This window comes from Vanessa cardui, chromosome 28 (assembly GCF_905220365.1).
Source record: "Vanessa cardui chromosome 28, ilVanCard2.1, whole genome shotgun sequence".
Classification (NCBI taxonomy): domain Eukaryota; kingdom Metazoa; phylum Arthropoda; class Insecta; order Lepidoptera; family Nymphalidae; genus Vanessa; species Vanessa cardui.
This window is the reverse complement of record NC_061150.1, coordinates 2488710-2744819: the sequence shown is the minus strand read 5'-3', so window position 1 is coordinate 2744819 and position 256110 is coordinate 2488710. Positions and strand designations below refer to the sequence as shown.

Here is a 256110-nt window from a genome sequence, read left to right as displayed (position 1 = left end):
AATTATACTGACTGAAGGCGAATGGCGCAAATTGGTCGCAAATGGCGCTAAACCGCTAAGCGCTAACAGTCATTGTCAATGTCAATCAAATAGTAAACCAAAAAGGAACCGTGAGCAGGGTTGCCAATGCCTATTCACCTAATTCCCCAAAAATCTTAGCAAATTCCCCAAACTGGGGAAAAAAAATGTCCCAATTCCCCACACAGAAATAAAGGAAAAACATCATGTTATTGTCTGTTTGTTTTTCATTTCCTAACAATAAAATCAAATTTTCGAGGTAAATTTCGTCAAATCAGACTAGTCATAAATACAGACGACCTTTTTTTTCGTTGAATCAGACTAGTCATGGTTAATGTCTATATATTGTGTGTTTTTGCTACCATGCTAGTCTAAGGTTGCAAATGCCTATTCATCTAATTCCCCAAGAATCTTAGCGAAATTCTCCAAATTGGGGAAAAAAATGTCCCAATTCCCCACACAGAAATAAAGGAAAAAAAATCATGTTATTGTAAATATACATAAGTCTGTTTATCATTTCTTTTGGTGGTGAAGCAAATAAGCTAAATTGATGAAAATTAGTCTGAAATAAGGATTTAGGAAATACATAAACAGATTATTTCTCATATCTAAAACCTATGACTCAAAAATCTTAATCATCCGGCTTTAACATGTGATGTAATAGTCTAAGATTCGATATTGAACAGCGAAATCAGAAGTTTTTACATTAATGATTTTTTTAATTATTTTTCTTCATAAATGTAGGTAAGATTACAATACAGGCAAAGAAATATGAATCATATTTTTATTTTATTTTTTTTAAACTACTTAAATATATTTTATGTTACTACCTACCCATAGAAAATTCAATTAATGTGAAAAAAATTAACACATTTTATTTATACAGTTTGACTATTTGACGATAGATGGCGATAAGACAATTATGTATAACATTTCACGATAAATATTAGTTTTACAATAAAATAAAACTGAACGTAGAATATGTTTAGCTTCATTTCATTGTAGTACTATATAAAAATGAAACTTTTTAAAAATTTGTATACATTTTTTTTACTATATTCTACTGTATCTGTTCCAGTGATAATTTCGTTTTAAAATATTTTATAAATAAAAAAAAACTGATGTACATATTGTATTCAACTTTTAAAGTATACCTACACATAAAGACCGTTTTATTATTTTCAACTACAAATTTTGAAAGAAATGGACATTTTTTTTATTAAAACATTCAACAGTTTTAACCGCCATCTAGCGAATTAACTCTAAACTGTTAAGTGGCTAGGCTAAGTTTCAAACCTGTTTATTTAGTTGTATTGGATTATTAATATTACATTATATAAGAAGTTTCTTGACAATATTTTTCAAAATAAATTTTAACATAGCCGTATGTTTATTTATTTATTATAATTATATATGTAATGTATGATTAAAATTTTCTCAATATGACTGCGACATCTTTTATTGGATAGGATAACTATTTCATTTAAGTAATTACAGCTTACTAAAAATGAGTGAAATTATTTTTTGAATGTGTGACATTAATATGTCATTGCAATAACTCTTGCAATAACAATTTGACTCCAATTAATCAAATAACGTAAAACTTTTAAATTACATTACTTTGATTATTGGATAAAATATGTTAGTAAGATAATTTAGTATATTCGTCAATAGATGGCAGTAGTGGGAAAAGAAATTACTAAGTTCCCTCGCGACCCTTCGTGTTGATTTACAAAGGATTTGTTAGGTATGTCAAATTATATAACAGGTTCAGTTTTGTATATATGTATAATGAGGTGACGCAACGGTTAGACCGCATGCATCTTAACCGATAATCACGGGTTCAAACCCAGCGAAGCACCACTGAATATTCATGTGCAAAATTTGTGTTGTTGTTGTTACTATTTAGTTGAAATATAATTATAAATAAAGAAATAAAAGATTATATGGTTTTATATTATTTATTCATTCGTATCATAAATAATATGTTTGGATTATCACAATTTGTTCAATATTCGCCAAATGCATTACAATTCTTAATACTGTAGGAAATTTCGAGATTCAATCGTTCACAGATAATTAATAAATTAATAACTAACCTTATTAGTTATAAAAAATGTACTTGTATGTTAAAATTAAGCTAAATAATGCGAACACAAAAGGCAGTTGATCAGCTTACAAGATTTACAAACGTATGCACTGTTCCAACCAAGTATTTTAGATTTAAATATTTCACGACATTTGTTAATAGTACAGCTATATTGTACACTATTAACCGTTCTTGATTAATATATATTTATTTATAATACAGCACAATTTCACTATAAACATGCATCCATTTTAATTTCACTGTAAAATCTATTAGCGTCGCCGACATTTAAAACGCGCCATTTTTCGAATCAAAATACCACAGATTATTAAAGATGTGGATAAATTAAATCGTGTAAATTTAATGTCAAAGATGTCTTTTTGTTTCTTTAATCCTATGGTTGGAACAGATTATACTTGGCGATGAAGCTGGTGTTTCACTATAGAATATAATAATAATACATGCCGTCGTATAAATGAAAATATATATTTATATATAACAGCTATATTAGCTATATTTATCGAGAATATAGCTTTTATTAGAAAACGTATAATCAACGAAAATACGATTGTAAAATGTTAAAAAGGGGAAATTAAATTTCAACATTTTACGAGTAAATTAGTGAGTTTTTTTGCCAGAATTGACAAGTTATTATTACTTAACGAAACAGTATATTGTTATTGATATTACGTTGTATATATTAAATGGATATCTGTATTTTAATTAACGTTAATTTCGATGTTTCTCTAATCTGAAATTCACTGAATCTGAATTAGACAATTTTTTGGTACTACAATTTAAATAATCCTGTTTGCAATGAATTTATATCCCGCGATTTAATTTATTTTACATTATATGGTGAAACTCCAGCTTAACGTGTTATTTATTCGACTTTTGTTCATAAAAATATATCTAGATAACTGTAAGGTTGTTCAAAAAAGGACCTACTAAGACCACTATGTTAAAAGCAGTTTCGTCATAAGCACAACGCGAATCCAGGTGCAAGGAGATATTTAAGAGAACTTATGTAGTGCAAGACTGGTGCCCAAGAATAGACCGTGTGGTCCTTTGCATCTTGGATTAAGATGGGCCAGTGTTTGATACGCTGAAGAATATTAGCTTCTGTTACATTAATATCGGTTAAAATGGAAACGACTCGCGTATAGTCTTAGTAGGTACGTTTTATTATCCAAAATCGAAAGTAAAATAATATTAATTCTACTTAGTTTATGTTCTTAATATATTTTTATTTTATAACTAACCAATATATTGTATATTGTTTAAATTAAATAATAAAGTAAATTTAAATAATTGAAATTGAAATTACAAAATCGGTACACACGTGTTGCGGGATGTTTTATTTTTGTTTGAAATTAAAAAAAAAAAGGTAATATTTCATAATGTTTATAAAACACGGCAATAACTAAAGCTGAAATTGTTATGTGTTCAGATTGATTGAAAAATATTGGAGAGATTATATTCTTAGATTATTTATATATACAGATAGAGTGTCACTACAAAAGAACTATTACAGATTAGCCATCTTTATTGTCTTGCTGTATGACAGTTACGCTTGACACGTTAAACGTCACGCTACTTTATTTGTGTGCGTGTACTTGTGCGTGTATTTGTGTGCGTGTACTTATAATACGACACAAATTAGATGTAGCATCGGAAAATGAGATGAAATGAAAATTAAATCGATTTCTGTCGATTTACACAACCAATAGAAACTTCCTATCGCGCCATTCGACGCTATTCGTTGCTATAGATTCTCGCGTCATTTCAACCTGAGACAGCGAGTGCATGTAAATCGACGCGTCAAATTGACGAATATATTAGCTCATGTGATATTACAAGTTATTGCGTTTGTGTAAAGATCATATTCACATGAGAAATAAATATTGATATTTGGGATAGCGTACTCAATTCGGATGTGATCGGTTTTATGAATTTTCTTCCATTATTTTTTTAAATGGTTCTTCGCTAGGACAGTCTATCTAAACATATACATAATCAAATATTATATTCTTGTCTATGGTATATAACTAAATTATGAAATAAACATATTCAATGAAATTTCTAATTTTGTGTACATACAATTAGTTAAAACGATTTTGTAATGAGTTTCATAAATAAAATTTATTAGCCAATAATCTCGATTTTAAAAACACATATATGTATATATAATACATTCTTATTTAAATATGAGTAGCCTTGTTGCGGCTAATTGTATCATATATATGTATAGTATAAAGCGATTAAACATTATATACAATTTTATCGACTAGTAGACTCCATACAATGGCACTTACTTCGTAATATTATAAAAAAAAAACTAAACAAATATGTATAGGTGAATAATGACAATTTAAAAAAGGAATTCCTTTTCACGCGCGTTCTATCGTTCTGTTTTCAAAAATTCGGATTTGGAAATAATTGTTTAATTACATGACTATTTAAAATTGTGTTATCGATATGTATTTATGATCTATTTTTATTGAATATTTCTTAATATAAATTATGCGTGTATTTTAAATTTTATTACGAATTAATTTTAAAATAAAATGACTATGCTAGCTGTCATATTATCAGACGAAAAAAGCTCCTTTGAATACTTACTTAATTAAAAAGTATAAAACTAAAATTTAAAAAAAGAACTCGTTAGGTCTACCTTAAGTACTACATATTTACATTTCATACATATCACTATTATTGTCTCTAATTTGATATTTTGGCGCGGAACCGCCATTATTTCTAATTTTTTAAAATAACTCGTTACACAATAAATACAGACCAAAAATAATATTCTTTTTTTTTAAACAAAGCAGATACAAATTTGTACCACCAATTTTCAATGGATAAAAATGTTATAACTTAATTGTAAATACGTTAAAATTATACTAAAAAAATCCATAGATATAATAAATAAAATAAAATAATATGTTTATTTATAAATTAAAATAACAATAATTATTTACAATATTTACAATTCGTTATTTTCAAAATAGAATAACCTATTAAATATCGTTTTATAATGGTAGTTCGTAATAATTCCATTTTTTGTTATTTGTTCTTATCGAAATGAAATTTATTTGCAACGTTAATGTGTAACGAAAATTATAACGTTAACGCAAAAAGATTTCAATTCTGTCACATTTGCTAAATTTCAAGCGCATTATTTTTTTTTAATAATAAATAGCATCTGTTTGGTTATCTGTCTCCAATTTTTTTTCTTCTTCATTTATGTATTCAGCAGTACTGTTACTAATGCACAAATTCGTTTACGGCTCCGCTGTGATGGAACTGCTGTGTGTTATCGACTATGACGCTTGTATACGCGCCTTCTTGCACCGACGGGCTCGGTGTCATCTTGCCAAAGTTGCCGCCGAAATTCCCGTCAATCTGTCGGCCATTTTGTCCCTGGCTATTGTGACCGTAAAACGAAATTAAATTCGTGTAATTGTATTGATTAATTTCCGAACTCTCGATCGAGCTACAGGACGATGAACTAGCTGAGAACGGCCTCTGATTCTGTGGGTACGCGTAATTGTTGGGCACGACTTCCGGTTCCGTATAATTTTCGTAAAACAACTCTTGGTAGCCACCGTTTTGGTATTCCTCGTGGTTCTCGTAAGGCGGGATGACGGGTAGCGTGTATTCTGGGTAGTTGTAGCCACTGGAGTCTGTGCTGAAGTCGTTCTCGTTTATGACGTGGTTTATTTTGTCTGTGTGTCTGTGCGGCATCTGGGGGGAAGTGGAGGGGACGTGTGGTACGTCTACGTGGTTCAGTTTGGGTGGGCCCTGGTCGATGTTCAATATGAGATTCTTCTCTTCTATATCACTGTAAAGGAATATAGGCCTTATTACCATTAACAAAATTTTATTAAGACTAAATTAATAAATAAGTCGTATCATTAATTAAAATAGTACTTTTTTGAAAAAAAAAAAATCGCATGGAGTTAGGCTCGGGTTCCATCATAGGATACTAATTATTGTAAAGAACAGCATTGTAAATCTGTTCATTTGGAGAGAGCAACTATGCGAGTTTCTCGCTGTTTCTTTTGGCTGGAAGCTGTATTCCGAAATGGTGGTAGTGTATAAAATAACGACGATTCAAAAACGCTTCATTGTGAAGTTTAGTTGAACAAAATTGATTTGATCATGTGTTTTAGACAAAACAATTAACTTTTCGGTATTTTTCGGAAAACATCGTCAGTTAAATTTAATTAAAAAATAACTTTAATAGAAGGAGATAGAGTAGTAATTAGAGCAATCAAACGTTGACATACCTAAGTACGTAGTTGACGGAGACTATACAGTGTGGTCGCGATGACCGCGAGTTGTGGACGATGGTCGCGTAGCTCTGCATCCAGACCCAGCCGCCGGACTTGGTCAGGAAGCGGTAGTAACGAGACGTTACTTGACCCTTTGTCAACACTGTGAACAATATTTGATAACTATAACTATATTCTACGAACAATTTGTCAGTTATGTTCGAAGGACAGAATTGGTTTAATGACGCTAGGAGTTAATTCTACTAACATAATGCCAGTTTATGGCAGTTTACTACTAACAACAAAACCACATGTTTTGCCAATAAATTATATGTGAATAAAATATACCTGTATTAAGATCTTTTTGAAAAATATTCATGGCATAGGAATAGAATTGGATTTGTTATAAGTCATTACCGTTACAAGTTAGTAGAATTGCCCACGTTTTATTGTGGCATAAAAGAACCTAGAAATATCGGTAGGGGTAAAAGCATTCCACGACTGCTATACATGGAAAAGGAAACGTGCCCGGTTTACATATTTATATGTATATATATTGTACTTAATGTTATATATACTTACGTGTACAGTGCGAGTAACGCATGTGTAGAACGTCAGTGCCATGTATGTAGTGATAGAGTGTTTTCTCTATCAAGTCCTGAGGCTCGTATCCGGTTAGTGATGCAACTCTGTAACGAAATTGTAACGATATATATAACGATAATATTTGTAACGTTATCTGGCAAAGGTATTACGTTATTCAGCTTCTTTGAGCTTAATGTCATAATGTATTCTTCAAAAATTAGCTTATAAGTGAATTATTTTTTTAATGTTAAAAAAGAGTAACTACTGTGTTTCTTCTCGGTAGAATCTACTTTCCGAACCGGTTTGTTTAGTTTTGTTTTCAATTATTCATTCAATATCTTTACATTTTAATACATATTCATTTTTAAACTTCTCCATATCCATATTAATAGTTTATTTCTAGAAAGACTGGACTGGCTTTAGAATCGGCCTAAAATTCAAAAATCGAAACTTAATAAATTATTAATAATCATAAGAAATAAACAATCAATTAAAAAAAAAATAAAGACACGTGCCTAAATATTTTTGCAAAATTTAAAAAAGTAAATCAATGGCATATTGTGAGCCCAATATAATGTTTGAATTGGGTTCTTTAATAGGTATATCACGTGACGCACGACCCTCGGCACTCGCCTCTCATTGTTTTCTCGTCCGAAAAAAGTGTTGACATAAAAAAAACCTGATCGCTTCCGCCAATTAACGCTCACGCATTGTTAGGAACCCTTGTCTTAAATATCGCATTTTTATTGAAAGGAATAAACAGGATATTAGTTTAGTTTTATTTCCCTATTATTTGATCTGTTTTTTTTTTATCTAGAAAAAAGTTTTTATTCGATTATAATAAGAGTGAAATATTTTATAACATTTAGGTTTTATTAAATTAAAAAGTACAAATTATTGTTAAAGTATTTGTATATTTTTTAAATAAACAAAGTGTAACAGACAAATACATAATTAACATTATACTAAGACAAAACTAGGCTGTTGGTCGAATACTTTTGACAATCATTTTGACATGAGAAAAAAGAAATAAAAATTTGATTCGATATTTTTTTACGTTAACGTGATCACTGCTTAAATTATTAAGTAATAATAACATTAAAAAAAAAGATTTTTGCCAAATGACAGTTATATACAATGATATTCTAATGAACAGATATGTTATACCTACCCATACTAAACAACAGAAAAATGTGTGCCGCGCCGGGGACCATTTATTTTACATTTCGTTACAAGTAAAAAGGATAGCTTGATAAACACAATAAGTAAAAGGGATAACTAGATGTTTTATTTTACGCAAAACGTATTACTACGTAATTATGATGTATTATAACGTATTACTGGCATAATTATGATGAAAACGACTAAAGGCAAACGTCCCAATTAGGACGTTTTTTAGTCTTCATTTCATGCGCGTTAATAACATATCTGTTTACTAGAACATCATTGGTATATATGTAATTATTGTTTAAACAAATGTCTGGTTTTGCTTTTTGGAAACTCGAGTCGCGCAAATAAGTGGCAATTAGACATGACAGTACGCCAATACAAGTTTTTTCGCTATTTTTTATTGCACCCTTTGTAATAGAATATTGTTCTGAGAGTATATTTATCACTAGTAGATGCCCGCGGCTTCGGTTGCATAAGTCGGTTATTTAAGGCGTTGATTGTAATGTGTCAGGCAAACAATGTAACCTATCCAGTGGCGGATTTACCAATAGGCTAAGTAGGCTGGAGCCTAGGACGGCAGATCTAGAGGGGCGGCAAATTTAGCCCAAATTTGTTATTACAACAACAATAGTCTGGACCATCTCGACTCTCTCGAATTTGTTATTATTTTACAGAAATTAAAAAAAAGAATTTATAATTAATATGTATACACATTAGATAGAACACAAATCATAAATGTTGCAAAAAAAAGTAGGGGCGGCAAAAATTTAATAGCCTATAGAAAGACACACATTAGATGTAGCATGATGATGCATGAGCAATGAAAATAAAACCGATTACTGCCGATTTACACAACCAATAGAAATAGCTCCCTATCGCGCCATTCGACGCTATTCGTCGCTATAGATTCTCGCGTTAGAGAAAGCGATTGCATGTAAATCAACGCGTCAAATTGAGGAATATATTAGGTCATATGATATTACAAGTTATTACGTTTGTGCAAAGATCATATTCGCGTGAGAAATAAATATTGATAATTTGGGATAGCGTACTCAATTCGGATGTGATCGGTATTACGAATTTTTTTTTTTTTATTCAGGTTGTTGGAAATTAAGAGTGTTGGCTATATAATGTGACACCTTGTGATTGATAAAAAAAAAACTATTAAAAACGATTATTTTAAAAAATTATTTCTAAAGACAACTCTATTTATATAACCATAAAGTACAGTTTTGTATAACTCAATAATCTATAAACGATATTGTTATTGTAAATTGAACCGTATTAGTATACGATAGAGAAGTTTTTCGTTCGTCATTTCCATTACGTGTTGACGTTCCTTCCGCGCTTGTCAGCAAGAAGCTATGTAGCTGACTCAGTTTAAAATCGTTTTAATCATCATAATAATTGTTTTAAAATATTTTGATAGTATGCAATTTCAGTGTTCAAGGTTTTCGAATAACGCACGTGTTTTAATCGAATGCATTCTATATTTGAATATTTTAACCAATTATGTTCTAGTAAACAGATATGTACATAACGCGCACAAAGTAAAGACTAGAAAACGTCCTAATTGGGACGTTTGCCTTTAGTCGTTTTCATCATAATTATGCCAGTAATACGTTATAATACATCATAATTACGTAGTAATACGTTTTGCGTAATTAAAACATCTAGTTATCCCTTTTACTTATTGTTTTTATCAAGCTATCCTTTTTACTTGTAACGAAATGTAAAATAAACAAAAATAAACGGTCCCCGACGCGGCACACTTTTTTCTGTTGTTTAGTATGAGTATAACATATCTGTTTATTAGAATATCATTGATTTTAACTTTTTTTTAATCAATTATTTTTTATTCCCAAGCAGCTAACGACAGGCAACGATGATACCACAAACATCCAGACCCAACACAACTAATGAACTTTTTCTAAGTCGACTTACCGGGAATCGAACCCGGAACCCCGGGATTGCAAACCCATGTAAACCGGTGTACACAACTCGACCAAGGAAGTCATTTCTGCCACTGGTCCAAAAATAATGATAATTTATTTCTTAAATCAAAATTAGTTTCAAATTTATTGATACATTATTTTGATATTACTCAGCTAACAAAACAAAAAACATTACCATAGACAATATATGGCATAGATAAAAAATACTAAGAATTTAACAGATATTGAATATCAAAATAGACACACCTGGGGGACAGATGGTTGTCACATGACACCTTGGAACCTTCATAGCGATGATTCAACTAATCTAACATTCAATTTTTTAAATATATTGAATGTAATAACATTAAGCTGTAAATTATTTTGTAATTGTTGTTATGCGTTTTAATACTAGTTTTTTTATGGTATAAGTTGGCGGACGAGCATATGGGCCACCTGATAGTAAGTGGTCACCATCACCCATAGACGATGACGCTGTAAGAAATATTAACTATTCCTTACATCGTCAATGTGCCACCAACCTTGGGAACTAAGATGTCATGTTCCTTGTGCCTGTAGTTACACTGGCTCACTCACCCTTCAAACTGGAACATAACAATACTGAGTACTGTTATTTGGCGGTAGAATAACTGATGAGTGAGTGGTACCTACCCAGACGGGCTTGCACAAAGCCCTACCAAGTATATATTTACAAGTTGCTTTATTTTATTATTTTTTTTATGTAATTATTATTGTTGTGTTGTTTTAGGTTATGGGTCTCCAATTCGTCTAGTGCTATTATGCCTTAAAATTAATTTGAGCCTGTAATCTCGACCGATCAATCTCCATCGTGTCTTCTCCATCGCACGTGACATTGGCAAAATAATCTGTGCCTTTTTGCCACAGAAAAAAGCAAAAAATTGTATTTAAAAAAAAAAAAATATTAGACAACATCACATACTGTTGTCTTAAATTTTCGCGATTATTACACATTTAAATAAAACTAGTTATAACGGATTTGAAGTACGTATATTAATTATTTTTAACATCCCGGGTAGACTGTCTACCCGTGACCACGAACGCTGTAAAGTGCTCGAAACGTCGGGATTTTAAAAATAATTAATATACGCGATTCAAATCCGTTATAGCTAGTTTTATTTAAACATCACATACATTATTTGATCCCAATTTAAGTAGCTACTAGCACTTGTGTTATGGAAAATCAGAAGGCTACCACAAACACCCAGACCCGAGACAACATAGAAAACTAATGGTAATCTACATCGACTCAGACGAACCCGGAACCTCAGATTGGACCCATGAAAACCGGTGTACACACTCGACCACGGAGGTCGTCAAAGGTGTGATAATATTGATAACGTTTTAAAACAAACAATTTAATATATTATAACATATGAGATGTGGTCCCTCAGTGTTAATTCTTTGGGTATTTTTTTTTATTTTACGCAACATCCACGGGCGCACAGTTGCCCGTGTACTTTTTTTTTCAATTTAATTTAATATTTTTGTAATAATTTTGGCGTATAGTGATTTATTGTAGTTATAATCCTTTGGGTTATTACGTCGTTAGTGGAATTAGAAGCCACAGTAATATATTGATTAAAGTTTCCGTAGTCAATCCTGCTTTAGGAAATCGTGGTTGAATAAAAATATTTGCATAAGATCCAATCCTCTTTTTTGGGGGCATATTTATAGGTGATTTTATGTTTTTTTTTTTCAAATTTGATGGCCTAGTGGGTAGAACTCGTGCTTAAACGATGATCGCGGGTTCAAACCCAGGCACCACTGATTATCCATGTGCTCATGCTCGGCGGTGATGGAAAACATCGTGAGGAAACCTACATTTGTCTGATTTCATAGAAATTCCGCCACATATGCATTCTAACAACCCAAATAAAACTGATTACTGTCGATGTACAAAACCAATAAAAATAGCTCCCTATCGCGCCATTCGGCGCTATTCGTCGTTATCGATATCGTGCGTGTAAATCGACGTGTCAAATTGACGAATATATTAGCTCATATGTTATTACAAGTTACTACGTTTGTGTAAAGATCATATTCGCATGAGAAATAAATATTGATAATTTGGGATAGCGTGCTTAATACGGATGTGATCGGTTTTACGAACTTTGCCGATGATACATCTAAGTTATGTCGTACTATAAGTATTTAAGTTAGACATATGATAGCCTTACTTAGCTAACTTTCTCGTATAGTTAGAGACGTTTAAACTTGTGAGGGCGATTGACCATTTGACACGTGTGTCGATATTCAAAGGCCATAAACATCAGGGCTGTCAACAACGAGTTTTTGATAATATAAAACTACCAAACGGGAATCGCCGACATCGTATTTTCATTGAATTTTATGGGATGTATGAAGCTTACAGCTGTTCTGTATTTTGTAACTGCGATTATAAAATACGTATTCAATTTTTTTTTAATATACGGCATGAAAACTCATAATAATTAGAAATAATATGATCACAATATTCTTTAAATTTAAGAAAGATCTTACAAGCACTCTTGATCGTCGTTTCACAACGTTTATTTTATTTTCCCCGGCTTGAAATGTTGTTTCATCCGTCTCATTTTTTTTTAATGACTAAAAAGTTAATTGTAAAGAGTTTTGTTTTAAAAAGGTTTTAATTGGGATTAGTTTTTATTTCATAGTGATAGCTAATATGACTGTTTAAACAATAACACGTCAATCATTGTCCTGTAGCAATTCTAATCACTATACATTATGTAAACAAAGGCGGTGTCTGTCTGTGTGTTTGCGATAAACTTCAAAACTACTGAACTGATTTTCATGCGGTTTTCACTTATAGATAGAGTGATTCGTACGGAAGGTTTAGGTATGTAATTTATTGAGGTTTTTGTGTAAATAAATTGAAATAAAACGAAAATTGTTAATCATGACAATATTAAAAAAAAGAATAATGTCCACCCGTACAAATAAGCTGAAAATTGAAATTAGAAAAATCTTGCTTTAATAAGGGAGATTGGCTATCGCCTTAGAGATAGGGGATTTGACAGTCACTCCGGGTCCTACCTGGCGCAGAGGTTGTGCATTGTCGTACAGCGTGGAAATGCACCCTGCATTATGGGCAGCTTTGCGTAAGGTACGAACCAGGATAGTTTCTCTTAAACTTAAAAATTATTTATTAATATAAAAAATATTACTGACGACCTCCGTGGTCGAGTGGTGTGTACACCGGTTTTCATGGGTACGCCACTCTGAGGTCCCTTGTTCGATTCCCGGCCGAGTCGATGTAGATTACAATTAGTTTTCTATGTTGTCTTGGGTCTGGGTGTTTTTGGTATCGTTACTTCTGATTTCCCTAACACAACGTTACTTCTGATTTCCATAACACAAGTGCTTTAGCTACTTACATTGGGATCAGAGTAATGTATGTGATGTTGTCTCATATTTATTTATAATTAGAAAAATTGTTTTAATTTTTTTTTTCGAGTGGCAACCCTGATAGACACATAACGTTTCGGCGAAGCGGTCATTGTTGGCGTGGTCGGTTAACGCGTCCCTGATTGCCGTGAACTAATAAATATTGAACTTGGGGCGCGGTTGACCAGTGGTGCCGACACTGGACCTGAGTCGGACACACATTTAATATATACTAATATTATAAATGTGAAAGTACTGTCTGTCTGTCACCCTTTACGACGAAAACAATAAAGCGAATTTGATGAAATTCGGTATGAAACAAACTTGAACTTCAAGAAAGAACGCGAAGTAGCAGGTTTTTTTTATGATATAGGTTGGCGGACGAGCATATGGGCCACCTGATGGTAAGTCACCATCACCCATAGACAATGACGCTGTAAGAAATATTAACTATCCTTTACATCGTCAATGCGCCACCAACCTTGGGAACTAAGATGTTGTGTCCCTTGTGCCTGTAGTTACACCGGCTCACTCACTCTTCAAACCGGAACACAACAATACTGAGTACTGTTATTTGGCGGTAGAATAACTGATGTGTGGGTGGTACCTACCCAGACGGGCTTGCACAAAGCCCTACCACCTCGAGCTCAACACTCAACCTCAGGGCTGAGGACTTTACTCGCCCGAACGTCCGGTGACGCTGTAAAGGCCAGTAGGGCCAACAGCATAAAAAAACTGTCGGCACAATGGTAATCTCAGTCAGCCAGTGATGTATTGGCGATGTTAATTACAGGTCAGAAGCGTTCTGTTTGTCAAAAATGTCTTTTCGAATAATGTAACTAGTTTGCGCCCGCGTCTTTGCTCGCGTTGTCATGTGTTAGACAAAAAGTAACTTATGTCCTTCCATGGAGTTAAAATTTGCTTTATCTCAAATGTCATGAAATTCGGTTCATTGGTTTACTGGAGTGGACTTTGAAGTCCGAAAAAAGGTGTCTATGCCTTTCCTCGGGCTTGAAGTTAGCTTCATAACGAAGAGCGTCGTAAAAGAGCGTCAGTATAGAAGCATAGATTATAATTTATAGTATATATATAAGATTATTTTTCTTAGGATCTTTCTTTTATTAGGATGACACGGTTAATGAAACAAAATGGAGTGTCTCTGTAAGAGAAACGACATTTATTGTTATTATTAACAATGTCTGTTCCTATATTACCAGATTCTTTACTTTTCTAAGATTGCTTATATATTAATATTTTTCATAGCTAACAAAATTTAGTTGTCATATTAAAAAGAAAAATATCTTTTTCTTTACATGTTTTTTTTTTAACTGGCAACACTTTCCTTCGAATGTTGCGTGCTGTGTGTAAATATCGTAAGGTTTCGACACATTTCGACATTGGCAAACCGCAGGGCTCGCCGCATTGTTCTTTAGTGATAAAATTCCTGGAATGCTATATAAGCTGTTATCGTCTCGGCTAGTGATGTGACATAAGATCGATAAAAATTCACAAACGGCCTGTAAACCCACTGCTGGGCTAGTGTCCCTTTGAGTAGAAAAGCGACATATTCGACCACGCTGTTCCAATACGGTTTGCTGGAATACAAGTGTGGCAGAAATTCTTATGTAATTAGACTCATGCAGGTTTACTCACGATGTTTTCCTTCCAACGAGCACGAGATGCACTTGAATTCACTTCACTTAACTCTTAAATGACAATCCAAAATAGTTTGATTGCTTATTGGAAGTATTTGCGGAGGTGTCTGTTTTATCAACCAACTAGCGACCCGCCAGGCTTCGCACGGGTGCAATACTGATACTAAATATACTACAGAATTTGTTTATTTACGACTCAAATTACAAACCTCTAAAATTATCAGTGTATCTTAACTATACTGTTTGTGTATTATATACAAAAACCTTCCTCTCGAATCGCTCTATCTATTAAAAAACACCGCATCAAAATCCGTTGCGTAATTTCAAAGAGCTAAGCATACATTGGGACAGACAGCGGTGAGCGACTTTGTTTTACACTATGTAATGATGATTATGAGTGTTTGTGTGTATTTTCGCAAACTCGACATATATCTCATAAATAGTTGACTATATCATCAATCACAAAGATATCGTTATTGGATTTGCTAGATTTATTTTACTTTATAGTAAATTTCGAGATTCAATCGTTCACAACAACAACAGTCTGTAAATTTCCACTGCTGGGCTAAAGGCCTCCTCTCCCTTTAAGGAGGAGGTTTGGAACATATTTCACCACGCTGTTCCACTGCGGGTTGGTGGAATACACATGTAGCAGAATTTCTATGAAATTTGTCACATGCAGGTTTCCTGACGATGTTTTCCTTCACCGCTGAGCACGAGATGAATTATAAAGACAAATTAAGCACATGAAACAGCTTGCCTCGGTTTGAACCCGCAATCATCGGTTAAGATGCACGCGTTCTAACCAACAATCGTTAACAAATAACTAGTTAATTAATCAAAAACATTTTATAACTTTTGACAGTAATTATGTTTATTTAAATAATAATATCGATAAGTTGTTATCGAATGTCGCCATCACTAGAGCGTAAAATCTCTTTACGTCGCAAGCTACGGTGAATTATAATTAACAATTGAAAATTTTATTTCGTATTATTTTTATTTTTATTCGTAAAACGCGATAGGGCTTAGTTTCGTAAATATATGATATATGACCATTTGCACATAATCTGAGCAGATATGGCCCAGTGGTTAGAACGCGTGCATCTTAACCGATGAATGCCGGTTCAAACCCAGACAAGCACCGCTATGTATATGTGCTTAATTATGTTTATAATGCGTCTCGTGTTCGGTGAAGGAAAACATCGTGAGGAAATATGTATGAGTCTAATTTCATCGAAATTCTGCCACATGTGCATTCCGCAACCCGCGTTGGAACAGCGTAGTGGAATATTTTTTTTTTTTTTTTTTTTTTTTTTTTTTATGGCATAGGAGGCAAACGAGCAGGAGGCTCACCTGATGGAAAGTGACTACCACCGCCCATGGACACCTGCAACACCAGGGGACTTGCAGGTGCGTTGCCGGCCTTTCAAAAAGGAGTAGGCTCTTTTCTTAAAGGTTCCCATGTCGTATCGGTTCGGAAAAACCGCCGGCGAAAGCTGGTTCCACAAAGTGGTTGTGCGAGGCAGAAAATGTCTGAGAAATCGCGCTGTTGTGGATTTTCGGACATCAAGGTGGTGCGGGTGAAACTTAGAATTTTGGCGAGATGTCCGAAGGTGAAATTCAGCAGCCGGGATTAATCCGAACAATTCCTCGGAACATTCCCCGTGAAAAATTCGGTAGAAGATGCAGAGTGATCCGACATCTCTACGCAAAGCCAAAGGATCAAGGAGATCAGAAAGAGCTTGATCGTCGATAACTCGAGCCGCTCTACGTTGGATGCGGTCAAATGGAAGGAGCTGGTACTGGGGAGCACCCGCCCAGAGGTGAGAGCAGTACTCCATGTGAGGCCGAATTTGCGCCTTGTAAAGTTTAAGGCGATGGGCCGACGTGAAGTACTGTCTCGCCTTGCTGAGCACGCCCAGCTTTTTTGAAGCCAATTTGGCTTTGCCTTCCAATTGACCGCGGAACTGAACGAGGCTCGAAATATCAACGCCAAGTATTCCGATACTACCTGTAGCGGCTATCGGAATGTTCTCAAATCGTGGAGATACGACAAATGGTGTTTTTTTAGCGGTTAACGCGCAAACTTGCGTCTTTTTGGGGTTGAAATGGACTAGATTTAGCCGGCCCCAATTCGAGACTTTGTTTAATGAAGACTCGATTTCAGACACAAGTTTGTTCCGGTTCTCTTCGACGTTTTCCCGAGAAATATTAGCGCGGCCGGTGTATAAGGTGTCAACGGTACTGTCGTCTGCATAGCAATGAATGTTCCCGATTTGCAACAAATCATTGATATGCAGAAGAAACAGAGTGGGTGATAGAACGCAGCCTTGTGGAACACCAGCATTGACGAATTTTAAGTCAGAGCATGCACCGTCGACAACGACCTTGATGCTCCGATCTGCCAAAAAGCTGGTAATCCAATTGCATAATTTCCCGGGAAGCCCATAGGAAGGAAGCTTCGAAAGAAGCGCTTTGTGCCATACACGATCGAAGGCCTTCGCTATGTCCAAGCTGGCTGCTAATGCCTCCCCCTTGCTCTCAACTGCTTCAGCCCACCTGTGAGTAAGGTAAACTAGAAGATCACCGGCTGACCGACCCCGACGGAAACCGTACTGGCGGTCGCTAATCAGCTGGTTCTCCTCTAGATACCGCAGGAGCTGGCAGTTTATGAGGGACTCCATTATCTTGGAGAGCAAGGAGGTGATGGCTATAGGCCTATAATTGGACGGGTCTGAGCGGTTGCCTTTTTTAGGGATCGGATGCACCAAAGCTGTCTTCCAGGAATTCGGGACGACGCCTAATGTGTAGGATTGCCGGAAAAGACGCGTTAAGACCGGTGCCAACTCGGGAGCACATGTCCGTAGCACGATTGGAGGGATACCATCGGGTCCGCTCGACTTATGAATGTCCAAGGAAAGAAGTGCTTTACGAACTGCACTTTGCCGGAATTTAACCTCCGGCATCGTGGTATCACATCGCGGAATTGTTGGTGGAGATTTTCCTTGGTCATCCAGAGTCGAGTTCGACGCGAAGAGAGAGCCTAAAAGATCAGCTTTCTCTTTCGCGGTATGGGCCAATGACTCACCGTCTCTGTGCAGAGATGGAAAAGATGGCTGACAGAAATTCCCTAAGACAGCCTTAGCGAGAGACCAGAACGCTCGTGTTCCTGAAGGGAGACGCACCAGTCTCTCGCCAATTCTGCCAATGTACTCCGTCTTCGCCCTAGCAATCACGTTTTTGAGGGACCTAGAGGCAGAGTTGTATTCCTTTTTAAATGCGCTGGTATTTACATCACGAGACGCAGATGCATTAGCCCAGGTTTGATAGCGTTCCCACTTTCGGCGTGATGCCGTTTTGCAGAAGCGACCAAACCAAGGCTGGGACTTGCCACCGATGGGTACTGCAGAGTAAGGAATGAATAGTTCCATACCCTGAAGCACCACATCGGCAACAGAGTCAGCAGCAGCGTTCGGATCATCCGGCGAGAAACAAATCTGCCCCCATGGGTAAGATGCAAAAAAAGACCGCATCCCATCCCAATCTGCTGACTTGTAGTGCCATACTCGGCGGCACCCAACAAAGCGAGGCCGTGAGTACCGCACAACCGGCACTGTACTCCGGACGAGACAGTGGTCAGATGAGCCCAGAGGGGGATCGACGATAACCTGATAGCCATCCGGATGTGAAGTCAGCAGAAGGTCCAACAGGGAAGGTGTATGATCCTCCACATCCGGTATTCGCGTTGGCGAGTTGACCAGTTGTGTCAGATCATATGCTAGAGCGAAGTCCAGAACAGATCTACCCGCATGATCGGTGGTGCGTGAGCCGAGCCATTCTGCGTGGTGAGCATTAAAGTCACCCAGAATAATGATCTCTGCGGATGGAATCTGCTGAAGCACGGAATCTGTAGCCATTTGGACGTGCTCAACCAGTCGGTCGGTTTCGGCATTACCGCTATGGGACCTATAAAGGCACGCATAGATTCGCGGATGGTCATCGCAGTCTACATGCAGCCAGATAATCGATAGGTCCTGTCCTTCAAGGCTGCCGAGGCGTCGAGAACAGATATCATCTCTGACGTAAACGCATACCCCAACTCGTGGTACAAAGGAATGTTCCAATTTGTACCCGGGGTACGAGAGAAAAGTCGTATCGGCAGGAGAAGATATCTGGGTCTCGGTTAGAAAGAGCAAGGCCGGCTTCGCCGTTTCCAGATGGTAGTGAACGGCGTTGAGGTTGGAGTTGAGTCCCCTTATGTTGCAGAAGTCCACAGCGAGGGTGGCAGGGGTTGCCTTATGATGCCTGCTCCGCTTGCCCCGAACAGTGGCGAGCGCAAAATTGCCCCCCCCAGAATTCGGAGGGCAGCCTGGGCATCCCTGCTCAGGTGGTGTATGTCCTGAGCATGGATGCCCAGAGAGGGATTCTCCACCGCTGTCGCTGATGGTACCCTCCTGGGGTAATTTAACCAAATTCTGCACAACCATCAAGTTTTGGGGGGGAGGGGGATTGGGCCTCCGGAACTCTCACTTACCGGACGAAACGCGGTAGCATAACTACCACTTTACGCCGATTTTAAGTGAGAGAGTGGTACTTCCCCGGGCGTGCCGGCCCATTCGGCTGTAACCCGAAGGTATACAGCGTGGCACTACCACTTGAATATGTTCCAAACCCTCTCCTTATTGGGAGGGCAGGCTTTTGACCAGAAGTGGGAAATTTACAGGCTGTCACTGTACTGTACTGCACCTAGTATGAATTTCATTTATTATTTACTGGTTGTTGCCGGCGGCTTCGCTCACGTTTTAAGGGTTAGTTATCATGTCTTAGGCAAATAGCCTGTCTTACCTTGGATTTCAAGTTTGCTTCATAGCAAATTTAGGGGTACTTTATAATATTACTACAGATTTTATAAGCTTACCTCGCGTCTAAGAAGATGAGTCTCATGTCAAGCGAAGCCCTGAACATGAACATGTTGGAATGTAGCTTAAGCTCCGTGACGGCGGACGGCGGGAGGGAGTGCCCCACCGCCACCAGGCCCAGGGGAGCGGTGCCCTCCCCGAAGCGCCGCGCTCGCAGGTAGCCGGAGCAATGGATCACCTAGAACAATGTTTATATTAAGTATACTATGTTTGAGCAGAGATGGCCCAGTGGTTAGAACGCTTGCATCTTAACCGATGATTGCGGGTTCAAACCCAGGCAAGCACCGCTGATTCATGTGCTTAATTTGTCTTTATAATTCATCTCATGCTCGGCGGTGAAGGAAAACATCGTGAGGAAACCTGCATGTGACAAATTTCATAGAAATTCTGCCACATGTGTATTCCACCAACCCGCATTGGAACAGCGTGGTGGAATATGTTCCAAACCTTCTCCTTAAAGGGAGAGGAGGCCTTTAGCCCAGCAGTGGGAATTTACAGGCTGTTGTTGTTGTTGTTGTTGTATACTATGTTTATATATACTTTAGGTAGTCCGTCTGGGTAGGTACCACCCACTCATCAGATATTCTACCGCTAAACAACAGTACTCAATATTGTCTTGTTTTACCGGTTTGAAGGAACATTAAGCAAGTTTAACCATTGTGTATGGAATGGTCAAAACTTACAGGGCAGGTATATGAGCAGTGGTGATTTACCATCAGGTCTATAAATCATGTATCTTTAATTTTTTTTTTAAGATTAATTATTTTTCGTACGCAAGACGAAAGATAAATGCTAGGTTGGGTGAGTCCCTACATCATCATCATTATCAAGAGGGACAATCCGCAACCACCAAATATCCAGAGAGGGAGCTACTGAGTTTTTTACTGGGTTCTGTGGTCTATTAGGGCCTCAGGCGTCTTTGAAGAAAAAGATTACTATATTCTTCTCAGAAATTCTGCCACATGTGTATTCCAACCCGCATTGGAATAGCGTGGTGGAATATGTTCCAAACCTTTTCTCAAGGGGAGAGGAGGCATTAGCCCAGCAGTGGGAAAACTGTTGTTGTTATAATTTATAATGATATTGTGCAAGTATTACTTAACCATTTACTCCTAAAACTAGTTAGGTAATAATTAAACTTACCTTATATCCAGACGTGGTAAGGCCGGCGTTTCTCTTCGCGAGCACGCATTTCATACGAATGAAGAAGGCCCTTTCACACTCGATGTCAACGTTAGGGCTCCATGTCCCTCCCACGGGATATCTGTTTCATAATTAATTATATATTTAATAATAATTTTACATAGGCATTTAATTATTTCATTAAATAATTCTAGACAATAAATAGAGCTAGTTTTAGCTAGCTCGAGTTAGTTAGCACTTGGTGGTAGGGCTTTGTGCAAGCCCGCCTGGGTAGGTACCACCCACTCATCAGATATTCTACCAATAAACAACAGTACGCAGTATTGTTGTGTTCCGGTTTGAAGGGTGAGTGAGTGTAACTACAGGCACAAGGGACACATCTTAGTTCCCAAGGTTGGCGCATTGACGATGTAAGTAATAGTTAATATTTCTTACAGCGTCATTGTGTATGGGTGATGGTGACCACTTACCATCAGGTGGCCCATATGCTCGTCCGCCAACCTATTAAAAAAAAATATCGCACCTGGGAAAGCAAGTAATTAGGTAGCCTAATAAAAACATACATGGGTAAAGTCTTCATGGTAATCACTACATAGTATAAAACAAAGTCGCTTTCTCTGTCCCTATATCCCTAAGCTTAAATCTTTAAAACTACTCAACGGATTTTGATGCGATTTTTTTAATAGATAGAGTGATTCGAGAAGGATTTATATATACAATACACGGAAAGTTTAATAAAGTAACTGATAATTTTAGAAGTTTATACTGTGACGTCATATCATTACACCCGTGCGAAGCCGGGGCGGGTCGCTAGTAATCCTATATTTCAATGCAAAAAAAAAAACAAAACTAATTTTATGTATGTGAAATACTTCTGTCTGTCTGATGCTCTCACAATTAAACCATTGAACTGAATTTCATGTGATTTTTTCATGCGACTACAACGCAAGCGAAGTCGACTACTAGTGTAGTTATTATAATCATCGTCACATAAACACCAGATGTTCCACCATAGATTAACGGGACCCCAGCGCGCATAATTCTTATTTCCTAAACACGATAATCTTGTGAAAGTATCCGAACGCGACCCGCCACGAAAAAACATTGTGATGTATTGATTCTTCCTGTATTATTACACCTTTCGCGAGTCATTTATCTCCTAATGTAGCTGAAGGGCTCGTGGTTTTAAACGAAGAACGCGTGTTTGTGTTTTATTGCCACATTAAAAAATATAAAGCTCATGCAAAAAACCACAGTACTCAAAAGAAGATTATATCAATGTCATTACATAGTATAAAACAAAGTCGCTTACCGCTGTCTGTCCCTATGTATGCTTAGATCTTTGAAATTACGCAACGGATTTTGATGCGGTTTTTTTTAATAGATAGAGTGATTCGAGAGGAAGATTTTTGTATATAACACATGGACAATATAGTACAGAAACACTGATAATTTGAGAAGTTTCTTTATGTCGTGAATAAACAAATTCTGTAGTATATTTAGCATCAGTATTGCTAGTATAAAACTTACCCAATCGAAGGAGGTCCAATATATGAATGTGGATGCTGTAAGCTGAGTACCGCGTTCATCTCTTCATGATCAGCTTGGTGGATGTATTCGTATATAGAGTTACCAGTTAATTCAACCTGAGGAACATACTCATGGTAAATTTTGAGGTATTTACAAGGTACTTAAAATAAATACAATAAAGTAAAGTAACAGCCTGTAAATTTCCCACTGCTGGACTAATGGCCTCCTCTCCCATTTAGGAAAGAGTTTGGAACATATTCCACCACGCTGTTCTGTTGGTTGGCCGAGTCGATGTAAATTATCATTAGTTTTCTATGTCGTCTTGGGTCTGGGTGTTTATACCGTTACTTCTGATCTTCCATAACACGGGTGCTTTAGCTACTTACGTTGGGATCAGAGTAATGTATGTGATGTTGTCCATTATTTATGTATTAGTATATATTCAGAAAGTATACCAATTATACATAATGTGGAGGATCATTGTCAATGTGTGTGCTGAAGGTGATTATTAGTGATTGTTACTCCTTGCTGTGTTACGATTTAATTACCGATGACTTACTTTTACCGATTTTTTTTTCAGAATGAATAAAGATAAATAAGGTTTTATTAATTATTAGTGTTGCTGTTTGGAGCAATGGTTCTTGTTGACTACCAGGTTGGATGTATTAAAATATATAAATACATATATAATGTTGAAACAGACTAACTACTGAGTTTCTTGTCAGTTCTACTCGGTAGAATCTACATTCCGAACCGATGGTAGCATTACTTAATATAGTTGTTAAATGACGATTCAAAAGTCCTTGTAACCCTACTTGAATAAAGTGTACTTAGATTTCGATGAATGGTTCACACTAACCAACGAAACTTATAATATATAGAATTGAATTTTATAGGGTACAAAGTACAAACCTGACTTAAACCAAGGTGTACTGAGGCGGTTTCGCTGATGTACATGATCTTGCCATCTGGAGCCACTACGAATATGAACCCATCCAAGGTCTGCAGGAGATGAGAACCCAGTTCCCGGATTGAGAGCTCGCGCGGTTGGGGTGGCGGTGGTGCTGCCCCCCACGCGTCTCCTAAGCCTGGTGGAAATATATAAGATGAGGATCTAAATCAAGGAGCACGTACTTGGTGGTAGGACTTTGTTTTCTATATTGTCTTGGCTCTGAGTGTTTGGGGTATCGTTACATCTGATCTTCCATAACACTAGTGCTTCAGCTGCTTACATTGGGATCAGAGTAATGTATGTGATGTTGTACATTATTTATTATTTACGATTACGTAAGGGTCAATTCCATTTTAGTTATTGTATGTTATGACAGTGATGTTGTAGTAAACAGATATGTTATTAATGCGCAAAAAGTGAAGACTAGAAAACGTCCTAATTGGGACGTTTGCCTTTAGTCGTTTTACGTAGTAATACGTTATAATACATCATAATTACGTAGTAATACGTTTTGCGTCATTAAAACATCTAGTTATCCCTTTAACTTATTGTTTTTATCAAGCTATCCTTTTTACTTGTAACGAAATGTAAAATAAACGGTCCCCGGCGCGGCACACTTTTTTCTGTTGTTTAGTATGGATATAACATATCTGTTTATTAGAATATAATTGGGTTATGACTTCGGATCTGCAAGGTACAAATACTAAAAACTATATACTGACCATCTGGAAAGACCTGTCTCATTTTAAGGTAGCTTGTGGTAAGTCTGATGACGGAGGCTTTGTCCAGCTGTGAGGTGATGGCGGATGGTAGGGGGAGGAGTTTCGCCAGCTCAAGGAATTCCGCGTTTTCCTTTTCCCTCCTCGACCTGGCGGCGTTCTTGCTTTTCTCCTTCATGATCGCCGCGTTCAGAGAATGCGGCCTGTTCTCCTTGCGGCAAGCTATTGAAACAGATTATTTACTTATAACAATCTGTGCCCACGACCTTGTACGCGTTTGAATTAAACAAAAAAAATTAAGCCTAAGTTACTCCTTATTATATCAGTTATCTGCAAGTGAAAGTCCCGTCAAAATCGGTCCAGCAGTTCCAGAGATTAGCCGGAACAAACAGACAGACAGACAAAATGTTGTCTTAAATTCTAACCGTAACCACGAACGCTGTAAAGTGCTCGAAACGTCGGGATGTATGTTTTCTTCCTCTACAATGAAAACAATATGTATATATTTTTATTTATTATTAATTTGTAGGTGCTGTAAAAACTTCAGAATATATTGAGAAATAATATACTTTTTTTGCAATATACAAAAAAAAATACTTAAGCAATGAACTGTTTGATATATTCTTCAAATATTCTTAATATTAGTTTTAATATATCTTGTATATTAACTGTAACTGGAATAGTTATTTGTAGATAAAAGGTGTTTTTTTTTTTTTTAATAATACGAGACGAAACCTTGGTCTAAAGGAATTATGAAAAAAAATACACGTTTAAAAATATTTTTAAAAGTTACATGAATATATTTATTACTTATGTAGTTATTACTATTTTGTATAGTAGGTATATACTATAGTAAAGTATTAATATATATTTAATATAGTATCTATTAATTGTGAACCTAAACGATCAAAATTATAGTATTTACGTAGCAATTATTAAAAATCATTAATATGAAACATTGTTTTTTTTTTTTTAAATATTGTCAGGGGCAACTTATTTTTACATTTATAATTATTAATATCACAATAAACCAATCAAAATTATAACGAACATTTTATGATAATTTTTTTACGAATTAACATTTTCAAGTCATGACCTCTTTCATTAAATTAAAAAAAAAAAAAAAATTATGCATTCCCGCGCAAACTCGCGTTCATACATATTTATACGGAAGGAGTGCTCTGGAAAAACAAAGTTGGCGGAAAAACAACAGCGTATGTATTATTCACGGTAATACTTATAAATTACCTAGCCGGCTTACCGGAATACCAATCCCCCTACCAACGATACAAATATAACATATGGCCTCCATTACGATTGTGGAGTGAGGAATTTTGATTTCAATTCGGTAATCAAAATGTAACGGTGTTTTGATGGCTCGGATTCTTGGCTTTTAGCTTGCAAATTTATAGTTGAACAATTTTTTTTCTTTATTTAATTTAATTAGGAAAGAAAACAGTGAAATTAAATATGTATATTAAATGACAAATATGTAAACATTATATTAAATTATAGAAAATACACGCCACACTGGTTTATATACTAGGTCGATAGATACATATGCAAAAATCATATTTAGTTAAAAGAAAGAAAATAAATAAACAGATAAATAATTTTGATTATTTAATTTTTTTTTTTACAAGTCGTTGCCGCGTTTTATTGGTTGGTTGTCATGTGTTAGACTAAAAAAAAATAAGCATATGTCATTCTTTGTAGTTCACATTTTCTTCATAACAAATTTCATCAAATTTGGTTCATTGGTTATTTAGTGAAAGAGCGACAGATAGACAGAGTTACTTTTTGCTAATATATTTATTTTAAATGATGTGTTTTGAAAATTGATGGAACGAAATATTAAGTGACACTTATTAGGTTGTGCGAATTGCGCTTACCATTTTTTTTTTTAAATTTTCCGTCAAAATTTTTTCCAAGGAAAATCACGCACAGCCATCACATTTTCGTTACTAAAAAATATTATTAAAAAAATAAAACTTACGTGAATCCATATCGAACTCCGTCGTATATTTATTCAACACTCTCTTACACGGATATTTCATTATAAAAAAAAAAAACAAAAATTTCGAAGACGTAAAATTAAAAAAAAAAAATTGCACCTTACGCGAACAGGTTCAAATAGTTACTGGCTGGGAACACCTTCCTTCCTAATGTCCGTTTCCGAAAAAAAAAAAAATCGACAGGTACAACGGGCCCATTGAATAGAGGGCCCGTATAGATATGACATCTTTGCATTGACGGCTGATAATGTTACATAACGGTTGACAAGATAAGGGCTGAGATTGTGTAAATGCCTCTTAGTTCAGTGGCGAGAGTGTAAGGTTGCATATGACGGTTCAGGGTTTAAATCCTGATTCTGGTATAGTTAGGTTTTTTCTTAAGGTTGGCATTTTTTTGATCTTTTGTATTATCGAAACTCTTTCCCTTAATAAAACATAAGACATAGTCAACTACCATTCCCCTAAATCGTCTTACATAATAAATGAATGAAAATGGCCCCATAGGTAGTAGGTAGGGTTTTGTGCAAACCAACTATGCAGATGGTCCAGTGGTTAGAACGCGTGCATCTTAACCGATGATTTCGAGTTCAAACTCTGACAAGCACCACTATATATATATGTGCTTAATTTGTGTTTATAATTCATCTCGTGCTTTCAAGCCCTCTCCTTAATGGGAGAGGAGGCCTTAGCCCAGCAGTGGGAAATTTACAGGCTGTTACTCTACTATTTTTTTCCTAAGAGCCGTTATCTACCTCAATTAAATTGTGACTTATGACCAAAAAACGCGGTATAAATGTAAATCTATGTAACTTATTGATAATAAGACCATTTCATTGTAAGTATACAAAACTTTTATATATTTTCGAGCTCCACCGAAATAAAAATAAATAAATAAAAATAAAAAACATGGTAAATATCCCGCCATGAATAACTTTAGTAATAAAAATAACCATGTTAATTAAAAATCTTATATTATATACCAGGGCAGAATAATAGGTATGATCGACTTAAAATACCTATATTCTATCACCATTTAGTGCTCAGTTTTCTGGTGTTGTTTGAAGGGTGAGTGAGCCAGTGTAACTGTACACACACAGTGTACATAATAACACCTCAATTCCGCTGCGCGCAAGATGAATTATAAACATACGAGTAAATTAAATAATGTGAAAATTTAGTGTTACTAATTGCTTGGGTTTGAACCCGTAATTATCGATTAAGATGTACGATTTCTAACCACTGGACCATCTCGGCTCTAACTAACAAAAATACAAAGTATAAGAGTATATTTTTTTATATTACGCTAAGAAGTGATTCGGATAATTGATTATTCGTTTAATCGGCGTTCGGATAATCGGCGATTAAATCTATTATATTTATAACAAATATATCATGTATATAACTTTTCATAAAACGATTATGTAATTTATAATATTTGTACATAGTACAATGGGCGATGGTTATAATCAGGCAACATCTCAACACGCGTCTATCACATAAACAGCTGTTTATAATGTGGCAACATTATGCGCGAACATGTTCAATAAGTTGTAACAGTTCAAAAGGAAATCAATAAAACGTAAATTTGCATATCAGCCATCTTGGCTGAATGTGAAGAGGCCGGTGCCATTTGAAACGCGGATAAAGTGACGATTCGAAATTTGAATCCATTGATGTTTTTTTTTTGTTTGCGGTCAATTTGTATAGAATGTTTTATTTTGATAAGATTTGTCAGTGTTCCAAATGTTGGGGGTTATATTATTCAAAAAGAAACAATTACGTGTAGCTGTTTTTTGTATATGTATATATTTTTAAATAACCCACTGTTATTATACCCATGTATTATATACAAAAATCTTCCTCACGAATCACTCTATCCATTGAAAGAAACCGCATCAAAATCCGTTGCGTTGATTTCAAAGATCTAAGCATACATAGGGACAGACAGCGGTAAGCGAATTTGTTTTATACTGTGTAATGGTAATTATTATATATTATCTAGGCTAAGCACAAGATATTTTCCTACGGAAATAAATAATTCTGGAATTAGCACGTACAATCGAAATAGCACGTATGGACAGTTCGAAATGTATGTGTTTATATGTATGATATTTATAAACAAATTTTGCTGTACAACTACATAAGGGTGAAAGTTATACAATAATATTTCCGTTGAATTTTCTACTAGCTGTAACCGCGATTGTACGCGTTTGAATTTAACAAAAAAATATATTATTGTAGCTTAAGTTACTGCTTATTATATTTGATATTTTCCTGTGAAAGTCCCGTCAAAATCGGTCCAACCGTAGAGATTAGCCAGCACAAACAGAGACAGACAAAAATAGTAAAAAATGCTATTTTGGTATATGTACCGTGTATTGAGTAAAAAAGGGCTATTTTAATATTACAAACAGACACTCCAATTTTATTATATGTATAGATTAGTCCTTTATCTAAGTGCGCGTCTATGTAAGCTATGCTATAGTATATCTTTGCAGTTTGCTTTCCAAAATGGTGGAAGTGATGAAGTATTTATACTCAAAAAATATTTATTTTTGAGTTAACTTGAATATCATAGCGTTTGATTTCATTTGAATAGCATATAGTGTCATAGATCTTATGAGCGACATTTAACTTAACTATTTTACTTAATAATTTTCAAATTTACAAGCATTTGAAATATTTTGTATTATAAAATGTTTTACTTTAAAGTCACTTGAATACCACAGCGTTTGTATTGATTTGACTTCTGATCTTTTGATGTTATCGTTGGGAAGGACATTAATTATATTTAACAATTTTTTGAAGGTTTCCAATATTTCGCGCGTTTTTCGAATTAGTTTGGATAAGAACCTTCAACATAATATAACAAAGCACGGCGCTTATAAAAACGCGCTGCCATAACACAAGTACCACTATATATATGTGCTTAATTGTGTTTATAATTCATCTCGTGTTCGGCGGTGAAGGAAAACATCGTGAAACCTGCATGTGCCTAATTTCATCGAAATTCTGCCACATGTGTATTCCACCAACACGCATTGGAACAGCATGGAATATGTTCCAAACTCTCTCCTCTATAGGAGAGGATGCCTTAACGCAGCAGTGGGAAATTTACGGGCTGTTACTTTTCTACTATAAGTATAAACTCTTAGTAGTACGCAGTATAGCTGAATTATTAGCGCGAATGAAAAATGTAAATATAAGATTTGTTTAACTTTTTTCCTACTTCCATTGGAATACGCTAATAAGATCCCTAAGGATAAAATCGTGGAAGAGACGGTAAGATTTACGCAGCAATATTTCAGATTAGATAAGTATTAGTTAAGCTATTAAACAAAAACTCCACACGTGCGCTAAGCCCGGATCCGGGGTTGTTTCCCGGTGGTCTGAACCTCGCATTATTTTAAGGGGTATTAGAAAATATACTTATAAATATATATAACTTGACATCTGTCTGTCTATTGATCTTCTTCTTTTTTTATGCAATATTTTGCATTATAATAATAATCATTTGGGTGGTGGTACCAATACCACTACCATTCTTTATGTACCAATAATTGAAATATCCTTCTATAAAGCTAAGCAAATTTTTTTTAATAAATTGCCATTGATTTAGTTTGACATTTAAAATTATTAATATTATCACAACAAACAATCAAAAATATATTTTACGTATATGTAATTATTTCCGTACGTTTAAATATTTTCTGAGCTTATTGTTAATAAATCGTTTATTTAAAAAAAATAATAGAGAATATTTAGTTACAGCTTCAATTGAAATTAGAACTAAAGTTCGCTGCAGCGATAAATCTTGTTTATGTCATCTAATCAAACCATTAAAACATGCAGCGCTAGATCGCTTATATAGAATAAATTTCTCGCGACCAAAACGTCGTAAACGCCGAGAACTTCATGGCGCTTACATTATTGTACTAAAATGATAATTATAAAAAGCGTTGATAGTTTGGTGGTAGTGTTATTTTAATATGCAAGTTTAGTTATTAACATTATGTATTGTTTGTCTGTCAAAAATATGTTTCTACTTCTTGTTTCTTAAAAAAAAGATTTAAGCGTTTTATGTAATTGGGTAACAATTTATCACCTGAAAGAGATTATGAGTTTACAATTTGGTAAGCCTAATCTTATCCTATATTGATACAAGCTATTCTAATCTTTATTACACGAGCAATAAAGTCTAAAACAGCAAAACACAAGCGGGATCACTAATTAAGTAACAAAAAAAAAAGGTTTACGTGGGAATGAGTAACTTGTCAATTTTTCGCGCCAAAGTCAATACGTATTGTTTTTTTTTTATCTGTCATAATACTATTGTCTCCGCAAAGACGGACGCACGTGTCCGAAGGAGGTTTTACTGTTTTGTTTGTTTTTTTTTTTCGCAAACGTAGTAGACACCTGTAGCGTCATTCACGAGTTAGTGCGTAATCAGTCTGTAATTTGCGTTGGGCGTGAGAACTTTTAGGGATATTTTTGAATACATTACAATTTTATGAATGAAATGAATGGAATACTTGTTGTTTATTGATCGGTTTGTTTGAATATTTGAATTGAAAGACCGACTTGTTCTTATTTCAAATTTAATTATTTACATGAAGATAAATTAGTTTTTAAAAGTTTCTTTTCGTTTTTTTATTCTATAGTACAAGTAGACGAAGGTGTAAATGAGTCACCCGATGGTAAGTGACGTCATGTGATGGTAAATACCACTGTTCACTATACATTGGCGGCAAGTATTAACCATTCCTTATATCGCCAATAAGTTGATATTGGGAATTGAGATGTTATGTTAAATGTGCCTATATTTGTTGTTACTAACTCACTAACGCTTGCAACGCCAAGCTCAGTTGTACTAAGTATTGGTGCAGTGGTAGAATATTTGAGTCAGTGATACCTATTCCGACTGGCTTCAACAAAATCCAGCTGTTGTAGACTTACATAGTTTTTATAGTGACTAAAATTGTAAGTGTAATAAATAAATTATATTTTAATTTTATTATTGATTAGTTTTTTTAGTTTAAAAATATATAACTGATAAAACTTAAGAAATATAATATTTTTTAATTTAATATTTTTGTTAATAATCAGAAAAATATACATATTTTAAATTAATACCCACAACAATGGTTAAATAGATAATTAACTTTTTTCTAAATGAAGGCAGTACGCTCTCTACCTTTACTTATTTACACGACACCTAATAAAAAAAGTACGAGAAGATGCCCGATAGTAATTTTCTCAGGCTCGACTTTTTCTCATATCCGTGTCAAATTCGTCAATTAAAGTCGAATTGACAACAAAAATAATTATTTCGAAAAAAAAATTGACGCTAAGATAATACAACTGAAATGTTTAAAAAGGTTTTTTTTTACACTTTATGACCTCAAGTGACAGGCCTAAATTGGCGGGAACTCGGGTGTCTTTGTTGAGCGCGGGAAAGATTTTTAACAATGGCGGCGGGATACGCTTTTGTTTTTTTTTTAATTATTCAGCATCATAAACTATTATATATTCATAAATAAATATTAAACTATGAAGTATTTATAATTAAATACTAAAATTATAAAATAAAACTTTTCATTTAATAACGGAATAATAATTTATTGCGTTAGATTTTTTGACAGTTATCTAAAAAATAAAATTTGTATATGTTCACTAGTGAAATAAACTAACAATCATTATCATATAAGCCGTTAATATATTTATTTCTATATTTATAATACGTATTTCATAAGTGCATATTACTTCAAATGATATCAAAACATACTTACTTTATTAAAGAAAAACTTTTACAAGCACTATTAAATCGAAACTTTTCAGAATTTTACTAAACGTAAAATTACAAACAATTCGGAATCCAGGTTAATAAGAAAGTCAATAGTACTGTACCATTAAAATTACAGAGTATGTTAAAAAAAATTATATATATTCTGCCTCAAAATCAACAAAGAAGTATATATTAAGTCCATGCTTTTTTAATATAAATATAATCTTGTTTTTAGTTATATGCCTTTAACATTGTTCTCTTTTACATGAGTTTTGCACGAGTGCAATACATTCGTAATATACCAAAGAACGACATCATATTAGAAACTTCTAAAATGATCAGTGTCTCTTTAATATATTGTTCATGTATTACTTATATACAAAAACCGCATCAAAATCCATTGCGTATATATATAATTTGAAAGATCTAATCGTACATAGGGACAGACAGCGGTAAGCGACTTTGTTTTATACTGTGTAATGATAATGATATAATCTTGTTTTGAGTACTGTGTTTTTTTTTACATGAGCTTTATATTTTTTAATATGGCAATAAAATACATAAACACGCGTTCTTCGTTTAAAATCACGAGTCCTTCAGCTACATTAGTAGATAAATAACTCGCGAAAGGTGTAATAATACAGGAAGAATCAATACATCACAATGTTTTTTTGTGGCGGGTCGCGTTCGGATACTTTCACAAGATTATCGTGTTTAGGAAATAAGAATTATGCGCGATGGGGTCCCGTTAATCTATGTGCGGAACATCTGGTGTTTGGGGAGCTGATTTTGAACGATTTATTTCTCTGAGCACTCGTTGGTCGAGAGGCTAGTCTAGTCTATACTTAGTACAATTTACCAAGTCGATTAATAAATTAATTTTGAAGCAAAAAAAAAAGAACTAGGTAAATATTCGTGTATTATATCTAATTACTTTTTTGTTCCATTTGCTGTCGAAACGCTTGGCCCTTGGAGTAGTGATGCAAAAAGCTTCATCAAAAGTATAACACCTCGCCTCATTGCCTCCACTGGTGACAGGAGGGCTGGTTTTTTGCCCAGAGGATCGGAATTGCGATTCAGATTCAGATTCGTAACTAGTTTTAGTTCATATTTGTATATATTTAAGCATTTAATGTTATTAATTCTTATGTTAATAAATGCTAAAATTTAAGTCTTTATAAATTAATAAAATATTAACAATTTTTCATGGTATTATCTATGATGGTATACTTAAATACTGGTCTCTTTAACCATCACCGCACTGAAGAAATAAAATTCGATCAAGTTTTAGTTTCTTAAATGTTACGGTCTAATATACCTCTGTATCGATGTTATGATAATTTTTACGAGCTCTTAAAAGCGTGGAATTAATTGTCGTTGACTTATACATTTACAAGCACATTTACTTGGTGGTAGGGCTTTGTGCTAGCCCTTCTGGGTAGTAGGACACCGGCTCCAAATAGAGTAATAATTATAACTACATTGTATAATCGTAAATCGACTTTTAAGTAGTCTATTTTTTCATTTCATTTTACCTAGGAGGACTCTCAAAAATATGTTAAATATGCAATTATTTTTATTACTTTTTAGTACATTTTTATTTGTTTTAAAATAGTGTTTTGTTTGACGTCGGTTTTTCTTTTTGTTAAAATTTTATTTATTAATATGATATTCTTCGGCTTATACGTACTAGAAATAAAAAAAACACAACTTTTACTGGGTTCCTTAACTTCTACTAAATAACATAAAATGGATTTAAAAAACCAGTCAAAGAGCCTATTGTATTTAATTACATGACTGTATTTTTAAATGTTGAAAAAGAGTAACTACTGAGTATCTTGCCGGTTCTTCTCGGTAGAATCTTCTTTCCGAAATGAAAGTCTTAACTGTATATCATTAACTTTACATAGTATAAAACAAAGTATATTAACACTGTCAGTCCCTATGTATGCTTAGATCTTTCAAATTACGCGACGGATTTTGATGCGGTTATTTTTAATTGATAGAGTGATTCGTGATAAAGGTTTTTGTATGTAATTCATGGACAATATAGTAAAGAAACACTGATCATTATAGAAGTTTGTAATGCGATGTCGTAAATAAACAAATTCTGTAGTATATTTAGTGTCAGCATTGCACCCGTGCGAAGCCGGGGCGTGTTGCAAGTAGTATACAACAACAACAACAACAACAGCCTGTAAATTCCCACTGCTGGGCTAAAGACCTCCTCTCCCTTTGAGGAGAAGGTTTGGATTATATTCCACAACGCTGTTCCAATGTGGGTTGGTGGAATACACATGTGGCTGAATTTCTATGAAATTTGTCACATGCAGGTTTCCTCACGATGTTTTCCTTCACCGCTGAGCATGAGATGAATTATAAAGACAAATTAAGCACATGAATCAGCGGTGCTTGCCTGGGTTTGATGTGCGGGTTCTAACCACTGGGCCATCTCGACTCTTGCAAGTAGTATGTATTTAACAATTGTATTGTAACAAACTTTGCTTATATTGTAACGTTCTTACAATGTATATCGTGTGTCATCGGGCAACAATGTTATAGTAATCGTAGTACGTGCTTACAAGGTAAATAGTTTGTCCGTTCGGGCACGTCTCACGAGCTATGATCTTGGGCGGCGTTCACAGTTGCATCTGTATTATAATAAAATTGATTTTTGAATATATTTAGATATTAAAAAAAAACTTGCAAAATAATTCAGTCAGTTTTCAAATTTATTCCTTTATCAAGTAAACTCTTAGTACCTTTTGTATCTAAACATCGAATCATTGCGACGCAATATGTCATTCTCGATCGGTAAAGCAGATTATAGCTCACACTGAGCACACGGAAATAGATCTTACGGTGACGAAACTTTTCTTACCCCGACTGTACAAGACAGCTAAGGTATTAGCTAATAAAATTCAATGATTTTTTTATTGTTTCTTTATTTTATTCGATTGGAATAAATAAAACATTACTCCTAGCTTAGAAGGCCAAAGGGTTTACTGTAGGTGCGTCACGGTAGCATGCGCATGCGCTGTGACGCCTGAAAACATGAAGTGGGCACACCGGAATAACGACTAATATACCCAATATTAGTGGTTATTCCGGTGAGCTGGGGCACACCGGGTGAAGCCTGGGCTGTGCTCTGGGCGTTTTCTGGTGAAGCTAACAATCCTTGTTCAATTAAAGCACTACAATTTATCATTTACAAATCGGAAATAGATATCTTTCAACCTGTATGAGCAGAGGTGGTTAGGAAGCATTTTTTCTTTTCTGTCATAAAAAATGATAGGAGAGAAAAAATCGAAAGACTTTTTTCAGAAGTTGGACTTATTTATGATGAAAAACGTAACTGCCTGCTACCTCCCAATGATAAGATGTCGAATAGTAGCTATCCGGCATTCGGCCGGATAGTATTTTAGCAGCCAGATACCGGACATCCGTTTCATCTCTCGTTCAAACCCAGGCAAGCACCACTAAATATTCATGAGCTTAATTTGTGTTTATAATTCTCTTCCTCGGCGGTGAAGAAAAACATCGTGAGAAAACCTGCATGTGTCAAATTTCATCGAAATTCTGCCACATGTGTATTCCACCGCATTGGAACAGCGTGATGGAATATGTTCCGAACCTTCTCCTCAAAGGGAGAATTACCTTAGCCCAGTAGTAGGAAATTTACAGGCTGTTGTTGTTGTTTTCTTGTTGTAAGCATACATAGGATCAAACAGCGTTAAGCGACTTTGTTTTATACTGTGTAATGATTATGACACGAATTATATTTTTGGACACAGTGTAAACGTAACCTAAGTTATAATAACCTAACAATGTTTACCCAGTTACAAGTTAACGCGTTTTGCATTAATTTATTGTTAAACGTTGTATTACAAACCGTTCTAACGAAAACTTATGTAGGTAACTATTACACTGGCTAATTAAAACTATTTACTTGGCGCTACCCACTCAGATATTTAGTGATTCAGTGTAACAGGTGTAGTGGACCAGTCAGCCTTCCTGTTGAAAATATTTCGCTGATTAAGAAGCATAAACGTATTATTGATCTGTTTGAGAGCTAAGCTGAATTTTACTGATGATTTTGGGTTCGAACCCAGGCAAGCACCACTATATATGTGCTTATAAGTCATGTCGTGCACGGCGAAGGAAAACATCGTAAGGAAACCTGCTTAATTAATGAATGGGAGAGGTTAACCCAGCTGTGGGAAATTTACGGGCTGTTAGTTTACTTCACTTTGATGATCTATTATATATAATAAGTCTACCTCAGGCTCGAAATGAATATGTTATCGAGAAGTGTCGCAAGAAACTCGTCTGACTTTGCCTATGGTGTACACTAATACGGGGTCTCTTTGACCACGTATGACCACTTGAGAACTTTTATAAACGTTACGGGGTCTAATAAACCCCGTATTTTTATTATGATAGTTTTAATACGAGGTCTTAAACAAATGTGTCAGAGCGTTAAATACTACAATTCTTCTTTTATTTTGTATTAATGGCTTGGAGTTTATTCCACCACTCTGCTTCAGTGTGGGTTAGTGTATACACATGTGGCTGTACATCCATATATAGTTTTACTCTTGAAGTTTCCCTTTTACAGTTAAGCAAGAGATAAATTATCTATACATATAATAAAATTCGAGTGTCTGTTTGTAAAATTAAAATAGCCCTTTTTTACTCAATGCATATTCATTTATAAACGGCACATGTACCAAAATAACATTTATTACAATTTTTGTCTGTCTGTCTGTTTGTTCCGGCTAATCTCTGGAACGGCTCGACCGATTTTGACGTGACTTACACTGGCAGATAACTGATATAATAGGGAGTAACTTAGGCTATAATAATATATTTTTTTTTGTTAAAATCAAACGCGTACTAGGTAACGGGTACAGTTAGTCGTGAATATAATTTGAGTATTTTAATAGAATATCCAAAATAAATCGAAGCACATTTGCAAGAGACGGGTTATAATATCAAACAGCATTTTTTTATGGCATCATAAAGTGCATCACGGCATGTGTAAAATAAATAAAAAAAAAAAACATAAAGAGATCAAAATCGTAATTCGTTCGAAAAATTTTAAATCCCGAATTCGAAAAAATGTCGGAAATGTCACGCACGAAAACGATCTATAAAGATTTGGTGCGACGTGCGCGCGCAGCAACATGGCGGCGCTTTTTCGAATTTTTTCCATTTTATTTGTTTCCTTTCGATGGATATTTGTTTTTATTGCAGCTCTACCTCTCGGCTAGTCACGGATCGGCCATTAGATGACAATATATGCCGTGCCGAATTTTACACCGTATTCCACGATTTTTAATTACCCGGGTTACACATTATTTCATCACGTAGGGAGGGAAAGAGATAGATGTAGTTTTGACAAAAAAAAATTGACACGCTCGAATACTTTTACAAACTATTGTTTGAATTTTGAAGTTAGCAATTTTTTTTTGTAAGCACGACCTTTATTTATATTTATTTGTAATGTTATGTATTAAAAAATTAAGCCTTAATTGTAGTGTCAATGATTATAAACAGTTTATAGTATGAGTTTAAAAATCGGTACTTAGAAACGAAAGTTGAAAATAATAATTAATCTTTTCAAAAATTCATAAATAAAAATGCATTTTATTAAACGTTTGTCACGTGACACAAAACCTTTTGTAATATGATAAAGCAAGTATGTACTAGAAATAAAAAAAAAAACAACTTTTAATGGGTTCCTTAACCTGAATAATATAAAATGGATTTTAAAGACTATTCAAATAGCCAATTCTAAAACTTCACTGAAAGAAGAATGAACCAGCCCATTTGTCATTACCATTAGAAACAAAATGGCGAGATGTTATATATAAGAAAATAAAATACCTATATTTTATTACTTTTTACTGTTAATTCTTGACTATTGAATGATTTTTCTACGTACACTTAAAAACACTACATATTAAATAACGCAAAGACATGACAGTTTAGTACGGTTTTTTCCTTTATTTTATTAAGCGGTTTTCTTTTTTTTTATTACCATTCGTCGGTTTTAGCCGAAGAACTATAAAAGCGAATTCAAACTCAAATAACTTTATTCAATATAGAAGCATTACACTTTCTTATTGATGGTCAATTGAAACATTACCACCGGTTCGGAAAAGAAAATACCCTGACCTGAGAAGAACCGGCGAAAGAAACTCAGCCGATTTGTTTTTGTTTGTTGTCTCATATATTATATAAACAATTTAATATGAACTGAATAGTGTAAACAGTCTTTTAATCAAAATAAAGATGGAAGAGTAAATCCTATATATTTTATAAATGGTACAGTCTGTGAGGATGGATGTATATATATATCACTCTTTCACGAAAAACTTCGGAACAGATTTGGGTGTTCAGTAAAGCAGTTTAGACATCAGAATAACACATTCGCTACAATTTACAATGATTTTATATAATTTCGTCATAATATAACGGTAGGTACATATACACTCGTGCGAAGCCGATTCAGGTCGCTAGTAATAAATAAAGCTCTTCTTATATCTGTATGTATATATCTTATATGTGTATAGATTTAAAGTTTAGAATAGAGAAAAACCAAAAGCAAAAAGACAGTCAGCATGCATTAATCAATAGACTATTTGACAATGCGAAAAATAAATTGTGAATTATTGTAATCAGTGAATATAATGAGTTCAAAAATGGTTATTTACTAACGAAAGTTGTCAAAAATCCATAAATAAAAATGCATTTTTTCAAACGTTTGTCACGTGTCACAAGACGTTTCTGATTGGCCGGGCTTATGATGAAGTCACTTTCTCGTTAACCCTGCTTTTCTACTATATGTACCACAGATTAAAATACAGGAAAGTGACGTCACCGACCCCATTGCAGCGCCATATTGTCCAAGTAGCGTTTTTGCGCGCTATTTAAATATGGAATTTTTAATGTGATATTGTTCGGGTTCTTTTTGGTTTCTGGGTTCCTTAACTTCTACTAAATAAACCTGCAATCATCGGTTAAGATGCACGCGTTCTAACCACTGTGCCATCTCGACTCTTTTTAATTTGTCTTTATAATTCATCTCGTGCGCAGCGGTGAAGGAAAACATCTGCCACATGTGTATTCCACAACCCGCATTGGAACAGCGTGGTGGAATACATTACAAACCTTCTCCTAAAAGGGAGAGGAAGCCTTTAGCCTAGCAGTGGGAAATTTGCAGGCTTTACTTTACTTTTTTACTTTTATATAAAACAGACTATTAATGTATTATATAATTATATTAGTGATGTAATATTACGTTAATTAGATCTTAAGTTGGTTTGATTTTGATTATTGTGTTATGATATTGTGTTTTGCTTGAACACTTAACATAGTCAATCATTTGACTAAACTCCCAGGTATAATTAAAGACTTTAAAAAATTGATTTTTTGTCTAGAATTTATGGTTGCTTATAGATATGTTATATACAAAAACGTTTCTTTCGAATTACTCTATCTATTAAAAAAAACCGCATCAAAATCCAGACAGCAGTCACCGACTTTGTTATACACTATGTTATGATAATGAGATTAGATACTCGTATACATTTAGATGCTACTAAGCTTAGATAATAAGTTATATCTAGTATATATATACTAATCTAAGGTTCATTCAAGATATATAGCACTTATTTCTTGAATGCGTCGCGTTTGTGACTGTAATTACACAGGCACTAGCCCTTCAAACTAGACTTCAGACTACAGACTACAGGAAGTGAAACCATTTGGCGGGAAAATAAATATACTACGAAACAACAGTACTTACTAAGCTCTGCTAGAAGTCTCAAAAGGCAGTTGCAGATTTTTTTAAATATTTTTTATTTAGACTATCTTTTGCCCTCGGGTTTGCTCGCGTGGAAATTAAATATTTTGCCACTTCAGAGTGTATTTGACCCTTTAGGGTAGAATATCCAGAAACACTTAAATACGTATCTAATCATTGTCAATTAGTATCCCAAAAATAAAGTTTCATTTTTAACTTCAAGAATGACGGATTTCCATACAAACTTTCAACTCTTTTTCACTCCCTTAGGGGTAGAATTTCCAAAACTCTTTAGTGGGTGTCCATTCATAAATCGACCCAAATTACCAACTTTTAAGGCTCTAACTTTAATAGTTTACGTTCAGGACTCAAGACGCAATCAGGATACGTTATTTTATATATCTACTATATTATATCTTACTAGCGAACCGCCCCGGCTTCGCACGGCTACAATGCTGATTGTAAACGTACTACAGATTTCTTATTTCTTTACTTTATTGTCCAAGTATTGTATACAAAAACCTTCCTCTCGAATCACATTATCTATTAAAAAAAACCGCATCAAAATCCGTTGTGTAACTTTAAAGATCTAAGCATAAGTAGGGACAGACAGCGGTAAGCGACTTTATTTTATAATATGTAATGATATATATTCGCAGAATATTTTTATTTCTAGATTTATCAAAAGTATAACACCTCGCCTCATTGCCTCCACTGGTGACAGGAGGGCTGGTTCGTTTTTTACCCAGAGGATCGGAATTGCGATTCAACGTCGAAACGCAGCTAGCATTCTTGCCACCATTGCACGCGGTCAAGATTTATACAGTAACTAGTTTTGTTCATATTTGTGTATATATATTTAAGCATTTAATGTTGTTAATGTTAATAAATTTTCTAGATATTTTTCAACATATGTATATTAAATTTTATTAAAGATTTTTTTTTTAATACGTTCTTAATATGATTTCACCGAAGTGACAAGTCGGCCATTTTAACAGTTTGTTTAAGGACAATATGGCTACCGCGTTCCCGTTTGATATGTCAATATAACCTTTTTTTTTCGTTAAACTCGTTTCTGGGCAAAGGTAAAGATTGACACAGTTCAAGAGGAAATATTTAAGTTGGTTTCAACTAAACAAGTTATTTATATGTGGGTTGACGAATATTTGGCGGTTAAATTCTTTACCGCAGTTAGTTAATTTTGAAGTTATATTTTCTTTTGGTGTGATATTAAATAATAATGAGACATATTATGCGCGCGCACTGTCATATAATATATTAATACTTTAGGATTTTTTTAGTATATCGTAATATATCTGGGCTGGTACCAGCATGAGATATTCTACCGCCATGTTTGGTACAACAACGCTGATGCAGTACTCAGTATTGTTGTGTTCCGGTTTATTAGGTATTCAAATAGGCTATTACAAGCACTTTTAAATCGTCATTTACAACTAATTTAAGAAACCTACCCCCCAGTTTTGAATGTAGATTCTACCGAGAAGAACCGGCAAACAACTCAGTAGTTACTCTTTTTCAACATTTAAAAATACTTTATTACAATTTCAGTTTAATTCAAACGCTCTTAAAGTAAGTCACAGCTAAGTTATTAGTATATATAATTTGAGTAATACACTTATTAGTTAAAGTTTAGTGCAACAGATAACAAATATTTATTAATTCAATCAATGGTTACGTAAGACGAATAAAAGAAGTGTTGCCATGATGACCATAGATATGTTTCAACTTTTTTAATTAACTAACAATTATTTGTAAATGATTTTATTGATAACTAAATTGTTTATGAAATATATAATGTTGAAAACTATATTGCATTATTCGTTACGATATTGGTCTTAAATTTTTTTTTTTAAATAAGCATATGTTATCAAGGCCCTCTCCAGCTATACTGGAGCCCCTGGGTACCAATGAATTTGGGGGCCTTTTTGTATTTACAACCATGTACAAATAATTTCATTACAGCCTGGCTTTAAGTATAGTTTTATGTAAATCGTGGGGTGATTTTCGTTCATTCGTAGGAATCTGATTGGTCATACAATATTATGACTATCGTATATCTTTTTCTTTTATCAAGAGCATTTCTATCAATGGCTTTCTACTTTTAATAGGAGCAGAGTCGGATTTAAAGATCTGGAGGCCCCTGGGCCACACAGCAGTGAGGGCCCTAGACAAACAGAAGTGTGAACACCCTAATAATTATATTATTATGAATTAATTAGTTTTTTTTTATTTCAGTCAGTCAGCTATAACTTATTTACTTGTATCGGTAACTTTTAAAATATTAAGTAGTAACATTATTATAATTTTACTAAGTATATCTCGGTATTTGTTGTAACTGTAACTCGCTGAAAACTGACGTGGCCCCCTCATATGGAGGCCCCAGGGCAGTTGCCCCGGTTGCCCTCCCCTAAATACGACCCTGAATAGGAGCCGAGATGGCCCAGTAGTTAGAACGCGTCGAATCTTACCCGATGATTGCGGGTTCAAACCCAGGCTATATATATGTGCTTAATTTAAGCTTATAATTGATCTCGTGCTGGTGTAAAGACGGTAATGTGTAGTATGCAAGCCTATGTAGGTGATTCTGCTGCAGTGGAACTTATCTCTGAAGAGGCTTGGAGCATTCCCCTCCTTGCTCCAATGCCAATTGGTGGATATATGTATATGTATTTTACAGAGTTTCATATAACATAGTTATACCGCGTTCTCTTACAATGATTTCCTTCACCGCCAAAAACTGAACATAAGTGAATACATGATGGTTCACTGGTGATCACTCCGTTTTAACTCGCAATCTTGTGTAGGTAGGCTTATTTGGTTTTAGGGCTTTGGTGAGACTGCCTGTCATTACATGCTACATCGCGAAACAGTTATACTTCGTAATTTGTTAATTCAAATAATTGGTAAAAAGTACATTAATAAAAAAAGACATTTTATTCAATACAAAATACTATTGATAAAAATGCGTGGAGCTAATACTTGTTGACTTCCAAGTAGATTATATTAAACGTGTATAATTTTATTTACCTAAAATGACTTTTCATTTTAAGTATTGAAAAAGAGTAACTACTGAGTTACATTCGGAACTGGTAGCTTGTTAGTAGCTTCACTTAATTGTTAAATGATGATTTAAAAGTGCTTGTAAAAGCCTACTTGAATCGAGTATATTTTGATTTTGAAATTGAATTTTGAAAAATACTAAAGATTTTCCTGTAAATTTTTACGTACATAGTACTTCAGTATTTTTTTACGTACCTAGTATTTGACATACATTACATTATATAGTATCAGGAACAAACTTAAATTTATTTCCTATGTATGCTGTATCCATCTGAACAGATATGAAACTTTTTTATGTATGTATGTATAATGTACCTATATGCTTGTAACACTATCTCAGAAAATTTTAAATAGGAAAATAAAGTTTACGATCGCTTGGGTCAAAGAATTGTTACAAAAGTTAAATATATATTTAATTAATTATATATATCCTACTTGGTAAATTTAAAAAGAAAATAATGGATACAATATACTAATTATTAGTCTTGTTAAATAATACTATTTAAATAAATAATGTTATTTGGAAGATGTGACATAACATTTTGAAAATAAATATTATAAGTACGCACTGTAAAATATTATAATTATGTAGTGTAAATATTTTATTTTAATGCTTAAAATTAAAGGATTTATTTTTATATACTTACGTCAATAACAAATTAAAAAGGACTAGTAAGACTTAAATAATTGTATCATCAAATATTCAAAATAGCAGCCCTCGCTCTAGGTAGCTTTTAGCGGCCTAACAATAAAATTGTTCTATTTATATATATTTTACTAATGAAATTGTAAATATATATTACTCTTTATCTCTATAATTCAGATATATAATTTGAAAATTGTGTTATTTATTGATACCAAATTAAACAAAATAATAATTTTCGTAACACTCAAATCTAAGATTAGTCAAAAAGTCACTTCAATAAAAGAATAAAAATATTAAAAAAAAAGAAAAAATATTATTATATATATAAAATACCTACCAACTTTCCCAGTAATCTTCATTGTGACACAAACACTAATATTCAATTAAAAATAAAAAAAAAACTATCACTCTCAAATATTGTACACAAGCCCACACATTTTTCCGAACTAAGTTTAAAAAAAAAAAACTTATAACCAAGATGGCGCGCGGAAAAGCGCGCCAAGCGACCTGTCAACGTCAACTGATGATTAATTAGGTATTAAAGTAATGAGTTCACGATATAGATTTGTTCGTCTTCCGTGTTTTATTAAAGCCAATGTCAAAGTTTCGCGGAGTCAGGCATTCTGTATTGTGTAACTAATAAGACCTGAACTGCGGGGCACAGAACAAAATATAACGGAAGTCCTACTTATTTTTTTTTAAAAGATGCAAATTTTAAACCAAGAGGACATTATGAAAATTAAAAAAAAAAATTGACAGATGTTATATTAATTAATAATACTTTTTATTTAAAACATGATCATCTTAATTTCATATTGCTCATCTGTCACACGGATTACCAATGGCTGGCCCTTTACATACGAAGGCATATACTCATCCAACAACACAGTAAAGTCGCTTCATCTCATCCCATACAGCGGCATTGCGATCCACACCACCAATCTTTGGACTCTGCTCTAGACATATACACAAGCAGAAAAAAGTATACCAGTCGGTATGTCTGTTTGCTGAAGCTTCAAACAAATCAACACCTAGTAGTCTATATATTATGAAGCTCTTAGTAAGTCTGAATGAATATTTTTTGTTTATGTTAGGTCTTTTTACATTTAAGCACTTTAAAATATTTGTGACAGAATAATTTTCGAGTCTTTACTTTGAATTCAAAATATTATAAGAATTTAATGTAATTCAAAATAACTTTTAAAATTCTTGCGACACAAAAATATTTTTATTATTGTTGGCAACACCTTATACAATCGCCCTCGTTATGTGTCAAATATAGTCTGACTATTTAGCAAATAAAAATAACAAAATAATAACTTGTACCAAATCCCTGACTGATTATACTAACTAAAAGAACTGATGACATTTCTATGTTTGTACGACAGTTTCTTGTTCTAAGGCCTAAGGAACTTTGTATGCCCTCGTTACTGATAGTGTTTATTAGGTAAAATATTCTTTAGAGTTTAGTAATCCTTTGTTTCATTTATTTGTACGAGGTTCTTAAATAGGTCGATGCGGTAACTATTTTAATTTAAACAATGTTTACATAGCGCTTTTTTATTTTTTATGTGTTAAATACTTTTGCTATATACATTATAAGGCTGACATTTTCATCACACAGATAATAATATAGTTTTTTTTTAGGGACGTCTAATTTATGACGAGAGTTTAATGTTTTAGCGCCAAAAAAAAAATTCGTCGACATTTTACAAAAATGATCATTTCTAAAACATCGTGCGTGTTATATGAAATATTTAAATAAATACAATACTTTAGTAGGGCTTTGTGCAAGCCTGTCTGGGTATGTACCACCCACTTATCAGTTATTCTACCGCCAAATAACAGTACTCAGTATTGTTGTGTTCCGGTTTGAAGGGTGAGTGAGTTAGTGTAACTACAGTCACAAGGGACATAACATCTTAGTTCCCAAGGTTGGTGGCACATTGACGACGTATGGAATAGTTAATATTTCTTACAGCGTCATTGCCATGCCTGTCCGCCAACCTATACCATAAAAAAATATAATAACATTAATCTTCAAAAATTGATGAACATTTCTCAAGTATTATTATTTATTAAAAAAGTAATAGTAAGTTGTCAGATCAGACGACAAGTATATGCTAATATCATAAATGTAGTAACTCTGCCTTGCTACCTTTTCGCGCATAAACCGATTTGGATGTAGTTTTGTACATCTCCATAGATGGTTTGAAATTTGAATCCCTGGTGAGGGTATCTGATTTAACTCTTGAGGAGGTTAATAGGAATGAAAGGGATGATTGTATGCTACAGGTAAAGACACAGGTTTAGCTACTATTAAGTATATATTAATAAGATAAGAGCCGAGATGGCCCAGTGATTAGAACACGTGCATCTTAACCGATGATGGCGGGTTCCAATCCCAGCAAGCACCACTGAATATTCATGTGCTTAATTTGTGTTTATAATTTACCTCGTGCTCGGCGGTGAAGGGAAACATCGTGAGGAAACCTGCATGTGTCAAATTTCATATAAATTTTGCCATATGTGCATTCCACACACCTAGAACAGCGTGGTAGAATATGTTCCAAAACCTTCTCCTCACAGGTAGAGGAGGCCTTAGCCCAGCAGTGGGAAATTTACAGGCTATTTTTGTTGTTGTTGAATCAAAGTTGTACTCCCTACTCCTAATATACACTATGATTAAGAAATAATTAAACTATAAATTATTAATCTGTGGTCCAGATGTATATTTAGACTAAAATTATTTGAATTTCCATTATTAGTCTGTGGTGCATAATTTGTTTTATATTTATAGGCATAATACAAGATGTAAGGCAAAAGCAAGGCTGACCCAGTTTTAATAATTTGTGTCGATTATTTTAGCCGATCTAGCAACACTGTACGAGTATGCGATTTTTCAATGGTGCTGCCACACTTTTGTTGTGAAACGTTCTTGAAAATATTTTGTTAGTTTTTGTTACAAGCTACAACAAATTTTATAAAGTTTTTATGTTATGTAAATTTATAAACCAAATTAATAACCTCGGAAGTAATACGATAGTTATACAATACGAGATTTTCATCAGTGTGAATCTAACATATGTTAATAATATTGTTTGGACATTTTTACTGTTTCGGAAGTGTGGCGGCAACATCATATAAGTCACGAATAAAAATGTATTTTTTTTTTTCGAATGAAATATGTATTTGATATAAAAATTTATTTAAAATTTCGGTATATATTTACAACGAAATTATATTTTCTTTATTTTTAATTATATTATCAAAATGTAGCTAGAGGTGACAAATAGTTCAGTCTAATTAATATAATCTTAAATGTCAAAATTGACATAACAACTTTCTTTAGAATATAGACAAAGGAAACTCATTATTCCGCCTCACGTACCCAACGAGCGTATGTTTATTCTCTTGTATGTCGTCTATTGTATTTGTTATCCATTTTATTGTGATAATAAAATTACGGTATAGAAATTATAAGCAATAGGTTTCAACACTCGTTATCAGATTGTGGAACTATTTCAATTTACAAATGTATTAGCAATAATATTTTATCATGCTTCGTTTATATTTAAATAGGCAAACAAGTTTGCCCTTTTTGCCTATTTTGTATCTATATATTATTTCGCTTTTTTATTGCTAGTGTATTTATAATAAATATAACTAAAATAAAATATATTCGAAATAAGAAAATTCAAAAATGATTTTCTCAAATTTTCAACGTTGATCATGGTCAAGATGGTTGAATGGTTGAAATGATCACTATCTAGATCAAACATACAGGTTTGAAGAATTAAATTTTTTTTCCAAATATTTTTTATTCGCCTTTAAATAATTTAAAAGAAGTTAAAACTACACATTAGAAAATTAAAAACGCCAATATTAACATGTTCTAATCACTCGACATAAAATAAATGATTAATAATTTAATTAAGTAATCAGTTTGCGTAAATTTAAACTGGCAATAAGTAACGTAACAATTAAGAAATTTTGTACAGAAATAAGATAACAAAATAATTGTTTATGACATATATATATTACACAGTAATTTTATGTTACATCATAATCGAAATGATTAAAAAAAATACAGACGAATTGATAACCTTCTCCTTTTCGAAGTCGGTTGAAAATAATCGAATTGGTCTCTGATCTTTCACATTTGGCTGTATGAAATAGACCTTATTATACTAACATTAAAAATGTAATATGTCAAAACAAACCATAAAATAATTCATTCGAAAATCGAATCGTGTGACGTCACAATATGGTGACAAAGGGTATTAGCATGACCCATACTCTCCAATTGTGACGTTACACAAGGAGGGTATGACTTGAGCCCTAAGAGGGTTGAATAAAAACACTAATTACAAAGGAAGTCGGATATAAAAGCTAATATAAGCAATATCATTATCATAACATAGAATAAAAAAGTCGCTTACCGCTGTCTGTCCCTATATATACTTAGATCTTCAAAATTACGCAACGAATTTTAAATCGCCTTTTTTTAATAGTTATAGTGATTCGAGAGGAAGGTTTTTGTATATAATGTAATGTCGTAAGTAAACGAATTTTGTAGATTATTTAGTATCAGCATTGCATCCGTGCGAAGCCGGGGCGGGTCGCTAGCAAATTAAAAAAGTCAAGTACTTTAAATTTACGCTGATATCACATCAATAATCTCAGCAACTTATGTCATAAAACATGTAGTACCTAATTTTATGTATATCGGATCAATAGTTTTTCAAAAAGTTTTTTTTTTAATCTGTTACACTGAAACTAAAAAAAAACATGTGTGTGGGTGCCATTAGTAGTGTTTCATTCAAAACGATTAAGCATAATAAATTATACGTACGTTGTATTAAAATGTTACAAATAATAAATCGGATTGCACAAAAAAGGTCGTTTGTAATGTCAGACGTGACGAGGAAAGCGCCGGCCGAATTACGTTCGACGATAGACGTATTGTCTATGGGGCATTTGTTTTGGCGGGAAGTCGGATCTATACGGGCGAATTGTTTTTGAACTTTGACAAAAAAAATACATTTTTAGAACATAATAAGGTCGTTATAAAAGATTTTTTTTTTAAGATTAGACGGGCACAAGCTCTTGCATGGAGATGTTTAATTATTTTTAAGATTATTAAAACTAGCACAGTAATTATATGCTTGGTTTTTTTTGTTTCTTTTTGTAAAGGTTAACTATTAAAATATTATTGTCATTATACTGCATCAATCAGTTAAAGAGATAATTTTTGTTCTTCATTCATTCTTTGCTCAAAATTATTTTTTTAATTTTGAAAAATCTTATAAGAAACTTAGCATAAAAAATGTCCTCTAGAATAGCAAAAACATAAAAAAAAATTATAAGGTGAGTACACAAATGTATAAGAATTTAACTTTTTAAATTATATCTATAATTAAAAAGTAAAACTCATTTACTTACTTGTAATTTTATTTTACGAATGAATTAATCTTAAAAAAAATCGTGCCATACGTGCGTTTTATAAGCAGCATAGATAAAAAAACACTATAGACAAGTATTTCCCTAGACAAATCAAGGAATGTGCATTTTCTCACAGATTTTGCATACGCCCATCCCACCCGCTACGAAAACAACAATTAGTTTACAAAACTCATTCATTAAAACACCCAAAAACTGCCTACTACTGCGTGGGAAGAGATCGCGACACTATAAAAGACCCACTGCCGCGTTGTCATTGTAATGACACGTACGCATTGACAAATTCAAAATACTATTCAATTTTAGAACCTCATACCTTATTCCCAACGAATAAGTATCAAATTGGCATAACAAATTTATGTTCAAAATATTTTTAATTTTGTAAAATATTCAGCGCGAAATTCAAACTGCTGTTTGTGTAATTCTTGTTCTAATACAATCGACTCTATCACAATGGAATACGTTATAAATTGGTTTGTATGATTCGCAAAGTAAGTGTATTTTTAATTTTGTTAAATTATAGTGTGAATTTTTGACTGTTGAATAGTTTGTATTTCGAAGTAAGAACAAATGACATTATAATACGAATTGTCAAACAATATGGCCGACACGCTGTCTGGGCGAAAAGATTATTATTATTTATAATGAGTCATTCATACTTTTTTTGTGTTTACGTTTGCGGTGATTTTTTAAACAAGGTAAGGTAATAGATTTATTTATAGATAACTAGCAACCCGTTCCAGCTTTGCACGGGTGCAATACTGATACTAAGTATACTTATATAACAACAACAACAGCCTGTAAATTCCCACTACTGGGCTAAAGGCCTCCTCTCCCTTTGAGGAGAAGGTTTGGAACATATTCCACCGCACTGTTCCAATGCGGGTTGGTGGAATACACATGTGGCAGAATTTCTATGAAATTTATCTCATGCCGGTTTCCTCACGAGGTTTTCCTTCACCGCTGAGCACGAGATGAATTATAAAGACAAATTAAGCACATGAGTGAGCGGTGCTTGCCTGGGTTTGAACCCGCAATCATCGGTTAAGATGCACGCGTTCTAACCACTGGGGCAGCTTGACTCACAGTAAGTAAGTATACCTACTACAGATTTTTAACTATTTACGTACTTCTTTACTATATTGTCCATGTAGTATATACAAAAAACCTTCCTCTCGAATCTCTCTATCTATTAAAAAAAAAACATATCAAAAGTTGCATCCCTAATAGTTTCTCCGACTCTAGTATAACTCTGTATCTACGGTATGTAAACGTCATATTTTTATAAAATAATTAATTTGTATTTATTTATTTATTAATAAGGACAACTTACACAACACCATTTATAGGTTTTAAAATAAAGGTAATTAAATTTTTAGCTAAGTATTGTCTTAATTAAAAGTTTATACGGCATTTATAAGGACAGATTTATCTATTAACCTAACACAACTTTTTCTACTTCTAATATACAAAAGGGGAAACAATACTACCAATAATAATACAAGAAAAAATGCAAATTACAAATTACATAAATAATATTATTAATAAATAATGTAAAAAAGACGCTCGCTCAAGTTTTTACAGGAGCTGATATCGAGAAAATAAAGAAATGGTAATAAAATAATGATTTAATATGTTGTTAACCTAATAAATAATGGGAGATAAGTTGCCACAGTTATTGTTAACAAAACTAACAAACTTTTTATTAATATTAATTGCATATTAAGTAATCATTACATAGTATAAAACAAAGTCGCTTACCCCATCTGTCCCTATGTATGCTTAGATCTTTCATATTAACTTGGTGGTAGGGTTTTGTGCTAAACCATCTGTGTAGCTACCATCCAATCATCAGATGTTCTACCGCCAAACAACAGTATTGTTGTGTTCCGGTTTGAAGGATGAGCCAGTGTAACTGCAGGCACAAGGGACATAGCATCATAGTTCCCAAGGTTGGTAACGCATTGGCGATTAAAGGAATGGTTAAATTGTTACATTTACAATTGTTCTTACAGCGCCACTGTCTATGGGCGGTGGTGACCACTTACCATTAGGTGGTTAAATATGCTCGTCTGCCAACCAATCGCATAAATAATAATTACACAACGGGTTTTGATGCGGTTTAAATAGATAGATAGATACTTAATACATGGACAATATAGTAGAAAGACTGACAATTTTATATGTTTTTTTTTTTAATTTGATGTCGTAAATCAACACATTTTTCCTCTTAGATTGCAAGAAACTATGTATTGTCTAATGATTGAATATTAGGTAGGTATGTGGCATATTGACTGATACCTTTTGACTTCCAGGCAGGATACATTACATACATATATAATTGTATTTAACTAATGTGATTGTATTTTTCAAATGTTGAAAAAGAGTAACTACTGAATTTCTTGCCGGTTCTTTTCGGTTTAATCTACTTTCCTAACCGGTGGTAGCTTCACTTAATTTTTAAATGACGATTTAAAAGAGCTTGTAAAAGGCCACTTGAATAAAGTTTATTTTGATTTTGACATAGTATCAGCATTGCACCCGTGCGAAACCGGGCGAATCGCTAGTTTAGAAAAATCCCAGCGTGCTCTAAGTACGGCCACATACCTTGTATTGCCTAAAACACGACGACCGCTAAAACCGCGGGCCAAAACTAGTACCTAAATGGTACAATATTACGGTGTCCGCGATCGAGTCGTTACTGGAACGTTTTGTTATTAGAATACGAAATCGATGAAAACTATGACGTTTCGATTCGATTTCGATAGTGAGTTCCCTCAGAGAGATATATTATACGATACCTAACAAATATAGTACCTTAGTAATCAATGGAGAAAATTAATATAATTCCTTTAAATAAGATTTAAAAAATGAGTTCATTACATAAATTAAATTATTTGATTATACATTTAATGTCTAACTTAATATTTAGCAAATTTAGGCTTTATAGTTTACAGCTGTAAATAATTTAATTAAAAAAAAAAGTAACACGAATAAAAACAGATAAAATAAGACACAACCGCACTTAAGGTTGGCATTGATTTTATCTGCATTATGACAATCGTAAATTCGAAATAAATAGACGATGCCAAATTTCAAAAATGGAACCAAGTTGAACATGCAGACTGGCTGGCAAGTGACCAAGCTTGTGGCTGTGTGAGTGGGGCGTGGTGTCTCCGCCCCGCCACACCTGCGGTGTGTAACAGTTAGTCTAGTGAACACATTCATAATTCGAAAGCCGTCGTTCGAAATTTAAATGTATTATTTTGAAACGAAATAATCTCTTAAATGAAATAATTTTATTCTAACGGAATACATTGTTCTTTTTTATTGTTTTTTCTTTTTGTATTGTTATTATTAATAATTTGTTTCAATAATAAAATTAATATTAATAATAATATTTAATATTAAACGTTTGAATATTTATGACATTTAAATATTAAGCAAAGAATTTTCAGTTAGAAATGTCAAATGTGTTGCAGATTATGTTGTTTTAATAAAAAATGCCACTCAGCCACCGACGCTCGGCCTCTGAGGATGTCATAAAAGTAAAAGTAAAATTAACAGCCTGTAAATTTCCCACTACTGGACTAAGGCCTCCTCTTCGATTAAGAAGAGGGCTTGGAACATATTCCACCACGCTGTTCCAATGCGGGTAAAAAATAAAAATGTCAAATAGATAAATAAATAATGTCATAAAAAAATCTAATCAAATCGAAATGTCATACATTTTTTTTTACTAGTATTAGCCCGCGGCTTCGCTCGTATTTTAGAGTGTTGCTTGTCGTGTGTTAGGCAAAAAAGTAGTCTTTGTCCTTTCTTTGAGTTTGTTTTATACCAAATTTCATCAAATTCGGTTCAATGGTTCGGTCGTGAAAGATCGACAAACAGACAGTTGCTTTCACATTTATAATAAATAAATAAATAAATATGAGACAACATCACATACATTACTCTGATCCCAATGTAAGCAGCTGAAGCACTTGTGTTATGGAAATCAGAAGTAGGTAACGACGGTACCACAAACATACCCAAGACAACATAGAAAACTCATGGTAATCTACATCGACTCGGCCGGGAATCAAACCGGGACCTCATAGTGGCTTACCCATGAAAACCGGTGTACACACCACTCGACCATAGAGGTCGTCTATATTAATATTTATTTACTAGAACCGGCGAAAATACGACTTAAGAGTCCATCTTTCTGTAAATTCTTATAGTTAGTTTCTATAGTTACTTAGATTTTGGAATACCTTAAAAAATATAAATTGATCGAAAACAAAAATGTCGGAAAACGGAATATTTTATATTATATTTGGTAAGGAGGTAAGGTCGTACCGACCAACTGATTCGAGAAGGTATTGATTTTGGTCACCAGACAATACGCGCCAATTGCAACTTCTGCTTCTATTGACTGGAACATAAGCGATGACATAATTTGGTGATCTTGCCCTTAGAATACCCCGAGGGGGATTCCCTTTGGTGTTGGAGGCCAGCATAGGTGGGCCGACCATCAGGGCGCCACGGTAGCATGCGTAAGCGATCCCGTGGCGGTGAGGGTACCGCTGGTTTTTAGTGGGTAAACCCGGTGGACCTGGGCGCACTTGGCGTCCAGGAAACCGGGGAGTCCGGGCTGTTTTTATAATTTATATACATATAATAAAATTTGAGTGTCAGTTTGTAATATTAAATAGCCCTTTTTACTCAATGTATATGTACACGGTAGGTACATATACCACAATATATTATTTTTTACAATTTCTGTCTGCCTGTCTGCTTGTTCCGCCTAGTGTTTGGAACGTCTGTACCGATTGTGACCGGACTTTCTCTGGCAGATAACTGATATGATTTATTTATTTATTTAAGATTCACCAGTGGTAAATACATCAACACGTACAAAGGTATACAATTTTAATACAACTTAAAACTAAATGCATTACCTATTAAGGTAAATATCACTTGCAAAGATAAAATTGGAGATGACCAACTTACAAATAATTAATTGTTAGTAAATCAAGGTTAAAAATGACAAGAATTAACAATAATAGTAAAATAATAACATACAAATATAAACAAAATAAATTAAAGGAGTAACATAGGCTACAATATATTTTTTTCAGTTAAATTCAAATGCGTACAAGGTCGCCTATAAATAAGATACAAAAAATACTTAAGAAGATTTCAAAATATATAAAATCCAAAAATAAATTTATTAAAAAGGCCGCTTCACCTTATTGCTTCTGGTGACGGATGAGCTGGTTCGTTTCGTCCAGAAGATCGGAATTTCGATTTAAAGAGGAAATACTGCTAGCGTTCTAGCCACCATTTCACGCGATCATGATTTGAACAGTAACCATTTTATTTGTATATTAATGACGCATTAATGAAGAGCTGAGATGGCCCAGTGGTTAGAACTCTTGCATATTAACCGATCATTTTGGGTTCAAGTCCAGGCAAGCTCGACTATATATACATATATGTGTGCTTAATATGTGCTTATAATTCATCTCGTGCTCGGCGGTGAAGAAAAACGTCGTGAGGAAACCTGCATGCGTCTAATTTCACCGAAATTCTGCCACATAAGTATTCCACCAACCCGCATTGGAATAGCGTTGTAGAATATGTTTCAAACCCTCTCCTTAATGAAAGAGGAGGCCTTAGCCCAGCAGTGGGAATTTACAGGCTGTTACTTTAATTTTACTTGTAATGACGCCTTAAGATTGATGATTATTATGTAAATAAATAATATAATAATGCACATATTCGACGCCTCATCATCAATAATTCTTTTGTAAAATAAATAAATAAAATAAAAAAAAATATAGTCGTTAAATCATTATAAAAAATCTAATTTTTCCGAAATTTCCGATTAATAAACATCAACAATTCTATACATTTGAAATTGTAAATAGTAAAACCTTAAAAATCCATTTATTAGATATGGCAACATTGAAAACAGCGTAAGGCGCGCTAATCGGCGGGGCCGCGGCCGGGATTAGCGTGCATGCGCGCTACTTACGCCAATAATGGCTGTTTGCGTTGCGCACGCGCTCACTCGAGTGCCGAGATTTGTGATAATTTTTAAATAAATAATATTCCACTTAAGGGATTACTGAACGCGGTTTGGTTGTGTTTTTTTATTTCTTTTAAATACAAATGTATTTCGAGTTTTGAATTTTTAGACGTAAGTGGTTTTTTTTTCATAGCCATGTAGGTATTTGATTGTGAGTTCAAACCCAGGCAGGCACCACTGTATATTCACGTGCTTAATTTGTGTTTATAATTCATCTCGTGCTCGGCGATGAAGGAAAACATCGTGAGGAAATCTGCTTATGTCTTGACGTGGTTTGTCGTCGTACCTAAATAGACAATCTATTTAAATTTAGAGCGTTTGAATTTTTTTAATTAAATATTTATCTAATGAAGACCTTATCCGTACAGCCAAATGGAATAAATACTTTTTAAATTTACCTTAAGAAAGCAATTCTGAAATTATGATTCTATACCTACAACTCAATAAAAAGGTGAGTGAGCCAGTGCAACTACAGGCACAAGGAACATAACATATTAGTTCTCAAGACTGGTGACTGGTATAAGTATGTTTAATATATCATATACATTGTCTATGACCTACAATAGACATAATAAAGTATACTTTTTTTCCATAAAAAAAGAAAATTGTACAAAGGATTGTTCGATAATATATAACATAACCATATTCCTTATCTAACTCCACAGAATAACGTCATATGTCTCTTTCACGCTCATAATAAACTTGAATGGGTTTGCCCTTTTGATAGTACCGACATTATCACAAACGTTCGAAATTCAAATAAAGATTGATGTTCTTTTCGAAGCACCTTTTAAAATGACAAATATTTTTTAAAAATCGAAACAAACGTAGGGTGTAACGACGCTCGCACCTGATTGGTCCGACGTGGGGTGGCGGCGATTGTCATCAGCCAATCAGGGCGCGTCCCGCGAACGTGTCCTATCTACACTTCGCACCCCACGGATTTAAGGGCTCTAAGGTTGTGTTTGCGTTGCATTTTACTTGTTTGTCGATTTAATTGATGTTCGTTTTTTAAACCTTAAGGGTGCGTTCGATACGCCCGGTCTGAAGGGCCCTTAATGCCTCAAACGGTTCTATCTTTAGTCACCATTAAATAGCTTACAAAGGCCCTGTTATCGTCAAATAAGGCCATTGTTTTAGAGCTAAAATCTATATTAATATTATAAATGTGACAGTAATTCTGTCTGTCTGTATTTCACGACCAAATCGCTGAACCGAATTTGATGAAATAAGTTGTGTATTTAAATAAATACATATGTTATATGTTGGATTATATCGCAGCAAAATAAAAAACAGTGGTTGGTGGTATCTTATCTAAAACAGAAATGTTTGATGTTATTATAAATTAAACATTTCAACTAATTAATATCAAATATTTAGATATCCTGAATCGTTATCTACTAATCTAAAACAGAAAAATCGACAATTAAAGGTTTATACTTCCAATATTGTAGTTTCATGAGAAATAGTCGTGATGGCCCAGTGGTTAGAACGCGTGTATCTTAACTGATGAATGCAGGTTCAAACCCAGGCAAGCACCGCTGATTCATGTGCTTAATTTGTCTTTACATGTGGCAGAATTTCGATGAAATTAGACACATGCAGGTTTCCTCACGATATTTTCCTTCACCGCCGAGCACGAGATGAATTATAAACACAAATTAAGCACACATAATATAGTGGTGCTTGCCTGGGTTTGAACCAGCAATCATCGGTTAAGATGCACGCTTTCTAACCACTGGGCCATCTCGACTCACTGTATATAAAACTTACATATATATATTTCATTATTTCTATTTACAGTCAGTAGTTTGAATAAGCATTTAATAAATATGGATTGATTACGATCTAATTGTAAATAAGACTAAAGCAAGGTTTTTGATTTCCAATTGACGTAACTAAGCAAGTAATGTGATATAAAATGGCGTAAAGGCGTAACGCAAAGCTTCAGAGGAAGATAATAAGCTGTTTTTCTTTCTAAACAACTATTGAGTAAACAAAAGGGCCTTAAATTAGCTAGATACCGGAATAAGATGAATGCTAATACAATTCCAAGATGATCTATGAGAATCTTATATGAATCATTGAGCTTAGACTTAAGGCCTCAATATGTAAGAGAATTAGGTTAGTATCAGAGTGATGTTATGTCCCTTGTACTAAGTATGTTACACTGGCTCACTCACATCAAACCAGAACCAATAGCTAGTGCTGAAAGATACCTTTGGAATACAGCTTGTAATCCATAGAGAGACAGACAACTATAAAATATATAAAAATGTTTACATATATTAAGTTACAAATATAATCAAGTAGACTTTTTTCATTTCATTTACAATGATTATATTAATTTTGAAGCTAACTCCGGTTCCGAATGTAGATTCTTAAAGAAAAAACAAAATCAAAATATAGTTTATTCAAGAATGCTTTTACAAGCTCTTTTGAATCGTCATTTAACAACTATAATAAGTGAAGCTACCACCAGTTCGGAACGAGGATTCCACCAGAATGAAAGCAGAAAGAAATCGCAGAAGAACCAGCAAGAAAAACAGTAGTTACTAATCACGCTGTTCCAATCAGACACTGTATAGTAAATAATAAGCTTTATTAATCATACTTTTCTTAAAACACGTTTAAAATTTATTCATTGTCAAAGCTAAAAGCTTACTTAGTAAACCGCCTTTGTGCCACCGTCTAGGTACCACCCACTCATCACATATTCTACCACCAAATAGCAATACTCAGTATTGTTGTGTTCCGGTTTGAAGGGTGAGTGGGCCAGTGTAACTACAGGCACAAGGGACATAACATCTTAGTTCCTAAGGTTTGTGGTGTATTGGCTTGCACAAAGTCCTACCTAAATATATTAATAATATTCAATAGGCATCATGTTAATATATTTATAAGTTTCCTACTATATATCAAAAAGACGTTACGTCCTCCACAGGACAGAGAAATCTTCTTTATTCTTAGTATTAGACCTCGCTCCGTATTTGTGTTAAAATATAAAAATAATGTCGAATTACCTCAGACACGAATTCCTCGTAAAATAAGGTCAAGGATAAATTAATTAAGATCAAATAAACGTAATATTTATCAGCAAATAGTTTGGTCTAGAAGTATTTCCAACTGTTTATACATCCAAGCAAATTATTAGATTTTTATTGAGCACTGTGTATTCTTTGCTATTTTTGAATTCTTATTTGAAAGTTGACTAATCAAACTTTACATATAAATGTTTATACGAAATATGAGACAACATTACTCTGATCCCAACGTAAGTAGCTAAAGCACTTGTGTTATGGAAAATCAGAAGTAACGGTACAAACACCCAGACCCAAGACAACATAGAAAACTAATAACTTCTACATCGACTGGGCCGGACGAACCCGGGACCTCGGAGTGGCGTACCCATGAAAACCGGTGTACACACCACTCGACCACGGAGGTCGTCCGACCATTGGCATCACTAGTGACCCAAACCGACTTGGCACTGATACTAAAAAATTTACAGGATTTCTTTACTAACGACATCACATTACAAACATCTTAAATTATCAGTGTTTATTTACTATATTGTCCATGTATTATATACGAAAGCCTTCCTCTCTAATCACTCTATCTGTTAAAAAAATACCGTAACGAATCCGTTGTGTAATTTCAAAGATCTATACATAGGGACAGACAGTGTAAAGCGACTTTGTTTTATACTATGTGAAGAAAATAATATATAATTTCAGTAGTTCGGGATGGCCAAAATAATATTATCGTTTTACAATGATGCTTCAGTCTCTCTATCTTTTGTTAGAATGCCCCACGCTATAGTCCAATTGTTTTATAATGACAGCTCAATAATCTTTAAAATAAGAAATAGTGTTACATGCCAGTATTAAATGCTATGCCATATAAAATAATATTAATTACAGTTTTACAAATTATTATCAATGAATTACAATAATAATTGTATATAATAAAGTAAATACAATAGCCCCTGCTATATTAATAATATGCAATAATAATGTGATATAAATTATGATATACATGTCATAACGCCGTATTGAAGGCTAAGGTTATTCTCGGAACAAATATGAAAAAAACAGCCAGGAGGCGATCGTTTCATTCCCAAGGTATGCACAAATTGTATAACCTTTCGCGCACAAGCGTTCCTTTAGATATATTTTTTTAATCTACAGTCTTGAAGTACCCTAAATGCAAATTAGGGATGCCTATGTACCCTTATTAGGGAAGCAAGTGGGGGTTATAGGGATACTTACACTGAAGCACAAGATCAATAGAGTATACATTTGTAATGATTATTTTATTTTTGTTTTAAACTTTAATTGTCATAACTATAATAAAATTGGAGTGTCTGTTTGTAATATTATTATAACCAGTTTTCACTGAATGTATGTATACACTGTATATATACCTACAGAAAAAAAAAATCATTTTTTATATTTTTTGGGTATATGTCTGTTTTTTCCGATTTACTAGTGGAACGGCTGGACCGTTTCTGACGGGACTTTCACTGCTCGATAACTTATGTAATAACGAGTAACTTTGGCTACTTTTATTTTAGAATAATATATTACATATATATCTAATTTCATTCAAACCCACAAGAAGTTGCGTGCACAATTAGTCTTTCATATACATATATACCTAAATATTAGTAATGTAAAAATATTTATACAAGACGTTTTCGCAATGTACTATTTAAAAATTACTAAACCAATAACACATAAAACTTATATCAGAAGATAAAGCGCGTTTCGGAGAAGGTTTTAATACATAACTTGATTATATAACTAGTTCCTAACCTTAGTTTCACTCACTTTATTTAGGCATTATATAAGAATCGTGAAATTCTTGTTATTTTATTTAAGTAAACGCTTTATTTTTGTCTTTATTAACATACAACAAAAGCCTGTAAATCCCCACTGCTGGGCTAAAGGCCTCCTCTCCCTCAGAGGAGAAGGTTTGGAACATATTCCACAACGCTATTCCAATGCTTATTGGTAGAATACACATGTGGTTGAATTTCTATGAAATTTGTCACATGCAGGTTTCCTCACGATACGTTTTACCGCTGAGCACGAGATGAATTATAAAGACAAATTAAGCACATGAATCAGGGGTGCCTGCCTGGGTTTGAACTCGCAATCATCGGTTAAGATGCACGCGTTCTAACCACTGCATTGACTCTTGTGTTTTTTCATTCTTTATTTATTTATAATTGTGTTCAATTATAAATAAATAAAGAATGAAAAGTATAGATTAGTCATTCGTGTTATATTTTTTTTATTTAATTAATCATAGGGTTTGAAGAGTCGAGATGGTCCAGTGGTTAGAACGCGTGCATATTAACCGACAATTGCGGGTTCAAACCCAGGCAAGCACCGCTGATTCATGTGCTTAATTTGTCTTTATAATTCATCTCGTGCTCAGCGGTAAAACGTATCGTGAGGAAACCTGCATGTGACAAATTTCATAGAAATTCAACCACATGTGTATTCTACCAATAAGCATTGGAATAGCGTTGTGGAATATGTTCCAAACCTTCTCCTCAAAGGGAGAGGAGGCCTTTAGCCCAGCAGTGGGAATTTACAGGCTGTTATTGTAATCATAGGGTTTGTTACAATAGATTAATGTCCGTAAGCAGGACGAGTCGCTATGTATATAAAAAACAATCCATCCTACCTTGAATCTATCCAAATGAGCACACCGGTCATCAGTTTGATTCTCATTCTTCCATTAGTCATTTGGTGACTGTAGTTATAATCATTTTGAATACAATATCAAATATGACACATATTTTATGTTAGGAATATAATAACACTGGGAAAATGATAATGACTTGGACAAGATCACATACATCACTCTGATCCCAATGTAAGTAGCAGACAGCAGTTATTCTACCGCCAAACAGTACACAGTATTGTTGTGTTCCGATCTGAAGGGTGAGTGAGCCAATGTTACTACAGGCGCAAGGGACATAACATCTTAGTTCCCAAGGTTGGTGGCGCATTGACGATGTAAGGAATAGTTAATATTTCTTACAGCGTCATTGTCTATGGGTTATGTTGACCACTTACCATCAGGTCATATGCTCGTCCGCCAAGACAACATATAACACTAATGATCTTTTTCTGCATCGACAGTAGTACTTAATTAGAATCAAAGATAATTATATTAATGATGTCAGAGTGAGTCTTCCAGTTACCTCACGTTGTAACTGCTGAACCGATTTTGATAAAATTTGGTATGGTGATATGTTAGAGTTTCCGTGAGATTCTTTAAGTCAAATTTTAACCTCAAATTAGTGTGCCCCAGCTCACCGGAATAACCACTTATATTTCAGTACTCAGTTCATCTCTTCAGGCGTCACAGCGCATGCGCATCCTACCGTGACGCGCCTATAGTAAACCCCTTGGCTTTCCAAGCTAGGAGTAACGTAAATAATTTAATGTGATTTGCTAATACCTTAGCTATTTTGTACAGTCGGGGTAAGAAAAGGTTCGTCACCTTAAGATCTATTATCGTGTGCTCAGTGTGAGCGATAATCTGCTTTACCGATCGAGAATGACATATTGAGTCGCAATGATTTGATGTTTAGATTCAAAAGGCACTAAGAGATTAAGACTTGATAAAGGAATGAGTTTGATAACTGACGAAGGTTTTCTCACTCTGACCGTTACATATATAGGCATTTAAAGTCAAATCAAGTTCCAAATTTAAAAACGTCAAAGTGCGAACCTATTAATTAAGTCGATTCAAAAATGGAACATCGTAACAAATATCGTAATAAAGGACTGAAATCCTCAAATTTATTATTTTAAAAACAATACTGGCAGTCGAACGAGCGATAAAACTCAACATTAAATTAACGGTCACATTTTTAAACAAAGAACAAAAGTGATACGTCAATGCGAAGGGCGAACCAACAAAGCTCTGTTTAAATTTCGAAATACGATACTATTTAGTCTGTGGCGATTATTTTGACTCCCAATTCGATATACCGGATCCCGGGATACGGGATTCAGAACGGTCTTATTCTTTTCTTTATAATAATGGGAGAGTGACCTGACTTTGACGACCTCCGTGGTCGAGTGATGTGTACACCGGTTTTCATGGGTAGTGGGTACACCACTCCGAAGTCTCGGGTTCGATTCCCGGCCGAGTCGAAGAAGAAAATTCATTAATTTTCTTTGTCTGGGTGTTTGTGGTATCGTTACTTACGATTTTCCATAACACAAGTGCTTTAGCTACTTACATTAGGATCAGAGTATGTGATGTTGTCTCAGAGAAGATCTGTCTGTTTGACACGCTAAACCAGAGCACGGAATCTAATTTGATGACCATTTTTATCTAAAATTTAACGACCAACCCCTAAAAGGCAAACAGAAGGTAACTATTATTGTAAATATTAAAGTAGTGTCAGATTTTTAAACTGTCAAATTTCGAATCTTGACATTTGTTCCGATGCTTTACATTAATTAAAAAAAAAAACGAATATTTAATACTTTAATTTTTATTCGTTAATTCTTAGTTTATTTTATTTGTTATGTTATATTTAGATTATTAAATATAGTATTCGTTTTTTTAATTGTTCAGTTAATTAATATATATAGACAATAAGTACTTAAGCAAATTATGTGTACGAGTATATCTATAATATTGACAGTCATATCATACAAGATCGTTTTAAATGTAACATAGTTGTATGTTTTAATGTAATTCTCTGTTCATTTACCTATAAATTAATTAATGAACTCAAATATTGTTGATGAAATTTGACATAAGCCAATTTTTTACACTTCAAGGGGTAAAAAAATTAAAAACATTTTTGGCACTAACTGATTTCCACGCTTTGTAGTGGGTTCTAAGAAATTAGATAGTATTTAATAAAGTCGCTTTATATTTATTTGCAATGATTATAACATGAAGTGGGGTTACCATAGACACAATAAAAATATATAAGCTATTCCATAAGTCAATGCGTTAGTCTTGGGAATGAGATGTTGTATCCTTTGTGCCATACAAGCTCACTCATATTCTAACAGAACACAGATGTAATAAATTATTAATAAGCAGGACTTCGTATAAGCTGTTTTGGGTGGGTACTCCAAATACTGCACGGGTGCAGTGCTGATAGTAATTATACTATAGAATTTGCTTTTTTACGACACCACATTAGAAACTTCTAAAATTATCATGGTCCTTTGCTATATTATCCATGTATTATATACACAAACCTACCTCTCCAATTGCTCTATCTATTAAAAAAACCGCATCAAAATCCGTTGCGTAATTTTAATTATCTAAGCATACATAGGGACAAACAGCGGTAAGCGAGTTTGTTTTATACTATGTAATGATAATGATGATAATAAAAAGCGAAATACTACTTACTCATTAATTACGAAATCTTTGAAACTGTAACAACTAAATGCTTGAATTTTGTCTGGCAGGTTCCTTAAGGGGGTAGAACAAGGGATGGAAATTGTGTTTCATAAATTTCGCGTGGGTAAAGCTGGTTCAGCTAGTATTCTATAGTTAAACAACAATACTTAAAGAAAGTATAGACTACTTGGTGGTAGGGCTTTGTGCAAGCTCGCCTGGGTAGGTACCACCCAGTCATTAGATATTCTACCGCTAAACAACAGTAGGTAATAGGTACTGTTGTGTTGTGCCTGTAGTTACACTGGCTCACTCACCCTTCAAACCGGAACACAAAAATACTGAGTACCTACTGTTATTTGGCGGTAGAATATCTGATGAGTGGGTGGTACCTACCCAGGCGAGCACAAAGCCCTACCACCAAGTATAGATATAATTTATTATGGTTTTTGTCGGAGATGTCGGAAGGAGTAACAAAAATCATAAATGAGAATCTGGGACCGGCCGATAGTGTAGTGTGTAGTGTAGTGTTATATATTTTCTATAAATAGAAAATATAACAGCGCGATTTTTGTTATTTACTATGTAAATATTTAATTATTTGACGATCGCTCATGAAGCGAACGTTCCATTCCCAAATTGAGTTATGATCTAAAAATAAAAAAAATACCTAAAGTTCTAATAATACGTTGAAATCTTACATCAATATACTATGAAAATGCGCCGCTAACCTTGGGAACTAAGATGTTGTGTCCCTTGTGCCTGTAGTTACTGGCTCACTCACCCTTCAAACCGGAACACAACAATACCAAGTACCTACCTACTGTAGTTTGGCGGTAGAATATCTCATGAGTGGATGGTATCTACCCAGATGGGCTTACACAATGGCCACAGATCCTGAGGTCTTGGTTTGTGAACCAGATCGTGTTAATATAATGGGGGTTCCCTGAAAGATAGAAGCGTGGCATCATTTGGAATGCATGTAATGCTATTGGTCCTCCGCCTGTCATTTGTCGTCCAATCGAATTATAAGTAAGGTTATAGGCCCACTGTGTGTTCGCTGATGTTAAAATGTCATGTGTGGTCGGTTAGTCTTCTTTGACTAAAACCATGCCCAAAATCGGTCATTGCGTTGATATTGACTAATAAAAAAAAATCTATCTAGTCTAAAAAAAAAGGTAAAGTAGCGTAAATTTCCTACTGCCGGGATAAGGCCTCCGCTCCGCTCCGTGTTGGTGGAATGCGCATGTGGCAGAATTTCAATGAAATTTGTCACATGCAGGTTTTTTCGCGATGTTTTCCTTCACCGCCGAGCATGAGATGAATTATAAACACAAATTAAGCACATAGATGTGGTGTTTGCTTGAATTTGAACTCGCAATCATCGGTTAAGATGCACGCGTTCTAACCACTGGGCCGTCTCAAGAATTGGTCAAATGTTTAAAAAATAAATCAATTGTCGATCACCCCCATGTCATATACTACTATAGTTATTGATAAAACGATTTTTTAATTAATAATACTAACTAGCGACCCGCCCTGGCTTCGCATGGTTGCAATACTATCATCACTACATAGTATAAAACAAAGTCGCTTACCGCTGTCTGTCCTGTTTTTTTAATAGATAGATTGATTCAAGAGAAAGGTGCGTACGTATAATAATAATGTACTTGGTGGTAGGGCTTTGTGCAAGACCGTCTGGGTAGATACCACCCACTCATCAGATATTCTACCGCCAAACAACGCAGGTAAATATAAGCTTGATTAGTATCATTATACTTTATAAATAATATTACCAACCATAATAATATTATAACCACTTTATAAATAATATTATATTACCTTTGTTTGAATTCAAGAAACTAAGCTTTTAAAAAGTTTTTTTTTTAATTATGATAGTAAGACTCAGGTACAGGTAAAATGCATTAAAAGAGGTTTATTATATACTTTTGATAATTATCATAACAATTATTCATTATTCGAAATAAGTTCATTACAATGCTGATTTAAATTAAGAATTATTGTCTATTTATATTGACTTATTGATAATTTGATTGTTTTTTATTATGTATCTGTTATTGCATTGTTATATTAAAAAAACAATCATAATAATAGTATATTAAGAATAAAAATGCCGGAGCTTTATTTAAAAATTAATATGTTTTAAATTTAATATTTAGTGAGAAAGCACTAACTATTCTATCCCAACATCCGTCGGGTTACGAAATTAAATTTATTTCAACTGACACTTAATTTTTTTTATTTTAAGTAATGTTATGTTCTACGTATTTAATATACTTACTGCATTACTTTTTATATCCCTTATTTCTTTTGTTATACCAAAATTCAAAATAAACATAAAGATAAATATTTATTCTTTATAATTTTATAACATAGATTATATTTAATAATTAGATTTTTTTTTAAATTCACGTAAGTTGTCACATATGTTGATTTTTAATACAAATATTTAAATAATAATAATTTATACGCATATGCGGATACAATAATTTTTTATAATAATATATATTTATTTTCTTAATAAATAATAATTAGATGAGGTACCTTATAAGATTCCAGTAAGAGATGCACAAAAACCATGAACACAAAACATTTTTACATTTAAAATAGTTTCCATTTTTAAATAAGTTCAAATCACAAACACTAATTATTAATAAACGTACTCATTATTTTATTTATTATTAACATAATTAATCGATCACAGGCTATAATATAATTAAAAAAAAAAAACACTCAATGATTAATTGAAGGTTTTTTAATAGGTAAAGATCCTTTAAAAAATTAAATTACACTATAAAACACCTTTTAGTCAGTTTATAATCACTGCACACGTTGTAAAATTAAAAAGATAAAAGGTCAATAATTGACCTTTACGTCACGTCCTCACAAAAGTCGCTAGTTGACTGACACGGCAAGTTTCCCGTCCCTCTTCAACCCACGTCCAGAGGGATAAGGGAGGGAACGGGAGGGGGGATAATCCCGAGGTGTTCGCGAGTAGTGATTTTTAACATTATTATATTTAGCTATTCAAAACGTGTCATTTATTTGAGCCATATCTGTTAATTATGTTTATTAATTTTAATAAAATATTCAAATACCTAAATAGGTTTATACCTACTATGTTGGTAGGATTATAGATTCCTTTTAAATAAATGATGATATATTTATGCTTTAAGAACGGGTAGGGGCCGAAATAACAAAAAAACAGATATAATATTATTTTTAAATATAAGTGATTTGTTTAAAATTTATTAATAAAACCATTATATTTAAATTAATTACACGTAACAATCGCTTTTAAAATCAAAGTACTTACATAATATAACAATCTTTAAATAAATGATTTAAACATATGATTGTAACAAATACATATACCTATCACAAAATATAAAGAATTAAACGCTAATTAAAAGAATTAAACGCTAATTATTTATAAAATGGTACACAAAGAAAGGTATTTAAAAATGCAATCCGACAAATAATATTAATAAGTACTTACTTAAATCTACTTAAGTTCTAATTACAAAAAAAAGGAAAAAAATAAAAATAAAATCATCACAATATAAAAAACCACATCAGATTATTCGAATGTACATCATAAAGAACCTTTCTTGAATAATATATCCATTTCGGAATCGACTAAAGTGACTAAACAAAGAACCGGTTTAAAAAAAAATAAAAACGTCATTTGCATTTGACGTTTGCCTCTTCCCGCCTCCACGCGCGCCGAGCGCTCATTGGCCGCTTGTAAGCCAATGAATTTAAGGTACGAATTTATTTAGTTTTTTTTTTTAATTGTATTTTAGTTTTGAAATAATGTTACTTTTATAATAATGTTTTTAAAATATTCGAAGGGGTCACATATTGTTAAGACTGTTTTGTAAATATTTTGTTTTATTAAGACAAACAAGTATTTTCTTGTAACGTTTTAAAGATATTGTGTGGAACTGTTTTATAAAAAAATATTATTATTTTTTTTAATTCCAACTGAATAATCTTTTGACGTACTATTTTTGTTTGTTAATTTTAGTTTCTTAGTTCTATTATTGTATGGAAACTTATTATCAGGCTGTCTTTAAATATCTTTGATTACTTGGTATATTTTTATTTTATCACAAAATATTTTTTATTTAATTTAATTTTACGTTCTTTATTTCAGATGAGAGATGAGTTTAGAATATAAATAATTTATTTTATTTATTTTCACTTTGTATCAGTTTGTGTCTGTCATTTAAACTAATAATTAGTAATATTATTATAATTTGACGACATTCAGCTATATAAACATATTTTACATTAAAATTCTTAACGTTCCCCTCTTTTGTCACTGGAGGCCCTAGGGCAGTTGCCCTGGCCCCCTAAATCCGGATTTTAATACTACTTATAATAATACAATGATACGTTTATAGGGAACTGAAAGACAAAATCACAAATTTTTATTTCATATTGAAGTGTTACTATTATTTATTTATAAACAATCTACCACCGGTTCGGAAACAACCTAGAACCTAAGAAGAACCAGCGAAAGAAACCTAGCAGGAATATATTATACAATAAAAATATATATATTATCATATACTGTTGACTTCCAAGCAGGATATGTTAATTTAAATAATTGTATTTAACTAACATGACATTGTATTTTTTAAATGTTGAAAAAGAGTAATTACTGAGTTTCTTGGCGGTTGTTCTCGGTAGAATATACTTTCCGAACCGGTGGTAGCTTCACTTAATTGTAAAATGACGATTCAAAAGTGCTTATGAAACAAGTTTATTTTTATTATCCGAAACCAGGAGATAGAGGTCTGAAGGCCATGAAATGGTAATTATTAAAGATATAAATCCAAGCGAGCCCGTGTTAAAAAGCTAGTATTAATAGAATCGGAAAGACAACATTATAATTAATGACACCTCGCCTCGTTAGCGCGCGCGCCATTTTGTTACAAATTGAACCAATTTGGCGCGATGTCTTACGAGGGTTGCCAGGATTTTATTTAATGAATATTATTTTAATTATACTGGCAAGGAATAACTAAAATGTTTAGTTTAGTTTTGAAAATAATTGTATGGTCTTATTATGGATAAGTTACATAATTAACAATTATACCGCGTTTTTTGATCATAACTCATAATTGAGTTTAGATAGATAAAGGCCTTATAGATTTACCACGGCAGTAAATATGTATGTATAATTAATTGTTTTAGTAAAATTACGTATGTGTAATGCAACATAGTGTAATAAAATATTTCAGTCTTCAAACTCTTTTCAACGCAGCTTGAGTGCTTTTCAAATAATACAAAAAAAAATACGCCAAAATTATTTACATTAAAGACAGTACACATAAAATTATAAAAATAGTTCATGTACTAATAATAATGGCTTTATATGAGGGCTTATGGTACCCACCAAAAAGGTCTTTTTTTCTTTAAAAAATATCAAAAGATACATTATATTTTACCCGTGCCCGACAACCCTATTTCAACTTTCACGCCTATATAAAAACTTTTTATACGAAACGACAACGAAACAGATTATACTAAATCATTCAAATACTGGATGTTAAGCCGGCTTCGCTCATAAAATAATTAAAACTAAACAAATATAAATATACCGTATAGTAAGACACCACCGTATAGTGCGACACAACTCAGATATACCATCGGCAAAATTCGTAAAACCGATCACATCCGAATTAAGTACGCCATCAAAAATTATCAATATTTATCTTTTATGCGAATATGATCTTTATTTATTCGTATCCACTTTAATTTGACTTCCAAAATTCCGATATCAATTTCTTCGACGTTCAAAATTATATTTTCACAAATCCATAGCGATTATACATTTTTACGACATTAAAGATGCTCCGTAGATATGCAGAAAATAAAAGAAGATTCCTGGTCATTTATAGAGAACTAATGTATATGTTGTTGTTATACAGCTGAGTTATTAGCAAATCGCATGAAATATAAAAAGCTTTGTTTACCTTTATTCCTACTTCCATTGGATACTATATATAGTTTTGCCTTATCGTATCGTGGACGTCGCGTACGACGCGAAGAGATGAAAATATAAATTTAAAACATCTTATAAAAGATCGCTATACATATTACTAATTATAGACTGCTACTTCACTCGTCTTTTAAAGACTGGTCAGCTTAAAACCATATCTTCCTTGAATATTACACTTGCTTCATATTATGACGACTTTCATAGTCGAGTCGTGTGTACACCGGTTTTCATGGGTACACCACTCCGAGGTCCCGGGTTCGTTCGGCCGAGTCGATGTAGATTATCATTAGTTTTCTATGTTGTCTTGGGTCTGGGTGTTTGTACCGTTACTTCTGACTTTCCATAACACAAGTGTTTCAGCTACTTACATTGGGATCAGAGTAACGTATGTGATGTTGTCTCATATTTATTATTTATTTAACCTTTTGACTAAATGCATATATGTAGGCATATAAGATTCTATTCTTTTTATTAGGACGACTCGGTTAATGAAACAAAAATGAGTTTCTCTGTAAGAGAAGATTTATTGGTTAGTTCTACATACATAACATTAATAAAAATAAAATTTATTATAGATTGTATTGCTTTTCAAAATATAATATTTTCGCACCTGTAAGAGAAACGACAAAAGGTTATTTTAATATAACAAACATACAATCTAGTCTATATTAATATTATAAATGTGGAAGTATCACACTCACGACCAAACCGCTGAACTGATTTTGATGAAATTTGGTATGAAGCAAACTTGAACCCCTATGACATCCAACACCCAAAAACATGAGCTAAGGCGGGCGCGACTATTAGTTTTGTTATATGCATAAATTTAAATTGTTTTTATTTTTTAATTTCTTAGTAAAATATATCGTACTTACTATATTATTTTTGCAAAGCAAAGCAAAGCAACAGCCTGTAAATTTCCCACTGCTGGGCTAATGGCCTCCTCTCCCATTAAGGAGAGGGCTTGGAAAATATTCCAATACGCTGTTCCAATGCGGGTTGGTGGAATACACATGTGGCAGAATTTCTATGAAATTAAACACATGCAGGTTTCCTCACGATGTCTTCCTTCACAGCCGAGCACGAGATGAATTATAAAGACAAATTAAGCACATGAATCAGCGGTGCTTGCCTGGGTTTGAACCCGCAATCATCGGTTAAGATGCACGTGTTCTAACCACTGGGCCATCACGGCTTTATTATTTTTGCATGCAGTTAAAAACGATTTCGAATTATATACCTGCGTATATAATTACAAGCATTTTTTCATACAGTGTCTTGTTAGATTCCGGTCTATTTACATTTCTAAGTAGAATTAAAATATATACTAGAAACATCAAAGGATGCTGTTGTTAGTGAAGAAAGTGCTTGGCGCTAATGAGCATAGTTTTTGGCGCCAAAAACTATACGCTACATCGTGAACAGGTATTATACCACCCTTTCCGTTGATACAAAGTACAAACTACAAAATGGCGGATTTTTATTTTCTTCAATTTATATATCTAATTTGAACTATTTAATACAAAAAATAGTTTAACTTAAGAAAGGATTAAAATTTTACTTCTTATATTACTTTATTACAATTTAAGAAGCAGTTGTTTGTATTATGTAATGATCATTATCACTACACAGTATAAAACAAAGTCGCTTACCGCTGTCTGTCCCTATGTATGTTTAGATCTTTGAAATTACGCAACAGATTTTGATGCGGTTTTTTTAAATACATAGAGTGATTCGGGGGTATGTTTGTGTATATAATACATGGATATACTACATAGATAGTAATGAAACACTGATAATTTTAGTTTGTAATGTGATGTCGTAAATAAACAAATTCTGTAGTAGATTTAGTATCAGTATTGCACCCGTGCGAAGCCGGGGCGGGTTGCTAGTATCTAATAAATTCCATACCTGCAATAATAAAAGATTACGAGACAAATGTCCGCTTTACTTGCGTTTCATGATATATCAAACCTCGTTAGGTAGCCTACATGTTTTGGATGACAATCTACCTCATATGTGTTCAATCCGCATTGGAGCGCGTTAAGCGTTAAAGAGTGTCAGAAATGAGCCTCAAATACTCTCAGAAGAAGACTTTAGCCCAGCGATGTGATAGTTTATGAATAAAAAGCAGATCTGATATCGTTTTTGAAACTGGGTCAATATGGTGATGTAAATTTATATAGAGATTCGCCTTTTTGTATGTATGTATATGTAATGTTTGAAATGTAGAAATCGGTCTTTAGGTCTTGTTTATTTTCCACATCACATAAGAAACTATATTGTCCATGTATTATATACAAAAATCTTTCTCTCCAATCACTCTATCTGTTAAAAAAACCGCATCAAAATCCGTTGCGTAATTTCAAAGATCTAAACATACATAGTCGAGATGGCCCAGTGGTGTTAATGTGCTTAATTTGTGTTTATACCTAATTCATCTCGTGCTCAGAGGTGAAGGAAAACATCGTGAGGAAACCCGCATTTCCTCTGTTTGCAAGACTTTGTTTTATACTGTGTAATGATGATTAATTGTAATTTTGAGTCAATTAATACTTGAAAACACACACCAGGATAATATTTTCCGTCCGATTTCCCGCACGTGTCTCTCAATGGTCCCTCGATTACGTCCCCTCGGAGCCCTCGACAGCGCGTATGCTCACAAAACTGCTGTACAATACATACGTCGACAAATTTCTCGGTTAATTGATTTGAATTAGACCAATGATATTCTAATAAACAGATATGTTATATCCATACTAAACAACAGAAAACAGTGTGCCGCGCCGGGGACCGTTTATTTTACATTTCGTTAAAAGTAAAAAGGATAGCTTGATAAAAACAATAAGTAAAAGGGATAACTACATGTTTTAATTACGCAAAACGTATTAATACGTAATTATGATGTATTATAACGTATTACTACGAAAAACGACTAAAGGCAAACGTCCCAATTAGGACGTTTTCTAGTCTTGACTTTTTGCGCGTTAATAACATATCTGTTTACTACAACATTATTGGTATTATACGAAATATTATCAAGTCGTGGATTTTGTTATTTTCTTCCCGTTCCACACACAAACCTATATAACCACATACGCTACTTTTTTAAAAACGCGAACAGAGCCGCAGGTGACTGCTAGTTTTTTATATAGTCAGTCATAACTATATGGAGAACATATTTAAAGGCGTTCTCGTTATAACAAGGTATAGTCACATGTCCCGTGGGGGGCCTGGTAATTGGGGGCACGTGCTCGTAACGATCAGTGACTCGGGGCCCGGAGACGCGCCGCTGCGCTGCGAACGCTCACACATATGCCTCAATTAGGAAATCACTAATAAAATTCCACAGTCATTTTTAACTTTGCCGTTTGATTACGCATATATAATAAGATACGCGAAAATATAATCAATTTACCATTAACAAAATTTAAAAAGATTTTTAAAACTTAATAAATAAATAAATCATATTGTTCATTAAAAGAGTACTTTTTAGAAAGAAACGCCTGTAGTTAGGCTTGAGTTCAATCATAGGACACTTACTGTAAATAACAGCATTGTAAATCTATTTATTTGAAAAGAGCAACTATGCGAGTTTCTTGCCGTTTCTTCTCGCTGGGAGCTTTCAGAAACGGTGGTAGTATTTAATTATTGACGATTCAAAAACGCTTCATTGTGAAGTTTACTTGAATAAAATTGATTTGATTTGATAAATTTAAGTCATTTGCAAAAAATAATGCAAAAAAATCTTTGCAAAAAGAGTCGAGATGGCCCAGTGGTTAGAACGCGTGCATCTTAACCGAAGATTGCGGGTTCAAACCCAGGTAAGCACCGCTGTTTCATGTGCTTAATTTGTCTTTATAATTCATCTTGTGCTCAGCGGTGAAGGAAAACATCGTGAGGAAACCTGCATGTGACAAATTTCATATAAATTCTGCCACATGTGCATTCCACCAACCCGCATTGGAACTGCGTGGTGGAATTTGTTCCAAACCTTCTCCTCAAAGGGAGAGGAGGCCTTTAGCCCAGCAGTGGGAATTTACAGGCTGTTGTTGTTGTTGCAAAAAATACATTGGTGAAGAAGACATTATTCAATACAATATTATACATACAATGAAAAAGCGTGGAATTAATACTTGTTGACTTCCAGGCAGGATATATTACATACATATAAAATTGTAATTAACTAACATTATTCGAGGCAAGCACCAACGATTGTTCATGTGCTTAATTTAAGTTTATAATTCATCTCTTTTTCGGCGGTGAAGGAATACATCGTGAGGAAACCTGTATGGAAAACTTACAGGCTGTTGTACGTGTGTAAGTCTGAGCAGTTTCAAAACAATACGATTGCATGATAATGCTTGAATTCCTGTTAAATAAACAAATATAACTTGTGTTACTGATGGTAGCTATTTTTACAGCCTTTCTATACTGACGAAATGATTTCACCTCACATTGAACGAAAATCGTAACCGCCATGAAATACCCGGCACTTATGACGTTATGGTCAATAGAAGTGAGAATACAAAACATTTTCCAATAGAACACATACATGGGCGGAGCTATCTCTTGTAGACATTCAACGCACACAGATACAATTAAGGATGTCTATTAGTATTGAAGCATTTTTTTTTTAAATATCGATTTATTTATTTTAATTTATACTTTAATTAAAAATTAATATTCTACTTTTGTACATCACTATAAAATAATAAAATTAATGGTAATTTATATAGAAAATAATTCTTTCAATAGCAATCAATTTATTATTTTATTCTTATTTAATGTAAGGCAAGAATTCGAAGCTCGTGTATACCAAAAAGTTGTTAGGCTTTATGATCTTCTTCCATGGTCTAGATACAACGCTATATAAAAGTTTCGAAACACAGGATTAAAAAATGTAGATTGTTTCTTTGTGAATAAAGTATACGTCAAAAGATGGCGCTAAAATAGACACAAGATAAACATCGATGTCTGAAAGGCTTTATTTGCAAAATTTAGATTTTAAATATTTGTTCCACTTTTTAATACGATTTTTTTAATCCAGGTTTCTGGAAATAAATATAATAATCATTAATTCCCGTTTTTTGCTGTTATAATAATTATAAAAAATAGGGCCTTTATCAAAACTTAAAGTTAAGTAGTTTGAATATTAGAAAGTTAATTATTAAATAGTTCTGTGTTGCACCACAAGAGGTCGTCAGTAAATACAGCTATTCATCGCTAGATGTCGCTTTACTGTAGTGCATATAATTATTGCTAGGTGGCGTACCTTTCATATAGTATGATATGATTTACTACAAAAATCTAAATATATGCTAAAGAATAATAAGCAATTTACAAATTAAAAAAATAAAAGTAAACAACACTTATTTGTATTTAAGTACTGTAAAAATATTTTGTAATGCACGCTTTTTTCTCAAATTGCACCAACAACTAATTTTGTATAAACCTTTAATTAAAAAAAGGTAAACAATGAATGTACAAAATATAAAAATATATAATTATTTAATATTTATGAAAGTTTGCATCCATGGAAAAACTCAAAATTCAATTCAACTCAAAATTAATATTTAAAAAATAGTAAAAACCTATATAATTGAATAATATTTCAATATCATCATCAGGCCATTTTTGTCCACTGCTGGACATAGGCCTCTCCAAGCGCACGCCACTGTGGTCTTTCTCCGGCTACTCGCATCCAGCTCCTGCCCGCCGCCTTGCGTATATCGTCACTCCACCGTGCCTGAGGACGTCCTACACTACGTCTGTTTGAATAATATTTGGATTGTGTCAATTGTAAAACAATAACTTATTTTTAATTATTTCTTCTAATAAGTGTGTTATTTAATTATGGCTAACATAAAGAGTCTGGCGTAACGCTGATTTTTGAATTAGGATAATGTATCCCGCACTAGAGGGCCTTCGGTGCTCCTCTAGGCGCGGCGCCGGTATGTACACTCAGCAATATGGGTAAAGCCGCCTCTGGTGACCACTTCCAATCATGTGGCCTATATATCCATCCAACCTACCAATGACATTAAAGTAAAATCTCATAGAACTCTACTGCTGATTGATATATTCGCCGTATATTCTGGTTAGAAATAAAAATTCTAAATTTAATATGTATAAATTTAATTTTTATTCTTATAATAACTTAATTCTATAGTGATATAGCATTTGTCATACTTTTTATCAGATTACTTCAGACTTATTCTTTGATACAGGTGGCTATTTTTCTTAATCATAAATTAAAATCCTAGTGTTTCAACCACTGGGCAGTCTCAAAAATAAAATTGATATTTATCTAATTTAAACCTAAAAAATCAAAACTAAATCTTTAAGTGGACATATTTCCTATCTGTCAGTTTCAGTGATAATAATTCATCACTAATAGAATGAACTGGGAATGAGATGCTTTGGCTGTGTGTTATATACTTGTGCATCAATTTCATAGTACTTTTAAAAATATATTAACATTAACTTGTGTTAATCAATCTCTTCTGTACCAATCAATCTACCGACTGTCCTGTCTGAGAATAGAATTGTTTACTATAGTAAAGATACCACTATGGTAGAGATAAAAAGACTAGTGAGCTGATCTTACTTTGTGCGTGTGGAAAGAATTTGTTAACGTAATGCTATAAATATAGTTTTTAGTATACAGCACTCACAAATAATGTAGCTTTTTATCATTAAAAATAGAATCATTAGTACTAAATATTGACCCCAACATTCAAACAAACATATTTTCCCCATACATAATATTAGTTAAGATATCAGAACTATCATTAGTATGTAATAAAAAGAATGACAATTGTTACAATTTATCATAGAAACTAAAAAGCGAGTTTCTTCATTAACAAGTACATGTGCTGATCCACTTCGAACCCGTGCAAGTTGTTTGCATCTCCTTGCAACCTCATCAGCAGTCCACCAAAGGAAACATACGCAGATAACCTTGACGCTGGCTCCATAGCTACTTCATCACCATCTATCCTGAAATAGAGAGTGTTTGTTTTGTAATAATTTAATTTACTTGTTGGTAAGTCGTATTGTGATCAAGTATGGTTAGTTACTATGATATTTAAGTCTATACAATGCTTAATATTGTGGGTTTCTGGTTTAAAGTGTAGGAGAGGCAGTTATCACAGGCTAAAACAAAAAACATCTTAGTTCTGAAGGTTGGTGACCCATTGGTGATATAAGGAATGATTAATATAACTCCAGTTTCAATGTCTATAAGTAGAGTAGAGTACAGTAATGTCGAGCCAATTACTATCATTCATCTGTTTTTTTTTTTTTAAATAATAATAATATCTATAATTATTTTGTACAAGTACTATAAGTGAGGCAATTTCATGATATATAAATCAAAGTATACATTTGTCTAAAAAAAAGAATAGAAAGTTAAAAACTTCTATCGGTGAAATAATAAACTTAACAATAAAGCATTTTTGAACTACGAATATTTTAACTCTAATCTCCATTCTACAAAACTGACTTGTAAGGAAATCTGCTTGAAAATATACCACTTGTATATGTTTGTGTGTATCGTAATAAACCTAACTCACTTCATAGGGGATATGTTATGCCAATGAATTGTTTATATGCCAATTATTTAAATGGAGTAAAAAGTTACAATGTACAAATATGCATTGGATGCAAGAATGCAATAATTTCGACTAGATGGTCCTTATAGAGTAGCTACTAACCTATAAACCTTTCCGTACATAACATATTCGAAACTGTCCGCTCTGTTACCCTCTGTTTCTAGAGGATTCCATTCACCGCCATCGGGATACCCGTTCTCTCTGAGTGTCGTCGCCAGCACCAATCTGAACTTGTCACCTAACTCCATTGGATATATCCAAGAATTTATATCTAAGATGAGGTCCATTTTAAATGACTCTGATTCACAGTGCAGTCGACTCACACGATCGAACTTTTTGCCTTCAGGGTCCATGTCTTTAACGTTAAAAATATCTTCGAAAAGAACTCCCGCCATTTTGATTAAAGGTTATAACATTAATATTGAAAATTTGAAAATAAACAAGTATTTAAAAAAAATAAGCACGCCGCCTGTGGCTGTGGCTTCAATTCTTACTTGACAAGTTGACAGTTGACAGAAAGACATTTGATTTTGATAAAGTGACGCTCGATAAAGACTGTCAAGTATAAGTTGGCGTTCCTGTGGCAGCACCTGCTACACCATTTGTCTTACCACTTTTTTGTTTATTTTACCAATATCTCCCTAGAAAATAATTCTCTACGTCTCATTTTTAATAGATTTTGGGTAAGTTTTCTTAATAAGGGTAATTAAAACAAATAAGATATAAATGAACAAAAAAAATTAGTACATGTTTTTGCCACACGCCAACTTACACTTGACGTGCTATAAAAAACGCGTGCTTAAAAATGAACTTAAATTTGCTCTTTCTTCACGCTGTGATATTTAAAGATGTACAAATATTTGTTTATTTATCGATGTGTATATATATTTCTTACAAATCATTAACAAATAAATAAAAAGGCTTAGGTTTAGTTTTATCAATTCTTTTTTTAATAATTACAATCCAGTCTTCCGAAATAATTACTGTTTTATTTTCTTTAGTAAATAAAATTAGATTTATAATAAAAATAAATATTTTCGGACGAATTTAAAAACTTTGTCCTAATTTTACTCTGTGGTATAAACATACCGCATCTGTCACTTGTCACACGGCGCCCCATGAAGCTAACCTCATGTGCTGCACGTGTTGAATAACAATATATACCCCTATCCACAAAGTAGGACTGGTGAACAATTTCGTTCACTTTTCATGAATTAAATACATTCAGTTTACAATTTGATATATATCATCTGCAAAGATGACTGATGTATTGCAATCCGGCACGGAGGTGTTTTCGGAAAAGAAGAAGAAGAAAAACAAGGAAGGAAAGGAAACAGTTACTCTGGGTGCATATCAAAAGTTAGGAGACTTCAAAATCGAACCATCGGAGAGTGTAACCAAGCTCGATACAGCGTACTGGCCTCTGTTATTGAAGAATTTCGATCGCCTCAACGTCCGAACTAACCACTACACGCCGCTGTCCTTCGGTAGTTCGCCTCTAAAACGCTCGATAGCCGAATACGTGAAGTCGGGATTCATAAATGTAGACAAACCCAGCAACCCTAGTTCCCACGAAGTCGTATCGTGGATAAAAAGGATATTGAAAGTGGAAAAAACCGGCCACTCGGGAACACTCGATCCGAAGGTAACAGGTTGTCTGATCGTGTGCATAGACAGAGCCACGAGATTAGTGAAGTCCCAGCAGAACGCTGGTAAGGAGTACGTGGCCGTGTTCAATTTACACTCGGCTGTAGAGAGCTTGAAGAAAGTCACTCAAGGTCTCGAGAAGCTCAGGGGAGCACTATTCCAGCGTCCTCCTTTAATATCAGCTGTGAAGCGTCAACTCCGTGTGCGTACAGTGTACGACAGTAAACTACTAGATTATGACCAAGAACGTAACATTGGTGTATTCTGGGTCAGCTGTGAGGCAGGTTCCTATATACGTACGATGTGTGTACATCTGGGTCTCATGTTGGGTGTCGGTGGTCAAATGATTGAGCTCAGGAGAGTGAGATCTGGTATCCAAGGTGAGAAGGAAGGCATGGTGAGCATGCATGATATATTAGACGCACAATGGGCCTACGAAAACCATAAAGATGAAACTTACTTGAGAAGGGTCATTAAACCTCTGGAAGGTTTATTGGTGGCCCATAAGAGAATCTTCATTAAGGACAGTGCAGTTAATGCTGTATGTTACGGTGCTAAAGTCCTCCTACCTGGTATTTTGAGATACGAGGATGGCATCGAAGTAGATCAAGAAATAGTTATTGTGACGACAAAAGGAGAAGCCGTTGCATTAGCCATCGCTCTCATGACAACGTCAACAATGGCGTCATGTGATCATGGCGTAGCAGCTAAGTTAAAAAGGGTCATCATGGAACGAGACACGTATCCCAGAAAATGGGGCTTAGGACCTAAAGCATCCCAAAAGAAAATATTAATACAGCAAGGTAAACTAGACAAATATGGTAAACCAAATGAAAACACACCCTCGGAATGGTTAAATAGTTATGTAGATTACAAAGCAAAGAAAGATGGTGAAAATGGAGATGTTGACGCTGATGCCAGTAGGAAGAGAACAGCAAGTGCCTCAAATGCTGAGGATCCTAATAATTCTATTGAAGTAAAGTCAGAGAAAAAGAAGAAGAAGAAAAAGCGTGACACTGAAGCTATGGAGGGTACAGAAGCAACAGAAGCAGACACCACAGTGGATGCTGATCAAACGACAGAAGCGGCTGATGACTCAGTAAGAAAAGAAAAGAAGAAAAAGAAGAAGAAGGACAAAGATCTCGAGAGAGAAGAGGAATAAATAAACATTTGCAGCTGTATATTTTTAACAGAAGGGAAATATATTGTTGTAAAATGATAGTCTTAATAACATTCATGAAAATAATTTTAAGGCTGTATAAGTTCTAATCTTGGTCAAAAAATATTATAAAATTTTAAGAAATTGTCAGATTTCATAAAAAAAACTCTTCAAAATAAACTTGAAAAACATAAATGTTAGTAAGAATTTAGACTCAGTGATAACAAGTTTTGTATTATTCAACTCAACACGACAGTTTCATTGAAACAATATTTTTTAAATGAAAACTAATGTAAGTAAAATATAGGCTTAAGCAATGAAATAAAAAACTTTATTTTTAATAAAAATAAACTTTAATATGTTTTACGGGTTATATTTGGTTGCATTTAGTAGTCCATATTAAAACTACGAAGTTTTTTGCAGATTTAGACACATCCATTTTCCGTTTGACTAAGCTTAGCCATTAATAACTGAAAAAAAAAAATTTTTAGGTTATGTCGCACATTCTGAGAAATATCCTAATATCAGTGTAAGAAGTAAGAAAGTTTTTAGTTTAAGAATAAAAGCGTGAGATAACTATGATATATCTAGTTAGTTTAAATAGATTTTGTACAAAGATTGTGAAAACGTCAAAAATATTACTCAGGTGTTTATTTTTAATAACGCAAAAAACATTGGCACGTGTGCTATTCCGAATGTTTAAATAATTAAAAATAGCATCATATTGTGATTGGTTAATTCTTTGTACAAATTTTATTTTAAGTTAACTGTAGTTAAGGTTTTATTATTGAAACTATGTTGTTTATCAACATTAAAATATAAAGTTATATATGTGATTTTTTTTCGTAATTTATTTACATGGTAGAGATGACAAGAAGAATGCAATTATCAGACACACTACCTATTTCTCGTTAATGGTGAAATAGTAAAAAAGTGACACAAAAGGTTTGCCTTGAGTAAATGTTATTTAAAAATATTCATTTAAGTTAATTATAAATGCCAATAAATTAAACTAATTTTAGGTAATGTCCTTAGCTATTTTAGCGTCTTTAAAAACAATTTGTGGAAACTATTTAAAACATGTCAGTAGACAGTTGTGCGTAACTTTGCTTAAAGAAACCAATTTTAAAATGAGAGTAAATCCTTTGCTCGATAATTCTAATAATTCAACGTTAGTTATAATAATACAAAATATGGTGCTCACATAAATAAAAAAAAAACGTTGCAATATTCCACTACTCCTCGAGAGATGGCGTTGTATGATACTAAAACCTGGATCATTAAATATTTCTGTGGTTTAAATTTGAAATCTATAATATTAATAATCTCCGCCTGATTGCAAGTATTAATCTTGGTTATTTATAAATGAGAGCATTAATGAATTTTTTTTTTTTTGTAATGTCAGAAGTATTAATGATGACACTGACGTTTACATCAAGTTCAAGAACGCATCAACAAAAGTTGTTTTGGTGTGACATAAATTAAATATAAAACTATTTAACATTTATTAAAAATTGTAATTAGTTTCCTAGCTGCGATGTCTTATGACCTAGAGCTGCTCAATTCAGATGTATATAGCTACGATTACTTCCAACAAGACGACGTATGTAGACTTTGTTTTAGTCGTAACGCTTTCACGGAAATTATAGAATTATCTTCAGAAAATAACTTCAAGACGATAAAAACAGATTTAGTTGAAAAGATTATAGACTGTTTAAACATAGACCTATCTCATTGCATCCATCCAAACAAGGCTTGCGAGGAATGTTGTAAACAAATAAACAAATTTCACTATTTCAAAAAGTTCTGCCAAGAAACCGATAGAAAGTTGCGTGAAATTTTAAACAATAATAAATCAGATAAGTGCGAAAATATTAAACTAGAAAAGGATAACGAAGAAATCGAAAATGGTTCCCTACACGATTTGTATGATGATCTTAATACAGACGATTGTGAAAGTAAGCATTCGAATAAATCGAAAATTAAAGTGTGGAAATATAAACCGAAACGCACCCCGACATACTGTAACATGTGCATGATAGACTGTGAAAACGCTGACGAATTCAAAAGTCATAATTTCAAGTACCACGGTATAGACAATGATGGCTCATACAAATGTTTCGGTTGTGAGAAGAAATTCAAAAATAGAAAGTCGAGGTCCTCTCACGAAATACACTTCTGCAAAGGACTTAAAGATGGCTACAAGTGTAATACATGTAACAGATATTTACCGAAACGAGGCATGTATGAGGCACATATGCGTGACCATAGAGAGAACGTCCCAATACAGCTGCCGGAGGAAATATTTTACTGTCAGAAATGTGACAAATTATTCAAGACGATGGAGAATTTGAAAGGACACATAGAGATAGAACATGATACAGATAAAAAGAAATATGTTTGTGAGGTAAGAGAAGTTATAGCAAGTTTTGCATAAGCATATACTGATGATGATATCCTTGTGATAATATGTTCAAGTATGTGTAAATCTGACACAGTTTTGGTCACCAGTCTCAATAGATGTCAAACACAAATTAAGGTGCACTATCATAATCCAATGGGTCAGCGATTCTGATAAAATCTGAAATAGTTCTATTACAAATACAATATCTTTCTGTAACAAGGGGGCACAGACATTTCCAACTTCTAAACTCTAGATAGCTACTAAACTTTATAGTTGCATTAACATAAACAAATGTAGAGCATGACTTTTGTAAATATTCAAAAAAATAAATCACTTTAACTAAAGTACTCAGATATTGAAAATAATTTAAATAAGGTGCCATATAGACTACCTATAGAAATGAAACTCGAAACTATATTTGTGGATATTATTAACATCAGTTATTATCAACACTAAACAATGATTACATACATTTTTACATAGTTTATTAACTAATCAAAACAAATAAACATATGATAGGCTGTACAAGCTCAAACAGTATATGTTTATGTTATTTATTATGTTTCTATATATATTAGAATAATCAGTTATTTATTTACAATAATAATGACAAATCTCCATCTTGATAGCATTTTCTAAATAGTGTGTTTGATTAGCAGGCCTTTAATTGGCTCATGTTTATAAATGAATTTATATTTAAAATAAATATTTTTAGTAGCATTGGTAACAATCCCAACAGGTTAATTAAAAAAGGTACCAGTGTAAATGAAATTACTTTTCTCTGTATGATGGATTTTAAAAAAAAATCTGTTGTATATCTATTTAATTGTAGGAAACTCAATATTTTGTTATAATGATTATTATAAAAAAAATATGCCAGCTAGACTCAGCTTGGGTCACTTGGGATAAAAGGAATGTTTGAATATACAATGGATTAATAATTACACTAATTTAATGTTGAAATTGTACCTAATACATACATCAACCGATTTTATCACTTTTACGAAAGGAAATTTCTGCTGAATTTCTTTCCTGACTTTTTGTTTTTTTTAACCTAAGTATCGTTTTTTTAAAACTGCAAAATTAAAAAGAAAAACTTTAAAATGTTTTAAATTTCTAACAGTTTTTTAACAAGATTTATTATATCTTTCCAATTAAAATCTTATCAATTTCAGAGCTGTGGTCGAGTGTTCAACAGGAAAGATTATCTGAACAAGCACAAACTTACACACACAGGGGAGAAGCTGCATGTTTGCCCACACTGCGGTTTCCGCGCGAGGCAGCGTTCTTCCCTTACTGTTCACATCCGGTGAGCATGGTTACTGGACTCTGATTATTGATTAATAGATTCCCAGTGAGTCTTAAAATAATTGATGTGGGGCATATTACCAGTAAAGAAGTATAATCTTTCACTCTCAGAATTTGTTCATATGGCAACAAAAATAATTTACACAGATAAATAAGAGTTTTATTAATTTAATATTAATTTGTTTCCAGAAAACACACGGGCGAACGTCCCTACAGGTGCAATGTGTGTCCGCAGCGCTGTGTCTCCAGCTCAAACTTGAGAGCCCACCAGAAAAGGCATTTGGGGCTCAAAGTTCATGAGGTATACAAACATACATACCATTTAAACGTCACACTTGACTGTATATTTGCTTAATCAGTATCATTTTCTTTATGTTGAATATCATACACATTAAAAAGCTCAATATTGATTTGCTTAATTTGTGTTTACAATTCATATCGTGCTCGGCGATGAAGGAAAACATCGTGAGGAAACCTGCATGTGTCTGATTTCATAGAAATTTTGCCACATGTTTATTCAACCGGGTTGGTTGAATAATTGGCATTGCAAAAGTGCCACGGAATATGTTCCAAACATTCAACTCAAAGGAAGAGGAGGTTTTAGTCCAGCGGTGGGAAATTACAGGCTGTTGTTGTTTTAAGTATATGAATTTATGTTTGAGAATAATATAATTGCTTCCAGTGTAATATATGCAACAAGAAATTCGGCTACAAGGTGAGCCTGCACGAGCACATGGCGACGCATGCGCCGGCGCAGGCGCACGCGTGCGCGCAGTGCGGCGCCGCCTACGCGCATGCGCGCGGTTTGCGCAGACACGTGCGCGCCAAACACGCCGCCGACACCTAGCCTATACGTTACATAAATACTATACACACTGATATGTTGGCGTTTTATTTGTTTAGTTAACCTAACTGTTCCCGCCCTGGTGGTTTCTCGTGTCCACATAAAAATAAACATATGATAGGCTGTACAAGCTCAAACAATATATGTTTATGTTATTTATTATGTTTCTATATATATTAGAATAATCAGTTATTTATTTACAATAATAATGACAAATCTCCGTCTTGATAGCATTTTCTAAATAGTGAGTTTGATTAGTACACCTTTAATTGGCTCATGTTTATAAATAAAGCCGGTTAGTTAGGTTTCTGTTTGCGTGTCTGGTTAGAATAAACAATGTCTGGTTTTATTTTTTCATTTTATTTAATTTTCCGCAACTAGGATGCATTTGATTTTATTTATATTTCATTAGAAATTAACAGGATTAATGGTGCAGAAAAGCTTGAGTTTTCAAACATTTTTTTTAATCTTACTTATATATGCCAATAGACTGGCAAGAAATATAAATCATCCCATACATCACAAGACAATCATTACAAAACAATGACTTTGTTTTTCGTGACTGTCATAAATTTACAATCTACTTATTTAATAGTGATTATAATTTTATATATTCACGTTTAACTAGTAATATAAATTTTAGTCTAAAATAAATTAAAACCACCAATTAATCTTCTTTTACCAGAATTAATTGAATCTTGCACAAAAGTCAAAACATTTTAGTGATCAATATGTTTTTTCTTGGTCCAATATTATAGATATTAAAAAAAAATTGTATTGTCACTTTAATTTGTTAAATTAATTGCTTTAATATACTAATGTTTTTTATGTCGTATTATTAACGATTCCAAACTATTAATTTATTTTTATCGAATAATTTATTAACCTGAATAAACTTTATTTATACTATGCTTCGATCTTAGCTAAAGATTAACGTAAAACGTCTGTGATGTCAAATATTTTATGACAAACATGATTCAAATTCCACCGAGCACGGAGGAAATAGGCTATTTGATTGACTTTAAAGTCCATTTCATATTATTTAGTGGAGGATGAGTTGCCCAGGAAAAGTTGTTTTTTAATTCTGATAAAAATATCGAATTAAATATTCAATATTTAAATTTTCGCGCGAAAACGGATCTATATTTCGTTTGACGTCACTTCTGTCTCACTGGCCCACTAATCATACTTGTCCTCAATGGCTTTCAACTTATGCATTTTTCTCGACATTTGAGATACTTTTTTGGAAAAACTCTTTTGAAAAAAAAAAAACGAAAAACGGACTATCGATACTCCGAAAAAAACGTTGTCGTATGTTTTGTGCCAACGTGTTCATCTACTTCAACAAAGTTTTCAAAAAAAATGGTTTTTGACTTGTTGTGAATGGTTCAATTTAAATTGACATTTTGAAATCGCATTCTTTGCTAATTAAATTTAAATATAAATTTTACTGCATTTCTTACAATGTTTTAGATTTTTAATATACTTTTGGTCTATCCTATATGGAGTTATTTAAAATAAACACAAAAAAAAATATTGTATCTTCCCTATTGACACTTTATTTTTTTGCAATGTCGAATAGCTTATAAGAGCTTGTTGGTGGGAAAGTACTGTCAATAATAAGGTGGGTAAATAATGCAATCAATTCAATTTCTAATATTTTATTTCTGCTTGATTTAGATTGTCTTTAGAGGAAACTCGAATACCTACAAAAGTACTAAGAACAGATTCCTATAAGAAATAAAACCTCAACCTTATTTCAAAACACGTTGAAGATACAAAAAAAATAACGACAGATTAAAATTTACATTTCAAATATATTTAAAAAATTAAATAATTATGTACTTATTAATAAACATTTAATTATTCTTAAAATACACAATCACATATATACTACACAAATATTGTCAAATACAGGAACTTCGCGCAGTAAGAACTAACCTTATACTAATTCATTTTTAAAATTAAATCGGACGACATATTTGTTTTAAATTCGTGACTTCTATTGAACTCAAGTTGAATAAACTACTTATTCTATTTAATAGATATGTGACGACTTGAAAAGAAAGTTTTAATTTGTTTTTACTTTAAATTTTAAAACATTTGCCAAACATGTTTTCGTTTATTCTAAGCTCTACAGTAATCTACTAAACTTAATTAAAACTGGCAATCTAAGTACTACTAACGCCATCTAGTATTGAGTAGAATTATTAATTCAAAACTACCGATTTTAACGAGAAATTTTAAAAAGTTAGTAACATCAATTTCTACTGCTATTTGAATATTAAATTGATTATCATATTAAATATTTAACAAATACTTCAAAGTTGTTAAACTTATGAATTTCGCTGCGCCATCTTTATTTAACTAAAAAAATGTGTTTAAAAAAGAAATGTTGGTTTATTTATTGACGATAAAATGAAAAAATGAATGAACTTAATTAGATTAGTATAATTTAATCGTGTACAATTATTGTAGATAATAAATAAATCATCCATTCTATATAATCTGTTACTTACATTATATACAGTGTGTATAATAATTTAGAATATATTTTAATCTAGAAACCAATGGCAGTGGCAATCAGAAATAACCATAGGATACAAATAAAATTATTCAAAAATAAACTACTGGTTTGTTTGCAACTTAATTGTAATCTCAAAAGCAGCCATTGATAGTAAAGATTTGAATATAATTTCGTTGTATATCTTTTAAATATAGATACTGTCAGGAAATCAAAAAAAAAATAAAAAAGTTTGGAAGACCACAGCATAACACTTATGTATTTCAGTAGATAAATAATTTAAAACTATTTTTTGCGACTTTCAAGTACTAGGTAACGTGAGGAAGATATTATGGCAGAAAATAATATTTACATTGTTTAATTTTTATATAAATTAATTGTTTTAACGTTAAAAACGGCTAAATAATTCTGGGATGGACTTAGTTCAAGTGGATTATTCAAAAATCCAACATACGCTCAGGCGCGAGTATACGTATTTTTTTTTTAAATATTAAGCAAATGCAATAATCCAAACAATCTAGTTTTACTAAAAGATTATGCACTAATCTTGGAAAATAAGTTTAATATTTTAAAATATTTTTTAAATTTGATAGGCCAAAGTACAATTCCAAACAGCCAAAAAATCCACGCTTGGATTTTTCTAATCTGTTCTTTTAGAAGCGCTAAAAACTATCATGAGTAAATTATGTTCAAATAGGAACGAAAAGAGTATATCTATGTCTATATAATATAATAAATAATAAACATAATAAATTATATTTTTATTAGTGACTATATTTTTTATATTCTGATTTAATAAAAGAATACTAGAAATTATAGAATTCTTAAGCCTTATATTTTGTTTATCACTTGGGATTGATTGAAATCATTCTGAGGCCTGGTACTAAATTGGGCTAGGTTTGTTCTTTAATTACGTGTAAATGGCATTTAGCTATATGCCGAGTATTTTATTATACTATATCTCAAATATAAAACAAAGTATTTCCCGCCGTCTGTACAAGTGCTTTTTTTAATTGTGTAAAGTAATTTAATGCGGTTGTCATTAATAAACAGAGCGACTTAAGAGGAAGCTTTATATGCATTTTACGTTTGTTCTTTTTCAAACTTTACAGTAAAACTGTTTCAGGTAGCCAGTTATACTGAAAACATGTAACATCTGTGCATTGTTTACGGCGGCTTGACAAATGAAAACAGCGCCATCTAGTGACAGAAATCGGAATTTGTGAATTTATCTTTATTTACTTCACTGTTAAAAAGCATTTAAAAGTCAAACCAAAATAGCGCCATCTAGTGACAGAAATCTGAATCATAATTTGTGAATTTAACTTTATTTACTTCGCTGTTAAAAAGCATTGAAAATTAACTAGCATTCTAGAACGTTTGTTAACATCAACGCTCGTGGTTGTTTCCAGTATTTTGATTCGATGTAAATTTTGACAATGTGTTAGTAAAATTAAGTTAGCGTTAATATTTGTACTAGGCACTGGTAATTTAATATAATATTATATGTTAAACTTGTATTAAGCACAGATTACTTAATATAATGGTGATCGAATTTTTCTAGCACCAGGCCACAGATACAAAATGTTTTTTTGACATTACCAAAGATACTAGAAATATAGACTAAAATAAATATTTTATTTATCAATAATCCAAACTTATGTTTTATTATTGCTTTGAATTAATTTTATTGATCGAATGTTGCCATGTTTAATACGGGAGATTATCTCTCAAGAACGCCTGCTTCATGTACCCCCTCCTCAGACATTTCCCCCACCAGGAGCGCTGTGTGCACATCTTCACGGGTTTCAAAATGAAGCATTTTGTCTGGACGATGTTGAAAAATAGCTTCCCGACCATGTTCGACACTGACGTATCTGCGAGTTTAAGACACGCGCGGAATCTGAAAGAAAAGATTTTTTTTTTTTAATATACAATTTTGGCAACGGTGATAAGTTTTAGGTCTTATAATTTTTTTATTAATAAAAATATATAAATTTGTTTGAACATTATATTTTTTATAAATATATTTTTATATTGTTACAACGCGTGCATCTTAACCGATGATTGTGGGTGCAAACCCAGGCAAGCAACGCTGAATATTCATGTGCTTAATTTGTGTTTACAATTAATCTCGAGCTCGGCGGTAAAGGAAACCTGCATGTGTCTTATTTCATAGTAAGAGCCTGTACATTTCCCAATGCTGAGATAAGGCCTCCTCTCCCTTTGAGGAGGAGGATTGGAATATTCCACCATGATGTTCCAACGCGGGTTGGTGGAATACACATGTGGCAGAATTTCGATGAAATTAGACACCTGCAGGTTTCCTCACGATGTTTTCTTTATAGCAAGAGATGATTATAAACACAAATTTAGCACATATATATATAATGTTTGTACCCGCAATCATCGGTTAAGATGCTCGAGTTCTAACAACTGGCCCATCTCCAGGTAAGGTAGGTATAACTACTAATTTCAAAATCATAATTTAAAAACGCTATAAACAATAAAATTTAACAACAAAACCTACTTAAGTAGATTCGTAAAAGGTCTCGACAACAAAATCAGAGGAAATTAAAATAACGCTGACAAAATATGCGATAAAATCGGTAATAAAAATCTCGGTAACATTTCTATTACCACCATAACACCACCATAAAAGTTTACTATAAAACCGTAGCACGTTTTCGATCAGTCAGACGGCATTTGAATATTTTCGTTAATACATTTCTCTAAGTTGTATACAAGATTCCTTTGATTAAGAAAAAAAAACTTAAACTGTAACAGTTTAGAATAATAAAAATATAACAAATACGTCACAGAAAAAAAACAATACTCAATATAAAATTCGATAAAGCGTTTTTTTATTATCTGTGCATTCGAAATGACCGCTATTTTACTACCGGCGCCGCCTGTCATCGTTTCGCGCCGAATTTATAGCGTGTGTCATAAATTGGCGGGAAAGTGTTCGCGCAACGACGCTTAGGAGTGCATCTTTTTAATGTTTTAAATTAAGATAGCAATTAGTTTTCTTTAGTGTTGTATTTTGTAATTAAAATGGTAAAAACGAATAGCTATTGAGTTTCTTGTCAGTATTTTTAGAATCTTTGTACTGGGCGAAACGAAACGATGGTAGCTTTATTACATAGTATACAACAAAGTCGCTTACCGTTTTCTGACTCTAAGTATTGTAAGGTTAATTAACCAATATATTATATTATGATGTATTTATTTAATACTATGTAATATATACACTAATAACTTTTTAAATTCATGAGTTATATCTGGCCATAGTCACATAATGACTTTAATTATGTAACTATGGCAACGGAAAAATAAAGAAGAGGAGACTGGACATTCTTTGGTGGAATATATTTTTTTTATGTTGAAATGTGAATAATAAAATTTTAATAACAAAAATAATCGAATTTACTTGGAGATAATCTTAGAACCTTTTAGTATCAAATCAAAATCAAAATAAACTTTATTCAAGTAGGCTTGACAAATAAATAATATACTGACTAAATATACTGTGACGCAACAGTGAGTATTACTTTATTAAAAACATCCCGAAGAGAGTCTCTAGCTCCAAGATTATATCTTAAAATATATCCTTAGATCTTCAAATTTACTTTACGGACTTTGATGCGGAAAAACTCAATCAAATGGAATGATGTTTGTTTGTTTTTGTTTTTATGGAATAGTTTGGCGGACGAGCATATGGGCCACCTGATAGTAAGTGGTAACCATCACCCATAGACAATGAAGCTGTAAGAAATATTAACTATTCCTTACACCGTCAATGCGCCACCAACCTTGGAAACTAAGATGATATGTCCATTGTGCCTGTAGTTACACTGGCTCACTCACCCTTCAAACCGGAACACAACAATACTGCGTACTGTTGTTTAGCGGTATATCTGATGAGTGGGTGGTACCTACCTAGGCGGGCTTGCACAAAGCCCTACCACCACGTAATAATGAAATTCCTTTATTCGATTTAGAAGAATTAAACAGTCACATTAAACACTACCAACGGTTCGGAGACACATACCTTGACTTGAGACGAACCAATGAAAGAAACTTTGCAGTTTTTTCTTTTAAATAACTTTTTATGGGCCCAACAGTAGTTTGAACCCAGAACCTTATGACCTTATCTAGCTTGTAGAATACCGAGGCATCAGATAAACTATAAAAGAATGTCACTTAGTAAAATTGTAATTGGGTACAATATGACTCTTACAGGATATTTTTACTGATGGTAGGGCTTTGTGGAACTCAGAATAGGAATCACTAAACAGCAGTAGTATTCCAGTTTTAAGGGTGTGCCAGTGTAACATTTAAATTCAAATTCAGGGTAATTTTCATACGAAATTGGTGTAAGTCCATTTGGGTAAAAACACCTACTTGTTAGATACTCTAAATAAAACTAGTTATAACGGATTTGAATCGCGTATATTAATTATTTTTCACATCCCGACGTTTCGAGCACTTTACAGCGTTCGTGGTCACGGGCAGACTATTATATATTTCGATTCAAATCCGTTATAACTAGTTTTATTTAAATGTGTTATAATCGCGAAAATTTAAGAAAACATTAGATACTCTAATATTAGCAATTCTTAGTTTTGTGATTGGAAGTTGAGAGACTTAACGTAACAGGCACCAGGACATCTTAGTACCCAAGCTTGGTGGCGGTGCAAGTGATAGCCATTGTTTATTGGTGGTGTTACCACTTACCATCACGTGGCCCGTTTGCTCGTTCGCTTAACTATGTCATAAATGTATATTTATCTCAGTACAAGAATGTGGAAACAGGTGCTGCTACTTCAGTTTCATCTCTGGAGTAGTCCAATAGGATGGATCCACAATTGATGGGAATTTAAAACGACCTACAGTCTTTAAATTGACGTAATAGGTCAGGTCTCATCACAAGTTCTCGACGTTGAAGCATAAATAATAAACAAACTGAAACGCATTAATAACATTAGTACGATTGCAAAAAGGTCGTATATATTTTTATGCGATTCGATTTTTAAAAAATGACATCCATTCGAAAACAGACTATATATAAGTGCAGTAAATGGCGGGAAATATGCCATTACGTCAATGGCAGGCGTCAAGTGCAGGGGCTGGAGGGTGCTTAACGCTGCATCGGATATATCGCCTCCGACCGGGTTTTGGCGTTTTGCCTCGCGGAGGAAAAAACGAAAAATTCCCTTCTTTGGACAAGTGTTATCGTCTTCGTATGCTTGTCGTATTTATGGACAGTTGTAGAAATTGTCAAGAGTCGAGTGGTTCGAACGCGTGCATCTTAACCGATAACTGCGGGTTCAAACCCAGGCAAGCACCGCTGATTCATGTGCTTAATTTGTCTTTATTATTCATCTCGTGCTCAGCGGTGAAGGAAAACATCGTGAGGAAACCTGCATGTGACAAATTTCATAGAAATTCTGCCACATGTGTATTCCACCAACCCGCAATGGATCAGCGTGGTGGAATGTTCCAAAACCTTCTCCTCAAAGGGAGAGGAGGCTTTTAGCCCAGCCGTGGGAATTTACAGGCTGTTGTTGTTGTTGTAAAAATTGTAATAATAGTTTTGTGACAATCGATTCAATTTGTTTTTTGATCTGGTAACATTCTGATTATTGTGCTTAGACTACCAATGACCATTGTTTTTTTTATAATGTAAGAAGGTATACAGATATACAGATGGGTAATCTGATTGTATGCCGTCGCTATCAGCTATAGACAAAGAAAGAAAGAAAAAGATTTAGGACAGGGCATTATTACTATTAAGGTAAAAAAATCTGAAGAATTAGTATTTTACAGATTAAAAAAATAACGAAGAACAAAGAAAGCGGGTATTATTACACAGTCATAGTAATCATCGGTTCAGCGGTTTGGCCGAGAAAGAATGACAGACAGCCTTACTTTCAGATAAATAATATTAATATAGATTCTACCGAGAACAACCGGCAAGAAACGCAGTAGTTAATCTTTTTCAACTTTGAAATAACCGTGGTCTCTTTAAACGAATACGTTAACCCAGGAAGGCTGTATTAAAAAGAAAGAAGTAAAGTAACAGTCAGCCTTTCATTAAGGAGAGGGTTTGGAACATATTCCATCACGCTGTTCCAATGCGGGTTGGTGGATTGCACATGTGGCAGAATTTCGATGAAATTAGACACGTGCACGTTTCCTCACGATGTTTTCCTTCACCGCCGAGCACGAGATGAATTATAAACACAAATTAAGCACATATACATGGTGCTTGCTTGGATTTGAACCGGCAATCATCGGTTAAGATGCACGCGTTCTAACCACTGGGCCATCTCAGCTCAGGCTGTTAACTTAGTGACAATTCACACCGCAACGCTTCACCCTGGTCCAAGACTACAGATTAAGAAACCTTACTGAACCTTAAAACCTTTTTTACGAGAACCTTTTCGGACGTCCAGCTGAGTAAACTCAGCTGTTTTTTTAGGCTCTAAGATGGTGCTAATGGACATAATGGACCATCAGATGGCACGTGGTCTGGTCTGAGTATTATTAATATATACATGATATTAAATTAGCATGATTATTTTTATTATTACAGTTATTAAATAAATAAATATGAGACAATATCACATACATTACTCTGATCCCAATGTAAGTAGCTGAAGCACTTGTGTTATGGAAAATCAGAAGTAACGATACCACAAACACCCAGACCCAAAACAACGTAGGAAACTAATGATAATCTACATCGACTCGACCGAGAATCGAACCCAGGACCTCGGAGTCATGAAAATTGGTTATTATATAATTGGTTATTATATTTATAATAATTTAAATAATTGTATTAACTAACATGACTGTATTTTTTTTAAATGTTGAAAAAGAGTAACTACGGAGTTTCTTGCCGGTTCTTCTCGGTAGAATCTACCTTCCGATCCGGTGGTAGCTTCACTTAATTGTTAGATGACGATTCAAAAGTGCTTGTAAAAGCCCACTTGAATAAAGTATATTTTGATTTGATTTGATTTGGTGTACACACAACTCGTCAAAATAAAATACCGGATATTTACCATGTTTTTTATTTGTTGTTAGTTAGAGCTCGATATTTCGACATTATCTACGAATGTCTTGTTCACGAGGCTGAGCTACAACGAATAAAAATAAAAAAATATGTTAAATATCCCGTAATTATTAATGACTGTAATGATATATACGTGGTTTATACAAGAGTCACGCGCGGTTTTGTTCGCGTTTAAGGGATAAGTCGTTAGATGTGATATGTAGTACTCTATCATATTAGGTTTAGCTGGGAAAGTTTACAGTTTAATTGGTGGTAGGGCTTTGTGCAAGCCCGTCTGGGTAGGTACCACCCACTCCAAACAGTACTCAGTATTGTTGTGTTCCGGTCTGAAGGGTGAGCCAGTGTAACTACAGGCACAAGGGACATAACATCTTAGTTCCCAAGGTTGGTGGCGCATTGACGATGTAAGGAATAGTTAATATTTCTTACAGCGTCTTTGTATATGGGTGATGGTGACCACTTACCATCAGGTGGCCCGTTCGCCAACCTATACCATAAAAAAATATAGCACAGATATAGTTTAATCGTTGTCTATGACTGCGTTCGCGTTTAACGAATAAGTCGTTAGGTGTTATGGTGTTAGGTATTCTTCCCTTTTAATCAACTTTGTTTCATACCAAAATCATAATCAAACTCAAACTCAAATAACTTTATTCAATATAGAAGCATTACACTTTCTTATTGATGGTCAATTGAAACACTACCACCGGTTCGGAAAAGAAAATACCCTGACCTGAGAAGAACCGGCGAAAGAAACTCAGCGGGTTTTTTTTTTTTGTTTGTCTCATATATTATATAAACAATTTAATATGAGATGAAATAGCCAGGAGGCGATCGTTTCATTCCCAAGGTGTAAATCAAAATCAAAATAAACTTTATTCAAGTGCGCTTCATAAGCACTTTTGAATCGTCATTTAACAATTAAGTGAAGCTACCACCGATTCGGAAAGTACATTCTACCGAGAAGAACCGACAAGAAACTCAGTAGTTACTCTTTCTCAACATTTAAAAAATACAGTCATTTGACACGTCGATTTACAAGCACTCGCTGTCTCGGGTTGAACTGATGCGGGAATCTATAGCGACGAATGGCGTCGAATGGCGCGATAGGGAGCTGTTTCTATTGGTTGTGTGAATCGGCAGTAATCGGTTTTATTGAATTTGCTCATACATCTAAGTTGTGTCGTACTGTACCTAACATACCCAATTGAAATTTAAATATAGAATTATATAAAGTATTGTTTAAATGGCCGCCATCTTGTTTCGAGGGGTTAGAGGGGGGGTTAAAGGGGGGGTTGGGGGTCGTCTAATCTTAACGGTTCTCGGTGCAATAAGAATTCGGCTTACAAAAACATTTAGTTTCCTCCGGTCAGGCGTGGGAGCGCGCGGATTAATGGCGGCTGACAAAGCGTTGCTTTTTGCGCCTAACGAGCCCTTAGTCCTGGCTTCGTATGCACTTGTGTATAGAGTAGCTGTGCGCAGAGGAAACCGATGGACCAGTGGTTAGAACGCGTGCATCTTAACTGATGTTTGCGGGTTCAAAGTGAATATTCATGTGTTTAATTTCTGTTTTTAATTCATCTCGTGCTCAGCGGTGAAGGAAAACATCGTAAGGAAACCTGCATGTGACAAATTTCATAGAAATTCTGCCACATGTGAATTCCACCAACCCGCATTGGAACAGCGTGGTGGAATATGTTCCAAACCTTCTCCTCAAAGGGAGAGGAGGCCTTTGGCCCAGCAGTGGGAATTTACAGGCTGTTGTTGTTGTTATGTTTAATATCAACTACTACTTATGATGTATTACTAGCATTCTTCCATTTGTTTACTAGCATCTTTACTTTGCACGCGGTCAAGATTTATACAGTAACTATTTATAATTAACATTTGCATACATTTAAGCTTTTAATTTTATTAAGTCTTCTGTTAATAGAGTAATTTATGAAGTATAGTAAATTACCAATTCCAATTATATAATCATCCAAAAAAAATTTCATATACAATTATTTTAAATTATATATTTGATACAGCTCTGTATTTCTCTACTCTGTGCTAATACCGCGACGACCTTGCCGTTTTCACTTCCAACATTTGGTCGAGTGCTGGTCAAGTTGTAGTGATGTGCTCGTTTACGATACAATCGATTTTGACTATCGATATTTTTGGCATCACTTAAAAACAATTTCACTAGCTATTAACAATACATAGAATATATATGTGTTATATATTTATATTAACTGAAATTGTGGCTTAATTCCAATGGAAATAGGAATAAAGATAAACAATACTGCCCCTACTAGATTCACGTATTTCATGCAATATGTTAATAACTCAGCTATATCGTGCACTACTGAGAGTTTATGATTAATATATCTTTATTTAAAAAACAACACAATTACACTTAACTACTTATAGACACTTTAATTTTACTTCAAAATTCCGATGACAGTTTCGTCGTCGTTCAAAACGCTTTCCGCCAATCCACAGCGAACATCACAGATTATTCAAGCTCTCGACCAATGGTATCGCGTCAATTTGCTGTCAAATTCTCCTCTTGGCAGCGTTCATGTAAACAATTTGTTTAATTCCTTGTAAGGGTCAGAACCAAAGTTCGCTGCATCGATGATCATCATAACGTCATCTAATCAAACTATTAAAACATCAGCGCTAGATCGCTCAAAGATATATTCTCGTGACTGAAACGTCTTAAGTGCTGTTTCAGAGCACTTACGTCGTTACATATTGTATAATAATAATAACACTTTTTTGACGTTTAATGCGCCAATCCACAGCGAATATCACAGATTAATCAAGCTCTCGACCAATGGTATCGCGTCAGATCGCTGTCAGATGTTGTTTGTTTGACATTTCTCTTTTTATGGTTGGTGTTATACAGCTTATGGTCTTACAAAAGGAGAATGGAAAGAAGTATGTCTTTGCTCAGAACTGAATCTATCTTTATACATAATTTCATCTATATTTGTTCAGCGGTTTAAGCGTGAAGCGGTAACATAAATATGCCGTGGCACCTTTATGTCATGTACTATTTAGTAACTCTACTAACAACAAGGGAAAAAGGCTTTTGAGAAGGTTTGCAACATATCCCACCACGCTGTTCCAATACGGGTAGGTGATATCTTAACTCTACTAAATCAAATGTTAAATATATTGCAATATCATTGGAATTTGATTTAAATTAAATTACAAGAGCCAAAAAAGTATCGAATATAAAATAACTGGGCAGCACTATTATCGACACGGCACAACCCTAGCATAAGTGGCTTAGTTACGGTATAAGTGCTGCCAAATAGCGAATCAATGCGGGTTACAACTTAAAGAACAAAAGAAGGATTACGTCCGATCCGAAAGAGAATTAGCGAAATTCCCGCCTTATTTCTTGTATTTTTTTTTTAATCGTTAGCAAAGGCACCGGCGTATGGGTATTGGTCCCGCATGTCTAGCTTCGTTTCTTGATATGTTTGTTTTAGAAGGTATTTTGTTGTATAGCGTAGTTTAATTAAAAAAATATATATATCGCTTCCGATCGATTCGATATTTGAAAATTTTTAAAAAATAAAAATTGTTATTGTTTTTGTATAAAATTTGAATTGTAATCGAATTGTTTTTTTTTTTTTTTTTAATAAATCGTGTGCTTGAAAACTGGATGTATGTTTTTTTCGCTTATTTTTTTATTTATTTATTTAATTTTTGATGACTTTTAAGAACGTGAGCTATAATATTATATATTTGTATTTGTTGTCGTAATTTAATTTGCTGTGATATTGCACTAACTGTTTTCTTAACCGACCCAACCCAGCTTCGCACGGGTGCACTGCTGATACTAAATATACTACAGAATATGTTTATTTACAACATCACATTAGAAACTTCTAGAAATATAAGCGTATTTACTATCTTATCCATTTATATACAAAAACCTTCATCTAGAATCACTCTATCTATAAAACAAACCGCATCAAAATCCGTTTGCGTAATTTCAAAGATCTAAACATACATAGGGACAGACAGCGGTAAGCGACTTTGTTTTATACTATGTTATGATATAGACAACATAAAAACTGTATTACATTTCATAATGTAATTTGGGCATAATACATTAATCTATTTTCAAGATTTTAGGCATAATGACTATTTCATTGTCACCTGATGCTAAGTGGTCACCATCACCCGAAGAAAAGATAGAAGAAACACCGTAAGAAATATTAACTATTCACTACATCGTCAATGTGCTACCAACCTTGGGAACTAAGATGCTATGTCCCTTTTTTTTTTATGGTATAGGTTGGCAGACGAGCATATGGGCCACCTGATGGTAAGTGGTCACCATCGCCCATAGACATTAACGCTGTAAGAATTATTAACTATTACTTACATCGTCAATGCGCCACCAACCTTGGGAACTAAGATGTTATGTCCCTTGTGCCTGTAGTTACACTCACTCACCCTTCAAACCGGAACACAATAACACTGAGTACTGTTATTTGGCGGTAGAATAACTAACTTCAAAAAGGAGGTTATCAATTCGTCTGGTTTTTATTTAACTAGACAAGTAGCCTGCTGTCTGATGGTATGTGATAGCTATCACTTATAGACATTGACATAACAAAATTGAATAAAAACCCATAAATATATGTAATTTAATAAAATAATAATAATTTGGGCATAATACATTAATATATTTAAAAGATTTTAGGCATAATGACTATTTCATTGTATCTAAATTAAAAAAAAAAAACAAACATTTTTAAATATGCACGAAAACAAAACGCTTTCACACAATTTGACACTCGATATCTTTACGCCCTTGTACATTCTCTTTACGTTCTTCAAGCCTTCATAGACAACGCTGGCCGTTTTAAAGACAAGTTGACACAGAAATCTTTTGTGTCGAGACGTTCGAAATTCGAAAATCGCGCGCGCTTCAATAGACAGCTAATGGCGCAGAAACCATAGACTAAACAGGTGTCGCTTTTTTGTTTTCGTTATATTTTATCTGTGGAAAAGTAATTTAATAGATAGATATTGTTTACAAATAGAAAGTGACCTCTGAATGTTTTGATTCGATAAAAAGATAAGAGCTTACTATTACGTTCGTAATTAAATTTTATCGGGTTTATTTATAAACAATAATAATGTAGTACAATTCTTGATGCGTAATCAATTTTAATAATAACATTATTTTGTATGTACTAGCTTCCGACCGCGGCTTTGCTGCGTGTAGCCTATCTGCCTGTCCGTACTTTTTAACCGACTTCAAAAAAAGGAGGAGGTTCTCAATTCGTCGGGGCCTTTTTTTTTTTTTTTTTTTTTTATTTTTTATGTATGTTACCGAATTACTCGAAGATGGCTGGGCCGATTTTGACAATTCTTTTTTTGTTTGAAAGGGCATGTTTTACAGGTGGTCCCATTGTCAGGAGATCAGGATCTGATGATGGGATCTTGGAAAAATCGAGGGAACTCCTCAAATTTTATAGGCACACCTATAGTGATTTCGGTTTTATTCAAAGTGCCTTGGTCATATGCTCACGAAAAGTGACATTTGATGAAGTAGAACTGATGATGAAGACCACAACTGGTAATCAGAACCTATTAGTAAGTAACTATTTTACGGGTTTAGTTCTATTTCTTTAAGATAGTCGTCAAGCAATTGATGTTAGTAAACATGCCTATGATAAAGTCTAGCTGATGGTGGACTACCAGGAGAACTCCTCAATGATTAACGGTATTGCATCGGGAAAAATGGTATTATCTAATTGGCGATGAGCAGTTAACATTAGGCTATTGTAACTTAGGTAACGCTTAATTTGAGTTGCAGTCCACATCGTATTGAAACGACGTTGAGTTATGTTTAAAGTCGAAAGCCGAAATGTACTGAGTATAATAAAGTGCATGACAAACACTACCAATTGTAATTATAAATAACAAAACAACACTGAAAAGCAGTAAATAAATTTTTATAAATAAAAAAAAACCGCCTTCAAAAATGAACTAAAAAGAAAAAAATAATCAGTTACATCCATATCCAATTTACGATTTTTTAATCAGCTTTTGAAGTCGGTGCCAACAAAGTAAAAAATTCCTATATTGAAATCATTTAATTTGTATCGATAGTAAGGATTGTCTAATGGTGTAATCTATACAATAAATAAATTTAGGTTTGTATGTATGTATTATGTACCTATATTAGCAATTTTGGCACCGACTTTGAGAGGTGATTAAAAAATCGTAAATTGGATATGGATGTAACTGATTATTTTTTTCTTTTTAGTTCATTTTTGAAGGCGGTTTTTTTTTATTTATAAAAATTTTGATTAGGTCTTTACAAAGTTACACGACGATCTGTTTCAAAGTTTAGACTTAAACGCGTAACTTAAAAATAAACAGACTTTCGTAAGTTATAATATTATATAGGATTTAATTCAATACTTTCAAATATTGAAAATAAAAATGTAGAAAATTACGTATTCAAACGTAGTATTAATTATATAAATTTAATATTAATAATGTATTCTAATTAATCTGTTAAAATGACAACCCAAGGCAGTATAATAGGCTATTTTACTGGTTTTTAAAATCCATTTTATATTATTTAGTAGAAGTTCAGGAACCCAGTAAAAGTTGTGTTTTTTATTTCTAGTACATATTTGCTGAAAAATATCATATTAAAAATTCCATATTTAAATAGCGCGCAAAAACGCTACATGGACAATATGGCGCTGCAATGGGGTCGGTGACGTCACTTTCTAGTATTTTAATCGATGGTACATATAATAGAAAAGCAAGGTTAATAAAAATTCATCATTAACCCGGCCAATCAGAAGCGTTTTGTGTCACGTGACAAACGTTTAAAATGTGCATTTTTATTTATGGATTTTGAATAAATTAAGTATTATTTTCAGCTTTCATTGATAAATATCCATTTTTAAACTCATAATATACACTGATTACAATAATTGACACTTTATTTTTCGAATTGTCAAAGAGCCTATTAAAATCAATAAAAAAAAAAACAAAATGTCGTTTCCCGCCAAAATAGCTCAACTGTCAATAGGCGCCATCTTAGCTTATGGTCGCGTTCCGTTATCGCCACGCTTCAAGGGATTTATAATGTGTGAATAATGCCCCCGGGGCTAAATACACGGCTGACAATACATAAATTATGAACGTCAAATAAGGGTGGGACTCTTTGTGGTATTATCTGTAACTATATCGGTATTCGTTCGCGCGTAAAGTTTTCTTTTGTCGGGGATATTTGTAACGCCGAGATTAATGGCGGACGACCCAGTTGTCAATATTAAAATGTGATCGCTGGACAGGGGTCGTTACTGCTATACTTTACAAATTTAGGGGTTGCATTTACCAGTTATGGGGAAGTAAGATGTTCCAGTTCAAACCCAAGCGTCACTGAATAGTCATGTGCTTAACTTGTGTTTATAATCTCGGCGGTGAAGGAAAACATCGTGAGGAAACCTGCATGTGTCTTATTTCATAGAAATTCTGCCACATGTGTATTCCACCAACCCGCATTGGAAATGCGTGGTGTTATAGGTTTCAAACCCTCTCCTTAATGGAAGAGGAGGCCTTAGCCCAGCAGTGGGAAATTCACAGGCTGTTACTTAACTTTACTACTAAATTTAGTATCAGCATTGCATCCGTGCGAAGCCGGGTCGGGACGCCAATTATGAAATATTTTAGGGCATTCTACTATGTTTGAAAAATTGAATTTATGACTCAAAATCAAAACATTTAAATTTTTATCAAATCACATAATTTTTTTTGCTGCCAAAGTGTATATATTTAAATTTTAGTTTGTAAATTGGCATATTCGTCTTGGTAGCTGATAAATCCGAGATAAGATCACTTATAAATATAAATTTGAAGTATTAAAACAATACAAATCGCATTCCTGCTTCCCTTGGCAACGACGATTCTCCGAATATCGAAAGCTGTTTTTTACTCCACCGCCCGCTGAGAACATTGATGCAATAAGATTACTTGGATTAACAGTTGAATGTACCAGTCAGAGTAAGAAAACCTTCGTCAGTTGTCCAATTCATTCCTTTATCAAGTAAACTCTTAGTACCTTTTGAATCTAAACATCGAATCATTGCGACGCAATATGTCATTCTCGATCGGTAAAGCAGTTTGTCACTCACACTGAGCACACGGAAATAGATCTTAAGGTGACGAACCTTTTCTTACCGCGACTGTACAATAAATATAATTCAACTATATGTGATTACAATACATATGTTTTCACGGGGTTTATTTAAATGGTAAATTACAATATACTTAATTCAAGCAAGCCGCAGCTGAGTTATTAGCAAATCGCATGAAATACGTAAATCTAGTACGGGTAGTAGTTTGTTTACCTTTATTCCTACTTCCATTGGAATATGCTATAGTTATAGCTACGATCCTACAGCGCCTGCCGACAAGACGGAGCGGGTAACGCTGGTTTTTAGTGGTATTCCGGTGCACCTAGTCTCGCATACCGCGAAACGTTACGAAAACGCGTAATGCGTTTTTGTAGAGAGAAAAATAGGCTATAGCTTTTTTATACTTATCCCGAAGCTATACCTTCATACAACCCCCTCAAAAAATAATTATTTAAGGGATTATAATTAATTGTTTTTGTTTATTTGTTTCACAAAACACATAATTATAAAGATCAGCAAAGGTTACGTCTGTTATGTATATGCGTCGATCATTATAAACACATTGATAACTAGCTATCGAGCGCGTCTTTGCTTTGAGTTTGTCTGTGGACGGCATAAAACCTTTTTTATACTAATTTCTGTCAAATTAAAAAGCAACAGATAGTTTAAGTTTCGAGCCGTTATGGCAAAGTGATTAGAACGCGTGCATCTTAACCGATGATTGCGGGCTCAAAGCACCACTGAATATTCATGTGCTTATTTTGTGTTTATAATTCATCTCGTGCTCAGGGAAGGAAAACATCGTGAGGAAACATGTGTCTAATTTCTTAGAAATTCTGCCACATACCACCAACCCGCATTGAAACAGCGTGGTGGTATATGTTTCAAACCTTGTCAAAGGATAATTGGACTTGGGAGAGGAGGCCTTAGCCCAGCTGTGGGAGTTACTTTCGCATTATTAATATTAGTAAAGATTGTAATAACTAACATTATATGCGGATGTGAGTTTGTTTGTAATGATTTCACGTCTTAACAATTTAATTAATCGTATTCAAAATTTTACTCAGATTTGTTCGAGTATTCAACACGCCTTCAAATTGTATTGAATTTAATTTCTTCAATTATTATGTAAAATGTATATTCGTTATTTTTTTTAATATTATAATACAATTTAAATTCGTTATTTAATAAACATTGTTAATTAAAATAAAGTGTGAATTTGTCTATTTCGAGTGACTTTCATGAATTTTATATGTTTTATGATATTTTACCTTTGCCGTAAATTCAAATCGTTTATAAAACAAATTATTCGATACAAGATTTTGTAGATGATAAAAAAGCGTGGAATTAATACCCGTTGACTTCCGGGCAGGATACATTACATATATGATTGTATTTAACTAATATGATTGTATTTTTTTTGTAAAACCCCATTTCATAAAGCCCGTTTCGGAAAGTAGATTCTACTCAGAAGAACCGACAAGAAACTCAGCAGTCACTCATTTTCAACATATAAAATACAGTCATGTTAGTTAAATGCAATTATATATGTATGTAGTATATCCTGCCTGCGATGACTTATGTTTAAACATTTCGTTTAATACACAATAAGCTCTAGTTTCAAAATATCATATATTTAAAAAAATGTCTAACTCTTTTTTTTTTCAATTAAATCATTAAAAAGTACAAGCGCCGGCTTTTAACAACTCGATCGCTTAAAAAAATCTCTATTTATTAGTGTATCATTAGGACCGATCTACGATTTAATCTGTGGAGACGAATTAAAAAGTTACACGTCAAAATCAGTTCTATTCCCGCGCTTGAAACGTTAAAATTGCGTTCCATTTTCAAATCGTCTACGAACGTTCCCGCCGTTTGAAACAGGATATTTTCGAGCAATAAAGACGAACGCGGTAAGGTCCTGCTGTAATATATATTTTTTATCTACATCGAAAAAGTTACCGTGAAGGAACTCTTAGTTTTATCTGTGGTTTTAAATCTGTGTTCTTTATGACACTTGCGTTTCGTTTTAGATTCGAATTACGAATTGAGCAATTATGGTGTTGAAATTAAAATTCGTTTCCGAAACATCGGTTTGCTAAAAGCCAATCGGCGGGTTTTTTTTTAAATTGCGTTCGAAATTTAAATTGTCAGAGCAATTTGGGACTTTGTTTCCTTTAGCTGTATCCTGTATTACTGTTAAAATGACGCAAGGGTATAACATCTTTGATACCAAGGTTGTTGGCGCGGTGGTGACCACTTACCATTCAAAGTTAAATAAATACTTCAACTATATCAAAAAATATTCTGCACCGTTTACTTAATTATTAAGTAATAATTAATTAACAGGTGCTAGAAGATCAGATAACTAATTATTGACTTAAAATAACCGTTAATATGTTGAGGTTTAATTATTAAAAATATTTAACTTTTAATGATCTAAAATGCATAGCAATGATTGCTAACATTACAAACCCTTATTATCCTAAGGATATTTAGTAACTAAGAAATTTACTTACTGAGAAAAACGCTTTTATAATTGATAATTATTACGGCTCTAATAATAAATTAATCGATAATAATTTTATTTGGAGCTAGGGCTTTGTGCAAGTCTAGATTTCCTCACGATGTTTCCTTAGTTGAAATTGAAATCATTACACAGTATAAAACAAAGTCGCTCACCGCTGTCCCTATGTATGCTTATATCTTTGAAATTACGCAAAGGATTTTGATGCGGTTTTTTTAATAGATAGCATGATTCGAGAGGAAGGTCTTTGTATATAATACATGGTCAATATAGTAAAGAAATACTGATAATTTTAGTAAATAAACAAATTCTATAGCATATTTATTATCAATATTGCATCCGTACTTAATAAACGCAAATTAAGTTTTTAAAAGATATCATGAAGCGCATTTGTCAGCCTGCCTACATATGAATTTTTGATCTAAGTTTGTATTAATTAGTCTCCACAAGCCCCAATCAGTGGGCACAACAAACATATGGTCGGTTTCGGGGTTAATTTATAGTCACCAATTAGATGCTATGAGATGCTATCGGAGTCTTCGTGAAGGAACGAAAAAGGAACGGCGTGGAGCTGTGTCACACTACGTTTTTGAAAATCGAATGCTAGGATTATTTTAAAAATATAAGAGTCTTAAGTTTGAAAATCGAACGCATGGATTGTAGTGATCGACTTATTTTACACTTGACAGTACGTTTTTGAAAATCGAATGCTAGGATTATTTTAAAAAATAATGTTTCCAGTTTGGATTTCGAATGCATGGAATATTGTAGTGATCGACTTATTGTAGACTTGACACTACATTTTTGGAAATCGAATGCTAGGATTGTTTTAAAAAATAACGTTTTGAGTTTGGAATTCGAACGCATGGAATATTGTAGTGATCGACTTATTGTAGACTTGACACTACATTTTTGGAAATCGAATGCTAGGATTATTTTAAAAAATAACGTTTTGAGTTTGAAAATCAAATGCTACGATTATTTTAAAAATATAACGTCTTAAGTTTGAAAATCGAATGCTTGGAACATTTTAGTGATCGATTTTTTTGTACTTGGTTGTGATATTTTTGAAAATCGAATGTTACAATAATTTTAGATTGGTTTGTTAGTTTACATTTTTGAAAATTGAATTAAATGTACATTTCTGTCATTAATCTGTCCAGCTTTGTAATTAGATTACATTATTAATTAGTAAAAAATGAACTATAAAAAAATAGTATTTTATTTATTCTATTCTATGAAACCACCTCTGACCTCCCCATTCTATTTATTGTCTGTAACAAGCTGTTAATTAAATGGCAAATTAAGCTAGCTGCCTGCGACATATATAGGTACATATATACCTACTTGTTGACCGTGGTTTCGCTCGTGATACAGGACTTAATCGTTAGGTGATCGGCATATAAAGTAGCTTCATAGCAAGTTTCATCAATTTCGGTTCAGCGATTTGGCCGTTAAAGGGTAACAGACAGACAGAGTTACTTTCAAATTAATATAATGACGACCTCCATGGTCGAGTGATGTGTACAACGGTTTTCATGGGTACGCCACTCTGAGGTCCCGGGTTCGATTCCCGGCCGAGTCGATGTAGATTACCATTAGTTTTCTATGTTGTCTTGGGTCTGGGTGTTTGTGGTATCGTTACTTCTTATTTCCATAACACAAGTGCTTCAGCTACATTGGGATCAGAGTCATGTATGTGATGTAGTATCATATATATAATATTTATACCAGATTACTTTAGTTATTCGCAGAAATTTTTATCTTTGCCGTTTCCTACATTCAAATCGTTTGTATAAAAATACATTGGTAATAAAGGCACATTATTCGATACAAGATTTTATAGATGATAAAAAAGCGTGGAGTTAATACCTGTTGACTTCCAAGCAGGATATATTAGTTTAAATTATTGTATTTAACTAACATGACTTTGTATATTTTAAATGTTAAAAAAGAGTAACTACTGGTTTTCTTCACGGTTCTTCTCGGTAGAATCTAATTTCCAAATCGGTGGTAGCTTTACTTATTACATGTAGTTGTTAAATGACGATTCAAAAGTGCTTGTAAAAGCCTACTTGAATAAAGTTTATTTTGATTGATTGATTGGTTGATATTTTTAATCAAATTCGAAACTGATTTGTTACGTCGGTTAGCTACTCCACGCATTCCTGTTCCCGATACGCTTATCATGTCACCGACACGGTGCTGATACTTTTTATTATTTCTACTTATTTTATTTCACGTATAAAACATTTATTTTATTTTATTTTTACAGACGCAACCCCGATAACGACTCTATTAATGTAATCAGGAGATTTTGTTGTTTTTATTTTTGAATTTCGAACTAGGAATGCAAGGGATCAGTTACTGATATAGACGAAATATAATTAATAATTTAATGTTGGTGCAATTGTTTAGACAAAGATATTTTTAAAAATCGAATGTCAATTAGATACATATTTCGAGCTCACTGTTATAATTATTTAGTTGGGGCTGTATTTAAAAATCGAATATGTGGATTCTCGAAATCGAGTTATTATTTATGTTCGACTTTTTAGTTTTAGAATGTGACAATTTTGAAAATCGAATATGTGGAATATTTATATCAACTTATTATAATTTGTAGACTGTGAATTTTGAAAATCGAATGTAAGGAACATTCTGGAGGTTTTTCGTTTATCGACGCGATCACGAAAACTACTACATTCATCAAATTTCTTTTTTATTTGTGACATTTTAATGTAAGGAGGTTAAATAGATATTGTAGGTCTTAGGATACAGATAAAACATTATTGTTGTGTTTTTGTTGTATGAAAACAATTTCACCTAACGTTGATCGTGGTCGAGATATAAAATGAAAAATATTAAAAAGCTTCACGTGCATTTTTAAATATATATAAAAACTGTAACAAATATACAACAAATAGATTTACAACTACCACAACATTACCTTAAAACTAGAAAAAAAAACATAAAATGTTAAGAAATTAACACACACAGACATTGTTACACAAACGACACACATATACACAATTAAACACACATTGACACATAAACAACTACACACATTACGCCCGGATATCATGCAATATAATTTATTATTTAAATTAAATAATGAAACGATCAATTAATTCGATTATTAATTAATTAATTGTAATCGTCAAAATAAATAAAGGATTGGAGATTGATATGATATTTTAAGATTAGTTTTTTATTAACGTATATTAACGAATTTTATTTCTGCATGAAAACGTCTTTGGGTCTAAGTTGTTCTAGTTCATTTCGTTCATTCAATCACGATCTATGGCAGCGATCCTCAAACTTATATGGATCTCAACTCGTAACTCCATCATTTACTGTAATGATTAATACGAGTTTAAGTTGATTTCCTAATTAGTTATAATCGAATTCTCGATGTTAACTACCAAAGATATTATCAATAAAAAATCTTGCGAAATATCGTTACCGTCAGTGTTAAAACGGCGTAAGTACAAATAATAAGAAACAAACGCATGACGCTTTATAAAATTAAATATTCCTGCTGTCAATGTAAAAACGTCGTAAGTGAAAAATATTTTTAAATTTAGAAATTTGACGCAACAATTCGTTATATAATTTTTCGTTCGAATTCTAAAGACATTTTCACGTAAAAATAATATCATTGTACCATAGACAATAAACATATCCGTTTGTTTACGCGACACAGACTATCAAATTAGGACCAATCACAGACGCTAAACGACATTCCATATTCAAAAAATACGAACCTCTCATCGCACCTGCAGTGCATAAGCGTGTTTACGCGCCAATTGTAAAGTCCGAATTTCTTCTCCATCCCACCAATCCAGAACGGACATCTCAGATCGTGGACCCTGCAGCATCTATCTGTTCTCGTGTAACCACCGAGCTGGGAGTACCGTGTCGCCGAGTAACCCTTCCCGCACCATTTGGTTCCGGGCACACGGAGTAACTCCATCGCGTCGCGTTTTTTTCTGTCGGATTTTTTTTTTTAAATTTCGTTCCCTAACGCAACGGAACGACCTCTTTCGGACCACCGACGATTTTTTTATTGTGTCTTTTATGTAATCGTAACCTGAATTCGTCAAATAAATTTAGCCATAAATTCTAAGTTACGTTGATCGATGATTTATAACTCCATCGTGTGTTAGATAAAACTTATCGGTTTTCACGTATTTGTGTTTAACGCTGTATATTACACGCCTTCAGATGAAACGTACGGGTCATTAACTATGATACATAATCGATGTCGTAAATATTAATCACGTGATTCAAATCGATATGTTATTTACAGATAATATAATATTTTAGTCACAAAAGCAGAGACATTGTAGAGTTGCGCCCATTTTTACCCAGAAGCACTCCCAATACCGAGCCCATGATACCTAACTAGCATCCAACCGTAAAAAGAACCCAAGCACAATCAAACCCGAGTGACAAATAAAAAAAAAAAAAAAAATTTCGTAAAAACTGACCTCCGATCGCATTTACAGTGCGATATCGTGTACGGCCTAAAGTTGAACAAGCCGAATCTCCGTTTAAACGGCCCGATATTCATTCGGCAATTGTCGTGAGAGCGACAGCATCTATCTTCGTCTCTATCGCTCCCCAGCTCGTTGTAACTCTCGGCCAACTGGCCGGCTCCGCACCATTTCGTGCCGGGCATTATAAAATTCTCCCTGATCGACCTCCGTGACCTGTCATCCGTGTCTATGGTTAGAAAATGGCGGGAGATTTGACAGCTGTCAAGTCTTTAGCATCTTCGCCAGCGAGCAACTGCTTCGAATTTTGTTTTATGATAAAAAAAAATAATCGAAATTTTAAATGAATATTTGGAAACAGTTGCTGGAAAAGAAGTCGTATTATACAAGCAAATAATATTTTCAAAGCAAGGTGAGGTGAGCTGATGGCTGAACTGAAGTAAAGTTTCGTCCCCAAGCTTATATCGATAGAGAATGAACGTGAAAAGAAATGAGCGATAAGGATGCTGTACGTAAAAGTAAATGAATGAATGTAACCAAGTTTAGGTGATAAATAAAATCAGGCACAAATCTACAATTTGTGTTTATTTAAAAAATGTTTTCTTTTAAAATGTAATTAATCCTTTTTGTGACATAAAAAGTTGTATATTAATTGAAATTGCAGCTTTTTTTTAATATAACATTTTCAGTTCCGCATCATTTAGATGCATTGCCTTACGTAGGCTGAATATCTTTCGATCAGAGACATTTCTTAATAAAAAAATAAAACGTCAAATTTAAAAATAGAAATCGTTTATATGGCGAGTAAGGTTACGATTTACATAGTGAAGGTAATTCGAGTATCGTGCAGTGCGAAAGAGGTCCTTGCATTGACGTACACAGATGAAAAATTGTATATCATAGTTTTTTTTTTAAAAAAGCAAAAGTGCAAACATATGAAATAGTGCATAATAGAAATACAACTCACCTTGTAAGCGTTTCATCGCTTATTTTATTCCTATGTTCCATCATGTATGTCAACTCCTCGTGCCGTTCGAAGCATTCGTTTTTTAATCTGTCGTAGTTCAGCCAATCAGCGACGTCGGCCGGCAAACTCTCGCCATCTTTTAGAATTCGAAATGTGACGTTACCGAAATGGCGGTAAAATTTTTCGTCTTCGATTTTACTCGAACTTTTCTCTGATAACCTGTAAGTTTCTTCGTCTAGCGCCATTTTTAATTCTTTTCTTAACGTTTTTAGGAAATTTCTGGCTGTTTTTCCTTCCTTTATGTATTCGCAGTCTTGTATCGCACCGTTCGGTGTGTATATTATTTGGATAAGATGGCGGCCGTCGGTCAGTTGACGGAGCTTCAAGCCGCTTCTAAAAAGAAAAAAAAAATATATTTTTTATTTTTCGGATTACGAAATTTGCCAATGCTACTTCTAAGTTGTATCGTAGACTAAGTATAAGTATAAATGATCTAAGCGTACAATGGGAAGCGACTATACTTTATAGAGATTTCTTCTTAGACTTTTGTCGTAATTTTTTTTTTTTTTAAATTTAGGTATACTTTTTAATAGACCAAGAAACGATGGATGGATTGCGTGAAAGACGATATGGTTTGAAAGAATCACTTAGGAGATAAAATCAGACAGAGAAGTATGGAGTCACGCTACAGAAACCCCAAATAAAATTGGGATAATGCCAGGAGAATGATGAGGCTGATGAGATATACTTTTTAATCTGACCTTATATATACTTAGATCTTTAAAATTATGCATGGGATTTCGATACGGTTTATTTTAATAGATAGAGTGATTCGTGAAGGTTTTTGTATACTTATAATACATGAACAATATTGTCAAATCAAAATAAACTTTATTCAAGTAGGCTTTTTTTTTTTCAAGCACGCGGTGGCCAGGCAGTCGCCGAAACCGATAGTGGTTCTCGGCGACTTAAACGCGAAGTCGCGTGCCTGGGGCAACCCCGCCACGAATCCGCGAGGGAGGGCCGTCCAGGTGTGGGCCCTGCTCTCCGACCTGTCCCTTCTCAACAGGGGGCAGGTTCAGACCTGCGTGCGCCAGCAGGGGGGTTCCATGGTGGATGTTTCATTTCTTCTTATTTTCTCGCTGTCGAGCATCATCAACGAAATGCTTAGCAGTGAGACGTGTTGGTCGGAGATGCGCTCCTTCTGCGAAAACGTGATGTCGCAGAAGGAAGCCGCGGAGCGGGAGAGGGAGAATGCCGCTACAGACCCGCTCCGCCGTAGACGACCGGGGAGGAGGAAAAGGCGCTACGCGCACCTTCTCTCCCCGCCTCAATAGGCGCCGCAGGGAAAAGGGGGGGTCTCAGTACCCCGAGAATCCCCCCTAGGTGTTGGAGGCCAGCATAGGCGGGTCGACCGTCAGGGCGTCAAGGTAGTATGCGTAAGCGATCCCGTGGCGCCCGCCGAAAGACGGAGAGGGTACCGCTGGTTTTTTAGTGGGTAAACCCGGTGGTCCTGGGTGCACTCGGCGTCCAGGAAACTGGGGAGTCCCACACACCCCCCCACTTCCATCACGTGGGGGAAGCGCGTAAAGCGTTTTTCCAGCAAAAAAAAAAAGGCTTTTTCAAGCACTTTTGAAACGTCATTTTACAATTAAGTGAAGCTACCACCGGTTCGGAAAGTAGATTCTAACCGAAGAAGAACCGGCAAGAAACTCAGTAGTTACTCATTTTCAGCATTTAAAAAATACAAATTCATGTTAGTTAATACAATTATTTAGATTAATACTTGTAAAGAAACACTGATAATTTTAGAAGTGTCTACTGTAATGTCGTAATATACAAACGATGTTTGTAGTATGGTCGCTAGTTCTAAATAATTATTAACTTGGTATCACAGAATGTATTATTTAATTAACAGTCAGATAAAAATATTTTCAAAACTGGCAACATTACTCACATAACACACAATTAACAAAACGCATTAAACATTATTCAGGAAATCTTTTATAATCCGGATGATAAATAAACAATGGTGTTATTTTCTTTTTTAATTACTCGAATAAATACTATTTAATAATTTAATGATAATGAGTTTCGTGAAATGAAACGCCCTGATCGTGTTCTTAAAATGAAACTTCGTAACCACGGTACTAAGGCAAAGTGGACATACAAAATTATTGCACTCTTAACGTAACGGCAAAACTTTAATTTTGAATACTTTCACGTATATCTTTTGTCCATATTATAAAATTGTTTTTTTTTTTCTATTGTATAGGTTGGCGGACGAGCATATAGACCTGATGGTAAGTGGTCACCATCACCCACAGACAATGACGTTGTAAGAAATATTAACTATTCCTTGCATCGTCAATGCGCCACCAACCTTGGGAACTAAGATGCTATGTCCCTTGTGCCTGTAGCTACACTGGCTCACTCACCCTTCAAACCGGAACACAACAATACTGAGTACTGTTATTTGGCGGTGGAATAATTGATGAGTGGGTGGTACGTACCCAGACGGGCTAGCACAAAGCCCTACCACCAAGTGAAATATATAGGTATGTGTGTAACATTAAAATAACCGCTTTTTACTAAATGCCTTGTTACCTTTCTGGTGGTGTGGGTATAAAGAAACAATATTAAGTTATAAAATTTTTAATGCACAGTAACATAGTATTATAAACAACCAATTACTTAATTTACTAGTTACTTATGTTACTTCTTATAATGACTATTATAAAAAAAATTATGCCAGCTAGACTCAGCGTGGGTCACTTGGGATAAAAGGCAAGCTTGAAAATTCAATGTTACTAATCTAAAATTTAAGGTTGAAAATTAGGCGCCACTGACGAATAAATTAATTGATGTGGTTTGAAAGAATACACCGTTCGCCAGACCGGTGTAAACGAAATTTATAATATAATTGAAAGGGGGTACATCACCAAAATTTCCAGCTACACGTGGATACCGTTAACGGCTTAGGGAACAGGCCTGCCATCCTTGGAGTTGCACCAGCCGCTATCTGGGCACACTCAACCAGGAACCTGGAGCTGTTCACTCTTAATATTTCCATTCAAGAAGTCCACGTGGTGGGTAAATCCGATTAAAAAAAAAAACCTCCTGTAATACGAAATATACAGGTTCAATAAGTTAAGCAAATGATAAATACCTTTAACGAGAGATGTAAGCACGAATTTACCTTCTGGAGGTTCAAAGTCCTGCTTACACAAATTGACGATCTCAACTCCGGAGAACCATTTCAAAGGGTCACTGGAAACCACAATTTACACATGACTACGACTTTTCGAATTGTAAACCAATGCATTTAATCAAAAACAAGAATTAAAGACTTACAATTTTTTACGAGTCGGTAAACATGATATAAAGTTCTGTCAAACTTCAAAACTTCATTGTTAATATAAATTCTGAAAAGATAACTGCTATTAAAGCACTGAATACTAAACAATCATAAATTAAGAAACTCAATTATTAACACAACTCACCGATATATTCAGTATATCGAATTAGAAGTTTGGATTCGGTGTGAATCCGATAGTTCCAAAATTCAAAAAGAACGAAATCGAAAGTTCACGAACCTTTGAAAGGTTAACGAGTGTGACCAGTATCACTACCAAAATACCCTTAATGAAAAAGGAATTATATCCATAATTAAATCAAGGAAATAATTATGGAATAATTATTAAAATTAAGAAAAGTCAAAAATGAGGCAAAGTAAATTTATCATAACAAGACTCCGACACCTACATCGAAGAACTAACCTTTAAACTGGAAGACAGCTATTAAATTAATCTGAAACGATGTGATATGACCTCTAATAAAATTCAACAAACGAATTAGATGATTAAAATCTTATTTTAATAATTGTTTTAATGTATCTTTAAAATAAATGTAATTTATTTTATTAATTAAAGTTTTAGAAAATGCCAAGTCGAAGCGTTATACTAGCAACACCGACATAAATTAAGTGGGAAATGGGTCAATGGCACGGAATTTAGCGAATTGACACTTTTTTGACGTTTTATATAATTATAAAAAAAAGTTAAAATTATGAAAATAATTTTTAATGTAACAGTACCTCCCCTCCCGGAAGAATTTTGCGAGGATAAACGAGAAAAATTCGAGCTGGCCCTCCAGCTCAGAACCTCGAACAACACAAATAATTAATTTAAATAACATTTCAAATGTGAAATATTAAATGACAAAAAAAGTGGAAAATCCAACTTCAGAAAACTACTACTCACCACAACTCATTTATTCGGCTACAACCAAATAAAACAAACAGAGCTCCCACAGTATGTGCAGGACAAACTCCACCAAAGCTTAAGGGGACTACATGAGCTAAATGCAAGTTTTAAAATGCCAAAAAGTATATAATCCAATGCAATAAACCAAATGAAAAAAATATATGTTAATCTTCAGGATAAATGCTAGTTATTAATTGTGTTGAAAACATGATGTAATTAATTTGGTACGATAGAAAAAAATCGCAAAGTTACCTCTAAAAAAGTCTTTTTTTGTTTTTTAACTACACTTATATACCTTCAATAATTTTGGTATTTTGTCAGATTATTCTACAAACAATATACTAAAAATTTATTATCTTAATTATTTAGTAAAATCAATAGATTTTTTTTAAATCAGATTTTCTTATTTTCGACCAAAATGCGTAAGCATGTGTGCGTGAGCGCCTCGTACAGACACTGCCGGCCGAGGCCTGTTGCTATACAGACGTGTCGCTCTTTTCACCGCATCGTTGCGAATAAAATCTCGTAATTTTATTTTTGTGTAATTTTAATTGTAAATTAATTGTCGAATATCATTCTTTTATGTAAATAAATATATTAAGTTAAAATAGTCTAATTGTAGTTAGCCATTTATTTTTTTGTTAAGTTATTTTTTATAAAGTTTAATTTTGTAAACATGGGAAATAAAGTACAATCTGTGAAGAAAACTAAAAAACGTTCATATAAATTAAAAAGCCGAACATATGAAAGATAATATGAAAAGGTAAGAGTATTTAATTAGTAAATATATATATATATATATATATATATATATATATATATATATATATATATATATATATATATATATATATATATATTATAAATAATGATTATTGGAAACATTTATTAAAAACAATGCAATTAGTTCGCATAGAATCAGATTTTTCGACATATTTCTTACAGTCACCATGGAGTATTTGGTATTGACCAAACTTGGACTTGCATTGGCAAGCAAGTCCAAGAAGAATGTGCGGGTTCGATACCCGCACTCTGAACTAAAATTTTATTATTTTTAAAGGACTATATTTAAAAATATATATAGATTCAATAATTATTAAAATTTAATTGCTAACAACTATGCATTTATTTTTTCAGAATTAAGAAAATCGAAAAAAAATAACACGGAAGCTATTTCTATTACGTTAGAGTTTAATTTTATCAATTTTGTTTATATGTATGGATGAAATTTAATAATAAAAAAATAAATAAATACAAATTAGCACATCACATGAATATTTAGTGGTGCTTGCCTGGGTTTGAACCCGCAATAAGATGCGCGCGTTCTACCCACTGGGCCATCTTGAAATATGTAATTGTTGTGAACCAAAGAACTAAAATATTTAGAAGTGTCATATACGTAATCCAATATTTTTTAAAGATTGGAAATAGTATCAATTGAATAGTACAAATTTTAGCTCGTAGCTTCAGTGAAAGTGGGTGAAATATTGATTGCAAGTATCCAAGATATTTTAATAACAAACGACGACGAACGAATAATTAAAAAAAAATATTTTAATAAAAAAATTGAAACGAAATTTATTTGTTTTTTTGTTAAACCAAAAATAAATAAAAATATTTGAATTTAATTGAATCAGTTTTATTTCAAATATCAGTCAAAAACAATACAAATAATTCTAATATCCAAACTATTTTTATGAGATTTATGACTAAACCCACTGTGATTGACCGAGTTAACCAATAATTCTACTAAACCGACTTGACGATATTATTTTTATAGTAACTTTTGATGCTGACTTTTTTAACTTAATTTTTTTTCTTTGTGTACCGATATTAGTAAAATGAACAAACTCTACGCTTTATGTCAGTGTACAAATTACAAACAGTTCCAATTTTATTTAATAAATCGCTTAACAAACTTATAAAATTTAAAAATAGGTACGATTTAATATTTAGTATTACAACTAATTGAAATGATACAGTAAACATTAAAGAAAAAAATGTTTAAATTAACTATTTTTTGTACATAAAATAATAATAATTTAAGTTTAATTAATTCAGTTTAATTTTATCATAATTTTTTAAATGACACAAAAAAATTAAAATAATTCTGTTGTCCTGTCTATTTTTATGAAAACTATGATTGATAGAATTGATAGAATTGACTTCGCTTCGCTTTCGCTCGGCGCGGCGCGCGGCGGTTCGGCGCCATCTATTGGAATATTCAGGCGTAACCTCGCCGCCTCGCTAAGCTTAGTGCGCGCGGGGACATGCCGTTTTTGTCGTTAGTGTAAGTGTGTGCGCGTGATTCTCAAGGGCAATTAGCTCCTGTAGTCCCCTTAAGCTCAACAAAAGCTTCGCTGCATGCATAAACAGACGCATGAACAAAACTAATATCTGCCCTAACACAGATAATATAAAAAATAATGCTTCTCTGAAGCAATCTTAAAAAAAAATTACTAGTAGTCTATGCCACTAAATAGAGAATATAATTAACCTCTATAAAATAGTATCACGACACCAAAATTCGCGAAAACAATATAACTAATTAACTATTCGAACCCACGAGAAGTTAACAGTCTCAACACACTATACAAAAAAAATATACCAACCAACAGACATAACAAACCTTAATAAAACCAACCGTCAGGACTGATGGTACTCACACATAAGACTCTCTACTGACCAGACGAACAACAACACTTGTTAGGTAATATGGGATGGGAAAGGAATATTAGGAAACCAAACAGATACCACGCCAACACATAAGTGGACACTGGAAGGTGACAAAATGTCAAGGAATAGTATTAAGGCTTATTTTTACAGAGTCACAAACCGCTCTGAGTCGTAAGGCTTATTTTTACAGAGTTACAATCCGCTCTGAGTATTAAGGCTTATTTAAGGAGTTACCAACCGCTCCATAAGGATTTTAGGGTGAGGAAAAGGAATAAAAGGATGCCAAACAGATACAACATCATCACAAAGTTGATACTGGACGGTCACCAAACGTGAAGGAATAGTTTTAAGGCTTATTTTTACAGAGTTACAATCCGCTCTGAGTCGTAAGGCTTATTTTTACAGAGTTACAATCCGCTCTGAGTCGTAAGGCTTATTTTTACAGAGTTACAATCCGCTCTGAGTATTAAGGCTTATTTAAGGAGTTACCAACCGCTCCATAAGGATAATAGGATGAGGAAAAGGAATAAAAGGATACCTAACGAACACAAACGAAACCTAAAGACACTGCTATCCATACCATAATAAACCAACTGTCAGGACTGATGTTTCATACCTCTCCTCTCTGCTGTCCGGACGTTCACTTTGCAATACCTAACGACACTATCATACCTTAATAAACCAACTGTCAGGACTGATGTTTCACACCTCTCCTCTCTGCTGTCCGGACGTTAACACTTTGCAATACCTAACGACACTATCATACCTTAATAAACCAACTGTCAGGACTGATGTTTCACCCCTCTCCTCTCTGCTGCCCGGACGTTCACACTTTGCAATACCTAACGACACTATCTTACCTTAATAAACCAACTGTCAGGACTGATGTTACACCCTTCTCCTCTCTGCTGTCCGGACGTTCACACTTTGCTATACCTAACGACACTATCATACCTTAATAAACCAACAGTCAGGACCGATGTTACACCCTTCTCCTCTCTGCTGTCCGGACGTTCACACTTTGCTATACCTAACGACACTATCATACCTTAATAAACCAACTGTCAGGACTGATGTTTCATACCAATAAACTCAGCTGTCCGGACTTTCAGAAGACAAGCAATAATAACGTTGCTTAATGGGTGCCGTATCACCCGTATCGATCGAATGTGTTATAACATCCGTTCGACCTAAGCCCTTCCTTTCGAAGGAAACCTCCTCAAACTTCCCAAACACCTCCTTCGCAATTACGCTTTGCGGAGAAGATAAATCCTCAAGGGGATGTAAGAACTTCACTCCCGAAACTACATTCGTTTCGGATGAATCAAAGCTTACATCAAAAAATAAGTTTGGTGCTAAACCAAACCTACACCAAAAATTAACCCCAAAAATTAAGGGTGTTGTCACACTAGGGACAACATAAAATTTGATTACTTTAGTCTTAGACTACAGCGTAATCGGTAAAAATAAATAACCTGACACACGGGATCGTGCATCATTAGCCGTAGCTATATAAGAAATATCAGATGTGTCATACATCTGGACACCCTGACCGACAAAATATTGACCTAAATTTGACCCTAAGATAGATATACATGAACCGGAATCTAATAAACCACAAAACTGTTCATCAAAAATAGAAACCGACAAATAAGGACGAATGTCATCCGGAGGACGCTGCATAGCCGCTACACTATGAGTAAAGAAAAGTGAGATTCGTTTTAAATACTTCCGCCAATCGTCAGGATCAAAGTTAGCGGAACGACTTGACGGAAGGCTTCTCCGTTTTATGGATCAGCTGATTTACAATTAAGACAGGACTTAACGGTGATGCCCTTAGTACCACAACGAAAACAGACTATATCCTTAGACTTACAAGTACTCAAATCATGTCCCTTAACCCTACAACGAAAACAAAACAAACCAGGTTTACTCTTGCCGCGAATCAACTCGACTTCATAAATAAGTTCATCCTTCCTAAGTAAGTGATAAGCTATAGACCTTTCCATGATGTAAAAAAAATATTTCCCAAAAAAAAATATTCTAAGTGCAAGCTATGAATGTGACAACTGGTTTTATATAGATATAAAACAAAATTAAAAAAACTATTTAAAAAAAAAAGTTCAGTAAAAAAAATTGTATTGAACCAGTATAAAAATTTGCAGAACCCTAAAAGTTGTAATACTAAAGAACCACACAAACAATATGAATAAGGTTCAAAAACAAATAAATTTAAATCAAAGTTCATATAGAACTAAATGTGCAAAAGTCCAAAGGGCAAGTAGAATTAATTGTCATATTAAATGCTGATAATAAAAAGTTAAGTCGAGCTGGCTTCACAATATAATAATATGTAAGTCACTTAATACTAAACCTGTTTAAATTATAATTGCATCAATAATTTAAATTAATCCTCTTAAAGTAATAATTATTATATAATTAAAGTAATATCACAGTATGATAATTTACTTAAAATTTACTACCAATGCAATATGAAATGTTGTAAAGTTAATTTGAAACATATAATAAAGGACATAATTATTAAAATAGTACTTGTTCAATCTTTATAATAGTTTTTATACAATAACAATATTAAACATTGATTTTCAAACGCCTTATTTCAATATAGCAAATACAGACATACTGACTATCCCAAGTCACGCCCCTACCGTTGTGGTGCCACTGTTACCTTTCTGGTGGTGTGGGTATAAAGAAACAATATTAAGTTATAAAATTTTTAATGCACAGTAACATAGTATTATAAACAACCAATTACTTAATTTACTAGTTACTTATGTTACTTCTTATAATGACTATTATAAAAAAAATTATGCCAGCTAGACTCAGCGTGGGTCACTTGGGATAAAAGGCAAGCTTGAAAATTCAATGTTACTAATCTAAAATTTAAGGTTGAAAATTAGGCGCCACTGACGAATAAATTAATTGATGTGGTTTGAAAGAATACACCGTTCGCCAGACCGGTGTAAACGAAATTTATAATATAATTGAAAGGGGGTACATCACCAAAATTTCCAGCTACACGTGGATACCGTTAACGGCTTAGGGAACAGGCCTGCCATCCTTGGAGTTGCACCAGCCGCTATCTGGGCACACTCAACCAGGAACCTGGAGCTGTTCACTCTTAATATTTCCATTCAAGAAGTCCACGTGGTGGGTAAATCCGATTAAAAAAAAAAAACCTCCTGTAATACGAAATATACAGGTTCAATAAGTTAAGCAAATAAGCAAATGATAAATACCTTTAACGAGAGATGTAAGCACGAATTTACCTTCTGGAGGTTCAAAGTCCTGCTTACACAAATTGACGATCTCAACTCCGGAGAACCATTTCAAAGGGTCACTGGAAACCACAATTTACACATGACTACGACTTTTCGAATTGTAAACCAATGCATTTAATCAAAAACAAGAATTAAAGACTTACAATTTTTTACGAGTCGGTAAACATGATATAAAGTTCTGTCAAACTTCAAAACTTCATTGTTAATATAAATTCTGAAAAGATAACTGCTATTAAAGCACTGAATACTAAACAATCATAAATTAAGAAACTCAATTATTAACACAACTCACCGATATATTCAGTATATCGAATTAGAAGTTTGGATTCGGTGTGAATCCGATAGTTCCAAAATTCAAAAAGAACGAAATCGAAAGTTCACGAACCTTTGAAAGGTTAACGAGTGTGACCAGTATCACTACCAAAATACCCTTAATGAAAAAGGAATTATATCCATAATTAAATCAAGGAAATAATTATGGAATAATTATTAAAATTAAGAAAAGTCAAAAATGAGGCAAAGTAAATTTATCATAACAAGACTCCGACACCTACATCGAAGAACTAACCTTTAAACTGGAAGACAGCTATTAAATTAATCTGAAACGATGTGATATGACCTCTAATAAAATTCAACAAACGAATTAGATGATTAAAATCTTATTTTAATAATTGTTTTAATGTATCTTTAAAATAAATGTAATTTATTTTATTAATTAAAGTTTTAGAAAATGCCAAGTCGAAGCGTTATACTAGCAACACCGACATAAATTAAGTGGGAAATGGGTCAATGGCACGGAATTTAGCGAATTGACACTTTTTTGACGTTTTATATAATTATAAAAAAAAGTTAAAATTATGAAAATAATTTTTAATGTAACAGCCTTACATATGCATTTACTCACGGTACATACATATATTAAAATACTATTTTCTGTACAGTTTTTGTCTATATGTCTCTTTGTTCCTGTTAAACTCTGGAACAGCTGAACCGATTTTGATGGGATTTTTATTGATGTAATAAAAAGTAAGCTTATCACCTCACATCATATCACAAAACCTTAATACAGAACTAATAAGTTATAGTAAATCTGAATTGAACAATAACTCATTTATTAAATTAAGAGCAGGAAGGCGCGGGCACTGCCAGTATTATATAATGGAAGACATTTTTGGAGAAATCAACAGCCTGGTAATATCCCACTGATGGGCTAAGGCTTATTCACAGTGTCGTAGCTATCGTAGGGCCAGGAGGTGCAGTGCACCAGGGCCCCGGAGTTGAGGGGGCCCTCTAAACCTTAAGATTCTGTAGGTAGAAAATCACAGCCCTGCGCATAAGATTTCTCATTTAGTATCTATAATTTTAAAGGGTAATTGTTAGATAAAGAGGGGGTGGGGCCCGATTCTTTTTCTATGCACCGGGGCCCTTTTTAGCTACGCTACTGCTTATTCTTCTTTTATGAAGAAGGTTTGAAGTTTATTCCACCAATCAACAATAAAAGTTCCTGCTAATTAAAATCATTGCTTTGGTCGTTTTCAGCGCGGATCTGAGAGGCTGCAGCATCGTGTTGACATAACGCAGCCTCCCGTGCTCTCCTCCGCACGTAACTCTACGAAGCTTTCAGGGTGCGAAGGTGACAGCACCTCCGACATGCATTAAAAATCAAAATCAAAATAAACTTTATTCAAGTTGGCTTTCACAAGCACTTATGAATCGTAATTTAACAATTGAAGTAGATTCTACCGAGAAGAACCGGCAAGAAACTCAGTAGTTACTCTTTTTTAACATTTAAAAATACAAGTCATGTTAGTTAAACACAATTATTTAAATTAATATATATATATAACAGAGATATATTAAAGAGTCTTGTCCGTTTGCTTACAAAAATAACGCCCTAATCGTGTTTATTTATAATTAAAAATATAAATAAGGTCTTAATTAGTTAGTCGGTTTGAAGAGTAATTAAGCAATTAAGAATACTCGATGAAATCGATAATGAAATATTGATTCGAAAACCGTCAACAAAACAGTTACATATTGGTAATATTTTTTATGTTGTCTATATCATTACATAGTATAAAACAGAGTCGCTTACTGCTATCTGTCCCTATGTATGCTTAGATCTTTGGAATTACGCAACGGATTTTGATGCGGTTTTTTTTAATAGATAGAGTGATTCGAGGGGAAGGTTTTTGTATATAATACACGGACAATATAGTAAAGAAACACTGACAATTTTAGTTTGTAATATGATGTCGTAAATAAACAAATTCTGTAGTATATTTAGTATCAGTATTACCGTGCGAAGACGGGGCGGGTCGCTAAGACAGTATACTCGGATTTTAAAGCAGAAGATTCAGCGAAATTCGAAGACATTTAAAACTAGTAACTGCGCACAGTTTTACTAATTTTAAACTTAAACTATTCACATGACCAGCGTGAAATCCATCTTCATTTAATTACATGACGAAGTAAGCGGTACGGTTAGCAAAAAAAACATATAATTACAGTATCCGCTGTATCACTTTGATGTCGCCATAGTATCATAAATAGCTCTTAAATTAAACCAAATGTGTGTTCCCTAACATCGTATCAACTGTCGGCGCTATCAAAGAAATTAGCGCGCCAATGTACATCGGTATTAAGTGAATACGTCTCTGGGGAGGGGGACTATTGCGTTCAAATGCATTTAGAATAAACGTATGAACTAGTTGATGCACGAGTCGAGATGGCCCAGTGGTTAGAACGCGTGCATCTTAACCGATGATTGCGGGTTCAAACCCAGGCAAGCACCGCTGTATCATGTGCTTAATTTGTCTTTATAATTCATCTCGTGCTCAGCGGCGAAGGTAAACATCGTGAGGAAACCTGCATGTGACAAATTTCATAGAAATTCTGCCACATGTGCATTCGACCAACCCGCATTGGAACAGCGTGGTGGAATATGTTCCAAACCTTCTCCTCTAGCTCAGCAGTGGGAATTTACAGGCTGTTGTTGTTGTTGTTGCTGCACATGACTGTATTTTAAGGCTATCCTCTCTTGGAATTCAAACTAGCTTTGATCAAAATTTCATCAAAATCGGTTCAGCTTTGAAAGAGTATTATTAGAGATACTGGGTACTCCACGCGGTGTCACTTGTTGGATGTAATTCCGAGTTTTTAGTGTTATAGTTAATTAGTAATTTTTTTTTATTTATTATCAATTCTTTAGTCTATGGTCTATTTTCGTTTATAAATAAATTATCTCTATTGTTTTAAGTGTGCCAAGCATAACATTGAGTATTGTCTTGACGAATATACAATAGCAGCAACTAATCTATTCGGATTCGCCTGTATATACTATAATTTCTAGTACTGGTAACCTTTTTTGAATTGTATTATTATTTCCGGCGATTAGCTACAAACAAATAAATATAACCTTGTAATAATAGTATAGATTATTAAGAATAATTGCGGTTGGTTTTTTTTTGTAATTTTTTTTAAATAGGCAAAGGTATTATACCATACAGCCTAAAAATAAATATCTTAATAATCTGAAAAGGCGAAGGTATCAATCACAATGCCGAAAAATATTACCCTTAAAATCACTTTATTTTTACAATAAATTATAGATAACTATTTGCGATAGTACTTTTTGATAATTGATTTATACAACAAAATATGATATCATACAAGTAATGGTTTAATGAAGCTTGTTTTATGGGAATGTAACGAGATGTTTGGGGGTCGTAATTTAATTGTATTAAACAACGCAGCTTTGAGGGCGATGAAATTGATGTCATACTTTGTTTGAAGCGTTATGAAAAATTATGAGGGAATTTATATGCGCGCGCACGTGACAATTATAGCCTAATTAAATCAAAGCCGAGAGATGGCCCAGGGGTTAGAACGCGTGCGTCTTAACCGATGACCGATTCAAAGCACCAATGAATATTCATGTGCTTAATTTGTGTTTATAATTCATCTCGTGCTTGATAGTGAAACTTGCATGTGTCTAATTTTATTGAAATTCCGCCACGTGTGTATTCCATCAACCCTCATTGGAACAGCGTGGTGGAATATGATCCGAAACTTCTCCTCAAAGGAAAAGGCCTTAGCCCAACAATGGTAAATTTACTTTATAAGATAAGCAAACCTCAGATTTACGTATTTCAAGCGATATGCTTTTAACTCAGCTGTATCGTGCACTACTAAGAGTTTATGATTAATATATCTTTATTTATAATATAACACAACACTTGATGACTTATATTCATAATAATATTATATTCGATGACAGTTTCGTCGTCGTTCAAAACGCTTTCCGCCAATCCACAGCGAACATCACAGATCAATCAAGCTCTCGACCAATGGTATCGCGTCAATTTGCTGTCAAATTTTGTTTATTTAACTTTTTTCCTGTTACGGTTGGAATAGAGTATGGAGGTAATAAATAGTATTTTATATTTAACTTAATATTTAGCCCTGCAGTCGATTTTTTTTGGTGGTAGGACTTTGTGCAAGTCCGTTTAGGTAGGTACCACCCACTCATCAATTATTCTACCGCCAAATAACAGTACTCAGTATTGTTGTGTTCCGGTTTGAAGGGTGAGTGAGCCAGTGTAACTACAGGCACAAGGGACATAACATCTTAGTTCCCAAGGTTGGTGGCGCATTGACGATGTAAGGTAATATATCGTACAGCGTCATTGTCTATGGGTGATGGTGACCACTTTCCATCAGGTGGCCCATATGCTCGTCCGCCAACCTATTCAATAAAAAAAAAAATTAACAAAAAAAGTAGACATTCAAATTTCAATATAATTAAATATACACAAATTCGAGCTCATTATGTGATAGATCTTATCGAAACATATACGACGTTATAAATTGTTAGAAAATAATCACTTTTAGTGAATAATATAAATCTGCAAAGTTCGTGTAATCGACATATTTCGATATTCAATCCGTGATATTCAACGAGCATCTTTGACGTTTAAACGTGATATATAAGAGGTTTTTTTTTTCTGCAGCCGCCCCGGCTTCGCACGGGTGCAATGATACTAAATATATTAATATACTACAGAATGTCTTACAACGTTTACATTTTTTCAGTCATTAGACCATACAAACCGCTGTCTCGATTTAAAATCCATAATATATACGAAAATATTCATTTAAATTACTTACTGCAAAGTACCTAATTGATTTTTATTTATTGCACAATTTATTTATGGTACTTAATTTGATAAGGATTATTGCTGTATTGCTTAAAATAACTTCGAAATTAAGCCATTATTTCTCGCACCAAAATCTGTTGCGTAATTTAAGAGATCATTCATTTCACTATATACTATGAATTGATATAAATATATATTGTTACGAGAGTAACCTTAGCCTTCAATACGGTTTTATGACATTTGATTCTATATCATAATTTATATCACATTATTATTGCATATTATTAATATAGCGGGGGCTATTGAATTTACTTTATTATATTTAATTACAATTATTATTGTAATTAATTGATCAATAATTTGTAAAACTGTACTTAATATTATTTTATATGGCATAGCATTTAATACTGGCATGTAACACTATTCCTCATTTTAAATATTATTGAGCTATCTCGCGTGGCATTCTAGAAAAAGATAGAGACATTGAAGCATCATTGTAAAACGATAATATTATTTTGGCCATCCCGAACTACTGAAGTTACAATATATATATATATATATTTATACATACATATATTTTCCTATTTCTTCTGTATAACATAAATATAACACATCACAAAGATTCTATATGTTCATTTATAAAGTATTCAATAGCATAATCAATGCTATGTCTAGCGCAAGTGAGCTCTAGAGACAGCAGCAAAAATTCTCAAAAACTACTGAACCGATTTACCGCACCAGCGTGGCGCGAAACTATATGTACAACGCGCCGGTGCAAACGTTAGCGCGATCTAACTACGATCAGCGCCATCTAGTTTTGCAAGGCGTAACTATAATAATTTTTCTACATCTGTCAATTAGTTTTGTAACATTGTAAACGGTATACAGCCTAAAATTAAAAATTTTGTTTTTATATTTTGATTAGATTTTGCCGGTCAATTTGCATGTTTTTAATTATTTTAAATATCTATTTATTATATATATATACAATTTTTTTATATAAATATGATTTTTAAATAACAAAACAAAATGTCATTCTTGATACACTTGGTGCACAAAAAAGCGAAGAAATAGTTTTAAATGTAAAAACATGTCGATATCTATGTAAGTATAAAAGCAAATTATTTAAAGGACAAATAAAAAACATCAACAAAAACTGGTCTATTGAATGATTAATACATTTTCCATGTTATGTCTATATAAACAGCATTAGCTTATGTTCTATAAAATACATTTTATTAAGAATCAATTAAAATGTTTTTTTTTTTATCATTTATTATTATAACACTAACCTGTACAAAAATACAGCCCAATTTTAATTTTTTTTTTATAATAATGTAGTTGCACTTTTATACTTCTGCATCAAGTATTTCACATATTAAAATAAAAATTTAAAAAGTATTGTAAATTACTGACTGCTTTTTTTTTATTTTACAAATATTTATAAATCTAATTATAGAATCTTTTAAATAAAAGTAACTTTCTTATAAGCTTAGGAAAACGTTAAAAAATTAAAGAAAATTATTTTCTGCGCCTCCTTCAAGTCCAAAGCGTGAGGCTTTCCTTCACCGCCTAGGACGTGATAAATTATAAGAAAAAATATCGATTTAAGCCCTCGTGTGATTTGACATATGGTTAAGTTTTCAAAGTTACTGTTAGTAAACTACATAACACATTAAAAAAATTACAAAAATATTTATTTTTCCAATACAGAAAAGGGTAAAGCTCCGAAGCAGTCTATGGATTTATTATTAGCACCTATTGGCGCCATTTAACTTTATTTAATCATTAATCGAAATAGAATTTTTTTTTTTTGACCTAATCGACTTCCACACTTAGGACCAAGTCATTCAGCCATTGAATTATTTTTGGTTTTAATCAACGTTAAAGTTATCATTGTATAAATACAGTAAAATTATTGATTTAAATTAATTAATTAATTCAAATAATAGGATGTTTAAAAGCAAACAGTCTGTTGAACAGAAATAATGTCATATACAAAGTAGACTACTCCGACCACAGTCCGGCTAATCTTTATTGCTACTCCACACTCTCGCTACACCGCAGCGAACGCTCGCAGACAGATTGTGGTCGAACACGTTCTAATTTCAAATTCACGGTAAGAAGATAAGTAGACGAAAATTTGGCGCGTTTTTTTAATACGAACTAATACACATGTGTGAATGAAAATGTGTTTGAATTGTCTATGATATTTTGAATTTCGAATGCTTACATTTTTTTTTATTTTAGCGCCTTTAATTAGGTTTAATATTTTTTTACGTAATCGGTGGTACGATTAGTGGGCTTCTGGATGGTAAGTGGTCACCACCGCCATTAACATTAGCGCTGTAACAAATAACCAATTTTTAAATCACCAATGCGCTACCAACTTTGACAACTAAATATTGTCCCTTGTGCTTGTGGGTGCTGGCTTCACTGACTAACTCACTCTTCAAACCGGAACTGACTATCTGATAAGTGGGTGGTACCTGTATAGGTACCACCCACTTATCAGACGGTCGTATGACCGTCAGCACAAAATCGTACCCTCCAATAAATTGACTTATTAAGTTGCATATATTTTAGGAACATTTCACAGATAAAACTTAAATGCTACCCTGTATTCCGCTATAATCCATAAAACAGTTTAATATAAAAAATATTTATGTATTATATATATATTAAAAATACATAGTTTTATTTTTTTTATTGACATTAGCTAATAATACTAAAAACAAAACTTATATCACACGCCTTGTACCACAAGCGATTAAAAAAGAAAAGTGTCTTCCGTCAATTCAGTCTCAGCGTTCATTTATTACAATATAAGATTTATTACTAAATTCATTTAGAATTGACGACAAAATTAAAATTACCGCTTATTAACAAATAGGCAATCAAAAATCAACTCTATTACTAAGAACATAAAGAACAATATATTTATCGACGAGTACAAATATCGAATTGTACAAGCGATCGATGTATCATTTCTTTTTATTTCAAAATTCGAATGTTTTTTTTTTCTTGAATGATATTCTTTATGGCATCGCTGATGTTCCTATTTCAAATTGATTTTATATGTAATGAGCTGTTCGGCGGCCGGATAAAGAACCCAATAATAACAGATCATAAATCATTGCACTATAAAATACCTAATTGTGAAAAAATTGTAATTGTGTAAGATGCGTGGGAAGTAAGGTTAATTTAAGATTAGTTTTTTATTTTTAGAACGAGCGACATGCCTCGGCTTCGCACATATGTAATACTGACACCAAATATATTACTTACTGATTTTTTTCTTTCATTACTATATTGTCCATGTATTATATACAAAACTTTTCTCTCGAATCACTCTATCTATAAAAAAAACCGCATCAAAATCCGTTGTGTAATTTTAAAGTCTAAGCGTAAATATGGATAGATTGGGCGGTAAGCGGCTTTGTTTTATACTAAAGTTTGTAATATTAAAAAAACCGGCTTTTACAAAATGCAAATGTATGTAACAAAATAACATTTTTGTCAATTTTTGTCTATCTATCTGTTTGTTCCGGCCAATCTCTGAAACGGCTGGAACGATTTTGATGGGACTTTCACTGACAGAAATCTAAAGTTTCCTTAGACATTAATTTTTCTGTTTAATTCACACGCATTACGCATACGATGTCGTGGGCACTCTTTCAACATATAATTACAACCAACATATAACAATACAAGTACTATAATGATTACATATATACCCATACTTCCAAAGAGGGTAAACATTACCCTACTTGGCTGCGTAGTCGAGTAACATATATAGTAATTATATACACTTCCCTCGCGTATGGTATTCGCAAATAACATGTTACGGCCCTACTCACTCATTACCTTGTTGAGTGAACCGACATTCCATACATATATGGACATACAACATATATATAGTTTTGTTAATGGCATATAAGTCTGTGGTCTGTTAAATATATAAGAGTTAACCATTCCTTATATTGTAAATGCTACAAGATGTTATGTCCTTTGGTAGTTGGTGGTAGGGCTTTGTGCAAGCCCGCCTGGGTAGGTACCACCCACTCATCAGTTAATCTACCACTAAACAACAGTAAACAGTATTGTTGTGCTCCGGTTTGAAGGGTGAGTGAGTGTAACTACAGGCATAAGGGACATAGCATCTTAGTTCCCAAGGTTGGCGGCGCATTGACGATGTAAGGAATAGTTAACATTTCTTACAGTGTCATTGTCTATGGGTGATGGTGACCACTTACCACCAGGTGGCCCATGTGCTCGTCCGCTAAGCTATTCCATAAAAAAGTCCCTTTGTGCTTATAGATAGACAATTGGGGAATGGTATCTGCCACCAAGTGGTATAATAATAAATTATTAATAAATAATTATTACCTACATGTTAAATTTTTTCGAGAGTCGAGATGGCCCTGTGGTTAGAACGCGTGCATCTTAACCGATGATTGCGGGTTCCAACCCTGGTAAGCACTACTATATATATGTGCTTAATTTGTGTTTATAATTCATCTCGTGCTCGGCGGTGAAGGAAAACATCGTGAGAAAACCCGCCTGTGTCTAATTTCATAGAAATTCTACCACATGTGTATACACCATCCCGCATTGGAACAGCGTTGTGGAATATGTTCCAAACGTTCTCCTCGAAGGGAGAGGAGGCGTTGGCCCAGCAGTGGGATATTTACAGGCTTTCATTGTTGTTGCTGTATAATTTATTATAAGAAATAGTTATACATTAAATATAAAAAAAAAGATTATCCGCAAATGTTATGATTTTGATTTGATTCTATTTTATCTGTGCGGAGCTTTCGATTGATGAGATATTTCGTAACAATGAACACAGAGCGATTGTCTTCTTACGGTATATGGGATGACTCAGGCGGCCGGTGGAAAAAAAAATGGCGACCGGGCGCGTAAAATGCCGCTCATTGTAGGCGGATACAAGTTTGACAGATGTCAGATTGACAGCTCAATGAAAGAAAATGGAATGCTAATTTGGAACATAAAAAACCATTTAAAAGTACTTTTAAATTTACTGATTTGGTTATTGATGTAAAGAAATGGGATTTATTTTTCTGTAAGATTACACTCGTTAATGCTTATTTCAATGTATTATATTGATACTTAGGATGTACTTAATATGAAGGAATGAAGATTTGGTGGAATTCGCTTCAAACGTTTTCCTCAAAAGGTGAGAAGGCTCTTGTACAACAATAGAATTTATGGCAGCTTTATTGATACCAAGCTATAATCTAGTCGTAAACTAGATATCACGACTATACTAATATTATAAATGTTACGATTTCACGGCTAAGTTACTGAACTGAATTTGATGAAATTTTCCATGCATCAAGTTTGAACTTCAAGGGAAGGTATAGATAGGACACTTTTATACACGAGACCTACGACTAAGTCTACACGCCGACAAAGGGAGAAATATAGCTATCAATATTTCAAAAGCAACATTTTAGTACCAAGCCTCATACAATGGTCGTTTTTTGCTGAGCTTTTTCTAAGCGCTCGACCGATCTACTGTTAGCTATTTAAGATGAATTTTAAATCTTTCAAAACGTCACTAATCGAATGCGCCATTTATTAAACACATATTTCTTTAACAATAAACATTTTGAATATATTTATTTCGATATTAAGATAATAGATGGCGCTATGTGTTAATTGTTATTATAAATCTTTATAAAGGGATTTGTTTGGTTTTATTTTTGTTTTCCAAATTCAAAAATAATGGAAATTTTGTACGACACAACTTACGAATTGAGTACGCTATCACAAATTATAAATATTTATTTCTAATGTGAATATGATCTTTACACAAACGTAATAACTTGTAATATCATATGACCTAATATATTCGTCAATATGACACGTCGATTTACATGCACTCGCTGTCTCGGGTTGAACTGACGCGGGAATCTATAGCGACGAATAGCATCGAATGGCGCGATAGGGAGCTGTTTCTATTGGGTGTGTAAATGGACAGTAATCGGTTTTATTGAATTCGCCGATGCTACATCTGCATCTACATCACAGCGAAAATTGGCGCGAACGCCATTTTGAATACGAAAAACGAAAGAATCTGTCATTTACGTTAAAAACACCAAATTTACGATCTTCAACTGTTGGCTACTATTGTTTTCAATAATCTCAGTTACGACAGTCTATCTACACATAGAAATTGTCACAGGAAGATAAAGATTTATGTGATGATGTATGTGATGTTGTCCATCTGGGTAAAACCAACCAGTCATTGTATATTTGTTTGAGTTATTAGCAAATGGTATGTCATATGAAACTCAGATGGCCCAGTGGTAAGAACTCGTGCATCTTAACCGATGATTGCGGGTTCAAATCCAGGCAAGCACCTCCATATGTATGTTCTTAATTTGTGTTTATAATTCATTTCGTGCTCGGCTGTGAAGGAAAACATCGTGAGGAAACCTGAATGTGTCTAATTACATCGAAATTCTGCCACATGTGCATTCCACCAACCCGCATTGGAACAGTGCCTCTCCTTAGTGGGACAGGAGGCCTTAGCCCAGCAGTGGGAAATTTACAGGCTGTTACTTTACTTTAATATGTCATATAAATCTAAGGTTTATTTATGTATTTTCCTTCCACTAGATTAGGCAATAGACGATTCTTTTATAAGCAAAGGTTGATTGGTAATCGGACTCATCTGATTGACAATCAAGGTCACAGCGATCTTAATGAAGATTTGCACGAACGTGTGGCGCCGGCATTATAATGATCGGCTTATCTTCCATCTTATACGTCAACTATTTTAATTACTGGCAACACATTGAAATAAATACATTTTTAATTATGACAGTCGTATACTCTGATTGTTAAAGTCAGATGGAGCGATTGGGACATTAAAGTGAGGCAACAAAGGCGAATTCATACATACACTAGCGACCTGCCCCGGCTTCGCACAGATGCAATACTGTTACTAAATATACAACAGCATTTGTTTATTTACGACATCACATTACAAACTAAAATTATCAGTGTTTCTTTACTATAATGTCCATGTATTATATACAAAAACCTTCCCCTCGAATCATTCTATCTAATAAAAAAATACTTCAAAATCTGTTCCATAATTTGCAAGATCTAAGCCTACATAGGGACAGACAGCGTTAAGCGACTTTGTTTTATACTATGTTATGATAATGATAATAATGATATATATGTAAGTGTATATAAAAAAATAAATAGTTAACTAGTCGAAATAGTGATTCGAAATTTAAGTTGCGGTGTCCGTTGACAGTACAAATTCTGAATTCCGATGGGAATCCATTTTATAAGTTTGACGTTTCAACCAAAATGGCGGCCGCAAATGGAAGCGCGCTCTAATCTTGTTGACGAGTTGTTTTAGTTTAGAAATTAGAAGCCTAGCGGTCTGAACTGATGTAAATAAAAAAAATATAAAGGTCAAAAGGTTACTGTAGTATCATTGGGTCCTAGTTTTAGTAATGAAAATTATTTTTATAATGTATTTTTATGTATTACCATATGAGGAGAAATGTCAAATAAACAACATCTGACAGCGAGCTGACGCGATACCATTGGTCGAGAGCTTGATTAATCTGTGGTATTCACTGTGGATTTGTCTAAGATTGACGCTTTAAACGTAAAAAAAGTGTTATTATTATTATGCAATATGTAACGACGTAAGTGCTTTGAAATTACCAGCACTTAAGACGTTTTAGTCACGAGAATATATCTTTGAGCGATCTAGCGCTGATGTTTTAATAGTTTGATTAGATGACGTTATGATGATCATCGCTGCAGCGAACTTTAGTTCTGACCCTTAGTAGGAATTAAACAAATTGTTTACATGAACGCTGCCCTAAGAGGAGAATTTGACGTCAAATTGATGCGATACCATTGGCCGAGAGCTTGGTTAATCTGTGATATTCTTTTGAGTATTCTGTATTCTTTGAGTTTAAGTTTGCTTCATACGAAATTTCATGAAATTCGGTTCAGAGGTTTGGTAGTGATAGAGCGACAGATAGACATAGTTACTATCTTATAATAATTATATGGCATAAAGTACCGTTAAGGAGTTTTACTTGTCGCATTAGTAATAAAGCAGTCGTTGTCGTTGTTAATTTTTTGTTTTCTTAATATCCCCTATTTTTATTATATATATTTTTAAGTATTTATTTATGCATGTATTTATACTATAAGTAAACTCACTTAAAATTACTGTATCCTTATCATGTACATATGTAAATCTTCTCATATATGTAAATATTATATTATGATCCTCTGCCCAAAGTTTGCCTGGAAGAGATCGCTGCTTAGCTATGTTATATATATGCAGAGTTAATAAATAAATTATATAGATAACTCTTTGTAGTGCACAATATAGCTGAGTTACAGTATATTAAATACTGTATGGCTCACGTTAACCACCAACCCGCATTGGAACAGCGTGGTGGAATATGTTCCAAAACCTTCTCCTCAAAGGGAGAGGAGGCCAGTGGGAATTTATAGGCTGTTGTTGTTGTTATACGTTAATCGAAGGTTTGATTATCTTAATTCCATCTTTGATTGGCACAGATAGTTTGTGCCAAGATGCCAAGCGAAATAGGAATGATAATAAAATGAAACAAACATTAGTGCAAGCCCGTCTGAAAAAGTTCCAGCCATTCATCAGATATTCTACTAACAGTTAGCATTGTTGTGTTCCGGTTTGAAAGGTGAATGTAACCTTTCTACTAGGGAAATAACGCAAGCGCATTGGCGACGTAAGAAACGTTTATATACAATATTATTATATTATATACATATAAAATATTTATGACCGCAGCAGTGGTAATAGTATTGTATCTATTCTATTCATGTAATAAAATTGGAGTGTTTGTTTGTAATATTGAAAAAGCCCTTTTTTACTCAATGCATATGTTTGTATACACGGTACATATACCAAAAGAACATTATTTGCAAATTTTGTCGGTCTGTCTGTTGTAACCTCTGGAACGGCTGGACCGATTTTGAAGGGACTTTCACTGGCAGATAACTGATATAATGAGGAGTAACTTAGGCTACAATATTTTTTTCGTTAAATTCAAACGCGTACAATGTCGCGGGCACAGCTAGTCATAAAGATACATTAATTATAAACTCATAGTAGTACACAATACAGCTGAATTATTAGTATGTATGGAAAACGTAGATCTAAGTGTTTGTTTATCTTTATTCCCTCTTCGATTAGCACAGAATATAGTGATAGGTTCCACCCACTCATCAGATATTCCGCCAAAGCAATACTTAGTATTGTCGTGTTCCGGTTTGAAAGGTGAATAAACTACATTGTAGTGAATCTTTCTACTAGGGAAATAATAATAACAAGCGCATTGGCGATATAAGAAATGGTTTATATTTATTTAATTTATTATAGCAGCCATGGTATGGGTACAAATACATGCTTTAACAATAGCCAGTAAATTTCCCACTGCTGGGCTTAAGTCTTTTGAGAAGAAGGTTTGGAACATATTCCACGACGCTGTTCCAATACAAGTGGTATACACGTGGCAGGATTTCGATGAAATTAGACACATGCAGGTTTTCTGACGATGTTTTCCTTCACCGTTGAACACTGATGAATTTAAAACAAAAATTTAAAAAAATAATATTCAATGCTTGCTTGGGTTTGAACCCGTTCACGGTAGCATTCGTAAGCGATCCCGTGGCGTCCGACGAAAGACGGAGAGGGTACCGCTTGTTTCTTAATGGGTAAACCCGGTGGTCCTGGGCGCACTCGCCGTCCAGGGAACCAGGTAGTCCCACACAAACCCTCACTTTCCATCACGTGGGGGTAGCGCGTAATGCGTTTTCCCAGCGAGATTTTCCGAAATAAAAAAGGGTTTGAACTCGTAATCATCGGTTAAGATGCTCACCTTCTAACCAGTGGGCCGTCTCGCACGTGTTTCAATTGGTCGTCAAATGGCGACCAGACATACGAAATAAAAAAATCCCCGACACACAAGTGGCAATATTGATACAGCGCTCGTGATCACATCGCGCGACTTATGATTGATGGCATCATGACGCAAAGACACTTCAATGCCAGCGAGCACTGCTTCCCAAACTCTAAACCCAAATACCCACACTATAATCTAGTATTTTAAAGCTATGTAATTTAAAAAACGTTAAAATTTTCTTTATATTATTGAAAGCAGATTATTTTTCTATCTTTTAAATATTATTCAAAAAAGATTATTAAAGGATATTAAATATTTACTCTTGTCTATTTTTTTAGTATTTTTTTTCTAATAATCATTAACATTAAGACCTAACAATCTTAAAAATAGATACTGTACATACTAGCATCGTTTCCTCGTTGAATCGCTCTTCTGATCCTCTGGACGAAAAACGAACCAGCTTTTCTTTCACCAGTTGCAATAAGGCGAGGTGTTATACTTTTAATGATGGTGTTTGCACTACTACTTATTGTAAACTTTATTGTATTACATTATAATTAAATTATGATATAAATGTATCATTTATATATTCCGGTTTCATTCAAAAACTACCAAATCTATTGGTATACAAAAATCAAAATAATCTTTATTCAAGTGGGCTTTTACAAGCACTTTTGAATCGTCAATTGACAATGAAGCTACCACCGGTTCGGAAAGTGGATTCTACCGAGAAGAACCGGCAAGAAACACAGTAGTTACTCTTTTTCAACATTTAAAAAATACAAAGTCATGTTAGTTAATACAATTATTTAAATTAACATATTAAACTTTCATCTACATTCAGGTATGAAGTAGCTTAATGTTGATATATTCTTAGATATACAAAGATATATTTAACAGTAGAATTGACTTGCTTTACTTACAGCACTAATCAATATAATAAATGAAGTATAATAAGTACACGTAACTATACTTCAAAGCAGAACAGAACACATAGTTACTCTACCTTGAAACAATACATTGAATGCCGCGTTGCGTTAGCTAGGGGAGTGAGCCAGAGTAATTACAGGAAAGGACAAAACATTTTCACGTGATTGGACCCGCGAAGATGTATACACGCTGCTGAATAATCTTTTAAATCAAAGAAAATTGTATATAGTTTTGATGAGCCGAGATGGCCCAGTGGTTACAACGGGTGTATCTTAACCGATGATTGCGGGTTCAAGGACCAATAAATATATATGTGCTTAATTTGTATTTATAATAAATCTCGTGCTCAGCGATGAAGGAAAACATCGCGAGGAAACCTACATGTGTCTAATTTCATTTAAATTCTGCAATTTGTGCATTCCACCAACCCGCATTGGAACAGCCTGATGGAATATGTTCCAAACCTACTCCATAAAGAGAGGAGTGCTTAGCCCAGCAGTGGGAAATTTACAGGCTGTTATTGTTGTTTATATTGTGGTAAGTTAAAGTAAGTTTGGCAACCACTGCCATAGAGGCATAGATCTTAACTATGGATAATTTCTTTAAACACCATATTGACAATGAAATGTTAATGATTTCATTCGAAATTGGTCTTTATTGCAACGCAATAAGATGTGCGTTAAATTAAGATCGATCTCCGTTGTCATGGAAACGGTTATTTCTATTATACGTGACGTTTCTGGAACGTTCGAAATTATCGCGTTTTGTTGTAATCGATGTAAATTCTGTGGAACTATTCCATAAGAAATTCGAAACTCACCGCCGAAAACGATCTTGAAATATCACCTCACATTTCACACCCTCGAAGTAAGAATTAAAACGTTACCATTTCCTTCACAAAAACTATCTCCACAGCAAAGTTACATCAAAATCTGTTCAGCTGTTTTTGATAAGAGATTACAGACAGAGTTGCTTGCACATTAATAATCTTAGTATAGATTATGTATGTGTGTGTGTATGTGTGTTGGTTTTGTTAGTCGTACCGTCTAAACATCAGCGTAATCACATCAATGGGTATATTATTACGTGCCGTGTAAATAGACATCGGATATCTTGAAGAATTTGATTTCTTTGTTATTTCGACGTCTCCTATTTCGCCGCGCGAGTTAATTTGAAACTAATTAGGATATCTGTCCACTGGATGAGCTATGAAATAGCTATATACATCGTTATTGGTAACTCGACGTATATCCGCTAGGAGGTGATAGGGGTGACTATTTGCAATAATTTTAACCCCCATATGCATAATTCAAAAGTAAACCATTTTTGAGTTATCACGTTTTTTAGCATTTCAAAATATGTCAAAAATTCAAATTCAAAAATTTATTTAAAAAAAAGTATCAAATAAAAATTATCTATGTTATAAGCACGAATTTCCAAAAAATAATAATAAATAAATCTTTATAATTCCGCAACGGATTTTGATACGGTTCTTTCAATAGATAGAGTGATTTCAGAGGAAAGTTTTTGCATATAATACAAGGACAATATAATAAAGAAGTAAGAAAAAATAGTAGTTTATTTAGTGTCAGCATTGCACACGTGCGAAGACGCGCGAGTCGCTAGTCTATGTATAAAAACGGAAATACCACTTACTGATTCAACACGAAATCTCAGAAACTGTAACACAAACAAACTTGAAATTTGGAAGGTTCCTTATATGGTGTAGACAACCACTAAGAAATTAAAAAACTCCACCCCTAAGGGAGTAAAATGGGCGTTATAGTTTAAGTTGTATAAAATTTAATACTTTTTTATTACTTTTTTGAATTAAATTTCAAGCCTCAGATTCATCTGCTTTTATATAAATTTTACATAACGATGTAGGTATATAGTACGAGCGGCCCATGCTACTTATTTATTTATTTAACTCTTTATTGCACACCAAATATACCTACATAAAGACACAAAATATATTTTCATACAAACACAGGTGGACAGAATAATTTTATTTTTTAAGCAACTTCATTATATTTTTAAATTGTTGCTTTTCCCGACATATACAATAATTGTCTTTACACAAAAAATTTGATGAATTATATACCTAAACCTTCCTCATTAATCTCTCTATCTATTAGTGAAAACCGCATGAAAATCCGTTCAGTAGTTTTGTAGTTTATCACGAACATACAGACAGAAGGCCAGGTTCTATATTATGTAGTGATTACTTCCCACAGCTGGGCTACTCTCTACAGGAGAAAACATTCGTCAATTAATATGCTACTTGTCGAAGCCCCCAGGGCTGTCAATCTTACGTCAAAGTGTCGATGTGACGTTTCCGGTGTTGCCAGTTCATTTTCGTTAAATTTATTAAATTAAATTATAAATGATAACTCAAGGCCGATATTTAACTAGCTAATTTTTACGTTACGATGAATATTTGGATATTTTCTTGTATGTGATTTTTTTCTCTTGAATGTATACGAAATAATATATTAATATCAAAATCAAAATAAACTTTATTCAAGTGGGCTTTTACAAGCACTTTTGAATCATCATTTAACAATTAAGTGAAGCTACCACCGATTCGGAAAGTATATTCCACCGAGAAGAACCGGCAAGAAACTCAGTAGTTACTCTTTTTCAACTATTAAAAAATACAATCATATTAATTAAATACAATTATATGTGGCCCGCAATGGGTACAAGACTGACAATTAATATAGAAGCTTATAATACATATAAACTTTCCTCTTGATCAATCTATGTATGTCTTGATAGGAACCGCATCAAAATCCGTTGCGTAATTCTAAAGATCTAAGCATACATAGGGACAGACATCGGTAAGCGACTTTATTTTATACTATGTAATGATTTATATATTTGGTAGGTTTCTGAAAAACAATAAGTTAGCAATAAGACCGCCGGTTGTACCATCTTTTCTTTATGTGTACTTACTATAAGGCTAATCTGTTTAATTTGTGGTGTAAAATAAAGTATTTAAATAAAATAAATAAGTGTTATTATCTATATTAATATTGTATATGCGAATGTAACTGTCTGTATGTTCGTTTGTTATCACGATTCCACTGAACTGATTTTGATGAAGTTTAACAGCTGATGGCCATTAGACGTGAGCGAGTCCGCAGTATATAAGTTTCCTACAGTTTTTAAAGTAACGGTAATTAATGTTACTCAATTACAGATCGAATGTACGTTCGTCACGACTCCCGGGGGTTTCTTTAGAACAATAGGTTTTTTTTATATAGTCTGGGTTACAAGTTGAAAATAATAAAATTAATCTTAACATGACCATTACTTTACGGAATGCTTAAATTAAATTTAAAAATATATATAAATAAGATGGTCAATAATTTCCTTATTTTTAATCAAAATCAAAATAAACTTTATTCAAGTAGGCTTTTATAAGCACTTTTGACTCGTCATTTTACAATTAAGTGAAGCTACCGGTTCGGAGAGTAGATTCTACCGAGAAGAACCGGCAAGAAACTCAGTAGTTATTCTTTTTCAACATTTAAAAAATACAAAATCATGTTAGTTAAATACAATTATTTAAATTAATATATCCTGCTTGGAAGTCAACAGGTATTAAGTCCACGCTTATATATCATCTATAAAATCTTGTATCGAATAATATGCTTTTTCTACCAATGTATTTTTTACAAATTACTTGAATTTACGAAACGGCAAAGTTAAATATGTCTGCGGAATTTTATTATATAATATTGAATTAATTAATAATAATTATTATATAATTATTCGAATTAATATTTAAGGTTTCTCTAATGTCACTGTCAAACTCTAGACGAGATAAAAAAATAATTAAAACTCGGCAGTGTTTCCCGGGGGTTTCCTGTAGCCTTTTTTTTTAAATTATGTTATTGACCAACCACATAGCAAATGGGAAGGCAATTTGGCAGTCAACCTTTTCGTCCATCATCAATTAGGAATTTACTTGAACTAATTTAAAACAATAAAATTAAATTCATACACCCACATATATTATCCACGCAATAAATATATATTATCTATAGAAAAAAACATATAAATAATAATACAAGTGCAAATAGAATATATGTAGATACTTATTATACTACAGAATTTGTTTATTTACGACATCACAATAGATACTTCTCAAATTATCAGTTATCTACTATATTGTCCATGTATTATATACAAAAACCTTCCTCTCGAATCACTCTATCTATTAAAAGAAACCGCATCAAAATCCGTTGTGTCATTTCAAAGATCTGAACATACATAGTCAAGCGTAAATGTAATGATTAATAAAATAAATGCATGCACAGCCCTATCTATCGATAACGCCGGTCCGTCTTGAGCATTTCATTAGATCATATAAATTGACACCCAGCTAATGGGAATGAGGTTTGTTTTTTATTTTTAATTAATACCTTCCTTTTATTTTTAACACTGGCCACTTCGGTATTGAAATTAAAAAGTTGTACTCGTTTTAAGTCCATCCCACACGGTGCGATCTATTTTAGAATACGTTTTCAATTAATATAAATGAAAAAAAAATGTGAATAAATTATGTTATTGATTTTTTTTTTAGTATAAAAATAGGTGGATGGTCAAGTATGCCTCCTGATGGTAAGTGGTGACCATCGTCTATAGACTTCTTTCAAACATGCGTATACAATCTTTAGAACTAAGATGTAAAGTCCATTGTGAATGTAGTTATACTGAATTGGACTTCCGGTAACAACTATAATATTTACAGCCTGTAAATTTCCCACTGCTGGGCTAAGGCCTTCTTTCTTTGAGGAGAAGGTTAGGAGCACATTCCACCACGCTGCTCCAATGCGGGTTGGTAGATACATCAGTGGTTCAGTGGTAGAATGCTGGCTTGCCTCCCGTCAAACCGAGACGAATCTAAATATTTCTATGGTGGTAGAATATGTAGAGATGGTGGTACCTATCAAGACCAAAGTAAGGTCCACCAGGAAATTATATCTTCATATTGATAAACCGCCTGACGGTTATGAAGTAAAAGCCTTTATTGGAGTTCAAGCTTGTTTGATATAGATCTCATCAAAATCGGTTCAGTAGTTTAAAGAAACAACGACAGAGGTACTTTCACAAATATAATATTTATAGTATAATGTTACAACGTTTAAAGATAGCTGATAGCTTAACTTATATATTATAATCATTTAACATATGTATTAAACGTAGCGAGAATTTAAACATACATAGTGAAATTACTTTTGTAAGATAGTAACAACATATATCATAATTATAAATCTCATTTTTTAAAAATATTTTGCAGGTTGAGAATCTCATATTAACAATGCAAAAAATAAATTAATAATATTAATTATATTTAATAATAATTTACAAACAATACCTCATGTATATAATAAAATAATATTCAACATCGAAATAATTTTTATAATCTGTGCAAAGTAAAAGAAAAAAAAACAATATTCTAAACAGCTATTTCCGTTTTCCCGCCAACTGTCACCTTTGCAGATAATAAATGCGCGTCTAAACGCTCACTCGGCTGTCAAGCGTTTTGTTCGAACTTGGAACGCGCCGACGAGCAAATACAAAGCGAGATTAAGAGCACGGGCGGGAGACGAAATCGGATGGTGCTCGGGGAAATTCGAATTTCGAACGTATTCCTTTAAACGACGTTCCATTTTCTTAATTTTAAATTTAAATCATTACACGAAAACGATTCTTTATTGTGATAATGAGTATTGTTTATTTTTTTTTTGGTAAATTATTGATGGTCAGTAAAATTATTAAGTAAATTGAAATTAAGATTCTTAATTCGAAAATTTAAAAGCCGGAATACAGACAAATAAATTAAATTTAAATTTGTTATAATAATTATGAGAATTATTTTCAAATTAAGAATATGTAATATTTTGTAACGTCAAAAAATTCGTAACTCCACGTTCCATGTTTAACTTTTGGTTCAACATTTTCAGGGCGCTTTGCTCTTAGTGCGATTACAAGACTAGTATGGAATTGACATTATTAAAAATATAATTATTGTAAAAGATATTTTTAATAAGTATGCATAATTCTGCTATAATTTAGATAATCGGTTAGCTTTTCTTATCGGATTTAATAAATTAAGTCTTAAGTGTATTAATTAATTAAATTATGGATGGAAGATATATAAAATCCATAGAAAACTGTTTGATTATATAAGATAGAGTATCACTCTTTATTGTCTTGGCTTTGAAATTTGAATTACTTTACTTGTGTGCGTGTACTTAATGGCCAACTGGTTGACGCTATTTTTTGACGGATTTTCAGTTGACTATCTATCTAGATATAATTGATAGAAATAATATAATTTTAATTAACAATACGAAATCACTTCAAAATTTATAAAAAGATACGACTTTATACATTACCATTTACCGGCTTATCCATATGAACCTCACCCCTCCACCCTACAGGGGTTACGCTGAGATGCATCCACTTCTTGCGTAGTTTTTTAGTTTCAATTTTAGCGCAGACGCTTGACAATAGTTAGGACACCTAGTCAACCTACATTTGACAGTTCAGAAATACAATCACAAAATACATATTACGTCCCCGGACTATATGTATACTTAGGTGTTGCAAGTACTTTTATATTAAATTTCAAGTTTGTCTATCTATACATATAATAATATTTGAGTGTCTGTTTGTAATATTAAAATAGTCCTTTTTACTCAATGTATATTTATGTATACACGGTACATATACCAAAATAACATTTTTACATTTGTCTGTCTGTTTGCTCCGGATAATCTCTGAAACGGCTGGACCGATTTTGACGGGACTTTCCCTGTAAGATAACTGATATAATAAGGATAAACTTAGGCTACAATAATTTTAAATTCAAAGGCGTACAAGGTCACAGTCACAGCTAGTATTAAATATTTTTAAATAGGTTATTTAAATTCCAAAGTATAAATAAAAAAGGAGCTAATACTTATTGACTTCTAAGCAGGATATATTATATACATATACAATTGTATTAGCAAACCGCCCCGGCTTCGCTCGGCTGCAATGCTGATCTTTTATTTTGATCTATCTCGTAGGGCTCAGCCAGTGTTTTCATTTACGACATCACTTTAGAAACCTGTCAAATAATCAGTGTCTATTATATTGTGTAAACTCCCTCTTGAGTCAATCTATTTATATCTATGTGTAAGCATACATAGGGACAGACAGCGGTAAGCGACTTTGTTTTATACTATGTAATGATAATTCAACTAACATGATTGTATTTAAATGTTGAAAAAGAGTAACTACTTCTTGCCGGTTCATCTTATTTTCCCGCGCTTTCGCGGTATGTGTCACTTAAGATGACAGATGTCATAAATACACAGATAATATATATAATATATTTTCATAAAAATGGAATACAGATTAATATGTTATTATAAAACTTCGTCTACAACTATAAAAAAAAAACTTAAAACAGCCAGTCGTTATTTTGATGATTATAATATATTAGTATTATTATTTCCCATTAGGAAGTAAATAACATAATTAATATGTATATGTTATCTGTTGATTAGATAATATTAAATTTATTGTGAGGGATTGTAGCGATTGATAGGAATGTAGTTTATTTTTATTTTTTTAACTAGCTGATTCGGCGGCTTAAACCGCGCGAACACATTAAAATATTAAGCTGATTGGTCAAAAATGTGCGAAAATTATTCTTGTTAAAGAAAAGTTAGTGAGTTTTGTATTCTTTACATAAGTAGCTTTTTTATGGTATAAGTTGGCGGGCGAGCATATGGGCCACCTGATGGTAAGTGGTCACCATCACCCATAGACAATGACGCTGTAAATATTAACTATTCCTTACATCGTCAATGCGCCACCAACCTTGGGAACAAGGTGTTATGTCCCTTGTGACTGTAGTTACACTGGCTCACCCTCCCTTCAAACCGGAACACAACAATACTGAGTACTGTTATTTGGCATTAGAATAACTGATGAGCGGGTGGTACCTACCCAGACGGGCTTGCACAAAGCCCTACCACCAAGTAAATTTAAAAAAAAAAGGTATTGTTTCCCCATACAAACATCCATACCCCTTTCCACATCCTTAAGAGACCATTACTTTATGTCTTTCTTCGCTAAACAAACCATCTCTACACGAAATCTCATCGAAATCGGATCATGTTTGTCCACTGCTGGACATAGCCCCTCCAAATGAACGCCACTGTGGTCTTTCTTCGGCAGCACTAGTAGTTTTACCTGGGATCGAACTCGTAATCTTCAGTTAAGCCTGACGTATTGAACCACTAGGCCACAATCAACAATAAATAATATGTGTTGAGTTTCAATGTAACATCGATATGGTCCAGGGAACAGCGTTGAAAATTACAAAATCATTTCGTGTTGTTTTTAATTATATTTATTATCTAAGTTATTTGTATCGACGATATAGTCGAGTTAATAAGGCTGCATGTCTTGAGATCTTCGGTTTATATTAGGTTGATAAATAAAAAAAATAATATATGTAAAATTTTCAGTTCAGATATTTTTTGAAAGTCGAAATCAAAATGTACTTCATTCAAAGACTTTACAAGTACTTTTGAATCATTTAACAACTATATTAAGTGAAGTTACGGTTCGGAAGGTATATTCTACCGAGTAGGACTGGCAAGAAACTTACTAGTTACTCTTTTTTAACATATAAAAATACAGTCATGTTAGTTAATTAAAATTATATATGTATGTAATATATCCTGTTTGGAAGTCAACAAGTATTAATTCCACGCTTTTTTATATTATACATAGTTGTTAGTGTTTATAAATTAAATCAAATTGATATCAAAAAGCATCAAAAATATTTAAAAATATATATAGATATTCAATTTAAAAAAAAACTAAAATTCACACGTACATTCGATCCATAATAACTTTCATAATAATAAAAAAAAATATTTCACAAATAAATACTGTTTTAAATTAAGAACGTTATTATTGATTCGAATCATTTTTTTATTTAAAAACTACACAACCAATACTTTCACGAATTATAAAATCATCACGTGTTTTAACGGTCAAAGAAATTCTTGAACATTGTAAAACTATTCATAATCATTATAAACCTTAACAACTAATACATAAGACTCAATATCGCTTATGTTAATATTTCTTGGAATACCAATGCATCATCATCAAGTACAGGTGTAATGAAATGTAAATACATACGAAATTAGACTCTATCGCCTAAAGAATAGATTTGAAATTTAATTGTATGTAATAATTTAATTGGAGCAAATCTTGCTTGAGCTATTATTATCAGGTCATCAATAGTGTTCTCTTTTTAAAATTTAATTCCATTTTTTCTTTTTTTTTCTTTAAAATTTAGGCCAGTTTCATATTATACACATTTTATGTAAGCAATTTTACACGGTGCACTTTGTACTGGAAGTGTTGCGCAAATGCGCTCTGGTCAATGAACCTGGCTGTCGCGGGTTTGATGTCCATTCGTTACTATATTTTATTATCGAAGTTATACTTTAGGCGTGCTATAAAAAATATATAAGTGAATTTTTATGACGTCACATGTAAAATACGCTATGAAGTCGCTCTATCAACTTCACGCCTTATATTATTTTACAACTAGCGACCCGCCAGGCTTCGCACGGCAATACTGATGCTAAATATACTACAGAATTTGTTTATTTACGACATCACATTACAAACTTCTAAAATTATCAGTGTTTCTTTACTATATTGTCAATGTATTACATACAAAAACCTTCCTCTCGAATCACTCTATCTATTAAAAAAACCGCATCAAAATCCGTTGCGTAGTTTCAAAGATCTAAGCATACACAGACAGACAGCGGTGAGCGACTTTGTTTTATACTATGTAATGATTTTATTAAAAGAAATATTTAATTGACGCTTTTTAGTCCAACTGGGTAACTAAACGTAAAAAAGTATTGATATTTAATACAATCGTGTCTGTAATTACACTGGCTCACTCACCCAGTGAGCCAGTGTAATTACAGGTACAAGGGAATCTATTAGCGAATAGGTGGGCCGTTTGCCTACCTAATTGAAATAAAATCTATGTTTTTCTTATAACTGCTGAACCGAATTTGATGAAACTCATTTCAACAAGTTTGAACTAAATACATAAGCTAATAATTTATCCTTAACAATGGTTAAAACACGAGCGATACCGCGGTAACAACTAAATATATATAAAAGAGAGATAAAATTAATAATGACATACTCAGTACTATGTTAACATAATGGATATATATGTACATGTTAATAGTTAAGAAAACCGGTTAATTTAAGTAACGAACGTAACTAAATGAATTATAATCAAATTTAATTCAAGTCGGTTACGACATTTTTCAAATACTGACATAAATCGTCAAAGCTGAACGCGTCGAAATAGCGGCCAACGGTTGGCTACTAAGTACACTCACACCAGTAACGTAGTTTGACGTTTAAATGTCAAACGTAGCTGACAATAAAGATGGCGCGTTTTTTTTTAGTTCTCTGGTAGTGCGATACTCTATCTAGTTATATTAATATACTTAAGCTCTTTGCACTCATCAATACTTTTACACTAATACTATAAATGTAGCTCTGTCTGTCTGTCTGTTTGACGATCTTTCACGACCAAACCAATGAAGCGAATTTGATAAAAAAGTGGTATGAAGCAAATATTAAATCTGACAAAGGACATACTGTTACTTTTTGCTTAAGACATGACAACCAACATCCTAAAACACAGGCGAAGCCGTGGGCGTCAACTAGTATTAAATAAAAGCAAGATAGACTGCACGTGTTATAGTGAAGCAACAAAAGCTAATACAAAATCAAAAGACAATGCAAAAAATCCTATCTACTAAAATGGCTGCGATCACTGTTAGAATACTTCAAAAGTATTTATCTAAATCATAAAATTGCGGGAATATTCGTGCGATAAATTAATAATAATATCTATGTATCGATTCCATCGTTTGAATTTCGAACGGGAACGCACGAAGATTAATTCGAAGACAGATTCTATAAACAATTTTGAATATAGAACAGGTGTTCGAATTAAAAAAAGTATAAAGAGTCTTACTTATCATCTATTTTCATCTTTACATTTCAAAAGTAGAATAATTAAAAGTTAAAAAAAAGTGGAGCAACTTTTTAAAAAATACACCTTTTTTGTTGTATAAAAGTGCATCCACACAAGTGGCCCAGTTTCCAACAGGTCCACGTTTAATCCTGGAAGTGTGAACTCCGCTACCCGCGAACGGAAGCAGCGCCAACTGTTCGCGTGATTTTTTTTTTATTCGCGACTATAAAACATACGGCAAACGTTAGCTCCCTAACTTATTTTATATATTTTGTTTTTTAAAAGCTAATTTTATAGTAACTGTATCAAATTCGAAGTATTTTTTTAAATTAAATTAATGTAAGTCAATTAAAATTTTATGACGGAACTTTTTTTTAATATACATAATAGATTAATTATAATATTAAAAAAGGCAAGTAATTGCAGAAATAAAATTGTCTTGAACATTTTCTTTAACAAAAGAAATATATACATGCATATGTAATTATTTTAATTAACAAAGAGAACAATTAAATATAAATAAAATCCCACATATATTGAATAGCGCGACTCTTGATAGCCGCGATGTCATAACTATCATTAAAAATGTAAAATTTAAATTTAGATCAAAGCGTAATCAAGAACAATATTAAAAAAGCAGCTATAAATAAAAACTTCAAATTTAGAACGTTCGCTGTCAAAATTATGCCACAGATTAAATACAACTTCCGAGTAACGTTTGTTCTCTTTAACTTTCGCTGAAACTTCTCTAGTCGCCTATCACTATAAGCGTTCAATACACAAAATTAACAATACATATTATAGAACCTTAATACCGAGCAATAAGATCTATATTAGTTTGTATGGAATTAATTCGAATTTGGTAATATTAGAATTTGATACGCATAATTAATGTTGCGTGTTATTTCGATGTTATTTATATTGGAGTAAGGTTGATTTTCGTTTGTTTTTATGTTTATTGAAAATTGTTATTGTTTAAAAATATTCTGCCATGCATGTTGCCAACTCGAGACGTAGTGGCGTGATGTGACAAGCATTTTTTCATTCGTTAATGTTGATTGAATTTGAGGACTCTATTATTAGTGTATTAAGGTTGATATTACAATAATTTTCAATTTTTCTCATTAAAATTCTGTAAGCGATTGCATAATTCCTATTTATCAATTTTTTGAATTACATTTAAACTTTTTAAAATTGCACGCTTTATAATGTTCTCGTAATTTTTGGGGAATTATTTTAATTGTGTATTTAGTATCAAAAAGTTTTAATTTGAAACGTCACTTTTAATTTAAAATTTGGAACCACATTGAATTCTGTTACATGTATTACAAGAGATTGAATACCTAGTTACATTTACATATTTTATTTAAGACGATCGAATTTTAAAATTTCGAATTAATTTTTTAATTCGTGTTAATGATTTAGTAAGTCAAGGCATGCTGAACGGATTTTGATGTCACTTTCGCTGGTAACGGAAGTCGTATATTTCCGTTTCCGAGTGACAAATAAGGTTTTACTGCGAATTAAATAATAATATTTTATTGATATTATCTATATTATAGATGTGAGAGTAAGTTAGTCTGTCAGTTGCTTCACCTCCAAACTCCTAAACCGATAATGATGTAATTTGGTACAAAGTAAGTTTGAACGAAGAAAGCATATTGGCTATTTTTGGTTAATACCAATTTTTGGTTGGAACAGAGTATGCTATTTAATATTATAATGAGATTCTTTATACGACATTGCTTTTTTATGGTATAGATTGGCGGACGAGCATATGGGCCACCTGATGATAAGTGGTCACCATCACCCATAGACAATCACACTGAAAGAAATAGTAACCATTCCTTACATCGTCAATGTGCTTGGTGGCACCTTGGGAACTAAGATGCTATGTCCCTTGTGCCTGTAGTTACACTGGCTCACTCACCCTTCAAACCGCAACACAACAATACTGAGTACTGTTATTTGGCAGTAGAATAACTGATGAGTGGGTGGTACCTACCCAGATGGGCTTGCACAAAGCCCTACCACCAAGTAAGGCAAATATAATAATTAATTATTTTAATTATGATTCGATAATTAAAGTTATCAGTTAATTACTTACATTGTTACCTATAATAATAATCTTTATGTAATGTATAGTAATATTATAAGTGCATATGTAAATCTGTCTGTTTGTTATGCTTTCCCGGCTACACCTAAGCCCATTTGGATGAAATTTTCGTATATAGCATGGAAGGAAGGAACTAAGATCGATTTATTTTTAGATGAAGTAACGTTTTTAATTATTGATAGTGTATAATCTTCCTTATGCTATTACTGACAATTGTTATATAACATAATATACAAACGAATATACATACTTTTTAAGTTTTAATTAACGATATTACAATATATGTATCGGAATTGAAGATGTTATCACATTTTTAGGGTTCCGTATCAAAATCGTAAAACGGGACAATATTACTAATACCTCACTGTGTGTTTGTCACCAACCTATATCTCATGAACCGTTAAATTATCACTGATTATATATTTATGTTGCTGCTATAACAACATATAGTAACAAACAGCATGAAATGTATATTAAAGGGGCTCTTACACAACATATTTGATTTTTTGCTCGTTTTTGCTTTTTATTATTGGAAACAGGTAAACGCTTGAAATAATCACAGAATATTGTGTTATAATATGACTTTGTAAATAAATAATTACCGCCTACGCCACTCTCAGGTCTCGGGTTCGATCCCCGGCCGAGTCAACATAGAAAATTCTTTAGTTTTCTATGTTGTCTTGGGTCTAGGTGTTTGTGGTATCATTACTTCTGATTTTCCATATCACAAGTGCTTTAGCTACTTACATTGGGATCAGAGTAATGTATGTGATGTTGTCTCATATATATTTAAATATAATTAATATAACATGTATGACTTTTTTCATTAAATGCTTAAATATATATATACAAATATGAACTAAAACTAGTTACTGTATAAATCTTGACCGCATGGAATGGTGGCAAGAATGCTAGCAGCATGTTGAATCGCAATTCCGATCCTCTGGGCGAACGAACCAGCCCTCCTGTCACCAGTGGAGGCAATGTGGCGAGGTGTTATACTTATGATGAAGCTTTTTGCACCACTACTCCAAGGGCCAAGCGTTTCGACAGAAAATTTAAATTTCTTTTTTCCGTTTTTATAGACAATTGTAAAGACAGAACGGTTTTGTTAAAAGTATATCCATTCACATAACTTACTAATAATAACTTTTTGCTCGAAATTAAATTTTTAAGTCCAATTATTTATTTAATTCAATTATAAATAAATACGAGCTGTCAAATTTATATATATTTTTATGGTAGTTATGCGCAAAGGTAAAATAAAAAAAGTAAAATAACAGCCTGTAAATTTCCCACTGCTGGTATAAGGCCTCCTCTTCCATTAAGGAGAGAGTTTGCAACATATTCCATCACGCTGTTCCAATGCGGGTTGGTGGAATGCGCATGTGGCAGAATTTCGATGAAATTAGACACATGCAGGTTTCCTCACGATGTTTTCCTTCACCACGAATTATAAATACAAATTAAGCACTATATATATATATGTGATGCTAGTCTGGGTTTGAACCCGAAATCATCGGTTAATATGCACGCTTTCTAACCACAGAACCATGCCATTTATGAATTCCAATTTGTCATTAATTTATATATATAATTAAGCAAGAAATAATTTTCGTTCAGACGATTTGCACTGATGTTTTTTATATATAGAATTTGGCATCGAATGTTATTGACAGTACCACCGCGTTAGAAATAGCGTTATCAATATGTTTTGATTACTAAAAGGTTATTTAAGTACATTTAATAACAAAACAAACACACATAAACATACTATAACCATTTCCACTGCTGGGTTACGACCTCCTCTGTATTTGAGAGGGTTTGGAGCATATTCTATCAAGCTGCTCCAATGTAGTATTGCCCATAGACAATGACGCTGTAAGAAATATTAACTATTCCTTACATCGTCAATGTGCCACCAACCTTGGGAACTAAGATGTTATGTCCCTTGTACTGGACACTGGCTCACTCACCCTTCAGACCGGAACACAACAATACAGAGTACTGTTATTTGGCGGTAGAATATCTGATGAGTGGGTGGTACCTACCCAGACGGGCTTGCACAAAGCCCTACCAACAAGTATTTGTTGGAGTTTGATGGATTCATTTAGCAGAATTTTGATGAATTTAATCACATGCAGGTTTCCTTACGATGTTTTTCAATTATCAACACAAATTAATACACATAAAAATTTATCAGTTGAACCCACAATCATCGGTTGAGATGCACTCGTTCTAACCACTGGGCCATCTAGGATAGATATATAACATTTATCGAGTCATCTAAAAATAGTACATTATGACGTCATAATGGTAAGAATTCTACTAAAAATACACACAGTTTGAAGTACCTCAATGCGTTTGAACTAACAAGATAGTGTTTATGAGAACTAGTCGTAACGACAGACAATCAACAGACGGCAACATATCGATAAATAAGAGGGAATGCAACTGCTTTTTAGGGTTCCGTAGTCTACTAGGAACCCTTATAGTTTCGTCATGTCTGTCCGTCTATCTGTCCTGGCACCAATTGCTACGAAAATTGGTGGAGAGATGTTTACCGATAATTCAAAAAATTTGTTTTTCAAATTATCGAAAAATAATTATTTTTTATCCCCCTAACTAAATGGTAATGTATGGAAATAACTACCTACAAACTATGAAAATAAGTAGGAATGTGACATACCTACATACAGAAGTGGGCCAGGGTTGAAATAGAGATTGCTAAATTTCAGGACTGACCAACCGACTGACTCCACTCTGTTTCTTCTGCATATCAATGATTTGTTGCAAATCGGGAACATTCATTGCTATGCAGACGACAGTACCGTTGACACCTTATACACCGGCCGAGCTAATATTTCTCGGGAAAACGTCGAAGAGAACCGGAACAAACTTGTGTCTGAAATCGAGTCTTCGTTAAACGAAGTCTCGAACTGGGGCCGGCTAAATCTAGTCCATTTCAACCCCAAAAAGACGCAAGTTTGCGCATTAACCGCTAAAAAAACACCATTTGTCGTATCTTCACAATTTGAGAACATCCCGATAGCCGCTACAGGTAGTATCGGAATACTTGGCGTTGATATTTCGAGCCTCGTTCAGTTCCGCGGTCAATTGGAATGCAAAGCCAAATTGGCTTCAAAAAAGCTGAGTGTGCTCAGCAAGGCGAGACAGTATTTCACGTCGGCCCATCGCCTAAAACTTTACAAGGCGCAAATTCGGCCTCACATGGAGTACTGCTCTCACCTCTGGGCGGGTGCTCCCCAGTACCAGCTCCTTCCATTTGACCGCATCCAACGTAGAGCGGCTCAAGTTATCGACGATCAAGCCCTTTCCGATCTCCTTGATCCTTTGGCTTTGCGTAGAGATGTCGGATCACTCTGCATCTTCTACCGAATTTTTCACGGGGAATATTCCGAGGAATTGTTCGGTTTAATCCCGGCTGCTGAATTTCACCTTCGGACATCTCGCCAAAATTCTAAGTTTCACCCGCACCACCTTGATGTCCGAAAATCCAAAACAGCGCGATTTCTCAGACATTTTCTGCCTCGCACAACCACTTTGTGGAACCAGCTTTCGCCGGCGGTTTTTCCGAACCGATACGACATGGGAACCTTCAAGAAAAGAGCGTACTCCTTTCTTAAAGACCGGCAACGCACCTGCAAGCCCCCTGGTGTTGCAGATGTCCATGGGCGGTGGTAGTCACTTTCCATCAGGTGAGCCTCCTGCTCGTTTGCCACCTACGCCATAAAAAAAAATTGAACTTTGCATCCATTTTTGTGTCAAGCGGTCGGCCCATCTTTTGGCTACGGAACCCTTTAATGTGCGTGTCCGATACGATCTTGGCCGGTTTTTTTTCTATCCAACTTACCAATCTTAGTACTTAACTTATAGCAAATCAAACAGCTTCCAACTTTCAAAATGCAGATTCTACCATCTAGCAAGAATAAAGAGCAAGAATCTCAATAGTGGGTCCATATTAACAGATATAGTGCTACATACCCGTGTTAATTGAGATACAGTTATTCCTACTACTACTACTTCTACATAATATATTTATATGTAGCCTAAGTTACTCCTAATTACATCAGCTTTCTGACCATGAAAGTATCATCACAATCGATCCTGCCGTTCTAGAGATTAGCCGGAACAAACAGACAGACAAAAATTTAAAATGATACTGTTATAAATAGCGTATATACACACATTATTTTAATATTACAAACACACAACCCAATTTTATTATACGTATAAATTTGTGAACATTAAATAATATAAAAAAGTACATAATGACAAACAGAAATTTATTTAAATTAAAATGTGAATAAATAAATATTTCACAATAATATAATAATAAATAACTTGTTATTCAAATAAAATTTTACAATTCAATAAAGATGGGTATAGAGGACAGGACCAGAGAAACGATGGATGGACTTTGTGGAAAGAGGATATGGCTGGAAAGAATGTCACTTGTGAGATGACGTCTGGCAGAGAAGTGTGGAAGAAGATATGCTGAGCTAACCCAAATAAAATTGGGATAAAGGCAGGATGCATTGCTGTTGATACTCTTGGCCCTTGAAAACAATGCTATGATGTGCCTATTTAATACGTCTCTCTGACCACTTACCAAAATGAAGCATTACAGCATGAGGCTTAATAGACCCCGTAACGCTTAAGAAACTAGAACTCGATGTGATATATGATAGCACCGCAGACAGACGGGAGACTTACGAGAAGTGGCGTAGACAATAAAACAAACGCGTAGTACAGTGCTAAGGCCCTCGGAGTTCAGGGGGCCCTCTAAACTAAACCTTAAGCTTCTGAAGCTAGAAAATCACGACTCTACGTACAAGATTTCTTATTTGACATATATAATTTTAAAGGGTAATTATTAATTAAAGAGGGATGGGAAAGAGGGCCCGATTCTTTTTCTATGCAACGGGGCCCTTCCTCACCTAGCTACGTCACTGCATACGGGGCATATTGGACTTCGTTCCGCATTGAACGTGTTAAGTGTGAAGAGGTAACATACAGAGTTACTATCACATATAATACTAGCATATATGTCATATGACATAACAAATGTCAAGTGAATAAAGAACTACATAATCTTTTGGGATTTAAATAATCTCCCGCATACCTATCGCATAGTTTTATATCGACACCGATAATGACTTATCATTTCTGAATAAATTTAAACATACTTATGCAAAATCAACATAGTCATAGTCAGCCAGGGGATAAATTCCATTAACAAATCATTGTTTACTAGCAGCCCGCCCCGGCTTTTCACGGATGGACATAATTTTTTTTTTCTATATTTTTTGTTTCTTTTTTCCGACACGTTTAACAATTGTTGTTCTATTTCAAATTATTTTCACAAAAACCTTGATAAGTTATATACCTAAACCTTCCGTATGAATCCCTCTATTTCTTAGTGAAAACCGTATGAAAATCCGTTCAGTAATTTTCGATTTTATCGTGAACATACAGACAGAACGACGAGACCAGGGGGCTTTGTTATATGTTATGTAGAAATATATGTAATCTGTACTAACATAATCCAGTTGAGGTTATATTAACTGTTAAATTTAATTTTTTTGTGGGATCCTCAAGTGAAATGTCTCAGACAGCGGAGTAGTACGGGGATATCGATATTACCTTCCCCCTAAGAAGAACTCCATAGAACATAGTAAAGTGGGTGCCAAATGTTATATCAAATAGATCTCGCCTACTTTACGCATCTATCACACGCAATCCAAGGCGTTTGCATAGAAAATTCAGTGATTGACTTTTTTGGGATCTGTTTGTAGTTTTTCTGTTAAGCCTAATGACCCTTATAGCGTCATCATGCATTGGGGCGAGTATTGGACACAGCCTTGAAGTTTAAGCCCTTTCGGAGTCGAGAGTGACATTTGTCCTGAGGGTGTCTCCTACACAGTAACTCGACTTAGAACATAATGGGTGGGGATAGCTAATTTGTCATTTGTCATGAGATATACGCTCGCATGGGACAGTGGTGACAACGCCGTCTGTAACTACAGCCGGGTCACTAGGTCGATTATCCATGGTGTTTGATCTGGATTCACGCCACATAGCGAGCGAGAGTCGGCGATCAAGGACCTGTGGGGGATCCCGATGGGGTATGACCGTGAAAAACTCTTTGAAATTTCTATATTCTCAGTTCCAAAACTTGCCATCGCGATTCAAAAACGAACACTAATAGATCAGCGCCATCTACCGGTAAAATGTGTGTATTTATAAAGTAGTGTCGATAACTCACCCGTCAACGCCAACGAAGGTCTCCTTAGCCGTGATACCATTGTAATGGACTCTGTTTTCAATCTCACCATCAATTAACACGTCAGTCATTACGAAATTAATAATCTCCCTATTTAAATGCCGCCTCAAATACTTTATCTCACTCAAAACTCGCTTGTCAACCAAACTGACGTTACTCACTTCGTGTCTATGCCTTAATTTCAAATCACTTTGTCTCTGACTAGAGTTCGAATGTTCTAAATTCAAATCGCTGTCAATGTCACAGTTTATTGAACCTAGCAACAGGAGGAGCAGCGCTGGCGACCGGAGCATCTTCTTCCACGCTATCGGTGACTTTTTCTTCGCTTTCGGTGATTTTAACTCCATCGCTGATCTGGAAATGAAATATATTATAAATGATAATGCATTGACCATATTTATCACATTAGAAGACAAGATAGCATCATCTCTGTTTATAGATTGATCCTGTATGTAATTTTGATCATTTCTTACACATAAAGCAACACCAAGCTTAGGATTTTATATGTTATGTCCCTTGGGCCAATTACAGGATTGTGTAAAGTTTCCTCAATAGATTGGGCACATATTAGACCCCGTAACGCTTAAGAAACTATACTCGATGTGATGTGATCGAATTTTATTTCTTCATTGCGTTACGGGGTCAAATAGACCCCGTGTTTAATGTTTCCTCAATAGATTGGGCACGCAGCTACGATAAAACTAGAGTTAGTCAGAAGAACCCAAATAGTTTTTGAGAACAGTGTGGGTTATGCATCTGTTAACTATAACTAAGAAATATTTATATTATACGGAATTAATGTAAAACAAATATTAGATTATCTTTTATGATTGCCTGTACTGACTACATTACTCAGGACATAAGAGAGTTAGTATAGAGAGAGTATTCTGTCGAGAAAATCACTAGCATCGTGCTCGAAATTTGGCAGTGATATCTGTGAGATCTGATCATGCAATTCTTGGTCGTGTCCATGGGCGGTGGTAGTCACTTACCATCAGATGAGCCTCCTGCTCGTTTGCCATCTATCACTTAAAAAATAACAAAGGTCCGAAGTATTACTGAGAATCTTTCGCCAGAAAAACTGAACTCATTATCGGCCATTTGGAGATTAATTGCATTCATTGCTATTTAAATGCGATTATGCTGAGTTTTTGATGACGTCATCATTCATACGTCAGCATTGACAATCTCCGCGATCGAGAGTGTACACCGGTTTCATGGGTATGCTACCCCGAGGTCCCGGGTTCGTCAACAAAAAGTTCATTACTTTTCTATGTTGTCTTGGGTCTGGGTGTTTATGGTATCGTTACTTCTGATTTTCCATTGCACAAGTGTTTTAGCTACTTACATTGGGATCAGAGTAATGTATGTGATGTTGTCCAATATTTATTTTATTTATTTAATTGCGTCTAATAGTTTTAATACAGTGATTTTGATGACGTGCATCCATATTTAAGAAACGTCACGCCACAAAACAAACAATATTTATAATTAATTATATAATAATCAGTACGTACTTAATTATAATTGTATGCTTAATTAAGGATTTTGTTTATATATTTAATTGAAACGTTGAAGTGTTGATTGATATAATCACAATGATAAAAAACAACACAAAATCTAATTTAACTGTTTTTCATTTCTAAATGAATTTATTGTTATGACGTTTTGATTTTGAGGATCTATATCAGATTTTTATGAATAATATTTTTATGAAAAATAATAAATAAAATAGGTGGGTATACTTATTCATTCAACATAACAGCTGTTTACAAACACTAAAATATTTCAGACTAATTTAACATTTCACAATTCACTATAAATTATTAATTTAACAATGAAACAGTTTTAAATTATTACATTAATTATTTCTGGACACGTGTCTTTCTTAAATTCGTGGTTTCGCGCCGACATATATATATATATATATTATGGTATTTGCTACCTCAGATTTGACCTGGAATGAAGAATATGTGCATTTGCTCTAACTAAAAATATGAGTTTTGACTGAAACATCGTGAGGAAACCTGCATTTACATTTGAACAGATCGGTGAATTAGCTTCGTTCGCGTATTTGTGGTTGGTTGTCATGTGTTAGGTAAAGAAGTACCTTTACCAAGTCTTATTACCTTTCTCGGAGTTCCAAGTTTGCTTCATACCAAATTTCATCAAATTCGGTTCAGTGGAAGAGGGACAGACACACAGACATAAATATAGATAGATTATAAACTTTGGAATCGTCTTGTTCAATGTTGAATTAAGTAAACCTATCAATGGTTCGAAAAGTAGATTTTATCGAGAATCTAGCAAGGAACTCAGTAGTAGCTCTTTCTTTTTTAACTACAGATTTAATTTGATTTAAATACAGTTATATATATGAGCGTTCTGTCTAGAAGTCAACATGTTTTAACTCCACGCTTTGGGCATGAATATAATCTTGTATTGAGTAATATGCCTAATTTATCGATCTTTTTTGACGTGAGATTTAAGTTTATGCTACTTACGTGCTGCGGGGGCCTTAGCAAGCGAGTACCATAATTAGTGACTTATGTTAAAAATAACTCCGATATCTTTTTTTAGAAATACCGTGTCACAAGTATGTATCAACTTAGGGAAGTTGGTGCTTAAAATCAATTAAAATTAACCTGTTACTTTTACCAGATCCCTCTCTCCCAGTGGGCACTTTAGGCAAGTGCCCGGGGCCCCGTAGTTGATAGGGGCCTAGATCAATTTAAAAAAATTGCATATTTTCAAAATGAAAATTTTAGCAACTAAATTGGAGTGTCTGTTTGTAATATTAAAATAACTTGTTACTAAATGCATGTGTATGTATACACGGCATTTTTTACAATTTTGTCTGTCTGTCTGTTCCGAAAAATCTCTGGAACCGATTTTAACGGGACGTTAAGATACGAGGTATAAATGAATAAATAAATAATTTATGTAAAAACACAAAATTCGCGATACTTTTTGAACACACCTCGTACATGTAAATCGGACTACAACAATACAGTTTTTTGTTAAATTCAAAGGCGCAAAAAGTCGCGGGCACAGCCGGTACTACACATAATGCAATACGTATCAGCTAGCAAATATTTTATTCATCATTTTTGATTAGATAAGGCGTGTCAAAACTTTAGCCTACTTATAGTGATAAATAATAAGAGCTATTCCGTAACTCAGTTGAAATAGACTTATAGTACGACACAACATAGACGTCAGCATCAACAAAAACAGCCTTCTAATTTCCCACTGATGGGCAAAGCCTCCTCTCCCTTTGAGGAGAAGGTTTGGAACATATTCCACCACGCTGTTCCAATGCGGTTTAGTGGAATACATACGTGACAGAATGTCTATGAAATTAGACACATGCAGGTTTCCTCACGATGTTTTCCTTCACCGCCGAGCACGAGATGAATTATAAACACAAACGCCTGGGTTTGAACCTGCAATCATCGATTAAGATGCACGTGTTCTAAGCACTGGGCCATCTCGTCGGCAAATTCAATAAAAGCGATTACTGCCGATTTATACAACCAATAGAAACAGCTCCCTATCGCGCCACTCGACGCTATTCGTCGCTATAGATTCTCGGGTCAGTTCGGTCCGAGAAAGCGAGTGCATGTAAATCGACGCGTCAAATTGACGAATATATTAGGTCGTATGACATTACAAGTTATTACGTTTGTGTAAAGATCATATTAGCTTAAGAAATAAATATTGATAATTTGGGATAGCGTACTCAATTCGGATGTGATCGGTTTTACGAATTTTGCCGATGCGACATCTAAGTTGTGTCGTACTATATGTTGATAGGTGTTTTGGTATTTTGAAGCGCGTGTATATCTATCTAACTTTTGTTTAAAACTAGTAACAGTTCCCGACTTCACACAACACACGAGTTTAAAATAGAAGAAAAACAGTTAAATTAAATATTGTATTGTCCAGCTAGGAAACTCAAATAATCCATATCACAAGTGCTTTTGCTTACATTGGGATCAGAGTAATGTATGTGACGTTGTCCGATAACTTTTATCAAAAAAAAAATAAATAAAAATAAACTTTATTCAAGTGGGCTTTTACGCGCAATTTTGAATCGTCATTTAACAATTAAGTGAAGCTACCACCGGTTCGGAAAGTAGATTCTACCGAGAAGAACCGCCAAGAAATTCAGTACTTACTCTTTTTCAACATTAATAATTGTCTATATTAGTAATGGAACGTAGCTTTGCCCGAGTTTTAGAGTGTTGCGTGATGAGTCAGGCAAAAAAGTACTCTATGTCCTTCCTTGAAGTTTCATTTTGCTTCACACCAAATTTCATGAAATTCGGACAGACAGAGTTACTTTCACATTTTACAATATTAATATAGATTTATTTCAAGTCGCTGGTTCAAATCCACGCAAGCACCACAAACTTACATTTATAACAAACCTCATTTGTTACCAAAGATATATATCGCATAGCTTTGCATACCGTTTACAATTGCTGGTCAAACAGTTTTACTGACGTGCCGTTATCTCGTGACGTCTCAGTTAACGCGGTATGCTGAATCTATTAATTATATAGTTTGTTCCGGCTTCGCTTGACAATTTCGTGTCGGAATCTTTAAGTTTTAGCCGACGTCACGTTCCCTATCCCTTTAAGATATCATTCGTTGTTTATTTGTTTTAAAAGTAAAGAAACAGCCTGTAAATTACCCACTGCAGGGCTAAGGCCTCCTCTCCCATTAAGGAGAGGGTTTTTGGAACATATTTCACTTCGCTGTTCCAATGCGGATTGCTGGAATACACATGTGGCAGTATTTCTATGAAATTTGTCACATGCAGGTTTCCTTACGATGTTTTAACACAAATTACGCACACATGTATATAGTGGTGCTTGCCTGGGTTGGAACCCGCAATCATCGGTTAAGATGCACGTGTTAACCACTGGGCCATCTCGGTTCAGTGCGAGTGTGTAGTAGAAAATACCATGAGCGCGGATATGTGTTTGTAAATGTTTGTCTATTTTCGGTTTCGTACTGTTAAGAGCTATGCACGTTTATTTTTGCACTCTTCATGAGTGCAAATTGAGTGTTTAATTGTTTATATGTATTGGTGTTCTCCTGACCGATATCTGTTACCATGACTACTGATAAATAATTCAGATTCAGTGTAACCCAGCTATCTATATTTGACGACCACTGTGGTCGAGTGTGTACACCGGTTTAAATGGTTACGCCACTCCAAGGGCCCGGGATCGTATTTTTTTTATGTTATAAGTTGGCGGACGAGCATATGGACCACCTGATGGTAAGTGGTCACCATCACCCATAGACAATGACGCTGTAAGAAATATTAACTATTCCTTACATCGTCATAGTGCCACCAACCTTGGAAACTAAGATGTTATGTCCCTTGTGCCTGTAGTTACTGTCTCACTCACCCTTCAAACCGGAACTGAGTACTGTTATTTGGCGGCAGAATAACTGGTGAGTGGGTGGTACCTACCCAGACGGGCTTGCACAAAGCCCTACCACCAAGTGAAATCGTTAGACTGAGTCGATGTAGAAAATGTATTAGTTTTCTACGTTGTCTTGGGTCTGGTTGTCAGTGACGTCATTACTTCTGATCTTCCATAACACAAGTGCTTTAGCTACTTACATTGGGATCAGAGTAATGTATGTGATGTCCAGTATTTATTTATTTATCTCTTTCTTTACTATAATTAGATGAGACGGAAAATCGACCTTAAACATCCAGACAGAAACAGTTTTACATGCTTCCCATAGCAAGGAAACGCACAGTTCAAGACTCCAAATCGCTGCTGAGAATGTTTGGATATGAAAATCCAATAACTTTGTGCTTGACTGACCTTGGGATTGAACCCAGAACTTCGATTTGCAGTCAAACTAAAGTAGTTTGTATTATGGAATGGTTATAAGAACCAGTTCAAATCGACCTTCAAACGGTTCTCATAAGCAAATCGAAATAGACCACAGATTATTAATTTCCCGGTAAAATTGTTCTCTATTACCGGATACGAGGAACGCGTAGACATTCGAAATCATGACGAATTTTCCTTGTAAATCTATTTCAGTTTCATTCATTACAATGAATTGACGTAACTGTTGATTATTATTGCGGTTTAGATATTGCCTTTAGAAGTGTGTGTGTACTTGGTGGTAGGGATTTGTGCAAGATCGTCTGTGTAGGTACCATACACTCATCAGTTATTCTTCCGCCAAATAACAGTACTCAGTACTGTTGTGTTCCGGTTTGAAGGGTGAGTGAGCCAGTGTAACTACAGGCACAAGGGACACAACATCTTAGTTCCCAAGGTTGGTGGCACATTGACGATGTAAAGAATAGTTAATATTTCTTACAGCGTCATTGTTTATGGGTGATGGTGACCACTTACCATCAGGTGGTCCACATGCTCGTCCGCCAACCTATACCATAAAAAAATGTGTGTGTGCGTCAGCTTGCTTGTGAGAGAGTAGGCTAATCCAGCTTGATCTAGGTCAAGCAAAGACTCCCGTCCTTCCCGGGATGGGTTGTGCTACGCTGACGACACCCTCGTCACCTGGCTGGAACGGCTCTCACCGTGACCGGTTGGGAGTGCTGGACTTGAGGGTCTCCATAACAAAAACGGATCCCTCCTGTTCCACGGTCCACGGAAAAGACCCCCACGAAAGGCGAGTATTACCGTCCGGGAAAGGTGATCAAGATGCAGGCCAAGATGATGTATCTGCGCCTCATCCTAGACGGACTATTGGTATCGGTCAGATGTATCCCTAATAGAAACTTATAATGTATTATAAATTACTAAATATATATATAAATATGAGACAACATCACATACATTACTCTGATCCCAATGTAAGTAGCTGAAGCACTTGTGTTATGGAAATCAGAAGTAACGATACTACAAACACCCAGACCCAAGACAGCATAGGAAACTAATGGTAATCTACATCGACTCGGCCGGGAATCGAACCCGGGACCTCAGAGTGGCGTACCCATGAAATCCGGTGTACACACCACTCGACCAGGGAGGTCGTCACTATTAATATTAAAGGTCTATTTCGACCATAAAATTATACACATTCCGCCAAAAATAACTTGCAAAATTTTGTACCCAAACTCTTAACGCCTTTGTCCAATAAAAAAAAAAACAAATTAAAAAGAAAAAAATAATTGTCGCGTCGTATTTATTTAAAAACAGAATACTTAATTATCCTTTACCTAATTCCGAACAATGCATGAAGCAATGTACGGTTAATATTTATTTGTACGGACGCCATTACGAAATATGACTTTTAATCAAATTACACGCACATAGAGCATGAATGGGTCCGGAAGGGGCACGTCTTCGACATAAATAAAAAAAAAATTATGACCTATATAAATTTTTAATCTGTGCATAATAACAGTGACTCATTCCATTTTTTTATGGTATAGGTTGGCGGACGAGCATATAGGCCACCTGATGGTAAGTGGCCACCAACACCCATAAACAATGACGCTGTAAAAATATTAACTATTTCTTACATCGTCAATGCACCACCAACCTTGAGAACTGGGATGTTACCTATGCCTATTACATGATATTTGGTGGTACCTACCCAGGTGGATTGCAGAAAGACCTACCACCAAGTAGCACATATATTAAGTTTATTAATATGTTATGTATATCTTTAAAGTACATTAATCACATATACATACAGTTCGAATATAAATTCACTGTTACCTATATATTATGTGTGGAATAATTTATTACATAGTATTTTTTTTAAATACGAGTATACTATTTGTATAATTACTTTACTAATGAATCAATAACTACAATGAATTGAAATATATGTTTTAAAATATGCAAAATGAAAAATATGAATTGTAAAACAGAGAGAACTTTCAAGAAGTTTCAAGACCAAGATTTTCATGTGCTTAATTTGTATTTATAATTCATAATATTGTCAGCGTTATGTGTTACTATGATGCAAGCTAGATTATTATAAAGTTTCATCAAAATCTACAATTAAAATTTCGTCAAAATACAAAAGAAAATCATTAAAGTATTTTGCCTTTGTCTATATAGTTCATTTTTAATCTGTGAGAACGATTGAACAGTTTCTGAACATTTGGTATATGAGCAATGAACGCGAAATCATCCGTAGATTTTCTGAACAGTAACAACTATTATTGTAATGTGACATCTCTCAGTAGTTCTCAAGGTTAGTGTCAACTACAAAAACAGCCTGCAAATTTTCCACAGCTGGGCCAAGGCCTCCTCTTCCTTTGAGGAGAAGGTTTTGGAACATATACCACGCTGTTCCAATGCGGGTTGGAATACACGCGTGGCAGAGTTTCTATGTAATTAGACACATGTAGGTTTCCTTATGATGTTTTCCTTCACCGGGCCATTTCGACTTTATATACTTGTCTTGTCTCTTGTTATTTTCAAATGCCTTTGATATCCTCCCCCCCCCCTTTTTTAAAGCTCAGAGAAGAGAGCAGCTAGTGATTTATGAAATCTTGTGCACAATATTAAAATGACTTATACACAATCTGATAAACGTAACATCAGGAGTTTTGTTTAAGATTCATGTTACTTTTTTGTATATATCAAAATCTCTCGATTCTTATCAGGAGATAGACGACTACGTGTCAGGCAGATAGGCATCTAATTCTAAGCAAACGACCCAATTTTAATAAATCTCTGTAAACATCCCAACTTTTTTACAATTCAGATATCGATCTTCAAATGTTTTGGCATTTAATAAATCAATTCTATAAATTTAGTAAGCCATCTTATTACAAAAGGGAGAAGTTGCTTTCGGATCTGCTGTGCTTCTTCGTTCAATAAGGAAAACATTTCTCTGTCGTGCGGAGGCCGTGAGGTCTATTTAATATAATGTAGGAGAGTGATAAATACATTTATATGATGCCTGTTGAAAACAGAATGCTCTGGTGTACCTACCTTAATATGGGTTCTCTTTGATAACGTACCGTACTGAATAAATAAAATTCGATCACATCACATCAAGTTTCAGTTTCTTAAACGTTACGGGGTTTAATCAGCCCCGTATTATGATAGTTTTCATACGAGGTCTTAAAGTCCCCGTACCGCAGGAATGGGAACAATAAACAAATGATGCCGCAGCGAACGTATTAAGAATTTCTTTTTTTAAGGCAAACAAGCTAAAGGCATGATTGTAACTATCGTAGGAATTTGCAAAAACGGCTTATAGTACGACACAACTTAGACGTAGCATCGGCAAATTCAATAAAATCGATTACTGCCGATTCACATAACCAATAGAAACAGCTCCCTATCGCGCCATTCGACGCTATTCGTCGCTATAAATTCTCACGTCAATTCAACCCGAGACAGCAAGTGCATGTAAATCGACGTGTCGAATTGACGAATGTATTAGGTCATAAGATATTCCAAGTTATTACTTTCGTGTAAGGATCATATTCACATAAGAAATAAATATTGGTATTTGGGATAGCGTACTTAATTCGGATGTCATCGGTTCTACGAATTTCGCCGCTGCTACATCTGAGTTGTGTCGTACTTTACCTTGTTACGGCCTTAAGTGAGGATTAGTCTACTTTTCTTAAAGCTGGTTCCAGTAGTTGTATACAGAAAATATCTTAAGTATTGTCGATTACCAGACTTCTAGGTAATGTGGATAAAATTTCGCATTCTTCTCTCAATCGTGAAATGTCACAACCGACGTAAAGTGATACGTTATTTTGACGTCTATATGCTTTGCTTTGCTTTGTCTAATGCTGTGATTTTTATATACAATATCCTCAATCATTGCTGGACATTTAACTGCTATTTCTCTGTTCATATTAAAACCAATGACCAAGTCAAGAGATTATCTTGAAGAATTTGATTTTCTTCATTGGATTGTTGAAGTAATACTTCTTAAATGAAGATTCATTATATGACAGATGGATGAGAGAGCTCTTTGTTACATGAGAAAGAAGAAGATATGGAGCGGAATGAAAAGAGAAGTATATATTCTGACGCTACGGCATTTAACCGAAAGGGAACAAAGTATATGTCACAGCACAATTATAAATAACGTTAGATTATAATCTATCTCGTGACATTGTGAACCTTAACATACTGGTTACAATTTAAAGCAACATTATTCCATAGTTGGTGGTAGGGCTTTGTGCAAACCCGTCTGGGTAGGTACCACCCACTCATTAGTTATTCTACCACCAAATAACAGTACTCAGTATTGTTGTGTTCCGGTTTGAAGGGTGAGTGCGCCAGTGTAACTACAGGCACAAGGGACATAACATCTTAGTTCCCAAGGTTGGTGGCACATTGACGATTTAAGGAATAGTTAATATTTCTTACAGCCTCATTGGATGGTGACCACTTACCATCAGGTGGCCCATATGCTCGTCCGCCAACCTATACTATTAAAAAATATATAGTTTATTATCTAGCAAAGTAAATTTCAATTAAATTATATAATACTCTAACCATACCGAAATGTATAAACCATAAAAGTTGTATCTTTTATTATAAATTGAAAACGTTCACAATCACTCGATAAAAAGTAATCTTACAATATAGATCATAATCTAACAGTATTTACAATTTCACAGTGACAGAATAAGAGAGTACTGCGCATGCGCATCTTATATGAACGTGTCAGATGCTACACATGAACAGTTGAAATATAATGCATAAATTGTGTTTTTAAAATAATAAAAAAAATATTGGACAACATCACATACATTACTCTGATACCATTGTAAGCTAAAGCACTTAGTTATGGAAAATCAGAAGTAACGATACCCAAGACAACATAGAAAACTAATAAACTTTTTCTGCATCGACTCGGCCGGATGAACCCGAAACTTCGGAGAGACGTAACCATGTAAGCCGGTGTAGACACTCGATGAAGGAGGTCGTCAATGCTGACGTATGAATTATGACGTCATTAAAAACTCGGCATAATCGCATTTAAATAGCAATGAACGCAATAAAACTCCAAGTGATCGATAAAGAGTTAAGTTTATCTGGTTAAAGCCTCACACTAACCCGGAGCGTCGTTCTTTTTTATGTGATAGATGGCAAACGAGCATGAGGCTCACCTGATGGAAAGTGACTACCATCGCCCATGGATATCACAACAAGGCCTTTAAGGGAGGAGTACGCTCTTTTCTTGAAGGTTCCCAAGTCGTATCGGTTCGGTAAAACCGATGAAAGCTGGTTCCACAGAGTGGTTGTGTTCCCAAAACGACACAATATTCATTATTATTTGGGAAGTGTCCCTTCCGTCACGTGTAAAGTACTGCACGTGCAATTTTCATTACAATTCTCGTGTAAAACGAATTGTGACCTCGGATATCTAAATCAAGATCGGTATTAGTAAATTAGATTAATCACGGCGAAGTAAAAAGCGTAGCGAATGCACGCTGATAGTCGATTGATTAGCATTAGTCATGACTTGACACGTTTCAATTTGTCAATGCATTCAAATACAACCTGGCCCTCTCATCAGAAGTATTGTCGCCATCTTGATTACAGAGTATATTGATAAGTATACTAAAAAAAACAATTCGACATTGTTGACATATGTTCAAAATCATTACATAGTATAAAACGAAGTCGCTTACCGCTGTCTGTCCCTATTTATGCAACGATAGGTACCACCCAGTCAACACATACTCTACCACCAAATAGTAATTCTCAGTATTATTGTGTTCCGTTTTGAAGGATGTATCAGTCTTATCTGTTACCACTAAAGGTTTTATTACTAAGGAATATGTTATATTTCTTACAGTATCAAAGTCTATGGGTGGTGACCACTTACCATCAGGTGGATTAAACAACTTATATCTTTGAAATTACGCAACGGATTTTGATGCGGTTTTTTTCAATAGATAGATAGATTCAAGAGGTTTTTGTATACAATACGTGGACAATATAGTAAAGAAACACTGATAATTTTAAAAGTTTCTAATGTGATGTCGTAAATAAACAAATTCTGTAGTATATTTAGTATCAGTATTGCACCCGTGCGAAGCCTGAATGAAGCACATAAACTTCCTGGATTCTAATTACAGCCATATTGGTACCCATTAAGATTAAGACCTTATTCTACCACGATGTACTACTGCGAGCTGGTGAATACATGAGATAGAGTTGTATCCTCAGTCACCCCATACCATTATATACCACTCTATTTCCCAAATCGGTTTTAATCAATAAATAATTAATAATCCGTTTCTATAATAAAATTCCGCAGACATTTTTGACTTTGCCGTTTCGTAAATTCAAATCGTTTATAAAAAATACATTGTTAAAAATATTATTATTCGATACAAGGTTTTATAGATGATAAAAAAGCGTGGAGTTAATACCTGTTGACTTCCACGCAGGATATATTAATTAAAATAATTGTATTCAACTAACATGACTTTGAATTTTTTTAATGTTGAAAAAGAGTTACTACTGAGTTTCTTGGCGGTTCTTCTCGGTAGAATATACTTTCCGAACCGGTGGTAGCTTCACTTAATTGTAAAATGACGATTCAAAAGTGCTTGTAAAAGTCTACTTGAATAAAGTTTATTTTGATTTTGATAACATGAGGTATTCGTGCACCATTTTCCTGGTAGTTTTCTCACAATTACCGCAATTAAAATTACGTACATTCATTACGTATTGTGATCATACTTACGTTTTGCGATTGTGACGTGACGTCAGTGAAACGCTTGTTTATTTAAAAATATAGTTTTATGTTGGTTCTTTTCAGTAATACATTTATTAGCATTAGAATTATTAACGTTAATTCCTTAAATATATACAAATATAGAGCTGAGATGGCCCAGTGGTTAGAACGCGTGCATCTTAACCAATGATCGCGGGTTCAAACCCAGGCAGACACCACGGTATATTCATGTGTTGAATTTGTGTTTAGGAAAACATCATGAGGAAACCTGCATGTGTCTAATTTCATAGAAATTCTGCCACATGTGTATTCCACAACCCGTATTGGAACAGCGTGGCTCCAAACCTTCTCCTCAAGGGGAGAAGAGCAGCAGTGGGAAATTTACAGGCCGTTGTTGCTGAACTAAAACTAGTTACTGTATAAATCTTGACCGCGTGCAATGGTGGCAAGAACGCTAGCATTAACGGTATTTCCCCGTTGAATCGCCATGCCGATCCTCTGAGCGAACGAACCAGCCCTCCTGTCACCAGAGGAGGCAATGAGGCGAGGTGTGATACTTTTGATGAAGCTTTTTACACCACTACTCCAAGGGCCAAGTGTAATTTTACATAAGACATGAATCATCATCATCATCAGCCCGTACCCGTCCACTGCTGGACATAAGCATCTCCAAGTGCACGCCACTGTGGTCTTTCTCCGGCTACTCGCATCCAGCTCCTGCCTGTCGCCTTGCGTATATCGTCACTCCACCGTGCCCGACGACGTCCTACACTACGTTTGCCGAGACGCGGTCTCCACTCTAGAACACGTTTTCACCAACGGTTATCAGTTCTACGATAATGAATATTACATTAATATTTGAATCGTTTTTTTGCTTCAGCTTTTCCGCAGATTAAATATACTTATTACAACAACAACAGCCTGTAAATTCCCACTGCTGGGCTAAAGGCATCCTCTCCCTTTAAGGAGAAGGTTTGGAACATCTTCCACCACGCTGTTCCAATGCGGGTTAGTGGAATACACATGTGGCAGAATTTCTACGAAATTTGTCACATGCAGGTTTCCTCACGATGTTTTCCTTTACCGCTGAGCACGAAAAGAATTATAAAGACAAATTAAGCACATGAATCAGCGGTGCTTGCCTGGGTTTGAACCCGCAATCATCGGTTAAGATGCACGCGTTGTAACCACTGGGCCATCTCGACAATTATTATTACAAAATTATATTTAATTCCATATTCAAATGATTGTCAAATAATATTTATCGAATTGATTACATAACATTCTATTCTATTTGTGTTCCACACTCTGTGACCTCTGGCCTCGCACACCTCTCTCGTGGAGAGGCGTGACACGGACACGCGGTCAAGTGCACAGATAATAAAATAATCGTCGCTTTCGCGTGCTAATTAATTTTGACATTTGTTTTTTTTTCGTCAATGAAACCAACGAGTATTGTGATTGCCATATGTGAAAATGCATTTTAAGATGAAATAGTAAATTTAAATATATAAATTTTGGTAAAATATGGGTCATTTACGACATCACTTCAAACCTAAAAATATCATTGTTCCTCTACTATATTGTCCATGCATTATACAAATAAACCTTCCTCTCGAATCACTCTTATCTATGAAAAGGAACCGCATCAAAATCCGTTGCGTAATTTCAAAGATCTAAGCATACATAGGGACATACAGCGGTAAGCGACTTTGTATTATACTATGCAATGATAATTGATTCGAAATATACTTGATGGTATGCAAGTGCACTATAGGTACCACCCAGTCAACAGATATTCTACCATTAAATAGTAATTCTCAGTATTATTGTGTTCCGGTTTGAAGGACATATCAGTGTTACCACTAGGGGATATATTACTTAAGGAATATGTTGTATTTCTTACAGTTCAGTACATGGGTGGTGACCACTTACCATCAGCTGGATTACATACATTTTTTTGTGTGTTTTTTTCATTCGTATGTAATAGTGCCCATGTTCTCTCTTTGGGTTCAATCTTGTTCTAAAAGTCTCATCAAATATAGTTCAGATGTTTAGTCGTTAAAATGTAACATACAGACAAACAGAGTTAATTTCGCATTTATAATATTATAATAGATTACACATATAGTATGTTTTATAATGAAATCAGCGAAAACTAAATCGTCGCTTTTTTATCATGTATGTTAATATATCAAGAGTATTATGTAACAATCGCTATCAATACATTAAAACATCAACATATATATTATTAGACAAACAACACTTTCATATATATGAACATATAATATAAGTAAAAAAAGTAAAATACAAAATATAATTATTTTAAATGTCTTCTTTAAAAAATACTTTGAATAATAAGTTTATTACATGTATAGCCTGTAAATTTCCCATTGCTGGGCTAAGGGTTCTCATTTGGATGCGAAGATTAGAAGGATATTCCACCATATTGGTAGATTCACATATATAGTTGAAATTAGACACATGCAGGTTTCCTCACAATGCTTTCCTTCCGAGCTCGAGATGAATTATTAACACAAATTAAGCACATGAATATTCAGTGGAACTTTGAACCCGCACTATTGGTTAAGAAGTACGCGTTCTAACCACTAAGCCTTCTCGGTTCAATGTACATCCTTTTTGTTAAAACTAATTGTATTATAACAGTGCATGATAATTATGAATTGTTAATTAGAATTATTTTCATGTGATATAGTACTAACTATATCACATGGAAAATGAGCAATATGGGTGAGTGAGCCAGTGTAACTACAGGCACAAGTGACATAACATCTTAGTTCCCAAGGTTGGTGGCGCATTGACAATGTAAGGAATAGTTAATATTTCTTACAGCTTCATTGTCTATGGGTGATGGTGACCACTCGGTAGAATATACTTTCCGAACCGGTGGTAGCTTCACTTAATTGTAAAATTACGATTCAAAAGTGCTTGTAAAAGCCTACTTGAATATAGTTTATTTTGATTTTGATTCTATATTAACATAAGAACTAATAACATTAAATGCTTAAATATGAATTAAAAATGGCTACTGTATAAATCTTGACCGCGTGGAATGGCGGCAAGAATGCTAGCAGCATTTCCCCGTTGAATCGCAATTCCGATCCTCTGGGCAAACGAAACATCCAAAGTAAATTAATAAAAACAATAACATAATTTATAAAACCAGTATAATATAAATTAATTAATATATATTAACGATATATTCTTAATAATTTTTAATGAGACTAGTGATGAATCCCATCTCCACATGGGTGCAATTTAAAAAAATATTAGATATAAATATACTTAGTGCACAATCTCTTAGGAATAATATGTTTTTTTAATCTTTATTGAATCATTAATTTTTTTTATGGAATAGGTTTGCGGGCGCACATATGGGGCACCATCAGCCATAGACAATGACGCTGTAAGAAATATTAACTATTCCTTACATCGTCACTGCGCCACCAACCTTGCGAACTAAGATGCTATGTCCCTTGTGCCTGTACTTACACTGGCTAACTCACCCTTCAAATCGAAATACAAAAATACTGAGTACTGTTGTTTTGCGGTAGAATAACTGATGAGTGGGTAGTACCTACCCAGAAGGGCTTGCACAAAGCCCTACCAAGTAGGGGTTTATTTCTGGGGATTCCCTTAAATACAAACAAATTATTATTACCTTATATTGTTACTAGTTTTCATGTGTTAGTTATCATGAGTCAAGTAGCCTACGTCCTTTCTTGGAGCTCAAGTTTACTTCACACCAAATTTCATCAATATCGGTACAGCGGTTTGATCGTGAAAGACAGACAGACAGATTTACTTTCACGTATATAATATTAATATAGTACGTATATATGTTTGTCGTAATGATAATTTCACTCATTACGGTACGTGATAAGTTATCAATTTTGTAATAACATACAGATTAGATTTCGCACGTCTAAATAATGTCGTCGTCACAAATTAAACAATTTGTTAATAGGTAGGCAGACTGACAACTTGCCTTGGTGGTTAGAAATTAAACATCACTAATGTTATTAACGAATGAGAGTCGAGATTTCCCGGAGAGTCGAGATGGCCCAGTGGTTAGAACGCGTGCATCTTAACCGATGATTGCGGGTTCAAACCCAAGCAAGCACCGCTGATTCATGTGCTTAATTTGTCTTTATAATTCATCTCGTGCTCAGCGGTGAAGGAAAACATCGTGAGGAAACCTGCATGTGAAAAATTTCATAGAAATTCTGCCACATGTGTATTCCACCAACCCGCATTGGAACAGCGTGGTGGAATATGTTTCAAACCTTCTCCTCAAAGGGAGAGGAGGCCTTTAGCCCGGCAATGGGAATTTAAAGGCTTTTGTTGTTTTTGTTATTAACAGGGATGTGTCTGTCTGTGTTTTTACTATCACTATTAATACTAGAACACAATAATACTAAATATTTTTTTATAATAAACTACCAAATCGCCCCATCGCACTGATACTAAATATACTACACAATTTGTTTATTTACGACATCACATTACAAACTAAAATTATCAGTATTTCTTTACTATATTGTCCATGTATTATATACACAAACCTTCCTCTCGAATCACTCTATCTATTGAAAAACTATCTATCAAAAATAAAATCGCATCAAAATCTGTTGCGTAATTTTAAAGGTCTAAGCATACATAGTGACTGATAGCGGCTTTGTTTTATACTATGTAATGATGCCTTTTCAAGTAATTCCATGTTTTATGAATGTTATATGATGGTCTAATAGGATCTTAGGGTATACATCTCAATGTTACGAGTACAAGCATTAGGTCCAATAAATATTACTGGATCTGTCATTAAATCTGAGAGGCTCGAAATCTGGAAATTAACGGGGTGTTCCTATGCCTCGGAAAGCACGCAAAGCTAGCCCGAAGCCTGAACTGAACAGGTCCAATTAAAAAAAAACTTAATGTATTTTTTTATGGGTCGATTTAAATAATTATATTTAAATACATAATAAATGTTTTATTATTTTTATTATCTAATATATTTACGTCAAAGGTCAGACGATTGTTAGCAAAATGTTTTTTTTACGAACAAAATCGGGATAGGGTTCTAGTAAATTTAATATACCTTATATCGTATACAAGATGAACCTGCAGCTTTAACTCAACTTTACCCCCTCGAGGGGTGAAATATGAAAGAAGATATCTTATATCCTCATCCGAGACTCAAATAATCCTTATATCAAACTTCATCAAAATCGGTTCAGCGGTTTAAAATTAAAGAGGTCATAGTCACTTTCCTATTTATAATATTATTACAGATACATTGATAATAGAAAATAACATCTATTGATAATGGCATGTGATCATATCTTTAGTTAGATAATAATTTTATAGTTAAAAATAAAATAAAAAAAAACGTATAATGAGACTGTATGGTGTAATACATGGATCAAGAAAATCGTTCTTCGACTTTAAATAAAGAATTAAAAAAAAAAAAAGTTGTCAATGTCGTTTTCAAGAGATTCGGAATTGCATTACAACGGGAAATAGTTACGAGTATTTTTGTCATCATTCCAAGTTATGACTTGTACAGTCTGTGGTTATTTATAATCTGTTAAAGATAATCTGTCGTAAGAACATATGATGGATTGAGTTTATTATTGATATTGAATATAGAATAATGTTAAATTAACTGTGACGTCATCATTATTTAAAAAACGAATGCAATTTAAAAAGAATATTTTTTTTAAGTTTGCCTGGAAGAGATCGCTATTTAGCGATAAGGCCGCCTCTTATGCATGTTTCTCAATCGTGTTTAAATTATTTATTTATTGGTGTACAATAAAGGGTATTTTGATTTGTATTGATTTAGTTAGACTTAGGTAGACTGACGTACAAATAGGTCATCTAATGGTAAATTGTCAAAACTGCCCATTGACAAGAGCTCTGTAGGACATACTAATCATCTCTTACATTTTGCCAAATTAAAACATATTTATATGTTAAATGCAGCAGCTTACTTTTTAAGTGTCAAAAATCAACGGTTCGAAATGAAATACATATCTTTCGAAGAACTGGTGAAGTGACCACATGTCGGAAGACTACAATTAAATATTTTACGTAATTATATATGATTTGGATTGATAACATCTATAGATCGGCGATAAGTTACAAAATTAAATAGAACCAAAAAAAAAAACGATTGATTATTTACCTATTTATTTAATTAAAAAAAAAAAAAAAAACAGTAAAACCTCATTCGAACTTTATTTTAAAATTACAAATTCACACTAATTAAATGTGTAAGAGATATAACATTGAACGTTTAAACGGGTTTTTAATTGTTAATAATAAACTTTCCTGCATATATATATATATAGTAAACATAAAATTGTATGAATAAAAGCGTTTAGACCAATTAAAAAAAAGTTTTCCTTCCTTAAACTGTTTGACATTTTAGCGAGTAAAAAAAGTTAATACGTCGTGTAGTAAATGTTTTGAGCGTTTTGTCGTTGATTTTTAAGATTGTATTTTCAAATAATTAATTAATCAACATGGTTTAAAGTTTATTTTAAAAGTCTGTTTCGTCATTATTTATAATTTTAATCCATATTTTTATATGATTTAAATATATAGAAATATCTTGACTATTTTACATTATTGTAATCAAATTACAATCGTCTTCAAATTATTTTAGAAATCATTTTTTAATTATATTTAAGAAGTGCATTATAATTAATTTAAATGTGCATTTGGATAAACACACAAGATAATTAATACTAATTACTCATAATTAATTTAATAGTAAAATGTTTAAATTGTTGTTATATTATTTACATAAAATGTAATAATTAGCGAGGTAATTTTAAAAGCTATTAAAATTATACCAAAAAAGGTATTAATTCGAATACAAGTGGACATATTTAAGTACCTGCCCTTTAAAGCAACATTGAAAAAAAATTTACAACTCACCTTACAAGAATTCAGCTTTCAAAGATCACTTATGCAACTTGCATTTTACACGAAATAAATCACCTTTAATCATTTCCGATTTAAATATATTAATAAAATACACTTCACTATAAACAATATTATTGTTTAAACAATTTAAACGTTGATACACATGAGAAGTTTCATTCGTAAAAGTTTTAAACACAATTTCGTAATTTTGGCGCGACGTTTCGGCGCGAAAATTCACACACCCTACCTCGACGGGCGCTCGGCCGATACTAACCTAACTTACCTAACCTGAATGGCTGATGCCAGCGTGGTCAACGTTTCGTATGATCGAGATTAAAAAAAAACAGTGTAACTTTCGCCCGCGTCTTTTCTTACCTGTTTAAAGCGAGGTTTACACCGCACAAGACATATTACACATAGGAACCAATAAGACAATAATATACAATTTATTTTTCTAGTATTATAAGTATATACCAATCAAATATTTGTTTTTTTTTTTTAATTAATTTAATTTAAATTCTAGAATGTTCCAATTACAACTGTGTTGCAAATAGTAATATAATATGCTCAACACTTTTTTTTTATTATCTGTACACGGCTCAAAGAATGCGATTAAAAAAAGTGGTTCAATCTTTCATATGATAATTCGTAGCAATGTTTGCGGAGAGAAATTATGATAGCAATTAATTAAACAACATAGAAGTAATTATTGTGAAAGGAAAATGTTGTAATAATTATTAATTAGCATTTATATACGATAAGCAACGGCATTTTTGTGGCTGAATGTATTTTTTGTTATCACATGAATTTAAAAAAAAGTTTGCCACGTGATAATTTACGTCTAGCCACTCATTAATCATACCATATTTAAAAAAAAAACGGATAGTTGTGTTTTTTTTTTGTTATTTATCTGTTCAACTTGATTTATAATCTATTTAGATAAAAATGTACAATAAAATAAACTGTTATAAGTACAATTATTTAAAGATATATATTGTGTTAAATTAATTAGAAACAAATACGATTAGATCTTGTTCAACTTACAACAGAAAAAAAACGTAATGATATACTATTTAATATATTTACTTGAAATGTTTGTACTATTTTTTTTAAATAATTATTTTTATAGATGTTATTAACGGATCACCTGATATTTAATTATATAATCTATATTAATAAATCTCGAGTTCTTTACTAATACATACATTCTAATACAGGAATATACAGCGCGTGTAAAGAGGTTTTATTATTATCGGAATTTGACAGATCTGATAGTGCTGATTTTTAATTCAATAGAGCGGCAACAACCGGGAATTTTATTTACTTATATTATGATGTATTACCACAGATGTTATAACCATACATGTGTGTCTTAGACGCGGAAATGTATGACATCTGTTGAAAAACACTTGCATCCATATTTATCAGTATTATATGCGAAACTTAGTTTATTTATATTTTTGTTATTCATAGATTATAAAATCAACAAACTTTCATAAATTTAAATCAATTTATAAAGAATTATATAATACTAGCTGAAATTACAATTTATCCTGCGCGAAATTTATAAAATACAAAATCAAAATATACTTTACTCAAGTGGGCTTTTACAAGCACTTTTGAATCGTCATTTAACAATTAAGTGAAGCTACCACCGGTTCGGAAAGTACATTCTACCGAGAAGAACCGACAAGAAACTCAGAAGTTACTCTTTTTCAACATTTCAACCCCTTAGTTTTTTATGTTATAGGGGGCATACGAGCAGGAGGCTCACCTGATGGAAAGTGACTACCACCGCCCATGGACATCTACAACGCCTAGGGCAGGTGCCTTGCCGGTCTTTGAGGGCAGAGTACGCTCTTTTCTTGAAGGTTCCTAGGTCAGTATCGGTTCGGTAAAACCGATGAAAGCTGGTTCCACAGAGAGGTAGTGCGAGGTAGAAAATGTCTTAAAAAGCGCTGTAGTTGTTAGATTTTCGGACATCAAGAACTACAACTACTTAGGATGGAGTTTCATAAATTCCTGTCTACACCCCATGAGGAACCTGCCTGCCGTATTTCAAGTTTATATGTGTTATAGTTTCTGAGATTTCCTCATGTATTAGTAAGTGGTATTTCGCTCATGAAGTAAAATAACAGCCAGTAAACTTCCCACTGCTGGGCTCAGACCTTCTCTCCCATTAAGGATACAGTTTGGAACATATTCCACCACGCTGTTCCAATAGGTTAGTGGAATGCACATATGGCAGAATTTCTATGAACTTAGACACGTGCATTTCCTCACGATGTTTTCCCTCACCGCCGAGCACGAGATGAATTATAAACACAAATTAAGCACATATATATAGTGGTGCTTGCCTGGTTTGAACGCGAAATCATCGGTTTAGATGCACGCGTTCTAACCACTGGGCCATCTCAGCTCATATATATAGCCGGTAATTACTTTGTATTGACTGTTCCGGTTCAAAGGGTGAGTCTAACTAATAATGGAGGTGTTAAGATACATTATCAGAGTTGACCTTGGATGATGGACGAGATCTGAAGTGAACGCCATCCACTTTCTTCTTATATATCCTTATATTGTATGAAATTGACAAAGGTTCTATTATAATTATTTAACTAGCGACCCGCCCCGACTTCGCTAGGTTGCAATGACATGACGTCACAGTGGAAACTTCTAAAATTATCAGTGTTTCTTTACGAATTTGTCCATTCATTATATACAACCTCCTTCTTTTTGAATCACTCCATCTATTTAAAAAAAATCGTTCAAAATCCATTGCGTAGTTTCAAAGAATTAAGCATACATAGGGACGGAGAAAGCGACTTTGTTTTATACTATGTAATGATAATGATAAAAAATTTTTCAAATAACTAAAGGTTTTATTTTGTAATGTCTATAATTTAAATACAAATAAGATATGTAAATAATGATGTAAATTTAATGTTAACTCTGTATGTATTGCCATTAAATGGAAAAATACTAAACCGAATTTGACGAAACTTGGGTATGAATCAAGATAACATAGGCTTTTTAATACCTAAAAACTGTCTATAAACTCCTCAAACTCAGCTGTATCGTGCACTACTAAGAGTTTATAATTAATATATCTTTACTAATAACACAACACTATTACTCTTAACAGCTTATATACACTTTAATTTTAATTCTGAAATAATTGTTTCGTCGACATTTAAAACGTCATTTTTTCACAAATCCACAGCGAATATCACAGACTAATCAAGCAAGAAAAAACGTTATATGTTCCCTCGGCTTTCCCTGTCTTTCTTTCTATTGTTAACGGTTTTATATATAACTAACTGTGTATGTGTGTCCACGACTTCATGCGCGTTTGAATTTAACAAAAAAAAAAAAGAATATTGAAGCCTAAGTTACTCCTTATTATATCAGTTATCTGCCAGTGAAAGTCCCATCAAAATCGGCCCAGCCATTTCAGAGATTAGCCGCAATAAAATGACACAAAAATTGTAAAAAATGTTATATTAGTATATGTACACATACAAACACATTTATTATAATGTAGTTATTTTAATTATATTAACAACTAACCACGCAGCTCCAAATGTAGAATCACGTGTTCATAGCGAAAGCATCTTGGCTCCAACAGGGTATCCCTCAACGACAACAGCCTGTAATTTTCCCACTGCTGGGCCAAGGCCGCCGTTCCCTTTGAGGAGAAGGTTCGAAACATATTCCACCACGCTGTTCCAATGCGGGTAGCATTTTATTGAAATTATACGCACGATATTTCCTCACGATGTTTTCCCACCACCGAACACGAAATAAATTATAGACACGTGAAAATTCAGCGGTGCTTGCCTGGGCTTGAACCCGCAATCATCGGTTAAGATGAACGCGTTCTAACCACTGGGCCATCTCATATGCTTTATTATAACATCAAATAAAACAATTTTATTTCTAAATTCTCAAATGCTAGTAATTTCTTTCAATATGTCTTTTAATTAATAAATAATTAATAGCGAAAGCAAATCGATTCCAACAGGGTATCCCATATCACCCCTTTTATATCTCGTTAGTCATGAAGTGGGGCTCACTGATGTCTAGGATGCCTTGTGCCACAGCAGAATACCTATACCTACTTAAAAACCAGCGGCAACTCCATTTTATCTAAAACTCTTGCGGTCTTTAATTTTTTTTTATTTTGTTGGAAAACCGCATTACGACATTTCCCCTCATGAATTGGAGGGTGGGGGGCATGGGAGACTCATCAGTGTCCAGAACGAAGCCTAGTACACCAAAGTGCCCACTGAAAAACCAGCGGTATCATCTCCTTCTTTTCGGCAGGCGCCATAGGATCTCTTTTACATGTTACCGTAGCGAGACCTCTTGCAGTCCGGTCGAGTCAACACAAGTGTTGTATTTTTTTATTTTTATGGCATGAAGGACGAGCATATTTGCCACCTGATGGTAAGTGGTCACCAACACCCATTGACAATGACGATGTAAGAAATATTAACTATTATATAACCTTACATCGTCACTGCGCCACCAACTTTGGGAACTAAGATGCTATGTCCCTTGTGCCTGTAGCTACACTGGCTCACTCACCCTTCAAACCGGACAGAACAATACTGAGTACTGTTGTTTGGCGGTAGAATAACTGATGAGTGGGTGGTACCTACCCAGACGGACTTGTACAAAGCCCTACCACCAAGTAAATATGCTAAAGGATACCGACATAGTTAAGACCCAGTTTCAATAGTTCTGGCGTGATCGCGTAACAAACAAACGAAGATACAATACGACACGACTTAAATGTAGCATCGGCAAAATTCGTAAAACCGATCACATCCGAATTAAGAACGCTATACCAAATTACCAATATTTATTTCTTATGTGAATATGATCTTTACACAAACGTAATAACTTGTAATATCATATGACCTTATATATTCGTCAATTTGACGCGTCGATTTACGTGCACTCGCTGTCTCGGGTTGAACTGACGCGGGAATCTATAGCGACGAGTAGCGTCGAATGGCGCGATAGGGAGCTGTTTCTATTGGTCGTGTCAATCGTCAGCAATCGGTTTTATTGAATTTGCCGAAACTACGCCTAATTTGTGTCGTACTATTCTTTCTCGTAAATAAGTAGTATTAAGACAAGCTGTATCTCGCAGTTTCACCCGCGCTAAACGCATGTGTGGGAGTGATGTTGATAGCTCCCCATGAATTGGGCTATCGAAAATAATTGGTTCAAACAAACAAACTCTTCAGATTTATTGTATTAGTATAGATGTGGGACTAGGGTTGCCAGATTTAATATTTAAAAAAATATTTTAAATTTACGCGATATTCCCGACAGCATATCTTGGGTTGGGTTGTCTGGAAGAGATGGCTAATTAGCCATAAGTTAATTCGTTGTACAACAATTTTAATCTACATTTTTTATTTTCTATTTTACGTTTTTGTATGTTATTAATTTCTTTTTTGTTTGTGGTGTGCAATAAAGTATAATTCATTCATTCATTCATATCAGGAGGGATATTTCTTTTATCGACAAGTATTATAATTTGTAAAGCTTATATTCTATATCGCGCGTGTATATGTGATCTTGTGCATCATCTTATATTAAGGCTAAGATGGCGATGGCGGTTTTAGAAATGGTTGATTTATCACGGTACCAAAGTTTACGAGAACACTTACCAGTGGACAGCCCATTTGCTTATTATTCTTAATAAAACCCACTGGAATCATTAGAAATACAAAATAACAAACTGACAAAAAAAATCCCCTGAATTTCTTACACCGGTTCTGCTCAGAAATAATTATATCTATAAATTAATTGTTTTTATTTTTGTAATTATGACGACCTCCCTAGTCAAGTGCTTTGTACACCGGTTTTCATGGGTACGCCACTACGACGTCCCGGGTTCGATTGCCGGCTTAGTCGATGTGGTCAGTCATTAGTTTTCTATGTTGTCTTGGGTCTGGGTGTTTGTGGTATCGTTACTTCTGATTTCCATAACACAAGTGCTTCAGCTACTCACATTGGGATTAGAGTAATGTATGTGATGTTGTCTCATATTTATTATTTATTTATTTATGGTATATTTCCGAAACATTAGCGTTTAATTTGACAATCAAGAAGCATCCTATATCTTAAAAATAAATTAGATTTGACTTAGAAATAGTTGGCAACCCTATACATCATGTGTTCTAAGTGGAATTAATAAACATTAATAATCCAGGGCAACGATTTAAGTGAAATATCTCAAAGTAATCTCATGTCAGTGAGAATAATGGAAATTCGAAATGTTTTGCCGATTGATGTAGCGCTACAGACCTATTCTTTAGCTCACTGGCACTTATAAGCTAACGGTGTATTCGTAAATAGGGTTTACCCGCAGCTTTACTTTCGTTTCTTACATAAAAAGTCATATTCTTTGTGTTGTTCAAGTTTCATCAAAATCAGTTTAGTAATTTTGACTTTGAAAGGGCAACAGACTGCCAGTTGCTTCTGTATTAGTTACTTCGCACGGGTGCAATAATTTGACATCACTGTGGAAAAATCTAAAATTAACAGTGTTTCTTTACTAAATTGTCCATGTATTATACACAAAAACCTAATTCTCGAATCACTCTATCTATTAAAAAAACCGCATCAAAATCCGTTGCGTAGTTATAAAGATTCAAGCATATATAAGGATATAGGGACAGAGAAAGCGACTTTGTTCTATACTATGTAGTGATAGATTATTTAGTGATTGCCCAGTGTTGTGTTGAATCTGAGTTCAAATCGAGTGTAACTGCATTTCACGTGCTTAATTTGTACTTATAATCAATCTCGGGGTGAAGCAGAACGTCGTAAGGTAGCCTGCATGTAACGAACACAAGATAGCTATTATCACAATACATAAGAACTAAGAGAAAACGCGCCATCTTTATTGTCTTTGTTTCTGACAGCTACGTTTGACGTTTGAACGACATAATTCTTTGTTAGTGTGCGTGCTTTGTTAGTTTTGACATTTAAATACAACAACAACAGCCTGTAAATTTCCCACTGCTGGGCTAAGCCTACTCTCCCTTTGAAAAGGTTTTGAAACATATTTCACAACACTGTTCCATGCGGTTTGGTGGAATACACATGTGGCAGGATTTCGTTGAATTTAGACACATGTAAATTCCGAGCACGAGATGAATTATAAACACAAATTAAGCACATGAGTATTCAGTGGTGCTTTGAACCCGCAATCATCGGTTAAAATGCACACGTTCTAACCACTGGGCCATATCGGTTCACAGTAATTATTCCCAAGTTCTTTAAAAACGATACCCTTACACATTAATTGTTAATAATAAATCTTTAATGAATAAACAAGAACTAACAATGCAGTCAGGCAAGAGATCTCCCGATCTCTTTCAAATCGAATCAATGGCGTTCCACTTGACTGCTTCCGCCATTTTGTTTTCCTTTTTAACTCGCCGCCGTCTTCGAAATGCCCGTCTATGAATTAGGGATCTGTTTCTGGAAATATTCATTTATTTAATAACGTAAGAATTAATAACATTAAATGCTTAAATACATACAATTAAGAACTAAAAGTAGTTATTGTATTTATCTTGACCGCGTGGAATGGTGGCAAGGATGCTAGCAGTATTATATAATTTAATTATAATATTTAGAAAAAAAAAGTCGCATTATGATTATACTAGCGACCCCGTTTTCCACGGGTGCAATGCTGATACTAAATATACCACACAATTGTTTTATTTACGACATCATATTAGAAACTTCTAAAATTATCAGTATTTTCTTATTATATTGAACATTGAAAATATACAAAAATCTTCCTCCCGAATCAGTCTATCTATTAAAAAAAAACCACATTAAAATCCGTTCCATAATTTTAAAGATCTAATCATACAAAGGGACAGACAGCGGTAAGCGACTTTGTTTTATACTATGTGAAGATACATACTTACATTGCAAATAATAGGATATATTTAACTCAAAAATAAGTGAATTGATAATTATTTCACGTCGTACCCATCTACCCGCTTGTACTATATATACAGGGTTATTTGTAACTCGACGTATATCCGTTATGAGGTGATAGGAGTGACTATTTTCAATAATTTTAACCCCCATATGCATAATCCAAAAGTCATCCATTTTTGAGTTATCACGTTTTTTAGCTTTTTTCAAAATTTGTCAAAAATGCAACTTCAAAAATTTATTTAAAAAAAAGTATCAATTAAAATCTATTTTTTACTTTTGTTTTATAAAAACGATTAAACACTGGATATTTGTCAATATTTAAACAATAAATATCGGTCCAAATTTAAAAATGCCAGACGGAAAATGAATTTTTTTTCAACAATTTTTAGATTGTTTTTCCTCAAAAATGCCTTAAAAACTAAAAAAAAACGCTATGAAACTTGGCCTGCAGATTATTTTAAAAACATAACCGTTTTCTTAGCTTTTTAAAAATTTATAAAAAGAAGGAAATTATTTAAAATCAATCGAAATATTAAATCAATATATATTATATCAATTATAGATATGATAAATTTATTATATTTTTCTACGGAACCAAACATCTTTAAAATAACACTTGCTAGTTATTTTTTCATCCGTCCCCGTAGAAAGAGGCACACGTTATTATACAATTGACACCTTTCTTGGGCCCTTTGTGTGGAGTGGCGAAATGACTGGCGGGAACGATTAGTGGTCTGTACAGCGTGTTCACAAACATACAGACAGTTAAAACATTTTTATTTTTATTTATTTATTTTTATGGTATAGGTTGGCGGACGAGCATTTGGGCCACCTTATGGTAAATGGTCACCATCGCCCATAGACAATGACGCTGTAAGAAATATTAACTATTCCTTACATCGTTAATGTGCCACCAACCTTGGGAACTAAGATGTTATGTCCCTTGTGCCTGTAGTTACTGCTCACTCACCCTTCAAACCGGAACACAACAATACTGAGTACTGTTATTTGGCGGTAGAATAACTGATGAGTGGGTGGTACCTACCCAGACGGGCTTGCACAAAGCCATTAGTCTGATTTGTTTAACATGCTATGAGATATAATTTAATCATTACACAGTATAAAACAAAGTCGTTTACCGCTGTCTATCCCTATGTAAGCTTAGATCTTTGAAATTACGTAACGGATTTTGATGCGGTTTTTCTTAATAGATAGACTAATTCGAAAGTTGTCAAGTCGTTCGATGATAACTTTACACCGTGTCTTATATTTTTAAATTAGAAATTTTAATTGAAAATGTTAAATTAGTGTATAAGAAAAAAAATATATCATCTCACTAATAAATAATCATAGTTTTTATAAGTGCAATCAAAAACTATGTTTTACTGATGTCGAAAAAGTAGAACATTTTTTACTTCTTCGGTATATCTATTATCTATATTTATAGCAGAAACTGAAATATTTATATAGACAAATACTAAAAATTATAACCAAAAAATATACATGCATCTACCGCAACATGCTTATATGTAATACATTTGGAATTTGCAAAAGAAACCCCTGTATACGTATACAGGGCCGCCCAGGTAGTCTACCTATTCGTTTACCGCTGCAGTCCTGCGCACTGCCCTAACCAAATAATATAAGTATTGTCACTGCACTCTGTCCCCATTAGCTATTGACAATTTTTTTTGTTAAAGGGATCAGTGACTAACGGACAAACACACATCTAAAATACATCTGGTGAAAGTGAAACAAGAGACAAATTTAAGTTTAAAAAAAAAAACAAATGACAATATAACGCGCCATATTTATAAAACGCCCTTGACTGCTAATAAAATGGGGGTAATTGCGACCCTTTTCACACCTTTAAGGATCTGATTTCGAGATGAAAGCTAGCCTATGTGCTTCCCCTCAATCTCCACAGCAAAGTTTATCCAAATCGGTTCAGCGGTTCAAGTCTGAAGATGTAACAGAGTTACTTTCACATCGATACATATACACATAATAAAATTGGAGTGTCTGTTTGTAATACTAAAATAGCCCATTTTTACTCAATGCATATGTATGTTTACACGGTATAAATACCGAAATAATATTATTTACAATTTTTGTCTGTTTGTTCCGACTAATCTCTGAAACGGATGTAATAATCTTTTCTTTTTTTTTTGTTAAATTCAAACTCGTTCAAGGTCGCGGGCACATATAGTTTATAATATTAGTTAAATCAAATTCAATGTATTTCATTCAAGTGAACTTCACAATGAAGCGTTTTCGAATCGTCAATAATTAAATACTACCACCGTTTCGGAAAACAGCCTCCAGCGAGAAGAAACGGCAAGAAACTCGCATAGTTGCTCCTTTCATATAAACAGATTTATAACGCTGTGCTTTACAGTAATTAGTGTCCTATGATGAAACCCGAGCCTAAATGCAGGCGTCTTTTTGTAAAAAAAGTAGGTATTTTTTAAGTGATTAATATGATTTATTTAGTCTTAATAAGTATATTAAGTGATCGTCTCAATTTAATTAAATGCTAGATTTATGTTTGTATGTTTTTATTATGTATTAAATAAAAATAAATATTATTAATTAAACAAAAAAAAAATAACTCGCGGAGTTGTTTTCGCCGGGTTTTCTCAGGTCAGGGTATTTTATTTTCCGAACCGGTGGTAGTGTTTCAATTGACCATCAATAAGAAAGTGTAATACTATATTGAATAAAGCAATTTGAGTTTGAGTTGAGTTTGAGTTGAGTTTGAGTATTATATAATTGCAGTTTAAAAACGTTTAATTTATTATTTTCAATAGTTAGTAGTAGAACTTTTACCTTGATGATTTTGAAATGTAATTTATTTTTTGTATTTGATATTAAATCTACTGTTGGTTGTCCTAATGAAAATAAAATTAAATTATATTAAACATTCGGTTCGATTTTTTCTATAAATAAAAACATTAATGACGAAAACAAAGTTATTTTTGCTGTTTATTTATTGGCTGTATAATAGTTGAGGATACTCTTGAAAAGAAACGTTAATAAAAGTTCCTGTACGATGTCCTACGAGGATTTATGCAGCAATTTTGATCTGAAACAAAAAAATCAAAAACATTATTAATCTGTAGGAAAGTTTTTATCTCACTATGGACAGAGCATATGGGCCATTTGATGGTAATTGGTCACCATCAGTCATAGACAATGACACTGTAAGAAATATTAACTATTCCTTACGTCGTCAATGCGCCACCAACCTTTCCACTCAACTAAGATGATATGTCCCTTGTGCCTGTAGTTACTGCTCACTCACCCTTCAAACCGGAACGCAACAATACTGAGTACTGTTGTTTGGCAGTAGAATAACTGATAAGTGGGTGGTACCTACCCAGACGGGCTAGCACAAAGCCCTACCACCATGTAAAATTATTATTATTACAATATGTTAGCCGTTTGAACGAAAAGATATGAATGGAAACTGATCGAATCCCGGATTAAATGGGTAGCTGATGTAATCACACACATAACTAACTAACAAAGTATAACAATAAATAAGCTACCATGTGTGATGCTTGCTTGACGGTGAAGACATTGTGAGGCAACCTGCACGTAAGCAGAGCCACTCGAAATCCAGCAAGGACATTTGAAGGCCGTTGCTAGGCAACGAAAATATCAGCGGAATCTTACAGTAACTCGTCTAAGTAATTCTCTCTAAACATTCGACGACCATGTCACAGTGAATAAGTCAATTTGTCCGTCTGTTGATATTGTGAACAGACAGACAAATTGACAATCAATATTAATTTAAAGTCGTTTTAGTTTGCACGATGACGGCTAAGCTCGCTACACACGCGGCGTTTTATATCCAACTAACGCGAAGTCGGAAAAGCATTTTAAAAAAGAGTAAGGCGAGTTTCTACTTGGTTCTTCTCGGTGTGGGTCTACAAAGAAGATGCAAAAGCACTTTGGAAACGAGTAACTGCTGACTTTCTCGCTCGTTTTCAGTAGAATCAACTTTCCGAACCGGTGGTAGCTTCACTTAATTGTTAAATGACGATTCAAAAGTGCTTGACCTTTTTGAATAAAGTATACTTTGATTTTGAAATTTATCAGCGATATTACCCCGTTGTCAGAAACTGTTCTCATGATTACGAGCTGAGATGGTACAATATTTGGTTAGAACGCGTGAGTCTTAACCGATGATTACGGGTTCAAATCCAGGCAAGTGTGGTACTTGCGGGTATCTATGAAGATTTTCCCTGCGTTAAAAAAAAGGTAACCTTACTTAGGAAACTCGTAATAAAGTAAAGTAAAGTAAAGTAACAACCTGTAAATTGCCCACTGCTGGGATAATTACTTTATTACGAGTTTCCTAAGTAAGGTTACCTTTTTTTTAACGCATTCCACTTAGCTGTTCCAATGCGGCTTGGTCGAATACACATGTGGTAGAATTTCGATGAAATTAGATACATGCAGGTTTTCTCGCGATGTTTTCCTTCACTGTCGACCACGAGATGAATTATAAACACAAATTAAGCATCTGTATGTGAACCGGCAGTCATCGGTTAAGATGCACGTGTTCTATCCACTGACTCACTTCGAAAAACTACAATTTGTCAGTAAAATGATTTCGTTGAATGTTTTTAACAAAATAGGAATGCTCACTGTTGCGTTACACTATATTTACAACAATATTATTTATATTCACCGTAACATTTTGATAAAATCAGTGATAATCATTGTATGTGAACTAGTAGTAAGGAAAGTCAATAGATCCTTCTTGGAGCAAGGTATCCGTTTCTATAATAAAATTCCGCAGACATTTTTAACTTTGCCGTTTCGTGAAATTAAATCTTTTGTAAAAAATACATTGGTAAAAAAAGCATATTATTCGATACAAGATGAATACATGTTAACTTCCAAGCAGGATATATTAATTTAAATAATTTTATTAACTAACATGACTTTGTATTTTTTAAATGTTGAAAAAGAGTAACTACTGAGTTGCTTGCCGGTTCTTCTCGGTAGAATCTACTTTCCGAACCGGTGGTATCTTCACTTAATTGTAAAATGACGATTTATAAGTGCTTGTAAAAGCCCACTTGAATAAAGTTTATTTTGATTTTGATTATTTTGAAGTTCGCGTGTATTATAACGCTATGTCTGTAATGAGCCTTAAATTATTTGAAAACAATTGCTTTATTTTTGTATCTTAAAAGGATGTTTAGAGATCGAAGTTGTGTGGGTCCGTTTGTGATATCATAACTTGTGAATCACTTACCTTGGATGACTGCAGTCAGTACAGTCACCCAGTGTTACCATATGCGGCTTTTACGTCACATGTCGTAGTTCAAAGAGGTCTTAAGATGGTCAAAAGTTTATAAAATTTCTTAGATTTAGATTCATTTATTAACACTATTTTCACATTTATCAACCGACTTCAAAAAGGAGGAGGTTATCAATTCGTCTGTATTTTTTTTTTTACCCACTAATCCACACAATACATCCCATATTCAAACCCAAATTGACGACCTCCGTGGTCGAGTAATGTGTACACCGGTTTTTACGGATACGTCACTCCGAGGTCCGGGTTCGATTCCCGGTCGATTCCATATAGATTATCAATATTAGTTTTCTATGTTGATGGGTCTGGGTGTTTGTGGTATCGTTACTTTCTATCTATTTTCCATAACGCAAGTGCTTTTAGCTACTTACATTGGGATCAGAGTAATGTATGTGATGTTGTCTCATATTTATTAATTAATATTAATTATCCCGCATGGGAATCAAAGAATACTAAACCCACACTTTAAAAAAAATCTGGCCCATAGCTACATTAAATACATAAAATTATTTTGAAAATAATTAGCATTATAACACATTGCCGCCATGTATGATTTTTAGACATTCTCTTCCTTACCTGCCAATATCAGATATTCGGTCAGTATTAATCGCGAAAAATAAAATATTACATTACAACATATTCTAAAAATAGCCAATCGACGTATTATTAATTAAATTATTCTAATAAATTATAGTTATACAATGAGTCGAGATGGCCCAGTGGTTAGAACGCGTGCATCTTAACCGATGATTGCGGGTTCAAACCCAGGCAAGCACCGGTGATTCATGTGCTTAATTTGTCTTTATAATTCATCTCGTGCTCAGCGGTGAAGGAAAACATCGTGAGGAAACCTGCATGTGACAAATTTCATAGAAATTCTGCCACATGTGTATTCCACCGACCCGCATTGGAACAGCGTGGTGGATTATGTTCCAAAACCTTCTCCTCAAAGGGAGAGGAGGCCTTTAGCCCAGCAGTGGGAATTTACAGGCTGTTGTTGTTGTATACAATGTGTAAAGAAATAACTCTAAAAGAGGTTTTATTTAATTATTATTTTTTTGGGATCTAGGGCTTTGTGACATCTCATCTGTATAGGTACCATCTTGTTATCATATATTCGTTAAGCAGCAATGTACCGACCAAGAACCAAGATGATCTAGTGTATCTTTAAGCGTTGAAAAAAAGTGTAACTACTGAGTTTACCGGTTCTTCCCAGTAGAAGATTCCGAACCGGTGGTAGCTTCACTTAATTGTTAAATGACGATTCAAAACTGCTTATAAAAGTCTACTTGAATAAAGTATATTTTGATTTTGATTTCTTTTTTATGGTATAAGTTGGACGAGCATATGGGCCACCTGATGGTAAGTGGTCACCATCACCCATACACAATGACGTTATAAGAAATAGTAGCTATTCCTTACATCGTCAATGTGCTACCAACCTTGGGAACTAAGGTGTTTTGTCCCTTGTGCTGGACACTGGCTCACTAACCCTTCAAACCGCAACACAACAATACTGAGTACTGTTATTTGGCGGTAGAATAACTGACGAGTGGGTGGTACCTACCCAGACGGGCTTGCACAAAGCCCTACCACCAAGTAATTAACGTGAATTGTTCTTTAACTCCGAGGACATAGATGATGTAGGCTTCTTATTTAACTTTAAGCCTGAGTATATCCGCGGGTGATAGCTAGTACTTATATAAATAAAAAGCAACATTTGAAAATGTTAATTAAATAAGACACAATCAGTTGTTGTTTATAAAACGAATTATTTGTTACATCTTATCTCTTAAACAACGAATCCTTCATGCTTTTATGGATCCGACTTTGACCTGCGAACGTTTAAGCCAAGTGTGTGTATGTATGTGTGTTATCAGATACGAAACCGCGAATTCGTCTGTACAGTCATAGATAACGTCATCACTACATAGTATAGAACAAAGTCGCTTTCTCTGTCCATATGTCCATTTTTATGCTTAAGGTAACAGCCTGTAAACCCGAAAAGGCCTCCTCTTCCATTGAGGAGAGAATTTGGAACATATTCCACTACGCTGTTCCAATGCGGGTTGGTGGAATGCAAATGTGGCAGAATTTCAATGAAATTAGACACATGCAGGTTTCCTCACGATGTTTTCCTTCACCGCCAAGCACGAGATGAATTATAAACACAAATTAAGCACATATATATAGTGGTGCTTGTCTGGGTTTGAACCCGAAATCATCGGTTAAGATGCACGCGTTCCAACCACTGTAACCACTTTATATGTTATTCAAAACATACCAATAAATAACAATGATCAAAATATTTTTTAACGTTCTCTTAGGCAAAGTTAAATGAACAATTTTAGACTACTTAAAAGTCGATTTAAATTTATATAATGTAGTTACAATTATTGTAATATTTAAAATACAGCCAAATTAATAATCCCTTTTTGAAGCTGGTTAAAAACGGTTTGCACATATAAATATTATTTATTATAGATATGGTGACGAGCTCCGTGGTCGTGTAGTGTGTATACCGGATTTCATGGGTAAGCCACTCTGAGGTACCGGGTTCGTCCGGCCTAATCGAGATAGGAAAAGTTCATTAGTTTTCTATGTTGTTTCGGGTCTGGGTGTTTGTGGTATCGTAACTTCTGATTTTTCATAACACAAGTGCTTCAGCTACTTACATTGGGATCAGAGTAATGTATGTTATGTTGTCCAATGTTATTTATTTATTATTATTATTTGTTTAGAATTCATGTTACCACCGGTTCGGAATGTAGATTCTATGCACGAAATCCGGCTATTATTCAGATGGGGTTGATCAATCCGGAGTCTAATGTTTCTTAAAGTGAACTGGTCAGTGGTTGTGGTAGTGCCATTAAAGTATTATTATATTATAAAAAAATAATAATACTTTAATGGCAGAGAAATAACTGAGATATATTCATTGGTTTGGAATCAGCCATTCAGCAATGATGATGTGAGGCTGGTATGGCTTTACATTATTTATTTAGAATTCTAGAATAAATAAAGTATAAATCTTATCTTGTTTTTCATTGGATTATATATAACTCAGTTACATTTTCAATGACTGCCTCATTGCTCGATGTGTAACTAGTCAGCACTGTGACCCGGCACTGTGACATCGCAAGATACGGCGTGACCCTGGGGTCAAGGATGCGTGAGGTTAAGGCCTCACGTGCCTTAATTCAGACAACCCTGAAGGTCATCACAGATCTGAGAACCCACACATCATCCAGAGAGGGACTGGGTAACTATTTGAAGGTTTTAGCTGTAAGGTCAAATGGTTTAGGCTTTTCTGGTAATACTGAATAACATCCCCATGGCAAGGGTTTTGGAACTGGTGTTTATACATATTTGCCTCAGAGAGCACGTAAATGAAACAGCGTCATAACGCCATTTGTACGCAAATCCACAGTGAATATCACAGGTTAATCAAGCTCTCGACCAATGAGATCGCGTCAGCTCGCTGTCAGATGTTGTTTGTTTGACTTTTCTCTTACGGTCGGAATAGAGTATACGATTGAAAAGAGCATTCATGTAAACAATTTGTTTATTTCCTAGTAAGAATTAGAACTAAATACGCTGCAGTGACAATTTTGACGGGACTTTCACTGGCTGATAGCTTATATAATAAGGAATATCTTAGGCCACAATAATTTTTTTTTGTTGTTAAATTCGAACGCTTAAACTTGTCTTCCATATAAAGCGTGGCAAAGTTTTGTCCTTGAAATTACCTAAAGAAGTTTTGCTTCCGAAACAAACGTTCTGCTAAACCAGTTGCTCTGATGTATTGTAATACAATTCAACGTGGGCTAAAGCACGCTGGGATGTGGATTGAGGCTGTAACGGTATGGCGTGGGTGTGGAATACACTCAGACCGGAACTATTCTATAACGAGACCTCGAGGACCAATGGGCACGATCGTGAAGTGTCAGAAAATTTGAACTTATAATTATAGTCAACGAGCTCATCCCCTGCCGGATCCAAGACCATCAGTAATATAGTATAGTATGACACATAGATGTCGCGTCGGCTAAATTCGTAAAACCGATTACATCCGAATGAAGTACGCTTATTTTATGTAAGTACGATCTTTACACAAACGTGATAACTTGTAATATTATATGACCTAATAAGAGCGGCAAAAAGAGCGTACTCCTTTCTCAAAGGCCGGCAACACACTTGCAAGCCCTTTAGTGTTGCAGATGTCCATGGGCGGTGGTAGTCACTTTCCATCAGGTGAGCCCACTGCTCGTTTGCCATCTATCTATATATAAAAAAAATTGACGCGTCGATTTAAATGCACTCGCTTTCTCAGGTTGAACTGACGAGAGAATCTATAGCGACGAATAGCGTCGAATGGCGCATTAGGGAGCTGTTTCTATTGGTCGTGTGAATCGGCAGTAATCGGTTCTATTGAATTTGCCGATGCTACATGGAAGTTGTGTCCTACTATAACAGCCTACAAAATTCCCATAGCTAATCTAAGGCCTCTTTTTCTCAAAGAGCTTAGGCATATTCCACTACGCTCCAATGCAGGTTGGTGGATAAAACCATCGGTGACCCACTCAAACATACGTAAAAAAACATCGGAATTTATCTAATAACTTAGAAGTTTGTAAGTAATATATATATCATATAATACTAATATTAAAAATGTGAAATTAACTCTGTCTGCCTGTCGCTCTTTCAGTACCAAAGCAATGAAACGAAATTGACGAAATTTGCTTTGAAGCATAAGATTTCGATACGGTTTTTTTTACACATTTTTAGAAAGTAGACACATGCATTTTTCCTCACGATGATTTCCTTCACCGCCGAGAATGAGATGAATTATAAATACAAATTAAGCACATATATATAGTGGTGCTTGCCTGGGTTTGAACCCGAAATCATCGGTTACAATGCACGCGTTGTAACCACTGGGCCATCTCAGCTCATAGATGATAAAACACATCGAGTTAATACTTATTGAATTCCAGGCAGGATATATTATATACATATTTAACAGACATTGCATCAATAGCTTAGTGCGATGAAAGGGTTACCTTTGCGATTAATACAAAATAATATTGTATTTTACTAACATGACTGTATTTTTAAACATTGAAAAAGAGTAACTACTGAGTTTCTTGTCGATTATTCTCGGTAGAATATCATCACGAACCGGTGGTAGCTTCACTTGATACAGTTGTTTAATGACTTCATTAATTAATTCAAAAGTGCTTGTAAATATTATTTACTCAAGTAAGCGTTCTACTTGAGTAAATAATATTTTGAATTTGATTCCCAAACGAGTAAATGGGCGGCAACTAATATAACGACACACACACATATTCGAAATTTGTTCAAATTGGAACTTGTTGTCCGAAAATCCACAACAGCAAGACTTGTAAGACATTTTCCGCCTCGCACAGCTACACTGTGGAACCAGCTTTCGCCGGCGATTTTTCCGAACCGATACGACTTGGGAACCTTCAAGAATAGAGCGTACTCCTTCCTTAAAGGCCGGCAACGCACCTGCAATTCACTAATGTTGCAGCAGATGTCCATGGGCGGTGGTTTCACTTTTCATCAGTTGTCATTCTACGAGACGTGAAGTGACTTACAGAATAACACCGCAAGAGGATAACACTTTATCGTTTCGACTGTATCTTTGTGGTTTGTAAGCTATGAGCGAATAAGGAGCCAATCGTTTTGATATAACAATTATGTATCAGACGGTGTTTATGAATTCGATATTATTCATATGTATCCGAGATAGAGTTATTATTTTTTATATATTACATTAACAGCTGATGAGCTGAGATGGCCCAGTGGTTAGAATGCGTGCATCTTAACCGATGATTGCGGGTTCAAACCCAGGCAAGCACTACTGAATATTCATGTGCTTAATTTGAGTATATAATTCATCTCGTGCTTGGCGAAGCAAAACATGGTAAGGAAACCTTAATGTGTCTAATTTCATAGAATTTCTGCCACATGTGTATTCCACCAAGCCGCGTTGGAACAGCGTGGAATATGTTCCAAACCTTCTCCTCAAATTGAGAAGAGGCCTTAGACTAGCAGTGGGAAATTTACAGGCTGTTGATAATGATAATGATGGTGATTAAGCTTTTTTGTAGTGATTGTTAGGTAGTATTTCTTAGTGATAGAGCTTTGGTTAGTTTTTGATATTTTTGTGTTTCGGTTGGGACATAACATCTTAGCTTCTAGACAGATTGTCAAAGCCCGTCATAGCTACCGTAGGGTACCATAGGGTACCATAGGGTACCATAGGGTACCATAGGGTACCATAGGGTACCACAGGGTACCGTTGAAAATCAGCTTTGAGTTTCGCAACCCAAATTGTAAAGCGAATGGTACGCCTACATAGGACACGATTACAATCATTGCTTATCAAATAACTTTATTATTATTTTTTATTGTTTTATACGATTGTGCCGTGTAAACAAACTTTTCTTTCTTTCTAAGACTATATAGTAACGTATTGATGATATGAGGAATAATAATTAGTATCGATAATAATGTCTATAGATAGGACTCACCTTGAAGTTACCCATTTGCCAGTCTACAACAACAACAACAACAGCAGCCTGTAAATTCCCAATGCTGGGCTAAAGGCGTCCTCTCCCTTTTGAGGAGAAGGTTTGGAACATATTCCACCACGCTGTTCCAATGAGGGTTGGTGGAATACACATGTGGCAGAATTTCTATGAAATGTGTCACATGCAGGTTTCCTCACGATGTTTTCCTTCACCGCTGAGCACGAGATGAATTGTAAAGACAAATTAAGCACATGAATCAGTGGTGCTTGCCTGGGTTTGAACCCGCAATCATCGGTTAAGATGCACGCGTTCTAGCCACTGGGCCATCTCGACTCATAAATTTGCCAGTCTATCTATGAAGAAAATAATTTTGATTGTGGATCGACAATGGCGTACTTTGTATGCATCGCATAACCCTTTGATCGTACTGAGCCATCGATGTAATGTCTAATATAAGGAATTTTATACACTAACCTTGGGAATGAGATGATCGCCTCCATCCTGTTTCAAATAACAAGAATATGTTTATTGTTGTAAATTATAAATTGACATTATTAAAAAAAAAAAAAACCCGCTGAGTTTCTTTCGCCGGTTCTTCTCGGGTCTGAGGTATTATATTCCGAACCGGTGGTAGATTATCGACAATCAATAAGAAAGTGTAAACACTTCTATTTTGAATAAAGGTTTTTGACGTTGACTTTGACTAACGATTTACGACATCACATTACAAATTATCAGTGTTTCTTCGCTATATACTCCATGTATGATATACAAAAACCTTCCTCTCGAATAACTCTATCTCTATCTAATAAAAAAACCTCATCAAAATCCGTTGCGTAGTTTTAAAGATGTAAGCATATTGTTTAACTTCTAAAGTTATATTGCCCATGTGTTATATAAAAAATCAAAATAAACTTTATTCAAGTTGACTTTTACAAGCACTTTTGAATCGTCATTTTACAATTAAGTTAAGCTACCACAAAAACAAAAACCTTTCTCTCGAATCTTTCCTATCTATTAAAAAAACCGCATCAAAACCCGTTCTATAATTTTAAAGATCATAGGAACAGACAGTGAGCGACTTTTGTATACTATGTATTGATATGATAAAACAAATAATCTTTACTAATCATTCATATATGTGAAAGGAACTCTGTCTGTTCACGTTTTAACCGCTGAACCGATTTGGATTAATTTTGCTATGTAGATAGTTCAGCGGAAAAATGTATAATAATAATAATGACTAGTTTTTTTAAGTCAGACGTCAAAAGAATAAAAGGCGAGTGAATATCATGATCAATGAGTCGAGATGGCCCAGTGGTTAGAACGCGTGCATCTTAACCGATGATTGCGGGTTCAAAGTCAAGCAAGCACCGCTGATTCATGTGCTTACTTTGTCTTTATAATTCATCTCGTGCTCAGCGGTAAAGGAAAACATTATGAGGAAACCTGCATGTGACTAATTTCATAGAAATTCTGCCACATTTGTATTCCACCAACCCGCATTGGAACAGCCTTCTCCTCAAAGGGAGAGGAGGCCTTTAGCCCAGCAGTGGGAATTTACAGGCTGTTGTTGTTGTTGTTATCACAGATCAATCAAGCTCTCGACCAACGACATCCCGTCAATTTGCCGTCAAATGCTGCTTACTAAATAAACTTTATTTAACTTTTCTCCTCTCATCGTCGGAACAGTTTATACATAAAATTTGATGTCTTAACTGTTAATCGTTAGAGAGTTTTAATGTCTGTATCTCTGGACGTGGAATCAGGTCGTGTTTACATCTGAATGCATTATCATTGATTCAGAATCGACGTCTAACATTACAACTCCAAGATTAAGTGCTACTAATTCAGCTTCTAAGTTTCGATGTAAACAAACATTGCATGTTATATATATATATATATATATATATATATATATATATATATATATATATATATATATATATATATATATTAGTAGCTAAAGCACTTGTGTTATGGAAAATCAGAAGTTCGGTACCACAAACATTGAGATCTAACAACAACAGCCTGTAAATTCCCACTGCTGGGCTAAAGGCCTCCTCTCCCTTTGAGGACAAGGTTTGGAACATATTCCACCACGCTGTTCCAATGCGGTTTTGTGGAATACACATGTGGCAGAATTTCTATGAAATTTATCACATGATGTTTTCCTTCACCGCTGAACACGAGACGAATTATAAAGACAAATTAAACACATGAAACAGCGGTGCTTGCCTGGGTTTGAACCCGCAATCATAGGTTAAGATGGACGCGTTCTAACCACTGGGCCATCTCGACTCTTAGAACCAACACAACAAAGAAACCTAATGATCTTTTCGGGAATCAAACCCGGGACCTACTCAACCACGGAGGTCATACCGTGTGTACCAATTTGATTAAATTCAGAAATGTGAGTCTCTAGTCTATGGTCGCCCTTAACTTTCGCTAAAACCACGTTTAAGAACAAACATTGTATGTGGGTCTGTCGTGCACATAATTATGGGTTTTAGACCTCATTAGACCATTCACAGACCAGCTCGTTTCGTTCTCTCGTCTATAAATATATGTTGCCAACTTGTGTTTATAGATGCATTGTTGTCCGCCATATTGAATATTTTAACTATATGAATTAAATGTATGTCAATAAAACATTTATTTATATTGATATGATTTAAATATAATAGGTAACTATTTTTAATTTATTTTACAATTATTTATGTTTGATTGTAGTGAGTAAACGTTTTAAATTGTGATAAAACTACTCACATAACATTAATTCATAAAAGTAAAAGTAAAGTAAAGTAACAGCCTGTACATTTTCCACTGCTGAGATAAGGCCACCTCTTCCATTAAGGAGAAGGTTTGGAACATATTCCACCACGCTGTTCCAATGCGGGTTGGTGGAATGCACATGTGGCAGAATTTCGATGAAATTAGCCACATGCAGGTTTCCTCACGATGTTTTCCTTCACCGCCGAGCATGAGATGAATTATAAACACATTGCCTGGGTTTGATCTCGCAGTCATCGGTTACGATGCACGCTTTCTAACCACTGGGCCATATCAGCTCACAATTAATTCATGTCACTATATTACTTTACCAATCGATACACATATTATTTATCCGCTTATTGTATATTAACTATCCTTTTTCCGACTAACCATAGAATGAATGTGCTTATTTTTTATAATTTATCTAGTGCTAGGATGTAAAATATGATGCGCGTGTTAGTTGATAGGCTGCATAAAAGAAAGAACTTCCCACAGCAGTACTACATTACTTGTTAACTTCCAGACAGGATGTATTACATACATACTTATATAATTGTATTTAACTTTTCCTTTTTTTATGGTATAGGTTGGCGGACGAGCATGTAGGCCACCTGATGGTAAGTAGTCACTATCACCCATAGACAATGACGCTGTTAGAAATATTAACTATTCCTTACATCGTCAATGCGCCACCAACCTTGGTAACTAAGATGTTATGTCCCTTGTGCCTGTAGTTACTGCTCACTTACTCTTCAGACCGGAACACAACAATACTGAGTACTGTTATTTGGCGGTAGAATAACTGATGAGTGGGTGGTACCTACCCAGACGGGCTTGCACAAAGCCCTACCACCAAGGAACTAAGGAACTAATATGACTTTGTGTTTTTAGAGCTTTCGCCGAGCAGTACGTTACTTGCTGACTTCCAGGCAGGATATATAACATACATATATAATAATTTGTCGCTGCTCCTGCAAAAGTCGCTATGTGTTTTTTTTATATATATTTATTATATATTTTTCGAATGCTGTGCCGTTTTAATTAAACATATGTTAATTTCGATGTATGTGTATCGCAGAGCTTAATTTATAAACTTTTCAACTATAGAAGTAATGACAAAACTGTTTTTTACATTTAGTGCGTATTGAAATAACGATGAAAACGATGTAAGAATCGAAAAATATAAAAAAATACAGCGACTTTTGAAGGAGCATCTACGAAATTGTATTTAACTAAAATGACTTTTTTAAATGTTGAAGAGTACTGAATTTGTTGCCGGTTCTTCTCGGTAGAGCTCAGATGACCCAGTGGTTAGAACGCGTGCATCTTAACCGACGCAAGCACCGCTATATATATGTGCTTAATTTGTGTTTATAATTCATCTCGTGCTCGGCGGTGAAGGGAAACATCGTGAGGAAACCTGTGTCTAAATTCATCGAAATTCTGCCACATGTGTATTCCACCAATCCGCATTGGAACAGCGTGGTGGAATATGTTCCAAATCCTCTCCCTAATGGAAGAGGAGGCCTTATCCCAGCAGTGGGAAATTTACAGGCTGTTGCTTTACTTTAACTTTTTTTTTTACTCTTCTCAGTAGAATCTGCATTTCGAACCGTTGGTAGCTTAATATATTTAGTTAAATAATTCAAAAGTGTTGTGCCTACTTGAATAAAGTATACTTTAATTTTATTTCATTACTTGTCGTCACAAGAACAAAACATTAATCTTGATACTTTCCGAAGATCTCTTCATTCCACTGGATATACTGCACTGCGTTTACCGAGATCTCCACTGTGGAACTTTTTTTTCCAATGGATATTGGTATTTCATTAATATTATCTTATATGGCATTTAATACTGGCATGTAACACTATTTCTTATTTTAAATATGATTGAACTGTCATTAGAAAACAATTGGACGATAGCGGGCATTGTAACAAAAGATAGAGAGATTGGAGCATCATTGTAAAACCATAACATTATTTTATCCATTTTGAACTACTGAAATTACACCACCATGCATTTCGAGCTGATCCTCTAAGGTATGTCGACCTATTTGGACGAAGAATGGATTGAGTGAATGCGGAATTATTTAATGTAGGCCCGCGAAGCCTTTATCAAGGAAAGGTCAATGAACCTTTGAACAATAAGCTTACAGCTAACTAAGGCATCTGATAAGCAATATTGATATATATACTAATATTATAAATGCAGAAGTAACTTTCTGTCTGTCTGTCTATCTCGGCTAATTCATTGAACCGAATTTGATGAAATTTGGTACTAATGGTACTTGGACCCAAAGGCTGGTTTTCAAAATCAAAATAAACTTTATTCAAGTAGGATTTTACAAGCACTTTTGAATCGTCGTTTAACAATTAAGTGAAGCTGACATCGGTTCGGAAAGTATATTCTACCGAGAAGAACCGGCAAGAAACTCAGTAGTTACTCTTTTTCAACATCTACAAAATAGTCATATTAGATAAATACAATTAGATATGTATGTAATGTATCCTGCCTGGAAGTCAACAGGTATTAGCTCCACGCTTTTTTATCATCTACAAAATCTTGTATCGAATAATATGCCTTTTTTACAAAAGTATTTTTTTACAAACGATTTGATTTTACGAAACGGCAAAGTTAAAAATGTCTGCGGAATTTTATATAGAAGCGGACTTTCAATCGATGCAACTATTACTATTACTATACTAATATTATAAATGCGACGGTTACTCTGTCTGTCTGTCTGTCTGCCTCGCCCAAAACACTGAACCGATTTATATGAAATTTTCTACATAAATAGTCTAGAGTCTCAGAAAGGACATAGACTTAACATTTTTCATTAGAATTCATTCTATTTTTTTAGTCCACGATTGTTTTTTTTGCTAATCTTTGACAAGGGACCTTTTAAAACGACACCAGTTTCATATTTACATATATGTATAATAAATAACAACAACAACAGCCTGTAAATTCCCACTGCTGGGCTAAAGGCCTTCTCTCTCTTAGAGGAGAAGGTTTGGAACATATTCCACCACGCTGTTCCAATGCGGGTTGGTGGAATACACATGTGGCAGAATTTCTATGAAATTTGTCACATGCAGGTTTCCTTACGATGTTTTCCTTCACCGCTGAGCACGAGATGAATTATAAAGACAAATTAAGCACATGAATCAGCGGTGCTTGCCTGGGTTTGAACCCGCAATCATCGGTTAAGATGCATGCGTTCTAACCACTGGGCCATCTCGACTCTAAATAGCTAAAAAACTAAAAATGTAACATTTCCGTGTACAAGTATTTATTTTTGAAAAATGTGACGTTTTAAAAATAACTCATGCGTGCGTAACAGTGTCAACTGTCAATCTTTCAACGGTACCTAAAATAGCTCTTGTGACCTATATTTTTTACTGGAAAGCTAGTGAAATGCAAAGAAATACAGAAAGGCGTTTTTTTTTATTCAAATCTGTCTGGCAAAGGAGATCTTCAGTCATTATTACCACTAGCATTGTATAGCGAAAATAACAACAGCATGTAAATTTCCAATTGCTGGGCTAAAGTCTCCTCTCCCTTTGAGAAAGTTTGGAACATACATAAATACCACACCAAGAAGTTAAGTCTCTTGTGCCTGTAGTTACACTGGCTCACTCGCTCTTCAAATCGAATCACAACAATGCAAAGTATTATTGATTCACAGTAGAATATCTGATAAGTGGGTAACTACTCACACACACAAAATCCTAACAGTAAATGGACCACACTAATCTAACGATTATCTTATATTTATTTCTTCGATTGAAATCCGCTATATACTTCATAATCTTGATTTAATAAGTAACATATAATAATCTATACATACATGTAATAAAATTGGAGTGTCTGTTTGTAATATTAAAACAGCCCTTTTTACTCAATGCACACGATATGTATGTACACGGTACATATACCAAAATTTGTCTGGACCAATTTTCACAGTGGCAGATAGCTGATATAATAGGAAGTAACTTAGGCTACAATAATTTTATTTTTTTTAATTCAATCGCGTTCAAGGTCGCGGACACAGCTAGTAGTAAATAATATAAATATATTAAAAGGACGAAGCCTGAAGCAGTTAGTATATTTTTGAAAGTAGTACTTAAACATAGTATATTAAAAAACGCAATAAATCATAATTTTTAATGTCGTTTGTGATTTATTTTGTTTTATTCGCGTCTCGTAAATTTTAAACAATCGAAAAATAAAATTTACACGACGCTTTCGACTTGTGGGCATTTGCAAGTAAAGACAGTTTCGTAACTAAAGATACGCTGGACGATTGAAAATGGTTGTGTTTTTTTAAAAGGTTTTTTTTAGTGAGTGAGTGAGGGTTTCTGCGCGCCCTTAGGGCGAGCTGGGTGCCGGTCTCGAGGTTGCCCTCCCTACCCGGACTGTTCCTCCCCGGTAGCCTCGGCTACCGCGTCATTTAATTCTGACCCGATAGGTCAGGGTCGAGATGGGTCAAGAGTCGAGATGGCCTATTGGTTTGAACGCGTGCATCTTGACCGATGATTGCGGGTTCAAACCCAGGCAGGCACCGCTGATTCATGTGTTTAATTTGTCTTTATAATTCATCTCGTACTCGGCGGTGAAGGAAAACATCGTGAGGAAACCGGCATGTGACAAATTTCATAGAAATTCTGCCACATGTGTATTTCACCAACCCGCATTAACCCGCGGAATATGTTCCAAACCTTCTCCTCTAAGGGAAAGGAGGCCTTTAGCCCAGCAGTGGGAATTTACAGGCTGCTGTTGTTGTTGGGTCAGGGTCCGTGGACCCAAAGGTGTCTTCATCGGGATTGCATGACGGTTAGTTATTAGCACTCGATAGATGGCGCTACTGTTGATCGCAATGTTCTTTTTTTTAATTTTCTCTTGTTTTTGTTTTATATTTCTATCTCTCTGTAATTCTTAATTTGCAGATATCAGAGGTTCAGAAAGTATATTCTACCGAGAACCGACAAGAAACTTAGTTACTCTTCACAAATTTAATCACAAATTATCTCAGTAACAATCAAATTTATATATATCCTACCTAGAAAACTTTAAATATATAAGTCCACACTTTTTTAATCTTTAATATAATCATGTATAAGTAATATGCCTCATTTAATGTTCACCAATGAAACCTTAAAACGCAAGTTGTATTTTTCCATAACACAAGTGCTTCAGCTACTTACATTGGGATCAGAGTAATGTATGTGATGTTGTCCAATATCATTTAATTAAATTGGAGTGTCTATTTGTAATAATAAAATAGCAATTTTTTACTCAATGCATATGTGTGTATACACGGTACATATACCAAAATAACAATTTATTTTATTTTTGTCTATCTGTCTGTCTGTTTGTTCCGGCTAATCTCTGGAACGGCTTGATCGATTTTGACGGAACTTTCACTGTGAGATAACTGATATAATAAGGAGTAACTTAGCTACAATAATATATTTTTTTGTTAAATTCAAACGCGTATAAGGTCGCGGGCACAGCTAGTTTATTTATAAAAGCAAACCCGTCGAAGCAGCTCGACATACATATTATATCTTGATAGTGCAACACTGGCCTTAAGGAATTCGCATAAAATCGCGGTTTGTGAGCAGCTGTCATTGCAATTAATAGAAAATCAACTTTAAATCAAATGAATAAAGTCTATTTTCGTTTGACACTGTAGCTACGTGTCCACTTTTAGCAAATGTATAGTAAGTCTTTTGCTCACAGTTTATTTGGTTGCCAATGTCGATTACAAACTGTATTTTACAATGTTAGTTAACATTTAGTAAGTACGTGTTTACTTAACTATAAATAACTTATTGTTTACAAGGGAACGCGTGCGTTACAAAGAAATACAAAATTGTGTTCCTTTTTTTTTAATTTGAATTTAGAATTGAGAACAGTTCTAGAATAGACGGGCTAATTGAATTTTTATTAAAAATGAAGTCGTATTTTGAAATGCAAACTTTTTTAAATTTTAAATTTCGAATCAAATTCGAATCTGCATCAAACAGCCCAATGAAACAACAAACTAGCTGAATGTGTAGTACATGTGTAGTGTACGCATAATGATGAGAGGCGTTTTTTTTTTATTAAAGCTACATTGAAAGGCAAAGGGTACATCTTATATGGACAAAAGAGTCAGACGCATAGATATTGGCGCTGTAAAAATATTAACTATTACTTACATCGCCAATGCGCTACCAGCATTGGGGAAAGATATGTTATGTCCATTGTGCCTGTAGTTACACTGACTCACCTTTCCAAAGTTTGGTTGTGGAATGTATGACTAATGGGTCGATTCTATCTAGACGATTCTTCTTTGTTATATTATTATTGGCATACAATTAAATAAAATATCGAATAACATAATTATTATACAAAATCCGAAGAACAAATTTCAAATATCGAAGAAAAGTTCTGTCAAAAAATATAAAATGGCGGTTTAAACGTCAATAGGCCTGAGAATTTATGGCGCGTGGGCCACTTATGGCGGGAATCTATATCGTACGTCACTGCAAGCGATACGTGCGACGCGAGCGACAAGCGGTTGGCGGGAAATATCAAATATTTAAAAAAATGTAATAATATTTTATCAGGTTTTATAATGCTGTATTTCTTTACAATGCCCCGCAATCGTCCAATTGTTTTCTAATGACAGCTCAATCATATTTAAAATAAGAAATATTGTCATATACCAGTATTAAATGCTGCCATATAAAATAATATTAATGACATAGAATCAATCGGCTCTTGGCTAATTTCTATTTATATTAAATATATGTAGGTATATAAGTAATGTTTTTTATGTCGAATAAAGATATATGAGCTTGAGTTCGAGTTACATCCGAATTTATTGTCGGTAGAATCAGCATACCGAACCGTTTATATAAAAAATAAGGCCCCAGGCCGTTTAACAGATAATGTAAATTAAAACATTAACTTTTTTTCTTAAATTGATTCGCTCATGACTTACATACACCACGACTGCAGATAGTCTGCCAAATCACCGAAAAAAATCACCACTTACTAGGGTTGCTATTTAAAAAATAATAATATATTATTCTAATATTATTATTTCAATTATAATATAATATATTTCTCTAAGTTATAAATAGATTTTTTAAATCAAAATATACCTTACCGCAATTTTTCGACCGGTTCCGAATGCAGATTCTACCGAGAAGAACCGGCAAGAAACGCCGTAGTTACTTTTTTTCAACATTTAAAAATAAAAGGTCAAGTTAGTTAAATACAATTATAAAATACAACAATAATAAGTCTCAATCTAATAAATGTAGAAAAACCTACCATTAAATAAAAAAAATCTAGTTAGCAGTTTACATGTACATATAATAACTATTATTATTTTATCTGTGAGTTAATTTTTTTGCATGTCAGTTTAATAAATGTCGTTAAATCAAAAAATCAGAATATACCACCGTGGTAGAGTGTGTACACCGGTTTTCATGGGTACGCCACTCCGAGGTCCCGGGTTTGTCCGGCCGAGTCAATGTAGAAAGTTAATTAGTTTTCTATGTTGTCTTGGGTCTGGGTGTTTGTGGTATCGTTACTTCTGATTTTCCATAACACAAGTGCTTCAGCCACTTACATTGGGATCAGAGTAATGTATGTGATGTTGTCTCATATTTATTTATTATTAATATATTTTTAAAAGGGGCAACCCTGACGTCTTCCCGTGACGTCATCATTTGTGCATCTCAGTGCGCTTGACAGGTTTACCGGCTAAGAGGTGTGAATCTATGAGAGATAGACTTAACGACGATAAGACATCTTTAAAAAAATAATATTAGTCGAGTTTTAAAACGTTTTCAACATATTTTATAGTTGTACGAATATAAAATATATAGTGTACTACATGTCGCTCGAGGCTTCGCTGGCGTTTTAGGGTTTGTCATGAATTATGTTCGAGTCGAGATGGCCCAGTGGTTAGAATGCGTGCATCTTAACCGATGATTGCGATATTCCGAGGGAAAACAGTAAGGAAACCCGCATGTGACAAATTTCATAGAAATTCTGCCACACGTGTATTCCACCAACCCGCATTGGAACAGCGCGGTGGAATATGTTCCAAACCTGGAGTAGGCTTGGAACATATTCCACCAAAGGGAGAGGAGGCCTTTAGCTCAGCAGTGGGGATTTACAGGCTGTTGTTGTTGTTGTATATCCACAACAACGCGATTTTTAAAACATTTTCCGCGTCTTACAATTACTCTGTGGAACCAGCCAAAATGACTTGGGAACCTTCAAAAAAGGGCGTACAAGGTGTACCTTAAAGGCCGGCCGGTAATCTTACGGTGATGACATACATATAATTATTATTGTAAGTAATAATAATTCAATAATTTGTACAACTGTTATTAATGTTTTATATGGCATTTAATAAATAAATTTAAATATGATTGAGTCATTAGAAAACAATTGGACGATTGCGTGGCATTGTAATAAAGGATAGAGAGATTGGAGCATCATTAAAAAGTAATTTTATTTTGCCATCCCGATCTACTGAAATTACAGCAGCTAAAAGTATTTTTGTTTGTACAGCTGATTCGCGTTTTATTTTTGGTATTAATGTTATGCAATTTTATTTATCGCTTCTGCGACAAATATGACCAGCCCACTGCCACTTCAGCTTACTAATCCGGTGGGCTATGTCGATGACTTTGGTTCTCTGGCGGATCACCTCATTTCTGATGCAATCTCTCAGAGAAACGCCGAGCATAGCCCTTTCTATATATAGCACGCTGAGCGACTTTGATCTGGTGGACCAGCCTTGCCGTGAGTGTCCACGTTTCGGCTCCGAATGTCATGACGGGTAGGACGCACTGGTTGAAGACTTTCGTCTTAAGACACTGTGGGATCGATGATGTAAAGATTCGACGTCATTTTCCAAACGCTGCCCAACCTAGCTGAATTCTTCTATTCACCTCGTTTTCGTTGGGGAAAACTTGTTCTAGAATGGAGACCGCGTCTCGGCAAACGTAGTGTAGGACGTCCTCGGGCACGGTGGAGTGACTACTTACGCAAGACGGCTGGCAGGAGCTGGATGCGAGTAGCCTAAGAACGATCTCAGTGGCGTGCAATTGGAGAGGCCTATGTCCAGCAGTGGACGGAAATGGCCTGATGGATTGATTGATGGATTGAATTTAGTTTAAATGTATTTTTGTTTTGTTATAAAAAGATTTCTTAATTGTTTTTTTTTTATAATAATTTCTGCTTCGAAGTCCTAAATATTTATTCAAAAAGAAATGTTATAAGGGCACAATGTAGCTAGTAACAAATCCATTGTTTTTTTATGCAATAAGACGGATATGATATGGGCTAGTTGATGTCAAGCGGTCACCACCATAGGCGTCATAGGCTTTACTATAATATATACCTTTGGAATTACGATGTTATATCACTAGCGCCCGTATTTACTCTGACTCGCTCATCTCCTAAACCTGAACACCATCAATATTGATATTACTGTTTGGGGGTAAAATATCAGTGTAGTATTTGGAGGGTACCTACTTAGACTAGCTGCACCAAGCCCTACCACCAAGAGAAACATAGATAGCAGTGCACTGCTCTAGGGCTAGGCTCAGATATAATTACAAACAATTATTAAACGATATGGTTATTTTTCCCCAATGGTTGTCGGTTCTACGACAAATATGACCAGCCCACTGCCACTTCAGCTTACTAATCCAGTGGGCTATGTCGATGACTTTGGGTCTAGAGCGGAGACCGCGTCTCGGCAAACGTAGTGTAGGACGTCCTGAGGCACGGTGGAGTGACGATATACGTAAGGCGGTTGGCAGGAGCTGGATGCGAGTAGCCGGAGAAAGACCACAGTGGCGTGCACTTGGAGAGGCCTATGTCCAGCAGTGGACGGCTACGGGTGATGATGATGATGATGGTTATTTTTGGTTGTCAGCTTAAATAGAATGGTGACCCCATATTGGTAATTTGTCTGTTTTCTTCCTTACAATAAAAATTAAAGATCTTGGCTATATGTTAGTAGCGCCATCTATTAGTGAGTAGCAATATTTAACATAAAAAAAAACTGTTGTAAGCAATTTTAGATAGATATTATGTGTTTTGTATTCAAAGTGTTTTGAATTAATGTTAATTATGGCGAATATATATATTACAGAGAAGCTATGGAATTATGCCATAAATAAGGGTATGGTACCATAATTTATCTGTGGTTTCTCAAACCTTAAATACAGATTATATTCGCAACAATAGTACTCGTATAAATAAGATAAAGTTTTATAAAATTACTATTTATTAGATAAAAAGTACCTAAATATCAATTATAATAGAATAAATAAATAAATAAAAATTATTATTAACAAATGTAATTTTCTACGTGAAACGAAACGCAACATTTTGGCCACATGACAGCCGCCACCAACTCGATTTGAAGGCGACGAAAAGGCATAGGTATCGAAATTAATGTAGACCTCGGGTCCCCGACATTACTAACGAGAAAGCTGCATCTCGAATAAAGTGAAGTATTTATCTTTAATACACGTGCGAGCCTAAATGGCTATGCTTACGATAACTATAAAATCGATTAAATAAGTGCCCGTGTCATGAGACCCTGAGCTTACATAACATTTTGTCTGAAAATAACTTATCGGTCAGTGCTAAGAGATTATTTACCTCAAGTAAGGTAAGAGTGTGCTACACCTTTCATTAACACTAAACTTGCATGAACTAACCTTGAAATTTCACCCACATATGTTTCACGAACCCCCATTTTATCTTTACTAATCATATATAATGTTTATTTTGTTTTAATCTGTATTGATTATTTTTTTTTGCATAATATAAATGTAAACGTAACAATTTGTGTCAAATATATTCTGGCCGGAATGTCATTGCTGTGGCATGTTCTATTTTCAAATTATTTTTTCTTATTTTATTACGCTTTTTTGTCTGTATTAAATTCCTCTAAAAAGATTTCGTATTAGACAGAAGTTTCTTTAATCGTTAAATTTTCTCTTGATAATATGAAGCTAGTTATAACTAGAATCACTCATTTTCACTCAATTACTGAATTAACACTTGAAGTTTGTTCTATTTGTTATCTGTACTTAGAATATATACTTCAAACTATTTACTCTGTAACATAAAAATTACGAAAGCCTTATTTAAATATTTAATATGTATCTGGCATAAAATAAAAAATATATAAAAATTCAAATCTTTAATTCCTTTAATACTTTTTTAAATTACATAATGTTGAAAGTATTTGATTAGACATACAATAATTAGTGACACTATTAATGATCTAATTAGTATAAATTCAATTGAATAACACTTTTTATTATTCTTAAATCAATAATCTTTCTATTTCAATCAAATCTTAATATTTTTATTTTAATAGGCTTTTACAAGTATTTTTTAATCAATAATCGTTATCACTGGTTCAAAATGTAAATTTTACCACCAAGAACTGGCAAGTTGCCAATGAAAAACTATTTAAAAAAAAAACATGATTGTTTATCAGCTAAAGACAACTTAACATTAAACATATTAGTTCCAGAAAAAAACTTCAAATTTTCTGTAAATGTTTCAATTGAAAAGTGTCAATCAGGTTATAGTAAGGAATCTAATGGTTCACCATACATTAAATTCAGCCATAAGAGCTATGGTAGAATAAATATAATTGCATCCATAAACTTTAAAAAAAGAACAATATTGAGCAGCTGTGTAAATAAATTATTAATTTTCAATATTTTATCTGTCGACTGTAGAGTCAAACTCATAACCTGTTGTATGACTTGCAATTTAAAGCCCGAACAACCAATTGTATAGAAAAAATTATTTGATTCAAATATGGATAAAAAATATCACTTACAGACTATATAAACAAATACACACCCTTTCAAATCAAAAAGTAATACTCAAATCATGTAACATGTGTTTTATGATACTTATTATATTTACAGTTTAAATATAACTTTTATTGTCATATAATTAGCTAATGACAAAATAAATAATCCAATAATGTATTTAGACTAAAGGTAAATGAAGTGTGAACATTAATGTGATGTAACAAAAGCAAATACAAAAAGCCTTGTTGTTTTACACTACAGACAATTAGTATTTGCTTTTGTTGCTTCACTATTACATTTAGCATGCTCACTTGCCTTTTAATTCATAAACAGAGTAAAAGATAATTATTAATTTATTAATTGTAATTAATGAATGCACACTAGGATCTACTACATGATAAATAAAGATACAAAGATCATTTATTTCTAATTATCGTCCATAATTAGTAATTAGATATAGATTACATATTTGGCATAAAAAGCAGCCTGCCCTTCCTCGGAGTTTTACTTCAGTGGTTCTAATTAATTCAATTATAATTTCGTCTCCCTTCTTCCATAACTTTTCTATTATCTCTGCATAGTATAAAACAATGTCACGTCCCTCTGCACGCTAGACCTTTTAAACAACATGGATTTTAATGAAGTTTTCATCACTAAAGAGACTGAACCGAGAGGAAGGTTTATATGTATAATACATGCATATTATATTAGGGACAAGCCATAAACAAGACATTTTCTTTTCTTTACTGTTCTTGAAGTTGTATGTAGAACCCAATAATTATACTTGTGTGAAGCCAGTAGTTTTATATAAAATAGGTCGAAGATCGAAAATCTTTGAAATAACCTATAAAAGAAATTTTAATTTACAAATTCATCATTATATTGTAAAAACCTGCTCGATAGTAAAATACTACATTATAAATAAATCTCCTACCTACACTTTATTAACATAATTTCGATTTTTTATTTGCTTTGAATGCTAACATATTGTAGAAAATGTAACACTTTATATCTCATTTATAATTATCAGTATGTGCTTTACATGTTTCATGTGGAAGGTAATTTGTTTAATGCCATCAATATTATGTGATGTTACATAATATGAAACCTTAACATTTGTTACAGTTTGTGACTAAATATTAACTATGACAACCTCCATTGTCGAGTAGTGTGTACACTGGTTTTCATGGGTATCCCACTCCAAGGCAACGGGTTAGATTCCCGGCAGAGTAGATGTTGAAAATTCATTGGTTTTCTATGTTGTCTTGGGTCTGGGTGATTGTGATACCATCGTTTTTATAATTATCTGTAACACAAGTGCTTTAGCTACTTACATTGGGATCAGAGTAATGTATGTGATGTTATCCATTTATTTAAAATTAATTAAATATTAAATGTTTAGCATGTTTATTTTTCATTAAAATTAGATAGTCAGATAGGTCCACTTTTTGAGATGCTGTCACTACAATACTTTAAGAAATATTAACATTCCATAATGCGAACTGGGTAGCTAAGATATTATTTATGACCGTTGTGCCTGTTATACTGGCTCACTCATACTTCAAATAGGAACACACTAATACTAAGCATTGCTCACTGTTTTATCAAGTAAAAACACATAGGGATTTGGTGCAGCATTGACTTGAGCTTATACTTGATTGTACACTACATAGAGAAAATAAGTAAATGCAGCATGTATCAAGCCTAAATAAAAGAGGCATACAATTATGGCGATCTTATTGCTAAATAGCAATTTATTCCAGGCAGCCAGTGTTGTAGGTTAAGGTAAATCATAGAATACTGATGGAGGGCGGTGCTATAATAATAAATAGAATAACATGAATCTATAACTAAAAGTAATAAATAAATCTAAATATAGAATACACAGATTGTATATCAAAAAGTAATTATGTTATCAGTACATATAAAATACAAATATTTTATTGAAATACATACTTTATTCTCAAGAATATGAGAATAAAAATTAAAGACAATTTACAAAATAATTTAAAAAAAAAAACTTGGGTGTAAAGGAATTTGAGATAAACAGTGAGCTTTTACGAGATTTTTAAATTTTTTATAGAGTTTATTGACTTTAGTTTTTAATAAATAATCTGTTAACAGGGTGAAGTTAGTCAAATTCAATTGGGGAAAAGAGGTCATCCCTTGGGCTTATAAATCTAGCTTACGGCCTAAAAAAAATACAATACAAGCAAGTATTATTCGAATATGATACAAGATATAGGCGAACATCATTTATGATTAATAAACTAGTGCACATAGGATGTCATGACTTGATATTATTAAAAAGTTATGTTTATTTGGAGATTACTCAAAATATCTTTTTATGTCAATCTGAAAATTCGTGATAAAATTCGAGTTTAATGTAATGTTCAGATTGTTTTTTTGAAATGTATATTTGACGTGACATAAAATTTTGTTAACAATATTACAAGAAACAATGAGATAAGATAAAGTCTTGCAGGTATATTAAATCACATTTTGAATGAATCACTTCACAAGTTCACAGATAACATAAAAATTATGCAATACAGTGAACTATCGTCACAGATAATTAAAATTGGACATTGTTATATATAAATTTGTCAATTGTCTTTCCGAAATCTTAATCTTTACTTTGTGGTAGCTGCAGGCCCGTTTTAGTCGGTACCACCCGCTTGTCATATATTTTATTGCCATGTGGCAATAATTCGTGTTTCGATTTGAGGGGTGATTGAGCCAGGGGACATAAGAGCTTAGTTTTGATGAAGCCAATATTGATTTGGATTAAAAAAAACGTGTCAGAATTTCATTGAAAATAGAATAATGCTTTTGTTTACGATGTTTTCCTTTACCGAGCACGAGATGAATTATACAATAATTAAATATAAATTAAGTACATAAAAAATCCATGCGTTTCCTAAGCTTGAACCGGCACACATCGCTTAAGATGAATGAGATCTAACCTTCGATTGTATGATAAAGAAAAACGAGTAGTCTGATATAGATTCGTTACGTATATAATATATATATAACTCAATGAATTAATATGAAAGCTACGCTTGCCACTTCCATGTATATATTCTATGAATTATATCATTCTAGAATAAAAAATAGTTAGCCGATTGTTGGAAACTATTTTATTATACATAATGTAAACAGTTGTTTTAATACACTCCTAAAGTCTACTCCAATCGAAGTAGGAATGTAGAAAAAACCTTCAAATTGACGTATTCCATACGATTTGCTAATAACTTGGCTATATTGTGCACTACTAAGAGTTAATGACTAATATATATATTCATTTATAATACAATACTATTGCACTTTTTCATTTTAATTTTACTTCCAAAGTTCCTATAACAGTTTCGACATTCAAAACGGCATTTCTTCGCGAATACGTACTGAATATCATCTATTAATCATGCTCTCGACCAATCATATAGCGTCAATTTGCTGTCAAATGTAGTTTATTTGACTTTTTTCCACTTTTGGTTGGAATAGAGTATACTCAATTGGTCTTGAGGCAGGCTGCAGCAAAATCATTGGACAAACTATCACACAAACATCAGTTTTTATTTCTCTGTACTTATTTGTTCTATGCGCTGTCATTTCGCATCATTTTCATTTTCTAATCTATAGCACCAATTTCACTCACGTGTTAAAACTTTGCCCAAGTCCGTCTGTGTAGTTACCATTTACTCATAACATATTCAACCGACTTTATGTAAGTTTCGTTGTGTTTAAATTTGGGTGCGTGACCCAGTCTTGACGCACTTGACACACACACAAGCAACATAACATCTTATATTAACATTAGTTCTCAATTACCGACATATCTATTTTTTTTACGAATAATAGCAAAGCTCCAAATTAATTTATGAATGCTAATTCCTATTTACCCCTCCTTTTAAGCTTATCATTTGTGTTAGTTGTGGGTATAACAAGGGCTTATGGGTTAGGGTCGATCGTGTAACTTACTGCATTTTGTTTTAGGAATGTTATTTTTTTTACAACATCTTTGAGCGTTATATAGGCACTAGCGATTTGATAGCCCATTTGATAGTCCGCCTACTTAACACTAATATAAAAATGAGACCAATTGGTGTTTTTGCCTTTCCTCAAATCCTGAATGTATGTAGCAAACTACGTATATTTTTTTACTGTCCCTTGTATACTCATGATAAGATTCCATACAGATAGACTGATAGTCTCGTATTTACAATATTTATATGATCATGAGAATACTTAAAAATTTCTCAGGTTTTTGTACGAAAGATAAATTGGAATGATGTTATCACTATACCGGTCGGCGATTCGTTTAAAGTCTTAAAATGAAAAGCTTATAATAATAATGATTTATTTATGTTTGCTTTTAAAAAGAACTGAACTGCATAATAATTTGCTTTGCCTTGCTGATTTTATGTGTAAAAGTCATAAATAACGCTTATTATTTTATGCAAGTGACCCGCTATTTCGCGCTCGTTTTAGGACATAGTCGTCAGATAGTTAGCTGAAATTTTTCATGAAATTCTTAGTTGTCTGAAGTTTAAACGTATTTCAATTTTTATTTTCCTTGGACGAAATAAGGACGAGCAGCTAGTATAGGCGATAAGCGTTGACCGTATTCGATATATGATCTTAATACTATATAGCTATTTATTTTATATCATGTCTAAGAAATTAGTGTCAAATTATACCCAAATTTTAGAATTTCTTAGTCTCTGATGATGATCTGAGTAAAATCCAAATTTAAAGTCTAGAGTTTTTGCATTAAGGGGTTTTAGTTTTGGTAGAATATGTTTCAGGCTTCTTGGAAACATTCTACATAAATTGCATGTGTCAGATTAAAAACTCCAAAAGATTGTCCACTAATTTAGAATGAATAGATACAGCATGTTCATTAGATAGGAAAACTGAACGTTTTATATTTTTACACCTACAAAAGTAGTGAAGTTCGAGTATTGCTGGGGTAACGTTATACCCCAGCAATACTCGAACTTCATAATAAATTAATATCAAATTAATTACAGCAACTTTCTCATTAACCCGATAACCCAAGCCAAACCCTAACTTAGTAATACGTCAAGTCTGTGCTTAGGACAAACTTTGGGCACTTTGCTATGACTGCTTGTGGTATATAACCTACTTTAAATATTTGTGTATTCATTAAATCGCTCCAAAACAGCGACCTTTCTTTACAAAACTGCCAAATCTATAAGCTATCAGAATTATTAGTTTTGGATTTTACACTCATTTATTATTTTATTCGGTAAAGCCGCTTTGCGCGTGTTATGATCTTATTATTGTGTATGCAGAGAGGTATTTTTAATTAAAATGTTCGTTATCTTATTTCCAGGGTAAAAGAGTGATCAAATAAAAATGTTGCGACGCTGCTCGAAGCATCTTCAGACTATATACCGGAGACAGGGCCAGGGAGTCCGGTTCCGGTCGTCCGAGGTGCCCAAGATATGCGGAACAGTGCAGGGGACCCGCATTCTCAAACCCAGGATCCTAGCCGCTCACAATCAGGTCGCCTCCATTCACTTCACGAACCCACTCTTCGCCGAGCAAGATGTTCTTACCCCAAGTTTCCCTGATTCCGTCTCCGAAGGTGACGTGAAGCTCGATAAGAAAGTAGGCGATGCCGTGGCCGCCGACGAGGTGGTCCTCGAAATCGAGACCGACAAAACGGCGATACCCGTCATGGCACCAGACAATGGTATCATCAAGGAGTTCTACGTAAAAGACGGCGAGACCGTCAAAGCTGGACAGAAATTGTTCAGGCTAGAAATCACTGGGGCAGCCCCTAAGAAGGCGGCCGCTGCGCCAGCTCCTGAGCCACCTAAAGCAGAAGCTCCACCCCCACCACCACCACCGGCAGCTGCGGCGCCTCCTCCACCGCCACCACCAGCAGCCGCCCCACCCCCACCACCACAAGCACCTCCAAAACCGGCAGCGCCCCCACCGGCTGCACCAATCTCCTCTATCCCTGTCGCAGCTATCCGCCACGCGCAGGCTATCGAAACCGCCTCCGTGAAAGTACCGCCAGCGGATTACAGCAAAGAAATCGTCGGCACCCGCAGCGAACAGCGCGTGAAGATGAACCGCATGCGGCAACGTATCGCTGAACGTCTAAAAGACGCACAAAACACGAACGCGCTGTTGACGACGTTCAACGAAATCGACATGTCGAACATCATGGCATTCAGGAAGAAGTATCTCGACGCTTTCACCAAGAAGTTCGGCGTTAAACTGGGTTTGATGTCGCCGTTCGTGAAGGCCTCCGCCAACGCTCTTATGGACCAGCCCGTCGTCAACGCCGTCATCGATGGAACCGAGATAGTATACCGCGACTACGTAGACATCTCAGTAGCGGTCGCGACGCCGAAGGGTCTGGTCGTGCCAGTCGTGAGGAACGTCCACAACATGACTTACGCTGACATCGAGCTTACGATCGCGGACTTAGCTGAGAAGGCGAGGAAAGGCAAACTAACCATCGAGGAGATGGACGGTGGTACCTTCACGATAAGTAATGGAGGTGTTTTCGGTTCGTTAATGGGTACCCCCATTGTAAATCCCCCACAATCGGCCATCCTGGGTATGCACGGTATATTCGAGAGGCCGATCGCGGTTAATGGTCAGGTGGTTGTCAGGCCAATGATGTACATAGCGCTGACGTACGACCACAGATTGATCGACGGCCGTGAAGCTGTCATGTTCCTCAGGAAGATCAAGGAAGGTGTGGAGGACCCGGCTGCGATCGTTGCTGGTTTGTAAAGAAAATGTGTGTCCCTCAGTCGGATTGATCGAAAATTGTAATCTTAGATACAATTTAATTTAAGATTTCCGGTAAAATTGCTTTTGGAATTAACGTCCGATTGGAGGGAAGGATTTTATGTACAATATACTCTTAGTAGCATCGATGCAACCAATGCTTGTCACATCTGGTGTTAATTTGTATTTATTTAATACGTCCATCTGCTCGTATTGTATTATTTATCGATTTATAAGTAATAAATAATAATTTTCAAACATATTTTACGATTGTACCGGTTGTTTTATTCACCTTCATAATATATACTAGATATTAGTATAATCTGTGTAGTTTTTCTGTATAGCGTTTTTATATATATTCCATTTATAATTTTAGGCTGTAAGATGCAATACGTTTGCCAAGTACAAAGATAATAAAAAAAAATGTTTAGTTTTAGCTAAGTTTAAATTATTAATTTATTTAATATAGTAAAGATACATATCTTCAATAGCCTTGATTAAAGAAATATAAAAAATATTATTTATATAATAAATACAAGCTTACCAATACTTTTTTTTCTGACTAGAATTCCTTACCTATTTCAGTTTACAACGTACAAGAAAATTTATTTTCCGTTATAAATGTTGTATATGTCGGCGGGAAACCACATATTTAAGAAAAACATGTCCAGAAGCAATTATTTTAATGATTGAAAACGGTTTGATTATTAAAATAATATTATTTAGCGAATTTTAATGTATGAATAAATTAGTCTGAAATATTTTAACATCCATAAATAGGTGTTATATTGAGTTAATAGTGCTACCCACCCATTTTTGTTATAAAAGGCCGAGCGCGCGCCGATAACGACACCCCACCGACTTCGTTCTGAGCCGAGGTACAATCTCATAGGAGACACCCTCAGGACGAACTTTAAATTTAAACTAGAGCCCCGGGCTCAACCTCAGGGCAGGGGACATTAGTTCTCGACCGAAAGACCGGTGACGCTGTAAAGGCCAGTGGAGCCAACAGCAATACTTCACACATAAAAAAAAACAAAAATGGTATCAACAGGCTTGTTCGTGCCGTGGGAGCGATCGGACCTCCTCGGTCTGGAATAAATCGAAAAGGATATTTCTTTAGTTAAATTTCGTACCTCCGAGGACGAGGATGGATAGATTGAAACTCTGACATTCGTGCCGTCATTTTTTTAAAAAACGAGCTGGGCAAAGCTGGGCAAAACTTACAACGTCAATACTGGCTCACTGACACCCATTTTCCCCTTTCAAACCGAAACTAAATATTTAGCAGTGTAGGTTAAAACATCCTCTTCTGTCCCCTTGTTTAATCACAGAAGTGATTCATCAGGATAAGTGAAACGTAGTCAAAATGGCTTGAAAGAAACACTTATTGTTCCACTAGTAGTAGAATCAAAAAACAATTCTGTTTAAAATCAATTTTGATCGGTATTGTATTTTAAATAAGGTTTAAAATCAACCAATAGTGGCTATATTCATAGAACGGTTCGTTTAAATATTACGAATAAGTTCAATAAAAACTACTAAAATACAGCCCTCAGTGTCAATTAGCACTTAGGATGTAGATTTGGACAGTTACCTATTCTTCTAGGTAGAATCTATTTTCCAAACTGATAGTAGCCATATATTAAATTCAATATTAACAATTTTATGAATCTACTTTAATTAAGAATGTTTTGATTTTATTATAACAAATTCTGTTAAAAATATTAGAATTTAAAAATATTTATGCAGTTACCATTTAAAGAACTGTAACCCCAAGCTCACTAATTGAGTATTTTTTAATTACACTCGTAGATAGATGAAAAATATTTTAGTTTACTACGAAGGTCGTATATATAAATAACCAAGCTAGGTAAAAAAGGTGAATACCGCTGTTACACCAATCAATGTATCCCTTTTATACAAATAGATTTTATTTTATGAAAAACAATATTAATTCAATATTCGTTACATTTAAAAATCGAATAATAAAATATGAAATCATTTTGATGTTATATTCCGTTACAACTAAGCGCCATCTAGTTGACAGAAATATTATCATATAGTTAAACATAAATGACATAGATGGCGATAGTAGTACTATAAAATATCAGTTATTATAATTTTATTGATTATAATTTGATTGCTTTATAAAAAAGTCGAGGCTTTACATTTGTTTTTATATTTCTGTGAGTTCTTCAATTAAATAATGATTGGTTATCTAACTAAAAATGCTGACTTAGTTATGACAACGAATAACAGATGGCGTTAGCATGCAATTGAATCGCGCTTACGAAGTTACATCCTCGTGTGTATAGGAAGAAGTCCAATGCGTTTACTCGTCCACAAGAGACTTAACATTTTAGTAATTTTTGAGAATATCGGACATAGTTCATGTATCGATATCAAATAGATGCTTTGATAATGACATTAATATCAGACTTTCATACGTACATAGATAAGATTTAGGAATATATGTATGTATGTTATATTATATTATAATTTACTAAATAAAAATACCACATCTGTAATTCTGTAATAAAAAATATATTTGTATAAATTAGAGTTGGTAGCGGTCTGTCTGTCCCTGTTTTTAATTCTTTAAAACTACAAAATGGATTTTTATGTTGTTTTTTATAGATAAAATGATTCAAAAGAGAGCTTTATAAGTATAATAAACGCATAATTTTAGTATTAACGAGTGTGTCGTAAATAAACACATTTTTTGCGTTCACGTTGCAAACTCTGGCTGAACCCTACGAGATTGATCAAAATAATGTACTACAGTAATGTACACCTTAAAAAAATCTACAGAAAAACCCGCGTACTTCAATGCGGGTTGATGGAAGCTTGAGATCGATTTTTTTTCTACGGGCAATTTTCCTCACGACGTTTTCATACCAGGATTATTTATATTAATGTTATAAATGCAAAAGAACTCTGGCTGTCTGTCTGTGGCTCCTTTACGACCAAACCACCTAACCGAATTTCATGAAATTTGGTGTGAAGTAAAACTTATAAACCAAGGAAGGACATACGCTACTGTTTTGCCAAACACATGTCAAACAACGGTCTCAAACGCGAGGCAAACCGCGTACTACTACTAGTTGTAATATAAATGAGTTATTTGGTAAATTTTGAATAAATCAGCCCATTAATGTGATCCCTTTATCTCCAAATAGTTGTAAAGATTTTCTACAATCACAGCTAAGATCATTCAATCTAGTCATTTAAACAAAAGAACTCAATCAAAACCTCGCACAACCACTCTGTGTAACCAGCTTTCATCGGTTTTTCCGAACCGATATGATCTGGGAATCTTCAAAAAAAGAGCGTACTCCTTCCCTAAAGGCCGGCAACGCACCTGCAAGCTCCCCGGCGTTGCAGATGTCCATGGGCGGTGGTGAGGGCTTTCCGTCATCTATAACATAAAAAAAAAATCGGTTCATCCGTTTCAGAGCTACGATGACACAGATCATATTTTATCTTTAGCAGATATCGGAACAGATAAGTGATGTTGACTTGACGGTGGTATTACTTCTATTTCAGAAAAATGCATAGAAACTTAAAAACAATGTTATATTAAGTTAAACACGCCCTCTCCCTTGTGAGTCAGTTTGAACGCGATAAATTCAAAAACTAAAAGAACGGCTTTTCGTACGATCAACAACAACAATAACAGCAGCCTGTAAATCCCACTGCTGGGCAAAGGCCTCCTCTCCCTTTGAGGAGAAGGTTTGGAACATGTTCCTAAGCTTAAGGTAAGTTTGTTTTTACTGAATTCCGAAATATATACCTATGTATATATATATTTTTTTAATAAATATGAGACAACATCACATACATTACTCCGATCCCATTGTAAGTAGCTGAAATATGTTATATATTGGTACAGAGAGTCGGTATAAAGAACTCTAATAAACCCAGACTGCAATTGAAAGTTTTTTAGTAGAAACAGCAAATAGATTAATGTTTTTATGTAATCCACTTTGCCGCCTTCATTACTGAAAAAACAGATTAAATATAATTATTAGTTTGTTTTATTTAATGTCTTAAAAAATCATTAAGATATAAAATTTATAAATAAATATAACTGTTTTCAATAATATTCATTTATTTTAAAACAATCATTATTTAGATTTATTTTTATTAGCCGAGAATTCGGTATAAAAAATTCAAAACCGAAAAGTCAATTTATTATCCATCGTGACAGATGTCAAATTTAAGAAAATGGCCGCTCAGCTGGTTGCTATGGCAACGAAAATATACACAATTAAAGAGACATGCTAATATGACTTACGTATGAATTTATAACATATATTTGTCAATATAAAACATAGCTATGTTAAGAATTATTAGTTATAACATTAGTTATATGTTGTATGTTTTGTTATGTTAATATAGTGTTATGAAATTAATATTTAAGAGCAATAATATGTGACCTGCATTCAATGCCAAGGTAAGATTAATAATTAATATTCTTTACGTTTAAATGTATAAAATCAATATTTTTTTGTTACTGTATGCGTGAAAAAATTGAATCTTAAATAAAAACTATTTTCGTAATAAAGTAACATCTAAATATTTTGAAAAACGGATAGGTAAATGTAAAATTCCATAATTCTTATATTTATTAAGTTTCGTAGTCATTTATTTAATAAATACTAATATTTTAAAACTATAAATTGTACATACATAAATTATATAAAGCATTGGTAGAATATATATTACATAAACATACAAACGTTTTAATTTTTTATACCGTTTGTTTATTTATGTAAATGAAATGGTTGAAAAATCTTTAAACTAACAGTAATGACACGTACATACATTACTTTTGGATAATAACTTGAGTTATTTCTCTATTCGAATTTAATTTGTTCAATAATTTAGTTCATCCTTCCGTCAATAGATGTCGCTGAACTAAATGTAAATTGTACTATTTTTATATTTTTCATTTTGGGTGTTAATATTAATACAATTCCATGCATTATTGGTGCTACTTTGAGCGAATATTTTATATACAGTTTTGCAGAAGCATTTACATTTTGACCATCGATAGTTGACGTACAAAACTATTCTATATATCGATATTAGTATCGTCAGTATCGATACTATTACTATCGATAAGTCTCCTAGAACAATACTATTTATAACAGCTATATAATACAAATGCAGCCTAATGTTGTCTTAAATTTTCGCGATTATTACACATTTAAATAAAACTAGTTATTACGGATTTTAATCGCGTATATTAATTATTTTGGACACTTTGGACACTAGACTCTACCCGTGACCACGAACGCTGTAAAGTGCTCGAAACGTCGGGATGTCCAAAATAATTAATATACGCGATTAAAATCCGTAATAACTAGTTTCATTCAAATGCAGCTTTATAATACAAATGTACTTTACCGTACGTAAAGCCCGTTGATTTACCACTGCTGGGTTGTGACTTCCCCTACTTTTGAGGATAAGTTTTGGAGATTCCTCCACCACGCTACTCCGAAGTAGGTTGTTGATATACACATGGCTGAGTTTTATTCGCTCTCGATTTTCTTTCTCACAGCTCAAAAGATGAACGTTAACATAAATTAATGACTTTTAAAGTCATCAAGTTTGAACCAAGATGGCCCAGTGGTTAGAACGCGTGCATCTGAGCTGATGATTGCGCGTTCAAACTCAGGCCACTGATTATTCATTTATCTCAAGCGGTAAAGGAAAATATCATGAGGATGCATGTGCCTGATTTTAAAATAAATAAAATTTTAACAAAAAGAAAAACCGACTTCAAACAAAACACTATTTTAAAACAAATAAAAATGCACTAAAAAGTAATAAAAATAATTGCATATTTAACATATTTTTGAGAGTCCTCCTAGGTTAAATGAAATGAAAAATATTAGACTACTTAAAAGTCGATTTACGATTATATAATGTAGTTATAGTTATTGTTATATTTGGAGCCGGTGTCCTACTGAGCCATATTTCATGTAAACAACAATTATAAAAAAAGTATTGTTTAATTGTCTATTAATTTATTTACAGATAATTAATAAAATGCAGAGCTTAAGAAAAACCGTTGATAGAAAGAAACTCGATACGAAAGATGATTCGATAGCCAAGAAGCAAGATGATAAAAACAAAAGAATCGACCATAGAGTTTCGACTCCAAGAAGTTTCGTAGCAAAATCTACAGCTGACATTTACTCGAGATCCACTTCGAATGTCAACGCACCAAAAAAAGCACCTCACGCCAAAACCACGAACGTATCTCCTATGAAAGATCTGCTGAAATCTTCGCCATCGTCCATAAGCCAACTGAGTTCCAGAAGTTATAGAAACAAACCGGATGCAAGAGTTTCCGTTTCCGCTCGATCAACTGATAAGAATAAAGTTCCAATCAGAACTGTAACCAATAAGAAACCCACGAACGCTATTAATTCTCCAATCGTGAAAAGGAAATTAGATTTGGGTCATGATAAATCGAAGGAGGTCGCGTCGAAAGCGTTGGTACATAATTCGAAGGAGGTTTCGTCGAAAAAGGTTGCATTGCCAGAGAGACAGCGCACTAAAACGAGGACTCTGGATGATGAGGAGATTAAAGTCTTAACGCCAGATGTTGTGGACAATAATGCAGAACTTCTTAATCTGACGCGGCAATTAAGTGCCAAGCCCAAAGCGTTTTATGTGGATCTGAATGAAGAAAAGGCAGAGGTAATATAATAGTATTTTTTTATAGAATATATTATAATATACTAGCGACCTGTCCCGGCTTCGCACGGGTGCAATACTAATACTAAAAATGCTACAGGATTTGTTTATTTATTATATCACACTATAAACATCTAAAATTATCAGTGTTTCTTTACTATATTGTCCATGTATTTTATACAAAAACCTTTCTATCGAATAACTCTATCTATTAGATTTTAAAGATTTAAGCTTACAATGGGACATAGGGCCAGAGAAAGTGACTTTGTCACAAACTACACAACACTTGAACAAAATATTCGAGTAAGTAATGGTTAATATTTCTTACGGTGGATTGGTATCGTGGCCACTTACTAACAAGTTTGCCTCTCCTACCTATTTTATATAAAAAATGTACTTTTCAATGATGTATATTTTGACTTTTGAATACGCGAAATATGCGAACTCTGCTCTACCAATACCAACGGCGAAATATTTAGAAACTGCTATATTATAGTCAATTTAAATGCATAAATTGCAGGTGAAAACTGAAAAGTCAAGTGATGAGGAAGTGAGTTACGAGGATGACTTCGAGAGTTACGAGTCTGACTTTGATTCCTATCACAGTGAAGAGAACGGTACGAGCGCGGGTGATGACGACGATGATGATGAAGCAAGTGATGAACAGCAAATTGACGATAAGGATGATAGTGTGAATGTCCAAGTGGAGGATGAAGATGCAAATTCTAAGGAGGAAAGGATGTTGGATTCTGGTAAGTGTTCCTGTCTGCTTCCTGCCGCGAAATCAAAAGATCTTTCTTGGAACAAAGTGTTAGTTTCTATAATCAAATTCCACAGATATTTTTAACTTTGCCGATTCCTAAATTTAAATAATTTGTTGTAAACATTATTAATAATTATATAAGTATTTTTAAAGATGATAAAAAAAGCGTGGATATCGTTGCGACCAATTTTATCTAGTCATATTTTAGCATTCGAGGTACAGTCAGGGTAAGTAAAGGTTCGTCACTTTAAGAGCTATTTTCGTGTGCTCAGATGATCTGCTTCACCGATCGAGGCTGACATATTGCGTCGCAGTGTACTTATAATTCACATCTAGCAAAGAGTACTATGTAGGTACGTTTAATTTTATATACAGTTGTCAGTTTGGTGCTTTAGTTACCAAAAGTACTAAGAGTTTGACTCGATAAAGGAATGAATTTTAAAACTGACGAAGGTTTTCTTACTTTGACTGTCATTTTTTTCCAAAATTTTCAAGAGAAATAAACTAAGTACCGAAGATTGAGATTCTGCTTTGGTCACTGCAAATTTATTGAAAATTTTGGCCCATTATTTTAGGTAACTACGAACTCCGTGATCCTCGTTCAGCGAATAGATCAAAACCGATGGACTTTATATCCGAAGTCTCGGAAGAGAGGGAGGGTAAGACCAAGCAAGATTCCGAGGACAGTGTGAAGGTATCCCTCACGGATGAGGGTTTTCAAGACATGTCCAGTATCAAGACTGTTCATGTGGATGTTTTGGATAGGTAAGAATACAGCTTCGTCGAAAGAGTCGTATCTACTAGCACAGATGCGAAAATAGGGAGACATTCTTTCCAATTTTGACAGAAGAAAGTACAATTTTTTTTTATGGTATAGGTTGGCGGACGAGCATATGGCCGACCTGATGGTAAGTAGTCACCATCACCCATAGACAATGACGCTGTAAGAAATATTAACATACATCGTCAATGCGCCACCAACCTTGGGAACTAAGATGTTATGTCCCTTGTGCCTGTAGTTACACTGGCTCACACACCCTTCAAACCGGAACACAACAATACTGAGTACTGTTATTTGGCGGTAGAATAACTGATGAGTGGGTGGTACCTACCCAGACGGGCTTGCCCAAAGCCCTACCACCAAGTAAACAATAACTATTCTTTATTTATTTTCTTCTATTCTATAGTCTTAGCACTAATAAGTCTAACTAATAAACATGAGCGAGAGGGTGATTAAACAATATGTCGCATATAGCTTCATCCCGCTCCTTTACTTCAATTACGTGGTTAGCACGTAGTTGTGTTAATTAAATTTACCCTTCAACATCTGAGTAGGTACCAGCCACCTGTGATATATTCTACCACCAAAAAGCATCACATAGAATGTTGACTACAAGCTAGAATCACATATCATCTTAGTTCCCAAGTTTAGTAGCCCATCGTTAGCAAGGAATTGTTAATATTTCTTAAATCTATCTATCTATCGGATTAAATAAGAACAATGTTTTTAGGCCCTTATTCATTGATTTTACGAGATCGAAAGAGAACAAAAGAAAGCGCCGTATATTCGAAAAGTTGCAGCAACGAGCAAAAGATATCCTCAGCATGGTAACACTGCACGAAATGTCATATAATCTGTTCGAAATGGCGCCCATACCGTATGACTTGTACATGGCAACGTTTGGAAGATCGAATTACACTCAAACAGCTGTTCAGACCTTCGACGATGGTATCACTGAGGAAGTACAGACGGATGGAATTATATGTAGCAATAAATGGACGCAATGTCCTATCGAGTTCTCTGATAATGATATATATATGAAAGAAAATACAGATAAAAAATTAACAAATAGAGATTTCGAAGAGTTTAAATTTCTAACTGATGATGAAAAGGTGACTGTAGTTGATGATAATTACAAAAGAGATCCGTTAAGAATATACTTGGAACAGAAAGATGGCGTTGGACCCGACACGATAATGCCCATCGAGGAATATAAATCGAAATTAAAAAGTAATTCGTACAATGTAAATAGATTGAGGAAGTTTTTGAAGAAAATCGAATGTCGTGTTAGTAATATTCTGAGTGTAAATAATGGCAACACTTATTCGTCGAATTTGATCAAAACGTCAAAGTTTCCGTTCAGTGTGGGTTATTTGTCGATATCAAAATCGGATTTTGATGAAACCTTTTTAAGCAAATCTCAAGTTATGTCAACGGTGATGTCTGAAACAAAGAGTAACTTAATTATAACAGTGCACAGGAAATTTGTAAGTGGTTTTGTTGCACAGAAGTGTGTGTTGTGCTTGTGGGACTTGAGTGTTGCCAGACGCGAGCCTTTGAAGATACTCATTTCGACGGATAATGTTAAGATAGGACGGTTCAGAGGTAGTACTGACGGTCAGTTCGTGGGAGCCCTCGAAGATGGGTGAGTGTGCTTTCATTATATAATTACTTTAATCCCAATTATCTACTAACTAGCGGCCCATCCCGGCTTAACACGGGTGGATCATATTTTACTTTTCATATTTTGTTTGTTGCTATTTCAACTCATTTAGTATTAACCAACACGATTTAGTAAATTATATAATTTAGGCTTCCGTATAAATGAATCTGTCTATTAGTGAAAACGGCATGAAAATCCGTTCCGTACTTTTGGAGCTTATCACGAACATACAGACAGATGTGGCTTTGTTTTATAATATGTAGTGTTGTCAAAGAAAGAAGGTTCGGCTGTGTTTAATGTTTGTTTGTTTACTTCGGATTTGGCAAATAATTTTCGAAGTGATGACGTCTAATGGGAGGGTAAGCTTCGCCATTGCCGGTCTGTCTTGCAGAGGTTTTTTTTCACTTCTATCGGTCGTGTCGAAAATACTTTTCGTTTGGGGGAATATATGTATATCCCGTTTTGCTCAAAACATCAAATGTCAAGTGATTTGTATCGGAGATACTTCTGAGATTTTCTATACTAATTTGAGTAAGTTAAGTTTGTTTGTTTGTAATGATTAGGCTCAAAAACTACTGGACCGATTCAAAGAATTTCACTATTTGAAAGCTACATTATTCACGAGTATCGGTTTTTTATATGTATAATATAAATTTAAATTATTTTGGAAATAATTGGGTTCCGTAAGATATTTGGCTTTTTCAGACACAAGGTGTAAAAAATAAATCAGAATCATTTTCTTACCTTTTTTTTTAGTTTGTGTCTTTATGGGTCTATCTTCCTGCCACAAATCCAAAATCTACGCGGAAGAAGTCGCGAGCAGACGCTAGTACTGATAATAAAACCAGCCCAGATTTTGAAATTTTATATTATATTGACGACCTCCGTGGTCGAGTGTGTACACCGGTTTTCATGGGTACGCCACTCCGAAATCCCCGGGTTCGACCGGCCGAGTCGATGCAGTAAAAGTTCATGTGTTTTCTATGTTGTCTTGGGTCTGGGTCTTTGTGGTACCGTCGTTACTTCTGATTTCCCATAACACAAGTGCATTAGTTACTTATGATGTTGTCCAATGTTTGTTATTATTAAGTATTTTTAACACAGGTCGATTCAATTGTGGGATTTGTCGGAAGAACCAACCTGGTCGAATGATGTCGACGATTCTACTAAAACGGTAGAAGTTGATTCGAAACACTTGACTCAAACGGAGAGGGATAGAGAATGGAATCTCAGGAACAGCACCTGCGTGAGTGAAGAGGTGAGCGAATTGTTCCGTGCAGGTTAGATTACCATGCGAAAAACAGCGTGGAGCTAGACTAGTATAGTACGACACAACTTAGATGTAGCATCGGCAAATGCAATAAAACCGATCACTGCTGATTCACACAACCAATAGAAACAGCTCCCTATCGCGCCATTCGACGCTATTCGTCGCTATAGATTCTCGCGTCAGTTCAACACAATAAAGCAAGTGCATGTAAATCGACGCGTCAAATTGACGAATATATTAGTTCATATGATGTTACAAGTTACTACGTTTGTGTAAAGATCACATTCACATAAGAAATAAATATTGATGATTTGGGATAGCGTACTTAATTCGGATGTGATCGGTTTTACTAATTTTTCCGATGCGACATCTAAGTTGAGGCACTTTTGAATCATCTTGTTACATCTATACATATAATAAAATTAGTGTCTGTTTATAGTATTATAATTACAGATTTTTACTATATACATATATTATACAGTATTTATACACGGTACATATACTATTTTTTTTGTATCATTTTCTGTCTCTATCTCTATGTTCCGGCTTTGTTCTCTGGAACGGCTGCACCGATTTTGACGGGTCTTTCACTGGCTGATCTTTGATGTAATAGGTAGTTATTTAGGCTACTTTTATTTTAGATGTACGCTCTTTCCGATCGGGCAAATTCACACGCGCGCAAAGACATAGGCACAGCTAGTGTTCAATTAGAAGCTACCACTAATTCGTAAAGGAGATTTAACAAGATAAACCCCCCAAAAAACTCAGTAGTCACCCATTTTCCCGTTTTAATTGTTATTACACATTTTTCCCCAGAAAAACAAATGTCTTCTCCAAGCGAGCTCCTACACGAGTAGCGCAATGGCTGTGTGCAAGAACGAAACGGTCGACAGCATCGTAGGGCTGGAGTTCATGGGGGATATGAACACGGCTAATTTGGGTTCCGGAAGGAAAATTATACGGCAGGTAAGGAGAAAATTATTAAGTGTGAAGCAACGAACGCGTGCATCTTAACCGATGTTCGGTACAAGCCCAGGCAGCACCACTGAATATTCATGTGATTAATTTGTGTTCATAATTCATCACGTGTTCAACGGTGAAGGAAAACATCGCGAGGAAACCTGCATGTGTCTAATTCCACAGAGACTCTTCCACATGTGTATTCCAGCAGCCCGCATTGGAAGCGTTGTGGAATATGTTCCAAACCTTCCCCTCAAAAAGAGCGGAGGCCTTAGACAAGCAGTGGGTAATTTACAGGCTGTTGTTTTGTTGTTAACAGAAGTGCTCAGTATTGTTGTGTTCCGGTTTTGAAGGGTGAGTGAGCCAGTGTAACTACAGGCACAAGGGACATAACATCTTAGTTCCCGAGGTTGGTGGCACATTGGCGATGTAAGGGATTGTTACCATACTTAACATCAGGAGGCCCATATAAAAAAAAATGTCTTTTACCAGCTGTTTTGTAATTAAGTTGTATTGTTCGCAGATATGCTCCTTACAACGCACGGGTATACTAACAATATGGTCGATAGTACAAGAAAAGACTAACCTGACGAACGATATCGGGAAAACATTTTGGTCTAAATTGAAATTAGAACGAAATCAGACAATCAATTTAACGGAATACATAAACGCGCCGGTCAGTGAAGAATTCACTAACTTCAATTTAAACGCAGCCAAGAAAAGACTAACTATCAAACGGCAGGAGAGAAATCTGAGTAAAATCTCCCGCCCGAAATCCGCCAATCGTAAAATCGACTTTGACAGACCGAAAAGTGCTGCCAGTGTGAAAAATAAAAGTGTAGTCGAAAGCAATTCGTTTTGTTTCTGGGAGAATGGGGCTGTGTTTTATCATTTGAAGGTTATTGAATTAAGAAACGTCGATAGTTATTTGATTGCGAAGAATTGCGGGGAAGTGCTTTGTTGTAGACGGACGTTGGGGACTGTTAAAGTTAAAACTCTACGTGTTGCCAGTAAGTAAAGATTATTTCGTATTAATTGAATGCTCCAATTTTAATGTTAGCACAGATCTTATACAAGTAGCTAAAGCACTTGTGTTTTGGGAAATCAGAAGTAACGACGTTACAAACATCCAGACTCGAGACAACATAGATAACTTATGAACTTTTTCTACATAATGTTGTCTTAAATTTTCGCGATTACACATTGAAATAAAACTAGTTATAACGGATTTGAATCGCGTATATTAATTATTTTTGACATCCCGACGTTTCGAGCACTTTACAGCGTTCGTGGTCACGGGCAGACAGGATGTTAATAAACGCGATTCAAATCCGTTACAGCTAGTTTTATTTCAACTTTTTCTACATCGACTCGGCAGGACGAACCCGGGACCTCGGGGTAGCGTGCCCATGAAAATGGGTGTACACACTACTCGACCACGGAGGTCGTCAATTATTTTGGTCAATTTATTTTCGAGCTGTTCAAATCTCCGATTATATTTGCAGATGAAGCGTCGTCTGTGATACACCTGGAGCCATCGCCCCATGGTCTGCCGTATTTCCTAGCTGGTACCGATACGGGAACAGTCAACTTATGCTCGTTGCTTGACTATAGAGTCCTTCTAACTCTGGAGTGTGGGTGAGTTGATGATGACTATTTCTGATGATGGGATATCTGTGAGATTTCTTAAATTATCAGTAGTCAAAATCAAAATAAACTTCATTCGAGTAGGCTTTTACAAGCACTTTTGAATCGTCATTTTAAAATTAAGTGAAGCTACCACCGGTTCGGAAAGTAGATTCTACCGAGAAGAACCGGCAAGAAACTCAGTAGTTACTCTTTTTCAACATTTAAAAAATACAAATTCATGTTAAACGGTTATTTAAATTAATATATCCTGCTTGGAAGTCAACAGGTATTAACTCCACGCTTTTTTATCATCTATGAAATCTTGTATCGTATCGTAAGACAGTCTGAGGTAAATGCATCTATAGACACAAATGCGTTTGTTGATGATGGAATAGAAGCAAGAAATTTTAAACCCGTAATAAAAGGTTTTGTAGTATATCAGAAGATATTCAGTATTGTAATGCGTTGTTTCAGAAGCGGTCCAGTTGTTGTAGATAAATGTATTGCGGATGAAAAAGGAAGATACATAAATAGTGTGAAGAAAACAACCATGGATACAAGTGCCACTAATAAGGTACGCATTTATTATGTCAGTAACAGTAACAGCCTGTAAATTGCCTCTAGCCCCCTTTTGGAGAAGAGAGATTTGGACATATTCCACCACGCTGTCCAATGCCGATAAGTCATATGCCACAAATGTGGCAAATAGACACGTGCAGGTTTCCTCACGATGTTTTCCTTCACCGCCGAGCACGAGGTGAATTATGAACACAAATTAAGCACATGAATATTCAGTGATGCTTGCCTGGGTTTGAATCCACAATCATCAGATAAGATGTACTGGTTCTAACCTCGCGGCCATCTCTCTCGAATTATTTATTATTCTTATTATTATTTGCTTTTTTTACAGCTGGCAATAAAGTCAATATGCTGGTCACACTCAAATCCGTTTTGCATAATCGCTGTGTGCAACACAAATGTGTTTGTGTGGGAACTCACACACAGTGACATGAGAGCCAAGTGTACGAGTGGAGATGTGGCTCACTGTTGTTCCACCGAGCGAGCTCTGGTGAGTGTAATATTCGTAAAGAAGAATTTTATAACTGTAGTATAAAAAATCCGAACTTAACAACGCCATTGTGTTACCCGCCATTTTGTTATTAATGACGTATCTTAATAATTGAAGTCGTTATTTAGTTTTCTAAAATTTTGGATATTGACACAATTTATTTTGACTGAGCCTTTAATTATTTGTAACACTAAAATATAGTACTTAATTATTTTTGTTTATATATTATGAAAAGACAGACCACCGAAAGTGGAATCTGATGGTAAGTGGTTACCACAACAACAACAGCCTGTAAATTTCTCACTGCTGGGCTAAGGCCTCCTCTCCCTTTGAGGAGAAGGTTTGGAACGTATTTCACCACGCTGTTCCAACGCGTGTTCGTGGAATACACATGTGGCAGGATTTCGATAAAATTAGACACATACAGGTTTGCTCACGATATTTTCTTTCACCGCACTTGCACATGGGAACTCAGTGGTGCTTGCCTGGTTTTGAACCCGCAATCATTTGTTAAGATGCATGGGTTCTGACCACTGGACCATCTCGGCTTCAAAAGTGTCACCTTATGCTAAGTGCTCCACATAGACAATAACGTCGTAAGAAACATTAACCGTTATTTACATTGCCAATATGCAAACAAATTTGGGAGCTTAGATGCTATGTCCCTTGTGCCCGTATTTGCACTGGCTCACTCACCCTTCAAACCGGAACAAAAAAATATGTTTTTTGCGCTTACATTGCAAACGTAATAACTGACTGAACCCTAAAAGATTGATCAAAATCATGTACTACAGTATTCTACACCTTAAAAGGTCTACTTAAAATGTCCTTGACCTATATGACTATTTCTTAGCGATAGCTTTAGGGTCGCTACTAGAATGTAAGGACCAAACTAAATAGTACCTATAGTGCGACACAACTTAGATGTCGCATCGGCAAAATTCGTAAAACCGATCACATCCGAATTAAGTACGCTATCCCAAATAATTTCACATCTTGCACATGTTGAGCTAAAACTAACTGTTTTCCATGTTGTTTGTGGTTGGATAATGATGTCGGAATCCAGTTTTTATGATTAATTTGGCCATGTTTAACTGAAAATATATAAAAGGATGGATTATTGAGAGCACAAGCACTCATAAATAATCGTCTGCTATTTACATGAAATGCGTTATTCGATGAAATTTGCTTATTTCTTTACTTCTCATGACGACAGCCATTAAAAATCCGCAATGTACTAAGCGAAATCTATTGATTGTGCCATTTTAGACGAAAAAATAAAAAAGACTTACCTTATATAGATTTAGAATATTTATTGGATGTCATTTGACATTTCGGAGGCCACCGTATTTGCAACCGCTAGTTGGCGCTGTCATCGCGCACCCAGCGAATATCCGTCAATTTGACACGTTGATTTACATGCACTTGCTTTCTCGGGTCGAACTGACGCGGGAATCTATAGCGACGAATAGCGTCGAATGGCGCGATAGGGTGCTGTTTCTATTGAATCGGCAGTAGTCGTTTTTATTGAATTTTCCGATGCTACATCTAAGTTGTCTTACTATATCATTGTAGAATAATGTGATATTCTTGCAGGCTATACTTACCACAGAAGGCAACGTGCAAATCTACAAGATGAAAGACGAAGAAAGAAACTTGGAGCTGTTCCAGAAATACGCGTCCCTTTTGTAGATGAATGTCTTTGGAAAATTGTAAATGCCGTTATATTTTTGGAGGATCTGGTTTTTGTGGTCTTTGTGGAGTAAGGTTCTTTATGCTATTGCTTGGGGGACGAACATATGGGCCACCTGATAGCACCGCCCATAGACAATGGCGCTGTAAGAAACATTAACTATTCCTTACATCGTCAATGCGCCACCAACCTTGGGAACTGAGATGCTATGTCCCTTGTGCCTGTAGTTACACTGGCTCACCCTTCAAATCGGAACACAACAATACCAAGTACTATATAAGATTTTAAATTATTATGGTTATTTTTGTTTTTAATACAGTTGTATAATACGGGATATTTAGTATGATTTTTATGTTTCGTTGGTGGAACTCGATGTTTTAACATTATTTCTGTCTTGTTAAAAAATAAAAAACATGGTCCCGTTAAATAACTTTAATTATACCAAGTACTGTTGCTTGGCGGTAGAATATCTGATGAGTGGGTGGTACCTACACAGATAGGCTTGCACAAAGCCCTACCACCAAGTAAGATTGTTGGATGTTTATTAGAAAAGTGTTTTGGGTATATATGTATGTATGTCTCAGTCATTTGATTTCAGCTATTTGATTGTATGACTAGCCCATACATTGAATGATATTTTAGTGATTATTATATTGAAATTTAAAACTTCTAATTTTAAGTCTTTGGGCTAAATTTGCCGCCCCTCTAAATCTGTCGCCCTAGGCTACCCTACTTAGCCTATTGGTAAATCCGCCACTGGCTATATTGAAGTACTTTTTCAAACATTGTAGATTACCTATTGGGTGAGATAGCTTATAATCTAACGGTGTTTACAATTTTACGTTTATATATATTGTTAAATAATTGTTGATGACTATTGCTTCTTTAATAAATACATTATGAATATGTGACGTGTTTTTATTATTCGTTGTGAGGTTAAAAAAATCACATAAAATTGTACAATTTTATTTTGATAATCAAATCAAATCATATCGAAATATACTTTATTCAAGTAGGCTTTTTGAATCGTCATTTAACAACTATATTAAGGGAACCACAAGTTCGGAAAGTAGATTCTACCGAGAAGAACCGGCAAGAAACAAAGTAGTTACCTTTTCTCAACATTTAAAAATACAGTCATGTTAGTTAATTACAATTATATATGTAAGTAATGCCTGCCTGGAAGTCAACAGGTATTATTTCCACGCTTTTTTTTAGTCTGTGTAATCTTGTATTAATAATACACCTTTTTACCAATGTATTTTTTACAAAAAGTTTGATTTATGAAACGGCAAAGTTAAAAATTTAATAAATCGTTAAAATATGAGATATTTTATTGAAGCAAACAGCTTTCCGAAGGATGGAGGTCTTTGCGTATATGATAACCAGGTGTTAAAAGTTTTACCTATTACATCACTGTTAAAAATATTCAAGTATGCCCCTGGTTCCAAACCAGGGGCACATTTTCCCTTTAACTTAGACACAGACCAAAGCATGGGTTCCTTTGGTCTGGGTCTAAGTTATCGCTTAAAATATAAAAATCTTGATGCATTATTTTCCGTGATTCGAACTGGAACTGAGAGTAGCCTGCAATATTTCTAGGACAGTAAAAGTATCAAATCTGCCCCAGGTTTAAATAAGTAATGTCTGACGACAGCATAATAACAGATATATGACAAAATTAGATAAAAGATAGATATCATATTTAAGTAGATAACACTATCGAAACTAATTGGTTTTATCTTCTATACATATAATAAAATGTGGAGTGCCTGTTTGTGATATTAAAATTACCATGTTTTTATCAAAATTACATTTTTTACATTTTTTGTATGTCTGTCTTCCACCAACCCGCATTGGAACAGCGTGGTGGAATATGTTCCAAACCTTCTCCTCAAAGGGAGAGGAGGCCTTTAGCCCAGCAGTGGGAATTTACAGGCTGTTCTTGTGTTGTGTGTGTCTGTTTGATTGTTCCGGCTAATCTCTGGAACAGCTGTACCGATTTTGACGGACTTTCACTGACAGATAGCTGATATCATTAGAATTATGTATAAAATAATTACAAACTCGAGGTTTTTTTAAATAAAATGTTAAATAAAAACGCGCACGAAGTCGCGGGCATAGCTAGTTCATAAATATAAACTGTGTTTGTATAGCTATATTGAATGAATGAATGAAATAAACTTAATTGTACACAACAAACAGAAATAAAGAAAGACACAGAAAAAAGTAAAAGAAAATTAGAAAATAAAACGAAAAATAACATAAAAGGAAATTTTGATTAAGAGTGTTGTACAACGGGCGGACTTATGGCTAATTAGCTATCTATTCCAGATGGCTACTTAGCCATAAGTCCGTCGATTATATTGCTTCCATATTATACAGCTGAAGTATTTGTTTGTTTGAAAACACATGTCTAATTGTCTGCCACATTCAAATTACACGATTTATAGAAATTACATGATTGTAGCCACATGGTGGTAGGTGGTAAGACGTCAAACCCGAGTGAACCTGAAGAGGTACTTAATAGCTGAACCGGTTTTGATGAAGATTGCTATCGAGTTTGAGGTCAGTGATAAAGGCTTTTTATAAATGCCAAAGTATTTGTTTAACTGTTTGTTTGTTATAATTAACGCGCTAACTAATCAAATATTCGTAATGACATTTTACATACACCTATCAAGATTACAGAAAAGTTTATAAGGTACATAATATCTCTAAATTCACGGGCGAAGACAGGGGCGGAAGCTATATGATAAAAATGTTATCACTGTCAAAACGATAGCCGTATCATTGTCACGCACGTGTCGGATTCGAAAACAAGTATGTATTGTTTATTTAATTATATTTACAACATATAATAATATTCTCTGTTCTAATTCATTTGTCGCGATTTCATTGGTCGATATTCTTGATTAATCTGTGATGTGATTTAACAAATATTGACGTTTTAAACGTCAAAAAGTGTTATTATTATTGTTGTACAATATGTAATTATTAATCTATATTATCTAATTCTTACTAGGTTTGGGGGTTCAAACAATGGCGCCCCCACCCCTCCATTTTTTTGCTAAGTGAAAGCCGCGGTTGATCGATATGGCCCAGTGGTTAGAACGCGTGCATCTTAACCGATGATTGCAGGTTCAAACCCAGGCAAGCACCGCTGTTTCATGTGCTTAATTTGTCTTTATAAATCATCTCGTGCTCAGCGGTGAAGGAAAACATCGTGAGGAAACCTGTATGTGACAAATTTCATAGAAATTCTGCCACATGTGTATTTCACCAACCCGCATTGGAACAGCGTGGTGGAATATGTTCTAAACCTTCTTCTCAAAGGTAGAGGAGGCCTTTAGCCCAGCAGTGGGAATTTACAGGCTGTTGTTGTGAAAGCCGCGGTTATGGTAATATCAAAAAAATATTTTGCGCTAATTATCCAAACAAAACGTAAATATATATTTATTGGTTTCTTCAAAAAATTAGGCTGTCTAGCCTTTAGTCAAGATACGATATTGTCGTATCTAAACAAAACGAATTATTTTACGCAAGGACAAAGGCAATAATAATCCAACAGTTATTTACATTTTATTAAGATACTATCTTATAATGTCGTATAAGTCATTTTAGATATTAAAGAGGATAAACCTTTTACAGAGCGCGAATACATTTTGAAATGTGTAAGACAGATTGTAAAATTTCTGATACATTCCATATAATTATATTTTATTGAGAATATATGTTTTATAGTGGTATACTTTCGGGTTACAGCCAATTTTGCCGCCACTATTCAGGGCAAGCGGAACTGCCATCATAAGGCAATAAGAACTCGGCTCATGCACCACCGATCATGCGGGTAGATCTGTTCTGGACTTCGCTCTAGCATATGATCTGACACAACTGGTCAACTCGCCAACGCGAATACCGGATGTGGAGGATCATACACCTTCCCTGTTGGATCTTCTGCTAACTTCGCACCCGGATGGCTATCAGGTTATTGTCGATCCCCCTCTGGGCTCGTCGGACCACTGTCTCGTCTGGAGTACAGTGCCGGTTGGGCGCTACTCACGGCCTCGCTTGTGTGCTGTGTGTTGGCTGCAGGCTCGCGTGGCACTACAAATCAGCAGATTGGGATGGGATGCGGTCTTTTTTTGCATCTTCCTCATAGGGGCAGATTTGTTTCTTGCCGGGTGATCCGAACGCTGCTGCTGACTCTGTTGCCGATGTCGTGCTTCAGGGTATGGAACTATTCATTCCTTACTCTGCAGTACCCATCGGTGGCAAGTCCCAGCCTTGGTTTGGTCGCTTCTGCAAAACGGCATCACGCCGAAAGTGGCAACGCTACCAAACCTGGGCTTATGCTTCTGCGTCTCGTGATAAAATAAATACCAGCGCATTCAAAAAGAAATATAACTCTGTCTCTAGGTCCCTTAAAAAACGTAATTGCTAGGACGAAGACGAAGAATGTACTCCACATTGACAGAATTGGCGAGAGATGGTGTGCCTCCCTGGAGGAACGCGTGCGTTCTGGTCTCTCGTTAAGGCTGTCTTAGGGAATTTCTGTCAGTCTTCCTGTCCATCTCTGCACAGGGACGGTGAGTCATTGTCCCATACTGCGAAGGAGAATGCTGATCTTTTGAGCTCTCTCTTCGCATCGAACTCGACTCTGGATGACAAAGGAAAGTCACCAGTTACCTACAATTCCGCGGTGTGATACAACGATACCGGATGTTAAATTCTGGCAAAATGTAGTTCGCAAAGCACTTCTTTCCTTGGATATTCATAAGTCGAATGGACCCGATGGTATCCCTCCAATCGTGCTGCGGACATGTGCTCCCGAGTTGGCACCGGTCTTAACGCGTCTTTTCCAGCAATCCTACACATTAGGCGTCGTCCCGAACTCCTGGAAGACAGCTTTGGTGCATCCCATCCCTAAAAAAGGCAACCGCTCAGATCCGTCCAATTATAGGCCTATAGCCATCACCTCCTTGCTCTCCAAGGTAATGGAGTCCCTTGTTAACTGCCAGCTCCTGCGGTATCCAGAGGAGAATCAGCTGATTAGTGACCGCCAGTACGGTTTCCGTCGGGGTCGCTCAGCCGGTGATCTTCTAGTTTACCTTACTCACGGGTAAACAGCAGTAAGCAAGCAGTTGAGAGCGAAGGCTTTCGATCGCTTGTGACACAAAGCCCTTCCTTCGAAGCTCCCTTCGTATGGGCTTCCCGGGAATTATGCAACTGGATAACCAGCTTTTTGGCAGATCGGAGCATCAAGGTCGTTGTCGACGGTACATGCTCTGACTTAAAATTCGTCAATGATTCGTCTGTTTCTTCAAGGACTTGTTGCAAATCTGTAACATTCACTGCTATGCAGACACCTCATACACCGGCCGTGCTAATTTTTCTCGGGAAAACGCCGAAGTAAACCGCGGAATAAACTTGTGTCTGAAATCGCGTCTTCATTTATAGTTTGCGCGTTAACCGCTTTAAAATTATTTGTCGTATCTTCACGATTTGAGAACATTCCGATAGCCGCCACAGCTAGTATCGGAGCACTTGGCGTGATATTACGAGCCTCGTTCAGTTCCGCGGTCAATAGGAACGAAAAGCCAAATTGGAATCAAAAAAGCTGGATGTGCAACGCAGAGCAGCTCGAATTGTCGACGATCAAGCTCTTTCCAACCTGCTTGATCCTTTATGTATAGATGTTGCATAACTCTGCATCTTCTACGGATGTTTTCAAGGGGAATGTTCCGAATAATTGTTCGGATAAATCCCGCCTGCTGATTTTTACCTTTCACCTGACATCTCGTCAAAACTTAAAGTTTCACGCACCGCCTTGATATATGAATATGAATATATGAATATGAGACAACATCACATACATTACTCTGATCCCAATGTAAGTAGCTAAAGCACTTGTGTTATGGAAGATCAGAAGTAACGACGGTACCACAAACACCCAGACCCAAGTAAACATAGAAAACTAATGATAATCTATATCGACTCGGCCGGGAATCGAACCCGGGACCTCGGAGTGGCGTACCCTTGAAAACCGGTGTACACACCACTCGACCACGGAGGTCGTCAAAATGCCTTGATGTTTGAAAATCCGCAACAACGCGATTTTAAAGACATAACCCACCTCGCACAACCGCTCTGTAGAACCAGATTTAACCGGCGGTTTGCTGAATCGTTACGACTTCGGAACCTTAAAAAAAGAGCATACTCCTTCCTTAAAGGCCGGCAACGCACCTACAAGCCTCTCTGTGTAGCAGATGTCCAAGGGCGGTGGTAACCACTTTCCGTCAGGTAAGCCACCTGCTTATTTGCCCCCTATAACATAGCAAAGTCGTCGGTTGCCATTTAAATAAAATTGTATAATTAAATCCTGGCTACGGCCCTGTAGCTGAGTTATTAGCAAATCGCATGATATAAGTAAATTTTAGTTTTGTTTATCTCTTTTCGTACTGCCACTGGAATAGGCTAAGTATGTATATATATATCTTTATATGGTATTTAATCCTATTAGATTCATTAGATGTTATTGATAGATAAAATGTATTATTATGTTTTTTATATAGTTAACTTATGACCGAAGCTAATTAAGTCATGTGAGGGGTGGCCCTCACATAACTTTATGCAAGCGTAAATAAGGGAATGTTGTCAAAAGTATCGTTATTGTTTTATGCTCTTTTCTGGGTTGAGGTTCTCAGTGTGTGTATAATATAGTCGCATTTGTTTCCCTACGTTCAGATCTAACTTTTTTTGTTATTGTACCGAGTGTTCAATGGGTTCAGTTACCTCCAAAGCGGTCTCACCACAATTTGGATACAATTACGTTTTTTTATTTTCACGCAAAAATTAAGGCTCCAAATATTTGGACTTTGTACATTATTAAAAAAAAAAAAACTTTTGACATTGACACAACTTTGACAAAAAAAAAGCATTTGTGTGAGAGATATTAATCAATTAATATAAAATAAAATATATAAAGTAATTATAAATAAAAATACATTTAATAATTATCTTAATGTATTTAAATTTAAATATTTAATCAATTAAAAATTTAGTTTTATTAATGATAATGACAGTTAAATGAATTTATAGACAGAAAATTGTTTTTTTTTTTTTAGTAATACTAGCAACAGTAGATACAATATAACACCAAAATAAAAAATAAATACATTTTAAAATGATCTCGTCATGTGATCCACTATTTAGGCAGTCTTACCTGCACTATCACATTGCACAATATTTATTTAAAATATAAAATGAATAATAATCAATGATTACAGATAATCCTATAGTATCTCTCTTATGTAATACATAATCTATTATTATGATAACAATTTGGCTCAATATATTATTATATTTCATCTATTAGGTAAATGTACCTTACATATAAAGATTACAGTATTGATATATTGGAAGCTTTTATTCGTTATAGTCTTGTTGCGACTTTTAAGTATCAGATTTTAAACCAGTATCTAATTTATAAATTATATAGCTCGTCTTTACTTAGACGGAACAGCAAACAGACAAAAATTGTAAAAAATGTTATTTTATTATATGAATTTAGTAAGAAGCGGTTATTTTAATATACACTAACAGACAGACATAAACAGACCAGACATCCAATGTTGTTTTATATATATATCTGGAACGGCTGGGCTGATTTTGATGGAACTTTCACTAGCAGATAGCTGATGTAATAAAGAGTAACTTAGATAGCAACAATAACTTTTTTGTTAAATTCAAACGCGCACGATTTCGCATGCACTGTTTGAAATATGACATTCTCCATACCATATTTTTGATTTGATTCTGACCCCATTGGTCAGAAATTAGAGAATTGAATTATTGGAGATATTACAATAGGTTTGATTGCATGTGAAACATCTCAGGGAATGAGCTTATTAATTAACGATAAGATAGCTTAATTAATTACACATATATCTATATTATTATCATTAAAAATGAACAATTTATGAAGACAATTGCATTATTTACAATTATATTTTAAATTATAATTATTTTATAGTAATGGTTTTAAAAATAATGTTTTATTAACATAAGAATTAATAACATTAAATGCTTAAATATATACAAATATGAACTAAAACTAGTTACTGTATAAATCTTGACCGCGTGCAATGGTGGCAAGAATGCTAGCAGCATTTCCCCGTTGAATCGCAATTCCGATCCTCTGGGCAAACGAACCAGCCCTCCTGTCACCAGTGGAGGCAATGAGGCGAGGTGTTATACTTTTGATGAAGCTTTTTGACGATTATTATTTTGATATTGCTTAACGAAAAAATGAAAATATCATTTATTCAAGTAGGCTTTTACAAACACTTTTGAATCGTCATTTAACAATTCACGTTCGTCACGTTCGGACTGTGAACATGCTCTGGATAAACCTAACCATTTTATCCGATTTGATAAACCACAGATCCTCGATAAACACAGATTCATTCCTAGAATGATACGCGAGGCTATTGAAATTCAAAAACATCCGAACTTCAATAGAGAAGATGGTTGGAGACTTTCTAACACCTGGGATCCACTTATTAAAAATTTAAAATTCCAAATCCAACAGACTGCAAGACCTAAAGATACAGTCAGTGTTTTCTGCGTGCAACCGGAACGTTATTCAAGATACCAATTGAGAAATCGTTGGCGGTAGTTGCAAATAATATTTTCTTTTGTTCTTCAAATGGACAAATGCCACCTTAGTCTACCCGTGACCACGAACGCTGTAAAGTGCTCGAAACGTCGGGATGTCCAAAATAATTAATATACGCGATTAAAATCCGTTATAACTAGTTTTATTTAAATGTGTAATAATCGCGAAAATTTAAGACAACATTATGTAGATTCTACTGAGAAGAATCGACAAGAAAATCAGTAGTTACTCTTTTTCAATATTAAAAATACAGTCATGTTAGTTAAATACAATTATATATAATATATGTATGTATTATCCTGCCTGGAAGTCAACAAGTATTAATTCCACGCTTTTTTATCGTCTGTATAATCTTGTATTGAATAATATGCTTTCTTTACCGATGTATTTTTTACAAATGATTTGAATTTATGAAACGGCTACATATAAAATGGTCAATCCGAAATGTAAACTTTGAAACTTTTTAGCAGTCTGTCTGCTGACAATCTTTTATATATTTTTGTGTATATGTTAACTGGATTTGTATATCTCACTGTCTAAAAATATATAATGCAAAAACATTTCATATAAAATTTTATATATAAAAAATTCAAAGCATCGATGAGAATATTCACTTTTTAAAATGTCACAACTGCACTTTAATGCTACGCTATTTTGAACCGTATAGCCTTCACAAATTATAATTATAACAGACAATATCGCGTATAAAATCTTGACGTTTGACGATTCTGTTCTGTATTGTAGTTTGTTTTTATACTAAGTTATTTTAACACATTGGCTGCGGAATATTTTTTTCCATTCCTGTAGTACGGGGCATTTAAGACCTCGTATGAAAACTATCATAATACCGATACGGGGCTTATTGGACCCCGTAATGTTAAAGTAACTAAAACTCGATGTGATTTGTCCGAATTTAATTTCTTGAGTGCGGTACATGGTCAAAGAGTCCTCGTATTGATTAGGTACATCATAGCATTCTGTTATCAATAGGCATCATATAAATATATTTATCACTTTCCTACAATATATGAAATAGACGTTACGGCCTCACACGACTGGGAAATCTATGTTTCCTTAGCCGCATGGAGACACTTACGAGGCATATTAGACCTCGTTCCGCATTGAACGTGTTAAGATACTCTGACCTTCGACCTTCCACGTAAAAGATTATCAAAATAACGCTGAATCATCATTACACTGACTTACATAATTACTCTATTTATATAATCTAGAATTTACATAATTATAGCCTTTTGATTGAATAAATGAATAAATATTGGACAACATTACGTACATTACTCTGATCCCAATGTAAGTAGCTAACGCACTTCAAATATTTTTTTTTAATAATTAAACTTCCTGGATTATCTCTAGCGGTTCATTCCAGTAAAGCGCCTTTTTGACACTGAATTTTTCAATTATCATCATTATATCAACAAATTTATAATAATTATTGAATGGTTATGAGTGTGGTGTTGTTGAATTTACATAATTGGGCACTTAATTTATTAACAAACTAGATGGGCCCGTTACGTACGCGTTTAACAATAAAACAAATAGGTTTTGTTGTCTAAGTTACTCGAAGGAATGAAATAATTAAAAAAATGCCGCTACTCTTAATATAAACTTGTATTAACTTTGCCTTATTTATAAACGTGTTTTAATGGACTTAGCTAAAAATAACTGTTGGGGTTAATTGACATTAATGATTTACATTAATTCAGATATTTGAGAATTTGCAAAAACAAAATCATGTGCTTAATTTTTATTAGTATTAATTACACATGAATCAAAATCAGCGATATAATCATTGTATGTGCGTTAGAAGTAGGGATAAGCTTATAACGCCAAGTTTCCGACTCCGCAAAGTTAATAAATCTTTCTTGGGGCAAGGTATCCGTTTCTGTAATACAATTCCGCAGATATTTTTAACTTTGCCGTCTCGTAAATTCAAATCGTTTGTAAAAAATACATTGGTAAAAAAGGCGTATTATTCGATACAAGATTTTGTAGGTGATAAAAAGGCGTGGAATTAATACCTGTTGACTTCCAGGCAGGATATATTAATTTAAATAATTGTATTAACTAACATGACTGTTTTTTTTAAATGTTGAAAAAGAGTAACTACTGAGTTTCTTGCCGGTTCTTCTCGGTAGAATCTACTTTCCGAACCGGTGGTAGCTTCACTTAATTGTTAAATGGCGATTCAAAAGTGCTTGTAAAAGTGCACTTGAATAAAGTTTATTTTGATTTTGATTTTTGTACCAATGCTTATACTTGTGTTGTAATTTGTGACATCTCGTGGTCTGTCTGAAATTTGCATGTCTATTGAAAATGAATTGAAGCTTTTGACCATCGTGTTAATGTCGGGATCAAACCTGTGATTCTTGACATCGCTATGCAGTCATTCTTAATTCCCCTACTGGCAACAGCAACAACAGCCCGTAAATCTCCCACTGCTGGGCTAAGGCTTTCTCTTCCTTTGAGGGGAAGGTTTGGAACATATCCCACCAACCTGTACCAATGCGGATTGGTGTTGTATGTTTCCTTGCGATGTTTTCCTTAACGCCGAGCTCGAAATGCATTATAGGCACATGGATATTCAGTGGTGTTTGCCTGGGTTTGAACCCGCAATCGTCGGTTAAGATGCACGCGTTCTAACCACAGGGCCATCTAGGCTCTAAAGTTTGATAAAAATACCATAATATTGAAAATACCTTAGGAAACGCGGAAGTATCCTCATCAATGTGGTACCCACCAATTTCAGTTACATTGGGTGGTGTGGTCTGTGGGGCGGTTCATCGTTTAACCGATAATGCACGTGTTCTAACCACTGGGCCATCTCGTCCCCTAAAGACGTTTCAATTTATTTTTGTCCACAGATTAAAAATCTTCAAATATGAAGTTGTGTATACTGCCATGGATTTTTCTATCAGTCATATGCTCAGCTTCGGCCTACCACATTCTGTGCCTTCACCACATACCATCAATGAGTCACCACAATCTTGGAAAAGGAATCGTGAAAGCTTTATTGAAAGCTGGTCATGAGGTAACGGATTTGGAATAAAATTTTATTGAATTTTGCCATTTAAAACAACATTTTTAATTAGATGTAAATTAGATTATTGAGTTCCGGTTTGAAGGCTGAGTGAGCCAGTGTAACTACAAGCTTAAAAGTCTCAAGATTGACAGGGCATGGGTTATGTAAGGAATGGTCAATATTTCTTGCATCGGCTGTCGAGATCACTAAACATCCTGTGGAATTTTTACAGGTGCCATATATTTAAAAAACCAAGAAAGCCTTATGTTTCAGGTAACTTGGGTGACCCCCTATCCCAATAAAACCCTGGAAAACTCCAACTTAACATTGATTGATGTTAGTTATGTCGTCGAAGCTACTGGTCGTAAGTGTTGTGTTTTAAGAATCTTAATTGCCAAACAAAATAAAAGCCATAAAAAATAATCTTAATTTTATGTTCATATAATTAAAAAAATAATATGTATTAGAATATTATATATGTAAACTCTACTAATTAAACATGAATTGCGTAAGCAAATCTTGCAATGTTTTAACAGAAAACTGTACTAATCTTGACATAGTATGCAACATAGTCGCTTCTCGTATGTTGTGTGCCCGCTTAGATCATTTAAACTACGTAACGCATATGCAGCGTGCGTGGAGCCAGGAGGTACAATTATCATCATAACATATGTAATTTCAGTAGTTCGGGATGGCCAAAATAATATTATCGTTTTACAATTATGCTCCAATCTCTCTATCCTTTGTTTCAATGCCACGCTATCGTCCGTCCGATTGACTGTCATTAGAAAACAAGTTCTAATGACAGCTCAATCATATTTAAAAAAAGAAATAGCGTTACATGCCAGTATTAAACGCTATGCCATATAAAATAATATTATTTACAGTTTTACGAATTATTGATCAATTAATTACAATAATTAATAATTGCATATAATAAAGTACATTCAATAGACCCTGCTATATTCATAATATGCAATAGTAATGTGATATAAATTATGGTATAGAATCAAATGTAATAACACCATATTGAAGGCTAGGGTTACTCTCGAATCACACAGTATAAAACAAAGTCGCTTACCGCTATCTGTCCCTATGTATGCTTAGATCTTTGAAATTACGCAACGGATTTTGATGCGGATTTTTTTAATAGATAGAGTGATTCGAGTGGAAGGTTTTTATATACAATACATGGACAATATAGTAAAGAAACACTGATAATTTTCGAAGTGTGTAATGTGATGTCGTAATTAAACAAATTCTGTAGTATATTTAGTATCAGTATTGCAACCGTGCGTAGCCGAATCGGGTCGCTAATTAATAAATAAAGGCACTCAGATGATTCTTTGGTGGTTTCCAGCGTTAGACGTGAAGCTGAGTCGTATAACGAGCTTGTCGATGATCAAGGAGATCTCCAGGAACATATCCCAAGCGGCGCTTCACGTCCAGGAGTTGAGGGAGGCGCTGGTGAAGAACCAGTACGACGCGGTTGTTTCGGAGTGGTTCATGTCAGACGTGGAGGCGGGGTGAGGATATATGACAAAATGTTACATTTATTCACAGCATTAGACTATAAACTGCCCGCGATTTCACTCAGATTTGGTAAGTATTAAATATATAGTCTATTTCTATTGCCTTGAACGGGCCCCGTATAAAGAATTGTTTGGAGTCCCTTAGGAAGGATAAAGATTTCTCACAATAGTAAAATAATTGCATAAACCCAGGCAAGCACCACTACAAATATGTGCTTAATTTGTGTTTATAATTCATCTCGTGCTCGGCGGTGAAGGAAAACATCGTGAGGAAACCTGCATGTGTCTAATTTCATAGAAATTCTGCCACGTGTGCATTCCACCAACCCGCATTGGAACAGCGTGGTGGAATATGTTCCAAACCCTCTCCTTAATGGAAGAGGAGGCCTTATCTCAGCAGTGTTTCATTGTTATAACCACTGGGCCATCTCAGCTCCAAGATAGGACATAGACTACTTTTTAGCCTAACGAAGAAAAGCCGCTGGTCACAACAAGTTTAAGAATAATAGAAGAATATTACCATATGTAAAATATCGTATTAAGAATGAATCTTGGAATACCTTCTAACCCAATATTCTCTAATCTCCAAATCAGCTACGCAGCAATACAGCAGGCTCCATGGATATTACTCAGCACGATAGTGATGCATCCTCACTTGGAACATCTTGTGGATACAGTCCGCTCAGTCCCAACCAACCCCATGATAATGTTCGACTTCCCAATCCCAATGGGGTTGAAACACAGGCTGATGAACAGCGCGGCCTATTTGCTGACAACGTTGGATAACTGGTAAGTATTGAAAATATATCATTACATAGTGTGAAACAGAGTCGCTTACCGCTGTCTATGTATGCTTAGATCTTTAAAATTACGCAACGGATTTTTATGCGGTTTTTATTGTAAATAGAGTGATTCGAGAGGAAGGTTTTTTTGTATAGTCCATGGACAATATAGTAAAGAAATACTGATAATTTTAGAAGTTTCCAGTGTGTTGTCTTAAATAAACAAATTCTGTATATTTAATAACAGCGTTGCACCCGTACATAGCCGGGGCGGGTCACTAGTGTTATTATAAGACAAAAAATCCTAAAGCCCAAGGGGGACTCAAATAACAATTAATATTATTAAAGTCTCGTCTCAATAAGACAGTAAATTTTTGGCTTTAGTGAACTTTGTTTAGAATGAGATACAACTTTGGCAAAATACTAATGAGACTTAATATAAGTCAAGTATTATTGGCAAATTTACACACGAACAAACTTCTGTCCGTTGTATATGGAAATACCGATGGACCCTTGTATCTCAATAAAAGTCTATCCAGGCGTGGTCCAAAGGTACGTTGGGAACCCTCAAATCGTATACGTCAAATTGAAACCTTAAAATCGTCAAATTAAGAGTACTTTGAGTGTGTACTAAGGTTTTACTGGGTAATAATCCCGATCACCAAGTGACTTGCTCTCTTTTATTCTTTCAGGTGGGACAGTTCCTTCAACGCAGCTCTGTACAAATCCTCCTTCGAGCCATTAGCGAAGGCTCGAGGCATGACTCTGCCCCCTTACTCAGAAGCCTTGTTCAATATCTCCATACTATTTGTTAATTCCCACCCCTCCTTTTCCGCCCCGCAGACCTTACCACCGAATGTAATTGAAATTGGTGGCTACCATATTGATGAAAATACTCCCGCGTTACCTAAGGTATTTCTTAATTATTTAACTTAAGAGGCAAGATGGCCGCTTGGTTAGAATGCGTGGATCTTAACCGATGATCGCGGGTTCAAACTCAGGCAAGCGCCACTGAATGTTCAAGTGTTTTATTAGTGTTTATAATTCATTTCGTGCTCAGCAGTGAAGGAAGACATCGTGAAGTAACCTGCATGTTCTAATGTTATAGAAATTCTGCCACATGTGAATCTACCATCCCACATTGGAACAGCATAGTGGAGTAAGCTAACCTAACCTTAGAGAGTATATCTAGCAGGAAGCCTTAGCCTGGCACTGGGAAACTTACAGGCTGTTTCTGTTAAGATTGTGTATGTGTGTGTACGAATATGCATGCATAATGGGCACGTATGTGTGTGTAAGTTAAGAAACATAATAAGTTGTTAGGCCTGCTGAATTTTTTCTACAATTTTAACACCATTACTAATATCAGCTTGATACTAAAACTCAATTTTTTTATTTAATAATATATATTTTTTAAATAAATATGAGAAAACATACATTACTCTGATCCCAATATAAGTAGAATAAGCACTTGTGATATGGGAAATCAAGAGTAACAGTACCTACCACAAACAACCAGACCCAAGACAATATTGAAAACTAATGATAATCTAGATCGACGCCCGGGACCTCGGAGTACATACCACTCGACCACGGAGGTCGTTATATTGATTCGATATTTTATCACAGGATCTCCAGAAGATCTTGGACTCTTCACCTCAAGGCGCCATCTTCTTCAGCATGGGCTCAATGCTGAAATCTTCTTCCTTGCTCGAGGAATCGAAGCAGGACCTTATCAAAATGCTCGGTGAACTTCCCTACACCGTGATCTGGAAATACGAAGAGGAAATAAAAAATCTTCCGAAGAACATCCACGTCAGGAAATGGATGCCGCAGACCAGTATATTGGGTAAGTTTCCACGGTAAAAGTTTCCAGGATGGTGAACAGACAAATGGTTAAATCATCAACAGTTCCATTGGTAGTGATACTGTCATATGTGATATGTTATATTGTAAACATAAAAGTCAGATAATTTGTTAGCCTTTCGAGTACGAAAAAAAATTGAATTGATCATCATTATATTTTGGCATATATGTTTTCTGGAGTACAGACAGTTTCGAATTCAAATTTAAAACCATCCATAGACTGTAAACAATTGCTGCTCCATTTACCGTGAAATGGCTGTAAATTGGTACCATTTCTTTACATAGGTAAAACGATTCATTTTTGGTGGTTTTATAAAGAAAGTTTGTCCGGTCAAATTAGACCGAAAAGTAAAGTTACATAAATTTAGGACAAGCTGAAAATGCGTTCACTTGTTTTTAATAAATTTAAAATAATGTTCAGAAGTTCCGAATCATTTCGATACTTTTTTTTTTGTATTTGAAGTCAAAGATCGAAAATCCCGAAAAATTTTGGTTATTACCGATTTTCAGGAAAACTGTAAGTTTTATCGCAAAATTACTTGAGACAAAAAGTGGAGCTTATAAAATTCCGAAGCTTATAGTAAAGAATTTCGATTACCCCTCGTTTAAGTCCAGCACTGGGTATAGAAAAGGATAAAGGATATTCTTTCCTTCTCATATGTATCATTAGTCGAAAACATATCTTTTTTTCTATCTTTGAGGTGACCACTTAAGAAGAATAAATAATAATAAATAAATATTAGACAACATCACATACATTACTCTGATCCCAATGTAAGTAGCTGAAGCACTTGTGTTATGGAAATCAGAAGTAACGACGGTACCACAAACACCCAAGACATCATAGAAAACTAATCTACTACATCGAATCGGCCGGGAATCGAACCCGGGACCTCAGAGTGGCGTACCCATTAAAAACCGGTGTACACACCACTCGACCACGGAGGTCGTCAAAAGCCGATTCATTTGACCTGATTAATAAATTCGTAACTAACTGCTCGTAATTCCAGCACACCCAAACACAAAGGTGTTTATATCACACGCTGGTCTTTTGAGTACTCTTGAAGCCTTGAACTACGGAGTACCCATGCTGGCTATCCCGGTTCACGGAGACCAGCCACGCAACGCAAACAGCGCTGTGAGCAACGGGAGGGCCATTAAAGTGGAGCTGGGTCCAGATATGGTGCCAAAAATTAAAGCTGGTCTTATGGAATTGTTCAATAATGGCAGGTTTGTAACCTTCCTTATCACACTCAATACTAAACAATATGTAACATCAACAACCTGTTCCTTTGAGGAGAAGATTTGAAACGTGTGGAATACGTTTCACTTATAGATCACGTCATTTTACAATCTGTTAAATAACAACGACATTGTTACACAATGTTGAACAAAACGCGTATATAAAAAGTAAAGTAACAGCCTGTAAATTACCCACAGCTTGGCTAATGGCCTCTTCTCCTATTAAGGAGGGTTTGGAACATATTCCATCACGCTGTTTCAATGCGGGTTTGTGGAATACACCTGTGGCTGAATTTCTATGGTACACGCAGATTTCCTCACGATGTTTTCCTTCACCTCCGAGCACGAGATGAATTATAAACACAAACTTGAATATTTGGTGGTGCAATCCGCAATCATCGGGCAAATCACTGGGCCATCTCGGTTCATAGGATCTAAATAAATGGTTATCAGACATCACTCTAAAGAACTATATTTTTTTAATGCAATATGTCCAGGTTACGAGTTATTATGATTATACTCAGTGATAAAACAATTTCACTAATACAAACACGTTCAATGTGACGCGAGGTCTAATACACCTCGTATGTGTCCCTTGTGGTGCGGCTAAGGAAACATAGATTTCTCTGTCGTGTGGAGGACGTAACATCTGTTTGATATATTATAGGAAAGTGACAAATATATTGATATGATGCCTATTGAAAATGGAACGCTATGGTGTACCTACTTCAATACGGGGTCTCGGACAACGTACCGCACTGAAGAAATATAACTCGATCACATCACATCGAGTTTCAGTTCATCAAACGTCTAAAACGGGGTCTAATAAGCCTCGTACCGGTATTACATCAAACGAGGTCTAAAACGCCCCGTAGCACAGAAATGGAAAAAATGATGCCAAAGTCGATTTCTCTGTTACTGTCTACTGGATGACATGTATTCATGATTATATATATATAAAACCTTATTTACTATTTCAGTTACTACAACAGGATGCAGTATCTCTCGAAGCTGTTCCGCATACGGCCCGTCTCGCCTGCTAAGATGATATCACACTACGTTGAACTCGCTATTGAGACCAAAGGTATCTGACTCTTGTACAATATAACGCTGAATAATAATAATAATGTATAATAATTATTCCTTTACAACAACAAACGACAATAACAGCAACCTGTAAATTTCCCACTGCTGGGTAAAAGCCATCTCTCCCTTTTGAGAAGGTTCGGAACATATTCTAATGCGGGTTGATAGAATACACTTGTGGCAGATTTTTTATGAAATTAGACATGCAGGTTTTTTCACGATGTTCCTCACTCTTTCGCTGTCGAGCACGAGATGAATTACAAACACAAATTAAGCACATGAATATTTAGTGGTATATAGTTGCCCGCTATTGAAGCCACAATCATCAAAAACTTATATTTTTATTGTTTTATAATATTTGAAGGTTATAAGTATGTCAAGGTTCACGACTAATGTCTACTATAGTATACTTATCCATCAACCCGCATTGGAGCAGCGTGGAATATGCTCCTTCTCCTCGAATAAAATGATCTCATAACGGTAATGAAGCACTCACGTGTATACATGTTTGCAGACGATCTTAAAATCACTAAGATTATTAAGCAACAGTCTGATGTCTTGGAGCTTCAAGAGGACCTAAATAATCTAGTAATCTGGTGTCAGAAAAATAAAATGTATTTAAATCCCCTGAAGTGCTGTTTCATTAGATTCACAAGAAAAATAAATCCAATAAATAGTTCATATACAATCTACGAAAAACATCTAAAGGAGTCAAAAACGGTTCGTGATTTAGGCGTTATATTTGACAGTAAGCTCCGCTTCGATGCTCACGTTGATGTCATTGTCACTTCTGCCTTGAAATCGCTGGGTTTTATTATAAGACAATCTAAAGACTTCAGGAGGACATCCACCATGATTCGACTTTATGATTGTTATGTTAGAAGTAAACTTGAGTATTGTTGTCAAGTATGGTCACCGTTGTATAAGGTATATGATGATCGTATTGAAAAGGTGCAAAAACGATTATTGAGACACTTGTGTTACAGAATGAAGATACACGTAAAAAGCTATAGCGATAGACTTAAGTACTTCGAAATGCAACCTCTTCGTGTGCGAAGATCCTTATTGGATTTAGCCTTTTTGTATAAGCTTTTTCATAATAAAGTGGACAGTAAACATTTGCTCGAAAAACTTAATATAAACGTGCCACGAAGACCACCTCGGAACCCATGTCCATTGTTCAAAATGAGCAAGAATAGAACCAATCTTGGGAAAAATTCACCATTAGCCCGAATGACACGCTCATATAACGCAATACCAACTATCGATATGGGTTTCGACACTTTTAGCACTTACAAAAAGAAATGTTATGCCTTTTATGCAAATTGTTAGTCAAAGTAAATTTGATTCTATTATTTGTTTCTGATCTTATTTTCATTTTGTTTAGTTTACATTTTGTTTAGTTTAAATTTGTTAAATAGTTTTCGATAAATTATTTTATTTCATTGTTTTGTAATTATTAGTTTTAGTTTGTTTTTTCTTTCTTATTTTTATTTCTTAAGTTTTGTTTTAGAGTTCAATACTTTATAAGTGCATGTTGTGTTCTCCTATAATTGGAGGTGCATTTAATATTTTATTGTCTAAACTTGTATTTTTTGTATTACATATGTACCTGTGTTGGAGTTCCATATTAAATAAATAAATAAATAAATGAATAGAGAGGAGGCCTCAGCCCAGCAGTGGGAAATTTACAGGCCGTTACAGTATAACCGGCTCAAGAATTCCCTTTGTTCCAGGTGCCTACCACATCCGTTCACCAGCGCTACACTATCAGTGGTACCAGCTCTTGATGTTGGATCAGTTACTCATTTTATTCATAGTTTTATACATCCTATATTCAATACTCAAATTATTGTTCAAATTCGCGAAATGTTTTTTCAATATGTTCAAGAAAAGTTTTAAACAAAAAACGAATTAGAATAAGCTAATGGGAAAAATAAAGTGTTAATTATTGTAATCAGTATATATTATGAGTTAAAAATGGTTATTTATTAACGAAAGTTGAAAATAATGATTTATTCTTAGATATTATTCTATTCAAAAATCCATAAATAAAAATGCATTTTTCTAAACGTTTGTCACGTGACACAGAACGCTCGTGATTGGTCGGGTTTATGATATATAACTTGCTCGTTAACCTCGTTTGCTGTATGTAGATGATATGTATCAGAGATGACAATACACGAAAGTGACGTCACCGACACCATTGCAGCGCCATATTGTCGAACGCGCTCTATTTCAATTTGGAATCATAATTTGATATTTTTTGGCAAATATGTAAAAAAACAACTTTTACTGGTTTCTTTATAAAAAATAATAAAAAATAGATTTTAAAAACCACTCAAATTGCCTATTGATTCGAAAGACTCTGAACGAAGATTTGATATACATAATATATTTTTAAACGAAACAAGTTCTTTCATTTTTTTCCCAAACGCTTTACTGCGAGGTCACTCGAATTTAAATATGAGACATTTAGAAAGATATCAATGTCAAAGTCAAGGTCAAAAATCTATTTTAAATATAGAAGTGATTACGCTTGCTAATTAACGGTCAAAAATCTACCACCGGTAACACCTCGGACTTGAGAAGTACCGGCGGAAGAAACATATGCAAAGAAGAAATATGTATATGTAGTTAGGTATGTAATACAGTCGAGATGGCCCAGTGGTTAGAACGCGTGCATCTTAATCGATGATTGCGGGTTCAAACCCAGACAAGCACCGCTGATTCATGTGCTTAATTTGTCTTTATAATTCATCTCGTGCTCAGCGGTGAAGGAAAACATCGTGAGGAAACCTGCATGTGACAAATTTCATAGAAATTCTGCCACATGTGTATTCCACCAACCCGCATTGGAACAGCGTGGTGGAATATGTTCCAAACCTTCTCCTCAAAGGGAGAGGAGGCCTTTAGCCCAGTAGTGGGAATTTACAGGCTGTTGTATATAATACAATCGTATGTACCTATATACTTATTCTAGTAGTATGTCCTTCCTTTGAGTTAAAGTTTGCGACACAAATATATGTTTCTTGGTGGTAGGGCTTTGTGCAAGTCCGTCTGGGTAGGTACCACCCACTCCTCAGTTATTCTACTGCCAAATAACAGTAGGTACTTACTCAGTATTATTGTGTTCCGGTTTGAAGGGTGAGTGAGCAGTAACTACAGGCACAAAGGACATAACATCTTAGTTCCCAAGGTTGGTGGTACATTGACGATGTAAGGAATAGTCAATATTTCTCACAGCGTCATTGTCAATTGGTGATGGTGACCACTTACCAGGCCCATAAGCTCGTCCGCCAACCTATACAAAAAAAAGCACCAAATTTCATTAAAATCGTTTCAGTAGTTTGGTAGTGAAAGAACGACACACAGACAGACACAGTTAATTTCACATTTATGATATTAGCATATATTAGCCCCGACTTCGCACGGGTCAAATGCTGATACTACATATTATACTACAGAATGTCTTACAACTACACACGTCTTCTGTCATTAGACAATGAAATCTTTTTCGATGTTACTATTTATTGATGACTTTTATTTTATTCTTTATTTGGTGATTTTAGTTATTTTATTTTATTTATTTTTTTTAAATCTTGTAATCGGTCAATTCAAAATTCTTTAGTGTTTTATTTTTCTTTTCTTTTTTGTATTCATATATTATGTAACAAATATGTGCAATTTAAGTGACTTAATTAATAGAGCAATATCGCTTTGTTGGCGGGCGTCAATAACTGCACCACAGTTTTATACTAACGCAGTTATTATTGTTCACATCTTGTTTTTGTTCAAAATGATGCTTAAATAAATAAATTATTATTGTTATTATTATAATATTCATTTGAATAACATGCTGTAAAAGGCCATATTGAGTTATATTGAATACACAATTAAAAAAAAAACTAGAATGACAATACCATATAAAGACTGCGTAAGTCCTGTGGTCTAAATATAAGGTCTCACCAAAGAGTTTACAAGAAACCTTTGCGCCTGAATCAATTCAGCTTGTGATTACATAGTCTAAAACAAAGTAGCTTTCTCTGTCCCTATATCCATTTGGTTGCTTAA

At 34.3% G+C, this 256110-nt stretch overlaps 8 protein-coding genes across 11 annotated transcripts; 5 read left to right on the top strand and 3 right to left on the bottom strand.

The window, feature by feature from the left end:
• Positions 1–5162: 5162 nt before the first annotated feature.
• Positions 5163–24616, bottom strand: LOC124541623 (single-minded homolog 1). Its single transcript, XM_047119545.1, has 8 exons — positions 24427–24616; positions 23665–23840; positions 22753–22868; positions 21223–21343; positions 20079–20257; positions 6967–7073; positions 6400–6547; positions 5163–5951 (listed from the first exon to the last, which is right to left on the bottom strand). Exons 1-8 carry the CDS (start codon positions 24599–24601, stop codon positions 5375–5377), a joined length of 1599 nt encoding a protein of 532 aa, XP_046975501.1. The 5' UTR covers positions 24602–24616; the 3' UTR covers positions 5163–5374.
• Positions 24617–76443: 51827 nt separating this feature from the next.
• On the bottom strand, positions 76444–77857 carry LOC124541550 (DNA-directed RNA polymerases I, II, and III subunit RPABC3). Its single transcript, XM_047119468.1, has 2 exons — positions 77449–77857; positions 76444–76732 (listed from the first exon to the last, which is right to left on the bottom strand). Exons 1-2 carry the CDS (start codon positions 77739–77741, stop codon positions 76573–76575), a joined length of 453 nt encoding a protein of 150 aa, XP_046975424.1. The 5' UTR covers positions 77742–77857; the 3' UTR covers positions 76444–76572.
• Positions 77858–78440: 583 nt separating this feature from the next.
• LOC124541557 (H/ACA ribonucleoprotein complex subunit 4) lies at positions 78441–80782 on the top strand. The gene has a single exon (XM_047119475.1). It carries the CDS (start codon positions 78605–78607, stop codon positions 80153–80155), a length of 1551 nt encoding a protein of 516 aa, XP_046975431.1. The 5' UTR covers positions 78441–78604; the 3' UTR covers positions 80156–80782.
• A 793-nt stretch (positions 80783–81575) lies between these two features.
• On the top strand, positions 81576–85018 carry LOC124541750 (zinc finger protein OZF-like). The gene is made up of 4 exons (XM_047119695.1): positions 81576–82559; positions 83732–83865; positions 84054–84165; positions 84547–85018. The coding sequence occupies exons 1-4, from the start codon at positions 81690–81692 to the stop codon at positions 84709–84711; spliced, it is 1281 nt and encodes a 426-aa protein (XP_046975651.1). The 5' UTR covers positions 81576–81689; the 3' UTR covers positions 84712–85018.
• Positions 85019–88467: 3449 nt separating this feature from the next.
• Positions 88468–176240, bottom strand: LOC124541611. 3 transcript variants are annotated; one of them, XM_047119531.1, is made up of 6 exons: positions 175973–176240; positions 156296–156667; positions 110490–110882; positions 109517–109738; positions 108791–109015; positions 88468–89135 (listed from the first exon to the last, which is right to left on the bottom strand). In XM_047119531.1, exons 2-6 carry the CDS (start codon positions 156658–156660, stop codon positions 88943–88945), a joined length of 1398 nt encoding a protein of 465 aa, XP_046975487.1. In that variant the 5' UTR covers positions 156661–156667; positions 175973–176240; the 3' UTR covers positions 88468–88942. The 3 variants fall into 3 exon arrangements, with proteins under 3 accessions (XP_046975487.1, XP_046975489.1, XP_046975488.1); XM_047119533.1 differs by lacking the exon at positions 108791–109015 and having other exon boundaries at positions 88469–89135; XM_047119532.1 differs by lacking the exon at positions 109517–109738 and having other exon boundaries at positions 88469–89135; positions 175973–176239.
• A 32779-nt stretch (positions 176241–209019) lies between these two features.
• Positions 209020–217528, top strand: LOC124541452 (dihydrolipoyllysine-residue succinyltransferase component of 2-oxoglutarate dehydrogenase complex, mitochondrial-like). 2 transcript variants are annotated; one of them, XM_047119340.1, is made up of 2 exons: positions 209020–209155; positions 215849–217528. In XM_047119340.1, exon 2 carries the CDS (start codon positions 215872–215874, stop codon positions 217267–217269), a length of 1398 nt encoding a protein of 465 aa, XP_046975296.1. In that variant the 5' UTR covers positions 209020–209155; positions 215849–215871; the 3' UTR covers positions 217270–217528. The 2 variants fall into 2 exon arrangements, with proteins under 2 accessions (XP_046975296.1, XP_046975295.1); XM_047119339.1 differs by having other exon boundaries at positions 209029–209321.
• Positions 217529–223320: 5792 nt separating this feature from the next.
• On the top strand, positions 223321–234669 carry LOC124541357. The gene is made up of 11 exons (XM_047119211.1): positions 223321–223983; positions 224501–224732; positions 225319–225508; positions 226255–227169; positions 228292–228445; positions 229274–229423; positions 229941–230427; positions 230923–231055; positions 231521–231620; positions 231957–232115; positions 233712–234669. Exons 1-11 carry the CDS (start codon positions 223327–223329, stop codon positions 233805–233807), a joined length of 3273 nt encoding a protein of 1090 aa, XP_046975167.1. The 5' UTR covers positions 223321–223326; the 3' UTR covers positions 233808–234669.
• Positions 234670–245349: 10680 nt separating this feature from the next.
• On the top strand, positions 245350–254001 carry LOC124541543 (UDP-glucosyltransferase 2-like). Its single transcript, XM_047119459.1, has 9 exons — positions 245350–245537; positions 245802–245892; positions 246889–247054; positions 247655–247849; positions 248535–248754; positions 249472–249691; positions 250719–250938; positions 251931–252034; positions 253773–254001. Exons 1-9 carry the CDS (start codon positions 245388–245390, stop codon positions 253952–253954), a joined length of 1548 nt encoding a protein of 515 aa, XP_046975415.1. The 5' UTR covers positions 245350–245387; the 3' UTR covers positions 253955–254001.
• The last annotated feature ends 2109 nt before the right edge of the window (positions 254002–256110 follow it).

Excerpts from the sequence above, each read along its gene's own strand:
- LOC124541623 (XM_047119545.1), bottom strand. The coding sequence starts at position 24,601 with ATGAAGGAGAAAAGCAAGAACGCCGCCAGGTCGAGGAGGGAAAAGGAA. Across the intron at positions 22,869-23,664 it reads TACACCTTGGTTTAAGTCAG|GTTGAATTAACTGGTAACTC; the intron begins GTTTGTACTTTG and ends TATGTTCCTCAG. Across the intron at positions 20,258-21,222 it reads TTACCACGTCTGGATATAAG|GTGATCCATTGCTCCGGCTA; the intron begins GTAAGTTTAATT and ends ACATTGTTCTAG.
- LOC124541543 (XM_047119459.1), top strand. The coding sequence starts at position 245,388 with ATGAAGTTGTGTATACTGCCATGGATTTTTCTATCAGTCATATGCTCA. Across the intron at positions 249,692-250,718 it reads GCCGCAGACCAGTATATTGG|CACACCCAAACACAAAGGTG; the intron begins GTAAGTTTCCAC and ends TCGTAATTCCAG. Across the intron at positions 250,939-251,930 it reads GAATTGTTCAATAATGGCAG|TTACTACAACAGGATGCAGT; the intron begins GTTTGTAACCTT and ends TTACTATTTCAG.
- LOC124541557 (XM_047119475.1), top strand. The coding sequence starts at position 78,605 with ATGACTGATGTATTGCAATCCGGCACGGAGGTGTTTTCGGAAAAGAAG.
- LOC124541611 (XM_047119531.1), bottom strand. The coding sequence starts at position 156,660 with ATGGAGTTAAAATCACCGAAAGCGAAGAAAAAGTCACCGATAGCGTGG. Across the intron at positions 110,883-156,295 it reads ACCTTCGTTGGCGTTGACGG|AAGCGGCTTGAAGCTCCGTC; the intron begins GTGAGTTATCGA and ends TTTTCTTTTTAG. Across the intron at positions 109,016-109,516 it reads CACTGTAAATGCGATCGGAG|AAAAAAACGCGACGCGATGG; the intron begins GTCAGTTTTTAC and ends AAAATCCGACAG.
- LOC124541750 (XM_047119695.1), top strand. The coding sequence starts at position 81,690 with ATGTCTTATGACCTAGAGCTGCTCAATTCAGATGTATATAGCTACGAT. Across the intron at positions 82,560-83,731 it reads AAAAGAAATATGTTTGTGAG|AGCTGTGGTCGAGTGTTCAA; the intron begins GTAAGAGAAGTT and ends TATCAATTTCAG. Across the intron at positions 83,866-84,053 it reads TCCCTTACTGTTCACATCCG|AAAACACACGGGCGAACGTC; the intron begins GTGAGCATGGTT and ends ATTTGTTTCCAG.
- LOC124541452 (XM_047119340.1), top strand. The coding sequence starts at position 215,872 with ATGTTGCGACGCTGCTCGAAGCATCTTCAGACTATATACCGGAGACAG.
- LOC124541550 (XM_047119468.1), bottom strand. The coding sequence starts at position 77,741 with ATGGCGGGAGTTCTTTTCGAAGATATTTTTAACGTTAAAGACATGGAC. Across the intron at positions 76,733-77,448 it reads ATGTACGGAAAGGTTTATAG|GATAGATGGTGATGAAGTAG; the intron begins GTTAGTAGCTAC and ends TCTCTATTTCAG.
- LOC124541357 (XM_047119211.1), top strand. The coding sequence starts at position 223,327 with ATGCAGAGCTTAAGAAAAACCGTTGATAGAAAGAAACTCGATACGAAA. Across the intron at positions 224,733-225,318 it reads GGAAAGGATGTTGGATTCTG|GTAACTACGAACTCCGTGAT; the intron begins GTAAGTGTTCCT and ends CCATTATTTTAG. Across the intron at positions 232,116-233,711 it reads GTTCCACCGAGCGAGCTCTG|GCTATACTTACCACAGAAGG; the intron begins GTGAGTGTAATA and ends ATATTCTTGCAG.